General features: G+C 41.4%; 1 protein-coding gene across 1 annotated transcript; it reads right to left on the reverse strand.

The window, feature by feature from the left end:
* Positions 1-3,110: 3,110 nt before the first annotated feature.
* Positions 3,111-201,133, reverse strand: ANKS1A (ankyrin repeat and sterile alpha motif domain containing 1A). The gene is given in 26 exon segments (XM_033917877.1): positions 3,111-7,275; positions 9,747-9,837; positions 14,388-14,543; positions 18,103-18,240; positions 21,716-21,802; positions 23,333-23,404; positions 24,916-25,041; positions 27,709-27,873; positions 30,618-30,725; positions 32,599-32,751; positions 34,278-34,376; positions 50,980-51,086; positions 69,985-70,051; positions 89,054-89,628; positions 95,624-95,738; positions 96,201-96,244; positions 112,823-112,943; positions 118,379-118,468; positions 123,908-124,092; positions 128,600-128,701; positions 129,969-130,070; positions 130,325-130,400; positions 131,934-132,230; positions 148,697-148,853; positions 154,098-154,178; positions 200,803-201,133. Coding segments are annotated over 26 exon segments (3,576 nt in total). The 5' UTR covers positions 200,994-201,133; the 3' UTR covers positions 3,111-7,204.
* Between the last annotated feature and the right edge of the window lie 7,847 nt (positions 201,134-208,980).

The following is a 208,980-nucleotide window of genomic DNA, read 5'->3' on the forward strand; positions in this document are numbered from 1 at the left end:
AATGAATGTAGCCCTTATTTGCCACTATAACTCTCTACAGAAGTCCAGTGCGGTTTACAAGAAAATAAATGTCATTACAAACACACATCTCAAAGTACAGAATAAAAACTATATCCTAATTTCATAAGTTTCAGACCCAAACAGTGCTGTCTTACCAAGTACAGTATACAACTAAGCGCACCATAGCAGAGGAGGAATTAAATTACTACTACTTACAACCAGAAGAGGGCACTGCTAATACAAGCAGAGCAGATACGCATTACAACATGCCAAAGTGTCTTAAGAACCATCATTTCCCCAAAAAAGGATGCCATTCACACATTCTGGTACAGTATTTTAAAAATTATTTTTAAGGTAAAGCTACAGTTGAACAGCCCATTCTCCCACCCACCGTAAAAAGTGATTACATTCAAAAAAACAGATTTGGACACAAGATACAAATTTGATCTTTTTCATTTATTAACTCTGTTCTAGGTTGGACAATTATGAAAAATAACAAAAAAGAAATCTGGAAGGCCAAAATTATTTACATTTTCCCGTAGTGAGGTCAGTGCAAGATGCTGCTCATACAGGTCGGGTTCAATTTGTACTGGCACAATGTTTATAATTCAGACAACAAATCAGACAGATTAACATTTGTATCAAAATACAGAGAAAAGATTAAATAACAGGTTTTGTTACGAATCAGCTCCGCTGCCATCTATCACAAATCAGGCAAACGTGCATTTTTCAGACTGAAGTAGACTCATATGAGCCTAAAAACAAAACAAAAAATCCAGAAACAAAGATCAGATGAGAAAGATATCTAAAGAGATCAAAGCAGCACCGTAACTTCTTAATGTACCGTACTCTGGCCCCTCTGAGCACCTCCAGGCATGTAGGTACAGGACTGGGATGGCAGGGGCCAGCTGCAATGGCTACATGGTCACAAGACAAAAGGGCCAGTAATTGCACAGTATCGTTATTGGGTTAATGAGCAAGAGCCAATTTGTGGCACGGCGCAGCTGGTGTTTCCCCTCTGCCTTGATGCTATCCATGGAAATGGCTTGACAGAATCAAGAAACCTTTCAGGCTGTTCTAATTTCATGTTCCTAAGTTTTACTTAATGATACGAGCTCAGTCACTACATGTGTTAAGAGAGGTGCCTGCAGCGTAGCATAATCACTAAACCAAATTCAGACGTAAATTGGTTAATTAAAACGACATCAGCTTCCAAACATGAAATCAAAGCCCATTCGGTTTTAATTTGCATAAATAAAGATACTGCTTGCAAATCTGCTTACCTCTTGAAGCACCGCCACAAAGACCATTCAACAGTCTCAGCTTCAGCACATCCCCCTCAGGGACTTTTAGATCTTTTAGTTAGTGGCAAATAGGCACTAGGTCCCAATCCAGCCTAGGGACATGCTCAGCCCAAGCAAAGATAGATGAGTTCCAACAATAATGCTTTTATCGTACCAGACCACAATTTTTTCAGAGCACCAAATCACTTGATGTCCTCTTCTTGACCGAGACATTGCACAGTATTAGAATGAGGAATGTGTTCACCCTGCTATCTAACCCACCGGATTTTGTTATAACCACCATCAAAGCAGTAGGATTTAAAAATAAGCTAGGTTTTCAAACAAAAATCCAAATGACCTCCTGATACATTTCAGTCAAGCTCTGTTTAGTCTCCATCAGAAGCTGTTAATTCAAGTTTGCAAAGTTTATTGCAGCTGTTCAGGAAATGCACAGCGCAGATTGCAAATATCAAGACGTCCAGAAGATAATTTTGTATAGGTTGCCTAGGTGGTGAAATTAATCTGCAAGGTTTAGTATTTTAAAAAACACTTATTGAGCGCCATCAAAGAAACATGCACAACAAAAAAGCCCACTTCATAAAGACATTCAAACAATAATCCTCATTTAAATAGCACTATGTGCAATTATACTGTAAAAATATGATTTTGTCATTTATATGTGTTAAGTGGTAAATTTTGTAAACCTGCACATTCACAAGAGCCAATTTTAGAGCCTCCATCTGAAAAGAACCAGCCAAGACCCGTAGGTATATGCTTTGTCAGCAGATGGAGACTGAGAACCACTAGTTCAGTACCTTTACCCTTATAAGGAGGCATTTGCAGTCCACAACCAGTTAACATTTCTGTCTCTAGGACAGGGGTGCCCAATAGGTCGATCGCGATCGACTGGTAGATCACCCAGGCAAAGTGAGTCGATCGTGGAGCCCATCCCGGGCTCCGTGCTAGACTCGCGTTGCCTTTACAATCTACCAGGCCGATCAGCCTTCCCAATGTTAATTCTGCCTTTGGAGAGGAAGTTCCAGGCCAGCCAATCGCTGCCTGGCTGGCTCGGAACTTCCTCTCCGATGGCAGAATTGACGTTGGGGAAAGGAATGCTGCTCGGTCCGATGCAGGGAAGCAGGGAGAGCTTGGGGCGGTGGTGGCTTTGAGGCCTGTTCCCCGATGGTGGCAGTAGCTTAGCGGCCTGTTCCCTGATGGTGGCGGAAGTGGCTTGGGGGAGGGCAGGGAGAAAGAAAGAAAAGGGGCAGGCAGGGAGACAGAAGGAAAGAAGGGAAACAGAAAGAAAGAAAGGGAGCATGAAGAGAGAAAAAAAGAAAGGGAAGCAGGGAGAAAGAAAGGGCAGGGAGAGAGGAAGAAAAAGTTGGGGGAGGGAATGAGGTCTGGAGGAGAGGAAGCATAAAGGCTGAAAGAAGGGAAGAAAGATTGGATGCACAGTCAGAAGAAGTGCAACCAGAGACTCATGAAATCACCAGAAAAACAAAGGTAGGAAAAATGATTTTATTTTCAATTTAGTGATCAAAATGTGTCTGTTTTGAGAATTTATATCTGCTGTCTATATTTTGCACTATGGTCCCCCCCTTTTACTAAACTGCAATAGCGGTTTTTATTGCAGGGAGCTTATGAGTGTCGAGAGCAGTGCTGAGCATTCAGAGCAGCTCTTTGCGCTAAAAACTGCTATCGTGGTTTAGTAAAAAGGGAGGGGGTATATTTGTCTATTTTTGTTTAGTTTTTACTGAGGTGACATTGCACAGTCATCTGCCTTGACTTCTTTGGAAAAAACCCAGAATATAAATGATAGTTAACATTTTCTCTGCGTACAGTGTGCTTTGTGGGGTTTTAAAAATTTTTTTATTGTTGGTAGATCATTTTGACTTGGTCATTTTAAAAGTAGCTTGCAAGCCCCAAAAGTGTGAGCACCCCTGCTCTAGGACATGGTAGGTGAGCTCCTGGGTAGTCCAGACTTGCCTAATAAAATGAGAGGGCCTGGAGAACTTTCATTTTCTTTTCTCCCTTAGACTGTACCATGTTTGACCCCACACATAAAGATTAAGAGGTATCTCCTGTGAGAAAGGCTAGAGCAGGTCCACAGAATCCCCCCCCCCCCAGTTAGAATTTGTGGATTTCACTTGTGTGCTTCAGACCCCTCCCTTCAATATCTATCAACCTCAGGACTGCAATGAAGTACTGGTTCTAACAGGTTTTCTACAATGTTTAATTTTGTAAGCAGGTTAATGCACTTTCATTCTAATTCTCAGCAATGAGGGATTTAAATCTGCTTATGAAGAAGTGCCATAGTGCAGCGTCTCTCAAACTTTTTTAGGTCTGGCACACAAAATGGAGCAAATGTTTTTCGCAGCACATTATAATTGAAATTATAAAATTGAAAAACCAACAAAAAATTAGTGTTATTTATTTAAAGTTCTTTATGGGTAGTTGTAACAATGGTGAAACTAAAGTAGATGCAAGCTTGTTTTTGAGAGCAAACTTAACTCAAGCAAACACACATTTCATCATCCATCATCTGCGGTTCTCTTTCTTTCTTTCTGTCAGAGCTGAAAATTCAAGTTCACAAAGATAAGATCTGTTGCATCCTCATAACGTCATAACGTCGACAGACTCTCGTGCACACGACGCACATGTCACATTTGTCTAGTGTATACTTATGAAGGGATTTTTTAAAAACAAATTAAAATTTGGGAATATCTCATGGCACACCCGGAATCTCTTTGGGGCACATAGTTTGAGAGACACTGCCATAGTGAAACACAGAAGGGAAAGTGGATCTCTTTAAATGAAAACAAAAAAGAAAAAAGTCTAAACTTTTGAAATTCTAGTGAATATATCTGATGGAGACTCAATAGGACATGCTCCAAATAGACTTGGGCTGTCATGTAAGCTCTAAGATGTCCACCAGAGCTCCAAGACCAAATGGGAAATTATGGTTTGCTTCAGGAAAACATTATTTTTGGTACTTTGAGAGTTTTCTCAATGGACTGTCGTGGCAATGGGCCAAACCAATGCTATTTAAACTTGCTTAAAATCTAAATGAAACTTTAAAAAGTAAAAGTGAAATAAAAAAGGCAGAGGAGACCTGACACATTACCTTGCCACAACATGGCAAACCTGGATCCCTCGGATAAGGAGAAATCTTATTAATATGCTTCCAAATCCTTCCCACCAATTAAACTTTCATATATGTAAACATACATACACAGCAATCTTAATTGGATTGGAGTTGGTCCATAGTCTCCCATGCAGGTGTACAGTCAGACGGAGTCCATGTTAGCTCCGAAATGCAGGAGAATGCCAGCTCCTGAGGACGATCTGCTTTTAGGAGCAGCAGCTCCAACAGTCCAGATCACATACATGCATTAAGTACAGCATATAATGGAAAAAAAACCCTTTAAGGACCAAAGGAAAAGTACCTTATCACAAAAAGCTAAGGAAGAATGACGATATTTGTTAGTTCACAGGTGCTTTAAAAGGCAGATTCTACGATAGAAGAGTTGAAGTCACCAGTTCTAATATAGACACAATAAATACAGAATACAGCAGCTTTAAATAGAATTAAACATTTCTTTAATCCCTCCCTCACCCCAAACCCTGGTTTACCCAAAGTTTATGTAAAGCTCTCAGCCAAAATCTGCAGTTGATAACAGTCATATGGAAATTCAAAGGAAAAAAACCCCCAGCTAGTCTTATGACATAGGGAAGAACAGCAAAGGTAGACCATAAAATCTGCTGTCAGAATTTGCTCTTGAGATGTTTAAGAGTCTCAGAAAAGCAGGCTGCCCCTGAGACCTCAAGAGGAACAGCGCAGTATCTAAAAAAAATGCTGGTGATGGAGGCTCTCTGCGGTGGACCATGAAGAGACATCACCAGTCATTCCGGATCTGTTGCTGGCTCAGGAAAGCTTTGCATAATATTGCGTTTCTATGCAACGTATTTCTCCAGTTTATTAGTGAGATTAGTATTAGAAAACAGGATTCCCATCCTGCAGGAATGATCTGCTCTCTACAGTTCATCCTAATCCTTTAGAGTGGAGACTGAGAGGCTTCCAGTAGAGTTCTAACTAAAGTAAAAGAATTATATGATTTTTATGCAAATACATCCATCATCCGACATCCTTCTGTCTAGATGGTATAACAGAGTGACACAACTGAGTGACAGTGCAGTCTCTTGAGACTAACCCTCAGTGCTGCAATAGCGGCTGTTTCTTCATTCCTCTCTGTAGCCTGAATATGTCCACAAGCTCCACTGGTTCCATCAGAGAGCTAAACCAGTCTCCTGGGCTACAGCCATGCAATGAAGCCAATCCACATTTCTAAAGTGGAGGACGGAGAAGAAATTCATCTACCAGAAGTTGAATTAAGAAAACATCAGCAGAGCATCCCTCAAGAAAACATATTCTGATTAACAATGTGATTGCAATTTTATCAGCCTACAATATCCAAAATGGTTCAAACATCCAAACTGGAAGCATCAGATTTTTTTTCCCTGTAAATTACAAATATTTGGCTTCTTAGAGTCCAGCGAAGCTCGAGTCTCCTAATAAGTAAACAATATGTGAACGGTGCAGTTGGTAGGAAGCTCTAGTTGGGGAAACTGCAGTGAATGACTATGGCCAAACCCTGCAACCATGGAAGACAGGGGGAGCCTCCAACAACTCCCAAAGCTTGAGCATTAACAATCCCCGTCTCGCTAAGTACCACTAGAATAGATAAGCCAAGCAGCTTTCCCTCGCCACCTTGGCAGTATTTACAATTGTCGTACCTCAACTAAATTCTCATCTGCTGAGAGTTAACCCGCTCTCCTTCCAGTCCCGTTATTTGTTTCATCATTGATCACAGCAGTCATCTCATGTTGGTCAGCCACCCACACTTCACAGCAAAAGATACAATTAAAATCCATTTATGTACAAGCAGCAACTGACTGATAGAAAATAAATTTCTGGACAAACGTGTAGGTTAAAAAATAAAAATAAAAATCAAAGGCAGCTGAGTAGCTTACAGTAGAACAGGAGACTGGACATTCACTGGATCGCCTTTTCTGCCATTCGAAGGCAAGGGGCAACCCCTTGGCAAGTACAGTCGCTTTTTACACAGGTAGAAATCGGAGTTCTCTACAGGTGAAAGATTCGTGGCTGCAAAATATTATAATCTACTACACAACTCCCATTATACTGATAGCTCACACGTCTCTGACAATACTGATAACACAGACTTAAGTACAGAGCTAATATCCAGAAAAGTGCTACTAAATCCCACTGGTAGAGAAGCTTGAGCATTGACCCCTACACGACATTCATTTGAACATGGTGAAGGAGGCGAGTACTTGAATACCAAACATTCCTACTTTCATGTAAATCACACAGAAGATATCCAATTTGCTCTTCCTGACAAGAAATCATCAAGTATACAATGCAATTTTAGGAAGGAAACACAAAGCTCTCCCCGCTTAGTGTCTAAGCTGTCTGTCTCTAAGGTTCTGATGCCTTTTATACAGCTTACCTTGCACCCTCATTCCCCAAACTCACTCCCAAGCTGAAAAGGCTTTAAAAGCCATATGAGAGGGGGGGAGGGAATAAAAACCCAACAAGAGGTTGAAAATGTGGAATAAATGCAAATCATAAATCTCAGTGGGTTTTATATTGCTCATCAAAATATAACGTACCGTTTGGTCAAGCTGTAGGCTATTTTCCCCTTGAATACATATCTGTTTCTCACAAGCCATTATTCTTTTGTTCAATCGTTATGAATTAGTTTCTCATTGCACCACTGAATGTAAAAAGTTCACTTTGTGTTTAAAACTGTTCTTATCCTTGCATTCTTCTCTTTCCTTGGCTGAGTCCCCAGGGGAGCAGCAGCAGGTGTTTCCAGGGGCTGCTCCTTAAATCTTGGTCAGGGCCCCTTTTTCCTACTGTTTGATGGTGCAGGACACTGTGCCGTTCCACCGCTCGTCAGATACTCAGCTTCATGAAGGTAAAAAAGAAGGGGGGGGGGGGAGGGAGGGGAAAATTACAAACCAAAATATGAGATGAATGTTTTGCAAGAGTGCATGGAACATAGTTGAGCTAATGAAGGTAAAGGAAAGCAGAGAGCAGAGATGAAATGAGGCGAGGTACTGATTTGTATAAAACTGAGCAGGGTTTACACTCCTTTCTAAAGAAAGCAATCAGTTTTTACCAGAGCACTTCAAGAGAAGCTCTCCTTTCAAAACCCCTGTCCATATGCCAACTTATTTCATTTTCACATTTCACTGGCTAAAATGCCTCTCTTATACTCCAAGTGTAGCCTTACACTCACCTCTCTAAGCTGTCAATTGTCACCCCCTCCCCCACATTAGACCACGTATCATTCCTGGGAGCATTGGCTAGCTAAACTCACCCCTCTCTTCCCTGGGATCTGAGGCATTAGCTGGATACTCACTACACTATATATTACATCAGATAGCTTTTAATTAATTTGTTGTTGTTACATATGTATATAAAATGCACAAAGATAAGGGGTCATTTTGTGGTCTTAAGAAATATGGACAGGATTAAAATGTTTTCTTGGAAGAAAGGCAGATAGGTCACTGACAACTTTACTGAAACTTTGACCTATCAGACATATAGCAGGAATGTTTATTACCCTTAACCAACCCTACATCCCCCCCGGCCCAAGTACTAGGGACATCACAAGCTGCTGCCATGTACACATGGCCCCAAGTGAGGTGAGGCGAGAAGGGATTAGGAGAGCTGGGAATTCAAATTCTTAGACCACATCTCAATTCATTCAAGTCCTTGGTTTGTAGATCATACCCTAAGGGTTAATGGCAGATGTAGTCAGAAATCAAATAAATTGTGGTTTTAGAGAATATGGTAATAATTAAGAAGAAAACTTGGGAAGATTGAAAGAGGTGACTTGACTGAAGGCAGATTCAGGAAACTCTTGTAGGATCAAGGGGAGGGGGAGGCATCTCATAATCCAAAAAAATGGCACATCAGGAAAATTATTGAACTACACAAAATGACAGGCAGATAGCACAATAGAAACAAGCTCTGAATCACTTCTGATTTGCTCAGTCATAGCCTACAGCACCCCCCCCCCAGCAAAGCTGTCACAATGCACCATAATATTAGATTTACTACACCCACTTCTATGGCTGAAACTGGTATTAAATCTCATAGACAACTCACATGCAGCTCTATCAATGTACTCACTCCTGCTACGAGACCTTCATACAGCTCTGCCAGTGGACTGCATTTTTGCCCCATGGCACTCTTTGCATGTCCCATAAAATGCCAACTTGAAGTCTTTAAATAGACCCAGCACACTTACAAAGGTCAAACTCTTCCAAAAGCAAACAGTACTAACAAATGACTGAAGAAATTGAGACCATAAAGAACCTCCACGCCTCTCTATTTTAATACTAAGGCCTGTGCTCTCTTCCCACACAGCGATGTCTCTCCTCCTTCACTTGCAGCTCTGTCCTCTCCCCCCCCCAGTTCACTGCAGCAACCTTCAAATGATTATTTCACTGTACAACACGTCAGTACGAGGTGAGTGATTAATGCAAACTCTAGGAATACTCATACTGAGTTATCATGACAGCCACAATTATTTCAGTTTTGTTAAAGCGCTCTGACAATACTGTCTACTTGTTAATTTAAAGATAGATGGCACGCCTTAATCAAGCTGAAGGGGTGCCAGAGAGAACCAAGAACCACATTGCATAAACTCCATTCCCAAGCTAGCTTTCAGTGCAACCCCCATCCCTGTTGTGCCTCCATGCTCAAGGAAAAGAACAGCTAGAACTACTCACTGGCCTTAGTTATGGAGGGTGCATACAGGGAGAATGCTGAAAGAGTGATCCATGAGAGGGGGAAAGCGGGGACATCTTATTTAGAGACTATTTCACAGTGGTTAGTATTAAAGTTATGCCAGAGGTCACCACATATGTGTTCTTGAAACAGTATAGAGCCGAGGTGCCATGTGGATGCAAGAAAGACCCCAAGTGGGCCAACTTGAAAACATGCCATCTTAACAGTCCCAGTCAATTTAGAAAGGTCACAGCCTTCCAGATATGAACAGTACTGACGCAAATGACTGAAGAAACTGGGGGCCACATCAGAGCCCCCCCCCCCAGTATGTGCCACCCCTTACAACGTATATTTCAACTAGCCTGCAATCTCTCTCTCTCTCGCTTGCTTGCTGCCACTTCATGCATACCTAATGGGCACTGTCGTCCTGTCTCCCTGGGTTACACACATTTCACAGCGTTGAGTGAAGATCAGGTACAGAGCCAGAGAGGCTGGGATGGTAACAAGCCTTATTGGCAGGTTCTGACGCCAGCTGGAGACAGACAGCACGCTGAGCGAGGAAGAAGAAGGATGACAGAGAGAAGTCTGACAGGATGGGCACACAAAGCTCTAGAAGATAGTGGTCTCATACTTCGTACTTAGGCTCCTTTTAGAATCCTGCTTGGGGTCCACAATCCAGGAAACGCTGGCATGTGAGTGAGGGTCCTGCTCCACCTCAGGGGGCTCCGCCTACAAAAAACAAAATGAAAACAAAAGCAGAGAAAAGAAGATAAAGAAATTAATACTCAGCACACCACCTAAAGAAAATCTATAGCATGATACGTTACTGTGAGATGCCAGTCATCTAAAACCTGGACCTTTGCAGTGAAATTCCACCTATAATCATGAACGTCCATGGTTTTCAAACATGCCCAGTAAATACTTTACAGGATACAGACGTTTACAGATGAGATGGCTTGGATAAGCTGGAGTGAGCTTCGACGGTAACTCCAGTAACTGGAACCCAAGGCAGTACCAGGCGGACTTCTATGGTCTATGGCCCAGAAATATCAAAGAAAACAAACAAACCGTGTGTTCAAGTAACTGCGGCCACTTTCATCACTGTACACAGAAAACAAACACCTCTTACAATAAATTCTCACTCCTACAAATCCTTGCAAATATATCATTTTTAAATGACTTGGTCACAAAAAAGTCCAACCTTATCTTCATACTATAGTGGTAGTCCACACCAAATCTGCTTTTAAATAAATCCCAGTTCAACGCAGCGCGTTCTCTTGCCTTGGGCGATGAGTTTTGAGCAACTTTAGGTGCTTATAATTTCAAAGCTCTTCTGCCACAAAATGTCTCAAGTTGATCAAAACTCGCTGAAGAAGCCGAAGGGCCGGTGAGAAACAGTGCTGCGTTGAATTATGGTTTACATACAAGCAGATTTGGTACTTGGACTTCAGCTGATACAAAATACGGCAGCTAAGCTTATATTCGGGAAGCGAAAGTACGATTATGTTTCTCCTTTGTTAAGAAAGCTTCACTGGCTTCCGGTCCGCTTCAGGATTCAATTTAAATGTGCATGTATTATCTTTAAGCTTCTCTATGGAACATTTGATCCTTTAGTTCCCTTATACTGGAACCCCTTCAGATCTTGCCATTTGAGGAATACACAGAGATATAAACTATCTTTCCCTTCTTTTAAGGGTATTAAATCTGTAGGAAAGCTTAGTCAACCTTTTGCCTTCAAGCTGGTAGAGATGTGGAATGGACTTCCTGACTCCATTAGACTGATAGGCCAGCTTCAACAATTTCGTAAAGCCCTGAAAACTCTGCTGTTTACACAAAATTTAAATGGCTTAACTATACTGTAGTATCAAAGAATTGACAATAATCCAACTTTTTTTTCTTTCATGCTCTCTTTCTTATGTACTCTAGTCTTAATTACATGAGAACCGAGTCGAGCTCCATTGAGAGATGACCCAGTATATAAATTGAAGACTAGATTAGATTTCAGCATGAAGATAAGTTTGGACTCTTTTGTGATCAAGGTATTTAGAAATGATACAGTATATTTGCAAGGATTTGTTGAAGTGACGTCATTCTAGAGGAGGGTTTTTCCCACATACAATGCTGAAGGTGACAGGAGAAGAGATGGCTCATGGGAGAAATGATAGAGATCTATAAAATACTGAACGGAGTGGAACAAGTAGAAGTGAATACTCTTTCCAAAAATACTAGGAGTAGGGGGCATATGATGAACCTACTAAGTAGTAGATTTAAAACAAACCAGAGGAAATATTTCTTCACACAGCGGATAATTAAAACTCTGGAATTTGTTGCCTGAGAATGTAGTGAAAGTGGTTAGCTTAGCAGGGTATAAAAATCAAATATAGTTAACACCTGTGGATGGAAAGATTCAATAATTGGCATGAAACTCTCTGTGGCTTTGTAAATCAGATCATTATGCCAAGGCACCATACAGGTCATGATTTTACTATACCAAGTTATGCTCTGTATTCTCCAATGTGCTCTTTAAACAGGAAAGAGCCCCCAGCAGGACCAGTATTCATAGTCCCAGCAGCAGAAAAGAGAAAGCAGCAAACAGGAGTAAAAACCAAAGGAAATGAATCTCAAAAATGGCAATCAGAAGCCAGGATATATGTGCATGCAGAAGAAAACCAAAAGCATTTAAAAGTACAAACAGGGTTTCCTACAACTGCTTTTAAATGCAAAGGATGGAACATAAGTTACTGAGGTGAAAATATGGCACAAAAGGCAGGAAGGGAAGCAGACAGGTGTGTGGAATAGCACCATAAGCTGAACTGTATCAGAAAAGACAAGCAAGAAAGCAAGCGTAAAGACCTTGGTTCCTTGACTAAGAGATTGCAGCGGCAGGTAGGAAGGTCGATGGGTGATGCAGGTATGACAATAACAGCGACTATCAAGTGGGAGCTACAGTAGACAAACACAGGAAAAAAAATGGAGAAATTACAGACAAGAAACCACCAACAGGTCCAAACTACAGCCATCTCACCGATGGATCCAGGGTTATAAGATACACTGAGCATCTTAAGACGTTTCACTTCAATTTTTGGACAACTTGTTTTGTGTTAATTTCTCTGACATAAGATGGCTTTTAGCAAACTTAGTAGGGGATGCACAAAGCTGTGGCAACCTGTCAAAAAAAGCGATTTTCTTTTGCTCCGTACAATAGCATACAAATCACATGCATGCTAATTGTGCAGAGCAGCCCAATAAAAGAGGGAACTGTGCCTGGCGGCTGCTCAGAACATCAAAGCGGTAGGCATAGCTCCTCCCCCTGGGTTTTTTTTCTCACTGCTCGCTCCTTCTCCTTCTGCTCTCCCCTGCTGGCTCAGCTGATTGGGGCTCTGGAGCCATGATCAGCTGGCAGGACTCGCCAGAGCTGCCAATCAGCTGAGCCGGCATTCCATTTTGAGCGTTACTCTGAATGCTCATATTAATACTACTGAGCTCCTTGTAATGCATTTGCATAGGGTTCTTGCTGGCTGCCACTAGGGTCGGTAGCAGCCACGGAGGACCCTTCTGAGCATCAGAGGCTGAGCTTCCTTGCAAGTAAGACTGGTTATAACCAGTCTTACATGCACAGAAAGCTTTTGAGCATCTGGGCTTTAGAAGGTATGCTAAACAGGGAGTAAAAATGTATGCTAAAATTAGCCCACCTTCATCCATTTTAATGAAATGATCAGTTATTACGGATGATACAGGTTATCATGTAAGGAGAAAATGGTGCTGTATAAAACCAAGGGTCCTAAAGTCTGCTGTTATTTTTAATGCTGGCAATTTAACTCTGCACTGCAGTCAGAGGTGCAATAAAATTAACTCTTGTTCCTGGGACTTGTTTTAGTTTATTGCACCATGCCAGTGTGATCTTGGATCTGCATATAATTCCTGAATGTTTGTGAATTTAAAAAAGCAACTTGTTCTAACTCATTTTTATTACGTTGGCCCCTTCACTTAAGGGATGTAGGTTTAAAAAATATCATGAACATACATTGTCCTATCAGGCCGCCCTCTGGGATAAAGACTTTATTTTTTCTATCTATGTCTTATCCAGTCTTTAGAAAACAATTGAAGACTTACTTATTCTCTAGATTCTTGGCTAATTCCCTCAGATTCTTATTGTGACCCAGATTAATTTTTTGTAAACTGCATAGATCTTCACGGCTATGTGGTCTATAAGTTGATTTTTATGTTATGTTATAGAAGAGCTACTGGCAGCCCAAAGCTGGAGAGTCTAGTTTTATTATACACTTTAGCTTTATTGTGCTAAGAAACTGTGGAATGATCCAAACACCAACAACAAACCACAATCAAGCAAAGAGATGCAGAATTTGTAATATAGAGCACTTGATGCCCACATAACCAATCCACATCTTATATCCACCTCAACCTTATCCTTGGAATGCAACAGCTAAACTGGCTTTCAGGAAAGTCACAATGAATATACATGAGAGAGATTTCCATGAACAGCCTAATTTGAATGGAAACCTGCCACGTGATTCATTGTGTCTATTCTGAAAACCTGACTGGCTGGTTGTGTCCCAAGGGCTGGGTCAAGAACTCCTGCTTCACACTTGAAATAAAGTACTTGAATGTCCCAATGTTCAATATAGTCTCCATGAGCTGTTTCCACATGGATCACAGAGTGACAACCTTCATCTCATGATGCGCAATCAGTGACAAGGAAAGGGTCACTGCTATAGGTCTTGCCTGCCTATTGTCCCTCACAGTCCAAAGCAAACCAGCTATCTTGCCATGTATAACTCCAAATGCAAAGAACTAAACTTTGATATATAGACACTGGGGATATCTCAGAACGCTACTATGAAAGATATCAGCGTAGCAGCACTCCTCACTGAGTTCACCCTGTGTATATCAAACCTAATATTTTTTTCTTTTTATATTTTATAGTTCAACTCGTAACTTGTCATTAAAATTTTCTTTAAACATATTAATTTTATAAATATTTCTTCATCTTCTTTGCTTATAAAAACTTCATCTTATTATTAAAGCATTCCATTTTCAAAAATTCACTAATGGATAATGCACTTATCTTATATATATATCAACTGTGTGGCCACACTATACCCCACCACTGAGATATCCCCAGTGTCTATATATCAAAGCTTAGTTCTTTGCATTTGGAGTTTTATACATGGCAAGATAGCTGGTTTGCTTTGGACTGTTATTTAATACTTGCCACAAAGCCATTGATTTCTACTTATTGTCCCTCACAGCATACATACTGCAGATTTCCGGACGCTGGCTCGAGGCTTTGGTACTGGTTTGGAAAATTTTGTTTCTGCTGGTTCTGCTGGTCTTGATTTCTGGGCCTGGAGGGCCAGCTGATACGCCACTTCGAATGCTTGCCCTAGTGTTAGAATAATCTCGTAGGTCAAGCTCTTTAAAAGAAAATCAGATTAAAAATGCAGACATCAGTAATAAATCCAAGATGTTACCCTCTATTAAATATTTCAATGTTGTTACAGCACGCAGGGTCAATGAATAATTTACTAAAGGAAACTTGGGATCCTGAGCAAATCACAATCCTTCACTGGCTCAGGGGTTCATAGTCAGTGGCGCGCGAGACACCAGCGTGCCAACAATTCGGCGCAAGAAAGAAGCGCAATGCAGGAAAACTTATTTTTAAAGAGCTCCGACGGGGGTGTTTGGGGGAAACTCCCCCACTTTACTGCATAATGATCGCACTACTGTTGGGGGGGGGGTTTGGGGGGTTGGAACCCTCCATTATAGAGAAAACGGAACTTTTTCTGATTTTGGGGGGGAAACGGAACTTTTTCTGATTTTTGGGGGGAAAAGTTCTGTTTTCTCTATAATGTAGGGGGTTGCACCCCCCACCCCCCCTCCAACAGCAGCATGAACACTATGCAGTAAAGTGTGGGGGTGTTCCTCCTCACCCCCCCACCCCGTTGAAGCTCTTTAAAAATAAGTTTTCCCGCGGCACGCTTTTTTCTTGCGCCAAATTGTCAGCGTTGGATTGTTGGCACGCTGGTGTCTGGCGCGCAATTATCCCTTCACCGTCTCAGGTACAAACATAGACTGTGAGCCCCTCCAGAGACAGAAAAATATCTGTTCTAAATGTACACATCTTCAAACTTTCAGGCAACATATTAGAAAATACTAAAAAAAAAAAAAAAAAGGGTGGTTTTATAAGGGGACACTTACATTTTATCTTCTCAGAGAATTGACTAAACTACCAGCATTTGAGCACATTCATAGTGCCTCAAACAGGGCAGTTATTTTTAAATTTACCCCTTAAGTCTCAAATCTGTACTTCTGGAATCTGAAAACAAATGTTAATTCTTTTTATATTTCTCTCTCCTGTTGTGACATTAATAGAATAAAACCACTCTCTCCTAACATGAGCTCCCTTAACTTCTTTTTATAGGAAAACATTTCACTGTAAGAGTTTAGTTTAAAAATATTCTGAAGCAGAAATAACCAAACTTGAAAACCCATCCAAATCACTACTGCTTCATTTTAATGTCCACCCCCCACACCACCCAGTTTTGCTATATTACCTCTGTAAGACACCATACTAAGCATACAGTGTATGAAACTACCTAATTCTCATTCCCTCTGTGTGCTACCAAGCTTATTACAGATGGTTCTAGCACTTAGTAGATCTGGGATTTCAGGACAAAGAATCTGCAGTTACACACAGCTCCAGAACCAGAGAATGCGAGACATAAGGATCCACAATTTGATAACACCAAGCTTCAGGATAAACAATTCTATTGGCTCTCATAATCAAATTACCCAATATAGTGATGTCTGAAAGAATCTTTGTTAGGGGTAACTTTAAAAATAAAAAAAACAGATATAGCAAAATATATATAGATAACAGAGGGTGGTGGACACATGGAACACCCTTCCGGAGGCCGTGATAGGAAATAGCACAGTAAAGGGTTTCAAGGAAGACCTGGATAGGTTCCTGGAGGACAAAGGGATTGAGGGGTACAGATAAGAGCAGTGGAAGGTTTAGAGATAAGTGTAGAGGTAGGTATAAAATTAGTCAGGGACCGCTGCTCAGGCAATATGCCTGATGGGCCGCCGCGCGAGCGGACCGCTGGGCGGGATGGACCTCTGGTCTGCCCCGGCGGAGGCGACTACTTATGTTCTTATGATAACCATCCATAAAAATTAAAAACATATTTAACAGTAAATAATTATGAAAACTACACATCAAATAAAGTCATAAAATAAGCATATAACTACATAAAAATATTAGCTACATAGAAATATTATTTGGATACAAAAACTTAGGGGTCCTTTTACTAAGGGGCGCTAAATGCTAATGCATCCATTATAGTCTATTTAGCGCGTATTAAAATGGCTAGCGCCCCTTAGTAAAAGGACCCCTTTATGTGTGTGATCACCCATGAGATAAAGCAGCAGAGTGGATAGTTTTGCAAAACATATGACATCTATGTTCTATTGATAATTCTATTCATCGTGAATGTCAGGTTTTCAGGATACCCACGATGAATATGCATGAAATAAATGTGTGCACATTACCTCCATTCTATGCAAATGTAGTTCATGCACATTCTTTGTGGGTATCCTGAAAACCTGACTGATTAAGTGTGTTCCAAGGACTGGGATGAGAATCACTGGTTTAAAGAATAAGGAGTAATCCTTTATAATTATCTACCATAAAATCATAAAAATACTTCCATATCGAAAGCAATACTCTTCATTAAAAAAGCATATTGCATATCAAATGAAAAAAAGAAAAGAGTGACACATGAACAATATGTAACCACAACCAATGGGGTCATTGAAGGAATGTGAAATGAAAAAAAAAAAATTAAATATGATGCCTGGAATACTCTGCTTCTTACTGATCTTCCCTAGTTTCCTGTAGTTTTGTAAATTGCTTCTCAACAAAGCAGGTATAAGAAGTGCCAAGCAAACATTTTTTTAAAAAACAAAATGCATTGCTATAAATACTATGTAAATCCCCAATTTTATTCAGAAAAACGTTGGTTTGGTTTTCATCTATTCATAATAGAGGATTTACACAGTAATAGCAATGCTGGCATTTTGCTTTAAAAAATTATAATACCAATATCATTGCATTACTAGTTTTTGCTTTTTTATTTCACATTCCTTCAATGGTGACCCCATTGGTTGTAGTTACACGTTATTCAGATTCCACACATTTTTTTTTCTCATTTGATACACAATATATTTATTTTTAAGAAAAGGTTTCTAGCTCATCTTATGGGAGAATTTGTTATATTGTATTATTTATATATATTATACTATATTATTTATTTATATATGTATTTTTATATACCACTTATATCCTAAGTGGTTTATACTGAATCAGTCCCTGTTCTTTAGATAACACATTCACTATTGACATAAGGCCTCTTTTACAAAGCTGATTACCGCAAGCCAGTGCAGTAAATGATCTGAAACCTACAGCTTTGTAAGAGGCCCATAATTACTATTTATAGGTCATATAACATGGGAGTCATATCCTTTGCAAAAATATCCACTCCACTTCTTTAAGTTAAAAAATATTTTTATGTAGCTAATATTTTTATATTAATATGACTTTTGTTTATATGCTCATTTCATAACTGCTTTACATTTGTCATTAATTATTTACTATATATTGTCTTTTTTACAATTACTTAAGTATATTTGTTGATATATCAGTATTTTAATTTTATAGGTACTCCAACAAACTTGGCCAACTTTTGATCCTCAGCTTCGGTGTTGATAATTTGTGGCTCCTTTGTTTTATATCCACATGGGTCCAGGTGACAGTTTTCAAGCACTCAGAAAATGATGCTTGGTGTCCATCCCACAAACCCTTTCTCTAGTCTCATGCCACATTCTGCAATCTGCCATCTATTATTGTCAATAACAATGATATAAACCATCACAGATCCCTCTTGCTGTTCTCGCCCCTCCACAGACACGCACCACATCCACAGTGCTAAAAACATGGCAGTAGTGGTGGCTGGTCTGCAGGTCCTTAGTGATATAGGCAAAGGTGCACAGATCCTCTGGGTCCTGAGCTGCACAAGAGATGTTCCGAATTTCATGCTCGGCGATAACGTTCTGTCCAAAAAGGAGGAGAGAGAAAGAAGAGTGAACAGAGGGGCATGTGGGCCTCATCTCTCTCTTACCAGAAGAGTTGCGGCACATGCCCATGAATTAGACATTTTAATACTCTTGGCAAGCAAGACAGAACATGGATCTTTTTATACTTATTGTTTTCTTTAAATCTGAGAAGTGATTTTTTTTCAGACAGTATATTAATTTCAATACTTAATGGCTATTTCTAGGCAGCTCGGGTTCTGGTTTGCTTTTAATGATTGCTTACTTAGACTTCATTCCTCTTGTGCAACTGAGCACTAGTGCTCTCCAATGGATTCAGCCTGTACAATTTACAGGTCAACACCCTGCTTCCTCATTCTACTCAGGACACAATGACAAAATCATTGCCAAAATAGGGCAATTAACAATCACCTGTTATGCAAAGACAAGACATGGCAATGATTTAGCATTCAAGCAATTTTATATACTGTTGCTAGCCAGCGGTGGGGTTAACCTCAGGAGAAAAACATTATAAAAAATGTAGAGGAAAAGCCTCAATATCTTATTTTAGAGACTGCAATTAATACTGATTTCATGCTGCTCCATTCTTATCATGGGCAGTAAAAAAAACTCCATGCAGTAATGAAACTTTCAAATGGAGGCTCAAACCCACCACTGTGCACTGGGTTTAACAGCTCAAACTTGTCAAAAAACAAAGACAAAAAATTACAAAAATACTCAGCTTAAGATTATTAGCTGTTGCCCCTTTCTAGCGCTGACTTCATGGAAGTAGTAAATCCCAATTGTAAACCTTCCGTGGCAACACGACTCGGGCAACCCTTCTTCCAAGGCTTGGTTCCAGCAAGGAAGGATTGCCTGAGTCACGTTGCCATGGAAGGTTTACAATTGGGATTTACTACTTCCATTAGGGTAGTGGCGGAAAGAGCACCAGCTAATAATACCCTTAAGTTGAGTATTTTTATAATTTTTTTGTCTTTTGTTTACTGACAAGTTTGAGCCGTTAAACCCTGTGCACAGTGGTGGGTTTGAGCCCCCATTTGAAAGCTTCATTACTGCGTGGAATTTTTTTTTTTACTGCCCATGATAATAGCGGAGTGGCTTGAAATCAGTATTGATTGCAGTCTCTAAAATAAGACATTGAGGTTTTTTCTCCATGTTTTGGGGAATTTCTCTTCCCCCCAAGGTTAACCCCACCGCTGGCTAGCAACAATATCTTAATTATACATTCTGGTGGAATTTGTTATGTCATATTTTTAAGATGGAAAGAGCAATAGCGTTGCAAAAAGGGAACTATAATAACTTTGCAAAGATTTGGGGGCCATTGGAAAAGTATTGTGATGAATAGGCATCAATTCTTTTCTTTTCCTTTTCAGATTTATTTAAGCACACTCAAGGGGGAGGGAGGATTTGGGGTGAAATTTAAAAAGCTATGTTTATAATGTATTGTATAATATATTTTGTTGAGAAATTGATGAAGGTTGATGATGGGGTTTTTATACTATTAGATTTTATGTGTTAGATAATACAGTGCTATATTGAAATTAATTTATGATATATTTTTGTGCACTTGTTATTTGATTTAAAAATGAATAAAGATATTATAAAGAAAAAAAAAAGAAAAAAAATCCAAGATGGCTGCTGCCAGGATTTCCCACTGAAAAAACAGCTATACCTCCAGCAGAGGACCACAAAAGCCAGCAATTTTAGGATTTTGGGGGTGGGGGAACAAGGCTATAACAAGTTATCGCCACAAAAATAGCAAATTCAGACACCCCCTCCTCCCCTCTGAACTGCCCTGTGGATTCTCAGGGTAGCTGGAATTAGGAGAGGACCAGGAAATCTGCCTCTTATGACACTTCAGCTGCCAGTTGGGCCACAGCCAGACTGAGCCTCAACCCCCGGGACCAAAATCCAAAGAGGGGGGAAGAAAATACAACTGACACCGTGTGCACCCTGAAGAAATGCAATTGATGCCCGTATAGTTTGTGCTAGCACCCCTGATCAAGTCAAGGAGTGAGCAAATAGAAGGGGAACCCCCCCCCCAGCACTACTGTTCAAGCAGTCTGGCTGAGCTTGACCCCCCTAGGAATCCACCTGTCAGCTGCAGACCGAAGTCTGCTCCTCTCACGCAGGCTAGGCAGTCACTGGAGCTGAAAAGGAACAGAAATCCCACAAAAACATAATTTAAAAACAAAAAAGAAGACCGAGCAGATCAAAGTTGCTCCTGCAGGCTCGCTTACAGAAGACATAACTGACTAGGGGCAGCAGAGAGAAGGGAGGAGGAGGAAGTGCTGAAAACAGTGAACAGAATCTCCTGCAACGGACTGGACTCATGGGAACAAGACCCTTGGTTCAGCATACCATCTCTATTGCACTGGAAAATATTAATAAATGTTAAAGTGGCATGGGACAAGTGCAGACAATCCTTAGTTTCACAAAGCAAACAGATAGCAGAAACATGACCTAATGAGCCATGTTTAAAGTGTTACACCTGAATGAACTGTCAGAATGAATGGCAAAGTGGGCAAAATGACATTATGCAACTGTTTTCAGATGACTGCAAGACTTGAAATCCTTATATCTAAATGATGTCTTTGATGGAGCATGAGGCAGGAAACAGACCCAAGCTGTTCTATGGCAAATATTCAAAGACTGGAGGCATCCATAAGTGGATCTATTTGTGTCCCCCCACAATCACAAGCTTCCAGCCTTTTGATCCAGAATTTACACTCCCAATCGTCTGGAGTCTGATCTTTTCTCCTTGACTGACAAGACAATTTTCTTTATGCTTATCCTCCAAGTCCTCTACTAGGGAAAACTCTACTCAAACTTCGCCAAGATTAAGCCACCTTGATCGCTATGACAGCCATGATTCCCTCTCCTCCTACAGTAAAGTATATGGGAACTCATCACACTTTTAATCTTTCTAACGTTGCTGACACAGAACAAAGGATCTCTACTCTATCCCAATCTACGTTTGTTAACACTCACATCATTTTATCTTTCTCCCAAGAGGTAGATGCTTTTCCACTGTTGGCATCAGCCATCAGTGAAGCTTCTAGAAAACCTACTCTTGCTTATTACTTACATCAGACCAAGCCTCACAGAACTTCTACTGTACTTGTCCTTCGATCCTAATAGACTTGGAGCCCCTGTCAAAAAGAGAACTATCTCTACATGGCTAGCTTTTTAGGAAAGCAATATAAACATGGTTATTTCAGAAATATATTTGATTAAGTAGGATGGATATTATGATTATATTTAAGATGTATTTAACAGTTTGTAAATTTTTTTGATATTGTATTATCTTTTATTGTAACCCGCTTGGAATTTAGTGGTTAAGCGGGATATAAATATGGAAATTAAATTAAATTAAAACTTGTTTGCCATTTAAGCTCTACAGAGTTGTTTGGTGTTCTACATGTTATATAAGTGGACACAACACAGATATAGTATCAAAACTTCTCTGTCTTACCTTGTTGGAAGCATCTATGAATTTCACTCCTTTGTAAGTGATGGATAATATTATAATTGGAATTTTCTTCATTTGCTCAGTGGATTTCTTTAAACAAAATAAAAAGCAATCATACATAATACCACTGCCATCATTCTGTACAGTTTATCATCATCTCCCCAGGACAATTGAGATCTAACATATTATGTATTCCCCAAGGATCATTGTAGGCAATGTCACATCTTAACCAAGAAATATTAAGTTCTTCTTCAGACAAGTCTTGTTTCACACAAAGGAGAAATTAGGGCTTACCTGTTCATTTTTTCCCCGAGTTCCTTCCAGACACTTGGGTTTGCCGCCTTCTGCCAGCAGATGGAGACTGAAAACCACTGAACCAGTGACATCTTTTAAGTATCCTGTGCAGTCATTCATCAGCCAGTAGTTTGATAACAAATCAGAAAAGGTCACCAATTCCCCACAGTCCCAGAAACGATAAAAAAACCCAAACTATTTTATAATCAGAACATCCAAAAGTGGTCAATGCTACAAGGAGGTGTTCAATAATTTATCTACCTCAGTAGGAAAGAAGAGAGTTTTCAAAAATATGGAAACTGAAATATACCGATTGGTGAGTGATTAGGATACCTAAAGGATGATGTTCAGTGGTTTATTTTTTCTCCAACTGCTGGAAAGACAAGACCAGCTCAAGTGTCTGGACTAACTGGGTGGGATAAGGAAGTGATTTATTACTAGACATACCTCCATTTCTCTTTTTAGTCTTAGATCCTGCATTCTTTCTCCATTATTGGAATAAAAGATTGGTTGCATTTAATGTGGAATAGGTTTATTTATTGATTATTTTTATTTGATAATGTGTTATATATCATGACATTTTATGTAACAGTTGTTGTTTTATATTGTAACTTGCCTTTGGTGTTGGAATAAAAGTATGGAATAAAAACTTGAATCTATGGAAAATTCTCTTAGATCCAATAATCTCAGATTTTTAAATTTTCCTCTTACATATCTTTTGTAACCCGAGAATTTGCTTAGGAAGTATTTCTCTGAACCCTTGAAACTTCCAAATTTGAAAGCTATTGTTTTATCAATTTTTTTTTTTTTACTTTCCTACTAATATATTACAGTTGGCTACAACAGAAGGGGAGGCTGACATTTTAAGTGCCCCTGATAGTCTTAGTCTAATTGCTTTTTTGGAAGATTCACAGGATAATACTTCTAAGAGAGCAACATCATTAGCAATTTGTCGGATATAGGAGTTCTGTTATGAAAGCATATCCTCAGTATAAAGATTCTTCTTTTTGTGGACAAAGGATTCAACTCTTCTCAGACGTATCAGGTGCCACACAGCAGAGACAGAAAGTTTTTTTTACCAGTTTGGATGGGTGAGCATATAAATTACCATACTTAAACCAGTACCAGCCACTTATATTTTTTACCTGGCCTTTAAACCTCACTCTTACCTCTGTTCTCCCTATCTGTATTACACATGCCTGAATCCAGTTAAAATGTTGTATTCCACTGTCTAGAGCTGAAGAGCTCTGTCTGCCTGTTTATCTTTCTCTGATTCATACAAACTCAATACTTGATCCCATAGAGTTGGCATCACTGGGTGCTCACCCTCATCTTTGCACAGGCATCCTGTGTTGATTCAGTGCCTCGGAGGTCTTTAATCAGCATGGAGCCTAAATACTGCAAAGGGACAGAAGGAGATCAGATCCTAAATACTTGCCCAATAACATAAGTCCTTATTTTCTAAACTATGTAGCAAGCAAAGATGAGACTAGCAATGACAATGGAATTATGCATAAATTCAACTTGGGAGCGTGAGAAATCAGGCAGTCATCAGCAGAAATAAAAGTGATCAAGTGAGATGAACACTTTTGTAAACATGGCAATCTTTATTGATTATTGAATGTACTGAATAAACTCTCAGGTTTTTTGGCCAATGATTGGAGCAAGGAGCAGCTACACTGAAGTTTCAGTCTGTGATAGGACTGCGCGTAGGCCTTTTCCTGAGTAGCTAGAATTATAATATAAGAGAATATATTTTGGATTTATACTCTCTGGAAGTGGTACTTGTTATCATTTCCTAAGTTTTTTTGTTATGTTATAAATCTGCATACATTGGAAGCAACATATACAAATTTCATCATGCATATTCAGTTGAACATACTGGCTTTGGAGCCACCTGGACACATTTGGAAAAGCATCCACTTACCATATATACTCAAATATAAGATGAGATTTTTGGGGACAAAAAAAAAAAAAAAAAAAGGGCCAAAAATGGGGGGGTCTTGTCTTATATTTGTGTCAGTGCCCAACCGCCCACCTCCTGGGCTTGTTGCAGGACTCTGCCGGCCTGCCATATGACCTGGTGGGCCGGGACAAGAGGGAAACCACCTGTCTCCTGTCGTGGTGTAATCTGACAATTTTTTGTACCTCCCTCCTATCTCCCCTTGTGTACCATTTTGAATCCCTGGTGGTCCAGCAGTGTATTGGGCAGGAACAGTTCCATTGGGAGAAGACTTGCACCTGCAAGTAATTTGTTCTAAAATGTCCTAGTTTGGTGTACATAGAAATGCTGAACAAAATCAGGATCTATCTGTCAAAATTAACTCCAAAGAAAACAGACCTGAGCTGTGTATTCTATTTCCTCTTGGGTCCTCTTTTACTAAAGTTGCGGTAGAGGCTTCTACTGTGGCCTGGCGTGGTAAATACTCTGAAGCTCACAGGAATTCTATGAGTGTCTGAGTATTTAGTGCTCCGAGCCGCGGTAGAAACCTCTACTGCGGCTTAATAAAGGGTGGAAGGTTGGTAACTTAAGTGTAGGGGGAGGGTCAGTAACTTAAGTGTAAAACAGATTTAAGCTACGAAGATATGTGCTAGGAATTACAGAGAGTCTCATATGAAAAAAAACAATGGTTTCACCTCTAATGAAGATTTAGAGGAGTGAAAATGTAATTCCTCATAAGGGCTCATTCTTAATTTAGTTAGCATATAGCAAGCTATTTGCATCAGAGCCTCTCTGCAGATTTTATAATTTTATAGACCATTAACCAAAGGAAGACAATAAAGAACTTCATTAATGTTGCTTGGTTTTCCTTCTGCTTTTTTTTTTTCCAAGTTTGCTGCATGCTGTGTCGTCTCTGTGCAAAGCCCAGCTTCCACAGATCTGGACCTCTTTAGCTAGGACCACTTACATTTGCTTCATAACCACATGACTCGAAGATGAGTTTCTCAGGTTGGTGCTGCCAGTTCTGGACAGGGGCATAAGGTGCAGCAAGACTTGGAGGTCTCAGAGTCAGTTTTGGCTCTCTGTAATCCTCCTGCAAAACAGAAAGGGAAACTCAGAAGGATCATTTCACTATATCTGTCCTATTTCTCTATTTTAAATTAGATTGTAAACTCTACTGAGCAGGGGATCGTCTCTTACATGTTTAATGTACAGCACTGCATACATCTGGCAGCATTATAGAAATAAGTTGTATTATCTCAACATAACCAATACTTATATGTCAACAATTATATACAAATATAATCACACACAGTGTATATAAAGCACAGTTACTTAGCATAATAATTGTTATCCAGGGACAGGAGGCATACATTCTCACATGTGGGCGACATCATCCATGGAGTCCGGTACAGACAGTGGTAAAAGTGTATTGCCACTAAGGTTTTAGAAAATTTGTGACTGCCCGCACAACGCATACGCCCGACGGTATATCAAAGAAAAACGAAACTTGGATCCAAAAGTTCTCCCTCTCAACCCCGAATCATGTGCAGCATTTTTCACCACTGCCGACTAGCCCCATGCCCATTTCTCCTTCTATCACCCCTCTCCAGCACAATACCACCTCTCTCCCTCCATCACTATGTCCAACATTGCTCCCCCTTGAATCCCCTTCAATCTGTCCCTCTGGTCCCTCTCCACCATCATACACATCATTTCTCCCTCTCATCCTTCTATTTTCCATTCATCTCTTCCTCCTCTCTCTCTGCCCAATTTTCCTTTCCCCATGTGCATCATCTCTCATTCACACACTCATGCCCAACAATTCTCCCTTTCTATTCCCTTATTCCTATGTCCCAAGTTACTGTTCCCTTCCTCCCTCCCTTCTGTGTCCCATGTTCATACCACCTCCCTTCTTTCTGTGTCAAGTTTGTACTCCCCTCTATGCCTTTGTCCCAAAATTAAATTGTATGCCGGGGGATCCCTGCCTACCTGCCCATGCTGAAGCCGCTGACCGGGATCCCTCCCTCCCTGCCTGCACCCCCCCACACACACCTGAAGCTGACCCAGTTACTTGTTGAAGCCGCACTCGCTCCCTCCACTTCCAGTGAACTCCGTGCAGGGACGGCGCAAGCAGCGATTCACATGCTGCACATGGCTGGCTCACAAGCCTTCCCTCTGACATCAACTCTGATGTTGGAGAGGTGGTTTATGGGTCAACTACTTATGTGCAGCATGCGAGTCGCTTCCCTGCATAAAGTTCGCTGGGGGCGGAAGGAGCAAATGTGGCTCCAACAAGTAACTGGGTCGGCTTCGGGGTTGGCAGGCAGGGATCCCCGGCAGCAGTGGCTTCTACTGACCGGCAGGGAATATCCTCTGTGGCGACCAGGCCGCGTACCCCTAAGGGTACTGTACCGCTTGTTGAGAAACACTGCTCTAACAGATCTGGAACATTTTTATTTGCAGACGCTTATAATACACAATAATAAGAAGTTTGAAATATTGGATTTTTCTCATCCTGGGGAAAGACTGCAGAACACAAGACTACCAATTTGTACTTCTCTATCCCCTCTTTTATAAAGTAAATTGTAGTTCGATTTTAACCTTGGATTCTTGTATTGTTTTGACTATTTCTTCATTTATAAAACTGTCATATTTTAGATTGTAAGCCACCCAGAAGGGTAACTAATGGAGCGGGATAGCAAGATTTTAATAAACTTGAATTTTATTGAATACTGTAAGTTATACATGTCCCTGCCATATTTAGATGCCCCAGCTTAAGCCAGCTCTATGGCTGTTAAGTGCAGATACCTAAATGGTAGGTGTATCAGTACCAGGCTACAAAAGTATTCCATAAGGGAATCTAGATTCCATTACAGAATAGGCTCCTCCCTTCATTGCAAACACCTGAGGCTTATCCCCCACTACCCTAACCCAACCACTACAACAACAGTTCCTGAAAAGGGGCTATAAACATCATTTATTTCTGAAGCTTGGCGTGTGTGTGCCCTGAGTTTGCTTAAATAAGTTATCACTGTGGTGCAATGCCTGACATTCCCTGTCCCTGCTCCTAAGGGCTATGAATATTGCATTTGCAGCATTTGCAGCCCTGGCCTATCTGCTGCTGCCAGGGTGCAAATTCTTGCTTAGAGTTCTGATGCCTGACCTTAATCACAGCTGTCAAGAAGAAAGCACATTATTATGCTTATTGCTCAAGACCAGAAAGAAAAAATTTACAAGATCCAGGAACGTCCCATCCCTACCTTACCACCACCCCATCATATCTAAATTCAGATTCAATTAGCTTTACGAATAATCAAAACTCCAGGGTCTCTGCTCAATTTATTTCATGCTTTGGTGCTTATGACAATATAGCTCCATAATCTGTACGTGGATTCATTTAGTGTCACTGAAGAGCAACAATCCCCCAATAACACATTAACCTCTGATATTCAGCCTGAGGAGTTCGATGGCTTTACAACTACTGACTGCCACAAGTTGAATCTAACCCAGATAATCAGGGCCATATCTGGGCATCAGAACCCACAAGGCACAGTAGCCACTTTCCGCCTAGACAGTGCATTCAAATGTTATTTTTCACAGAAAAGATTACAATGCCTTGACAGGGAGCCCCAGATGGCCTCAAGAACTGAGTACTGACTAGTTAGCTAGTTGTTTTGTGGTGAATAATGAATATTCTGCTACACAGAAGACATGTCCTGCCTTTATTAATCACAATCTACTGTAAAATAGTTCTGACCTGCATTTTATATCTGTCTCCCCTCTGATGCAACGCCAATTCGTGACCACTGTCATGCCGCCTCCTCCCGACATCTTCTGACGGTAACAGCATCTCTGTGGACCGGCCTGTGCAGGAGTCGTTCTGGCTGATGGAAGACGAAGTTTGGGACAGCAAATCCTGGCACTGCAGTCAGAGGAAGAGGAAGCATGCCAATAAATGCCTCAAACCACCAGTAGTAAGCACCTTGTCAGACAACTGCCTTCTCTTAATCCAGCCACACAGCTTTATGCATTACATACATGGGTTGTGAGGATGCATTCGCAAAGGCATGTTTAAGTTGGGGGAAGAAAAACAAGCAATTATCAAATGTGTCTGTTTTATTTTCCAGTGAAATTTCACTCACACTAAAAGCAGGTGCTTCTTTGTACTTAAGGAAATGTTTTCAAAAGATAAGCACCCATACTTTCCTTTTGTAAACATGTAAAAGGTCTATAGTTACAAAGTACCATGGACTTCTGTACATAGTTGGCAAGTTTGAGATTTTTCTTAGGTTGCAAGACAGAGCTGCAATACCTGGAGATACACATTCCAATTCCAACTCCAGAAGTCATAATTTGCACACTCTCATTATCACTGTAGAAGACTGTGAATTCTGAGTGCATTATATAAAGCAGTGGTTCCCAACCCTGTCCTGGAGGACCACCAGGCCAATCGGGTTTTCAGGCTAGCCCTAATGAATATGCATGGAGCAGATTTGCATACCCATCACTTCCATTATATGCAAATCTATCTCATGCATATTCATTAGGGCTAGCCTGAAAACCCGTTTGGCCTGGTGGTCCTCCAGGACAGGGTTGGGAACCACTGATATAAAGAATTGTCTGAACTACATTCCAGATTTTCATCTTCATAGGTACAGAGCAGTACTGTACATCTCTGTAATTCTAAACTCTCCTCCCGGTGGTTGGCACCTGGCCATCCCTCACTTGTTTGTTAAGTCTATCAGAGAGCTACCAGAGGCACATGCTTTCAGATCCTGAAGTCCTGCCACGGACAGAGTCTGACATCTCTTGGCATCTTATCATAGCACAAAATCATGGAGAACATAACTTCTAAAATAAAATTCTTTTTTTTATATTGGGGAATATTTCAACTTTCCCAACATCCGAGAGTTAGTCACATTGAAATGCCTCTTTAATGCCACATAGTTAAGATTTTCAGAGGCTAGGTTAGGTTATCTTTATTTAATGCACCTCTCTTCGCTGACTCACAGACCAAAGCAGTTTACATCCTCATCAGTGATGTCACAATGGCTTTATTGTCCTACACTTGGCTGACTAAGAAGGAAAGAATTGTCATACTGGGACAGACTGAAGGTCTATCAAGCCCAGCATCCTGCTTCCAACAGTGGCCAACCCAACCTAGCAGAAACCCAAAGAGTAGCAACATTCCAGAGTTGAGATTGTGATGTCATAATGCTTCATTCCACCAATGCCTAAGATCCAACCACATCAGTGATGTCACAATGGCTTTATTGTCCTACACTTGGCTGACTAAGAAGGAAAGAATTGTCATACTGGGACAGACTGAAGGTCCATCAAGCCCAGCATTATGTTTCCAACAGTGGCCAACCCAGATCCCAAATAGTTAAACAGATTTTATGCTACTTATCCTAGGAATAAGCAGTGGATTTCCCTAAGCCATCTAAATAGCCTATGGACTTCTCTTTTCTTTACTTGTTTTATTTTATTTTTCTTTCCAGCTTATGATTTATCTTTAATCTTATCTATTGTTTTGCCTTTTGTCTTTGTTTTGTTCTATTTCTATCATTTAAATTTCTCCAGAATTCTACTGTTCAACGGCTCCCCCTTCTGCTTCTATTCCTTTCTCTCCTCTCTTCTACCTTCCAAAGTATTTAGATCAATGCTGTCTTGTTAAAATGTTTATTTTATTTTTATTTTTCCTCTAACTCTACTTTTCACTTCTCTATTACCCTCCAGGTACTTTAGTTAGATTGTGAGCCTTTGGGACAGTAAGGGAATTTTTCAAGTACCTTTCTTATTTCTAATCTTAATGTATATTTTCTGTAAACCGCTTAGAACCTAACGGATGTAGCGGTATATAAGAAATAAATTACATTACATTACTTGTTTGCATTTGCCCCACCCCCCCACCCTTTTTTATTGTAAACCACTGAGATTTTAACCTTGGTTTTAAGAATACGGCAACCCGCTACTATTTTTAGAAAGAGTAAACAAGCGATTCACATCTACCCCAGCTCTCATGCATCCTTCTTAAACCCCCCCAGACTTTTTAATTTTTATTTTATTGGGAACCATCTAGTTATTTTGTTATAAGTGGTATATTAAATAAAAGCCCTCTTCTTTGAAACTGCTTTCAACTCTTAACTCCCATTGTATCATTCCTTCAACCAGAAACTCCTGAACACTGAGATGAAAAAACAAACTGTTCAAATTAGATTGTAAGCTCTTCTGAGAAGGGGTCATCTATTGAATATTAAATTTTTTAGCGTTGCGTAAACCTTTCAGCGCTATAGAAATGATAAATAGTAGTATATTAAATAAAACTGAACAGTGAAAAAGCATGAAGCTCACAGATGGAGTTCGTATTTTAGTGTGCAATGGCTACATGAAAAAAGACACCCGAGTATCTTGGGCAAAATGGATACTATATAGAGACTAGGTATGCATGCCTCATGGTGCTCTCAACTGGTGCACAAGTGGATTTCTCTTCTGACTGGGGACCATGAATATTTTTCATCTATGTGATGCTGCAAGAAGTTTGAGGTTCCTAAACAGTAAAAGCAAAGCAAACAAAGCTGTAGTACTTGATGTATACATCATGTTATTTGAAGGGAAAAACATGGCAGAAACTTGACACCCAAGGAAGAGCAGTTGTGGTCTCACCCTGAGCTGAGAAAAGCGTGGTGGTTTCTGCGGTGGCTCCTCATACGGTCGGTCCGCCAGAGAAGCTATGATTCGCTTCCGGTGACCGAGCAGATTTACCTTTAAAACCTGCAAAAAGAAATCAAAGACTTGAAGTGGTAACAGGTATGGTATGCCAAGTAGACACGCCTCTGCTCACACCTACAGATAGGCAGTCCTGAAGCCAAGAACTACAGTTGCCAAAGAACAATTGGCCAAAGTCTCTCTTCCTTTCAAGCAGTCAAACTTTTATTACAGTGAATGCACTATAATACCCGCTAGTGCTCCCTCCTCTGAGAACTATAAGCTGTATCAAGAGCACCAGAAAGACTCTCTCTCTTGATTATGGAACACCATTTTAGAATGTTCTTGAAAGTCAGGCTTTTTAGTTAAAGATTTTGTTATTTTTGATTTTCGGGGGGATTTATTTCTGATTAGGCTATTTCTTGGGTGAGGGAAGACTATATGATGGAGGTTTGCAGGGATGTATTGTTTTGCTTTTTATAATTTCTGTCTTGTATCATATTTTATTTTATTCTTCAGTAATATTTTCTATTTTTTATTGTTTCATATCCTACCTAGAGCTTTATGATTAGTGTGAAATTAAATAAATTCTAGGTATAGAGGCAATCTTGCCCAGTAACAGAAGTTATTTTAATAGTAATATTGTCCTGAAAAAGATAGTTAACATAACTACAGTAGAAATGCTATAAGGTCCTAAGTACGATCTTTATTCCATGGATGAATCTAGTCTAATGTACTTATTTTGGTACAGACTAGACAACAAACTGCTTGCATTCAGTACTACAGTATGGTCACCAATCTCCAGTAAATGTGTTGATGATACAACCAATGACTGCATATATTATATTCTGGCTAGAAAATTTCATTATCTGCTTTGAAGTTACGACAATATATGAGGCAATATTCAAGTGCTGGCTTCTGTTGGCTAAATTAGACCCAGCACTAAATATCCAGGTCTGGAGCGACCACATTACCATTGATATTCATGGTTAATACCCTGGTTGCTAGCTTGTTAACGTAGGACAGCCTTTCTTCTGTCCTAAATTAACCTGATGCTGAATACTGTTGGTACCAAAGTAATTCCTGGATCTTCTCCAATACCAGCTGGATAGTGCCACAGCACTCTGTCCAGAATTTCAATGGCATTATCCAGGTTAGTACTGCTGAAAATCTGGGCTGGACCAGATGAGTGGGAGTTGTCTGAGTAGGAGCCACTCCTACAGTCCCTGGATAACTCCTCTTGAACATAGAGCTGGAGTAATCTAAGGAAATACTTTTTTACGGAAAGGGTGGTAGATGCGTGGAACAGTCTCCCAGAAGAGGTGGTGGAAACAGAGACTGTGTCTGAATTCAAGAGGGCCTGGGACTGGCACGTGGTATCTCTCTGAGAAAGAAATAATGGTTATTGTGGATGGGCAGACTATATGGGCCATTTGGCCTTTATCTGCCGTCATGTTTCTATAAGTTTCTCCTCTGCACCTGTAAAGCACAGGTGGAGCTCGACTACATGCCAGGAATGTTTTCTGTGCTCAGGAACTTCCATCTAATGCCATTTAATAAGCAGGGAGGAGCTATAAAGGAACTAACAGTTAATGACCATCAGCTCCTCTTCAATAAGTTAGTATTACTCTCATGCCATTCTCTACTCCTCTGTTAAGTGTCACATCAGCATTTCTCAGGCTGAAAGTATGCTGGTTGAGCCCTTAAAGTCAGTCAGCAAGGGGTAGAAAAGGAGGATGCCATCCATAGCCTGCCCTGAGAATTTTATCCACAATACCTCTGCTATTTTGAGATGCTGTCTCTCAAAACTCCAAACCATACTTTCAGTACAGCACTTCTACTCACTTAACTGCTGAACTGTGGAAATGGACAGCCCTGAAAGAGGAGGGCTGGCAGCAAAATATTCTGCCTTCCACTGTCGAGACCAACAATCACTCACATTGACTATCTCCAGCTCCCAGAGGTTCTTCACAGTGTCAATTGAGCTGTAGCCGCTAGACAAAAAGGAATGAATATAATGCTGCAGACCCAAGGATTCAAGCCAGGAGGGGACAGAGGGTTGACTGTTGCCATCACAGCCCAAGGGCTTGACCTACATGACAGAACAGAAAAAGAATGGTTGACAGTTTTCAGAAACATTCAACAGTGCTGATTCCTCCCATAAATCCATTTTCTGAATTTATTCAAGACCATAGCTAGTTCCTTTCCAGTCTTTATTTCACTTTATTCATATTACAGTTCAAAGAGTATCTTATGAACATGAAATTCAAGGTATTAGTATAATTGCATAATATTAAGGCCCGCCTTGCCCACTTGGTTCAACCAGTCGGCCCAACTAGTCCTGCTTACTGTGCTGCCACAGGTCTCCCTTCCTTTGGGTTTCTCCTGCATGTTTGAATTCCACCATTGTTCTGGCTCTTATAACCTCTGCTAGAAGTCTGTTCTAGGAACCTAGTGCCCTTCAAGAAAAAGCACTTCCTTTCTTGTTTTCCTTTTTTAGTTAATTTTACATTCTGTCCTTCAGTAACACACAAAGCAGTGATCATCGACATTATAAAACACTTTGGCGTCAATATTCAAAATATTTATTCAGGCAACTTAGGAAGCAACTTGGACAAACCTTGCCTTCTCAAAATTCTAGCTCACAGACTGCATAAATTCTGTTCAGCTTACTCATTGGCTGAGTAATATTTATCCAATTAAAAAATACCAGGCCATACATTGGATAGAAGTATTATCCAATTAAATTTAGCTGGTTAAGCCAGGACACACAAATAACAATATTAAAGGTAGCTGATTAAGCCTATCTGGATAGCTTTAACCAGATATTCAGTGGGACATGGGCCTCCTTATCTTAAAAAGTTAAATAGATAAAATGCTAGTTTTATATTATGACACTTGTCTTTGAGCTTTCATTCTATGGTAACTGTTGTCTTTGATGGAAGCCTATTACACATATGAAATGTTTAGATCATAACACACCCTAGACAGTAGTAGCCTAATATTCAGTGGTATTTATCTGGTAACCAATACCTACTAACCAGATAAGTGCCATTGACCATGGTATCATTACAGACTGTCCCAAATCTATTCAGTTAATGCCAGGGTAATCTGTGGAACGAGTTGGCAATTATCTAGATAACTTAGGAGAGCAAAAATAGGGGTACTGAGTATCCAAATTTTATCTAAACGCTGCAGCCAGCGTAAAAAAAAAAGATTGCCAATAGGAGTGTATGGGCTTATAGTGCAGTTTCTTAGTGGTCCTACTTTGAACTGCCTCTATTTTTCAATGTCCTTTTCTAGATAAATGGCTTGTCTCTTTCTCCATGATATCCTCCACAGGAAAAAAAAAAAATTACACTCTCATGAATACTATTAGGAATGCAAATGACAGTGTTCTGCTGTCCATTGCAATTACAGTAGTGGGCAGGATCCTTTTAGCTGCAGGGCTTTCTATGAGAAAACTATATTAATGCAGGATCCTTGATACACTATTAACACAGTGCTGGGTATCAGAAATGGTATGAACTCACAGGTTTCTTATTCTGCTCTGCTGTACAGTGAATCCTTTAGCAAAAGATAAGGTGGGCAGAAGATTTTTAATGTAAAGATTTGTACCTTGGGCAACGATCGTGCTGCCTGTAACAGTTTCCGGCGGTGTTGATAATCATTGATCCCAATCTCCTGAAGATCCTGGTCTTCCATGACATTACTGGCCTGTGGAAAACAGCAATAGATAAGAAAAAAAGGTATATATCGCACAGCTTTTCTTAGAGCTAAAAATGTCATTAGTCTATAAAGTTCAACACATTTGGCTTCCCCTGTCTGGCCAGGTCTCTCTTTAAAACTCACAATATTTCCTGCTGGCTTCATAAAAGAGAGAGAACATACATTAAGATCTCTAGTGCCAGCAGGAGCCACTTTTCCCTATGGAGCATGCAGGTGCTCTTAAAGCTTTGTACTAGAGAATGACACGGGAAAAAAATCTGTCCCCTTCACCACTCTGTCCCATTCACCGTCCCGTCCCCGTAGCATCCACCCTTCCCCCTCTCACCAGCCTGAGAATCTCCCTCCCTCTTACCTTCGCGGCGTAAAGAAACTTAAGGGAGGGAAGGTGCACGGTCACCAATCACGCACGTGGCCCATTTCCTCCCCCCTAACTCCAGCCAAATCTATCTCCCTCCCTCTCTCCCCCTTACCTTTGTGGCGCTCTAGAAAAGAAACTTATGCCGGCAAAACCTGCCTGTGCCGCCCTGCAGTCCCGTGTGTGTGGGCAGAAGCTTCTCCTCTGACGCTTCCACCCATACACACGTGGAGCGGTGAATGGCCTTGTCCCCGTGCCTGCAGTGAGCACTTTTCTTCCTCCCCCCCACCGTTTCGGTGGGTTACCCGTGGCTACCTGCGGATAAGTACCACCATGTCATTCTCTACTTTGTATATATTACCCAAATCCTACCAGCCCTAACAGAGCAGAATGCTAATGTAATCTTGCAAACTATTAGCAGGCCATGGATTGACTTGGCCTCTCTTTCTCTTTAGAAACTGATCCCATTATCAACAACCTAAAAGCATATAATATCTGACATCACTGTATTTAGCCTCCAGATCCTATCTTTTCCTTGTGGAGAGGAGTCAGGAAGGAAAATCTCTCTTCTGGAGTGAAAGTTCTTGAAGGATTTTTTTAATGTTAAAAAAAAAAAAAATCACCCATATTTTATTCTTCACTTGAATTTTTAGGTCTGGGTATATATACAAGTTAGCAGAAAAACTATATGAATAATTTTCATTATGCAAATTTGAGTCACTTATGCTGTTTTATATTTGATTTTACTGTTATATTGATTTTTTTATGTTATATAATCTGTTCCATTTTTTTTATATGAGAATAGAAAAGAATATATTTCCAACATATTTTAATCCCCTTCTTTGTATAATATACACATATAACATTTTCTCAGACCAATCCATAGTGGAAGAAAATAAAAGTTACAAGTAAAATAAAGCAAGCAACCTGGATATAACGGACAATGCAAGTCTTTATCTACCGTCATATACTACAAGCAAAATGATGGCAAATAAATATCATCCACATTAACTGCTCAGCTCTACAGTCCCTTTCCTTTCTCCTCAAAGATATCTGTGCTTGTCTCACGCTTTCATGATTTCAAACACAATCTTTATCTCCTTGACCTCCACTGGAAGCTACCATCCTTTCTGTGTTTATGTTTATTTACATTAGCTATACCGCTTAATTTTTTTTTTTTTTTTTTAATCTTTATTGATTTTCAAACTACGAATGCACAATAAATGATTCACATATTTGTACATTATATAATAAGCGCAACAAACCTTACAAATATTACTGCACAAAGAAATTTTTCCCCACCCTCCCAGTTAATAAACAAATAAATCAAAACCTTCATGAAACTATTTATAAATTCCTATATCAATACCATTTCCATTCCCCCACAGGATGTGTCTGTTTACATGTCCACAAAATGAAAAATTATTCCTCTTTACAACATTTAGCCAATGGCTCCCAAACATCCATAAAATTCTTAAAGTGTCCCTGTTGTATGGCCATGCAACGTTCCATTTTATAAGTATAACACAGGGGTATCCCACCAAAATGAGTAATTCAACCTATCCCAGTTTTTCCAATTTCTTAAAATGAGCTGCAAGGCAACTCCTGTCATTACTAATAGAAGTTTGTTATTTCTCATTGATAATTGGATTTTAGCTCTCATAAATGGGCGGGAAATTTCATGGCGATTTCAGGAAGTAATTCTTCCCCAAAAGAGTGGTTGATCATTGGAATAGACTTCCTGTGCAGGTGGTCAAGGCCAGCAGCATGCCAGATTTTAAAAATAAATGGGATGCGCATGTGGGATTTCTAAGAGGGTAATAGTGGGGGGAGAGTCATCGGAATAGGCAGACTCGATGAGATATAGGATATCTAGGAGAATAAATTTAGGGAAGGGGATCTTTAGTGTGGGCAGACTAGATGGGCTATGGCCCTTTTCTGCCGTCATTTTTCTATGTTTCTATGTGTACCAAATAAAATAGTATCATAAGATAAAGCCACTGGATTCTCTAACATATTATTTACTTGGTCCCAAGTAGACCTCCAAAACTGCAGTATCAAGGGACAATAGTAAAGTAAATGATCCAAAGTCCCAGCTTGATATTCAAGACAAAGCATAATTAAAAAAAAAACAACAACCCCAAGAAAAAGAAAAGGAACACTGATGAACAGAAAACAGAGAAGAAAACCCCCCAAAGAAAAACAACTATACAAATAACTATACAAACAACTAAGAGGCATTTCCTTAATTATTTCAGAGTCTACCCCCCCTTCACCCTTATTGTATGACCCCTTTTGTTCTATTGCAGTGTTATTCATGCCCAATCCTCATGGGCCACCCAACAGGGTCAGGTTTTCTGGGTATTCCTAAAATGTTTGAGTTAGATTTATATGTCTACTATTGCCATTGTATACAAGTCGCTCTCATGCATATTCATCAGAGATATTGTGAAAGCCTTACTTGTTGGCTGTCCTCGAGGACTGGGAGAGGAATGTTGTATTGAAGAGGCCCACCCCCTGTGAATTTATATCTTAGAGGTATTTACATGTCTCTCTTATGTCGTCTGTATCCTGCCTCTCTTCCAGTATATAAGTATTTTGATCATATAAGCTCTATTCTAGTCATTGTGCTTAAGAAAGATGCCGAAGTGGTTTACATGACCAATAAGAATTAAATGCAAAAAACTGATCTAAAGTTCAAGAAAAAAAAACAAAAAACAACCATTGACTAGAATTAGTAAAAAACTGAGCATCCCTCAAAAGTTTTATTTTTTTTACATAAAAAGTCTTAAATTTCTATGCAACAGAGTAAGAGTCAATATTTCTGATGACATAAGAAGAGTGTTCAAAGTCACCATATAAGAAAGAAACTTGAACAAAGACGCTTTAGATAGCAGTTACTAGAAGGGATCCCCCCATCTGGTTCATGACATTTTGAAAATGCATTTTCCAGAACTGCACACTGTACTCCAAAGGAAGTCTTGGATGGCAATATTGCCTCATTTGTCCTACAACCATTCTTTCCCTTATTCACTCAAACTTCTTTCTGTCACCTTAACTACCTATTTGACCTCTAAGATCATTCCCAGATCCCACCCTTCTTCTGTGCACAGATCACCCCATGTACTGAACTAGTCCCCTTGGATTTTTACAGCCCAAATATATGACTCCTCATTTTTTTCATCTTATAATTTTAACTACCAAACTCTAGACCATTTTTTTAAGCTTTGCTAGAACTTTCCTTTATTTTCTACAAAAAGACAAATATTTCCTGACAGCCCTTTTATAATATTATTTATGAAAATATGGTGCCGAAGAGAGAGGAGAGAAGGGGAGCAGGAAGCAGAGGAGACAGGCAGCGTTGGTGCCGAGCACCGAAGAAAGCAGAAGGAAGTAGGAGGACAGTAGGCTCGGGGTAGCGGCGAGAGTTCGCTCCGCCCCCCCCCCACGCATCACAGGCAGCGCCGGACTCCCCCTTGAAAAGGGGAGGAGCCAGCGCGGCACACGCGGTGCCGAAGAGAGAGGAGAGAAGGGGAGCAGGAAGCAGAGGAGACAGGCAGCGTTGGTGCCGAGCACCGAAGAAAGCAGAAGGAAGTAGGAGGACAGTAGGCTCGGGGTAGCGGCGAGAGTTCGCCAATTTTTAATACACCGCGGGCCAGAGTTTGACATGTCTGATGTACTGTATCCTGTGTATCAGTGGATAAAGACCAGGCAGCCCATTCAATCTGTCTAGATAGTCCATTCGGTCTCTCCACTAATATCGTCTCATCTCTCTCTCTCATCTATACTAAGCTCTGCTTTTATTTTATTTAGCAATACTTCAGTATGGATGGTCCTACCTATAGATTATTTTGTATGTGTTCCTCCAAAAGACGATGAGGCAGACAGAACACTAAAAGCTCCCTCCTTATATGAAGCTGATAGCATCAAAACACGTAGCTGTGGCTTTGGAAACAGACTGCTTCAGCATGTAAAATGGGCCTCAAATCCTGCAGCATATTTTCACATGGACGTTACTGGAATGCACATACTGCTACATGTTGTGCATATGGATTTACAAGACCTCAAAAGGCTTCAATACTCAAAATCAATTAATTTAAGGTTTATCTCTATAAGTAATCGGTTGAATAAATACCTTAAATCATCTATTCATAGACCTCAGCGGTGCTACTGTGTGTATAGCAATCTCCACACACAGATCAACAACACCAACCTCTTCATCGGTCTAGTATTCTTTTTTAATTATTTCAAACTACAGTGGTACCTTGGATTACGAGCATAATCCGTTGCAGGAGCATGCTCGTAATCCAAAATGCTCGTTTATCAAAGCGAGTTTCCCCATAGGAAATAATGGAAATTCGCTTTGATAGGTTCCCACCCTCCACCCCCCCCAAAGCCAGCAGCACTGCTCCCCCCCCACAAGAACTGGCATTGCTCCCCCTGAAGGCCCCCCCCCGCAAACCAGCACCCTCCCCCCGCCATCCAGCACCTCCCCGCCGCCATCGGGCACCCCCCTCGCCGTGACCTGAGGTCCCCCAACCCACCCGAACCCTCTTCTTACTTCAGTGTAGCCTCCGCACCGGCACCGGCACCAGCATGTCCTGCCAGTGCCCGAAGATCTGCCTCCTGTGCTGGGCCTTGAGCAAAAGGCCTGAGAGTTCACATTCTCTCGAGAGAACGTGAACTCTCAGGCTTTGAGCATACGCACATGCTCAAGGCCCAGCACAGGAGGCAGTTCTTTGGGCACCGGTAGGACATGCTGGTGCCGGTGCCGGTGCAGAGGCTACACTGAAGTAAGAAGAGGGTTCGGTGGGTTGGGGGACCTCAGGTCGCGGCGGGGGGTGCCCGATGGTGGCGGGGGGGGGGGGCCGGATCGCAGGGGGGGAAGGGTGCTGGTTAGCAGAGGGCGCTCACAAATCGAGGCGAGCTCGGTTTCCGAGGCGCCAATTTTGCAAATGTTTTGCTCGTCTTGCAAAACTAAACTAAACTAAACTAAACCTTAGGTTTGTATACCGCACCATCTCCACAAGCGTAGAGCTCGGCACGGTTTACAGGGTTAGGTTGAAAAGGAGCTACAATGAAGGGTTATAGGAAAGGAGCTAGGAAGATAAAGAAGGTCAGGGTACCAAAGAGCGGGATCCTTCTAGATGATAGTTCAAATGCTACCCAACATCTCAAACCAATCCAGAATACACAGTATTTCTTTTTCGTTTACCTTAGGCAGAAATATATCTGTGGAAAAATAAAACAAAGTAGGGACAGGACAATTTGAAAAGAATTCTCCTTGCTCTCCTATTCTAGCCCACAGAATCTGTACAGGCTGTTCATAGATTTGAGGACATTTAGCGGAAGTAAAGAAACTGCATCTTATGACCCCCTAAGATGCAGGGTATACAAAGCACTCACCTTTCTTCTTCCAAATAAGATTTCCAAAACACTCGTAAACTGGTGCACTCGTACACCGAGGTACCACTGTATTTCATTCTTCTTTTAAAAGTGCTTAATAGTGCATTTAAAGTTTTAATAAATACTCATCTTTATAAACACGGCTAGTATTTATTAAAACTTTAAATGCACTATTAAGCACTTTAAAAGAAGAATGAAATAGTTTGAAGTAATTAAAAAAGAATATTAGACCGATGAAGAGGTTGGCATTGTTGATCTGTGTGTGGAGATTGCTATAAACACAGTAGCACCACTTAGGTCTATGAATAGATGATTTAAGGTATTTATTCAACCGAGAGCATATGGATTTGCCAGAAAAGCTGAAAAAAGTAAACACGCCTGTCCCTTCTTATTCTAAGGAGGTGCACATACCATTTGTCATCCATTCCCCACCATTCTTTCATTTTAGTCTCACCTTAGGTGTCCCGTTGTAAAAAAAACCAGGCCCATGTGAGGAGTCCAGACAGACACCTATTTTAAGACTAATTTATAAAGGGAACAAAAGCCCCCCAAACCAGTCCTACTAGAACACAAATTCACATACACAAATTTCTAAAGGCTCAAAAGCTGGTGTAAATGTGTATGTGTACATTGCATATGTATCTGTGTATATTGTAACTCTACTCCTCCTTTGCCCACATTAGGTCCCCTGGGAATGCCTACAAGCATTATGGATACGGTACAAGCCATCTTGTCAACATGGGAAGTTAATACCCATATACCGAACATCTCCAAGTGTAAAATAGCCTTTACACACAACAAAAAAAAAAAGGCAAAAATTACCCCCTTGAGCTCCTCTGCCTCACTCTTACATTAATCAGGAAAATGAAGGCTTAGGAATGGGGGGGGGAATGGAAAGTTGATGTGCCGAGACAATGCGTGAACGAAAATTGGGGGGTGAGAGTGAAGCAAGACAGAAAGATTAGAGATAAAAGCCATAAGGATGAAAAATGAAAGGAAGAAAGGATAGAAACAGATCAAGTTTTCTTACTCTTTGTGACTCTGTACAGCGCTGCGTGCGTCTGGTAGCGCTATAGAAATAATTTGTAGTAGTAGTAGAAAGATGGAGAAAGGGAGAATAAGAAAAGAGCTGGGAAAGATCAGAAGGAAATGGAGAGTGAAGAAATGTACGAAGGAAATTGCGGATGAATAAGGAAGAACAAAGACGAAAAATGGAGCAAGAGGAGATGGAGGAGAGAGATAAAAATACAGAAGCAGCCAACACAACCAGGAATGTGAAGGCTCTTTTTTTATTCTCTGCAGGCCGGAGTGAGATTGGCAGCTGGAAGAATACTTCATTTTCAATCATCTACTGTTCAGAGGACTGAAGGATATTAAAAATACCATAAAAGCGGCAGCTAATGTTTTCTTCTCCCCCAGTGAAATTGCCAAGCCTGCCTTCATTCTGCAGTTGCTGGCAAGCAGTAAGAAAAACTAATTAAGTCAAAATGAGACTGATGCATGTTAATTTCAGATTTCATGGAGCAGGGGGGAGTAGCTTTAGAAAGCTATACATCAACCTTCATTTGCTGAGCATACATGCCTACTGTGCTACTCGCTCTTTTGGTCAAAGTAGGACAGTAATAACTTTCCTGGAATGAACACTCCAACCTACTGTGCAAAACAAGGGGACAGAGACTGAGTGCTTTCCATGAACCCCTCTCATCTGCCAGTTTTGGCACAGCTTGCAAACATAAGATATGCCGCTGCTGGGTCAGACCAGTGGTTCATCGTGCCCAGCAGTCCGCTCACGCGGCGGCCCTTAGGTCAAAGACCAGTGCCCTATTTGAGTCTAGCCTTACTTGCGTATGTTCTGTTCCAGTAGGAACTTATCCAACCTTGTCTTGAATCCCTGAAGGGTTCTTTCCCCTATAACAGCCTCTGGGAGAATGTTCCAGACCTCCACCACTCTCTGGGTGAAGAAGAACTTCCTTACGTTTGTACATTTTTATTCAAACTCTTGTGATCAAATTCAGCGGAGGCAAAACCTAATTTATTTGAGATAGTTTGATGGTTATATTAAAATTTATCACACTAATCTAATCTAATCTAAACCTTAGGTTTGTATACCGCATCATCTCTACATTCGTAAAGCTCGACACGGTTAACAAGAGTTAGGGTAGAAAGGAACTCCAGTGGAGGGAAGAGGCAAAATGAAGAGAAAATTTAGAGGACTAGAATAACCAGAGAGGGAGAAGGAGTTACATTTTTTAGAATAACCACTGTGCTGTATTTAAAAACAATCTACTATAGATTTCTCCATCTACATCAGAAGAACAAAAAGCATTGAAGAGATATCCTAGAAGATATATGATCCATTTATTGTAAGCTTTCAGCTTCCGCAGAGTTCAAAGCAATATGTACCTGTCAGTCCTCATAGCCATTAAACCTCACAAACCTTTCACTGTGCTGCTGTAAAAGTCTGAATCCTGGCATGTTAAGGGACTCTTATGAAGAAACCAGGACATATCCACCAGCCGGTGCTTTCAAACTGACAATGCAACCTAAGACAGGTCTTGGCAGAGGCTAGTGAAACAGTGGAGTCTTCTGATAAAACTAAATCTACACAAATATGCTGATATAACAAATCTACTACTGCAAAGATTACTTGTGTTTATCCATCTCTGTAGATTACCACAGGTTAGCTGAAGTGTGGAAAAAAACATGACCGTTCCTGTTTAGGCTACAGGTCTGAAAGTTCAAATACATCGTCACTTTGGGTGAATCTCATCATAAAGGCAGGTAATAAATCCCAATGAACAAACACAAACAGAAAATCCATACAACCTCTTATCCCTTTCTATGCACAATATTTTCATCCACTAAGCACAAACCCAGGAAGGGCTCCAGTATCACTTGCTGCATCCTTCCATGGCCATGGCACATCTGGGATTCATCCAGAGAGGCCACAGTACACAGAGCCCTTGTAAGACATTAGCTAATTGCACATGACACCACCCTGTGCTTCTCATCAGATTAATGTCAATGCTCCAGGCAAATCTCCTGCAATCTACTTCAATTACATGAAAAGGGCTGAGAATAAAGCAGGAGAAGAGGAGAAACTGCCTTGCACCCCAGCTGCCTAGAAAGACTCTAAAGAGTGGTAGATTCCTGGAATAACCTACCAGAAGCACGGTAGAAAAATCTATTGGACTTGATTGCAACTTGCCCTGAGCTACCAATGAAAAGGTGTTAGCTAAATCCAAAGAAATAGACACATACATACAGTGGCAGAATTTCACATGCTTGACACATATAGCAAACAGTGTCAAAAGAGGACTTGGCGATTTGGATAAACGTTCACAGAAAGAGAGCTGTGCGTTTGTAGTTACCAGAATGGTAGATGATTATAGAAGACAAACAAATCTAGGCATGATATCCTGCAGATGTGTAAGTGGGTACTTCTGACAGCTGGAAGATATCCTTAGCTAAGGCAAAACAACCTAGCCAGGACCAATTTAAGTTGGGTTTACATATCTGGCATACTGAGTAAACCTTTGATAGCTGAACATTTCAGGTACCACACAGAGTTCTGTTTTCTCTTTTGTGCTTTAAAAACAACAACAACAAAAAATCATTTCCTTTGTTTTGATATTAAAATTGTAAACTAAACCAGTGGTTCCCAACCCTGTCCTGGGGGATCACCAGGCCAGTCTGCATATAACAGAGGTGCCAGGCATGCAAATCTGCTCCATGCATATCCTGAAAACCCGACTGGTTGGTGGTCCTCCAGGACAGGGTTGGGAATCACTGAACTAAATCATGAAAAGAGAACCAACTAAAAAAAAAAATCATCAACCTTTTTTAAGTACCAGGAAACATGCCATTAAATGTTTCCAAAGTTGCATCTCCTTTTCTTGCTGTGCATTAAAGCCTCCCTGAATAAGGTTATTGTGAAACATGGTTCATGTTGGAGGTTGACAGTGAATATGATTAAGATCAGTAACATAACGTTTGATGATATTTAAAATTTATGGAAAGGCATTTTGGATTTTTGTTTATGACAATTTACACACATCAAGTGTGAGGACTAGACCTGAAGACAGCATGTCTACAAATTTGCTTTGAGAGAATGGTATTTTTACATTTTATAAGCACATATCAATATATTTTGTATATATTCTTTATTTGAAAAGAACTCTTTAGTTGATATTATAGATTTTGTTTTACTTTTGGCTATTTATTTTGTTGATTTCCTTGTTTGACTTCCTTCAATATATAAGGACAAGCTCTTTCATGTTTGATATACATAGACAAGGTAACATACATAGAAAGAAATGAAAGAATGGCAGAGAAAGACCATATGGCCCATCCATAAAATTACTAAGCTCTACAATCCCTTAAAAATTTTCTGTGCTTGTCCCAGGTTTTCTTGAATTCAGATACAGTCCTCATCTTCATCACCTTTGCTGGAGGCCATTCCACACATGCATTTCCCTTTGATTAAAGAAGTATTTCCTTAGATTACTCCCAAGCTTATCCCCTTTCACCTTCATCCAATGCCCAATTGTACCACAACTTCTGTCAATCAAATGCCTCCTGTGCATTGATAATACAAATATTTAAATACCTCTGCGGTATATCTCCCCCTCTCCCATCTTTCTTCCAAAATACATAAGAACATAAGAAGTTGCCTCCACTGGGTCAGACCAGAGGTCCATCGCGCCCAGCGGTCCGCTCCCGCGGCAGCCCATCAGGCCTATGACCTGTGAAGTGGTCCCCGACTATTCCTATAACCTACCTCTACTTCTTTCTGTATCCCTCAATCTCCTTATCCTTTAGGAACCTATCTAAACCTTCCTTGAACCCTTGTAGCGTGCTCTGGCCTACCACAACCTCTGCAAGCACGTTCCATGTGTCCACCACCCTCTGGGTAAAAAAGAACTTCCTAGAGTTTGTTCTAAACCTGTCCCCTTTCAATTTCTTCGAGTGCCCCCTTGTACTTGTGGTTCCCCACAGTCTGAAGAATCTGTCCCTGTCTACCTTTTCTATGCCCTTCAGGATTTTGAAGGTTTCTATCATGTCTCCTCTAAGTCTCCGCTTTTCTAGGGAGAATAGCCCCAGCATTTCCAACCTGACAGCGTATGAAAAATTTTCCATACCTTTGATCAGTTTAGTTGATCTTCTCTGAACTCCCTCAAGTACTGCCATGTCCTTCTTGAGGTACGGCGACCAGTACTGGACACAGTACTCCAGATGTGGGCATACCATTGCACGATACAGCGGCATGATGACGTCCTTCGTCCTGGTCGTGATACCCTTTTTAATGATACCCAACATTCTGTTCGCTTTCTTTGAGGCTGTCGCACACTGTGCCGATGCTTTCAATGTTGTGTCCACCATCACCCCCAAGTCTCTTTCAAGGTTGCTTACCCCTAGCAATGATCCCCCCATTTTGTATACTGAGATTTTTAAGTCTGTCCCCATATACTTTATGACAAAGACAAGTGACCATTTTAGTTCCCTCCCTCAAGGCTAACTCCATCATGCTTATATTTTTTGAAGGTATAGTCTCCAGAATTCCACAAAATATTCCATATGAGGCCTCATCATAAATTTACAAAGAACCACTGTCACCTCTTTTTTTTCTGCTGGCTCTCCCTATACACCCAAGCATCCATCTAACTTTCAGTATCACCTTTTCATCAGATATGACCAGCCTCCGGTCCTGCTCTTGTCTACAAAGAACTTCTTCTATTCTACCATTCCCTTGGGATTTTGTATGAACCCTGCATTTTTTTTACATCAAATCTTAGCTGCCAAAGTCCAGATCATTCTTCAAGTTTTCACTAGACCCCTTCAAGAGTACATAGCATCCCTAAGGGTCTTGTACTGTCTTATGGGTCATGAAAGCCATGACCTTATGATTTAAGATAGTGACCCCCCCCTGTTGACAAGAATTGTATGAGGCATAAGCTAAATCCCTACCTAGGAGACCATGAGGTGTGTCTCTTGTAGAAATGCCACTTGGGCTCGTTCCTTACTCAAATAAGACAGGACTTTGGACCTCTTAACAGGGGAGTTGATGCCAGCTACATTTAGAGTAATGAATGTGATCTCAGCCATGATCTAACTAAGAATATAGACACATATCCGATAAGCAGAGTGAGAAGAGAAAACCCCGTGGAGCCCTCAGCTAGGCCCCACCAGATAACCATTACATTTAGAAGAGCAGCCCACATGAAGATGACTCCCTTCCCCCCAGCTGCACACATCTTCCACCACCCAGTCATAACTCACTCCCAACCATCTTTCACATCCCCCCCACTTGCAACTCTTCTGCACCCCCCTCCAATACAGTCACATCCCTCCCTCCCAACCATCCCAATAAGCAATAGATAAAAAACATTCCCCTTGTGCCCTGCTGCCCCCTCCTCCCCCCACTTAGCAACAATGCAAGAATTTAGCAAGCCATGGAACAAAATACAGTCCTAAGGTGTGATATGCCTAGGTGCTGTACAATCCAGAAACACTGTACCACCTGCTCTGTGGCACAGCTTGTGCCTGAGCAAACAGTGAAGCGGTTCTTAAGCTTAACCACATTGTAGGTAAAGAACATACAAGAAAGTGAAATAACCTGAGGCAAGATAAAATAATATGAAAGGGACCATGCCATGTGAAGCAGTCATGTTCTTGAAAGGGCCCTCAGGACACATGGTAATCCAAGGACAGAAACCCTGGTCAGGCCTCCTATTCACTGATAAAGAAACTAGCATGGTGGGAAACAAGTAAGAACTCAAATGCCCTAATAAGGTGTCACTCTACCAGATACAGGCGCAGTCCTGAGCACCGTAAGGGAGCCCAGTGCCAAAGGTCTCAACGCATGGGGGCACCCAGCAGATCATCCATGAAGGAGTTTAGGTCCTCCAGCGTGTCACAAAGCCGGGTGCCAGACTCAGTATGGATTCACACTCGGGCCATAAAAAGGACCACAAAGCAGATAACCCGATTGCGCAGGTCAGAGCAATAAGGGGCCAATGCCTTCTGGTGGCCAGCAATGGCAGTGGAGTAGTCATTGATCAACATGAGTTTGGCGCCCTCGTGTTCCAGAGGTCTGAACTTGCAATATAGTGCCATGATCTTGTTTTTAACTGCTGCATTCAAGAAGCGAGCTATGACTGGACGTGGCTTTGAATTACCCGGCCTTGCAGCTCCGATCCAGTGAATCCACACCACCACAGCGCAGCCGCTTGCCAAGTCCTGGCCACACATTCAGGTAGCTATTGTTCGATCAGTGGTGCAAGTTGTTTCTTTGCCCCCGATTCTCCAGGTCCTCCAGGTGAGCGAGAAATGTTTAACATTCAGTCTCCAACACCTGGATTCTGGCTGCGGCTTGGCTAGCATGGTCCTCTTGTGCCGACACCCACTATTCAAGGAGTGGAAGCTACGATCCTTGGTGCTCCACGCAATCCTTTATTTTGTCCATGGAGACCTGAAATTTGGAAAATTTGTCATCGATCAGCGCTGATTAACATTTGGTGAGTTCTCTCACGTCTCTTCTTGCAATGTGTCTGTGGTTCTCGCAGGTGTCTCCTCCACCACCTCCGTGTGGTCTGTTTAAACTTGGTCAGCCGCAAAACCTTAGATGGCATATCCCAGGGCCTTCGGCTACGCGATCGCAGAATGCTCACAACCGGTAGTACCAGGACCTTGTTAGAAAACAGGTGATCTGTAGATAGGGGCCAGGTTAGTGCTGCAATATGGCCAAAAAAGAAGTTATAAGCAGGTGAGAAACGGAGCTCGGGCGAGAAGCCTCCACTAAGCGTCATCACGTGACACCCCCCCCCTCCCCGATTTTTCTTTTTTAAAGATTTCTTGACCTTAAGTTCCTCCTTTCACTTTTGCCCATTGCTTTTCTGCTTCCTCCAGATATTTCCATCTAGCTGACTCCTCCTTGACGTATCCCCCATCTTGACAGTTTTAAGTGCAGGACCCTCAATTTTGAATAAACACTCTCCATGTAATGTCCTAATATTGAATCACACCATACAGTGGTCACTGGATACAAGATGATCACCTACTAAAAAATAAGCAACACTCTCCATTCATTAATACTAGGTCCAGTAAGGCCCCTTCTTGCGTGGATTCCATTACCAGTGGCCATAACAGCTCCCCTGTAGAGAATCCAAAATCTTCCTACTTCTAGACAACACCACAGTAGGGATATTTCAACCAACATCTGGCAGACTGAAATCACTTTTCACAGCAATATAATGAATGTGTTCAATGAAATCTCTTAACTTCTGCCTGTGAAGGAAGTCTGTATATGTATCATCACACCACACCAGTGTAACCAGATGTTCCATTCCCTCTTTCCTGATTAACCCACAATGCTTCTTCTACAATCACATTAATGAGCATTAATGTGTTAACTCATTAGTAAATGTGGGCCTAAGGCTGTCTGTACCTGAGGTACGAGAAGGTGAAATGACTTGCCCAATGTCAGAAGGCGTGTCTTCAGGATTTGAACCCTGGCTTCCCTAGTCAACCTAGGCTACTTCGTCAGCTCAGAAATAAGACTAAGAAGGTATTCTGTGCCATCAGTGTTTGCTGAAAATGAGCAAGCTGATCTTCAATTGTGTGAAATCAAACAGTAGCAGGCTGCTCAAATTTTCCACCAACTGTAATTGAGGTAATGAAGGAAAAGCTCAGCATTAGACATCAGGCCAGTGTTAACAGGTCTTTTTCCTTAGCTTTTGGTTTATTTTGCTAGATAAAAATGTAATTATTTTCACCCCCCCCATCTGTCAGTACGTACTTTCTCAAATACTTCGCCTTATGGTTCAGTGAAATTCCAGCTACCTAGCCTTAGAAAAGCAGTAGAGCAGATATCACCATATCTGAAGTCATAGGAAAGTTGAATGCTTAACATTATGAGCCCCTATATCAGATAGTCTGAAAATTAAGAGGAGACTGATAGATTTTAGATTGGATTTCAAAATCTGGAAAGCTTCTGCAAACCATCTCTGTAAGACTAAATGCACATTTCTGTTACAGAGGTAGTTTGATCTAGGGGTAAGAAAGCAAACATTACCCACTGTCTCACCTTTAAAACTGGTCTTCAAAATCAAAATCGCATCTTCCATCTTTTCTTGATAAACTCATCATCCCTTTTTGCCCTCCCCAGACCCTTAGATCGACTGATCAGAATTTACTGACCAGACCTTCCATCAAAGAATTCTACTACACTAGAAAAACTAATTTTTCCGTTGTCGCTCCAACTTTATGGAACGCTATGCCACCTCAACTCCGCCTCAAAAATTCACTCGACAAATTTAAGATTAAACTAAAAACTTTCTTATTCCAAGACGCATACCATAGCATCTAAATATTTCCTTCCAACAGTTAGCAAAATAAATATGAACCGCTTTTAAGAAGTGATCCCCTTTCCTGATGTCATATCCTTCCCTTTTTTTAATTTGTTTTTAATGATGTAATTATTAACTTTCCCCTCCCCCTTCACCCTCAAGCTCATGTTCGTATCTGTAATTTGTCCACTTATGCGGTATATAAACTTAAGGTTTAGATTAGATTAGATTAGATTAATGTTCACATTTCCCCTCCCCCTATAATAATTTATTTTAACCTTTCATTTTTAGCACTGTAAACCGGCCAGGTGCAAGTCGATGGTCGGTATATTAAAATTAAATAAACTTGAAATCTCATAGGATACTAACTCCTGGTTTTGCAACTCACATTTTAGGTGGCCTTGGTAAACCTGGGTTCCCTCCCCCCTTTGCACTGAAGTGTCAAGAAAGTGAAAGGCAAAGGTAGCTTGGGATAAAGGGCCACGAGCAGACTCACAGTGAGGTCTCATTTATATAAGTCAGTGGGGCAAGAAATACACAATTACTCACTAGTAGAGCTGGGCCCCGGCAGAGAGAGAAACAGAAATGACAATCAGGAGGAGGGGAGAAAAGACAAAATGAACAGAAAAACTGACTGGCAGAGAATATTCAAAGATGCTTTCATTTCTCTTTTCTTTGGAAAGTTACAGGGATCGGAATTTGAGCTCATCCTCCTGTTCTCTTCTAATAACACGTCTAGGACAGTTCCTTAGGTATAAGAACAACTTCTCAAACCCTTCCACCTCATCTAATACACAGCATTCTGACTTCATCTCACGTACAAGGGATGAATTTTCTTACATGCTGATGCTAAAGTAACCCTCTAAATAATACAAATAGCATAATGCAGCAGTGGCATAGTAAGGGTGGGGTGGACTGCCCCGGGGGTGCCAGCACCTCTCTGCCTCCCCAAGCCTTCCCCACCTCATACCTCTTTAAAATTTTTGCCAGCACGAGCAACTACTCTAGCCTGTTCTTCACGGAGGCCTAGCTCCCTCTGAAATCACTTCTGGGTCACGGACCAGGAAGTGACATCAAAGGGAAAGCCAGCGTGAGCAGCAGGCAGAAAAACTGCTGGCAAAGATTTAGAGGTACAGGGATGGGAAGGGATGGCGCAAGTGTGGCATGGGGCACAGAAGAAGCAGGGGGGGCGGACAGGGTGGTGGTGGTTGCACAGAAGGAGGGGCGGAAAGGAGGGCATGTGAGGAGGGGTGAAAAGGAGGGCACGGGGGGCGCCTTCCACCCTTGCTATGCCACTGTAATGGAGTATGTCAAGTAAACTGACAGTGTCAGGAGTAAAAGAGTGACCCAAGAGAACAAAGGGGTGAGATAGAAATCAAACTACAGGTCTCACATCTACAACCTCTTCCTTAGTTTACAACTATTAGTCATTAGACAAACAGGATTAAAAAAACAAAGCCCTAAACACATTTGTGTCACTCACCAAAAAACGCACATCATCAAAGCCATTCAGAAGTAATTTTCTCTCGTACTGCTGCAGGCCCAAGGACTCCAACCACTCTCCAACGCTCTGGTCCAACATCCGCGAACCTGATGAGAGAGGAATCGGCAGACGCTTGAAAAGGGAAAAACCGTTAAGGCGGTAGCAGCGGCACTCAGAGGAAGACAGGTGGCATTGCCACATCATAGCTATTACCATAAAGCACGTTACAATGTCAATGAGGGACAAGGAAGCATTAAGCACAGATCCCTTAAACCATGAATGAGAAGTGAAGATTTCAAACACCATCCACAACTTGGTTCTATGAATTCATGGCTTAGTAATACTCAAACTTAAGGCAGCAAGATTTTTTCATTTCTATTTTAAGGGACCAAAGTCAAGGACGCTTATATTCATTAAGCTTCTGGTAAAGGACTCAAATAAGCCCAACCCCCACTAGAAGCCTCCTGACAGATTCATGGTCTCAGAGGAGGGGGTAATAACTTTCCACAACCAAGGCATTCAAATCAGCAAGGACAGCAATATAGAAGAGACGCAAAAGGACTGCAGTACAAAAGGGTGAGTACAATCAGCTGATTCCTTTGTCCATGCAAACTCAAGAATGCAGCTCAGACAATGGCTCTGGCGGCAGGAATCCTTCAGAGAGGAGGCAAATCCTCATGCACAGCTTGGGACATTCAAACACAGAGAGCATGAATGTTCAAAATGACACAAGGGTAAAACACAGTCGGGATGAAAACAGAGGCCGTCCACGGAAAATCCATCATCTTACAGGAGAACATGCAAGACAGTCAACAGTGAACACTAACTTGAAAGAAGAAGAATTAGTTATGTAATTTTCAATATATTTTTCCTATCTGGTACTGGCATCTATCTGTCGCTACTTTGCAGAAGGTTAGCCGATACCTTCAAAAAGTACATCAGAGTTCATGCATTCCAAACTGTGGTTCTGTGGCACATTTGGAAATAGGACAATGCAGTGCCAGTCCAACCCACAGGATCCCACTGTACTGGGAATGCTACTTAAAACATGGCATGTTTTCTCCAGATGTATTTTCTCTTCACCCCACCTCAGTTCTTTCCTCCTCTTGCGTTTATTTTCTTTATCCTCTGTAAAATTCAGACACTGCTCTATGGCTTTCTAAATCTGATTGAAAGTGCTCAGTTTCTTGCCATCACAGACCCCCCCCCCCCCAAACAACTTCTCAGTTCTTCACGTTGCTACAAGTAGTATACTGTCCACATGTGCTCTGTAGATTCCAGGGGCAAATTCGCTCTTGTGCATTAGCCACTTTTCCTATACAGCACAGTTGACAAAAAACTATCTGCTATACACCTGATTTTACATTTCCAGGACTCAAGATATATGCTATAACCAAAAAAGTTCTGCTCTCTGTGTATTCAGTACACAAAGATTTTCAGCTGGATAATACACAGAGTACATCTCATTAGACTAGCAGACATGCTAGTCAGTCTTTCATGGATACCCAAAAGCAATGACCATACAAGCAATGTTGCCTTCTTTAAATGATCTGGACAGAGGACGCCCATTTGAGGTTTCTGTTCTTCTCAGAGCTGAGCAGTATGCATCCCCAGGTAAAGTGCCAGAGAAAAGGGTATCCAGTCCTGCCCTCCCCTCTTCTCTCGTCCATTGCGATCACACAGTACTAGAGAAGTAATTGGTGTCTGAATATCTTAGGGAATCTTCTGTGCATCCCCTTCCTGTCAAACGCAATCTATAGCTAAACCGAGACACACTGAGGTCATATCGAGGCAGCTGTACGCTTAGAGCGATGCTGGTCTGTCCTAGCACAGAGCTGCAGCAGGAAGCTTTGTCTGCAGCCAGTAATCTCCACGCTTGCTCCTCTTCTGCCATAGTCCCTCCCCTCCCAGCAATACAGCAGTGCTCAGATCTCAGCATAGTGAGATCAAAACAAAAAAAAAAAAAAAGAAAGAGCCTGTCAAGGCTGAAATTACAACCTCTCTGATCAGCTGGAGGACTCAGTTAAGAGGGGTAAGTTAAGTACAGAGGATGCTGCAGGTTTCGGTTTTGTTTCTACGACAGCGAATCAAACAAATGCAATTGTTAAATTATTTATTTATTCAATTATTCAAGTTTCTATATCATTCTTCCAGTAGAGCTCTGAACGGTTTCCATTCATTTATTCAGGTACTCAAGCATTTTTCCCCGTCTGTCTCAGTGGGCTCACAATCTATCTAGTGTACCTGGGGCAATGGGGGGATTAAGTGACTTGCCCAGGGTTACAAGGTGCAGCGTGGGTTTGAACCCACAACCCCAGGGTGCTGAGGCTGTAGCTTTAACCACAGCACCACACTCTCCCCCGATAGCTAGAATCGAGCTAGCAAAATGCAACAGATAGTTAGTCCACGCTAGAGAGTTGCACAGGGGCAAAAATCCCACCCGTCCTCGCCAGGATCCTCTCCATCCCCACCCGTCCCCGCCAGGATCCTCTCCATCCCCACCCATCCCCATCAGGATCCTCTCCGTCCCCACCCATCCCCGCCCGTCCCCACAAAAAGCAGCAATTACTTCTGACAGGATCATCAATTCCACAGTTTCTTTTGCTGTTTTCCTTGTGGAATCTCTTTGGTGGAACCCTTTTTTTGTTTTCTGTTCAGGTAATTAACTTACAAACCCCCTCTTTTACTAAGGCTGACGTGTCCATTATATTATATGGACGAACCCTGCTTCCAAAGCCTTCCATCCCCGTGGGAGTCCCGTTGGTTAGAGGGGGGTCCCCGTGGGAGTCCCGTGGGCCAGAGAGGGGTCCCCGTGGGAATTCCGTGGGTTAGGGGGGATTCCTGCTATCCCCGTTCCCGTGCAGACCTCTAATCCACGCACAGTGCAATGCTCGGCCTTTAATCATGTGGCAACCATGAGGTCAGAAACATGGTTGCTCCATTGCAAGATTGTACCATTGAAGAACAATGTGCAGTAGTGCACTTTCTTAGGGCAGAGGGAATGAAACCTGTGGAAATTCACTGTTAGATATTGACTCAGTATGGACATACCACCATGAATCAACAAAAGGCTTGAGTGGGTGAAAAGGTTTAAAGTGGGAAGAACAGGTGTAACCGACGAATGGTCGTTCTGGTCGCTCATGAACATTGTACACACAAGAGCACATTGACATAGCGGATGCCTTGATTAGAGAAGACTGTTTGGATATCAGCTATGGATCTGCATTTAACACAATGCATGATGACTTGGGATACAGGAAAGTCGGCACAAGATGGGTTCCCACAGCTCATGCCCAAGCAAATGTGTGGAGGTTGCGACCCAGTTCTCGAGATGGTATGAAGAAGATCTGAGTATTCTAGAGAGAATTGTCACCGGTGACGAGACATGGGTGCATTACTGCAACCCGGAGAGCATAATAACCAGAACATCACTAAAAATAAATGACCATGAATACCCAATCTCCAAAACCATAAAAATACTGGGTATCATACTAGACACACACTTAACCATGGCTGACCACACAAACTTACTGGTGAAGAAATGTTTTTACACGCTGTGGAAAGTAAGGACTATTAAAAAATTATTTGACACAACATCCTTTAGATTACTGGTGTAGTCGCTAATCCTATCTATCCTGGATTACTGCAACATCGTCTATCTGGGTATCCCAAAAAAAACAGTACAAAAATTAAGAATAGTGCAAAGCACTGCAGTTCGTTTAATCATCGGACTGAGGAAAAAAAGACCATATTAGCCCCTACTACAAAAAATTACACTGGTTGCCAGTGGAGGCGCGAATACTGTTCAAGTTTGTATGTATCTGTTTCAAACAGGTCTGGGGACTAGCACCGTCCTACCTGCTACCACACTTCATGCTACACAACCCTACACGAACAACCAGAAACAGAAACATCTTTACATACCCAAAGATCACAGGCTGCAAATACAAATCCTTTCTGAACAGAACCTTCATGTTCCAAGCAAGCAGACAGCAATCTTGGCTGGGAAACTACATAAATAGAGCCAGGCAGACCTATGGCGCATTCCAAAAATCAATTAAAACCGTTCTATTTGACAAATTCATCGCCTAAACAGATGACCTTTTCTCACTATGATATTTCCCCTTGGCAAACCTGATGTAATTCCTCACGCAACTCCTATTTCTTATGTAACATTTCTCTCCTTCGTCGATTGTCCAGCCTTCTTTTAATGTAAACCACTTAGAAGTCTTTTTATTTTTTTATTTTTTTATTTCTTTATTCATTTTATAACTTACATCAAGTGTACAGTAAATATCAAACAATTATAGTACAACATCACTTGAAAATCTACAATATCCTACAACAAGAAGATTTAACCCCCACCCCCCTCCCAAATTCATATACAACTAAAATATACCACATGAAAATAATATCTTATAGCATTCATATATATATTAATATTGGAAAACCAAGAATCCCCCCCCACCCCAAATCCACATGTGCATTAAAATTTGGAAAAGTGTAAATTATTCATTATAATAATTTAATAATGGTCCCCCACACATCCTTAAATTTAATATTATTATTAAATTTATTTATTATAATAATCATTTTGATTATGGCAGTATTGAAAAATAAAGTTATTAATATAAAGTTATTATTATAAAACAAAGCAAGATGAAATAAAGGAAGCAGTGCTCACCTGGCTTCGGGAGCAGCCAAAAAATTTATTCTCTGCAGGAATGCAAAAGCTAGCTGAATGACACAACAAATGTGTCATCTTGCATAGGGACTATGGGAAAAAGTGATATGTTCCATTTGCTCACAGTTACTTCTATTAAAGCCATTTCTTTTTGATTTACCCTCGTAGAAGACTTTTGAGGAGTAAAGTGGGGTAAAGTATCATGAACTGTTACTGTTACAGTGGAAGTGGGGTGTTAGGATTATCCTAGCACACAATCTCTTCCACCTCTTGAGAGGTGCATTACTTTTTGAAAAGCTTATTCAGAAGTCTACACTAGTTTGAGCTCTGTCCTGGCACTGTATAATGATACCACCCCACTTGTGTGTCTGATTAATAAGAAGATAAGAAATGCCCGCACCGGATCAGACCGTGGGTCCATCTAGTCTGGTGGTCCGCACCCGCGGAGGCTCAGCTAGGTGTTCCCCGACGAGGACCTTGGTCACTCGTATCCCTCAATGTGTCTTGCAAGAAGATGTGCGTCCAACTTGCCCTTAAATCCTAGAATGGTAGTTTCCGCCACAACCTCTTCCGGGAGAGCGTTCCAGGCGTCCACCACTCGCTGTGTGAAATAGTATTTTCTGACATTTGTCCTAGTCCTGTCTCCCTTCAGTTTCAGTCCATGACCTCTTGTCCGAGTCGATTCCTTTTAGTATTTTAAGATAACTAAACTGTACAGTCATCATAGGGGTAAACATTTCAAAATAACACCCACATTGCAACTTGTGATCCTGGGCAAATCACTTAATCCTCCACTGCCCCAGGTACATTAGAAAGAATGTGAGCCCATTGGGACAGATAGGGAAAATGCTTGAAGTACCTAATCTTGATGTCTGCGTCAGGTAAACAATTTCCTGTGGGGGGGAATATAGGGGAGAGTGTGGTCTCCCATACAAATGCTTCTGAAGTAATTTGTACTGTAAGGTGTGTTAGATCCACATTCCTCTGTTTCACACACCTAATAGGTGACAGTACTTCAGATCACACACTGAGTTTCTTGTCTAAAGATAAACTGAAAAGATGGTGTGCCCTGGTTTCTGAGAGCAGTGCAGCACTCATGTGCAGCCTACACAACTATCCACCTTTACTGCAGGGAATCAATAATAATAAAATGCTAGAGGCGCATGCGCTCTTGAAAATTCGTGAGCGCTGGCGCCGTGAGGTGTGCTTCTGTGCCAGTCCTCACGGCGCCTGCGGGTGATTGTGCAGAAGACACCAGCGACTCCTCCCTCCCGCTCCTCTTCAAAGCGGCCTGCTGAGGTTCGCCAGCCGCTGTAGCGAACCTGGCAAGCCGCTCTCCATCTCCGTGCAGAAGAAAGAGTTGCCGTGTCACCTCCCGCCCTCACTCGCCGCTGCTGATCCTCCTCTTCAGAGCAGCCTGCGATCGTGGCCGGCTTTAAAGAACTTCGCAGGCCGCTCTCCAGCTTCAGTAGCACGCTCCCTCTGACGCACGGGATCGCGTCAGAGGGAACGTGCTACCGAGTTGGAGAGCAGCCTGCGAGGTTCACTAAAGCCGGCCACCACGATCGCAGGCTGCTTTGGTGAAGAGGAGCAGGCCAGAAGACGCCTGGATGTTGGGAGGGTAAGAAGGGAATCAATACCGGGAGCCAGGGGGAAAGGGAAAGGGGGCTGCTTTGGGGGGAGGGGTGTGCTGGGGACAGACAGCTTTGCTCAGGGGGGGGGGGTGGAGACGAGAGACAGAAGAGGGCCATGAAGAGACAGTTAGGGAAAGGGGCCTGCTTTGGGGGGGAGGTGTGTCCTGGGGGCAGACAGCTTTGCTCAGGGGGGGGGGGGGAGACAGCGGCCAAAGAGAGAGAGAGAGATAAAGAAACACACACAGACAGACACATCTATTCTAGCACCCGTTAATGTAACGGGCTTAAAGACTAGTAAAATATAAATGTGTTAACAGAAGAGGCACCTTGTCAGTCCTCTTCTAGACAGAGGCCTAATACAGTAGATTTGTGCTCTTTAGGAAAGAAGCAGACAAGAAAGTGACAAGAAGAAAACTCATTAAGGGAGACAGGTGCAAAAACAATCAAACCGTAGACTCGCTTAAGATGTGTTTCAGCTCTCCTGCCCACAAACCACAGTGATGGCAGCAGGCCAAAAAATGTTGTCTCCCTTCCCTGCAGCACCCTGTTCGTGTTTGTGCTGAAACAGCAGCGACAGATGCTGCTGTTTTATGATAATTGGGACTCTGTTCCTCCACAGCTCTTGCCATCCTAAGATGGATTTGGGAAATGGATCTGGGCATCCTACACGGCAATGATCAGAACAACAGGTTGGTCTTTATGTTTTAAGCTTCAGGCAACTTTATATCTTGAACTATTGATAGGAGAGGCTCAAAAACAAACTAAGAAAATAGATGTTTCAAGGCCGGGAGCTACAGCCTAAAGGCGAACTGCATATTCTGCATCATATTTGTCATGAAATTGCATTCTAGTGTTATTCAAATCTCTCTCATAGACAAATTGGGAATTCTAGTTTGTGATCTAAGTTAGATCTAGCACTTTGAGTAAAGGCAGTCCCCGGGTTAAGAACGTGTTCCGTTTTTAAAACTGTTCTTAAGTTTAATGTGTATGTAACTTGAATCCTGCACAGTACAAAAGCTAACTATAAAATCATTAAACATTAAAGAAACAGTCCTCAAAATAAAGTACTGTAGTTTAAATAGAAAGAAAAGATAGGAGGTTTGCACTTACTTTTATTCTTCATCCATCCCACCGTTCCCTCTCCACCATTCCTCCCTCTTCCCCATGCATCTGTATCTCATGCCTCTCCCACCGCCATATCCAATATTTCTTTCTCCTTCCCTATACCCAACAATTCTCCTCTCCTTCTTCAATTCCCCATGTCCACCATCTCTCTTTCCCTCTCACTCAGACACCCATGCCCATCAATTCTCCCTTTCTATTCTCTCCCCTACCTAAGAATCTCTTTCTCAATCCCTCCATTCTTCCAAGTTCATGCACCCCTCCCTCTCTCCATTCTGTATCCCAAGTTTTTGCTCCCCACCCCTTCCTTCCATCCTTTGTCTGAAGTTTGGGTCCCAATGTGACCCCGATTCTCACTTTCTGTGCCAACATGCCCCTCTTCCTCCCTCTGACGTCAGAGGGAAGGTTTCCGGGTCAGCCACGGGCAGCGTGCAGGAGCTGCTGCTAACAGCTTTGTGAAGAGAAGTGAGGCTGGGAGGAGGGAGCCAGCCAAAGGAGGTAAGCACCCGCGGAAGGGAGGCACAAATTTGGGGCACAGAACCGAAAGAGGGAAGGATGATGAGAGGCACATTGGGACATGGAAGGGAGGAAGAGGGGCACACTGGGACAGGAAAGGAGGTGAGTTGGCACAGGAAGGGAGAAGAAGGACCCCAGTTCATAAGTACAAGTCCGACATAAGTCATACGTTCTTTTTTTTTGGGGGGGGAGGGAGATAATTTTTATTGAAGAAATCAGGGAACAGGCAAACCGAAACTCAGCAGAACACACCAATAAGCAGGCCAGTGAGGATTGGGGATATAAAGCAAAGAAAAATAAGGAATTGGGGGATTGGATCACTCACTGTTCTGCGCTGCCTTGCAGCTTTCTTACCTGCCTGGTTAGGAGACTGACTCTTACTATTTTGTTCTGTATGGTTTCTCGTCCCTCACGCATGTGGTGACGAGCCCTCTGGTATGGACTGATTTTCTTCTAATTTGTATTCTATTTTATTGGTGTGTCATACGTTCTTAATCCAGGGACTGTCTGTATTGCTCTACTGAGGAATTGCAATGTCACCTGAATTCCTTGATGTGATTAGCAACTTTTTATTCGCAATCTTCCAACAGATGTTCTTTATTTCTTTTCTCTTTAATTTTTTAGTCAGAAAATATTGGTTTAGAAAAGTTAAGCAAGTTAGAAAAAAACAAAACAAAACAGCACAAAGAAAACAAATGATCACACAGCAAATAAGAAAATCAATCACTGAGTTAAATAAGACCATAAGCAAAGGGACTCGAAGTCTCTATTCTAGGAAATATCCATAATGAACTTAAAAGAAAAAGTGATGGGTAATTATTCAAGGTTCAGGTAACATTCCTTAATAAGTGTCATGAATCCGTTACTACCACTAAAGGAAGAGAATGTGCCTCACCTTAGCGTCAATAAAAGCTGGGTCAGAAACTACGGTAGTTAAGTGGAAGACGACAGAGGGTAGGGATCAATGGAATCACTCTAAGGAAAGGGATGTTACCAGTGCTGTGCCTCAAGGTTCTGTTCTTAATATTTTTATTGCTGAAGGGCTGTGAGATAAGATTTGCCTCTTTGCGGATGATTCCTCTCTCAAGTTAGAATTTGCCTCCTAAGTAGTATCCAATGTTACTAACAGGCTGGGCCAGTGGTCTAGCACAAACTGGGTTGAAGGCAAACCTGAGACTTCAGCGATGCTAGCCTTCACAGCATAAGCCGCTGAAGTATGTAGCTGGGATTGGACTCTTTCTCTCTGTCCCTTCCTCTGTAGGGCCTAGCACACAGGTGTCAAAGTCGGTCCTCGAGGGCCAGAATCCAGTCGGGTTTTCAGGATTTCCCCAATGAATCTGCATGAGATCTATTTGCATGCACTGCTTTCAATGCATATTCATTGGGGAAATCCAGAAAACCCGACTGGATTCCGGCCCTCGAGGAGGGACTTTGACACCCCTGGCCTAGCAATTCAATGACTTCACTGCTTGTTACTCCATGCTGCTGGGAGCCTGATGCTTCATCTCCTGCAACAATCTCATTCTCTCGCATTGTTTGTGCTCTAATGACATCACCCAGATCAACTAGAGAGCTACACAGCCAGGCCTGCAACAAAGGAAACCTCATTTCTAGGCTAAATGATGTTTCATGCTCCGAAAGTCCCTACGGATCCTCCCATTTCCCATAGAAACTCCAAGCCTGCACCAGCATCCAGCTCCAAATCTCCTGATCTCTGAATAAAAGATGTTCTATACTTCAAATATAACTTCTTCATAAGCAGAAGATACCACAGTTCAGCGATCTGCCTTGATGTTATTTGGAGCCTCCCTCCACTTCCATCCTCGTAGGCCTGGGGCCTCCGCCTTCCTGCGTTGGACGGCAGTGATTGCTATCAAATGCATTTTGCTCAAGTGGATGGAAGCGGAGGCGCCTGATTATTCCCTTTGGCGTTGTCACATGATTACGTTGCTTTCCTGGGAACGGAGAGGAGTTCAAGACATCTCTTCCTTGCCCGGACGAGCCTTCCAATGCATTTGGGAGCCTTTCTGGACCACGTTGTCTCCAGTGGCCCGTAGCCGCCTTTTGAACTGCTAGCCCCTTGACATGTGTATTTCTTGTAGTATTCCTTTTCCCCTTTTTTATTTTATTTATTTTGCATCAGTGAGAGTGGGTGGGGGGAGGAATGGGTCATGGGGAGGGTTAGTGGGGTGGGTTTGTTGGTTTCTGGTGTGAAATTTTGAGCTGCCTTGTTGCTCTTTGCCTTGTTTTGGATTGGTGTTTCTCTTACTGCTCAATAAAATATATTTGACGATAAGCAGAAGATACCACTGCTTTAAACAATTTTAACCTTATTTTACTGCATGTATTCAAATATATTAATCACCCCTACAAAAGCAGAGTTGTCTTCACTCATATTGTAGAATAAAAATAAGTAGCTAATGCATTAAGTCCATTAGAATATTTAGAAACAATGGCCAACAAATATGTTGCAGGTGATAAATTTGTACTGGCAAAGGGGTAAGAGTTACAGCTTCAGTACCCTGAGGTTGTGGGTTCAAACCCCATGCTGCTCCTTGTGACCCTGGGCAAGTCACTTAATCCTCCACTGTCCCAGACACATTTAGATATAGATTGTGAGCCCACTGGGACAGAGAGGGAAAATGCTTGAGTACCTGACTGTAACATGTTCTGAGCTCCTTTGGGAGGACAGGCTAAAAAACCAAATAAAAAAGTAAATAAACTTAATACATTTGTGACTAGCTTTTAAGTTCTATGCTCCCATCCTCAGGTCTGTGAAATTTTCTAAAGCTAGTCACAACATACTGAGCTCATCCAACAAAACGGATACTACAATTTATTCTTTCTAAAACAAATTGTCTTGGAACTGATATTTACGGAGCATGGCGAAGAGGAAGACCCATGTGGCAAAGGGCATTATAAATGCTGATCCTTAAAATGAACTGCAGTGTAATATGAAATCCTGAGCAAACGCTCGCCACTCCCTCCAAACACAAATACAAAAAAGCACTGAGCAGTGCAAGGCCACCTCGAATTGGATTGCACAGAATGTAGAAGAGAAATGCAGTTGTTTAAATAGATTAATGCTGGTCTCCCTATGATGTCTCGGTCCCAGTTCCTATCCTTTAAGCAATCTTTCTCCCTCCCCCAGTGTGATCTGCTACTTCATTAATGTTATAATCAATCAAATGCACTGCCATGTTACACTGCACTTTGCAAAAAAAAGATAGGAACTGGGCTAAGTAAAATGGATACAGCTCAGGCAGCAGAGATTCGTCACCATGATAAGCAGTGCAAGGTGTGCCCGGCAGCCACATTCAGCTCTGCCATCCTGCAAAGTGCTGCCAGATAAGAGTTATTAATGCTAATATGTCTGGTGCATGTGGTTAGTTTTTCATTGCTTACCAGAATATGAATGTGGCTCCATCAGAAACAACAATATAGTCAAGCATTTATAGTATAATTGAAAAAGCCTGATTTAGAAAAAGCAGCTCTATTTATACTAAATGAGCAGCCTTTATCCCTACTCCCCCCCCCCAAAAAAAAAAACCAAATTAGGGAAAAAATGAGAGCAACATATAGATAACAGGTCCATAGTTTATTGCAACCCAATCTGTAAAAGATTAAAATAGTGCTGTTCTGTGTTCCTCATAAAAGCAGTTTAAAAACTTAGATAAAGAACTTAAAGACCAGAAAGAAGTTATTAAGAATTTGAAAGAAGATATAGAAATATTGAAATCTGATACCCAAGAAGATAAGAAGGACATAAAAATGATAAAAAGTAATCATGACTTATTGGTAAAAGATAACTTGATAATGAGGAGAAAATTGGAAGCACTTGAAAACAATTCCCGGATTAATAATTTGCGTTTAATTAATTTTCCAAAGGTCTCTTCAATTTCCCCAAGAGACATGATAAAGCGTTACTTTCTGGAAATATTAAAAATTCCTGAGAATTCATTACCTCCATTGATAAGAGTATATTATTTACCTATAAAGACTCAGGATGCTCAGAAGAAAGACGTAATTGGAAAATCCCAGGAAAGTTCTGTGGATGTATCTGCTTTATTAGAGCAGTCGGACAGAGAAGTGGCTATTCCAGCCACTCTCCTACTGACTGTAGTTCTGGCTCCAGATAAAGACTGGATCCTTAAACTTTTCTTTAAAAATAGAACCACAGACTTCCTGGGTTTTCATATTCAAATTTTTCCGGATGTCTCTAAGGAGACTCAAAAGAGAAGAAGGGAATTTCTAATGTTGAAACCTGGTGTGACCCAGATTGGGGGTTTATTTTTCCTTAGATATCCTTGTAAATGTGTAGTAAGGTATCATACTTTGAAATATGTGTTCTTTGAACCAGCTCATTTGACAGCCTTCCTCTCCACGAAGCGCCTTGGGAATGAAGGAAAATCAGCGTCCAAGGAATAATTAGCTCCTTTTCAGTATCAGATAATGTGATTTCCTTTAGTTGTTATTTTGTATCCTTAAATCACTCCGTTTCTTAAGTCTTGGATCCTAATTTTGAGGACTAGTGTGCGATTAAGTTGAGAGTTATTTCTTCTTTTTTGGATAGAAAGTATTTTTTTTTAATGTTGTGTTTAATATTATGTTTTCTTAATTGCACTTTCTGTACAAGATGATATGCTTGTTAAATAATGCAAAAATTTCTAAAATAAAAAAAAAAAAAAAAAAAAAATAAAAGCAGTTGAGGGTGGGAGGGGGGGTGATACTGTTCTCCCATCTCTATGGACAGGGCTGAATGTAGAAAGGAGTCAAGGCGGAAAATTAGATAACTCAGAGGGAAGCAGCAAACAGGAATTATGGATGTGAATACAGAAGCCATTTCTTTTCAGCAAAAAGGAAGTAGAACAAAAACCTGCTGCAAACTAAGATTGGCAGAGGAAGTGACATCATCATGAAAGATGGTGGAGTGAAGCCAAGTTGTTCTCCAGCACACAAAACTGAAGCAAAGCAAGTGATCAGTGAACAATGCAAGACTGGGAATCGTCCCTCAGGTTGGTAGTCCAGATGGACAGGCGATGACATCCAAAAACTGTATCCCCAATCTTAAGTCCTTAGGTTTCACAAGTGGGGAATCTAGTACTAAAACACACCTTATTTCTCCTTTTCTACTATTGCAGTATTATATCCGTGATGTACTGCAGCTTTCTAATGAGGAATGATAAAGAAGGGGATCACGAACAGATAGGAGTAGGTTATCATGCCACTGTTCCAGGCCATGGTGCGCCCTCACCTGGAGTACTGCGTCCAGCACTGGTCGCCGTATATGAAGAAGGACACGGTACTACTCAAAAGGGTCCAGAGAAGAGCAACTAAGATGGTTAGGGGGCTGGAGGAGTTGCCGTATAGTGAAAGATTAGAGAAAATGGGCTTTTTCTCCCTTGAACAGAGGAGATTGAGAGGGGACATGATTGAAACATTCAAGGTACTGAAGGGACACCAAGCCGCACAGTGGTATAAATTGTTGTATGGATATTTGAATAAAAAACAAAAAACTGGTCTTAGGGATATTTGGAGCATTGAGATCAAGCACCAAATTTCTGCTTCTCAATGGCCATGACTTTGGTCTTGGAGTTTAAAAATTACAAGGTCAGCATGAGACAAACTTGGTTCTTTTTGTTACATAGAGCTTTTTGGACCCCAGTTCGCTTACAAAAGTTAGACAGCTCTAGGTCTAATAGATGCTGGCACTGTAATTTAGATGCTTTTTTTCTGTCCCTTTGTCAATGCCTTTTGGAAGTTAATTTGGCCCCAAATTAATTCAATGTTAGAAAATCATGTTGCCCTTTCATATGATACTATTTTATTTGGTACATCTATGAGATTCAAGAGTCAAATTTTAACAAATAACAATAAGCTTTTGCTTATACTGACAGGGGTTGCCATTCAACATATTACTGGAAATTGGAAGGATTATACTAAACTTAATTATACCTTTTGGTGGAATTCAGTTTGTCATATTTATAAAATGGAGAGAATGCTTGCTATACAGCAAGGTAATTACAATAGTTTTAAAAAGATTTGGGGGCCATTGATTACATATTCTAATGATTAGATACCTTGGACACCTTTTTTTTATTACATAGGAATATTTTTAGTGTGGGATTGGGGAGGTATGTCTTGTATTTTAATGGGTTTGTTCCTGATGAATGGGCTGGGTGTGGGTGGGGTCTCTTTTATATAAATTTAATAATAATGTTAAGAATGTCAAGTGATTTTGTACAAATTAATTGATTGAATATTGTACACTTGTTGCAAGATTTGAAAATGAATAACGAATATATAAAAAAAAAAGGTACTGAAGGGAATAGACTTAGTATATAAGGAGAGGCTGTTCACCCTCTCCAAGGTAGGGAGAACGAGGGGGCACTCTCTAAAATTGAAAGGGGATAGATTCCATACGAACGTAAGGAAGTTCTTCTTCACTCAGAGAGTTGTAGAAAACTGGAACGCTCTTCCGGAGTCTGTTGTAGGGGAAAATACCCTCCAGGGATTCAAGACAAAGTTAGACTAGTTCCTACTGAACCAGAACGTACACAGGTAGGGCTAGTCTCAGTTAGGGCGCTGGTCTTTGACCAAGAGCCGCCGCCTGAGTGGACTGCTGGGCACAATGGACAATTCTTATGTTCTTGCTTCAAAATTGCACGATATAACTGCAGTTGTAAATGACCTAACTAAAGTCTCCCAAATTGAAAAAATCCTTCTATTACAAACTTAACAGATTTCTTAGAATCTTCTCAGGATTTGATTTCTACAAAGGTGACTTTGGTTTGTCATTTTTACAAATGAGACAGATAAGGTGACAGTTCTTAAGGCTTATTTTTGAAAAATAATAAAATTATTGATTTTTCCTGCTATATCTAAATTGACTCAGCAGAGAAGGAAGACAGTTCCTACAAATGAAACTTAGGGCTCCTTTTACTAAGCTGCGGTTGCGTTTTTAGCTTGTGATGACTGGAGACACTGGATTTGGGGCTTCCGGTTTGCTGACAAGGATCGGATGACATCTGGAGAAGTTTCGCAGCCAAAGCAGTGAAGTCATTTCAAGCTGGACTTCAGTCTTGACTGTTTGTTTCTTATTTTTTCACTTTCTTTTTTAGTTTATGATATTTTATTTTTAAATCTCATTCATTGTTTTGCCACTTGGTTTTTGTTTCCTACTTTATTATTTAAATTTCATTTAAATTTCCCAAGAATTCTATAGTTTCAAAGGTTCTCCCTCCTGCTTCTATTTCCTATCTCCCCTCTTTTTTCAACCTTTCAAAGTCCTTTAGACCATTGTAGTCTTATTAGAATGTTTATTTTCTTATTTTTTCTCATCTATCTCTATTTTAATTTTTTCATTATCTACTAATTGTCATTTTTCTAGGTACTTTAGTTAGATTGTGAGCCTTTGGGACAGTAAGGGAATATCTAAGTACCTATTTTACTTATATTTTACTTATAATTTTAATGCACCCTATTGTCTGTTTTTTTTCTGTAAACCGCTTAGAATCCTAACGGAGTTTAGCGGTATATAAGAAATAAATTACATTACATTACATTAACGCGCGCTAACTCCCGCGCTATGTGGAGAAACTAACGCCAGCTCAATGGAGGCGTTAGCGTCTAGCGTGCGAGGCATTGTAGCGCGCGCTAAAACCGCTAGCACAGCTTAGTAAAAGGAGCCCTTAGGGTTTTAGCTGTAAGCACTTCTTTTTTCCTACATTTCCCAAGCTTATCTTATCAAGGTAGTTGAACATTAGATAATATAAATTGACTTGAGGTTTTATTTCCCCCTTTTTTTTCTTTTTAAATTAGCAGTGATATATATCTCAACTGACCTGACCGTGTGTGAGACAGCAGTCCTTCATAATAAGTTATAATTCCTAGTTGCCCTCATGGGGTTATTATATAGCACAAAATGAGATAGCAGGTAGGTAGGTGCCAATCCCCAAAGTAACTTAAAACAAAGGCATGAAAAAGTAATGTTTAAATTTTCATGCCTTTGTTTTAAGTTAGTTTGGGGATTGGTACCTACCTACCTGCTATCTCATTTTGTGCTATATAACCCCATGAGGGTAACTAGGAATTGTAACTTATTTGCATACCTGAAGATTTTAGGTTGTAAACTCAGGTCTTATTTAGACAGGTTGCTTGCATTTCAAGCGAGCAAACAGTCCTGGTTGGGTAACTATATTATAATAATAATAATAATAATAATAACTTTATTTTTTGTATACCGCCATACCCAAGGAGTTCTAGGCGGTTTACATTAGATTAACAAAAAAATTACAAGTGGTTTAAAAACAATTGAACAATATTAGAGGCAAGCAATAAATAATACGTGGTTCGAAAACAATTGAACAATATTTGGAGCAAGGAGGTAGAATGTAGTTAGGAGAAGAGAGGGGGGGGAGGGGGTGGGTAGGTTGGGAAAGGAGGTGGAAGGGGGGAGGAGGAGATTGTTGTTCATTGGAGAGGGGTGTTAGGTGTCTTGTCCATGGAATAGGTGAGTTTTGAGAGATTTTCTAAACCCAAGGTAGGTGGGGGCCTCAAGGACAATTTGGGCTAGCCATGGGTTCAGTTTGGCAGCCTGGAAGGCAAAAGTTTTATCAAGGAATCTTTTGTAGTGACATAGTTTTAGGGAGGGGAAGGCGAAGAGTTGAATTCTGCGGGAGTGCTTGTTTATGTGATTCAGATAGAAGTGAGGGTTTAAGTAGCTTGGGGATAGGCCAAGCTACTTAAACCCTCACTTCTATCTGAATCACATAAACAAGCACTCCCGCAGAATTAGTGGAGCCATGCTGTCCTATAGCGCTTTCAGAAAAGAAATTAAGACAGTATTATTTGATAAATGTATCTCTTAATTTGCATTTTTATTCTCAACATAATAATTTTACTGTATTAATTCAAATTTTTTTTAATGTCTTTTAACTAATAGGTTGTATTCTTACTATTACCATTTTGTATTTCACTGATTGTCCAGTTTTTCTCTTCTGTGGAAGCCATCTAGAATTATTTTGATTGAAGTGGTATAGAAAAATAAAGTTATGTTATAATGTAGTATATTGATTTTGTATGGAAGACTTAACCTATCTTCTTTATTTCTTTTTATTACTTTCTTTATTGTAAAAATTATAATTTAAAATAAAGTTTAAAATAACCCTGAAGGCAAGATGGCAACATTCAGCTACCACCACCATCTTCTTGGAGAAGATGCGATGTGCTGTCACCAGACCAAAGGGAAGTGCCAAGAACTGGCAATGAACAGGACATGAAATCTCAGGAACTTCCTGGGTTCTGGAAAGATGGGAATATGCAGGTAGGCTTCCAACAAATCCAGAGATGCCAGAAATTCACCCGGTGCCACTGCCACGATGACTGACCACGCACACAAGACTATTTGTTGCACCGACTTTGTGGAACGCCCTCCCTTTTGGCCTGAGACAGGAGAATAATCTTAGCACGTTTAAATCAAGCCTTAAAACTTCTTTTTAAAGATGTCTATGAGATTTATACCAAGGACTAAAAGCATATGAGACTCAGACGATGGCCACATATCAGATAATTCCCCTCTCACTTTCGTTCTTCTCATCTCCCATCCTTTTATTTTTATGAAATGTATCCCATCCATTTCCCTTTTGTAGCATGTATCATCAGTTATTTGTTGTATTTCATGTTATCTTTTCCTCATTTTACTTATATATTTCCAGATGTCTCCAAATGGACACAATCCAAGAGGAAAGAACTTTTATTACTGCGTCCATAAGTGATTGCCTAGGGGGCAGTGTTTCAATTGAGATTTCCTTGTAAATGTTTTGTTTCCCATCAAGGGAGTAAATATATATTTTTTTTGAACCTGCTCAATTAGGCTTTTTTCTTGACGGTAAAGGAGTCTCGACACAGCCAGAATGAAACATGTTATTTAGTGCGGTGATTAATTTAAAAGGGTAGGTTAACATCAATTGCTGCTCTATTTTCTTTATTCTTTATTTCTCATTGTATATGAATCCCCCTTTTCCCAAGGGGTTTTCCTTAATTTTGCTCCTTCTCACCAGATTGTGAACTGTATTATGATAAGTATTTCATTGTTTCATTTCTTGATGCTTAGTCTGAATAACTAAGTGATGTTATACTTTTGTATTTCCTTTTACATCTATGTATTCTGGATGTATTGAAATGATAAATAAATAAATAAAATATGTTACAGATCCCTGGGGCACTCCACTATTTACCCTCCTCTATCAATCATTAAATCAATCCATACATTTTTTTAAAAAACTACCCACATCATTTTGCTTATATTATTGTTGCATTCATACAGTAATACTCCATGTATGGTTTGTAAAACCAGATAGTATACTTCAAAATGGTTTATTCTGCTCACCAGAACTAAAAGGAAGATACATGACATAACTGTAGTCATCCCCTACTCATGAAAGCCAGGCTGAATAGCTGTATTTCCTGGAGTACATCTATCACATAATGTTTCTATGAGAAATCCCAATATTCCTGACCCTTGCCAATTTCTCTTAAACTTTTAAGAAACTTTTTCTAAGGAAAAAGGGGAATTAAATTTTGAACAAGAGTTTACAGTATCAAGAAAAAAATATAAAATAAATCAACTTTCTACTTTCAGTCATAACATTTTGGTTTTCTAAAAATCAAATTAATAAATATCACAGTGCATCTTTAGTCAATCAAGACAAGGCTTCTATTATTCCCTTCACAAATGAGGGCATCCATCTTCAGGGAGGTGGATTTTCAAGAGAATGTTATTTATACATTTCACCTCCATATATTCATTCCGAGTTAGCTTCATTCATACTATCAGGCTGAGAATCAGTTCTGCATCTCTTTAACTGGAGCAGAAGTGTGAGCAGGGAGGGGAAAGAGGGTCCTGTAATCAGTCTAGAGGTTATTTGTGCAACATTGCCTGGTATAGTTTTTAGATCTGAATTCCTAGAAGAGAGGTTTGTTGGGAGTCTTAGACTAATGAAAAATTATTTTGCTTCCTCTCTCAACCTTTTATACTTCCATTATTACCTGAGATTCTTTGTTGTTCCTGAGAAAAGTCAATTCCTTCCCCAATGGAGCTCATAATCTTCTCAATCTAGAAAATATCCAAAAGAAACCAAAAAAGAGCAGATGAAGATCAATTAGGTCACTAAAATATATTCAGAAACCAAACATGCAAAGCTTCCTCCACCAGTAGCAATGACCCCCCCTCACCCTTCCTCCAACTGAAATACAACCTTGTAAGCACCCTCCTTACATGCAAGATCACAAGCTCACATTTAGTGGTTACTGTCACCATTTAAGTTCACTTCACTTCTACTGTATTGTCAGAAGTAAAAGTCGATGTGTTTGTCTCAGTTGCCACAAAGGGACCGCCTCCCTACCTCAGCCTAGTTGCCTTAAAAACTCAAGCTCAGAGAATGGATAGAGATGCAGAGTCAGAATTAGGGGTGTTTGGTGCAGCACGTTAGCAGCCAGAGAAAAACTCAACCAGCTCATATATCTATCCACCAACAGCCCACATCTTCCTCAGAACATAGGAACCAACACTAAGTTCTACATAAGCAAAGAAAAGAAGCTTTCTGATCAAACGTTTGCTATGGGAAGAACACTCATGGAAGTTTGGGAGAAGCAATTTGTAGTTTGGAAGCTGTCTGGTGAATATACAAACACATAGCAAAGCAGGACTTTCCTGTGCTAAAGGTCTTTACCCCTCAATTTGTCTTTATCTAAAAAGGCTTACTGTATCTTGCCTTAAATTGGACAGCTGGACGTCTTTCATTGGAATGGAATTGTTATACAAGAGTATGAAAAGGAATTCACAAGACTTAGTGAGACTCCTTTGCAGTGTACAAGGCCAATGAGAGATATGCAGGTATCAACTGCAGTGCATAAGACCAATGAGTCATAGAACATGATCTTGGTTGTGGTGTTATCAGGCCAATGAATACAACTTATTGTCAAGTTTCAAGTTTATTAAAAATTTGATAAAATGCTAGCAACAATCACCACTACATTGTAAACCGCATAGAACTTCACGGTCCTGCGGTATATAAACTGTTATTATTATTATTTTATTATTACATAAGATTCTTCAGGAATACCATATACTGTAAGGATCAACTGGTTCCCAGCAGTATATGAGTGGCCATAAAAGCTCCTAGCTGCAAAATTTCAAAAAGAACAGTTACGCAGTATAATTTTCAGAAGTAGATTACTCACTATATCATTTTTTTAAATGCTGCCTGCTGCTTGCTAAAATGTTATTCTTAAAATCAGTAAAAATTCCAATAAATATGTCCAAAAGTCAATCATATAAAAGGGGAATTAGTCATCAAAAGGTAGGTGTTTAACCAACTCAGCAGGAAAATACTTAAGAGTTCATTCTATGGAAATAGGGGATCTACATGGAATGTCTTCATCTTAGGCTACGAAATGAGTCCCTCATCTTAAAGATTTGTGAAGAGGTTTGAAGAATTTTCTTAGGCTCAACGGTGCTGCATTTCCTGACACCACACCTCATCCATTTGAGTCTGCTACTAGACTCCCTGTCTAAGTTTCATAGCAAGACCTTTTCTCAACTTGCTAAGACAATGGTTTTGGAACATGAGCTTAGTGAAAATAACACAGTCCTTGAACAGGAGAAATTCTAGGCTTAATCATACGGTCACCAAAACTGGTTTTCTTTTAAGAATTTCAGGTCTAGCATGGTGTTCGGCAACTTCTGTTTGCAAGTTTCACGACACCCCAAACTTTGCCAATGCATCCCAAGCCAGACCCACAGCACTGTCATCAACTCCACTACTATGAATCTCCTACAGATAAATGTAGCAGAGGAGGATTAGCTATCTGAGCTTTCTCATGGAATAACGCCATCATACAGCAAGGAAATTTCTAATTGAAATTTATCCAAATATGGATCTCCAGCTCAATTAGAGCTCTAAGGGACACTATCATCAAGAAATGATGCTATCAATTTCAAATGCTTCTAATTCATTCTTGAGACATCACTATGCAAGTGAAAATGTTCCAGTCGGTATATGCTCAGATATTTATAACACAATTTCTTCAGTATAGATGACAATAGAAACCATGCTGGCATTTGTATGATACAAGTATTTAGACATTCTGGACATTGGAAAGTAATTTTACTCTTAGAAGCAATATTAATCATTACACATAACATACGAGTACTGTCTTTTTTACAGAGACTGCTATAGCACCAGCCCATGATCCAAACCATGTTTTCTAAAACACACACAAAAAAAATTAAAAAGCCAAATTCATTCAAGCTCCCATAGCAACTCCGCACAGGCCCCTTGGCACCATTTTAGAGACAAAGCATAGCGCAGGAGTCTTACGCTGCAAGTTCTGAGGGCAGGAGGTGACGGTGGTGGCATCCTTTGCTGCTGGGAAAGGTAAAATGATCAGCACATCTTCTTGCCAGCAATCTCTTAGGCTCTGCTGACTACACTGCATTTGACACACATCACCATCTTACGTCATAGCCTTGGCTTCTTTTTGCTCAACTCCAACTCCCATTCTTATACTTCCATCTTATATCTTCTATTGGCCTCTTTACCTATCCAGTAATCTCACTTTACAACTAACAATGTGTAAAATGAAAACATTTCCTACTATAACATATCTTTGAGGCCAACCAATTTGCTGGTCTTTTTGTTCACTTGTTTTAGAAGGACCTGTGTGTGTGGAAGATTAGCTATAAAGTGAGATTACTGCATAATAGGTTCAGTAAGCAGAATACCAGCGCAAATGATGGAGAAAAAAAAAGCACCAGAGTAAAGATAGCAGTCGCAGATGAGTGTTTCACTGCAAGACCCGACATAGGCCATGTTTCGGCACATAAGCCTGTATCAGAGGTCAAGCACTATGATTCTCAAAGATGAATGCTATTCAATAAATAAACCACCAGGGAAGAAACTCCTTGAGCGTGTTGTCACAATGGCTTGGGCAGTTTGGAAGCAAATTGGTGTGACGATGCGCTCGAAGAGTTTCTTCCCTAGTGGTTTATTTATTGGATTATCATTCATCTTTGGAAATCATAGAAACTGTCCAATGCAACTCCTGGGATATAATAATGAGCCAAAGATGACCACTATGACCTAACTGTATTAATAACTGTACTGATCTACCTATACTAGTAACTCTATTGAATGTCCATGTCAAACTGTCCATTGTAACTTCCTGGGTAACTGACCCAATCTCTTGTAATGTAATCCGATCTTGAACTGAATAGGTAAAGGTGGAAAAGAAAACCTGATTAACATAACATTAACATAGTGCTTGACTCTAATGCAGGCTAAAACCCCCAGAGTAGGGATAGCAGATGAAGGCCCTTACTGCTTTTTTTCTCAGTAAATTGAATGATATACTTTATAAAACACACCTCAAACCATGTTGTTCATACTAACCTCACATATATACCCTTCAAAGAATGCTGCAGTTACCTGGAATTATATTCTATTCCTAATTTATGCTGCTAAAGTCTTCCAAGAGAGAAACTCAACAGCTAAAACCATTCATCCCCCATCTAGGTGTCAAGCAGTTACGCTCGACAAGCAAGCCCTTCTTGTATTATGGTGGTCAACAGAAAAGTGGCTAACAGGAGGGATTCCACAGAACACTGCTTATGTAAAGTGAACAGTGCTGCCTGTGGCATTTTTAATAGTCCTGAACTGAGTCAGAGGTGGACACACCATTTACCATATTTTGGATTTCTTTGTTCCTAAAAGCTGCAAATCTCAGCAAAGTTAAAGAGCTTTTTAAGAAGATCCACAGAAAATGGGCTAAAGCAAACTGACCTACCAGGTCAGATTCATCTGTATGCAACAGGAAATAAGAGGACTCTCTGTTCTAACAGCAGCTCATAGGCATCACCATACAGAATGCAAAATGTAGTCAGGACTCTGGAGGTACCACCTTCCTGCACCCCACTAATTTAGTTTTAACTAGTCATTTTCTGAAGAGATTTGAAAAATGATAGTACTTAAAAATGATCCAACTTGTTAAATATAGACCTAAGTTTCCTGTCTGTCCTTCACAATACCAGCAATTTACCCAAGGGTACCTCAAGATTGCACCAACAAAAACAGTGATTGGCTGTGGTTTGGTTCTTTTCTAGTGCACAGGTCAGAGAAAATAAGAAACAGAACTCCTATACACTGACAAAGATACTACAGAACTATAGAGTACTATGACACACAAAGAAGATAGTATCCAAAAAATGTATAAGCAAGAGAGGTTCTCCAAGCTCCCAGTCAGTGTCTAGTCAACAAAAGCTATTTGGGAGAAATAGGTCTTCAATGTAATTCTAAATTTCCTATAATAAATCCACTTGTAAAAGAGGAGGAAAGCCATTTCAGAAGGCTGGAGATAGCACTAGCATGCTACCCTAGAGCATAATGAGAAGCAACTATGTGCACTCTCAAGTAAACATAGGAGCTCAAGATCTTCCATGCCCCATTCACTCTGAAAAGAAAGTTAAGAGGATTCAATAGGCCTTTGGCATGCACTCTGCTTGAAGCTCCTTATCGGCCACTCTCACTGTTGGGGATGAAATGGGTGACAGTAGCAGCAGCTATGTAGCTCCGAGAAGGTGAGAGGCAGTGCTATACACTTGTTGGGAGGGGGGTAAGGATGTGAAGACATTGGCCATTTGGAAAGGAGGTCTGAGAATAGAAGGGGAGATGCACTCCATGACATTGGAGGGGGAAGGGATGCACAGCAGAAGGTTCACTTAGTGCAGGGGTCGTCAACCTTTTTAAAGCAAAGAGCCATTTTATCCTAAATATTTGACCCCCAGTTTACAAAGAGCCACAATGGGTAGAGAAGGGGATTTGAGATATTCCAGGTCTCTCACTCTCTTTTCTCTCCAAGGTCTAGCTTCTCTCCCCTCTTTCTCCCCTCCAACCCTTCACGGGTCTCTGCACCTCTCATCCATCCCTCCCCTACCACCCCCAACCCATAGCCAAGGCTCTATCCCCCCTCTACAGGTCCTGACCCTTTGATCTCTCTCCCAACTCATGATTCTCTCTCTCCCCAAGTGCCTACCTAGGTACCGGAACCAGAGGGGGGTGGGGGATCTTCAGGGCAGAAGCATAGCCCTCTCATAGCAGCTCAACCCTACAATGCCTTCACCCCCCCCCCCATGTATAGGTAGGGCCCCTCTGGGCTTACAGAGATACCTGGTGGTCCGGCATGGGTCTTTGTGGCAGGAGCACGGCCCTTTTGCTCCTGCCTCCTCGTGGTTTCTTCTAAAATAGCTGCCATCTGGGGTGGTGAGGCAATATCATGATTTCAATTGCAAGGACAGGCAGATCCCTTGGTAGTCCTGCTTAACTTATATCCTCCTTACAATGTGAAGCACTATATGCTGCACCACCCCTTATTGTAGGAATGTGGGCAGAAAGGCTCCCTTGCATCTTAGAGGCCTATCAGCATATTTTTCTCATATCTCTACAGACGTCACACCACACTGCCGATCCTCTACTTTCATCACTACTCTTTCATCAACATTTTTTCTTTTCACTCTATTCTCTCTCATCCTTCACTTTCTGCCCAGACTATGGATGCATACATCCATGACAAGGTTCACAAGGTTACTCTTGAATTCACCAGGTCACCCCCACTTCATGTTCACAGCCTTCATTCAACTCCTGTCATGCCTTCTTCCTTTTCTAAAATCACAGAGAGAAAACTGCACCTCTCCTCCTCCCAACTCATCAGCTGTTCCTCGGATCCCATTCCTACCCATCTATTCAGCTCTATCTCCACTAATGACAGAGAGAAGGAACAATATGTCCTTAACCTCCCGATGCCTTCAAATGTACTGTGTTTATACCACTCCTCAAAAAACTTTCACTGGACCCTTTCAGCTATTGTCCCATCTCCTTCATCCATGTCACACCAAAACCACTTGAATGTGCTTGTTTACCACCACTGTACTGACCTTCTTTCATTTAAAGCTCTTCTCCTATTTTTCTGTCTTGAACAAATTTTAAGCACTAATGAGCAGAAATAGTATTTTATGCGTTTGTGTACAGCGCTGCATGTCTAGTCATACAGAAACTATTCGTAGAGGTAGTAAAGCGAACAGTGCTCATAAATCTTGAGATTAAGTCTCTAGTTTGTAATCAGGCCAGAACAAAATTAGTGTAAAAATAACTTTCTACTAGAAATGATTATTAGTAGAAATTGTAGTAGTATTAATTTCTAAAGTGCTGCTAGATATATGCAAAACATAGAACATGATGGCAGCTAAAGACCAAATGGCCCACCCAGTCTACCCAGCCACAGTAACCATTATCTCTTCCTCTCCCTAAGAAACCCCATGTGCCTATCCCAGGCTTTCTTGAATTCAGACACAGTCTCTGTCTCTACCACCTCTTCCGGGAGACTGTTCCAAACATCTACTACCCTTTCTGTAAAAAAGTATTTCCTTAGATTATTCTGGAGTCTATCCCCATCCTATGCCAACACATTCCAGAGCTTTCTTTCAAATGAAAGAGACTTGACTCGTGCGCATTTACATGACGTAGGTATTTAAACGTCTCTATCATATCTCCCCTCTCCCACCTTTCCTCCAAAGTAAGGACGTAAGAAGACTTGAGGCGGTCCAGAGGAGGGCGACGAAAATGATAGGAGGCTTGCGCCAGAAGACGTATGAGGAGAGACTGGAAGCCCTGAATATGTATACCCTAGAGGAAAGGAGAGACAGGGGAGATATGATTCAGACGTTCAAATACTTGAAGGGTATTAACGTAGAACAAAATCTTTTTCAGAGAAAGGAAAATGGTAAAACCAGAGGACATAATTTGAGGTTGAGGGGTGATAGATTCAAAGGCAATGTTAGAAAATTCTACTTTACGGAGAGGGTGGTGGATGCCTGGAATGCGCTCCCGAGAGAGGTGGTGGAGAGTAAAATTGTGACTGAGTTCAAAGAAGCATGGGATGAACACAGAATATTTAGAATCAGAAAATAGTATTAAATATTGAACTAAGGCCAGTACTGGGCAGACTTGCACGGTCTGTGTCTGTATATGGCCGTTTGGTGGAGGATGGGCTGGGGAGGGCTTCAATGGCTGGGAGGGTATAGATGGGCTAGAGTAAGTCTTAACAGAGATTTCGGCAGTGGGAACCCAAGCACAGTACAGGGTAAAGCTTTGGATTCTTGCCCAGAAATAGCTAAGAAGAAAAAATTTAAAAAATTTAAATTGAATCAAGTTAGGCAGACTGGATGGACCATTCGGGTCTTTATCTGCCGTCATCTACTATGTTACTATGTTACTATGTTAAGTATACAGATTTAGATCTTTAAGTCTGTCCCCATGCGCCTTATGATGAAGACCACACAAATTTAGTAGCCTTCCTCTAGGCCGACTCCATCATTTTTATATCTTTTTGAATGTACGGCCTCCAGAATTGTACACAATATTCTAAATGTGGCCTCACCAAAGTCTTATACAAGGGCATCAATACCTCTTTTTTCCTACTGGCCATACCTTTCCCTATGTACCTTAGTATCCTTATAGCTTTCACTGTCACCTCTACAACCTGTTTGGCCACCTTAAGAGTAATCATCCGGGAAGATATGAAAGCTGCCAATCAGGTGGAGAAAGCTTCAGCAAAGGCTAGACAAATGCTGGGTTGCATCAGAAGGAGCTTTATTAGCTGAAAGCATGAAGTTAAACTGCTGTTATACAGATCCATGGTGAGACCTCACCTGGAATACTGTATTCAGTTTTAGAGGCAACATTATCAAAAGGATGTGAAGAGAATGGAGTCGATTCAGTGAATGGCCACCAGGATGGTCTCAGGACTTAAGATCTCCCATATGAAGAACGTTTGAGCAGGCTGCACTTATATTCTCTCAAAGAGCGCAGAGAAAGGGGGGACATGATAGAAACATTCAAATACATCACAGGCCACATTGAGGTGGAGGAAGAAATCTTTTTTCTTACGGGTCCCATGGCGACAAGAGGGCATCTGCTAAAACTCAGGGGGGAAGATTTCATGGGGACACCAGGAAATACTTCTTCACCAAAAGGGTAATTGATCGATGGAATGGTCTTCCACGTCAGGTAATCGAGGCCAGTACCACGCTCAACTTCAAGGGATGATGGGATAGACAGGTGGGGTCGCTCTGGAGGAATGCTTAAAAGATGGATTCTCGAGGGAGGGAGGGTTCTTGAGTGGCCAGACTTGTTGGGCCGCCGGCCCTTTTCTGCCGTCATACTCTATGTTTCTAATCACACCCAAATCCCTTGTTATGTCGTGCACGTAAGTTCTTCACCCCCTAAACTGTAATGTTCCTTCGGGTTTTTCCAGCCCAAATGCATGGCCTTGCATTTCTTAGCATTAAATTTTAGCTGCCAAATTTCAGACCATTTCTTCAAGCTTCGCTAGGTTATTCACACTATCCGGGGTGTCTACTCTATTGCAGACTTTGATATCGTTGCAAAGAAGCAAATCTTACCCAACAGTCCTTCAGCAATATCGTTTATAAAAATGTTAAAAAGAACAGGCCGAAGAACAGAACCTTGAGGCACACCACAGGTAACATCTCTTTCCTTAGAGTGATCTCCATTGATCACTACCCTCTGTTGCCTTCCACTCAAGCAGTTTTTGACCCATCCTGACACTTTGGGACTCATCCTGAGGGCACTCAAGTTTATTTATTAGAAGTCTGTGTGAATACACAAACGACAGTTCCTACTCCATGGGGCTATTAGTCTTCTCGAGACAATAATATTAAACACAAACTTAGTTCAATTATATTCTGTACACATGCTTGCTATGAGCATATGGGGATGAGAACAGACCTTTTCAGTCCTTGCAAAGAACACAGAGGTAAATTCTAACCTCACTCAAAGTGCAAAGAAAATGGTCAATGACAGAGGACTTATTTTGAGTATATTTGTGCAAGGCAGAGTTTGAATATAAATGCAAAGGATGGGGAGAGGAATGGAAAATAGAAAAAAACTGAGCAACAGAACATATTACTGTACTACTGAGGAGTAAGTTTTCAAATCTAAATTCATCTAACATTGATTTTTTTTTTTTTAATCTATGGAGGAAACTACTGAAGGAAGAGCCTTAGGATGGCAGAAGACTGCATATTCCATTTGGGAATATGTTTATGAAGTTCCAGTATCTATGGGTAAGAAAGTTATATTTAACAAATGCACACAATGCAACAAAGATTTGCAAAATCTGGTTTCCTGAAGGAAAGATGGTGAAAACTGCTCCTTCTTTGAAGATGTTTAAGGGAACTTGCCTGAAGAAGCAGGATCTTAAGTTCTATTTTCTTAAGGATAGTAGATCTTTCCTGCCATAACTTCTAGGTGGGCTTCTGACGTTATTACTTGAAGTATGTTTGAACAAGATTAAGGTTTTATGTACCATCATTTTTAAAGCTGTTAAAATGGAACAGGAAACACCTTATTTTACTGTTTCGGTTGTCATCAGTGCTGAATCTTCTGAGCTAGGGGCTTAAATCACAAGTTAAATCAAATCTGACCTGTTGGTAACGTTCAAAAATGAACCTTACATTTTCTTGACCATTCCAAAGGGCAAGAGAACCAAATCAAGGATTTTCTTCCTAACTGGTTAAATACACTATGGGGAGGGGGGGGGGGGAGACATTGGAAAACAAGTTGCTTAAACTTCATATTAAGCAATGGATGAAAGTGACCTTTTTCAACTTGTAGCTTTTAAGGGAATTATATTTATTCCCTACAGTATTCTCTCTCAATGTTGTCGGAAGTTCATTACTAACATGCTTTTTGATGGGACTGTTTCAGTTTAGAGCAGGGATGTCCAACCTGCGGCCCCGTGAAGTATTTTGTGCGGCCCCTGTCAACGGCAATGCAGTGCTCTCCTCTGCTGCCCCCGGGTGTTTACCGCCTTGCCGGCTCCCTCCTCTGTCTTGCTGCAGCGTTTGTGCGGCCCCAGAAAAATTTTTGCGGCCAATGCGGCCCGGGGAAGCCAAAAGGTTGGACACCCCTGGTTTAAGAGTTTTATTCCTATTACAAAATTCAGCTTCTCAGTTGACTTTAGGAACTCAATTCAAAGATCAGATTACACTGGGAAACGATGTTGGCACATGTTAAATTTAAGTACTTTTTTTTTATAAATTAAAGAACTTTCTATCTTTTTTGTTGAATTCAGTAAACAGAAATCAACACAATATCAAAAGAATGATTAAAAAAAAAATCACTCCATTAACATAAGAACACTTCACATAAAAGTTATCTTCCTAATACACCTTCAACTGGAATGGCTCCAAGTGATTGTCTACAGTTGTTTCATAAGAAAACTAGAATGTGAAAACATTTGGGAGAAGGGCAGGACTGTATTGACACCTTAGCTACATAGTTTATTTAACAAGACCATTTTTTTTAAAATGAGAGGGTCTTCACTTTACTGTTCTCGTCCAATCTATCATCCTGTCCAGACTGGACTACTGCAACTTAATCTATCTAAGCCTTACCAAGAAAAACCTTCGTAGACTCCAGCGGATCCAGAATGCCGCGGCCAAGCTCATCTTCGCAAAAAGTAAATTCGACTATGTATCACCGCTCCTGTCCAAGCTTCACTGGCTCCCGATTATTGCCAGGGTCCACTTCAAATGCGCCTGTCTAACTTTCAAAATCCTTCACGGCATCCTCCCTCCCTTCATCCCACTCTCCTGGAATTCCTTAAATCTTAATACCACCAGACCCACTCACAAACTTAAATTATCCTTTCCTTCATTAAAAGGCATTTCCCGTGCAGGAAAACTAGGGACCTCCCTCCCCTTCAGATTCATTGAGCTCTGGAACAACCTTACCTCCCCCCTCCGGATCCTGAGCTCCTTCCAACGCTTCCGCAAACATCTGAAAACCTGGCTTTTTTCAAAAATGTAACATTTACCCCTTCCTTGGCCTTCTAAGCCCCCCAAATATCCCTCTCACTATTCCCTTTAACCTCTTTGGAGTTTCCTTTCTCTCTCAACTCTTGTAAACCGTGCCGAACTCTACGATTGTGGAGATGATGCGGTATATAAACCTAAGGTTTAGTTTAGTTTAGTTCACTGGAAACAGTGATAATTGTTTCTGCCTTTTAAATGCCAACTCAAACATTTCAGAAAAATCCGAGTATAAAACGCACACACACTCACATATCTATTATGCTGCTAGTTTACTATATGTAACTCATGGTACCTATACAATGTTGAAATATAGAAAGTTTCTTAGGCCATCCTGAGGTGTGGTATGCACTCTTAATACCAGAGTCTCCTATGCAGTTGAAGGAATGAGGCATAATTTAAGATGCAGCCCACACTCTGCAGCAGCTCAGACACAAGGCCCAGATATGAAAACACAGCAAGCCTAATGCTGAGAATAAGAAGCTTTATTGCAGTAAAGAAGAGGCTCATTCACAGAATCAAATTGAATCAAATGCCACTACTAATGAAATAAGCCTCTGTTCGGTATTATATGGTAAACGCCCACCACCTCCCCCTTTCGACATCGAGCTACTGAAGCCTCAGCATATCTAGGCACACATTGTAATCTACTCTAGGAACTACATCGTACTTTACCCTAGGTTTTCAGTATATCAGCTTCTGGGTGGTCAGTATTATATGGTTCAGCCTTCAATTTATTCATATTAATCAGGGTCCATAAAAAGCACATTTCTTTTTTTGTAACATTATGAATGTTTTTACTATGTAATCCGCCTAGGGTTAGGTGGTTTTTAAATAAATAACTACAGTATAATCTCATTATAATGGACTCGCTTATAATGGAACCTTGTCTATAGCGGATGAGGTCCGCTGGTCCCAGCTGTGCGCCTTTATAAACATGCAGAAAATCATCGCATATAATGAACTTTCAGATATAACGGACAACCAATTTCGTCCCCAGAGCTGCTTTTAGCTATAGTTTTGTTTGGCTTTAGTGCCTACAAGGCGCGTGGCGTGGCGGTGATATAGTATCAAAATGCAGCCCAGAAGAAAATGACAGATTATTTTTTTCTTTCCAGTACAGTACAACATAATGCTTTAGAACACCTTTTAGTGTTCTGGTTTTGCAATCATTTCGTGGCATACCAATGTTTTGCTGAGTTTTGTTATTCATGTTGCTGATATGCTTGTGCAGTGACTGTTGTTTATTGATAGTACGTTGTTTCAACTCTGAATATAACAGACTCTGGATATAACGGACTGTTTTTCCAGGATCCTTGAAGTCCGTTATAACGAGATTATACTGTACTACTATCTGTAACCACATTTCTAAAAATCAGTTAATATTTCTGAAGATCTTTGCTTAAAAATATAGGGCTTGGAGAGGGGATCTGGAGATGATGTATGCGAGAGGGATTGCCTGATTCAGAAGAACTGCCATACTGAGACAGACTGAAGGTCCATCAAGCCCAGTATCCAACCCAGGCCCCAAGTACCAAGCAAGATCCCAAGTAATTTAAACCTGCCACACGCAAGCATGAACTAACAGTATAAATAAGATTTTGCTTTTGAATAAACCTTTGCTGTTATGTTTCATTGAATCTTTGAGGTTTAGTGTGTGGAGGTACGAATACATTTGCCCAGAATATGCAGAATGCCATATTTTAAGAATCATCTGAATGATATCATCATGATGTCACATGCCGATTTAAAGCGAGGCTGGTCAGCTGTGCGGCCATGTTTGCCACAGAAGTGAGCACAGAGACAGGTGCCGATCAGCAGTGAGTACACAAACACTAGAACGGAAAATAATAGATAAAAGATAAGTAATTTATTAGTATTGTCTGCAGTTTTAGTAAGAACGTGTTTCTATTTTAGAACATCGGGTCCACATCCCTGATGCAGCAATCAGCAAAACGCTGGCTGGCCATCGCCAGAGGACTATCAAAAGCAGTGGAGTAACAGGCAAAACTTCATGGCAGATAAGTGGTGGATTTAATCTATCAATGTGTTTCAGCACGAATGGTTATTAAAACTGTGCCCTTAAAAGACAGCAGTCAATGTTAATAGGAACATTACAGATTAATAACCAGAGTTAGAGAAAGGCATCCACAAATAATTGTGTTTTTAACATTTTCTTAAAAGACATACAATCTTTGCATAATCTCATTATACCTGGAATTGAATTCCAGAGATTCTTACTGGCAAGTGAGAAAATTGATATTTTAGATTTAACATAACGAATCCCATTTTCTTTTAAACTAATGAGCAACATCCCTCCCTCAGATCTCAAACATCTTGTGGGTTGATAGATTTCACACAAGCTTTGAAAGCAAGTAGGAGAAGAGGAGTACGTACAATATTTGATGAACGACAGACAGAGCTTTATAGTTAATTCTCTGTTGAACAGGTAACCAGTGGAGAGCTTTTAAGATTGGAGTACTATGGGCAACCCTAGGAATGCCCATTATCAATCTAGCCACTGAATTCATTAGAAGTTGGACAGGTTTACATGTTTTCTTTGACAATCCGAGATACAAAAAATTGCAGTAATCAATCCGAGATAGCAATAAGGTTTGAATGACAGAGCGAAAATCCACAGGCAGGAGCATCGGTTTTACACTTCCCCCTCCCCATTCGCGGTTTCCGCACTTGCGATTTCACATAATCACGATTTTTTTTGGGGGGAGAGGGAAACCCCCTCCACATATTTTTGCCTTCCCCCCGGCATCTCGACCTTACCTGGTGGTCTAGTAGGTTTTCGGGGCAGGAGCGATCTTCCTACACTCCTGCCCCGTGCAGATCGCCAATAGGAAATGGCTGTGGGGAGTTCCCGTCGTAGTCTCGAGAGACTACGGGAACTCCCCACAGCCATTTCCTATTGGCGATCTGAACGGGGCAGGAGCGTAGGAAGATCGCTCATGCCCCGAAAACTTGCTAGACCACCGGGTAAGGTCTGGGGAGGACCGGGACACAGGAGGGTCAGAGCGGATATTTGCGTTTTTTGCCATTCGCGGTCTGGCTCTGCCCCTATCCTCCGCAAATAACGAGGGAGAAGTGTAATCTAAATAAGATAGGAAGTTGTGCATATCCTCCTTGTACCACTTTAGCTATGTGTTGTTTCATTGAGAGCTGAGAATCTAACCATACCCCAAGGACCAATATCTCAGGCTTTACCAATAATTGTGTGCCCATAACAGTAAGTATTGTAGGGCTACCCACAATGCCAATGTCCCCCACAATCAAAACCTCAGGTTTTTTCATATTTTGTTTCATATGAAAACAGGCAGATTATTCCAAACTGTAATGGAAGCATAAGCAAAAGGGGAATTGAGTTGTCAATTTATACCGTACTCCTCTAAAATGTAGTGGAAGAATAATGCAAATGAGAAATAAAAGCAAAATCTGATTATCTGAAGAGTCAGTCTGTAATATACGATGAACTATACAAACAGATTTAAACTTAATTCGCCTCTCAACTGATATTAAATCTTTCCACTATTAAATCTATTTGTATTTCCAAGTCACGTTAATTTACTTTCAAGAAGTGTGTGAGGAACCTGACATAGAAGAGGCCAGATGCATCATCAACAATGGACAAATTAGATTATTTGCTTTTTTAGAGTCTTCCTCTGATAATAGTTCTAATGTGACTACCCTCCTTGTTACATTCCCTGCTAAGTCGGATAAAACTGATATGCTTAAGACTTATTTTCAAAAGAAGGAATTGCTCTTTTGTATACAAAAGCATTTATTCCCCGATATATGTAGAAGCACTCAAGTTCAAATGAAAGCCTTCTTGCAGCTGAGACCTGTGTCGGCCCAGCCTTGCATTGCTAGCTGGCAGCATTTTCTGTTGGCCTAACCAATGTCAGCAGAGGCCTATGGGAGATTATATCATTCATATCTGATCTTGGGGGATGTCAGCGCAGGTAGACCATCAGCCTCAGAATGCCTAAATTACATCTAAATTATCAGTGCTTAAAAGTAACAAAAGACCTTGGCACAGCCCTGAGGTTCGGAAGATATGCTAAGGTCTGGTGCTTAAGATGGACAGTAGCCCCAGCTGCATGGTTAATCAGAAGCCATTGTCAGAGTGATACTGGAAATTAACAGTAACCAGTCTATGAGGGACAGTTTCTCTCTCTTTTCCAGTCTCTCACGCCCCACACACCTTATTTACCATTGTTTCAAACAGTTTATGGGTACTTAACAACAATAGATTCTATTTTTAGAAAAAGTCTCAACTTATAAATGTAAGAGGTTAAAATCCTCTCTCTCTCTCTCTCTGGACCCATTTACCCCCACTCTCTCTCTGGATCCTGGTTTACTCTCTCTCTCTCTCTCTCTATTTTCTCTGGATACAGCCTTTCACCTACCAAGACACACATTAATGCAGGTAAACTGTCCTTTTTCTCTCACACGCACACAAGCAGTCTCTAAATCCACTCTGTATTTGTAAAGCTTACTTCATATCTCTTTCTGCACATTTGTAACCCAGCACATATGCTTGATGTATCTTTCTAAACATTGACTTTTCTGCAATACTCATATTAAGCCTATTTCTGCATATTAAGCCTATATTCTTTATGCCAGGGGTGTCAAAGTCCCTCTTGGGACATGCATGCAAATAGATCTCATGCATATTCATTGGGGAAATCCTGAAAACCCGACTGGATTGCGGCCCTCCAGGAGGGACTTTGACACCCCTGCTTTATGCCATCACTCTTGGTTGTCATTGTTATGAATTTCGCTTCCTACTGAACCTTCCATGAGGGTACTGAACATGGGACCCTGGCAGATTGTAAGACCGCCACCTTATATTATTGGGGACTTGTCTGCTTCAACATCACCCCATCCAAAACCTCACATTTTGGGGTTCGTCTCTTACACTCAAGGTGTTGGTTGCAGTGGCAACTTTCCTTTTAAAACTTCCTCGTAATATGTTAAGCAACCTTTCAAAGAATTTAGATTTGTTTTTGAAGGTGCTAGAATTTAGAAACTTTCCTTAAGGATAAGAATGTTTAAAGTTTTTCAGAAATACCATCTTTGTGTTAGGGTAATAAATAAGTTTTGATGGAAAGGTATGAAAGATGTGAGATTTGTTTTGTTTAATGATATTGACCTTGGACTGCAGGAAATGTTAATTTTTCTTTTATGAGTTTCTACTTTTGTGCATGACTGTTTACTTTTATTATTTCTAAATTGTTTCACATTTACCTTGTGTAAATATTTTACAAATGTTAAATTAAAATTATAGGGCCTACTGGATCTTCTTACACTAAGCCAAACCGTTCCAAGGAAAGCCCAAATGTCTTCTGATAATGAGTGATTTTTGAGAAACAAGCACAGCATACTTGGTTCTTAATTTACAAGCATTAGAAGGACAATGCGCAGCTACATTCGAGTATACAGTCAAACCTCGGTTTGCGAGTAACCCGGTTTGCGAGTGTTTTGCAATGTCGATGCAAAACATTCTCGCAAAACGTCTCTCGCAAACTGAGTGTTGACTCGATTTACGAGCACCCCCGATAACCGGCATCGCTCCGCCCCGCTCGCAAAGGGCCCCCTCCCGCTCGAATCAGCATCCCGCCCTGCGAGAACAGGAACCCCCCGCCCGACCAACTTTAACTCACCCCCCCTTTGGCACCGGCACGCAGCCCACAAGTGCCGGTGCCGCTTGAAGATCTTCTTCCTTGTCTCTGCCGGCTTTGAGCATGCATCTGCGCATGCTCAATCCGGCAGAGATTCTCGGCGAGAGGGAGAATTAGAAGGCCTTGAGCATGCGCAGATGCATGCTCAAAGCCGGCAGAGAGAAGGAAGAAGATCTTCAAGCGGCACCGGCACTTGTGGGCTGCGTGCCGGTGCCAAAGGGGGGGTGAGTTAAAGTTGGTCGGGCGGGGGGTTCCTGTTCTTGCGGGGGGGGGGGTGCCGATTCGAGTGTGGGGGGGGATTTTGTGCGGGGGGGGGGAAACACACCCTGGCCTCGGGGGTGGGGATGGGGGGGGGGGGTGGGAACATTATCAAAGCGAGTTTCCATTATTTCCTATGGGGAAACTCGCTTTGATTAAACGAGCATTTTGGATTACGAGCATGCTCCTGGAACGGATTATGCTCGTAATCCAATGGTACCACTGTATGTCTACGAAATCTGTTTTATAGGAATCAGTCTTAGAGAAAGGACACCAAATTGAGTTACTATTTACTCTAACTAGAGATCAATATATATTTTCCAAAAACTATAAAGTTAAGAAGTATTTATTTTGCAACCTGTTTAATCCAGCCTCTCAAGCCTGCTCTGTAGAAACAACCCATTTCGGCACAGAAAAGCAGGTGTTAAAGCTTTAGTACTATAGAAATGCATAGATTAAACTAATTATCATCGGGGTTTCTTCCTTCCAACAAATGATTATGACACGAACCCAGTGAATGTTTGCAGTGATTGTGTTGTATGCATAACATATGTCCTATTTCATGATAATGTTGTTAGTGTGGTGGCCCATCTTCACACTGCTAAATATTTAGGAGGGGCTGTGAAGAGGAGTATATTACCACAAGTTCAATTTCTAATAATAAGAGAGTGAATCGTAGGTTGAGTCTTTCCCTAACACCATCTTCAATCCTCCTCCATCCTCTTTCTGCTTACTTCTTATGTACATCTTTAACTTCACATATTTCCTTTCCCTTTTTTTATTTTTCACCTACATCTTCTTTTCCATTTTATTACTTTCTACTTTTTTCTTTCTTTCTCTGTTATCCCTGTCTTTTCCCCTCCATACCTCCCTTTCCTTATCCTCTCTTTAATTGCAGAATGCAGGGCTTCTCAGAACTGCCCTACAGAACTCACAGCCAACTGGTTTTCCAGGATACCTGCAGCGAATATACATGCATTAAATCTGTGGATATCCTAAAAATCTGCCTGGCTGTGAGAACACAAGGGCAGGTTTAAGAAATCCTGGCACCGATAGCAACTCAGTCCCTTTGTGAAGTTCATACCTGCTAAGAATAATCATGGATGAATGAGAAACACCATTAAGGGCTCCTTTTACTAAGCTGCGATAGCGTTTCTAGTGTGCGCTAAACCCACACTACGCGGCTAGAACTAATGCCAGCTCAATGCTGGCGTTAGCGCCCAGCGCGCGGGGCAATTCTGCGCGTGCTTAGGCCTGTAAAAGACGTGCAAAAAAACCTACCTTCATATAGAACAGGCAAAACTATTTTGAGGGAACTGATCCTAGATATTCAGTATGTCTTTTACAACCCAAGAGTATATGTCAGCACCCACCTAAGCTTAGACATGCTAAGACAAACTATAGCCCCAAAACCACCTCTTTAGAATCCTGCACTACCATCACTGTAAGTAAATTCATCTCATGAATATGAATTGTGGGAATCCTGAAAATCTGATTAGCTACATGTATCCCATGGACTGGGTTGAGAACCCTTGCACTACTGACCTAAAAACTGATGCTGAACTAACTCCTGGTTTTAATGCTTTTTTAATTGTAGGAGGTGGAAATTGGGTGAAGACATTCCCAAGGAAATGCACATTTTTTTAATGTATGTAAATGAGACATATAATATGTATACATGCATACAGGAGGTGGGAGATATGTCTGTAAATACACACGCACACCCTTTATGCATGTATATGTACATCAGCTTTTAGAAAAGTGACATTCATATAAAGCCGCCAAGAGCATAATCAGTAAGCAATCCTAGGTTTATAGGACAGTCACATCCCCAGCCTGAGAAAACAGTCTCAGCCCCTAACTAGGACGTAAGTACATTAGAGACAGGAGACCAGCAATTATAGTCCAAGCCTGAGAAAAAAGTGCAGGCTGGGACTATAATTGCTCCATGCCTGCTTTTGTACATCAAACCCAATGTATATCTTGTAAATAAAACAATTCTCAGGTATCCTAAAAACATGGTCCACCTAATGTCAAAAAAACCGACCCTCTTTATAGATTGGATAGAAGTAACTTTGCATTCACCATGCTCCAAAAGGAATCAAGCACATGCAAAGTTTAGGTCAACTTGAAATTCTAATGCATAAATCAGCCCTGGGACACACCTCGGACTTTTCCATTCACATACTTTACTTAGAAGTTTCAAAACGAATCTTACCTCATCCCACTCAGATGTGAAAGAAGGAGATTTCTCCCAGCCGTTTCTTGCTAGCACTTACAGTTTGACAGTGACTCGCTTCCGACTGCCCATCGCATCGTCCTCTGTTGGTGAGCAAGTCAGAAGGTCTGAGTCGGATTTTGACAAGCTGCGGCTAAGTTTAAGCTCCATATTGGGCATGCTGCCTTGCCACCCTCTCCCTGGCACACAGTTCCTGTCCCCCTCCTCCTCCTCCTCCTCCTCAGAATGCTGCTGGAGCATCTCATGCGGCATGTATGTTTCCGAGTCCAACTGGTTGACAGTGGGGTGAAACATGCTCGGGTAGATTCCGCTCTCTTTTTCATCAACGGGGCTGGAAGACCTCAGGCCATGTATATCCATATCAGCTGGGGGCCCCGTATTCGCTTCTGCACTGCCTTTATTGACAGCAGGCAGCAATCGGAAAGGATCTTCCTTTATTTCACACACTGGGGAAGAACCATGCAGGAGTCCTGAGAATTCCTCTGGCACCTGGACATCAGGGCTTTCTGGGGACTCCTGGCTGCGAGTACTGCTGCTTCTCCTCCGCCTCTGGGCTTGAAAAGTGGACCCACACCAAATTAAGAGACAGAAACAAATAGAGCTGGATAAAAATGATAGACTGTACAGAGGAAAAGAAAGTCTCAGCATGCAGACTGCAAGAGGAAGAGAGAGACACAGCATCGCATTGTATTGCTGTGGATGCTCAACTTGCCCCCCTCCAAGAAGTGGCATTTATGACATGCTTAGCCCTGACCTGATTGATGGAGTCTGGCGGCTCTTGTTGTTTTACTTCTGTTAACACTAACAATCAGGCCTTGCTATATAAGGCAGAGAGATCTGCTAACTATAACCTACTGCGAGAGGACGGGGAGGGCAGGCAAGCTTCTGGAACGCCCATTACAGTCCTGTAAAAGGCCAAACAGTTATTTAGAGACATGCACTGTACACTCCCTCCCTACTCTTGGCAAATGAGAAGGAAAAAAAAGATTGGGATGGCCAAGTCACCTGCAAATTCCTGGAACAAGCTATGAGAAAAGAAACACTGATATCTGCAGACAGGAGTCTAGGAGTTCCTGCTCTGAAAGGACAGGTTATTGTCATATCTTAAGTATTACTGAAATACACAACATCACAGTCACATTTTACACAGGAAGTGACCTTGCAGTATAAGTTGATATTTGTGATATCTGGCAGTGAGAAGTTTCATGAGCTACTGCATTCTCAACTTATATTAGGAGTTAAACACTAAGTGGCCTAAAAAAAACTCAAACATTAAAATCATCACTAATTTCAAACATAAAAAACTACTGAGTCATTCAGACAAGCACCAAGTTTAAAAAAATGTTTAAACACAATCTGATTGATTCAGTCACTGAAACTCAGCACTTTTTTTTTTTTAAATGCTGCTGCCATGGGCAAAATTAGCCCCTGGATATTCAGTGTCAGGCCATGTCCAGCTACCAGCATTGAATATCTGATGCTAATTACAACTGCACTGACTGCTGGAGCTTATGTTGGTCCCAGCTGATAGTCAGCTGAATATCTGATAGGAGCCACATAAGTGCTTTCAGTTCCAGTGCTTCTCCTCCCTACTTCCACTCCATCCCATCCTCAAAAAAAAATAAAAAATAAATCCAGTCCCAAGAATCCCCCACCCCCGATCCCTCTAAACCAAGGGTGTCAAAGTCCCTCCTCGAGGGCCACGATCCAGTCGATGTTTTCAGGATTTCCTCAATGAATATGCATGAGATCTATTTGCATGCGCTGCTTTCATGGTATGCTAATAGATCTCGTGCCTATTAATTGGGGAAATCCTGAAAACCCGACTGGATTGCGGCCCTCGAGGAGGGACTTTGACACCCCTGTTCTAAGCTGAACGGAAGTTCCTCCATCTACAGTCCTGCCAGTGGATGGAGCTGTTTTACTATCATATTTTCAATAGCGAGGGACAGGCAAGCTCTGCAGGACTCCAAGAAACCTGCCTGTCTCTAAAGATTAAAAACACAAAATTGAAGCATCAACCCCCAATCCGAACAGCAACAATGCAGCAATCTTTGTTACTGAATTGTTGCTTTCAGTTGAGTTGCAACCAGATATGATATGTTTAACAGAAACCTGGTTGAAGCAGGGTGAAGAGTGCTGCTTTAAAGAAGGTATCTAATAAGTATTACATTTACACTTCTGATATATGAAAGGATGGTGGGTTAGCTATTATTACTACTTGACCATTGATCCAATTATCTGTCACAACTCCCATATAAAGAACTGTTGCTTTTGAAGTGAGATATCAACCTGGTGAAGTATATGACCTTATTTTACTGTTTTACTGAGTTTGGGCTAACTCTTATTACTATTTTTTTTAGGGGACTTTAATATTCATATGGAAGATGTAAACTCCTCGCGAGTGGAAAGATGTGGTAGATGTGAATCACTTGTTCACTCTTTCCAAAAATACTAGGACTAGGGGGCATGCAATGAAGCTACTTAGTAGATTTAAAACAAACCGGGGAAAATATTTCTTCACATAGCATGTAATTAAACTCTGGAATTTGTTGCTAGAGAATGTGGTGAATCAGTTAGCTTAGCGGGTTTAAAATAAGATTGGATAATTTCCTAAGAGAGAAGTCCATAGGCCATTATTGAGATGGCTTGGAGAAATCTACTGCTTATTAGATAAGCAGCATAAAATCTGTTTTACTCTTTGGGATCTTGCCAGGTACTTGGGACCTGGGTTGGCCACTGTTGGAAAAAGGATACTGGGCTTGATGGACTTTTGGTCTGTCCCAGTACGGCAACTCTTATGTTCTTAAGTAGATGTTTCTGAACAGCAAAAGAATGTGATAGACCATAAAGAATTAATGGTACATGTCTATGGAGTAGGCCCTACAGTTTTGTCACCACTGTTTCAAAAGATTCATTCTGAATTTTTTAGATTCTTTAGTTGAGAAGTAAGCAACTATATGGGGACAAATTTATTAATGAAGTTAGAGATGTTTATGTACCATGGTAACCTTTGGGTACTACGATGGTTTCATGCTGGGTTTTGTTTGATAAGGACTCAGGTCAATAGAGTGAACACAAATAGAGGAAACGCAAAACAGTTGAAAGGAAGATCCAGAATGAGAAGGCATAGGATGAAGTTAAGAGGTGATAAGCTCAGGAGTAATCTAAGGAAATACTTTTTTACAGAAAGGGTGGTAGATGCGTGGAATAGTCTCCTGGTAGAGGTGGTGAAGACAAAGACTGTGTCTGTGTTCAAGAAAATGCAGGACAGGCACATGGGATCTCTTAGAGAGATGGAGATCGTGGATGCTATGGATGGGCCATTTGGCCTTATCTGTCATCATGTTTCTATGATCTCTGTTCTATTGTTTATGATTTTTTGGGTTTAAGATTTTCCACTGACATCTGTTTTTGATGTATAAATTAATACTTGTGCTATTACAGTTTTTTTATGGACTGCTACTTATTTTTGTTTGCAATTTACCTTGAGCACTTTTTGCTGACAAAGGATATAATAAATATTTTCAATAATGTCATTGCTGTCTTATCTTGGACAAGAGTTCACATTTTTTTTTTTGCAGTATCATAGCTGCTTCCTAAATATAGTTTTTTTCGCCAGGAGACCCCTACTTCTATGACATGTCATGTATGAACATATTCAAACACTCTACTAATCCTATTGATACTTATTGCCAATCCCAAAACCAAAAGCCTAGCATGGTAAAAAATCATAACATGAGAAATAAAATTAAATACCAGTTATCCTAAATAGTTAATAGAGTGAAATGAACTGTGTTTTTGTTTTTTAAAAAAAAATAATTCTCTGACCCAGCCTTAAAAGTCACCGTGATTAATGCATTATTTATTAGTTAAGATAATAAAAAATTAATCATGGCTAATAAAATGAATCGCCCTACCCTCCACTTTCTTCCATCAATGGTTCCCCTACATTTTCCAAGTTGCTTAGAGAGCAGCGGCAGCTATATGCTGCCTGCTCTGGAGGCTTCATCTGACCCATCCTGCCCCGAAGGAAACAGGAAATTACATGGGGGGGAAGGGGACATAGAGGAAGCCTCTGGAGCAGGCACCCCCAACTGGCAGTAATGCAGTCAGAAGACTCCTATTCAGCTTAGAGGGAACAGCGAATACCACTATTAAAAAATGGCATGACTCCATCTTGGCATCCCCCATCAACTGAGCCAAGAACTGAATTTGGGTGTTCTGCACTTTAGGAGCAAGCTTTTACCACTGAACTGCCAGGCTGGCTTTTATAGCTTTTTAAATGTCATTTTGCTTGTATGATGACTGTGTGTTTTGTAATTCATCTAGTATAAGGCTTCTCTTCAGACTGGTGGACCCTACCCCTCCAAACCTCTAAAGGTAGGAGTGATGTCCAATCACTCCTGTCTTCAGCACCACTATCTTTCAAAATGGCAGCAGGTCAAGATACACATTAAGGGATAGGTGCTGCCATTCTGAAATATGGAAGTGCTAGAGGCAGGAGCAACATCCTGCCTTTAGAGGTAGGATTGGAAAGTCTGAAGGGAGACTTCAGGAGTAGGTTATTGAGACTCCAAAGATTTTTTTTTGGGTGGGAGGGTCCGGGAGGGGGTTAAAGAGGAGGTACATGGGGGCCACCTGAACCACCAGGGTGGGTTTTTTGTTGGAGAATGGAGGTACAAGGGAGCCACTGAGCCAATAGGGATTTTTTTTCTGTTTTGAGGGGGGAGGGGAAGACGGTGTAAAGGAGCTACTTAGGTTGCCATAATTTTCTTTGGGGAAGGGGGGAGGAACAAGGAAGGCAAAAGGTAAATTGCACTGCTTCTAGTTATAATAGCACCTGTACAACTCACTCACACCATTATTCACACCCCAGGGAATTATGCACCTCATTTTTCAAAAATTATGCAACAGTATGCATAATTCCTTAATGTGTATCTTCTATTTGAAAACTATCATCTCTCCCCACACTACCCCCCAGGCACTCTGCTCATCAGATAAGTCTATCTGTACCCTTCTCTACAGCTAACTCCAGACGCCGTCCCTTCTACCTTTCTGCACCGTATGCCTGGAACAAACTGCCTGACTCGGAACGTCAAGCTCCATCTCTGGAAGTATTCAAATCCGGACTCAAAGGCCACTTCTTTGAAGATGCTTTTAATTCCAAACTCCAACCCATCCTCTAGCCCCAATATCTGCCTTAGCATTCCCTCTGTCAATCCCCCACCTGAGCACAATGTATTGGTGCACCTTCTTGTCCAGTTTGTCTGTCCTGACTAGATTGTAAGCTCTTCCGAGCAGGGACTGTCTTTTCTGTGTTCTGATGTACAGCGCTGCATATGTCTAATAGCGCTATAGAAATGATTAGTAGTAGTAGTAGTTAGGAAAGCCTGATCTTAACGGGCCCTGTTGGGACGATGACAACGGTGTGTGTGGCTGATTATATTCTGCTTGTCCAAGGAGAAGAGAGTAAACCAAAGAAGCCACCTCAGGGCTCCTCTGACAGCATCACTGCTGTTGGATTCATCCATTGGATAATATTAGATTTCTATCCCGTCCTCCCATGAGCTCAGAACAGGTTACAAAAGGACATTCACAATAAATTACATTAGACATTCATGGTTGCTTAAGGACATGACCGGTTACAAAGGAACATTCATAGGAAATTACAAAGAGATGTTTACCATTAATAAAGGATATGACTGGTTGCATAACAAGCATTAATTGGTAGAAGTGTATATAGAGGAGACTGTCTTCTGGTGGCCATTTAGATGAAGAGAAAAGTCTTCACTGCTCTTCTGAAGGTCATCAGTTAGTTCTGTGATCTGATCTGTGCAGGCAGTTTGTTCCATAGCCAAGGGCCGAAGTGGCTTTAGGAGCTTTTAGGTACGGTTTCCATCTGGAGAGATTTCCCTGAGGGGATGCATAGCCGACTCTCTGCTTCATAGCGGAGGGGGTGGGTGGGGGTGTACTGATGTAGCTCAGATGTAATGTAGGCTGGAGTGATGCGGAATTATTTGTAAGCTATTACAAGGGCCTTGAATATGCAGCGTTGATTCATCCAATGGATGAATCCAACAGCAATGATGCTGTCAGAGGAGCCCTGAGGTGGCCTAATTGCATCAACAAAATGTTCACCAAAGTTCTTTGGGGAGGACTCTACCTATCTGTCTGCTCCCCTACCCTTCTCAGAATAATTACCCAGACAGACCTGATCCTCTTTGCTTGGAGGACTGCTTAAATTGCAGCAGCAGCCGCTTGCACAAAACTAATCCTCCACTCTCTTTGAGGACTGAGCAAAGAATTTCCACAATAAACTTCCTTCTGGCCCATGGTCCAATTTGGTTGGCATTTTAGACTCCCATTTGAAAGAATTAGGGTGGTGGTGATCTTGTTTTCTCAATATAAAATACAGGACTGGAATTCCCAGTATGTTTTGTTAAATGGGCCAACAATGAAAAAGCCAGGGTCTATGACTTGCATTTATGGTATAATCCAATGCCTCTAGCTTAACTGAAATAGTTGACTGCTTGGCTATATTCTTACCGTTTGTCTTCTCTACTATATGGTGCTCAAGCTCTGATTGGCCACTAAAGAGACTGGATGAACCACAGCGATCCACTGGGACATCCTGTAAAGGCACTGCTTTGCGTGGTCTGGCCTGCAAATATAATCCTTATTAGATATGAATAGATGTAGAGTCATTTCCACTACTAAATCATATACTAAATCATTCCCTCTGTAATTCCCCCCCCCCCACCTGAGCACAGTGTATTGTCCAGTTTGTCTGTCTCGACTGTAAGCTTTTTTGAGCAGGGACTGTCTCTTCTGTGTTTTGATGCACAGCGCTGCGTATGTCTAGTAGCGCTATTGAAATGATTAGTAGTAGTAGTATATGCGCATGAATATTTCCGCACAGAGGTTTGCTATTACACTATCCTTATCTCTTACATTTGTTGTGCTCAGGGATGTAGTTGTAAATATCTCCCAGAAATTTTCAGGAAGCGGTATAAATGTAATCATGGTAGGGCTCCTTAAAAAGCTGTTGTTTTTTTTATCAAAAGCAAATTGTAGTTAAAAAGTGTGAGCTATTATCTATCCAAAAACAATAAGAGGCTCTTACCTGAGGTTGGCCACTGCTTACAGAACTAGAAGCCCCCGCCTCACCTACAGGAAAATACAAGTTATAGAAAAGATATGAGAAGCTGGATCATACCATTTATTCCACTGTCAGTGCCAGAGATGGACTGATCATCCTTGGCAAAGGAAATGACAATTGAAGGAAATGATCAATTAGTTTCATGGCATTTAAATTTTCATAACTTTAGTCCAGCTTTTGTCATTTGTAGCATACACCGCTCTCATCAAGCACAAAGTTTAACAAAAGTTTTTTTTAGATTTAGGAAGCCACTGTTGCAGAACCAGGCAGCTCTGCTAGTGTGCATGGGAGAGTGAGACAAACGGCCTCTTTTACAAAGCTGCACTAACGGCTGCCGCGCGGCAACAGCCCCAAAGCCCTTGAAATCTCTATGGGCTTCAGGGCCGCTAACGCGGCTTTGTAAAAGAGGCCGAAAGTGTGACTATGAAAGAGGGAGAATGCTGGTATGAAATGCGTAAAAATCATTTATAGTCTACAGAATTTTCAAGTACAGTAAAACCTTGGTTGTTCCAGAAGCATGCTTGTAAGCCAAAGCACTCGTATATCAAAGCGAATTTCCCCATAAGAAATAATGGAAAAGCAGACAATTCGTTCCACAACCCAAAAACTTTAATACAAAATACTGTATGTACTCGTATTGCAAGACCTCACTCATTTAGAACAGTCACTGCACTCCTGCAGGGTCAGAGAGAGAAGAATCATCGGCTCAGTTGTGATGATGTGACATGTTTATACTGTACTAGTGTTAAAGCCCGTTACATTAACGGGTGCTAGAAAGCAGCCCCCTTTCCCTCTCCCCTCCAGTTCCTCCCTGACTGTCTCTCCGTGGCCCCCCTTCTGTCTTCCCGCCCCCCCAAGCAAGCTGTCTGCCTCCCAGCACACCCCTCCCCTAAAGCAGCCCCCTTTCCCTCCCATCCGACTCTCCCTTCCCACGGTGTGGCTGGTTCCCTTAGTCCCTTGCCGCCCCCTTCCCGCGGTCCCGACAAACGTCCTGAATCCAGCAGCACTCTAAACAAGCTGCTTCGCGGCCTTCTACTGGCCTGATTTGCTCTGCTGTGTCGAGCAGAGCAAATCAGGGCAGTAGCAGGCCGCGAAGCAGCGTGTTTAGAGTGCTGCGGCCGCTGCTGGAATCAGGACGTTTGTCAGGACCGCGGGAAGAGAAGAGGAGCGGCAGCAAGGGACTAAGGGAGCCGAAGGGAGGGTCGGATGGGAGGCTGAACGGGGGTTCGGGTGTGCTGGAGAGAGGGGCGAAGATGACTCCGACGACCTTTACAATTGGGGCCTTGACTCCCTTAGTTCTGACTGAAGTTAGTTTTAAGTTGTAAGCCGCGGCAGCGGCTTCTCTCGCGATACCTGCCTGCGTCGGAAGCCTTCTCCGATGCAGGTGTGGCTCGTGAGAGGAGCCGCGGCGGCGGCTTAGAACTTAAAACTAACTTCGGTCAGAACAGTACCTTGGGTTCCGCGATCGAGTCCTATTTGGTCTGCCACTGCCTGGAGAAGCTGAAGAGCAGGGAGTCCCGCATTACAAATTCTCTGCCGGCCAGAGAGATTCGCGCGCATGTGCACTCCTACCTGCGGTGCCCTATAGCCGCACAGAAAACGGGAGCACGCAGGTGGGAGTGCGCATGTGCAGCTTAGGGTTTTATTATATTAGATGTACTTGTATTGCAAGACTTTGCTCATTTAGAACAGTTACTACATTCCCGCAGCGTCAGAAAGAGAAGAACCATCGGCTCAGTTGTGATGTGTGTATACTGTATGTACTTGTATTGCAAGACATTGCTTGTATTGCAAGACACTGCTTGTATATTAAGTTAAAATTTAATAAAATGTTTTGATTGTCTTGCAAAACACTTGCAAGCCAAGTTACTTGCAATCCAAGGTTTTAAATGGTTGCAATTGAAGCAGGCCATTCAGGTTGGGTTCCCTGAATGGAAATCATTAAACAATCAATATAGTTTAAAGTTCTTATGCTTTAAAGCAGACTTCCTAGGACATCAAGCCGCATTGTGGTATAAATTAATATCTGGATATTTAAATAAAAAACCAAAAAATGGTCTAAGAGACATTTGGAGCATTGAGATTGGACATCAAATTAATGCATCTCAATGGCCACTAATTTGGTCTTGGAGAATGGGATGTACAGTGTCAGCGTCTATGAGACAAACATGGTTCTTTTTATTACATAGAGCTTTTTGGACCCCTACTCGTTTGCAAAAATTAGACAGTTCTAAGTCTAATAGATGCTGGCACTGTAATCTAGAACCAGGGACATTAGATCATTTATTATATCATTGTCCTTATATTAAAATTTTTTGGAATTCAATTTGGCCACAAATTAATAAATTAATGGAAAATCATATTGCAATATCATATGATACAATTTTATTTGGAACAATGATGAGAATAAAAAGTCAAATTTCACCAGAAAATAATAAGCTTTTATTGATTATGACAGGGGTTGCCATTCAACATATAACTAACAATTGGAAAAATTACAACAACCTAAATTACACATTTTGGTGGAATACAATATGTCATGTTTTTAAAATGGAAAGAACAATAGCAATACAAAAGGGGACATATAATAAATTTATAAAAATATGGGGGCCATTGACAAAATACTGTAATGAATAAATAATATGATGTTTTCTTCTTCTTTTCTTCTTTTAAGGATCTTTTTTTATGACACACATAAAGGGGGGGTAAGAAAAATTAATTTATACATAGTATGTTATAATATATTATACAAAATGTAACGTATGAATAAAAGGTAATAAAAGGGTGGGGGGAGGGAAATGGGACAAAAATTGTTTAGATTATATTGTATTAGATATAAAAAAGTTATTGAATATTTATCAATTGTATTCTAATATGTTGTATACTTTTTATAAAAATTTGAAAATTAAAATATTATATTAAAGTAATGAAAGGGAGGGGGGAGGGTGAGGGGGAAAATCAAATTCAGATATATAATGTATTAGATATAAAGTGATAATATGCATTTATCAATTGTAATTTATTATTATGTACACTTTATGAAAAATTAGAAAAAAAAAAAATAATGGAAAAAAAAAAAAAACAAGGTTTTACTGTACTGTAAAACAAAATGCAACAAAGCCTGTAGGATATGTATCAGCACACCACATCCTGAGCTTTGGGATGTGTTTTTCCTTTTAGTGGACTGATTTATAGCACTTAGGAAGGAATATGACCTGCCCTGTAATTATGAAACCATATTATCATTTGTTTAAACATCTTTTTGAAGCTGTCAGTGGTATATAAAGATGCAACATAGTTTCTGTAAAATACTCAAGAAACAGCTATTATTCACCAATCTGGACACTGGGGAGGTAAAAAAGAACAGTAGGAACAATGCAGTAAATGTCCCTCTCACTCATGGCAGCTTGAGTCTGAAAGGACTTGCCACACGACCTTCATACCATAATCCCAGGACATTACTGAGACACAGTAGATTCTATCAGATGGATGCTGCACAGAGCAGGTTTTCCTTTCCTCTGAATGTGGAAACATGGTCAGAGCTCATTACTTTTCACAGACAGTCCAACTGCAGAAAGGCTCACACGTTTTCAGTTTGTTAATACTGTGTAGCAGGAGAGAATGAATAAACAAACCACAAGGCAGTTCTTCAAGCATACCATATGTATTTCAACTGGAATTATCATGCAGATTTAAATACATGAGCGACATCAGGTTATTGCTACATGTATGTGTGTGGGGGTGGGTGGGTTCTTGAATTAAAGATCCTCTTACAATTAATTCTATAAAGACAAAAGGGACCAATCTGTGATTTTCCAAGCTTTATGTGTATTCAGATGCAACTACTGCCTCACTATTATTTAGATTTATTCAATATGTGGGATTCTGGAGATTTCCAGTCAAGTAGCTCAACACCATGATTCTTGGTGGTCAGTCTGTGAGTAATCTTCTTTGCAGTTATGCATTGGTTGAGATGACAGCTCAAATTCCTAGTCTTTGCCCACTGATCAATCTGAACATTGGCTGACAGACTGACCACCACATATTACTGCTTCATCATAAATTGGTCGAGTTAAACAATGAAAAAAAAAAACACATCACAAATCTTATTCCCTACCAGCAAGGAGCTCATACCATCACCGAGAAACAAAGGATTGTGATGTCACTAATAGGATAGAGGTGCATAGCTATTGTGAGTGGTGAAGCAGTGACAAGTCTATGGCAACAAGGCTTGGACAGCTTCCACTGTCAGTTACTGTCTCTTAAGCATAAAGAATAGATTATACCAATTTCCAGTGGGAAAGTGTTTATGATCCCTTTAAAAATTATCCCCATGGAAAGTATATATGTATTTATACCTGTTCTTTGGAATTCAAAAATGTCCCAGCTTATTTTATGCCCATATGCGGGTAAATACAAGCACTGACTCAATCCTGCCCCCAGAAATGCCTCCATTCAGATCAGATAAACTTATGTGAAAATCTGATTGTTTGCCTTTCCTGTCCTCATAAGTAACTTGGTGTTCTTTCCATATTTTTTCGGTAATTTTAATTGTAAACCACTCTGATATGCACTGTCAGAAAGGGCGGTACATCAAGTCAACTAAAACATACGTATGTTTAGATGAATACACTCCAGCCAATTTTATAAAAGCTACTTCTGCATTTAAAGGGAAATGCCTTTTAAAATTATCCCCATGCTAATAACTAGAACACCAAGTATAAACATAGGTTAACAGACCAAGCTACACAAGAGTCTCTATAGGGAATCTGGGAAGCCAGATGTTTGGGCAATGATCACGCTGCTACTGGTGCTAGATTACTGATGTTATACATGAGAAAGGAGTGAACTAACCCCCTAAGTTTATAATTTTGCATGCTCATTTTGGTGCTTAGGGCACCAAATTGCACATGCAGTTACTGAACACTGCCAGTTACATGCGTAACGTAATTGCTAAATTAGTCACTAATTAGCATCAATTAGATATAATTAGAGTTAACTGCTAGGTATAATCAAGAAGGGTATTACTACCAGAACGAAAGAAGTTATCTTGCTGTTGTATCGGGCGATGGTGCGTCCGCATCTGGAGTACTGCGTCCAATATTGGTCGCCGTACCTTAAGAAGGATATAGCGATACTCAAGAGGGTTCAGAAGAGAGCGACACGTTTGATAAAGGGTATGGAAAACCTTTCACACGCTGAAAGATCGGTGAAACTGGGGCTCTTTTCCCTGGAGAAGAGGAGACTTAGAGGGGATATGGATAGAGGCTTACAAGATCATGAAGGGCATAGAGAGAGTAGAGAGGGACAGATTCTTCAAACTTTCAAAAAATAAAAGAACAAGAGGGCAATCGGAAAAGTTGAAAGGAGACAGATTCAAAACGAATGCTAGGAATTTCTTCTTTACCCAACGTGTGCTGGACACCTGGAATGCGCTTCCAGAGGATGTAATAGGGCAGAGTACGGTACTGGGGTTTAAGAAAGGATTGGACAATTTCCTGCTGGAAAAGGGGATAGAAGGGTATAAACAGAAGATTACTGCACAGGTCCTGAACCTGTTGGGCCGCTGTGTGAGCAGACTACTGGGCACGATGGACCTCAGGTTAGACCCAGCGGAGGCATTGCTTATGTTCTTGAACTTACATGTAACCTCAGCAAGTAATTTCTTTAGCGAGCAACTGCTAGGGAGGTGTTGATGTGGGAGATGGTCTGCGCATGCGTCGGGATCGCACATTAGCATTCGGAGGGAGGCGTTCCTCCAATTGCCCTCATTTTTTTTTTCCAAATTCTTTATTCATTTTTCCATCTTACATCAAGTATACAATATTACATCAATTAAAACATATACATCACTTGAATTTCTTTCTAATATCATCTTAAATACATAAATTTATACCCTTTCCACCCACCCTTCCCACAAATTTTTATCAAAAATATCGTATAAATATTAAATTCTTATCTATTGATTAAACCTTTAAATAGATCTTTATACCATCCCCCATCCCCCCTATGTATAAATGTACTTTCAGTGGAAAATGGTGTCTAATCATTGCAATAATTTGTCAATGGCCCCCCAAATCTTTTTTAAATTATTATAATTCCCTTTTTGTATGGCAACGGTTCTTTCCATTTTGTAAATGTGGCACAACGAATTCCACCAGAAGGCATAGTTAAGTCTACTGTAATTTTTCAAATTACTGGTGATATGTTGCATGGCGACTCCTGTCATAATCAATAAAAGTTTATTATTACTTGATGAAATTTGACTTTTTGCTCTCATTGACACCCCGAACAGAATTGTATCATATGATAATGCTACATGGTTTGCTAGTAAACAATTAATTTGAGACCAAATTGATTTCCAAAAGGCCATGATAAAGGGACAATAGAATAATAAATGATCTAGAGTCTCTGCTTCAAGTTTACAATGCCAGCATCTATTAGACTTAGAGCTATCTAACTTTTGTAATCGAACAGGGGTCCAAAAAGCTCTATGTAACAAAAAAAAACAAAAAATAAGTTTGTCTCATAGATGCGGACATTGTACATTTCATTCTCCAAGGCCAAATTTGTGGCCATTGAGACGCAGAAATTTGATGCTTAATCTTATTGCTCCAAATGTCTCTAAGACCAGTCTTTGGTTTTTTATTCATAAATCCAGATATCAATTTATACCACTGTGCGGCTTGGTGTCCCAAGAAATCCGCCTGAAAGCATAAGAATTCCAGACTATACTGATTATTTTTTTTGTTTTGGGAATTCATCGAGCCTGCATGGATCGGCCACGCAATTGAGGTTACTGAATCTATCCCTTATTTTCCTTAAATATTTATTTTAGGTATTTATATACCGCCTATCAAAATTATCTAAGTGGTCAACCATCAGGCACTCAAGCATTACCCCTATCTGTCCCGGTGGGCTCACAATCTATCTAAAGTCCAAGTTTAAGAACCCATTATCTTATCAGACTGTATATATCACCTCCACCACAGAGAAAGTCCCATTAGAGGCCACCTCTGTGAGATCTAGAAAACACACTGAACTGATCACAATCCAAGTGCTGAGGATCAGATTATAGGGAAAAGGCCAAACACAAATGAATAATCTTTACTAAGATAAATTAAGAACAGCAGGTAACATTTTAATGCACTGAACACACACACCAAAGTTGAAACAAAGCACTGTGTTAATGTGATAAACTCTGTGAGCCTTGAATGAAGTGGTTTTGCTTCATCAAATAATAATCGAAGCTACTTCTAAACCCAGTGGGACGGCTGAAAATTTTGACAATGTTAAAGAAACAGTATCCATATAAGCCAGAGAAATCTACTGATGTTCAATATAAAAATTTAATGGGAAAGGACTTAAATTAACAAAATACATTTCAACAGGCTCAGTTACATTTTAAATTTTTGATGTGTACAAATATTACGTGCATCCAAACTGGGAAGTACTTGGGTCTCGCAAAATAATGCCCTATTTTTAAACAGGCGAGAACAGTATGATTTTACAAAGGTTTTCCTGATTTGTTGTATTAAAAACAAGGCTTTGTTCTTATTACCTTAAAATAAAACAGCATGGCTGGAATTCCTGACATTCAAAAATTGTGTTTTCTGATGCAACATTGTGGTAGTATCTCAGGCTTGAATATCTAGACCAGTGGCGTACCTAGCATATGTGACACCCGGGGCCCATCATTTTTTGACACACCCCCCCCCCCATCTGTACGAAAAACATGATTTTTAGTAACAAGCCACATATCACACATGAGTGTACCTAAGAAAAGGCAGTATCTTACATACTGCAGTGAGCAGTACAACATCAATACACCCATTGTAAAACTAAACAAGCCAGACTAGTACAGATCAATCCTGCAGTAAATCCTTACAAAAATCATGTCTTTCGAACACACAGAACACAGAAAACACCTTTGCCTAGTATGGAATATGTAATCACAAACTAACCCCTCCCCCTTTTACAAAACTGTAGTGTGAATTTTAGCCATGGTGGTAACAGCTCTGACACTCATAGAATTCTGAGCATCAGAGCTGCTACCACCACGGCTGGCGCTAAAAAACGCTCGAGTTTTGTAAAAGGGGGAATAAAATAGAAATACATAGACAAAGGTTAAATTGAACCAGTAAGAAGCTGGACTCTGCATACAGTTCACCACAGAAACAGTGACACATGTCTCCTAAAGCAACAAATAAAACAAAATTTTTTCCTACCTTTGTCTTCTGCGGTTTCTGCTTTCCTCATCTTCTTGTAACTCTCTTCCTTCCATCCACTGTCTGCCGTCTCTCTTCCCCTATATGGCATCTTCTCTCCTTCTATGCCCCTTCCAGAAACTGTATGCCTCCCCCTTCCATCTCTCCTTTCACCCACATTGGTCTGGCATCTCTTTCCTCTCCTTCCCTCTCCCACACCTCTCCTCTGCAATCCCTTTCCCTTTTTCCCTCATTTTCCTTTTCTGCATCTGTCTAGATTACGTTCTTACTACCCTCTCATCAATGTCCTTTTTTACTGTCTACCTAAAGCTTGCCACCTCTTTCCCTCACCCCTCCAGTATTTCCCTAACTCAATCCTTTTCTCCCCATCATGTGCCCTCCTTTTATTTATCCCCTCCTTCCATCAAGTACCCTCTTTCTCCAACCCTTCTATTTAGTACCTTCTCCTCTCTCTGTCCACTTCCATCCAGCATCTGCTCCTCTCTTTCTCTCCTCCCATTTTTTCCTGCAATTGCTCCCTTATCTCTCCCATCTGCACTTCCATCCAGCATAGGCTCCCCACTACCATCCAATGTCTGCCCTTTCTCTCGCCATCCACCCCTCTTCAATCAGCATCTGCTCCCTCTCTCCCTCCAATATCCTTCACCCTTATGTTTCTCCCCTTTCTCTGTACATCAATTGTATCAGCACCACCCTGCCCCCTTTCTTTCCCTCCATCACTCTTCCATTCCAGCAATCCTGCTCCTTTCTCTATCTTCATGCAGCAAGATCCCACGATGATTGTAGCTTCCGGCTGCCAGTCCACCCCACTCCGACGTACTTGCTCTGGAGCGGACTCAGCAGCTGCATGCTGGAAGGTCCTGCGATGACTCGTCTGCTGACTCTACTCAAAAAGAAGTAAGTTACATCGGAAGGGGTGGACCATGCAGACGCAGGGAGTTGTGGCAAAGTCCCGCAATGACTGTGTCTGCCGGGTCCACCACCTCTGACGTAACTTACTTCTTCTGGAGCAGAGCTGGCAAACGAGTCAGCGTGGGACCTTTGTGCACCTCAGCACGGCTGCCGACTCTACTGCAGCGAAAGTAAGTCAGCGGTAACGTGACCATTTATTTTTTTTCATTAAAAGGTGACATCTATTAATTGACTATGTATCCTTTCTTTCTTTCTGCACTCAGGCCCAACAATTGTCCCTTTCTATTCCCTCCCTCCTTCCTTCCCATGTCCTTAGTGCCCCCAGTGCCTCCGTCCCGTGTCCATAGTGCCCCCAGTGCCTCCGTCCCGTGTCCATAGTGCCCCCAGTGCCTCCTTCCCGTGTCCATAGTGCCCCCAGTGCCTCCTTCCCGTGTCCATAGTGCCCCCAGTGCCTCCTTCCCGTGTCCATAGTGCCCCCAGTGCCTCCTTCCCGTGTCCATAAGGCCCCAGTGCCCCCTTCCTGTGTCCTTAGTGCCCCCAGTGCCTCCTTCTCATGTCTTAGTGCCTCCGTCCTGTGTCCTTCGTGCCCCCAGTGCCTCCGTCCTGTGTCCTTCGTGCCCCAAGTGTCTCCGTCCTGTGTCCTTAGTGCCCCCAGTGCCTCCGTCCTGTGTCCATAGTGCCCCCAGTGCCTCCATCCTGTGTCCATAGTGCCCACAGTGCCTCCGTCCCGTGTCCATGGTGCCCCCAGTGCCTCAGTCCCGTGTCCATGGTGCCCCCAGTGCCTCCGTCCCGTGTCCATGGTGCCCCCAGTGCCTCCGTCCCGTGTCCATGGTGCCCCCAGTGCCTCCGTCCCGTGTCCATGGTGCCCCCAGTGCCTCCGTCCCGTGTCCATGGTGCCCCCAGTGCCTCCGTCCTGTGTCCATAGTGCCCCTAGTGCCTCCTTATGTCCTCCCCACTACCTTCCAGATTTTGGCCAGCCTGCCTGTCTACCTATCTCCCTCCCTCGCTAAAGCCAGCCAGCTTGCCTACCTACATCCTGCCCTCCCTGCCGCGGGAAAAAAAATAGCGTCTCTCCCCTTCCTTTCCCCCAGCCCGCGCTCTACGATCCTACCTTCCCCCGCCGACAATCATTGCCTGGTTGGCCCGGAACGTCCTCTCCGTCAGAATTGACGTCGGAAAGACTCCTTGTCGGCGGGGGAGGTAGGATCGTAGTGGTGCGGCCAGGGGAAAGGAAGGGCAGGAAAACCCGGACCTGGCCAGCCGTGCACCCGGGGCGGACCGCCCCCCCCCCCCCCCCCTTGGTACGCCACTGATCTAGCCACATTCATTTCAGCAGAAAATGAAACTTCTACAGCTTTACCAGTAACCAGAGAGGGGCCAGAGCTCTTTTGGGGCAAGAACGGAGATGGAGATTGAACAAGGGTTATAGTGACACAGTATATATCAGGGGTAGGGAACTCTGGTCCTCGAGAGCCGTATTCCAGTTAGGTGTTCAGGATTTCCCCAATGAATATGCATGAGACCTATTTTCATGCATTGCTTTCAATGCATATTCATTGGGGAATTCCTGAAAACCCGACTGGACTACAGCTCTCGAGGACCGGAGTTCCCTACCCCTGGTATATATGGTACTCGAGCAGATTGGGTGAATTAAGTAATCCTTTACTGCCAACAACTCCTACACCTAGGGAGTTGCCAATTAAATCAAGAATTCTAGCCAAAAAGAGTTGGTTATTTAAACAGGGCTTGTTTAAGGATCTTTAAAGGGCAGAAATCAATTTTTTTGATGTAGGTTTTAGACATATTAAATTATGGATTATGTTAACCTGCTCAAAATCTGAAAAAAACTAAGCTACTTGGGGGGGGGGGGGGGGGGGAAATCAAGGTAAAAGTTTACTGAGTATACTGTACACTTGTGTTGGAGGGTGATCAGATTCCTTATTGTAATTCTATTCATATCTTGGTTGTATTAGTGAACACTGGCCTTACTCTTGAAGGTCAGGCTAGTGAAGTATACCTGTAGAAGGTGTTTTATAATTTGTGGACTATTCATCAGGATTAGGGCTTTCCTCTGCCTGCCTGAATCATTGCTACTGCCAGTGATGCAAAAGAAGAACTTGTTTGAGTATTGACAGTCCACTAATTTCCCTGCAAAATGCTAGCCAGAATTGGAAAGGGGCTGTTTTCAGATAAAATATATATAAAATAAAAAATGTCTACAAATGCTAAATTCTGAATAAAAATGGGGGATGTTTTTAAAGCCAGTGACTGAATGCTTGACAACCTTTTGAAAAATAACATGACCTTTTATATCCTGAAGCTTTTTCCTAGCACTTTTTTTTTTTTTTTTTTTTTGCATTTAGCTCATGTAATGTTGAACATATTAACTACTTACACCGTGGACTAGCCTTGCATGAGAAAACACTTGACTGGAGGTTTTGGTATAAATATTTGAATAAGTACTTTATTCATGCATTGGATTATCGTGGTATATATGTTGATATGTTGTAACCACTACGAACTCTATGGAAATGGAGGAACACAAGTGTTAAATTAAATAAAATTTAATGAAGAACTTTGGAACCAACAGCCTGTTTGCCATGTCATCTCTGGATAATTCTTATGCTGGCCCGCTAAATGCCATTTGAGAAAACTGCAGTGGTGAAGGTCACACCGGCTAAAACACTTTAGAATTCTCGTTAGAGCTGGCAGTTCACAGCTAAGCTTGTACTGCTGCTGGCAGCTTTGAGTGAAAACCATCAAGGAAGAAAAATGTTTCCTTCCATTATTAGAAATAACAAGTGCAATAAACTGAACACAAAATGGATGGTATTATAAGAGCAAAAATTGGTATTCTGATCCTTAAAGAGGTACTGCTACCCAAAGCATTGCAGATAATTCTGTCAGTACACATAAAAAGCTGAAAAGCACATACAGTGTAGAGAATGACACGGTGACTGTTACCCGCGGGTAGCCCGCCAAAATGGGGAGGAGAAAAAAATGGTTGTCGCGGATAGAGGGACAAAGCCATTTACAGACATTGGCATTGTCCCTGCAGTTAAGTATTTTGCGCATGCTGCCTTACGTCACCCCTCCTGATCGCCGCAGTCCGGGCATCTCCCTCCCTTCCCCCTCACCTTCGCTGTATCTCCGAGCGGCACAAGCATTTTCACAAGTCATGCGTGCCTGCCTGAAACTTCTCCTCTGACGCATCTCCTTGTGACTCTGGACTAGCCACTAAACTCTCCATTGCTACCAGTACAAAATAAGTACAGGTACAAAATCCTTTATCTGAAATTTTGAAAACTGAAAAGCTCCGAAAACCAAAATTTTATGCAAACCGGTAGTAGTCAATTTCCCCAATATGACACATGCTGAAACCAATGCAGGTGCATGTATTTGACCTCCCTCCCAGTAGAATCCCTTCTCTGTCACTGCTGTCACTGTCAGCCCCCCCCCTCCCTTGACATGGCAATTTCACCACCATTAGCGTGCCCCACCCTCCTTCCCTCTATCACCTCCCAGAGCCCAGCGGCAGTACACCCAGACCTACTGTGTTTCCATGGTGGTCTAGTAGGACGTTGGGATATAGGGACAAAGCTAAAAATGACTGCGGAGACTTCCAGCGGCTGTCTTGCGAGGCTCACTGAGGTCGCACATGATGAAAAACAGCTGATCACAAAAACTGCTGTAGCTCAAAGAAAACACAGATCAACAAACAGAAAAAATTAAGTTACTCGTGAGGTTTCAAGCTACTCAAGGCCGCCTAGCGTATCTCAAAAGAACTTCCAGTTGACGCAATTCAAACCGTCCTGGAACTTTTTGAACAGACCACATAGAAGAAAAGTATGGAACATTGAACATGTGTAACACAAATTTCCTACCCACAAAACTCAACACTCTAAGCAAAAAAGACATCAGAAATCAACGATACAGATGATACTAAAAAACACAAAAAACAAAGCTTTTCTGAGACCTCAGCACTACAGGAAGTTTCACATATATGTACAATAATGATTTACAATAAGAGTTAACATTTAATATACAAAATTGGACCTGCAATAAAATGACACCTTAGCAGACATTAGTAAATCTAGCTGTTAGTCTTAACTATAAATTTCTGGGACGCTCAATCTGCCTGGTGCCATGTGACTCACTCAACCAGCTGGTAAAGCTTGCTCATTTTAACAAAATAGTAAGATATACTGTGAAACACACCAGGAATCCTCTACTTTGTGGATAAAATGATCATTAATGAATCGCAGTACTGCAGGTGGGTGCTAAAGCTGGAAACTGCAATGAACCAGCCTAGTCCAGAGGGCTCTAATGTTGTAAAACTAGAATGGGAAAAATTGGGTTCTGATTCTCAATACATTAATCTTTAGCTCTGTGAAGTAGTTCTCAGTAAAAAAAAAATCTGTCATACCAGAAGTGGCAAATAGGTACCGATTCTGCTACCTTCCTGAGAGAATTATAAACATGATATGCTGAGTGGATCATAGCACAGCAAGCAGAAACAGGTCGTTAATACAAAACACAACGTGGAGGAACAGCTCACAGCCGGGGCACCTATTACTTCCATAAATACCCAAATATTTATTTAAAACATTTATAGACCGTTTAATATCTAAGCAGTTTCCAGTAGCAAACACACACAAAAGTTTACCATAAAACATATCAACATAGAAAACCAACATTCTCAAAATCTCATCTTATATAGTGACAATCTATCAAGTCATTTAGAATGAAATTAGCCTCATTACAAATAGGCCTCAACAAAAAGTTGTGTCTTTAAGAGGAGGGGAGTTGGTGTGAAATTTTATAAAGTTATGTTTATAATATTATTATAATATATTTTATAGAATAATTGATGAAGGGGGGGTGGGTAGGGTTTTATCTGTATCGGTCTATTAGATTATAAGTGTTAGATTTTAAAGTGCGATATTGGATTAATTTATGATATAATTTATTTATTTTTTCATTTTTATTTATTCATTTTTGAGTTCTTACAACAAGTGAATTAAACATATTATAATCAATTATCATATGGCACTTGTATTTACAAACAAATCCTTTTATTATATAAAATAAATCCTTCCCTTTTGTCAATATTCCTATTTCCATATGATTTACATTCCCCATCCCACCCCTAAATATCTACTACCCATGTGCTAAGATATCTGATCATTAGAATAATTAGTCAATGGTTCCCAAATTTTTTTAAAATTATGCAGATTCCCTTGTTGTAAAGCTAATACCTTTTCCATTTTATATATATGACAAACTGAGTTCCACCAAAATGTATAATTTAATTTAGTATAATCCTTCCAATTTTGAGTAATTTCTTGCATGGCGACCCCTGTCAAAATTAATAATAACTTGTTATCATTTGCAGAAATCGGACTCTGAGTTCTCATTGCTGTACCAAATAATATAGTGTCATATGAGAGTCCTACATGGTTTTCTAATAATTTATTAATTTGGGGCCAAATTAGTTTCCAAAAAGCATTTACACAGGGACAAAAAAAAATTAAATGATCTAACGTCCCAACTTCTATTCTACAATGCCAGCATCTATTGGATCTAGTGCTATCTATCTTTTGTAAACGCGTATGATATAATTTTGTGCACTTGTTGTGTGATTTAAAAATGAATAAAGAATTTTTTTTAAAAAAGAGCTTCTTAAAGTTAGTACAATTCGTACACAATCTTAGATGTCTAGGTAAATTATTCCACAGATGTACCCCAGCAACACTAAACATTTTTCCTTAATTGCAGCTCATCTCATAGGTCTCTCTGATCTCAGTGTTCTACCAGGTCTATAGATCTCCCACAGAACACCAAACTATGCAGGTGCCCATCTGTATAGAACCTGGTGGATCAGAGTCATGACTTTGTACTGTACTCTTTGTTTAACTGGAAACCAGTGGAGTTGTTTCAAAACTGGTGAGGTGTGAGCCATTCTAGGTGTATCAGTGATTAATCTTGCCGCTGAGTTCATTAACTGCACGGCAGTGTTCTTCACTTGTGTCAATCCGAGGTACAGTGAATTACAATAATCCAATTTCGGCAAAATCAGCCACTGCACCACAGATCTAAAGTATTCCCCTTGGATGGTTTTCAAAATCTGTTTACCTATCGTTAAGTATTCAGCATATTACGGCTAATTGGAAAAATTATACTAATCTTAATTATTCAGTTTGGTGGAATTCACTTTGTCATAATTTTAAAATGGAAAGAGCAATTGCTGTACAGAAAGGAAATTATAAATTCATAAAGATCTGAGGGCCATTAGAAAATTATTGTAATGAATGAACACTGTTTTCCTTTTTGATTGTTACATATTTTGGGGGGGGAGGGAGGGAAATTGGATGGTTAATATTTTCAATTAATGATTTGATTTGTTTATTATGGTTATATTCTTTTAAGGACTGGTGTAATTTTTATATTAATTGATTATATGTATAAGAATGTCAAGTGTTGAATATCTTATTAGAAATGAAATGTTATAACATTAATCACTTGTTTGTCAGTTTTAAAATGAATAAAGAACTTTAAATTAAAAAAAAAAAGTATTGACTTTTAAAATGGCCATAACCTGCTGCTTGCTAGAAACGAGCGTCATGCCTCATTCTTGATCCATCTACCTAAGACTCAGGTCTTTGTTTAAATTCCGGTGTATGCTGGCCTTGAAAAAGACTACATGAAGAAATATACTGCTGAAAATACTACACTAGATACTACTTGGTTTGCGACAGGTACATATTCACTTGCCACTATTAGCTAGAACATATCTTGTGGCATTCTCTCATGCCTCATGTTCAAAAAGCAGATCCATCTTTTTCCTGGTAACTGCTCTAAAGTCACTTTTGGAAGATGTATGTGTTTATTGTGTTATTTTCTCAATGCACAGTAGTTAGACTGAAACCATTACTTTCCCCCAATGACTTATGACTTATGTGTTGCCAGTAAAGACGTGGAGTTGGACAGAGAATGAAGAAGGCAGCTGGGATTGTTGACTGGGGGAGCTGTTTGAGATAATGGTGACAGCGGAATGTGTGTTTGCTTTTAATTCATTTTGTCTATTACCTGTATTGATTGTAATCTACCTAGAATGTGCAGATAGACAGAAAAGAAATGTATTATCATCTGTGGTGCTCTCTTCTGTCAATTTCTGCTATTTTTTCTGGGCATTCGATCATCCTTGCTATAGTTTATTCAAAATGGTGCTTCACCATTGCTCAAGAGGTGTGAACCACGTGAGCTTGTCGGAGAGGGCAGAAAGACCATGGGTTTTTTTTTCGAGATAATGGGAGTTTTTGATGCATCTTTAAATTTCATCCATTCATTGATTACCATTATTATTTCAGATGTACAATGTGTCTGACACATAATATGCTTCTCATCTTTGTTTTTGTCCGCATCTTCTCTGCAAGATTGACTTACCTTTTGTTTTCAACTCCAGTGTCAGTGGCTTCTTTGTTTCAGCTGCCTGCAGCAATTCATAAGGGTGCTCCTCTTCCTCCTCAGTTGCACTGCCCCTGCTCTTCCTCCCCACACCAGGGGTCTAAAACAGCATGACAAAATTGACGGATAAAATACAGGCCAAGTAGTTTGCCCTGAGGCTAACTGATGAGAAGCAACTGGACAACTAGTTGTACATATCCAAAAATGCCTTAAGTGAATGACTGTGGTGACTGTACCTATTAGTGTTTCTCACCCCTCTCCTGGATGCACATCTAAGCCAACCAAGTTTCAAGATTGCCAAAGTGAATATGCAAGAGAGACATTTAAATACAACGGGCTCATCAATATTTGCAAATTTAATCCACGCATATTCATTCTGATAACCCTGAAAAACGGAATGGTTAGGTGTTTTTATTTTATTTATCAAACTTATAGCCTACATGTCCCAAAAATCTGCACAGGTCACAATAAAAGAAACACTCACAAAAACATAACTAATACAGCATATAATACAAAATGCAACTTAACAGTATTCAATAATAAAAAAAAAGAAACCTAAAGCGCTAGCCTCCAAGTTCCTCAGCAAATTGCCTTCTGAAAGAGGTATGTTTTCAGTTGTCAAAGAGAAGGTTAAGGAAAGCACTGGTATCGATTACATGAACTCTTCCAGATCATAATATACAGTCATGTGAAAAAATTAGGACACTCCATGAAATATTCAGTTCTTTCTTAAGAAATGTTCACATATCGATGTCAAATCTTTTTTTATTTATCTCTGGAAAAGAAAGTGATGTAATTACAGGTAAACAATAAAATTTTCCTTGATTTACTCATGAAACAAAAGATATCCACAAAAGCCTAGTGCCGCTGCGCTTTCTTAGAGACTGAATGGGGGCGGGAGCCAGTGGCTTGCTGCCTTCTGCACACACTGAAATTCTGTTGCAACCTCTGAAAGGACCTCTGTGTCACTTGACCTCCCACATAAAAACGGAATCTTTGAGAACCTCAAAAATTCCAGGATCCCAAACTCAGAGCTGTAACATTGGCCATCAGATCATCCAGATCCTTTCCAAATAGCATCTCCCCTTTGAAAGGAAGACTGCCGAGGGTGGCCTTAGAAGCCGAGTCTCCTGCCCATTATCTGATCCAGAGCATCTGTCAGGTGGAGACCTTGCTCATGACTCTTAGGACATCCTACAGAATGTCTGCTACATAATTCATCCCAGAGATCATCTGAGGGTCGTTTTCCTCCAAGGCTGGGATCCAAGCTAGCCAAGTGTGGCAAGCACATGTCATAAAGGAGGAAGCGGCTGCCACTTTAATTTCTGAGGTTAAAGCTTCAAATTGCCTCTTGAGAGCCACATCTATTTTGCAGTCCTGAGTATCCTTCACTGGGCAAGGAAGTCCAGTGACCTGGACAAGGAAGTGCTTGGTGACCTGTGCTACCTGCGAATCCACCTTAGGCTGAACAAGCAGTTGTTGAAAATCTGGAGTCATGGGTTAAAGCTTGGCTATAGATTTGGCCATTCGCAGGGATCCTTCTGGGAAAGAACGTGGTTGGAATCATTGAGCTTCTCATAATTGAGCACTGTGACATAGAGGCTTGTGGAAATTCCAGATGCAGTTCATGCAGCAAATTAGTTATTATGCCTGTTGCCTTAAATGGCCGCTGCACCATGGGGTCTTCCCCCGGTCTAGGGCTACCACTGATTCTTGTCTGCTGCTCTCATGCGGAGAACCAAGGGAAACTGTGTCCTGGGACAATAAGGGCATGGAATCGGACCTTCCATCCTCCCAGTTGGTATCAAACTGGACCAGCTCTGTGTCCTTGTCTGCACGTGGCATGGGTTCAGGGCCAACAATTATTTCTATAGCCAGGCAGCGTTGGTGCCGAGCACCGAAGAAAGCAGAAGGAAGTAGGAGGACAGTAGGCTCGGGGTAGCGGCGAGAGTTCGCTCCGCCCCCCCCCCCCACGCGTCACAGGCAGCGCCGGACTCCCCCTTAAAGGGGAGGAGCCAATGGCGCCTAGCCGTTCGGCGCCCGGCAAAGGCGCGCGGCAAAGGCGCTCTACCAAGTCTTTAACTATCAATCTACAGCTTTCTACCAAGTCTTTAACTCTCAATCTTACAACTTTCTATCTCACCAACAAGCTACTAAATCTTTCTCACTAAACAGGCAGACCTCACCAATCACTCTATTCCCAAACCACTTTAACAGGCAGACCTCTCCAGCACACTAACAAACAGACATTCTTAACTGACAATTAACTAACTGTTAACTAACTAACTACTACTACTAACTAACTAACTAACTAACTACTCCATCCCTCAGACCAAGAACTAACTAACTACCTCTATCCCTCCCTCAACACTTACTGACCAACACCTAACAGCCCCCACCCTAACAAACATCCTAAAAAAAATAAAATTAAATTAAATTAAAAAAATATATATATTTTTTTTTAAATTAAGAAATAATAACAATAAACCTTTGTAATGGCAGGTAGGACTAGAAGCAGCAAGACTTCAATCAAAACAGGCAGTTCAGTCACCGAGAGCACCCAGGGGATGGCTATGGTCCGAGTACAGATGGAAGGAGAACCAGGACGGAGGGCAGAGGTCTCTGTACAGACCGAGGCCATCCCCTCAAAGATGTCTACAGTCTCAACGCAGACAGAAGTAATGGATCAACCAGACGAAAGCCTTTTGATGGAGCTGAAGAGCCTGAGAGAGGAGGTTCAGCGCTTAAGGAGCATCCGAGACGACGAGACCTTCATCGATGGAGTCATCCAGGAGCTGTCTCAGATCGCTGAACAGGAACCTGACAAGACCACCCTGGGAACACCCATAGCATCCAAAACGGCCACCTTGAGACAAACTACCGGAATACAGGAAGTGGTTGGAGACGCTGACTCCTGGCAGCTGGTGACTTCCTCCACAAGAAAACACAGAGGACCTAACTCTGTCTCTTTTTCTCCCATACAGGACAGCTCTACATCGACACCTCATATCGCCCTGAGGAACAGATATCAGCTGCTACAGGAAGGTCCGGAGAAAGAGCTACAAGTAGTTGTTCAGCAGACGGTTCCAGCTCCGGAATCAACAGTACAGCCCACCCCTAAGAAGCGCAGAGTGGTGGTCATCGGAGATTCGCTGCTGAAGAGGTGATTAGTGGAGTACCACAGGGCTCAGTCTTGGGCCCAATCCTATTCAACATCTTTATAAGAGACTTGGCAGAAGGGCTTCAAGGTAAAATAACATTATTCGCCGATGACGCCAAACTGAGTAATGTAGTGGGCAAGTGCACAACAGACAAAGATTCAATGCCCGACAACATGATGCACGACCTACTCCTACTGGAGCGATGGTCTAGGACATGGCAACTCAACTTCAATGCCAAAAAATGCAAAGTTATGCACCTGGGCAGCCAAAATCCATGCAAGTCTTATACCCTTAATGACGAGATCCTAGCAAAAACGGTAGCAGAACGAGACTTGGGGGTAATCGTCAGTGAGGACATGAAGTCTGCCAATCAAGTGGAGCAGGCTTCGTCCAAGGCAAGACAAATCATGGGCTGCATACGAAGGGGTTTCGTCAGTCGTAAGGCGGAAGTCATTATGCCATTGTATAGATCCATGGTGAGGCCCCACCTGGAATACTGTGTGCAATTCTGGAGGCCGCATTATCGCAAGGATGTGCTGAGACTGGAGTCGGTGCAAAGAATGGCCACCCGGATGGTCTCGGGACTCAAGGATCTTCCATACGAAAAACGGCTTGACAAATTGCAGCTATACTCGCTCGAGGAGCGCAGAGAGAGGGGAGACATGATCGAGACGTTCAAGTATCTTACGGGGGCCGCATCGAGGCGGAGGAAGATATCTTCTTTTTCAAGGGTCCCACGACAACAAGAGGGCATCCGTCGAAAATCAGGGGTGGGAAACTACGAGGTGACACCAGGAAATTATTTTTCACTGAAAGAGTGGTTGATCGTTAGAATAGTCTTCCACTACAGGTGATTGAGGCCAGCAGCGTGCCTGATTTTAAGGCCAAATGGGATCGGCACATGGGATCTATTCACAGGGCAAAGGTAGGGGAGGGACATTAGGGTGGGCAGACTGGATGGGCCGTGGGCCCTTATCTGCTGTCTATTTCTATGTTTCTATGTTTACCAGACATACGTAGCGCTGCCACAAATGTCGCACCTTCAATAGACGCTGGATGAGCCCAGCAGTATAAATAAGAATTCCAAATCAGGTTCACAAAATCCAGGGTGAAGTCTTGCATAGGTGTCTCAATGACCCCTGCAGAGATTCTCTGAACATCCTCCTGGGCTCTCTGGCGTTCAGGCGTATGCATTTTGCCAAATCTCCTTTGGAGGGCTCTGGCAAGGGCCTCTTCCTCTGGGATCAAGTCTCCTGAAGATTCCCAGTCCTGGAGGACTCAGAGAAGGCTGAGCCTAAGGCTCCCACCATCTTAGATTTTAAACAATCTTTTTTTCTAAAGCCTCTATCTGCCTCAAACCCCCTGATTTTTGTTTAAAACTGATAGGGCTGGACCCCTCAGGCCTTTTTACCACTATATCATACCAAATTTGTGCTGGATGGTCGGCCAAGTAGCATCTCTGTGTTGAGGGGCATGCCAGTGAATTTGTGCCAAAAACGGCTCTGGGGTGGGAGGCTCCCCTTAAGTTAAAAAAAACACTACAAGGAAAGGGGTTTTGGAGAAGGGGGACCCTAGCTCTAGCTCCAGAAACCACAATTCACTTTTCCAAACCCCCCCAGTTTTCCCTATAGGCTATAATAGCATTACTCACTGGGCCATGGGTGCCTGCCTGCTTCGGCTCAGAAGTGCAGCTGGAGCAAATGAAGAAGAAACTCTGTCTCACAGGTTCACTCTATGAATTTGGTCTTTGGGTTGTCAGTCGGCACAACGTTGGACTGAGCCTCAACCCCTGGCTCACCGTGACGGGGGAGGAACATGCAACTGGCCCGCTATTAATCCCAGCCAAGCCGGGAAAGAGCCAAACAGCCTATGCTTGAGCTCCTAACATATCAGGGATTCAAGCAATTACTCAGGGGATTGCCTCTGAGTTCCAAAAATATTACAGCAGGATGTATAGACACGTGTCCCTGAGGGCTGATCCTGCTAGCAGTAAACTTCTACTATGTGATTCTGCATCTTCTCCCCTGCAGAGGTCCTAACAAGAAGAAACCTCTGGGCACCGAACCGCAAACTTAAAACAACAGAGCAGATCAGAAACACATCTGAGCAACTTGCTTACAGAAGAAAAACTGAGGGGGCAGGAACAAGTGTACTGGGAAGGAGGTGGAGTTGAAAGATAAGTGATATCATTCTGCAAGCAACTTGCAGGTTCAGGTGTATAACACCCTAGCATTCAGGACCACTAGACACATTACACAAGAACAGCCATTTTCTGATTTAAACCGTTTGACAAGCAGAAAACCCATTATAAAATAGCCCCCTTATTGAGTATGATGCAGTTCAATATTAAGAACAAAAACTGTGGTTTAATTACCTCAGAGGATGCACTATGGCTATATTTCTTCTCTAAATGGTCGTCCTCATCATCGGGTGGTGGTTTTGCAGGGGGTGGTGGACGCTCTCGCTACAATTTAAAACAGATAAAACATTGGGGTGATGTTTAACCACATAAGAACCTGCTCTGGGGCAGAATAACGAGCATCATTTAGCTCACTGTGGATTCTAAGACATTATAATACTATTTTACATTTAAAATGCTATCACTTTAAAATTCTATTTTCACTATGTTATAAACATTTGGCAGCCATGACAAGTACTTTTTTAACAGTACTAATTACTGTGTATCATAATTGTGATACAGTGTGGTGAAAAATCTAGGACTAGTAATAGGAAGGCTAACAGTATCTTATTTTCTTTTGTCAGCAGGCAAAAAGTGAGGCATATACAATTTAAAAAGTACTTAAAAGGCTAAAAACAGCACATAAGATGATCCCTGCAGGTGAAGTGAACAGGTCATGGAAAAATGACATTTCCTTTCAGCTGTCAATCGACTGAGATCTCTAGACTATTAGAGCTAATGCCAATAAGCGCACAATGTTCCTGAAATTCAAGCTTGGAAAACTCCCATCTGATAAAGATGGTCAAAAACGGGGAGTTACACACTACCTTCCTTATAACTATATAACAGGTGTGGAGGTACTATTGTACTGAGGGAGAAGAAAGTCAGAATTGCAGCTGATGGAGAAAAGGGAAAGAGCAAACGCAATGAGGAAAGATACAGGTAACAGAAAAGAATAACCTTTCATTGACCAACTTAGTCTGCCAATTTCTTGTTACTAGCAAATCAGCTTAATACGAGGTCTGACAATTATGTTCACAAACTCGTCTTAGAAAAAAGGCTACATACCTCATTGCTGAATATCACTACAGTCACCTTCGAAGTACTCCCCTTGGGAAGCTATGCACCGACACCAGTGCCTAGTGCACTCTCTTTTTCTGGCATGCCCATCAGAGCTGTTGTCATATTACACTTGATGTCTTAAATGTCATCAAAATGTCTTCCTTTCAATATTTCCTTTATCTTTGGGTAAAGAAAAAAGTCATTGGGGCTAGATCAGGTGAGTAGGGAGGGTGTTCCAATATAGTTATTTGTTTTCTGACTAAAAACTCCCTCAGACAGTGCCATGCGAGAGGTGCATTGTTGTGATGTAAGAGTCATGAGTTGTTTGTAAAAAAGTCCAGGTCATTTTTGTCTTTTTTCACACGGCCTTTTCAGCATTTCCAAATCGTAAACTTGGTTAACTGTTTGTCCAGTTGGTATAAATTCATAGTAAACAACCCCTCTGATATCAAAAAAGGTTAGCAACATTGTTTTGACTCTCGATTTGGACTGGCAGAACTTTTTTGGTCATGGAGAATTGGCTGACTTCCATTGTGCAGGGTCGTATTGGTACACCCAAGTTTCATCACCGGTGATAACACGGCCCAAAACATCGTCTTAACTCTCCAAAAGGTCTTGGCAAACTTCATCTCTCCTTTGCTTTTGTCCCTCGGAACCATTTTTGCACACACCTTTCTCATGTTAAGATTTTCCTGTTTCTCTATCGATGTTGGCATGCTATGCTTCTCACAGTCAGCTGATGATTTTGACGCACAATTTGATAAATTTTTGCAATATTTTCATCAGTTCTGCTCGTTACTGGCCACCCTGACATGTCATCAGTGATGCTTTCTCTCCCCTCAGAAAAACGTTGAATCCACTTGTACATTACCACTTTCTTCATGGCATTATCCCCATAAACTTGAACATGTTCCTGATTTCACTTCCACTCTTGCCAAGTTTTACAAGAAATTTAATGTTTGTTCGTTGCTCTAATTCAAGCTCTGACATTCTTGCATCGGCACACAAAAACACACAATAATGAACGCCACTCAGCAAGCCACCGCCACACGTCAATATGAACACAGCTGTGAGACACTGATATACCAAGGTTATGAAACCTTACCAAATTGTTTGTATAGTGCTGCCAACATAAGCGCATGGAGGCGAGTTCGCGAACTTAATTGTCAGACCATGTATGAAGCAGGCTTAAATGAGCTGTTTACTGTGAATAAAGGGAGAGGGGAAGGGATTTGATACACTGCCTGTGGTACAATCAAAGTAGTTTACGTATTATAGACAGGTACTTTTTCTGTCTCTAGTAAACTCATAACCTAAGATTTTTTTTAAAACATTTATTTTTACTTTTATATAAATATATATATATATATATATATATATTTTTTCACATTTCTTAAAACCACCTATCATCTTGACTGAACTGTAAACTATACAGAGCAATGAAAAAGATGAAGAATTATGAAGAAAATGGCTAAAATTAAAATTGCACAAAAAAAAATGACTTCTAAGTTTGATGTGCTGAGAAAAAAAACAAACATACAACTTCTCTGTTTCGTGGAAAACTGATGGTCCTGAGAGCTAATGTCAGACGTATACACGGTATGGGCACTGCCTAAAGATTTTTAAATGACATTGCCCATACTGGGCACCCACATGTACGAATGTTATACCTGCTTGTCCTCGAAGAAGAAACATTATACTCAGTGAGCCCAAGTTTAAAGCACAAGAACTAATATTACATGACTGCCATTCTGCTTTTCAAAGTCATAGCAGCAAGCCTGTTAAGAATGCAAGACAACCTCGTTTGCCTGCAGAAAGGAAACCATCCCCACAGTCTGATCCTGCAAAGTTTAAACAAAGTGTCCTCTAGTCATAACACAAAATAAAAATACAGCTGGTTAGTTTACAATGCTCTCCCCGATTATACACTATGTAACACGATTTTTGTTCCTGGGCAGTAAGTGTAATCTTCTAATTGCTCTAAAAAGTAAAGAAATGTTTATTTCCATAACACTTTACTTTTATGACCAGGATAGTCAAATTTTGCAATTTACCTATTTAAAATGTAAAAACACCAAATTTTCATCTTATCATTCTTATAAAGTAATAAAAAGCAACATATGAATCACAATTAACATGTATTTATAGAAGATTTAGAAGTGAGTAGTTTTTCAGAATTAGCAATTATATTGCAAGTCACTTTTGCGAATCAGCCCCCAGATGTAGTCTACCATCATGTTCTCATTATCTTATCTTTGGTAGCAGTGTTCGAAGTCCAGTATACCTTGGTGGAAGCACTCACTTTGGTCCTTTGAGTATGCTCCCATGCTCACCTTCATTGTCTCAAGATAAGCATCAAGGACATGGACTTTGAGAGACATCCTACAGCCCATTTTACCAGGTTCTCAACCAACTCCACATAGTTTCCAGCCTTGTGATTGCCCAGGAAGCTCTGAACCACTAAGACAAAGTTTTTTCAAGCTGCTTTCTCTTTCCTAGTTAGCTTCTTGAGAAATTCCTTGCATTCCAGGATCTTCTTTATCTGTAGTTCGAAGACACCAGCTTTGACCTTTGCCTCAGACAGATTAAAGAAGATGTCTTGAAGGTACTTAAAGGCTGTCGACTCTTTATCTAGAGCTCTGACAAATTGTTTCATTAGGCCCAACTTGATGTGCAATGGTGACATCAGCATCTTCTGGAGGTCACCCAGTGCTTCACATTTGACATGATTTCTCCCCACAGAGAACTTGGTCCACTGTAGCCAGACCTGCCTTTGGTAGCGTGCCTTTGTGTCCCTGCTATCCCAAAGGCAGATAGGGAAACTTGGTAAAACTTCCTTGGAGACCCATTATGAATGCCACCATTCTGAAGTCTCTGATGACCTCCCAGCCAACTCATCATACTTTAAGGCACCTAGTAAAGTCTTGAATGATGCTGTAATCTTCTTTGAGGTGCACTGAGTGAGCCAGTGGAAGAGACAAGTACTTGGTCTCGTTATGAAGCAGCACGGCTTTGATGCTCCTGGATGAGCTGTCAATGAGGAGACACTACTCATTTGGGTTACAGGTGAATTCTAGTTGTCTCAAAGAGACTGGTCACATTGTGGCAGCAGAGCTCATCTTGATGGGTGAAGAAGGAAAAAAAAGCTTGGTGACACTTCCTCTGATCTGTGACTTGCACACTTTCATTCAACAAGTTTCAATACTTGAATCTAGATGTCAAAAGGGCCCCTACATTTACTCAACTTGGAATGAATCAGGAATGTTCTGCAAAAAAAACCCATAAATTTCAAACTATCAATGTCCTGGTAGCCATTTTCTATACTTTTGTGGCATAGGCAATTAAGAAAGAACACTTATTACCCAGGAACAAAAAAATGTAAAATTTTGTTACATAGTGTTATAGGTGTGAGCATTCTGTACATTCATCAAACCTCTAGCTCCCCCTACAGGTTTCTATTCTGAATAATCTCACACAAAAGGAGTCAGCTTGCTCTCAAAGCCAACACTGATCCAAGACAGAAAGTATTCAGAAATGGACCTACTGTATTATACCCAAAATGATTTGAGAATCCTAATTACCCAGAACCTAATATCAAGGTAGTTTTTTGGAAGATAACTTTAATACATAACATTTAATATCTACAGGAAGTGGCAGGTAGAACACACTATTTTACAGTTCAGGAGGAAGGTTAAAATCTGTCTCTTCCCATAAAGGTTCTGGGGTCTCCATTGTTAACATCCATTATTGCTGTATGGCTAATTGTAATTTTAGTATGTGTTTTATAAACCATGCAGAATCCTGGATGGGTAGAAGATAAGTGGTTATAAATGGTGTTTTTTTGGTAAATGGTGGAACAACAAGATATTGAAAGCACTCTAGGGACATGAAGAAAATCCAATGTACCTTGACATAACTTGCCCTGAGATACTACAGTAAAAAAGCAAGAGCAAAATCCCTTCCTTAACAGATATATTTATTTTTTTTGTTGTTTCTTATTTGGTTTATTTAAATTTGGCTGTATTTGCTAAAAGATTTTGTCTGGTCTCTTTCCCCGATTCTCTTATTGATCACTTTAAATTTATTAATAGAATATGTTTCTCTTGTGATTCTAGACTTTTTGCATTTTCTTCTGCAAAACGCTGCCTGTATAAACGATTTTTCCATAGAATTCTATCTGATCAGGCAGGTACCTGGGACAAACGTTTCTGCAATCTGTTGTTAAGTTCTATTTCCTATCAATCTTTTAGAAATTTGTTAAAATCTAATCTATTTGATAATTTTTTCTAGAAACTGGGTTTGTAATTCACTGTGATTGCTAAGTATTCTATATTTTTGTTAACTGCACTAACTGATAGGTTGTTGCGATATATAGTGAATTATGTTATGTGTTTTTGTAAGATTAATTTTTGCTTTTTATATTCTCTTATTCATTAATTTATTTATTTTAAACTGACTCAAAATATTCTGTGCTAGTGGCTCCTGGGATCCTAGTATCATCCTAAAATGTTCTCACCTGAAAAAAAAATTGACGGTTCCTCAGGTTCCAATAGAAGGTTCTAGGCTATTTGCATAAAGAGGGGAACAGTGGAAAAACAAACTCAACTCTCCCCTAACACCCAACCATTCAAATCAAATGGAGGAAAACAAAATCCTACACACAGGCTTTACTCCTGCAGATATTTCGGTCTCCTTGCTCATTGAGTCTCGGTCTGAGGACCTCCCGCTGGTCAGGCTATCCAGAGAGTGGCAGGATGTAGCATTGTACAAAGCTTCGTATGGACATTCCTCCTCTGAATTCTTTTCAAACTCAAGTTGAAGTTCCGTCAATGCCTTTTCCACTTCCCCTGAAGGAAAACAAAACGTTATTAAAGTGCATTAGCAGCTAACTAATATATACAGTATGTAGAACAGAAGAAGTCTCAATTATGCTATTATCCTTGAAATGGCACAGTGACATCACAGGGAACCCGTTGCCAAGTGTCCTGTTCAGTGGGATCAATGAAGTGCTTATGGAAGATGTTCAGCGTACATAAACCCACCTAAGAAGAAACCAATCTGCATCTGAGGCTTTTTCCTTCATGACGTACTATGCTTTCTGACCACAAGTTGAGCAGAGTTGGTTTTTTTTTTTTTTTTTTTGGGGGGGGGAGTTGGGGGGGGTTGTGAGTAATATTTATGTTTTTAGGTTGGTCCAATCAAAGATATCACAGCCTACAAAAGCAGCACAGAAACATGGAATATCACAGCAGATAAATACCATAAGGTCAATTTCAGACTTGGTATAGTACTATAGACCCCGATGAGCTCTAGCTTTCTCCTCATTTATTCACAATTAAGGATCCTCAGTACTTATCCAATGCCTTCTTGAATTGCTAGAAGTTTCTATTTTCCTCCACTTCCAATGGGATTCTAATCTTTCCCTAAAACCAACAGCAAGCCTTGAACTCTTCACTATTTTTAATTGTAATCTTTCATGGTTATGATATTTCAGTGGCAATTTACCAAATACTGATAAATGCTTCTCCCAAACTATTTCCTTCCTTGAACAATGAGAGGGGCATAATCGATAGGGACGTCCAAGTCCGTTTACGTCCATCTCGCAAGTCGTCTAAAGTTAAAAAGAGCATAAGACACATTTTCGAAAAGATACATCCAACATTTTTTTCATTTCGAAAATCGTCTAATTATACGTCCTGCTGATCTGATCATCCAAGCCACTAAATCGTCCATCTTTATACTACATTTTCGTCCAACTTTCCGTCCAAGTCCAAAACGCCTAGAACAAGCCCTGTTGGATGTGGGAGGGGTCTGCAAAGTGATGGACTGCATACCCAGACTTGCCACCTAAACAGTGGGATACCTTACAGGGCACTGCTGTGAACTTCACAAAAAGGGTGCCATGTATTCTCCTCCCTACAGCTCCCTTATAGGTTACGGTGAGCCCCCCAAATCACTTCCAGAATCCCCTAGACCCACTTATCTACCACCCCAATAGCCCTTATGGCTGCAGGAGCCACTTATATGCTAGTAAAAAAGGGTTTTGGGGTGTATATAGGGGAGTGCACATTTAGGTATCAATGCAGTGATTACAGGGGCTTATGGGCATAGGTCCTCCTCTCCATGAGTCCCTAACCCACCCCCAAGACGACTTAAGCTGCCTCTGGGCTGGACGACTAGGCTTTCCTATGCCAGGCGGCCAGGTGATGATGGTCTGGAGGCTAAATTTTAAAGTTATGATTAAAATTTTTATGGGGGGGATGGTGATCACTGGGGTAGTGTGTGGGGGTCTATGTTATGTATTTGCAGTGCTTATCTGGTGACTTTAGGTGGGTTTTTGTGACTTAGACCATGTTTTACATGGTCTAAGTCACAACGTCCAAGTTCCGTCTAGGCTCTGTTGTAAAACTTTCGGTTATAAATACTGTACGACTAAGTTTAAGCCTGGGAGTTACAGGGGGAGCAGGCCTAAAGAGAGTGAACAGGCAAAAGGGGTAGGGGGAAGGGGGCTCATATCTCTTGGGCAAGGCCCCACAGGACCAAGCCAAAGACTCACAGTGGCACTAAAAAGAGCAACTGGAGGCTTCAAAGTCAATTTCTGAGCTCAACAAGGTATAGTCCTGAGACTGTGATCTGGGAGTGGCAGTTAGGTTAAACCAAGTTGTAAGGCCATGGCCAGCAGAGCAGAAAACTAGGTCAGAGACAGAAACACTCTCAGAACAATTTACCACCTGCTGAAGGTAGAGAAAAATACTGGATTGTTCCAGGAAGTGCCTCTGCTTATATTGGTGATATCACTGGCAGAATTTAGTTTTTTCTACCTCCACCTGCTGGTAGAAAGGGATAACACCCATTGTTTCAGAATAGTGGAGCTGATGCTAAGAAAAAAAAAGTTACAAGGGTACAAAAAAAAATGTAGATTTGGTTTTAGATTAAATAATTAAGTTCACTGAGTGACAAGGGTAGTTTATGTCACTGATATTAAAGTTATGATACTTTGTGAAGTTTTAACACTACATTGAACGGCTATGCAAGCCCTGAAACAGATGCATTGGTTGCCAATGTCTTAACGGATTCAGTTCAAGGTTTTGCATCTAGTTTTTAAGGCCAGGATGGGATTTCTGTCTGCTGTGCTTGCCATTGACTGTAAATGTTTCTCAGTCAGCTTGATCTCTGTGATCAAGGATTGTTGATGGTCCCTTCCAAAATATCAGTGCATTTGGAACTTTACCGCAAATCAGTCTTTTATATCGTGGGTCCACAACTCTGAAATGCACGACCGTAGAAGTTGAAGGGTATCCAGATTGTGAGTTTGCTTAGAAAAAGAACTTAAGACTTTGCCCTTTCAACTAGCTTTTGAAGTGTGCTGAACAAGATATTGGGCCTGATGGAAACTGATGTTTTTCCTTATTGCTTTTAATTATGTGATTTGTAAGGTCTGGCAACTTGTATGTGAAAATTAGATATGTAACCCACCTAGACTTTTGTGATAGCATGGTATATAAGTCTTTTAAATAAATAAAACAAAGCATAAACACAAAGGGGCTCAGTCTATCCTACTCTGAAGCTGGGAGCACAGAAAAATCTATTTGACCACGTAAAAGCTAAGCAACGCATCAAGAAATGCCCCAACTATATTAGAATCACCATGACAAAAAAAAAAAATAGAACTACTGTAACTATCATATCAATGCAAATATAAGCAATTTACATTACAATTATAGCTAAGACCAACATAGGGCTACAAATCCTATAAACCCTCCTGCACTGGTAACTCATTGCAGCCATGATGTATTACATTTCCCATTTAATGGGACCATTTAATGGTATATAAGTCTTTTAAATAAATAAAACAAAGCATAAACACAAAGGGGCTCAGTCTATCCTACTCTGAAGCTGGGAGCACAGAAAAATCTATTTGACCACGTAAAAGCTAAGCAACGCATCAAGAAATGCCCCAACTATATTAGAATCACCATGACAAAAAAAAAAATAGAACTACTGTAACTATCATATCAATGCAAATATAAGCAATTTACATTACAATTATAGCTAAGACCAACATAGGGCTACAAATCCTATAAACCCTCCTGCACTGGTAACTCATTGCAGCCATGATGTATTACATTTCCCATTTAATGGGACCATCAGTGGTAGGACAGTGGAAATGGCTGACATCTGTAACGGAGTGCTTATTTAGCATTTTTGCCCAGTTCTATTTGGAGATTGACCTTGGAATTTAATAAATAGAAAATAATACAGTGTGGTAGAACAGAGTAACATAAGAATTTGCCTCCGCTGGGTCAGACCAGAGGTTCAACCCGCCCAGCGGTCCGTTCTCGCGGCGGCCCCTCAGGCCTATTACCTGTGCAGTGGTCCCTGACTATTCCTATAACCTAGCTCAACTCCTATTTGTACCCCTCAATCCCTTTATCCTCTAAGAACCTATCTAAACCTTCTTTGAAGCCCTGTAACGTGCTCTGTCCTATCACGGCCTCCGGAAGCGCGTTCCATGTGCCCACCACCCTCTGGATAAAAAAGAACTTCTTAGCGTTTATTCTAAACCTGTCCCCTTTTAATTTCTCCGAGTGCCCCCTTGTACTTGTGGTTCCCCACATTGTGAAAAATCTGTCCCTGTCTACCTTTTCTATGCTCTTCAGGATTTTGAAGGTTTCTATCATGTCTCCTCTACGTCTCCGCTTTTCCAGGGAGAATAGCCCCAGCTTTTTCAATCTATCAGCATATGAGAAGTTTTCCATACCCTTTATCAGTTTAGTTGCTCTTCTCTGGACTCCCTCAAGCACTGCCATGTCCTTCTTGAGGTATGGCGACCAGTACTGGACACAGTACTCCAGATGCGGGCGCACCATTGCACGATACAGTGGCATGATGACTTCCTTCATCCTGGAAGTGATACCCTTTTTAATGATACCCAACATTTGGTTTGCTTTCCTTGAGGCCGATATTAGTATTATTAGTGATATTAGTAGGATTGAGGGATACTGTTGAGCTTCCTAAGTATTAACAACCATCAGTTATTGTCTGGGGAGGGGGTAGAGCAAAGTCCTAATGCCTTCACATTTATAGCATGAAGAATGAGCAAAACACATAAAAAGATAAAATGTTAATTTTTAGCCCATGCAATAATCCTTCTTTTCAAAAATTTGTCTTTACCAATGTCTTCAGATATTATTGCACTTTTTTTTTAAAGTTTGTTAATATTAGCGTCACATCTAGAACACAGCAGAACCTCCCGATTCTCACTAGGTTTCGTCTAAAGAGGACATTCCAATGCAAGTTTAAACAATTAAGGCTCCAAACCCAATTCTCAAGATGCTATGGCACTGTTCCTACCCTGAGGTTTCCGCACCGTTGGCTCCACGTTTGGCAGGATGGGGGATGGAGGAGATGCTGCTTTGTCTGCTTCTTTGGCACTGGTTTTCCTTACCGTATGATCTATAGAAAGATATAAGACAGTAAGTCGCACAAAATGAACCCCTGGAATACCATGTTAGTGCAGTAAACACAACTGGTACAATGTGCTATCCACAGCAGTCTGTTAGCAACATGCTTGTTAGTGGCAACCCACCCTAAAAAGGATTGTCTCACAACTCCAATAACCCTCGCTACACATCTGTATTTATAGATAGATCACAGTTGGCTACCAGGTCTTTGAAGAGTCTCATCTGATTTCCTGTATATGGAAGGAGTGTTACTTCCATAACAGACTGGGCAAATCAGGATGAGGGAAGAAAAGCTGAGTAATAAACAGTCAGGTGAATATTCAAGCAAATTAACCAGCCAAAAACCATTCTTGGCTGGTTAAAACTTCTGGTCTGGGCTAACTGCTAATTTTCAGTGGCACTTAACCAGTTACCCCCTCTTCTACAAAGCTGCGCAGTTAACGGCCCCGAAGCCCATAGAGATTTAAAGGGCTTCGGGGCTGTTGCTGTGCGGCTTTGTAGAAGAGGGGATTAGTGGCACTGAAAATAACCAATTAATACCAATCTCAAAAAAGGCTATTTTGGGGGCATTCCAAGGACAGGGCCGGCTCTTGGCTAGTTAAATACCGATATTAGGAAGTTAACTGGCCAGGTTAACCAGAAAAATAGAACCGCATAAAAGTCAGCCCTATCTTTAAACTCATAATTAGTTAAATGCTGAATATCACAGTTAACCAATTGTGTATTAGCTGACTCTGCAAACTCAGAAATCCAATGCCATTGCCCAGACATGGACCAGAATTAAATTTCTGGGTTTAGCACAAGTGGTGGTCAGCAAAATGCTGACCGCTACTGGCTGAATATTAACCCCAGTAATTATACTTCCTCCTTTAAAAGTTTAGTGTAAGAAGGGATATTCAACATTCTTTTTTTTTAAGTCTAAACAGAATAACAGAAAGGGACTTCAAAAAGCAAAAATTATTCTCAAACTTGGTGGCCATTTAGTTGGCTGCTGAAAACTGGCAATTTTCACAGTTGCCATTAGCCAAAGGATTTCTGTCTCTTTAGTACATCTTCTAGGCACTGTGTCAGGATGTTTGTAGATGAAAAGGAAATTGGCATTAACTCCCAGAACCCAGAAAACCTCTTTCTGAGGATGTGCAAGTAGTTGAGAGAGAATCAGAATGTTCCTGTTTCCAGATAGACACTTCCCTCAACTTCACCTCTGTTATGCAGAGGAAAGAAAACTAATCTAGACTCCACTGAATTTGTGTTCTTACCCTGGATAAGAGATGCTATTTGTTGGCTTTTTTGCGAGGGCAGTTCCCTGACAATCTCCAGAGCAGTTCGGCCTCGGTTGTCCTTTATATTCACTTCAACTCCTGTTATACGGAAAGAGAAAAAGAAGTTGGAGGTGAAGAGCTTTCAGATACAAGTCCCCATTATGAAACCAAATCACCTGATAATTGAAACCTTTAGTCATTACAGGAACTGAGCTAACAAAAACTATTCCCCATGAAGAAACCCGAATGAGTCATTCAGGGGGATTACACACCTCCTGGCTTCACTATAAAAGAGTATCTGCTCCGCTCCTTTACCCCACCACCAAAATCCAGTTCTCAGGCACTTTTCTCACCTGCAGATAACAGTATCTCAACTACATCGGTCTTGCCAAATAAAGCTGCCTCATGCAAAGCACTGCCCTTTTCAGTCTGTGAAAGCAAAGACGAAAGTAAGTATATAAGTATGTTTGAGATTTCTGTAGTCATTTTTTTGATGACCTCTATATACTTATTGGCACACAAACACACATTGGTTCTTTAATATAAAGAAAAATAATTGATTAGCCATGTGATGCAATTCATTTTATAGTTTTCCATAGTGATTGTTTCATTTCATTGCTTCAAAGGCCACAGCTGCAAAGAGTCACTTTAGGAAAGAGGTATTCAGGTATATTCTAAAACTATCATCTTATGATTGCCAATTTGAAATTCCATTCTTCAGGTTTCTTGTTTATTCAAGTTTATGGCGATATTTATGGCACTTGCCTCTCCAAATATTTTACAGTAGTTGGTTGGCTTTGCCTTATAACTCTCTGGTCTCAGTAGCCCAATTGTGGTATTTGGTTTTCTTCTTACATGATGGTGGCTTTTTTTTTTTCATGTACAGTAGATGAAATGAGATGAGAAAGACACTTATCTTACTATAGTGAAATTTCCTCCTACCTGCTAATGTCCTTTTCTTGAGTCCTACTAGACCAGTCCAGACAAGTAGGTTGTGCTACTCAACTAGCAGATGGAGGCAGAGAAAACTGATTTCCAGTGACATCACTTGTATAAGGATTAGTATATCCCTGGAACTTGCCAACATACCATGCCAAAGCTGAAGTTTAACATAATAGGAGGACATTTATAACTAACCATCTGAACACCCATCCATTCAGGGACCCCGTCTCAAACTCTGCATTGGAACTATAACCATAGGATATGACAGAAAATAATTAGGAGCCTTAGTCTTCCTGGGTGGATCCAGGTCTAGTCTAGCAGGACTCAAGGAAAGGAAATCAACAGGTAGGAACTATGTATATACTACTACTTTAAAAAAAAAAACATTTCAGCTCCATTTTTCCGTACTACATCTTTCAGAGGGGTATTTCAAGCATCTACTACCCTTTCTGTGAAATATATTTCTGATGTTGCTTTTGATTCTCCCTCTCTGTAGATTCATAAATCCTCTAGATCTCCTCATTTGAAGAAGACTTGTTTGTTCAGTAATTTATTTCAATTGTTTAAAGGTCTGTTTCATATTTCCTCCTTTCCTCTTATCATTTTGTTGCTTTCCTCTACCGATTTCAGTCTTTATGTCCATGGTTGGAGGAGACAACCCAGTTGAGTGGGCAAGTCTAGCATCATGACAAGGACTTACTCTGTGTTCTCTTACACAAAAAGGAACATTTTACTGTGAAACATTTCCATAAGAGCCACTGAAAGTGTACTGTGTAGCACTCACTAAGTAATACATAGCATTTGTACAAGCATTAAATTCTGCTGCATCTTACGTGCTCAACTCCCTTTGGTTAAAACAAATTCTAAAAGCAGTAGCTGTAACCTACTAATCAAACTAGGATTAATGGTGCCTTCCCCTCCACTGTTTCTTGCAGTGTGGTATTGAGTTATATATCTCCTGTGCACAGATGGGAAACAAACATGTTATTCAAAACATATTATTCTAGACCCCTTTACTACCTGGTAGTTTATGTCCATCCCTGCATCCAGCAAAACACGAACCACAGCCTTGTGACCATTGCGTGCTGCCAAGTGTAGAGGGGTGTGTTTCTTAGTGTTGCAACTCAATAGGTTTGGGTGAGCATTGAGCAACATCTTCACCACCTCCAGCCTCCCATAAAGTGCAGCCAGGTCCAGCGGAGTCTCAAATTTGTTATTTCTCATGGTGGGATCAGTCAACTCCTCCAGCAAAGCTTTCACCACATCAGTATGGCCGTACTGGGCTGCACAGTGTAATGCTGTCTCATTGTCATTGTTCTAGAGTGAAAAAACATCAAAACATTCTTCATACAAGAAAAGATTTTAAAACCAAATGTTTTCTGTTGACCCCCAAATGAATGCTCAAAACCTCTTCGTTAAGCACTAGTAACTACATCGTAGGCATTGATCTCCGACAACCCAAATGAAGTCAGATGTTTAAATCTCTCGTCAGTAAACTACATAACAAAAAGATTCCTTGTTCCAAAGCTATACACTGCACAGACTCCTACCTAATCTCTTTCACGACCTCTTAAGACTGAAAAATTGAGTTACCTTGCTGGTAGTGCTTAGCAAAAGTTCTGCTCAATTTGTATTTTGAGGGGTTTCAGATACTACTGAGAGAGACACTTATGAGAAGGTAGAAAGGTGTACAGGGTCAATACTAGAATATTTATAGCACAGAGGCATCAATGTGACTAAATGCTGCAATGTTTTTACATTTATATGATCACAGAATGTCCCTGATCCCAGACAACCCCTATAAATCATCAGCTACTGTCAACATTCAGCTTCCATGGACAGTCTCCTTCAGATGAACAACCTTTGCAAACAAACTATTCTGACGTCCAACTATTAGAACATGCAATCAACCGTTAATACAGGCAAGATAATAATAGAAAGAAATTCAAGTAATGTGTATAAATTTAAATGATGTAATATTGTGCACTTGTTATAAGATGAAAAATGAATAAAGACTTTGAAAAAAAAAAAAAAAAAAATACAGGCAAGGTATTCATACTTCCCAAAATACTTCCTCCAAAACCAGGCAGACATTAACATTTCAATGAAGCAGATATACCAAACTTGTTATCCCTTCCCTTTCATCACGCAAAACATTTAGAAACAACTTTATGACTATTTAGTGTGTACAACCCATAATATAATCCATATATAATTTAGTCTGCTCATTTATCTGTCAGTTAGGTAATGCTCACAAGGATCACCATTACTCTTTGAATCAACTTTCCATCTTCCTTTCCATTTGTCAAGCGAGTCTTGACTGTCACTCAGGGGCCCTTAGGCATGTGTACATAGTACTGTCTCATACACGTGCATATAACAACACATCGAAAGCAGATAAAGGTCAAATGGCCCATCCAGCCTGCCCATCTGCAGTATCCACCATTTCCTCCTCTCACTAAGAAATCCTACATGCTTTCTTAAATTCAGATAGTCTTTGTCTCCACCACCTCAACCAAGAGACCCATCTACCACCCTTTCTGTAAAAAAAAAAAAAAAAAGATTACTCTTGAGCCTATCATCTCTTAACTTCATTCTATGCCCTCTTATTCCAGAATTTTCATTCATTTGAAAATGACTCACCTTCTGCACATTAATGCTATGGAGATATTTGTGTCCCAGTCTAAGCAAAGGTAACAAGTCTTAGTGCATGCTTACTTGAGAAATGAGCCAATGTCAGTTGGATTCTATTTATAATTAAAAATTGTTTTAGCCTATCAGATACAATCATCTGTTTATTTTGGCTCATTTGCTTAATAACTCCAATAATTTTGTCATAATATGGCTTGTGAAAAGGTACCAAGTCTTAGTTTCTTCACGAAGTCTCATATAGCAAGTTACGAACTATTTCTCTTTATTTAGCTTGCCGTTCGATGTTTTCTAGTGTATCACTAAATTAATTACTCATTCTCAGGTACATTTTGCAATTTACTTCATAATTAAAAAATAAATTCTGTTAGTCTTGATAAACAGAAGTTCCAGATTTTCAGGCTAAATTCTGAAACTGGCATATTCATTAAAAAGAGAACATGGACTTACCCTGGTAAGCTCTTTTCCAGTAGATAGGTGAGACATTCTAGACAGATGGTTATTTCCCCATAGCCGTGTGCTGCTGCAGAAGGAATCCACTCCGGACTTTTCACTCTACTGTACTTCATTGGGTTCTCTAGCTCTACCTAGTTAGTACCCAAGCATCGAGCTACCCAATACATGTGAAACAGAGGCACCTGTAACAACATGCATAAACCAACGGTTCTGCTCAAGAATTAACTCAACAGTAATGTTAACCACCAACATAGGCTGCAAAAGAGCTCAGAAACTGCTACCATATAAACTGAAAAACATATAAACAAAGTTTTCCCAGGCCCCAAGGGTCAATGGGCATTCAAGAATCAGCTTGGAGAAGCATAAACAGACAAACAATAGAAGGCGCAGTAAGGACTGGGTGGGAGTCTAGAATGTCTCACCTATCTACTGAAAAAGAGCTTAACAGGTTAAGTACATAATCTCTTTTTCCAGTGCAATAGGTGAGACATTCTAGAACAGGGGTCTCAAAGTCCCTCCTTGAGGGCCACAATCCAGTTGGGTTTTCAGGATTTCCCCAATGAATATGCATGAGATCTATATACATGCACTGCTTTCAATGCATATTCATTGGGAAAATCCTGAAAACCCGACTGAATTGCGGCCCTCAAGGAGGGACTTTGAGATCCCTGTTCTAGACAGATGGGATGTACAAAAGCAGTCTCCAAAAAGCTAGGGTGGGCTTGCTGCGCCAACCCTGAAGACCAAAAACCCAAAGGCAGAGTCCTGATTTGCCGCCACATCCACTTCTGTAAAACTTGGCAAACGTGAAAAAAAAAGAGCACGCTGCCGCCCTGCAAATCTCCTCCAGAGAGACAGCTCTCTACAGATCCATCTGGAAATCGTGGCCTTGAAAGCGGGAGCATCCTGCTTAATTGAATGAGTCCACCCCTATATCTCCTTTGATTCTGACTGGGCAGCAGTGAAACACAGGATTCAATGATGAATATATATTATAATTCAATAATGAAATATATAATGAAATATGTGAAAGTGGGGAGGGCCCTCAGTTTTCAGAACTCATAACTGAACAGGAGCAAGCCCCTTACAGAAGAGTAACTGAATGAGTCAGCACAAACAAATGGTTAGAGAGACTAAACTCTTTAATAACCTCCAGATAACACAGAAGAACTCTGTACACTTCTGCAGTCGACCATGCATCCTGGAACCAGTAGGCTGAAAGGCAGTTCCAAGTTTATTTAAAATTTCTTATACTGTTTAATCAAATTTCTAAGTGGTGTACAATTAAAATAAAAGTAAATACAACATACAGCAGTTATTAATAGGGATTAAAACATGATCTGACATATAAGAGGGAAGAAATTGGTACTAAAAGGAATTACACCACGGACAAACTAAAATACAGGAGGAAAAAAAAGGTAAGAACTACAATTTTCAAAAGAAAAGAGAACGAGTAGGGAAAAAATAATAGGAGGGGCAGCCAAACAAACTTCTTGATTAACATAGAAATCCGAAACCACCTTTGGCAGGAAGCATCCGAAGAGAAACCCCAGCCTCCAAAATCCAGAGCTGAAGTAATGGCAACCAGAAAAACAGACTTGAGCATCAAGACCAAGAAGAGGGAAGCATCTCGAAGGGCTCAAAAGGAGCCTTGGTAAGGCACCAGGTTAAGGTCCCAGGAAGGGAAAAGTAGTTTAACCGGAAATATCAGGATGAGACGCCAATGAGGATCAATGCTCCTGGGATATAGAGCAAGAGAGTCCGGCCACCTGGACCTGAAGAGAAGCCACAGTGAGGCCATTATCCAAACCAGCCTGAAGAAAGGCGAGAATCAGCAAGATTGGAGCTGAATAAGGGTCCACCTAGTCCTGGGCGCACCAACGTTGGAAGGCCTTCCACACCTTAGCATAAGCCCAAAATCATAGATGACTTCTTAGACTTTAGAAGAGTATCAACAACCATAGCAGAATATCCTTTCTGCTCTAAGGCTGCGTGCTCAAGAGCCATGCCGTAAAAACAAAGTGACCTAGATCCTCCAAGGACACTGGACTCAGCGGGAGGAAGTTTGGATAGGCGCTAAGCTGAAGGCCGCAACTCCTGCGCAGACATATCAGATCTGTGGACCAATCTAGAGCCACCAGAATAATGAGGCCCGGATGGACCGTGATTCATCGAATGACCCGGCCAAATATTGGCCAAGGAGGAAAGACATAAAGGAGAATCACCTAAGGCCATGGCTAAACCAGAGTGTCAAGACCTTCACTTCCAGGCTTGAATCTTTGACTAAAGAAGCAATCCACTTTCTTATTTCTTGCCATGGCCATGAGGTCGAAGCAGGCCCGACCCCAGCGCCGCACTATTGCTCCGAGTGCTGCTGTGGACAGGGCCCACTCGCACAGAAACAGAATCTATCTGCTTGAACATCATCTCCCTCCCTCCATATGCACTGCCATCAGCGCTAGGAGGTAACGTTCCACCTAAAGAAATAGGCAGACAGCCTTCCAGAGTTCTTGGTCCTTCCCTGGCGACTGACGGAAAGCCAGTTGTTCTTCTCTAGGAGGGAATACAAAGTTCCTAGGGAGAGCATGCAGAATTTCTCCTTCACTAAGTATTTGTTGAGAGCAGAGGTCGAGAATTGGTTGCAGACCTCCCGTCTTCTTCAGTATGAGGAAGTACTTGGAATAGAACCCCTGGCCCATCTGCTGAGAAGGTACTGGTTCGATGGTACCGAGCTGCAGAAGGGCTGAAAGTTCCTGAAGAAGGAGAGAAGTTTGCTTGGTGGTGAAGAGAGTAGTGGGTGAAATGACCTCCAATAGTGTGGGGTGGATCTTGAGAAGGTAGAACAGTGGCCAGGTTCTCTAGAAGCGCATCAAAAAGTCTAAAGTTGACTTCTGCTGTTTTGCGCTGTCCTAACTTTATTTATTTGGTTTTATATCCGTCCTCCCCAAAGAGCTCAGAAAGGGTTACAGATTACATTCAAAGTGTTACAATAAATATTTAGATGAGGTTACTTTCTGAAGACTGCAAGAGGTTACGACAAAACTAATTTATGAAATTACAAGATTGGATAAAGAAATTCTCTAAACATTGCATAGTTTTAGAGGACTTCTAGATAGGGTCACTTTAGAATCAATTGAGCGGTACAGGTAAGACGTATAATAAAGGGATATATGATATAGTCTGACCACATAAATTCTACAAATAATTATAGAGGCTAACATAGGTGAGGCATATGATTTGGTCACCTTGTTGTCCAATGCATGGGTATAGTTTATACACAAAAAACAGCATCTTCGAGTGTCTAATCTTTAGCTGCAGTCCAAGGAGAGTGCTGCTGAGGCAATACAAAAAGATAGGGTAGGGAACTCCTGTCCTCGAGAGCCGTATTCCAGTCGGGTTTTCAGGATTTCCCCAATGAATATGCATTGAAAGCAGTGCATGCAAATAGATCTCATGCATATTCATTGGGGAAATCCTGAAAACGCGACTAGAATACGGCTCTCGAGGATCGGAGTTCCCTACCCCTGGGGTAGGGGGTAGTTTAAGGTTGAAGGAATGGCTAGGCAAAGAGGTAGGTTTTTGTAGCTTTTCTGAAGTTTAGGAGTCCTTTAAGGGATCTCATGTGCGAAGGTAGGCTATTCCATAGGTTTGGTAGAAAATGGGAGTAAGATCATTTCTGGGCCATTTGGACCTGGATAGCGTGCCGGGGTGAGGGGGGATGGGGGGGGCATATGTAGTTTTATGAGGATAGTTATCCAGTTAGTGAACTGAATATTGCCACTAACTGCTTAAGTTGCCATTCTTCCCATGCTGCACACCCACAGCTCACCCCCTAACCTAGCTGGTTAGGGAGATGGTTGGTTAGTGGGGGATATTCAGAGGCAATAACTAGTTAAGTGCCACTGAATATCACTGATTACATAAGCATTTAAATTGGGGCCTCTCCTGGCCATTTAAATTATTTTGAATATCTACCCCCTAGTTACATTTTTTTGCATTGAGGGTGTTTATTGATTAAATCTAAAATCAAAAGCTCCAATTATAATTACCCATGTATCATAGTTTGCCTCTACCATAAAACATAAATTACATAGAATGGCTTTATTTAAAGAAGTAAATTGACTGTCGCTGTGAAATTTACTGATGCACAAAACTAGAGGTGAATCCCTTACACAACACAAAAAGCGCCATCGTAAAGACAGAAAACAAAGGGGCCCTTTTACTAAGCTGTGTTACATGATAACATGTGCCTAACCCAGAAAAATGGCCTAACCTGTGACAAGCTAAAAGCGTTCTGTGTTAATTTGACCATCTGCACGTGCTAATCACTCAGTAATTATCATCTTTGGTCTGTATCTAGCTTTGGTTGTTCTTGTACTGAACTGATGCACTGCCAACCCACTATACCAAACTGCATCCATGATACTGTGAATATTGTGAAAAGTTCCAACACAGTAATGTCCTAGGAACTCTGCAGAGCATTCTTTTCATTGAGTATCACAAAACTCTCAGGCCTGGATTCTCTAAATCAGTGTTTTTCAACCTTTTTACACCTATGGACCGGCAGAAATAAAATAATTATTCTGTGGACCGGCATCGGTCCGTGGACTGGCGGTTGAAGAACACTGGGCTAAGTCGTGGGCCAGACCATGCCCATCTCTACCCAATCTCCACCCCAGACCCCGCCTCCATAATAGTACTAATTGAACCTTGCACGTCCCGTTCCTCATCTGGAAGCTTTCCCTCTGACGTTGTGATGGTTCAGGCGCAAGATGCTCGTAGGAGCCACTGCCCGTGGCTTTGTGCACTGAATCAGTTAGGAAGAAGGAGCTGGCTCGAAGATAACGCCGCATCGATCGCACCGTGGACCGGCGGTTGAAGAACACTGTTTTGGGCCTGATGCACGTGCTAGCCCTGTGGACCGGCAGGAAATTTCTGTGGACCGGCATTGGTCCTTGGACCGGTGGTTGAAGAACACTGCTCTACAGACCCACCCAAAGGTATAAATTATCCTTCCCCTCTCTACACGGTATTCGCTATGCAGGCAAACTGGGAAAATCCCTTCTCTTCAGAATCACAGGTCTTTGGAAAGACCTTACTACCCCGCTGCGGAACCTGGGCTCCCTCCAATTATTCCGCAAGCAACTGAAAACCTGGCTTTTCACTAAAATGTAATTCTATCCCCCCTTACTCTTCTCTTCTATATATAAGTTCGGTTCATAGACAAGTCGGCGAAAGACAAAGGCGCGCGCCGAAGAAAATTAGTTTTTAGGGGCTCCGACGGGGGGTTTTGTTGGGGAACCCCCCCAGTTTACTGAATAGAGATCGCGCCGGCGTTGTGGGGGGTTGTAACCCTCCACATTTTACTGTAAACTTAACTTTTTCCCTAAAAACAGGGAAAAAGTTAAGTTTTCAGTAAAATGTGGGGGGTTAGAACCCCCCACAACGCGGCACGATCTCTATTAAGTGAAGTGGGGGGGTTCCCCCCCATGCCCCCCCCGTCGGAGCCGTAAAAAGAGTAATTTTCTGCGGTGCGCACCTCCGCGCTGCGCTCAATTGTCTGCGCGCGTCTTTGTCCCGGTGCGCTTTTGACCTGACACCATAAGTTCATGTAAACCTTTTATTTTCCTTCTCTTCCTATATTTTAAGTTCTTGTAAACTGTGCCGAGCTCCACAACATCTGTGGAGATGATGCGGTATATAAACTTAAGGTTTAGTTTAGTTTAGTTTAAATGACACCAGTAGGTGCCCAAGTTCAGTGAAAAACGTCTTTTAAATTATGTTTTTCACTGATTTTCAAGGTGTCTACAAAATCAGCATCGGAATCATGCCTCTATAGGCGCTTTACAGCGCCTAACACCACTGAAAGTGTGGCCAACGCCAGAAGTGGCATTAGGTGCTGTAAAGCAGTGTTCTTCAACCACCGGTCCATGGACCAGTGCCGGTCCACAGAAATTTCCTGCCGGTCCACAGGCCCAAAACAGTGTTCTTCAACCGCCGGTCCACGGTGTGATCGATGCGGCGTTATCTTCGAGCCAGCTCCCTCTTCCTCACTGATTCAGTGCACAAAAGCCATGGGCAGTGGCTCCTACGGGCATCCTGCGTCTGAACCAGAGGGAAGGCTTTCAGATGAGGCACGGGACTTGCAAGGTGCAATTAGTACTATTATGGAGGCGGGGTCTGGGGTGGACATTGGGTAGAGATGGGCGGGGTCTGGCCCACGACTTAGCTCAGTGTTCTTCAAACGCCGGTCCACAGACCGATGCCGGTCCACAGAATAATTTTTTTATTTCTGCCGGTCCATAAGTGTAAAAAGGTTGAAAAACACTGCTGTAAAGCACCTACGGAGGCACAAGCCACATCAAAAAGTAGGCACTGGAAATGTAGGCCTGGAAAACCCTGGCCTACATTTCTGGTACCTACCTTTGCCAGAGGTGCGATTCTTTAATCAGAGCCTCAGTGCTTCTTACATAAATAAATGCTGTTACTGAAGAATAATCAGGGCACAATTTACCAGAAAGAGTGGAGCTAGGGTTAAACAATTATCCAGTCTGAAATTTAAAAAAAAAAACTAAAACCCTGATCCACTGGATTACAAATTCTCCAAACAAAAGTAGCTGTAATATAGAACATTAAAATATTTTTACTGCTGTAATTGCCCTTTGCTTATGTTCGACTTATTTTTGCTATAAATAAATAAAAGAACTTTGCACTCACTTAAATATTCGGGACACCACGTCTGACAATTTTTCAGCCAACAGAGATGACATGAACCTCTCCAAGTTGGAATCAGCAAGTAGTTTATACCTAGCCCTGATGAATATGCATGGAGCAGATTTGCATGCCTGTCACTTCCATTATATGCAAATATCTCTCATGCGTATTCATTAGGGCTAGCCTGAAAACCTGATTGGCCTGGTGATCCTCCAGGACAGGGTTGGGAACCACTGGTTTATACCAATAATTCAAGAGAAGGGGACATTTTTTTTTAAATCTGAAAGCATAGTGGGATACAATCATGCTTAAGATCTTATTAAGCTAAACTGTTCTCTTGTGTCCAGTGCCAAAAATCACGTTTCAATACTGAACTCTCTGATTTGAAATTATTTGACTGGCTTATGAACTCAAATATCTCCTCCTCATTTAATGACCCTTTTATGATGTGAAGAGCAAGCCTAGACTAAATTAATTTTGTTAATACAATAATTTTATTAGATTAAATACTAGATTCCAGAGAGAGATTACAAAATTCTCCAGTGGCGTTTGACTAGGGGGGCAGTCTAAGGCATTCATAATATATCAAAGAATCTACTGTAGTACTGTACTGAGGTTTTCCTATAAATCAATCTTATTTAATGTGTCTGATCGTTCATAAGTTTCCACACTTCATCCATTTGATTTTTCATTCTCCATGGCGACAGCTTGAGGAACTTGTCAGCTCCAGTAATAGTTCTGCTCAAAAGGCTCAGCTCATATTTGAAAGCCTATTTGGCTAATGAAGATAAAGAAGAAATAAAGGTAGAACCCAAAAGGAGTAAGCCCTTGAGAAGAATCGGATACTGAGACAAAGGCAACACCGACAACATGAAGAAGCAGAAAGGGAAAGTTGTTCCCTGGCCTGACCCACCACCACAAGCTTTGCGGGATAAATTCCAAAAACACAACCCATGACCTCCTCTCCCTTCAGCAGCTGGGGTGTAAAATAACATGTGAAAAGTGCAATGAACCCTCCTGTTGTACAAGAAGAAATGTCCATTTTTACTCATGCTTTTTAGGCTTAGAAAGCTTAAAACTTGTGAAACACAAATCATTTAGGGCTTCTTTTAGAAAGGTGCGCTAACGGTTTTAGCACGCACTAAAATGCCACGCACGCTAGCCACTTCCGCCTCCTTTTAAGCAGGCGGTAACTTTTCGGCTAGCGTGACCGACTTCTTATTCCCTATCATCCTGCTAAATCTCTTCGTTCCACATCACACAATCTTTTAATTGTACCATCTCTCAAATTGATCAACACTTTGAGATCTAATAACTTTGATCCTACTCTATGGAACTCATTGCCTCTCCATTTGCGGACGGAATCCTCTCTAAAACAATTTAAAGCAAAGCTCAAAACTTTCTTATTTGAGGATGCTTTCGGTTAAAACTGTCAAGTTTAGACAAGTTTATTAGGATTTTATATACCGCCTATCAAGGTTATCTAAGCGGTTTTACAATCAGGTACTCAAGCATTTTTCCCTATCTGTCCCGGTGGGCTCACAATCTATCTAATGTACCTGGGGCTATGGAGGACTGAGTGACTTGCCTAGGGTCACAAGGAGCAGTGCGGGGTTTGAACCCACAACCCCAGGGTGCTGAGGCTGTAGATCCAACCACTGCGCTACACACTCCTCCACTTTTCAGGACTAAACTAATTGCAGTCTCTCTCCCTACCCACTGTTTTTGGCCTTAAATGTGCTTTATTTTAAATGCTGTAGTTCTTCCTTTTTCTCTATTTGTGTGTAGTTTATCTCTTTAGTCTCAGTCTATGGTTTTGTCTTTTTTTTGGTTGTTTTTTAATGCTGTCTTGCTTTTAATGTATCAATATTAATTTGTTTTGTTATTTTTAAAGATTTCCCTCTTTTTATCATTGCTGTACACCGCCTAGAAATTTGTATAAGCGGTATAACAAACTTTTTAATAAACTTGAAACTTGAAAAACGCTAGTGCACCTTTGTAAAAGGAGACTTAAGCTTGGCAGAGTAGCTAGATTTCCTCTTTCAAACTGCAGATCGAAAGATGAGACTGTTTTACAGTAAAACCATTACTTTCTGGTTTTAAACTTTGGTAATTGCAGGATGATGCTGACCATCTCTGGTCCAAAGGTGCTCTTTTATGAATACACAAAGAAAACTAAAGTGCTGACAAGACTGCTAAAATGTGATGGTGAGCAGTGAAAGCTCTAGTAATGTGTTCCTCGGGTCTACCAACAAATTATTAGAAAATGATATTAAGATCAATCCAACCAAATCAAAGTGTAAACGTGTCTTAAAGCAAATAAATTAGAGAAAAAATAGAACTGAAAGCAAACACGTTTACTACTTTATCAGTGGTCAACATTTCCTCTAATTTTTGATGGGCTGTGTGTGCAAGATTTTGCTTTTGTGCAATTTTATAAGCTAAGCTTAAATTTACAAACTATGAGACAAGTGTCCATTGACAATTATAATGAAAATCATATCAAATTTCAAAAGTGCTACTTTCATTATCATTCTACTTTAAGTTATTTTAGCATACTGTTATTAAAATATTGATCAGAAGTCATCAAATCAATTAGATTTCAGGTTTTAATAGATAAGCATAAACAATTATATAAAAAAGAAGCTATGCCATATTGCTAACACCAAACACCACAAATAAAAATAAAAATCAAGATAAGATCAGGTAGGTGGAGCAGCTTTATCATATATTAAAATTTGCTGTAGTATTACATTTTTGTGTGCATAAGATTAAGTGGGGATGCATACACACAGCTTAGAGCAGTGGTCTCAAACATGCGGCCCGGGGGCCACATGCGGCCCACCAGGTCCTATTTTGAGGCCCTCAGTATGTTTATCATAATCACAAAAGTAAAATAAAACAGTTTCTTGATCATATGTCTCTTTAGCTATAAATTACAATATTATTATTAAGACTTAACCAAAAGGAAAGATTTATAAACTATAAAGAGTTTTACCTCAAGCAAAATTGTCATTTCTTTAATAAGACATGAACTATTTTTTTCTGAGGCCCTCCAAGTATCTACAAATCCAAAATGTGACCCTGCAAAGGGTTTGAGTTTGAGACCACTGGCTTAGAGGAAACACAGATATCAGTGTTATTGCTGCAGTATTTTTCTGCAGAGAAATCATATCCAATAATTCCCAGTATATGCAGTCACAAAGAAAATTTAAAAAAAATCAAATTTTCATAAAACATTGCATTAACTAACTCTACACAGAGAGGTCAGAAAATCTAAACAAATGATATAAAGCATAAGACAGAGGGGTAAAATGTCAAATTCTTAAATTTAAGGGCTGAAAACCAATAGTTCTGTGATTTTTCTGGGAATTTGCTACATACTGTAAAACAGTGTCTTCACATTCTCTATACTATTTGCATGTGTGGATTTTGGTCAAGGTTTTGCACTTTTTCCACTTTTCTCAGTGGGCCACAGCTGCCTTTTGAAGATGTGAGAGAGAGGAGAGCATGGTAGGAAGGGTCGAAGCAGTGAAATCCTGAGCAACGAAGTACACACCTTGGCATTCATATAAGGGTCAAAGGGGCCGTACTTTTTGAGTTCTCTGATCTCAAGAGCATTCTATAAAAAGGAGAGGAAAGAAAAATGTGGTGATGAAATACGGCAATATAAGCAATAAGCGGATCAGAAACGAGATCACTGCAGCAGCCCATTATATTCAAAAGTCTAAGTCCAAATTCAAAAATTTCATATGGAAACATTAATAGCTCACCGTAATCTTTATTACAGAACTGCCTTAAAACACGTGACAATCTTTGTAGAAGGCAATAGCAATTTAACTTTACAACTCACTTTTTCACAGTCATGATTTTGTTGAATTCTAACATACCATTCAGGAAACAAGAGGAAGTACTTTTGTTTATAACTGTGATATTATCCATAACATTGTCCTGCACACCCGCTGAAAAAAAAATTGCCTCGTCCTTGTTTAGAATTGTACATACACTTCTCCCTCCGTATTCGCTGTGATAGGGGATTAACAGAACCGCGAATAACTTTTTCATATGTTATTCGTTGTTTTCTATTAAAAACCATCGTGAATATGGTGGAGCCGTGAATAATATGGTGGGAGAGCTGGCCTGTTCCTGAAGGAGAGGCAAAACATGGTGAAGAAAGTGCCGGGAATCAGCGATTTTCTCAGTAAGCGCTGAGAATCAGCGATTTCTCTATGCAAGCTGATGTAATTTGGGGGAGGAGCCAGCAAGCTAAAAACTGCAAATAATCAAAACCGCGACTGCTGAAACTGTAAATACGGAGGGAGAAGTGTATCTATGATGTGTATACAATACATTTTCAAAAGGAATGAACATAAGCGAAGTAAAAAAATGAACATGAGCCACTATTTCTACAAGAAAACAGGGAGATATTGGGCAATTTAAAGACTACACAAGACAGAACTTTGGTTTCTCTAAATATATCAATGAAAGTACGCGAAAACATATAAGAGAGAGAACTGTTTGCTAGTGATGCCTATATTAACATCGTGTTAAATAGTGCAGAAATCTAAAAAAATTTTTTTTAATATTCTTTATTCATTTTTAACACCTTCAATAAGTGAAAACAGTAAAGAAAACATTTTACACGTTAATCCACACTTAATATCCTTACGTGACTTAAATAGAGTAAAATCCCTCGCCCCCTACCCCACATTATCAAATTATTCATTGGTTTTCATGAACTTATAATAAGTACCCTATAACAAATATGTCTTATCCATATACATTACAAAATATGAAACTATTGAGAACCATTTGCACAATATTAAAAAATGGACATTACTTCTATATTCCAACTTTTAATTAAATACACTACTTAAACAACTGAATTTAGTATTTTAACTGTTGACTTTTAATCACATTACATTAATTAACTTCTAATGGGGACAAGCCTCAGACTTAGGAGAACATGTTTCCCAAAATGGGATTGCTTAAAGAGAGAAACACTTTACTCTCTTATCTCCTTAAAACATCACCGGCTATTATCCCACCTCCTTACCAATATAGATAAATCAAATATTTAATTCTCTATTTTTTTTAAAACTACATTACATTAATTTTTTAAAATAAATAATTCTAAACACTATACCTCCTCTTTTATTAATATAAATCCTTAAAAACTTATTAAGTTTGTGTTGTTTTGTTGTCTTATCCATATATTAAACATTTAGAAACTTATCAGAACCCGAAAAATACCCTCCCTCCTCCCATACTCTCAAGAAAGATAAGAATTCATTTTAGAATCCTATATTCCCACCTTCCCCTTCCCCTGGATATGCATTGATCTGTCAACATAAAGAAACTATAATAATTCTACAAAAGACATCAATGGGCCCCATATTAATTTGAAATTTTTTGTGTTCCCTGATAAATCAGCATTCATTTTCTCATATTTATACATTAAACATAAATTTGCCCACCAGAATGCAAAGTTAAGTCGGTCCCAATTTTTCCAATTTCGTGTAATTAATTGTATAGCTGTAACCATCATAATTTTAAAAAGTCATCTTTTATATTTGTCTAAGGGATCCTTTACATATAACACAGTACCACAAATCACAACTTCATAAGTCAAAGGGATCTCAACTTCTAGAATATTATTAATATGTCCCCAAATCGACTTCCAAAAAATCAGAATCATAGGGCAATAAAACAGTAAGTGATCCAATGTTCCCATGTCTAGATGACAGTGCCAGCATCTATTAGATCTTGAATTATCTAACTTGTTCAATCTAACCGGGGTCCAAAAAGAACGATGCAACAAAAAGAACCAAGTTTGTTGCATAGATGCCGACGCTGTACATCTCATCCTCCAAGACCAAATCCGTGGCCATCGTGATACAGAAATGTACTAAAATAATTAAAAGTACTGCTAGGCTCACTGAATGATTGCCTTTTACAACCTTCCCGATAAAAGTCTGAGTGGACATCAAGTCTCCTTTAAGTGACTTTCATAAATGTGGCAAACAATATCACTCACACTGCAAACACCATTGGAAAAATTGCTGCATGTGTGATACATGTATGTGCTGGAATGCCGTTCGGCCCAAATAATTTTTGCAATGCTATTGATTATGCACAGTGGCATTCTACCCTGTATGCAGATGTGCGCGCACATGATTCCAGCTGTTGATACTGTAGTGCACCAAGTATGACTGCTACTAGCACAAATTCATAAGCAAATGTATTGGATATACTCCCATATTAGGGAACATTTTGTGCTCAAGTGCCTAGTACCATACAATTTACCTATTGCATTGGAGTACACTTAAAAATACACATAAAAGTACATTAGGAAACCCTGTGCTGAGCTTTAATGCTGTGCCCTAAATGCACAGCTTTTCACATCGACTCCTTTCATAGAGGTTTTTGCTCTCATTTATGTGGATTACATATGCTTGGCAAAATACAAATGAACTCCTCCACAAATAGGAAATTTTCAATTTGGCATTATTTCTATAGTTTGAATTCTGGGGTCTCGATGCTCTAAAGCAGGGGTATCCAACCTGCGGCCCAAGGGCCACATGCGGCCCCGTGAAGTATTTTGTGCGGCCCTGGTCGAGGGCGATGCAGTGTTTTCCTCTGCTGCCCCCAGGTGTTTACCGTCTTGCCGGCTCCCTCCTCTGTCTTGCTGCAGCGTTTGTGCAGGCCCCAGAAAAAAATTTTTTCGGACAATGTGGCCCAGGGAAGCCAAAAGGTTGGACACCCCTGCTCTAAAGCTTTCCGTGACAGTAAGACTCGTTAAAGCAGTCTTACTGGCATGGAAAGCTCCCCTCCCAATGCACAAAGGTTCTCTGTGACTTCTAAAGATCCTCGTAGCAGCCACTGAGAATCCTATGCTAATGCATTATAAGGACCTCATTAGTATTATAATGAGCACTCTGTATAACACTAAGCCAGGGCTGCCCAAGTCCGGTCCTCGAGATCTACTGGCAGGCCAGGTTTTCAGGATATCCACAATGAATATGCATGAGAGAGATTTGCCTGCACTGCCTTCTTGGTATGCAAATCTTTCTCTCATGCACATTCATTGTGGATATCCTGAAAACCTGGCCTGCCAGTAGATCTCGAGGACCGGACTTGGGCAGCCCTGGCTTAGTGTTATACAGAGTGCTCATTATAATACTAATGAGGTCCTTATAATGCATTAGCATAGGATTCTCAGTGGCTGCTACGAGGATCTTTAGAACTGGCAGCAGCAAGAATAGCATGCATATAATTTGTATGCCATTTGTATGCCATTTATGCCGAGCATCAACCGGCACAGAAAAATTGCTCCCGTCATAGTACTTTTCACTGTGGTGTCAGCGCACTGTGCATTGGGGCTTGTGTTTCTTGAACACAGAGTGCATTGTTGCAAATTATGCAGGTGGCTCTGAGGCAATTTATATAAATTCTCAAAGAGAAAGTACCTGCTCCTAAAAGTGCTATTATTGCGTCTGAATTTGGGGAGGAGAGCAAGACATTATGCGTACATCTAAAAATTGAATGCATATGCTTTCATGCCTCAATCTATACACCTTTTTACTCACAGCTAAATGTATGCACACAATGGAACCTACATACACTTTTAGCTGTATTTGAGCTGATGAGTTTCAATCAGGTCATGTAGGCGAGGTCCTTTGAAAATTACCCACATAAATAATGGCATTATCACCATGAGTTTTCAGCTCTCTATAATCCAGCATATTCCTATTGAGGGACCATGTAAATTGTACTACTGCTTTCTGACACCAGTAATATATTTATTCAGATTCATTATTGATCTTATACCCCCCCCCAAAAAAAAAAAAATCTCAAGGTAGCATACAACAGAACTTATTTTTATGATACTATAGATCTCATCACAAACATAACTTTTAAGATTCCTCTATTCCTGCTACACTGATCATCATCAGAATTCATACCTGTTCATTCACTTTGGTAAGTGATGGTCCCTGGTGAATAAGGAGTTTCACTATATGGGCATCCCCCTTCCATGCTGCTAGGTGAAGTGGGTAACAGCCTTTACAGTCTGCTACATTGGTTAATGCATCATTCCGTAGCAAGACTTCCACCACATCCCTGTAATACAAAACACTCTTGTAAAAATCTATCAGTCTTTCAATTAATCTCCAAAATCAGAAGGGAAGAACCTCTGAGTGTCTCTCGGAAAGCTCTAAAAATGCCATCAAATGATATCTAGCACAGTATTTAGGCAACTCATTCTGATTCACATCAGTGGTTCCACACTCATTCTCAGCACCCCAAGGACCTTGCACTTACCCTTTCGTACTTGAGCCTGGGAATGAAGACCTAGAAGGAAATATATAACTAAGAAGAAACTATTTATATTGGCTGCATTAATGCTTAAGGAATTTTATTGAAATATTCCCTAACATACCAAAGGTATATTATAGCAGAGGATGAACCCTGACTCTAAACACTCCCTGTTATCCATATGTGATAACTGGGTTATAAAATAGTTAAAGATAATACACTTTCATCCTTCAGTTTTATAACTGTCTTCCTCCCACTGATAGCAGCTTTCTGGTGTTAACAAAATGTTGGAACGGATTCATGTCAGTTATTCTCACTTCAGAATTAAACTTTAGAAAGGAGAATTGATTCACTAGAAGGCACAGGCCACCAGAGAGACTTACTCATATCTCATGGGTAATATCCCTGCATTGCTGCCAGACAGTTCAGCACTTGTTCTCACAATTGCCATCACTAAGAAGCATTTAGGAAGTCTTTAGCAGTGAACTCCTTTTTACCAAGTTTCCTGTCAAATATCTAGCAGACTTTGGACTTAACTTTCTAACCTTTCTTTGACAGCAATATTACTTAATTAATAAAGCTATGGCATAACTGCTTTATCTCATTCTGCTGCCTCACAAATACTGGGGTAAACTCCTCTTACTGACATATAAGTGCCCTCATTCTTCAGCTCCTCAATCTCTCTCCACACTTTTTTTTCCCTATGGTCCCCATGTGAACTCTGTTCATTGGGCAAGTCCCTCTTATCCGTATCCTTCTTCTCTAATGTCACCTCCAAACTCCACTCCTTCTATCTTGCTGCGCCATATGCATGGAACAAGCTGAGTCATTACGTCAGGCGCTGTCTCTGGGCAGTATTCAAATCCAAGATAAAAGCCCTCTTTTTTGATGCTGCCTTCAACTCCTATCTCTCACTCAGCATAATATTACCTATGTCCGTCTCATCATTCTCACTGCAAGAAACTCCCCAACCCCTGCATGTCCTGTCTGTCTGTCCAATTAGATTGTAAGCTCTTCTGTGAAGGGACCGTCTATTGCGTGTTGATTGTACAGCGCTGCATATGCTTTTCAGCAATATAGAAATGATAATAGTAGTAATGGCATATTAAGTGTAAAATACCCAGATCACATTCCAAACTTCCATCAGAATTTATTAATTTTTAAAATTTGGGCCCAGCAGTTAACACTTGTTCCTTTGAGCTTCTACCTCAACCAGAACCACTATAAATCTCCTTCATAACTATGCAGAGATTATTCTCCCATTATATATCTTTCCGATTTAGCTTGGTCATTGCAGCAACAGCCCTCAAGTTGGGGCTATGCACAATGGCTCTAACTGTGGGTCACCAGATGCAGTGAAAACTGCTTCTACACAAGCAACCCCAGTTGCAAGGAGACTAAGGAATCAAGCCCCAGTCCTTCAGATGACTATGTTCAACACTTACCAGGAAGCAATCAAGATAACTCTAGCAGAATTCTTCGGGATTATGCACATATTACACAACAAAGCCAAGTGACGTTTCATCCTGTTCTTACTCTTATGTATTTGCAGATGACACTAAACTGTTCAAAGTTGTTAAAACTCATGTAGATTGTGAAAAATTGCAGGCTGACCTTAGAAAACTGGAAGACTGGGCGTCCAAGTGGCAGATGAAATTTAATGTGGACAAATGCAAAGTGATGCACATTGGGAAGAATAACCCAAATCACAGTTACCAGATGCTAGGATCCACCTTGAGGGTTAGCGCCCAAGAAAAGGATCTGGGTGTCATCGTAGACAATACAATGAAACCTCCCGCTCAATGTGTGGCGGCTGCCAAAAATGCAAACAGGATACTAAGATTTAGAAAGGGATGGTTAACAAGATTACGAATGTTATAATGCCACCTCATCTGGAGTATTGCGTTCAATTCTGGTCTCCTTATCTCAAGAAAGATATAGTGGCACTAGAAAAGGTTCAAAGAAGAGCGACCAAGGAGATGGAACGCCTCTCGAATGAGGAAAGACTTAAAAGGTTAGGGCTCTTCAGCTTGGAAAACAGTCGGCTGAGGGGAGATACGATTGAAGTCTACAAAAATCTTAGTGAAGTAGAACGGGTACAAGTGGATCAATTTTTCACGCCGTCAAAAATTACAAAGAATAGGGAACACTCAATGCAGTTACAGGGAAATACTTTTAAAACCAATAGGAGGAAATTTGGAACGCATTGCCAAATGTTGTGGTAAGAGCGGATAACGTAGCTGGTTTTAAGAAAGGTTTGGATAATTTCTTGGAGGAAAAGTCCAGTCTGTTATTGAGAAAGACATAGGGGAAGCCATTGCTTGCCCTGGATCGGTAGCATGGAATGTTGCTAGTCTTTAAGTTTTGGCCAGATACTAAGGACCTGGATTGGCTACTGAGCTAGATAACTTGCGTGTAAAACAATGCCCAAAACCCAATCCTAACCACACTCCCTTTTCAGGTGTGTGTATTGCATCTGGGGGTATACAGAATGGCACAATCTAAGTTGTGTGCATAATTTTTAATTAGTCTCAATTAGTGTCAATTACAAGTTAATTGCCAATTATCAGCATCGATTAGGCCAATTAATCAAGTTGTATGCATACATTGGCTATACACACCAAGGTACGCACACAACTTTAGGCATTATTTGGAAAGAGTAGCCTAGTGGTGCCTCAGCACCATGAGGTTGTGGGTTCAAATCCTGCGCTGATCTTTGTGACCCTGGACAAGTCACTCAATTCTCCATTGCCCCAGGTACATTAGAAAGATTGTGAACCCACCGGGACAGATAGGGAAAATGCTGTAAACTGCTTAGATAACCTTGATAGGCAGTATATAATACTTAATAATAAAATAAATTTATAGAAACAGAGGTTGAGAGGGGTATTTTCAAAGCACTTAGACTTACACAGTAATCTATGGAACTTTGTAAGTCTAAGTGTTTTGAAAATGAGCCCCCTTAGTGTATAAATGGTCCCTGCGGTGTTTATTAGAGTTTAGAATAAAAATAAAAGTGAATAAATAAAAACAGAAAACCAAACACAAAGAATATAAAGGTGATACATTTTTTACTAGCTTTTAGGAGCTAAAACCCCCTTCCTCAAGTTAGGACAAACTGAACAAAAGATTATCAGAATGTCACCAGCATGTCAAGAAGAGGACAATCAAATTTCAGTCTCAGTATCAGCTTTGAACCATCCAAAATCCAGATTTGGCCATGCTTCAGTTTGGACTAAAAATGCCAGTGCGTTTTCAGCTGAAACTAAAACTCCACCCCATCCCAAACGAAAGCGGGTTGCACTCTCAACAGAAAGTCCTCCCCTACTACTTTTTTTATTTATAAATCTTTATTAATTTTAAAACATACACAAAGGGCTTACAAAAATACAACAATTGGCACCAAATAACAGCACTTATTACTAACAAATAATAATATAGACATCTTTCCCCCCTCCCCATCTTCCCTCTCAACCCGGATGTGTGTAAAACTCAATAAAACGAAAGGTTTGGTGGATACAAAATTTGTTAATGGGCCCCAAATCTCTTTGAAGTTTTTACCATAACCTTTTATTTCCGAATTCATACATTCGTATCAATAACATAAGCACAGGGATTCACACCAAAAGGGGTGATTCAATCTATCACAATTCTTCCAGTTTTTTTATGATCATTTGCATAGCAATCCCCGTCATTACAAGAAGTAATCTATTCTTAGCTGCAGAAATTAGAGACTTGGGTTGTAATATAGCTCCAAAGAGAACCATATCGTATGACATAGGAATGGAGGTACCCAATTTCCTATTAATTGTAACCCATATCGACTGATGAAAACTAAAACTAAAACTGTGGATACAGATGTTCTGGAGGTAATTTATTAAACACTGACATATAAAAACATGAAAATTCAATTAAAAAAGTACAATGATAAAAAATACTGTGATAAAAATCCAACCGGACCCTACACGGTCCGTGTTTCAGCAAACACGCCTTCCTCAGGGGTCCTAAAAGAGGTAATAATATTAAGGGGCAAAAGTACAATATGTGATCCAGCGTCCCTATATCAAGATGACAATGCCAGCATCTATTAGACTTTAAACTATCTAATTTTTACAAACGAACAGGGGTCCAAAAAATCCTATACAATAGAAAGAACCAGGTTTGTCTCATAGATGCTGATGCTATACATCTTATCCTTCAAGACCATTGAGTAGCAGAAATCTTTTGCTTTATCTCAATGCTCCAAATATCCTTGTTTTTGGTTTCTTATTCAAATATTCTATTTATCACTTCTATTGTACACACTGCTGCACATTTTGATGGTCCCTTCTCAGAAGACCTTACAGTCTAACCTGGACAGACATGACATATAAGGGATGCCCCCTTCCAGAAGCTGCGAGAATCTTGCAGCCATTTTTGACCTAGGCGCTGGCATGGGCAGCTTTTGTCCCAGTGAGGCTACTAAACAAGATTTCTAAGATATGTTCAGTGAGGGCCTGTGAAACAGTGGCAACTTTTGGTGTGTGAGTGTGGGGGAGGCCATGAAATCTGCTTTTGAATTTGGGGGGGGAGGGGGTTTCGTACCGTCCTGTTTCGTCTTTATATTGAGTTGAAACTGTATGGCAAATTTCAGCTTCAGATTCAATTTTGGTTGTGGTAGGGTTACCAGATTTTTGTCCAGAGAAACCTAGACACATGGCCCCGCCATGTTCCGCCCCCCCCTAGCCCTGCCCCGTTCCGCCCCTGGGCTAGGAGGCCTCTGTTTTCCAACCTCCAGGCCACATCTAGAAGGTCTCTGAGCATGCGCAGATGCATGTAACGTCATCCGCGCATGCTCAGAGGCCCTCCAGATGCGGTCGGAAGGTCGGGGCTTTCCAAAAATCAGACAAACTACCAGGTTCTGGAAGGTCCAACTGAGCACCTAGACAGTCCTCTAAAAAGAGAGCATGTCCGGGTTTACCCAGATGCCTGGTAACCCTAGGTTGTGGTTGCACTCTAAATCTCAAGACAAGAGAAAAAATTAAGAAACCACAAAATAAAATGACTTACTTGTGGCCGTTTAAAGAAGCATGATGTAAAGGTGTGTACCCAGTGTTGTCTACACAGTTGACATTTGGTCCCCTCCAGATGCTGAAAAATAAATAAATGGAATTAAAAATCCACATAAGCACATAAGCACATAAGCATGGCCTCTGCCGAGTCAGACCATAGGTCCATCATGCCCAGCAGTCCGCTCCCGCGGCGGCCCCCCAGGTCAATGACCTGTAGTGATCTATTACTCAAGAGCATTTTGTCTTGTATAGTAACCCTCTAATTGTACCCCTGGATTCCCTTACCCCTCAGGAATTCGTCCAATCCCTTTTTGAAACCCAAAACCGTACTCTGCTCAACCACCCCCTCTGGAAGCGCATTCCAGGTGTCCACCACCCTCTGGGTGAAGAAGAACTTCCTAGCATTTGTTCTAAAACTATCTCCCTTCAATTTTTTTGAGTTCAGGCTAACATTAGATCTATTAAAATTTACATACTCTTGAAGTCCTGATGGCATTATTTGGGGAGGCCAGGCAGAAGCTGTCTTCTGTTCTTGGCCCACAGAGCTATTTTAATTTCTTAGGTGAAACCATTCTACTTTGGGTGAACAAAAGAAAGCATCAAGCTTTTTAACCATAAGATTTCTGTGAACTTCTTTCTAAACAAGTTTCTTTGCATAAATCTAACTAGAAGGGCCAGTGATGAATAACTTTGATATACAACATGGCAGGAAGCAAGGCCACAAATCCCACATGACACATTAAGAACACAATTCACCTGCCCCCTCCATTCTCAATATAATCATTTCACAGTTTTTCATATTACCAATCTGCATTATATTGTTTTCCTACTTTAAAAGCTCAATTATCCCTCTCTTTACCACTGGGATGGGGGAGGAGAGAACATGGATTAGGGAATAGCTTCTCCTGTTGCTGCATAGAAGGAAACAGAGTGCTCACAAAATTGCTAACAAGTTTGGTTAACTATTACCCCTTTAACCCATGGGTACTAGATAAAAGGGTGACGGGACTAAATCGCGCGAGACAATTGAGCGCAAGGTTGACAGCGTGCCGAAGAAAAGCACTATTTTAAAAAGCTCCGACAGGGGGTGGGGGGGGGAAGCCCCCCACTTTACTTAACAGACATCGCGCTGGCGTTGTGGGGGGTTTGGGGGGTTGTAACCCCCCACATTATACTTAAAACTGAACTTTTTCCCTAAAAAACAGGCAAAAAGTTCGGTTTCAAGTATAATGAGGGGGGTTACAACCCCCCAAACCCCCCACAACGCCAGCGCGATGTCTGTTAAGTAAAATAGGGGGGTTCCCCACCAACACTCCCCGTCGGAACCCTTTAAAATAGTGCTTTTCTTCGGCGCGCCATCAACCTTGCGCTCAGTTGTCTGCGCACCGGTGTCTCGCGCGATTTTGTCTATGAACCGATAAAAGTGCTTATACTGAATTAGTTTTAAAAAAAAAGGTAGAGATATCCTCTTTTCAAATTCAAAAATTATGGTACCATTTAAAATTAAACAAAACAAAGTTTCCAGTTTAAATACACACTGGTGAAACATGATCAATACCTTCACCCCTCTTAAACATATTGCTACAAGCTAACTTCAAGCCAGTACAGCACAGTGGGGAAAACGTCTCAGATGTTGCAAAGCTAACGTAGCTTTGTAAAATTACACACACACACAAAAAAGAGCTTTATAGAGATAGTAAGATCAATTTAAAAGGACAAGAGAATGCTATAAATCTGTCAATGGAAATCATAAAAATACAGAGTTCCCATTAAGGCCCAGCAAGAAGAGGAGGCCGATGTTCGGGCACCGGCACCAACGCACAGGACATGCCGGTGCCAGTGCCCAGGCCCAGATGATAGTAAGAAGCAGCAGGGGGGGGGGGCCCAATCGCGGATGGGGGGAGGGTGCCAGATCACGGGGGCGCCGCTCGCAAATCGAGGCACGCTCGGTTTCTGAGGCGCCGATTTTGCAAATGTTTTGCTCGACTTGCAAAACACTCGCAAACCGGTGCACTCGTAAACCAAGGTACCACTGTATTAATGTTTCAAGTTTATTTAGTCTTGATATACCGCTTTCATTACCAAAGCGGTTTACAATTGCACAAAATTGTAAAATAATTTAAAATATCAAAAATGAGTAAAACAGACAGGTTACATGGTCGTTAAAGGCAGGGAAGGGGTAAAACGCAGACCTCACAAATCTAAAACTGCACGCCCTTAAAATTCTTCCGGCGTTTATTGACAAGTCCACCTTTTAGCTTATTCCAACGCTTTCCCTGCATGCTCAGCTCTGGCCCCCGGCTCTGTCTTCCCTAATGGCTAGGGAGGGAGGAGGCTGCACCGTGGCTTTTGCTAATTAGCCCGATCATCCCTTCCTCCAGATCTCTCCCTCCAGGCTGATTCCGAGAGCCCCCGCGATATGACACTGGATGGCAAATAGCTGAGGAATTTTTTTTTTATTTGGGGGGGGGGTTAAAAAATGTGTGCAAAGGTCTGCAGTGCATCTGACCTCGTGGAACTCATGGATCTGAACTACACATCCTTAAAAATCTGAGATCCGCGCCATTTTTAGTCTCAGCATAGGTTATGGCTCTGACAGACCTCTATGACATTTTAGCGCTGACGGATCCTAATGCTTTTCCCTCCCTATGCTGAGACTAAAAGTGGCACAGACCTCAGGGCAAAAGTTTTGCTGCTTTTAGTCTCAGCATAGGGAGGGAAAAGCATTAGGATCTGTCAGAGCTAAATTGTCATAGAGGTCTGTCACAGCCAGACTACAAGTGGCACGGACCTCAGATTTTTAAGGACATGCATTTTTAGATCCATGAAGTCCACATTTTAAAGGCACATGTGACAGAAGGGTGTATGTTGCAGGTTATTTGGTTTGGGGAGCAAATTTAATGCTAATTTACTAAGATACACCATCTCAGAGTCTGAGATCTTTAAATTCCCAATGCTCTCTTTCCCAAATACATACACAACTACATTCTTACATTAAGTACATACCCAAACCCTGCTGTCATCTAAAAGATTATAGAAGAAAAATATTGTATATCTGCTGTGACTTCTAAAATTCAAATTACTACCACCAACTCACCATTTACTATTTGGCATTCTATGCCCTCTTATTACCCTCAAGAATAAGATTTTCTGCTTCATAATTTCGATAAAAGACTTTCTATCAATTCAAACAAGATTCAGTTCATTCTAAGATTAAAATATTCAGAAGTGCATGTTCAGAGGCTCCTGTGGAGTTAGTCCATCAACACATTTCTGATGCTTGAACACAAACTTCCAAATGTCCAGAAGAAATGGAGCAAGATGAACAAGGTAAACAGACTCAAAGGGAATAAAGTGACAGGTCCTAGATTATGTAATGATCAATATTTTTCAAACAGAAGCCATTTTGGCAAATAAAGTCTCAATGTGAGAAGACAGAATTATCACAACACAAAAGAGCTGTCATTTGACACAAGGGAGGAGGTCCTGCTTAAATAATGCAGCCAGACAAAAAACACATGTATACTTAGAACTGGATCCCCACATTCACTGTTCCTTAGCTAGTATACCCCACCCCTCCTCAACTAAACTAAACCTTAAGTTTGTATACCGCATCATCTCCACAGAAGTAGAGCTCGACACGGTTTACAGGAGTTGGTATAGAAAGGAACTACAATGAAAAGTAGAAGGACTTAGAGAGAGAAGTTTAGAGGGACTTCGTATATCGATGAGGGATTGCATTTTAGAGAAAAGCCAAGTTTTCAAATGTTTTCGGAAGAGTTGGAGGGAGGTCAGGCTTCGAAGCGGGGTAGTAAAGCTGTTCCAGAGTTCGGTGATCCTGAAGAAGTTCCAGAGTTCGGTGATCCTCAACTCACTTCCCTCCACACATACTCTCCCTGCAGATTTTCTTCCCCTGATGCCCATTCAAATCCCATCTGCCTCTCCTACTGACTAGCCTCCACCAAACTGTCTTCATTTCCATCAAGATGGCTCTCCTCTCATAGTCATCCTTCATGCTCACTGGAAGTTTTGCTGTTGGTTCAACCTCCATAAAAACTGTTTTCTTGCTACACTGTGCAGTGCCCAAATGCCTACATCAGGGGTGCCCACACTTTTTGGGCTTGCGAGCTACTTTTAAAATGACCAAGTCAAAATGATCTACCAACAATAAAATTTTAAAAAAACACAAAGCACACTGTACGCATAGAAAATGTTAATCATCATTCCTATTCCAGGGTTTTTCAAAGAGCTCAAAGCAGATGACTCTATGCACTATCACCTCAGTAACAACCATACAAAAATAGACAAATATACCCCCTCCCTTTTTACTAAACCACGATAGCAATTTTTAGCGCAGGGAGCTGCGCTGAATGCCCAGCGCTGCTCTCGACGCTCATAGGCTCCCTGCGCTAAAAAACTCTATTGCGGTTTAGTAAAAAAGGGACCTTAGTGTAAAATATAGACAACAGATATAAATTCAGACACATTTTGATCACTAAATTTAAAATAAAATCATTTTTCCTACCTTGTCTGGTGATTTCATGAGTCTCTGGTTACACTTTCTTCTTCTGACTGTGCATCCAATCTTTCTTCCCTTCTTTTAGCCTGTATGCTTCCTCTCCTCCAGACCTCATTCCCTTCCCCAACTTTTCCTTTCTCTCTCCCTGCCCTTTCTTTCTCTCTGCCTCCCTTTCTTTTTTTTCTATTTCTCTTCTTTCCTTCTGTCTCCCTGCCTGCCCTTTTTCTTTCTTTCTCCCTGCCCTCCCCCAAGCCACTGCCACTCCATTGGGGACCAGGACCCAAACTGCCATCGGGGACCAAGACCCAAACTGCCACCAATAACAGGCCCGAAAGCCGACGCCGCCCCAAGCTCTCCCTGCTTCAGCCGACCAGCATCGAGATCGACCTATTGGGGGAAATGCTGCCGGGTCCTGCCTTCGCGGAAACAGAAAGTAGACAGGACCCGGCAGCAAGAAGAGGAAATGCTTCATTAACCTGTCTCCCGCCTTAGCCCGTAGCGAATGCTTGCTTCAGGGCTCTCAACATGTGCGTGCCGGCTTCCCTTCTCTCCCCCCCCTGGACATAACTTCCGGTTTCGGAGGGAAGAGAAGAGAAGCCGGCACGCACACGTTAGAGCCCGGAGCATAAGTTCGCTACGGGCTGAAATCTCCAAGCCGGGTTTTTAAAAAATTTTCAGCAGTGATGGCAGCAGCAGATGACAGCTGGGCCCTAGGGAGAATACAGAAGGCCGATTGGCCCGGTAGATCAGGACAGCAACACGAGTCTAGCGATCGACTCACGTTGCCTTCCTGAGCTACTGGTCGATTGCGATCGACGTATTGGGCACCCCTGGCCTACACCATGTTCAGTCTCATGAGAATAAACACAATAGTTAATCACCAAATGGTCCAAATTTAAAATATCAATTGGTTGGCAGCAGTACTGGTAGCAAGCCTCCAGAAAAAGTGAGCGAATTTATTTAGGAATGATAGGGAGCTGTCATATAAATAAACTAGTAAAATAAATAATTGATGAAAAAATTGCCCAATCTGATGACTTTAATCACAGACTTATCCATGGTGGTTTCTGGATGGTTGGATTTTTCTCTCTTTTAGGTGATAATGTGATGTATATGATGCAACTGGAATTCTATCCAGGACAGAAAACTCTTGAATGTAGAACAGGAGGATGGAGATCTCAGTTGGAGTTTCCAGACTCTTTTAGGTTGATAGATTCCCATAAACAGAAAGGTCAATGGTGTTCATTTTATTATTAATACCATTTCTGCTTATTTAGAAATATTACTCATTGTATTCACTGCCACAGTACTGCTCAAAAAAAGGAATATTTGCTTTTTTAACTATTTCTTTATAACAAAATGACAGTAACATACAGTAAAAATAACAATTATATTTTGCTCAAATATGACAATTCTTCAAGGCAGTCTTTAAAAAATAAGATTAAATCAAAACATTTACCAATCTGAAGATATATAAACTTAGCACTTAAGAGGTAAGGGGTTGATTCTGTGTACATCGATTTGCAAAGGAACAAAGACTAAGGTCTTTTTCTCAACTCAACTCTGTATATTTTATAACATTTTTGCTGTGCAGTAGCATATCATCTCTGCAGATACAAACTCACAGTTTTGAGAAATGCAAAACCAAGCATCTGTGATATCTTCTAGATAGAAAAATTACCCATGACATTACGAATTGATTAATGGAATTCATTTACCAAACAAAACCAAGCATCTGTGATATCTTCTAGATAGAAAAATTACCCATGACATTACGAATTGATTAATGGAATTCATTTACCAAAAAATTTTAAACATTGCATGAATATAGTTCATGCTACATAATTAAAAGTTAATCCTTATTTCATGATGAATAACTTTTAGACTATAATGTATCTCAAATAGAAAACTATCTTTAGATATTTCCTCAAAATAGCATTTTATTTAAAAGAAAAATCCAATTTTCTTTTAAATTATTGATTTGTATCCACCCTGGCACCTTCAAAAAGATTTAAAACAGGGTGGAGTTGGTCCAGTCAGTGGTTTTCAGCATAACGCGTATGGAGACAGACTTAAAAAGATTTCAGTATGTATACTTTGGAGGAAATGTGGGAGAGGGGAGACATGATATGACACCCTACTACCAGCAGCTGCATTGGCTGCCAATGGAGGCGCGCGTAAAGTTTAAATTTGCCTGCTTCTGCTTCAAAGCACTACACGGACTTGCTCCTAAATATATAACTGACCTTTTCGTCTTCTCAGCAATCAGACACAAGAGAAGCTCACATTCCAACTTCGTTTCCCCCCCAGTGAGAGGTTGTAAACTGAAAAAACACCATGAACATCTTCTCTCGCACCAAGCAGCATCATGGGGTAAAGACCTAGAACAATTGCTTTCACCCACTACTTATGAGGAATTTAGGAAACGTCTGAAAACACACCTATTCCTAAAGTATCTAGACAACTGATCCTCTCTTCTCTCTCCCCTCTATAGCGATTTCCTCAAAAATGGATTTCCTGTCCTATTAACCCTCTTTCTTCCTCCCCTCTTAAAGTCAATCAATTTGTACCTTTGCTTAATCTTTGTAAACCGCATAGAACTTCACGGTATTGCGGTATATAAGCTGTTATTATTATTATATGATAGAGATGTTTAAATACTTGTGTGGCATAAATACGTACGAGGATAGGGTCTTTCAATTAAGAAGAAGTTCTAGAATGAGGAAGCAAAGTATAAAGGTGAAAGGGCATAGATTCAGAAGTAACCTCAGAAAATACTTTTTCATGGAAGGAGTAGTGAATGTTGGGAACAGCCTCCCGGAGGAGCTGGTAGAGATGGAGTGTATCTGAATTCAAGACAGCTTGGGACAATTATGTTGGATCTCTACGGGAAAGGAGGGGATACTGGATGGCATGGTTGGGCAGACTAGATAGGCCATATGGTCTTTATCTACCTTACTTTCTCTTTGTTTAGTTTAAGAATGAAAAGCATTCTTAAAAAGACCCAAGTTACTAGAATGTACCATTTTGCATGCAGATACAGTGGAGAGAAAAAACAAACCAACCATTCAGATGATCAATATTATTAACATGTGTAAATTCCCCACAGCTTCATAGGAGCAATACCAAAGCAAACAGCTGGCAGGAGTTCTGTCAATCAGTAACCTTTTCCAGGGTGTGGAGGGAACAAGAAAGAAGAAAAGCTTCTTTGAAAAAGGCACTAAATGTAGAAATTCAGCCGATGGAGACTTGGAACACTTTTGAAAGCATCATAACTCATCATAGCAAAAAAGTTGGGTGACCCTAGTAGTTTTGATTGGAATAAAAGAGGTGCTTCACCAGCTGTATTCCACCATGCCTGGGTGGGAGGGAAAAAAAACAGAAGTGAGTATGCCAATAAAAATAAACCGGAGTGAAGATATAAATACTGAAGTTTGACTTATCGTGCAATGAACAAGCCAAGAGAAACAGGTTTTACAGACACTACTGAAAAGGGAAAACTTATTCCAGTTCCACCACTATCAAGGAGCCCTCTCTTCTTCCTTTCCAAGGAAAATGGGTTTTAATGAACTCCTCTACCTCTGATTAGAGCCATTTAGTAAAACAGACTTTTGCGGTATATTGGCATACTTGCACCAGCACTCGGAGGTCATGTTAAGCTTCACAAGAATGAGAATGCTTTAAGAACATAAGCAATGCTTCCGCTGGGTCAGACCTGAGGTCCATCGTGCCCAGCAGACGGCTCACGCAGCAGCCCAACAGGTCAAGGACCTGTGCAGTAATCCTCTATCTATACAGCACAGTTACTTACCGTAACAGGTGTTATCCAGGGACAGCAGGCAGATATTCTTAACACATGGGTGACGTCACCGACGGAGCCCTCGGTACGGACCTTTTTAACTAGAAGTTTCTAGTTGGCCGCACCGCGCGTGCGCGAGTGCCTTCCCGCCCGACGGAGGAGTGCGTGGTCCCCAGTTAGGATAAGCCAGCTAAGAAGCCAACCCGGGGAGGTGGGTGGGACTTAAGAATATCTGCCTGCTGTCCCTGGATAACACCTGTTACGGTAAGTAACTGTGCTTTATCCCAGGACAAGCAGGCAGCATATTCTTAACACATGGGTGACCTCCAAGCTAACAAAGAGGGAGGTGGGATGGTTGGCCATTAGGAAAATAAATTTTGTAACACAGATTGGCCGAAGTGTCCATCCCGTCTGGAGAATGCATCCAGACAGTAGTGAGTAGTGAACGTGTGAACTGAGGACCAAGTGGCCGCCTTGCAGATTTCCTCGATGGGCGTGGAGCGGAGGAAAGCCACGGAAGCAGCCATAGCTCGGACTCTGTGGGCCGTGACAGATCCTTCCAGTGAGAGACCGGCCCGAGCATAGCAGAAAGCAATACAGGCAGCAAGCCAATTTGAAAGTGTCCGTTTGGAGACAGGACGACCCAAACGGTTGGGGTCGAAAGACAAAAAGAGCTGAGGGGCTGTTCGGTGAGCTCTGGTACGATCAAGATAGTAAGCAAGGGCACGCTTACAATCCAGCGTGTGCAACGCCTGTTCCCCAGGATGCGAGTGAGGCTTAGGGAAGAAGACGGGCAGCACAATGGACTGGTTGAGGTGAAAAGCTGAGACCACCTTGGGAAGGAATTTAGGGTGGGTACGCAAAACAACCTTGTCATGGTGAAAAACAGTGAAAGGTGGGTCGGCAACCAGTGCATGTAGTTCGCTAACCCTCCTGGCAGAGGTGATGGCAATTAGGAAAAGCACCTTCCAGGTTAGAAGCCTGAGAGAAGTTGTGGCAAGAGGCTCAAATGGAGGTTTCATAAGAGCTGAGAGAACCACATTCAGGTCCCAGACGACAGGAGGAGGCTTGAGAGGCGGTTTGATGTTGAAGAGGCCTCTCATGAATCTGGAAACCAGAGGATGAGCCGTGAGAGGTTTTCCGAAAATAGGCTCATGAAACGCAGTGATGGCACTGAGGTGGACTCTGATGGAGGTAGTTTTGAGGCCAGCGTTGGACAGAGAGAGCAAATATTCCAAGACAGTTTCCACCGCTAAGGAGGTGGGTTCCTGATGATGCCGGAGACACCAGGAGGAAAATCTGGTCCACTTCTGATGGTAACATTGGAGAGTGGCCGGTTTCCTGGACGCGTCCAAAATGAGGCGGACCGGTTGAGATAGGTTCTCCGGAGAGGTCAGCCCGAGAGAAACCAAGCTGTCAGGTGGAGCGAAGACAGATTGGGATGTAGCAGAGACTGATGCTGTTGCGTAAGTAGAGTAGGAAACACAGGAAGAGGAATGGGCTCCCTGGAGCTGAGTTGGAGCAGGAGGGAGAACCAGTGTTGGCGAAGCCACCGAGGTGCGATGAGAATCATGGTGGCGTTGTCCTTGCGGAGCTTGGACAAGGTCCGCAACATCAGAGGAAGTGGAGGGAAGGCATACAGGAACCGATCCCTCCAATCGAGCAGGAATGCATCCGGGGCCAGACGGTGAGGAGAGAAGAGTCTGGAGCAGAATTGGGGCAGCTGATGATTGTGAGGAGCTGCAAAGAGGTCCACCTGCGGAGTGCCCCATCGAGCAAAGACGGAGAGCAGAGTCGGGGGGTCCAACGTCCACTCGTGGGGTTGAAGGATGCGACTGAGATTGTCGGCCAGAGAGTTCTGTTCGCCCTGGATATAGACCGCCCTGAGAAAGAGATTGCGGTCCGTGGCCCAGGTCCAGATGCGCAGAGCCTCCAAACAAAGGGGGCGAGATCCGGTACCGCCTTGCTTGTTTATGTAGTACATGGCGACTTGATTGTCCGTGCAGAGGAGGAGGACTTGAGGGCAGAGGAGATGTTGGAAAGCCTTGAGGGCGTAGAACATGGCTCTGAGTTCCAGGAAATTGATGTGATGGCGACGCTCCTGTGGGGTCCAAAGACCCTGGGTGCGTAGATCTCCTAGGTGAGCTCCCCATGCGTAGGGGGACGCATCTGTGGTGATGATCATAGAGTGGGGGGGCAGATGAAAAAGCAGACCCCTGGAAAGATTTGAGGAGTTCAACCACCATTGGAGAGATTGCTGAAGAGATGATGTCACAGATATGGGATGAGAAAGAAGGTCCGTAGTCTGTGACCATTGGTTGGCGAGAGTCCACTGAGGCGTACGAAGGTGGAGGCGTGCCAGAGGAAGGACATGCACCGTCGAGGCCATGTGACCCAGTAGGACCATCATCTGTCGGGCAGGGATGGAGGGGTGCCTGAGAACCTGACGGCAGAGATGGAGCAGAGTTCGCTGGCGATCGGAGGGGAGAAAAGCCCTCATTAGCGTGGTGTCCAGAACTGCTCCAATGAATTGAAGTCGCTGGGTGGGAAGCAAGTGTGACTTGGGGTAGTTGATCTCGAACCCCAGGAGGTGGAGGAGAGAGATGGTGTGATGAGTGGCTTGTAGCACGAGTTGAGATGAAGGTGCTTTCACCAACCAATCGTCCAAGTAGGGGAACACCTGGAGGTTGTGAGACCTGAGGAAGGCCGCTACCACTATAAGGCACTTGGTGAAGACCCTGGGTGAGGAAGCGAGGCCGAACGGTAGCACCTTGTACTGATAGTGGTGGTGCAGCACCTGGAACCGCAGGTAGCGGCGAGAATTTTGATTGATGGAGATGTGAGTGTAGGCCTCTTTGAGGTCCAGGGAACATAGCCAGTCGTGTTGAGAAAGAAGAGGGTAGAGCGTGGCAAGGGAGAGCATTCTGAACTTCTCCTTGACCAGACACTTGTTGAGGTCCCTGAGATCGAGAATGGGACGGAGGTCTCCCGTCTTTTTGGGTACCAGGAAGTAGCGGGAGTAGAATCCCTGCCCCCTTTGATCTGGAGGTACTTCTTCGATGGCATTGAGAAGGAGGAGGGATTGAACCTCCCTCAGGAGGAGGGGGGTTTGAGATGAGTTTGAAGCAGACTCTACGGGAAGGTTGTCCGGAGGTAGAGTCTGGAAGTTGAGAGAGTAGCCGTGGCGGATGATGTTGAGGACCCACTGGTCCGACGTAATGATTTCCCAACGGCTGGAGAAAATGGTGAGACGACCTCCGATGGGTTGTGGAAGAGGTAGCAAGGGTGGATGACTGGCTATGCCCTGGAGAGAAGAGTCAAAAGGGCTGAGTTTGTTTAGTAGGCTGAGGAGGCTTAGAGGGTTGAGAGGCTTGAGATCGAGCCTGAGCGTGGTGTTGCTGTTGACGGGGCCGCCTAGATTGCTGGGGAGGCGGATTGAGTGGCCTGGCTGAGAACCTCCGTTGATAAGATGTTTGTGGCCGATAAGGTCGGGTAGGCGGTGCCTTCTTTTTCGGCTTGATCAGGGTGTCCCACCTGGTCTCATGGGCAGAGAGTTTCTGGGTGGTGGAATCCAGTGACTCTCCAAAAAGCTCATCCCCGAGACAGGGGGCGTTGGCCAGACGGTCCTGGTGGTTGATGTCCAGGTCGGAGACTCTGAGCCAGGCCAAGCGACGCATGGCTACGGCCATGGCAGAGGCCCGAGAGGTGAGCTCGAAGGAGTCGTATATCGAGCGGACCATATACTTGCGCATTTGGAGAAGGCCAGAGATGTGCTGTTGGAATAGCGGGACCTTGCGCTCAGGTAGGTACTTCTGGAGGGCAGACAGCTGTTGGACCAAGTGTTTGAGATAGAAGGAAAAATGGAAGGAATAGTTGTTTGCCCTGTTGGCAAGCATGGCATTTTGGTAAAGCCTCTTGCCAAACTTGTCCATGGTCTTACCTTCTCTGCCAGGAGGGGTAGAGGCATAGACACTGGAGCCCTGAGTCTTTTTCAAGGTGGATTCCACCAGAAGGGACTCATGGGGCAATTGAGATTTGTCGAATCCAGGAATAGGGATGACACGGTAAAGGTTGTCCAGTTTACGGGGAGCTCCCGGTACCGTGAGGGGATTTTCCAAGTTTTTGTAGAATGTTTCCCGTAGGATGTCATGCACGGGAAGCTTGAGGAACTCCTTAGGAGGTTGCTCAAAGTCTAAGGCTTCTAAAAAGGCTTGGGACTTTTTGGAGTCAGATTCCAGGGGAAGGGATAGAGCAGCAGACATTTCCCTCAGAAATTTAGAAAAAGAGGACTGTTCAGGTTTAGAGGTGGCATCAGGTGCCGATGGTTCCTCATCAGATGAGGAGGGATCCTCCTCGGTACCGAGGGGAGTCTCCTCCCATAAATCAGGGTCCCTGACCTCTGGTGTATGTCGAGACACCGGGGTGGAGGGTGCGGTGTGGCGAGTCTTGGACAAAGATTTACCCGAGCGCACCGAAACGGTACCGGGGGAGGACGATCGGCGTCGTTCTCGGTCCCGAGAAGAGTGCCGTACCGCCTGGTGCCGAGGAGGATCCACTGTGGGTAGAGAATGAACCACTGGATCACCATGAAGTTGTTGGGCCGAAAGGATCGGCATAGAGGTGTTTACCGGTACCGAAGGAGTGGACACCGGGGGCTCGGTGCGGGGCTCGGGCCGGTCTGGTACCGGAAGGAGCGGTGCCAGGATAGAGGGTAGCAGTTGTTCAAGTTGTTTCTTCAACTGCTCCTGAAGCTGAGCTTGCAGAATGGCCGAGATACGGTCATCTAGGGGTGGCATCGGAACCGCTTTCTTTTTCTTCGGTTCCTTGGATGCCGCTCCACGCCCCGGCAATGAGGAGGCCGATGACGAGGCACTCACCGATATCGGGGCGGAGCGTTTACGGGACCGGTGCGATGCCGGTAGGGACGGTGTCGCCACCGTAGCAGGAGGGCGCTCGAGGGAAGAGGAAGGCTTCTTAGCCGGCTTACCTGGCGCCAGTGGCGCCGATGCGGGGTCGGTCGGTGTCGAGGTTGACGGTGCCGATTTTTGCGGTACCGCCGTTGAAGGTGAGGAGTCCATCGCCGACTCGGTGCCGAAGAGAAGAGTTTGTTGGATTCTTCGGTTTTTAAGAGTTCGTTTTTGCAAAGTGGCACAGCGGGTGCAGGAGTCCGCCCGATGCTCCGGACCCAGGCACTGCAAACACCAATTGTGTGGGTCAGATACGGAGATCGGGCGTGCACACCGCTGGCACTTCTTAAAACCGACCTGCGGGGGCATGAAGGGGAAGATAGCCTCCGCAAAATCGAAGTCCGAGGCCTGTATAATGGCAACAGGCCCCGCCGGGGCAAAAACGAAAGAAAGAGGAAAAAAATCAAAGTTTTTTATTTTTTTTTTTTTTTGCAATTCAAATAAAAAAGGAAACCCGAAGGTAGAGGGAGAAAAATTTAGAAAAAAAGCGCGAGCGGGAAGGCAAAAAAGTGATTTCAACGGCCGTTGAAAAAATACACGCGTCTTCTTCGCTCCGCGGAAACGAAGAAACTGGGGACCACGCACTCCTCCGTCGGGCGGGAAGGCACTCACGCACGCGCGGTGCGGCCAACTAGAAACTTCTAGTTAAAAAGGTCCGTACCGAGGGCTCCGTCGGTGACGTCACCCATGTGTTAAGAATATGCTGCCTGCTTGTCCTGGGATAACCTTCTATCCCCTTTTCCAGCAGGAAATTGTCCAATCCTTTCTTGAACCCCAGTACCGTACTCTGCCCTATTACGCCTTCTGGGAGCACATTCCAGGTGTCCACCACACGTTGGGTAATCTGTCCCCTTTCAACTTTTCCAAATGCCCTCTTGTTCTTTTATTTTTTGAAAGTTTGAAGAATCTGTCCCTCTCTACTCTCTGTATGCCCTTCATGATCTTGTAAGTCTCTATCATATCCCCTCTAAGTCTCCTCTTCTCCAGGAAAAAGAGTCCCAGTTTCTCCAGTCTCTCAGCATATGAAAGGTTTTCCATCCCTTTTATCAGACGCGTCGCTCTCCTCTGAACCCTCTCGAGTAACGCCATGTCCTTCTTAAGGTACGGCGACCAATATTGGACGCAGTACTCCAGATGCGGACGCACCATCGCCTGATACAACGGCAGGATAACTTCTTTCGTTCTAGTAGTAATACCCTTCTTGATTATACCTAGCATTTTATTTGCTCTCTTAGCGGCCGCTGCGCACTGTGCTGTCGACTTCATTGTCATGTCCACCATTACCCCCAAGTTCCTTTCTTGGGTATTCTCCTTCAATAACATCCCTCCCATCATAGTTGTACCTCAGGTTTCTGCTTCCCACATGTAATACTTTACATTTCTCAATGTTGAACTTCATCTGCCATCTCGTCGCCCACACTGCAGCTATTTTGGTTGTCAATGGAAACAAGCTTTTCCTAACTTATGACTTTCTTACTGATCACCAATGCCTTTGTATATCTTGCAAATAGCACTGATGTCATAATGCTGAGCCTCTGTGACATAGACATTTGCTATTTACAAACCAGCAGGTAACATTTATTTGAAATTTCATTTGGCAGTTCTATTGCTCATCAAAATATTGGATTGCTCGTAGTTGGGTTATTTTTTTATTTTATTTATAGTCCGCCTTTAACAAGGCGGATCACAAAATCACCTCCATAATAAAACATAACATACATATAAAATCATACAGCAAAACATTTCATCTTAGGGCAAACTATTCAATTTTCATCACCCATACTTCATTTCATAAATAAGTGCTCTTTCAGCAGTCTTTTAAAAATACTCAAATCCCTTTGCTGCCTTATATAGGCCAGAAGTCTGTTCCATTCTGCAGGACCTGCACATGAGAAAATGCTTGCTCTACTTGTTTGTAGTTTTAATTCTTTTCTTGTTGATATGGATAAATCGCAGTGCCCTACAGAGCACAACTTTTGAAGCGTTACATAGGTTCATAGTCAGTCGCGCACGCCGTGGGAAAACTTAGTTTTAAAGAGCTCCGAAGTGGGGTGTGAGTGGGGAACCCCCCCTTTACTGTATAGTGTTCGCGCTGTTGTTGGGGGGGGGGGTTTGGAACCCTCCATTATAGAGAAAACAGAACTTTTTCTAATTTTTTTTCGGGAAAAGTTCCATTTTCTCTATAATGTGGGTGGTTGCACCCCCCACACCCTCCCCAACGGCAGCGCGAACAGTATGCAGTAAAGTGGGTGGGTGGGGGGTTCCCCCCCACACCCCCTGTCAGAGCTCTTTAAAACTAAGTTTTCCCATGGTGCGCTTATGTCTTGTGCCGAATTGTCAGCGAGCTGGTGTCTGGTGTGCGATTGTCCTGTCACCATTACATATGGTGAAATACTATCTAATATAATAAAACCCTAAGCCGCGCATGCACACTCTTACCTGCGTGCTCCCGTTTTCCGTGTGCTGTAGGTCCCGCAGGTAGGAGTGCGCATCCACTGCTTAGTGTTTGTTAGCTTCAGGCAGCATGGAAGCTGCGGCCGCGGTGGCTCTTGGCGTTTGCAGGCCGCGGCGGCTGTAGGCCGCGGTCGGCAGAGGGCAGACGCGAGGTAAAGGGTGCTGCTGGACAGGGGAAGAGATGATTGACCTGAAAGCAGGAACCATGTTCAGCAATTCCTATACTGTAGCTTCAGAGCTGCTGTTGTGCAGGTGGGAAAGCTGTTTGCTTTTTATTTTTTTGTATATCCTTATTGCCTCAATATCTTTTAATTTTTTTCTATCCAAGTGCCCTTATTTTCTTTTAACAAACAATACTTTCTGGGAGCCCACACATATTCTTTTCTTTCTCTCAGTTATGGTATGTATCTAATATAATAAAACCCTAAGCCGGGCATGCACACTCTAACCTGCATGCTCCCGTTTTCCGTGTGCTGTAGGTCCCCGCAGGAAGGAGTGCGCATGCGCAGCTTAGGGTTTTGTCGGTTTCAGGCGGCGAGGAGGCTGTCGGCCGCGGTGGCTCTTGGCGTCTGCAGACCGCCGCGGCTGTCGGCGTCTGCAGGCCGCGGTCGGTGGAGGGCAGACGCGGGGTAAGGGGTGCTGCTGGACAGGGGAAGAGACGGGGGGGAAAAAAGGAAGGGAGGCCTACTGCTGGACAGGGGAGCAGGAAAGAAGTGCTGATGGACAGGGGAAGAGACAGGAGGGGGGAGAAAAAGGAAGGGAGGTCTACTGCTGGACAGGGGGACAGGAAAGAGGTGCTGCTGGACAGGGGGAAGATTAAAAAAAGGGAGAAGGGCTGCTGCTGGATAAGGGGAGCAGTGAAGGGGTGGTGGTGGTGGACACAGGGAGGGTAAAAGGAAGGGAGAATGGGTGGACAGCCGAGGAAAAAGAAAGACAGAAATACAGAAAGTGGCTAAGGAGAGAGAGAGAGAAAGAAATAAAGACAGACACACACACACACATATATTCTAGCACCCGTTAATGTAATGGGCTATAAGACTAGTCAATAAATATTTTGGAGCCAACTGATATATACTTAGATAGGAGTCCTTTTACTAAGGCGCGCTAGGCATTTTAACATGCGATAAATATTAGTGCATACTAAATACCAACGCATCCACAGAATATAATGAACACGTTAGCATTTAGCGAGCGCTAAAACGGCTAGCGCGCCTTAGTAAAAAGGACCCCTGAGTTATATTGCACTCTATATTCCATTTTAAGCTAATATAGTGAAACATAATATTCCAACATATGATCGCATTTGGCTACCCTAAAAAGGACGCAAATGATGGAATTCTGGGTGACCCGCATTGCTGTTGAAGAAGCACCTAACAGCACTAAGTTACAATAATCTGAAGCAGACTGAAGTAGGAGTTGATAGGAAGATGGCAACTATTCCAAAAGGTAAGTCATTAAAAAAAAAAAATGTATAAGCTATTTATTTTCTCTATTTTCAGAATACTTAAGAGTTTTTTTTACACAAATAACAAATAATTTCTTTAATTTACTATATTAAGCCAAGGAAAATGACTGTGGCACTTTCAAGAACTATTTGGGTATCAATGTTAAGTAGCAATAAAAATGGAAGTCTCTGAAAGATTTTGGAGACTCTTTTGGAGATGATGCAAGGTGGGGATCTTGATAAGTGTCATCAATAAGCCTCTAAAAGAAATCTCTGTCATCTCTTAATAATGACCTTGGAACAACAAGTATACCAGATCCTAACTGCATAAGCCACCTGGTTTCTAGATTCACACCATAACTTATGCTTTCTTGTCATCACTATTATAGTTTACTACAGGTTGGTTGCCCTAATATAATTATGGATGCACATTTAGGGCACATATTCTTTGGTGATGACAGTGGGCCCTTCTCTTTGACACAACGTTTTTATTTGTTAATTTTGTTATGCATGTTCTATTTCTTTTGTTAGGTCTGTCCTATATTTTATGGAGTTTTTCCTTTAAATTATAATTTTATTGTAAACTGCTGAGAACCGTCAAAAGCTTTGGCGGTATATCAAATTTTAAGAAATAAACATATTTCTTCTAATAGTTTTGCACTATTCTTTGTACACTAGGTAATCTTCAGTACACTTAACCTCCCAGTGATTATTCTGGGAACAGCTTCCTTTTTTATTGGAATTCTACCTTCCCATCAGTCTTTGCACCACTCATCCTTTTCTTGAACACAATATTTCAATCAGAAGTAGAAAAGCTTAACTCAGGTAATACAGTACTCCCCCGAAATTCACGGGGGTTCCGTTCCAGGAACTCCCACGAATTTCAAACAACCGTGAATACGGTTTTTCAGCTGATCAAAGGCAGGAGAGGGCAGCTGGGGTGCCGGCGGGTGCTTAAATTGTACTTATGAAGCCGGGCACATTTTCTGACCGCCTCTTCCTAACATATAACATAGTAGATGATGGCAGATAAAGACCAGAATGGTCCATCCAGTCTGCCCCACCTGATTCAATTTAAATTTTTTTATTTTTTTTCTTCTTAGCTATTTCTGGGCATGAATCCTGGTACTAAAGTCATGGTTACACCAATCAGGAGCCAGATAGCATGTCAAAACAGCTCCTGATTGATGTAACCATGACTTTAGTACCAGGAAGAGGTGGTCGGAAAATACCACGAATTACTGAGTCTATGATTTGCAAACCATGAATTCACGGGGGTTTACTATATTCCTTAGCAGTAGTTTCTGCATTGTCATCTACCCCCCCCCTCCCCAAACACACACAAAATCAATATGGAGAAGCATGCATCTCGTTATATGGAGAATGACAAGTTTCAAAACAAGCAATTAAAGAAATTTGCTATCAGAATTCCAGATTTCTTTCTTAATTTTAAATAATCATGGCCATAACAGTGCACAATCTGTCTGAGTTCTCAAGCTCCAAATTATAGCCTTTGAAACAAATCCTTCCCTCCTCTCTTTTCTCAACCTGACCCATAGCAAGAATTCAAGCAAGAACATTCATCTGGTGGGTTTTTTTTTTTTCTATATTTCAAAAATGAGAGTTGGGGGAGGGAAGAGGAGACAAGTTGTGGCTTGAGCAGCAGGTACTTCCAGGAGTTGAAATTTACCTTTGTCAACAGACAATATGTCTGTATGCGGTGATATGAGATGGTGATCAGCTGTGATGGTCTCATTAACAACTTGCTCCCTGTTTTATCACTAGTTTGGTTATTGGGTCTGAGCTTTTCACACACACATATATTTTGTATGTATTTATATATTTAAAGAAATTCTAATTAAAAATATTGTAAGATAAGTTATCCTGCAAAAAAAAAAAAGAGGACATGTTCAAACCCCAGCCTCACACAAATTTCTTCTCTTCTCCTTCCCCGTGTCTGGAGGGTCTCCGAGCATGTGTGGCAGTGACGCAATGATGTCACACACATGCATGTGACATCATTGCATCTGTGCATGCTTGGAGGCCATCCAGATGGAAGCACAAACATTGCGAGAGGCCCTGAGGGGCAGACAATTGCACACTACAACCAATTCATAGCATTTCATTAGAGCTCAGACTGGATACACACGAAATCACTAGTGGTGAGCGGAACTAGAAGACTAGGCTGCTATAGCAACTTGGAATGCCTTAAAAAAAAAGACCATGTCGTATAAAAGAATTTAGTCCAAAAACAAAGGTAGCAGAAAAGCTGTTCAAGTGTATAAATCTTTATTCCAAGTAAATTATTTATTTTTTTTAGTTCAAGAAAGTTGTAATGTTCTTTTAAACGGAATTACACACTGCGACATTACTTTCATTCTTTATCTGTTCCAACTTTAACTGCGAAAGTATTAGAATCCTTAAAGGAAGCATTCTGTTTGGAAGTTCAATCATTGATACCTCTGCGCTTTCATCATAAGTTTTTGTTGGAAGAGGCAAAAGGTTTCAACTTTGACTCCTTAGGAGAGCAGTGGTTGGCAGATTTGAGGACACATATCATAGCCGCCCTACTACAAACTAATTTGAAATCTGCTGTTCAGAAATAGCATTTTTATCGCTACTTCAGCTTGTCTGCGGTGTTCTTTGCTCACATGTTTAAAGACCATAGACTGTTTTCAGTCCAATTCTTTATATGTGAGGTTGCAAACCATTGGACCCCTGAGGAAGGCATGTTCGCCGAAACACAGACCGTGTATGGTCTGGTTGGATTTTTATCACAGTATTTTTTATCATTGTACTTTTTAAATTGAATTGTCATGGTTTTATATGCCAGTGTTTAATAAATTATCTCCAGAACATCTGTATCCACAGTTTTTGTTTTCACCTATGTTTGAGCTACAATATAAGTTGATTATGCGACTTCATAGTCATTAGTTAGCGGTATAAAAGCTTTAAATAAACAATATATCTCTCTCCCTCAAGAATACATCTTTGAACAGACCCTTGCTATCCTAAATGCAACAGAGAAAATGCTACCCTGGGCCATATGTTCTACACCTGCCCTAAGATATTGAGATTTTGGGCACTTTTACATATTCATATTTCTAAACTTTGGAAATCACATTGTGTTCCTCATCCTAAGATGTGCCTTTCCACATCCATTATTACTCTTCCAATTCCTAAAGGCCTGTGGGGCTTTCTGCAACGTTCCTTGCTGCTTGTGAAAAAACTAATTTTATTGCATTGGTTGGAGAGCAGGGCAGTCGGAAAGGACCAGAACGACTGGTCCTCAGCAGTTGCTTATTTTTTGATCAGCCAGCCCAGTCGGTGTCATTCATTTTTTTTAGTGAATTGCTGCCTGCCTATATTTGCATGCCGTTCCCCCTCATTTGCATGTGCGGATTGGATCGGGCACGGATCGGATCTGAAGTAAGGTTAGTGAATCGGGTTGCTAAGTAATCGCAAAGTGGTTGGGACACGATCGGTGTCCTTTGAGAATCTAGCCGAAAAAGTTTTCTGCAGGCTTACCTCATGGTCAATCCAATTCTCAGTCACAACATGGAAAATTCTATTTAGATTCATAAAGCAGAACCGTGCTTCTTTTGATTGTATAAGCACTTTTTTAGTCTATTTGGAGCAACAGCTAATTAACATTTCTCAAAACTTAAGCAAATTAGACTTAGCAGAGTAGATGAAAGAAATGCAAGCTAAGCAACTCAGCAAAATTGTCTCTATGTATTGCAATTTAAATGTAAGAGAGGGTCTTCCCCATTTTAAGTCTGTACAGGAAAAAAAAAAGTACAACAGGCCCTCAAACTTAGTTAGACTCCTTGTAAATAACCCATTGAGGAAAACTGGCAATTAGTTGTGTTAGTTGTGTGCGTGTGGGGGGGGGAGCATGGAGTTAATGTACATTTTTTATCCACAAAATAATCAAAAACAAGAAAGAAAAATGTAAGCTTCCAGAAGTTCCAGCATAGTAAAAGATAGGCAACATTTAATGCTTTTTTTGTGTTCAGTATTTTTGCTAATCTTCAAGGTCCAGAATAGGAAGTTGAACTGGTCTAGCAAAAAAACTGACAGGTAAGAATAATTTCACCTTTCCTATCATCCTGCTAAACGAGTCCTGAACAATGGGATATACTAAAGCTTATTCCTCCAGACATGAGGAAGACAAGGCTCCCTCTACCATTGCCCTATTAAAGGCACTATCCTGTCATGTGGAAATATCAAGGCCATAATGCTTTGCAAAAGAATGTAGTGACAACCATATCACTGCCTTGTAAATGTCTTCTGGAGATACTACACTGGCCACTGGCCAGGATGCCACTTGAGACACTGGAATAAGCTTGGAGATTTTTGGGAACTACTTTGTGGCTGAAGATATAGGTCAACTCAATTGCACTGTGAACAGACCTCCTGAAGACATTGGTAACCTCTAAAGGAGAGATCTGTAAAAGCCCAATCTATGATGCACCTCCTGAGGACTCTGCTTCTTAATCACCCAGAATGCTAGCAGAATTACAGGCTGATTCAAATGGAAGGATGACAGCACTTTTGGAAAGGATGGCATGATCCAAATAGACACTGAATTGTTTGAGAACTGTTAAAAGTTCATGACTGGAAAGGGCTTAGACGCGTTTGGAAGTTGAACATATTATTAATAAGAGGACCACTTTCAGGTAAGATCTTGCATTAAAGCCTGCCTCAAGAGCTCAAAAGGTGGCTCTGACAACACCCTGAGAGCCACCACTGAGGTCATGCAAGGGAACCACTGGGTGCTACCAACCTAGGTCCATATCCCCACAGAATTAATATTCACCTTTAGAACATAACAGCTTTACTGGGTCAGACCAATGGTCCACCCAGCCCAGTTTACTGTTTCCAACAGTGGTCAATCTAGGTCACAAGTACCTGGCAGAAACCCAAGCAGTAACAAAATTTCATGCTACCAATCATGTCTATCTCAATAGCAAACTATAAACTTTTTCTCCAGGAACTTGTCCAAACCTTTCTTAAACCAAGCTTTGCTAACTGTTGTAACCACATCCTCTGCCAATGAGTTTCAGAGCTTAACTATTCTTCAAGGAAAATATTTCCTTCTATTTGTTTCAAAAGTATTCCCATGCGATTTCATTGAGTGCCCCCTAGTTTCTGTATTTTTGAAAGGGTAAAAAATAAATTAAAAAAAATACAAAAACCAAGTCACATGCCAGAAGGGATCCAGATCTTCTATGATCACTGGGCCCTGGTGAAAGAAGCCTGGCTCCTGGGTAATAGAAAGGGGAGGGGGAACCTCTAGATACTTGACTAAGCACTTCAGCCAATCTGGAGCTACCAGAAATATAGAAACATGATGACAGAAAAAGGCCAAATGGCCCATCAAGTCTGTCCATTCACAGCATCACCATCTCCTCCTCTCCCTAAGAGATTCCACATGCCTGTATCCATGCTTTCTTGTTAAAATCACCTATTACAAGAAAAGGGATATTTCACAATCCTACACATCACTCTGCCAATCAAAGGCCACAGAGGAAAGGCTTTGAAAGGCTCTAGAGGAGGCCAAGTTCGAATCAAGGCATCAACCTCAACAGCTCAGTCTCCTTTCCTGCAGTGGAAGCCATCACGACACTTGGAGGCTGGACCCAGCTCCTGTCGACTGAGGAAGTTAGTCTGCAAGTTCTGCCTTTTCAATGTGCGCGGCGAAGAGAGCCAGAAGATGCATCTTCTGCTCAAATGCACAACTCTGCAACCTCCAGAGCTATTGTTGTGCTTCTGGTAACTACCTCCCCCCCCCCATCTCTCTATTTGTTGGCACAGGCTGCTGCCATGGCATTGTACAACATCACTCGAACCACTCCCCCCCTTGTTAATAAGAAGAAAGTCATGGTAAATGGCTTTCACCTCCAACCAACTGATCAACCACAACATATCCCAGCTTAACAAACTAGCATCTGTCATCATTATCACCCAAGTCAAGGGTTCCAAGGGAACACTCCTGAGGAGGTGAAGGAGATGAGTCTACCAGACAGAGTTGTTCCTTGACATGACCTGGAAAGATAAGTTACATCTCAAACTGCTGTGATTCAGGGGACCATTGGGACAACACAGCTTGTTGAAGGAGATGCATGTATGCCCTTGCCCAGGGTACTACCTCCAAGGTTGCTGCCATGGAGCTCAACAACTATAGATAATCTCAAGTTCTCAAGACTCAGAGGAAGACAAAACAAGACTACTGGGACAAGATCTTGTTCACTATGTCTTGCATTAGGAAGGCCTTTCCCATTCCTTATTGAAGAGCACTCAGGAGATACTTCAAAGTCTGCAATGGAACCATTCTTATCATAATTCAGCATCCAGCCAAGCCTCCCCAACTGCCGAATGACTCTCATTGCTACTAATAAGTCCTCTTCCAAATCTGCTCAAATGTGCCAGTCATCCAGATAAGAAGGCCATCATGACAACCAAGACATCTGAGAAGGTCCAAGGTGCTGTGGTGAATGCAAATGTAATGGACCTGAATTGGATATAACGACCAGAAGAGAAAAGTGCATAAATCTCCTGTTCAAATCTCTGATCATTGTATGGAAATACACTTCTGACAAGTCTAACAACATGGGAACTTGCCTGATTTTACTGAGGTAATCACCAACCTGAATGTCTCCATGCAAGAATGAAGACTTTTAAGTTTGAAAAATCATTTGCTCTTAATTTGTTTGGATTGTCAGCAGTCTTTGATACCATTTATCATGGGTTACTCCTTGGCTGCCTATGGGAAATAGAAATTTCAGGCATAGTCTATGCTTGGTTTGGTTCTTATCTGGTTGGGCATACCAACATTGTGTCTAATGGAATACTTCTCAATCCTGTTCTTATGTCTTGCCCTGTGGAGTACCTTAGGGCTCATGATTGGCCCCTATAACTTCTAAATTGGCTCCTTACTTCTAAATTGAACTTGCAAGGTGGCTTAGTTCCAATAATTTGAAATTAAATCTGAAAAAAGTCTTGTGGGGTTCTGTTTGTCAGAATTGGCTCACGTGAATTGAAAGTCCCTCTGCTAATAGCAAGCTGACTCCTTCCTGCCACAAAAGAAGCAGAATTTGACCTAGTCCACTGGGCAAGTGGGAACATTTGCTTCTACATATCCTTTAAACACAAGTGACTTATTTACTCTTGGACACAGTTACATTAAAGAAGGAAACTTTATTATTGGTTCTGTAATCAATGCCTCAAAATCATAAAGGCTACCTTACACTGGCTATGGAAGGCTGGGACTTTCCAGTTCTGTTTCTCCTACCCATTCTGCTACCTTTCATACATATACATGCACCACCTCACTACATATTAACCCACAGGAGGAAGAAGCATAAAATTCAGTAAAGGCAAGAAACTGAAATCTATTAGTTCAAGTTCCGAGCCCTGAATTGAAACCACATGTAAATTCTTGGTATGCATTTGAAGCTTCCTGATTCTTTCTGCAGCTGTTTGTAATTAAAGAAAGAAAGGAAGCCTCGCACCAGTCTAGCAACTTTGGATCTTCTCAATAGGAATCTATTCAGACCAAGGAAAATTATTCCAAGGTCACAGAATCTGTCTTGTTCCCCTTGGGACAAACACAAACTTCAGGGAGACCAAAATAATGTGTGTTAAGTATTTCCAATACTCAGATCTGGATACTTTTTGCACAGGTTATCAGAGCACAATATAAGAATCTCAGAGTGATTGGGGCTAATATTCTGGTCCTCTGACAATCCAAAACAGTTGATATCTGCAGTGATCATCACCCTCCCATCCCCTTTACCCTTCGCTATATGGCACTCTGCTTAGTTTGGTACCTGAATTTAAATATCCAGAGATTATAATTGACAACAGACTGACTTTTGAATATGAGGTAGCAGTTCTCATCAGGAAATGCTTCACAACAATTTTGTGCTGTACGTAACACACTCAAAGTTACGATGCTTTTGGCATTAGTCATCTCACAGTTATCTACTGTAATGTGGTCTATGCTGGTCTTCCTCAAGAACGCTCTCTGTTGCCTCAGTCAGTCCAGAACATGATTGTGAGAAAACTGTGTTAATCTAGCCAGTTTGATCATGTGATGCCGCTCCTTAACCACCACCACTGGCTCCCAATTGCATCTAAAACAATTCAAAATTTTTATTCCATCCCATGTCCTTTGTTAACTCGTTGACCATCACCTTCATTTTTCATTGTCTGGCTTTCACTTAGACTTGAATGTTTGTCTGCTTTCTTTTGTCTAGCTCCCTTCCTTTGGGTTACCCTTCTAAAACACCTGCAACTTTCCTTTCCTAGGTTTAAAGCCAGACATACTCACAAGCTTGTTGGTAGGGCCGGTTGAAGCCAGTTTGCAGCAAAAGCATGGCAGAATGTAGCAACTGTGGTCTCTTTTTTTTTTTTTTTACAGAGAAGGGAAAGAAGAAAAAAATTGAGACCCAGTCAGACCCTCTAGCAATGGAGGGAGGGTGAGGCAGGGACCTGGGGGGGGCCCAGGTGTAACCCCTAAAGCCGGCACCGTTCAGCCGGACACTCCTGCCTCACTGAAGAGAAAATCTCAACAGGAGAAATAGCATTGCCAGCTCACTGAAGAGAGACCTCAACAGGAGAAACAAAATGGCAGTCTCACTGAAGAGAAACCTCAACAGGAGAAAATAAAGTTCCAGTCACAGCCAGAATTCAGGAGCTAGTTGAATAGCGACCTTTTCCTGCTGGGAGATAGAGAATACTGGATAAACAGGAGGAGTGCCAGCCAATAGGACCACCTGTTAATCAGTTTCTCTATCTCCGCCTGCTGGTAGATGTGAGCTATCCCATTGGTCTCTGGATTCATCTGCTGCTGTTGCTAGGGAAGACATACTTCTTTTCCATAGTTTTTAATTCATGATTTGTCCGTGTCCAATTACTTCAGTGCAAGAGCTGGTGGAGGAGGGGGGCATCATTGGAAGTATATCTGGTAGTTTGATTTTTGGACCCCCCTTGGCTTCCCTTCCATTGCCCCTCTCTCTTTAACCCTGTCTCTAATGCTATTACTTCTCTTACTTTCTCTTTTAATATTTGTAGTTCCTTTCTGAACTGTTTCTATTATTTATGGTAACGAACTTTGCCATTTTTCAAGGAAGACCATAAGAAATTGCCTCCGCTGGGTCAGACCAGAGGTCCATCGCGCCCAGTAATCCGCTCCCACGGCGGCCCATCTGGTCCGTGACCTGTAAGGTGATCCTTTGTCTAAAACCCTTCAGACAAAGGATCACCTTACATCAAAACTAATAAACTATAAAAAGTTCAATTATTTAGGATATTTGCATGTATAAGATCAGGGGATTACTGGACTATCATAAACCAGAAAGAAGTGGACAAAAATAATTACCTGAGATTTCAGACGACCACTCTCATTGATTCAAAGCTTGTTTGTCAGTCAGTCAAAATGTTAGATTACAGAACACATGTTCTGAAAGTTATTTTTTTAAATGCTTGCTCAAAATTGACAGAAATCTATATAGCGAGGTTATGCTCCATCTGTTTTAAAGAAGGCTAGTTAAATTTGCCTAGAAAGATCTAGTGCCTCATTTGAAAATTCATATTTTATATTGTATGCTTTAGTTTTATTATATACTAGCTGATTACCCGGCGTTGCCCCGGATACCCCAATCTCAGCAGCAAGAATGGCCCTCTCTATGGCACTGCGTGTAAATATCTGAAGGTCGGTGTTAGTTCCTGTATCTCCTCTGCTTCATTGTTCTTTAGTGAAGACACCCGCTTCCTACCCTCACAGTATTTTACCCCCAGATAATAAGTGATGTGTATACCAAGTTTGGTTGAAATGTCTCCATGCGTTTCAGAGTTATGCTCTCTTTCATATCCTGTAGTCTGGCCTCACTCTGCTGGACTCTTACATTTCCTTGGAGGCATTGTTACATCAATGTCAGCACAATGTGACATCAATCCCCAACCTTCACACAATTGGTCAAAGCAATATCTGTCTTTTTCAATAATTCTTTACGTCCCCCACACAGTATTTTCCCCCAGATAGTAATTGATATGTATACCAAATTTGGTTGAAATCTGTCCATGCGTTTCGGAGTTATGCTGAAACATACATACATACATCCAACTTTATATACAGTATATAGATTTATATATTTGTTTTTTATCTAGAGACTCCTGAAGAAAGCACCTTTTGGTGCTGAAACACCAGCCATGTTGAGTCAGTTGTGTTTACCAGAATACAATTAATAACAATCCCAGTGGAAACATCTCTTCAATCTCTGGTCTTCTTTGCTTATAGTTCTTGATTTTGTAGAGGTATTCTTTTTGGGATATTCCTATCAGAACATTCATAGCAGAAAGCTGCTGTTTATTTGTGGTGTTTCTGTTTGTTTTTAGGCTTTATTTTTTTAGAAGTTTGGGGATTTCCAGTGCTACTGAACTTTTCTTAAGTGAAGCTACATTTGGATATTGATCTCCTGAGACACACTATGACTGTTCGAAACAAAGACATGTCAGGATTAAAGGTATGCTTATGCTATTTTTATATATATATATATATATATATATATATATATATATATATATATATACAGAATGGATCTCCACAGAGGTTAAAAAAAAAATTACATATTTTTCATAAAAATTCTCTTTTCTTTTTTTTTGGAACACTTTATTTAAGGATGCTTAACTGGTATAATAGAAGCATCCTTCCGGCATTTGTTAAACTTATAACAGAACTATGAAATATTCTGGGCGTCATAGTACCTGGAAACATAAATCTGTTAAAAAACACATAAGTTCTTCTCATTCAGTTGTCCATTGCAACTTACAATGCTGCCCCTCTTCCCTGTATTCAATAATTTTTTAAAAATTTTTTCATAAATGACGGAGAAATAACACCAGGTCCATAAGCTTGATCTGGCTAAGAGGTTTGATGGTTCATTTTATTAAATTAATTCTACTTGCAAAAAGGGCTAATAATTAGTTGAAGAAGCTTGATTAGGATGTGTGTGAATGCTTATTGCAATTTTATTATCTGAAACTTACTTTTTAAAAGGGGCCATGTACACCTTCCAGCATTGTACAAACAGTAGCCATTGCACTGCTGCATATGACGTGCCATAAAGGCGTGCTCTCCTACAACACGAGAGGAGGAAATCAACAGACCTTTCTAAAACCAAATGCTGGGGTTAGATAAACCACATCTTCAACAGGTATAGAGCATATCTTCAGGAATCACAGCTAGAGCACTCCCACCTTCTAACCACATTAATGAAAACACAGATACCACATAGAGTCACAACAGTTTTGTGTTGAATCTCTCCTCAGAAATCTCAGATAGTTTGAAATTATAACTAAAGTAGTTGCTAAATCACCCTTTTTTGTAATACAGATAATATTGAGGTGGAAACAGTAAACAGTAACTATTTTCATAAACCTTGAACACAGAGATGTAAAACAGCTGTGAGGATGGTAAGGCCTCTGTATAGTTATTTATAGATAGGCATCAGCATTTACTTCACATCCATAATAATTAAGCTGTGTCCTCACATTATAACTTACTAGTTTTTTAGCCCGTTACATTAACAGGTGCTAGAATAGATGTGTAGACTTAGGCATTTCTTTCTTTCTTTCTGTATGTCTGTCTGTCTTTCTGTCTCTCTCCCTGGCCCCCTAACATAGTAACATAGTAGATGACGGCAGATAAAGACCCGAATGGTCCATCCAGTCTGCCCAACCTGATTCAATTTAAAATTTTTTTATTTTTTTTTCTTAGCTATTTCTGGGCAAGAATCCAAAGCTTTACCCGGTACTATGCTTGGGTTCCACCTGCCGAAATCTCTGTTAAGACTTACTCCAGCCCATCTACACCCTCCCAGCCATTGAAGCCTTCCCCTGCCCATCCTCCACCAAACGGCCATACACAGACACAGACCATGCAAGTCTGCCCAGTAACTGGCCTAGTTCAATATTTAATATTATTTTCTGATTCTAAATCTTCTGTGTTCATCCCACGCTTCTTTGAACTCAGTCACAGTTTTACTCTGCACCACCTCTCTCGGGAGCGCATTCCAGGCATCCACTACCCTCTCCGTAAAGTAGAATTTCCTAACATTGCCCCTGAATCTACCACCCCTCAACCTCAAATTATGTCCTCTGGTTTTACCATTTTCCTTTCTCTGGAAAAGATTTTGTTCTACGTTAATACCCTTTAAGTATTTGAACCCCCTGTCTGTCTGTCTTTCTTTCTTTCTCTCCCCCATGTCCAGCACCACCCCTTCCCTGCTCCCTCTGTCCAGCAGTAGCCCTTCTCCCTTCTTTTTACCTCCCCCCTGTCCAGCAGTAGCCCTTCTCCCTTCCTTTTACCTTCCCCCTGTCCAGCAGCACCCCTTCCCTGCTCTCCCTGTCCAGCAGTAGCCCTTCTCCCTTATTTTTACCTCCCCCCCTGTCCAGTAGTATGCCTTCTCCCTTCCCTGCTCCCTGTCCAGCTTCTGCTAGGCCGGGCAGCCTTGGGGCTTTCTGTCTCTCTCAGGCAAGATGTCCCATCGCAGCTCTCCTCCCTTTTACCTGTGGCTCCTTCCTGTGTGTGCGCCTAGCAGCGGTGCTTTGACCCCTAGAGCCCTGGACATTTGCTGTTCGTCGAGGCGCAGGGTGGCTGGGGTGTGGGAGGGGAGAAGCCATTAACGTGTATACGCATGAGGATGGAGGACGATGCAGCGACACGGATCATGAAGCACAACCGCACGGAGTTTCAACTGTGCATGCGCACTAAGGGTTTTATTATAGCGGATACCCTGCATGACCAAAAGGACCTTGTACATCACAGTCCTTCTAGAACCGGTATCCCAGTTTATCTTTCCGATTTACTTATACCTGTATCACGCTTCAATTTATACATCCCCAATATATGAAATCAATCAACTCTTTTGCCTCCTTCATCTTGGCAAGTGGAATTATATTATTTCATTTATGGCTCCCTAGAATGGAATTTGCTCCCCTGTTATTTAAGAGAATTAAATCATGTCTGCTTTAAAGTCGCTCTAAAACAAGGGCGTCCAACTTAAGCTCTCACCAGGTAAAGTTTTCAGAATTTCTACAACAAATATGCATGAAATCTATTTACAAACAATGGAGGTAGTGCATCCAAATATATCTCAAAGAGTCCCACTAACTTGGTTATTTCTTCAATAGGACTCTAACTTGGAATCGCATATAGCTCATAAATACCTCTTATTCCAAGTGATATATGAATCATATATCACTTGGAATAAGAGGTATTTACAAATATATCTCAAGCACATTCATTGTGGAAATCCTGACAACCCAACTGGACTGGCCCTCGAGGACCAAGGTTAGACACTCCTGCTCTAAAAGCTTATTCCTTCTCTCTGATGTTCTAAGTAGCTTGAGGTTGAGGTTCAGGGATTTAGGATAAGTACCAACATACATCTCCCTTGTTGACAGATTATACTTTCTTTCATTTAATTGTCTTTTTTATCATTATATTGTATGAAAGGCGGTACTGTTTATCAAGACATCAAATAAATTATACACTCCTGGATAGGTTCACTAGGGGGTGGTTATGAATCATGGTGACCAGGGGAAAATCCTCTAAATGTGCACACTTTGTATATTTTAGAAAGCTGTGCTAATTATTTTCTCTTTAATTAGTGATGAACATTTTTTTTTTATTGTAAGTCAGTTCAATATAACAAACTGCTGAATTGCTATGGGCCATCATACATTCTATCTTTTGCAATTAAAAAAACTCAATTAAGGGACATGCCTCAAGCACAGAATGCAAGAGCTCCTTTATTAAAGAGAGTTTTATTCTTTTATACTACTTTAATAGAACAAAAGGTGATGTGGCTCAGAGAAAAAAATCTATTTTTTAGCACTATTAGTAAACAACAAGTGAGTTAAGAGAAGACAAAAGAAAAGAGATCAGCACCCGAGACCAACATGATTTGAAGAATAAAATGATGAGACAACAAAAGGTAGAAAAAAAAAAAAATTTTATTTTTTATTTTGTGATTAAAATATATCAGATTTGAAATATGTATCCTGCTACAGCTGGTGTTAGACATAACAGGAATGCAAAGCTCAGGCTGTGCTTCTTTAGCTTCCAGCTGGCTTAGGGCTCTCTCTGACCAGGATCAGTTGCCCTAGTTGCACTCCCCTAACACTATTCCTGTCATGTGTGATTGCGGTATTCTGTTAGCATGATTTACCTGTGTAGCATTCTGTAATAATTTGGCTTATTCAGTTTTCTCAATAGCGCATAATACAAGTTTAAGTTCAAGTTTATTAGTATTTGATGAATCGCTTAATCGGTTTGCTAAGCGATATACAAAATTATAAAAGATAGTTAAATTACAAAAAGACAAATCAAATGACATAATTTTTAAAGACGAGACAAACTTGAGTTGTGAGGAAAGGGGGGGAAAAGTTACAACTTTTTTAGAAAAAACAAAAAAGGGAAAGAACAAAAGGGAACAAGGTAGTTAAAAATCTGAAAATATTAAACGAATCTAAAATTTAAATGTTAAAAGCATCTTTAAAAAGATGAGATTTTAAGAATTTTTTGAAGGAGGAGAGGTTTGATTGATTTATAACTTGAAGAAGTATGATCATGTTACCCTCTTCTATCGCCAATTGCATTGGCTGCCAGTCGAGGTGCGGATTAAGTTTAAGTTTGGATGCATTTGTTTCAAGGTACTGTCAGAATACTTTATGGAATCTTTTATCACTACCAATTCTAAACATTCTAGGAAATCTCACGTGCCATTTTCTTTCCCATCTGCTAAGAGCTGTAAATTCAAAAATTCCAACAGCGTATGCTATCTTTTCAAGCGGCTTTATGAGCGAAGGATTTGAATCACTTATTTACATCTTTCTATTCTTACCAACAGATTCGTTGTGCCTTAAACCAGTTTTTCAACCTTTTTACAGCTATGGACCAGCAGAAATAAAAGAATTATTCTGTGGACCGGCATCGGTCCGTGGACCGGTGGTTGAAGAACACTGGGCTATGTCATGGGTCAGACTCCACCCATCTCTACCCAATCTCCACCCCAGACCCCACCCCCATAATAGTACTAATTGCACCTTGCACGTCCCGTGCCTCATCTGGAAGCCTTCCCACTTACGTTGCAACGTCAGAGAGAAGGCTTCCGGTTCAGGCGCAGGTTGCCCGTAGGAGCCACTGTCCGTGGTTTTGTGCACTGAATCAGTTAGGAAGAGGGAGCTGGCTCAAAGATAATGACGCATCGATCGGCGGTTGAAGAACACTGTTTTGGACCTGATGCATGTGCTGGCCCTGTGGACCAGCAGAAAATTTCTGTGGACTGGCACTGGTCCATGGACCGGTGGTTGAAGAACACTGCCTTAAACACACATCTTTATATTGAATCTTTTGGGAATTAGATATACTTTTCAATTGTATTCTTTATCTTTTGTGAACCACATAAAACTTAACGGTATTTGCGGTATAGAAGTGAGTTTTATGTTATATTATTTGTGAAGGGGAGGGGAGACAGGGGTTTTGTATTTGTGTTTATAAAATGACAATTGTACAGAATATATTTTTATACTTTAATAAAATAAGTTCAGTATAAAATCATAACTATTCGAGGCTTGTGCAGATTAGATCAAATGGTTTGTGGGGATGGTGCAGGGACAAATTTTTTCCCCACGTCATTATTTGTGATTTCCCGGATAAACTGTCAGTACAGCCTTGTAGTAATTTTGGCAAGCCAGCTACTTCTGGGAAGATTCACCACTATTCCAAGTCATCTCCATTTCGAGATGAGGGAAAATTAGAGATTTACTTTGATAATCTTTCTAGTAATTAGGCACATCATTCCTGAACTCTTGGATAGTCTGTCCCTTCCCAGGAGATTCTGTGTAGAGACCCTCATTAACATTTTTTTTTTCTCCACCTCCCATCACTCTAAGCTGTCCTGCAATTCCTCAGTTTGTATCAAAGCATATGGCCAGCCCTAGAGAGGAAACATATGAGGAAGGGGCACGTGGATACCCACTAAGAAACAAGTTTGTTCTGCTCATAACACATAATACTTAAAACATGAACCAGTGAAACATGACTAGATGAAAAGAACTAGCCACCTACCTGATTGCAACCTGCACTAACGGTCTTAGGGTTCTGAAGGATACCCTCTAGATTCCATGAAACAGCAGTGGTATCCTCTATTCTTGTCCTTACAGTATAAAGGAGCAGCGCACTGGAAAGAATGGCAGTGGCAGGAAGATCACCGACCTTCAAAGCTGCACAAGTCTGGTCAAGAAAAGGAACAAAGGAAAGGGTGCCCAGAGGCTCGAATGTCCAGTGTGTCAGTGATGAGTAATTTCGAATGACCTCCAGGAAGGTAATCCATAATCATTTTGTGAGGTATATTCCAACAAGAGAATGGCCATACAACTTGAGGGAAGCGTGTAGGAGCAACCTGAGCCAGGAGACTGAAAACCCCAAGCACTGTATCCCTTCATCAAGAGGAGCTTTCCATCTCATAATCACACCAGTAGAGCAAACGCTCTCAGACAAGCCTGACTGCTCATATTTTGCTAGTAAGCTGTTGCAGGTATGACTGAAAGAGTGCCAAGCCACTCCAGATCCTCTCCCAAAGGCTGTGCTGCTGCTCGAACTGACAACCTGGGCCAATCAGAGTCTTAGGCCCCTTCCCAGTGCATCCGGGGAGGGGCCTGAGGCTCTGATTGGCCCAGGTTGTATAAGACCCCTCCTATGGGTGGGGCCTTAAACAACTTGAACCAATCAGAGCCCAGGCCCCTCCCTGGATGCACCAGGGAGAGAAAGGCCCATTTTGGAAGACTTGGGCCAGTTGGTCAGAGGGAGTAGGCATCCCTCTGGTCAGCCATCTAATTAAAGGTATGGGGGAGAAGGGTTGGAGGAAGGGGGGTTGTGTTGCAGCAGGAGAGAATGGGAATCTCTCCCACTGCTGGTAGGGGTTTCGATTGACAGCAGGAGAGAGTGGTCATCTCTCCCGCTGCAGGGGAGGGGTGTTGTGTGGCAGCGGGAGAAAGTGGGCATCTCTCTCACTGCAGGGAGGGGTGTGTGTTGGTTGGCAGTGGAAGAGATTGAACATCTCTCCCACTGTTGTGTTTTTGTTTTTTTTCCTTTTTGCGTTTTTTCTGCCACAGTGATGGGCACATGCAAATGTAGTGAGTCTTCGCTACTCTCTGCTAACTTCATTTACATGAGCATTTTTTAGAGAATGACTCGCTTTTTTTAATTCACTACCAAAACGGCTGCGATAGTAGCCTTTCATTTTTTTACGCGTTTTTTAAAAGAATCTAGGCCTTAGTTGGGATTTCAGGATATCCATGAGAAATTTACATACACTGGAGACTCTTATACAAATGTACATATCCAGAATGACTATGCATTGAATACGTCATGAAAATCAAGCTGAATGTGGAGCCCTGCTCTACATCCCTTTTCAAGAGATAATATATTTTTATGACCTACAGCCAAACTTTAGGGCGCTGGTCTTTGACCTAAGGGCTGCCACGGGAGCGGACTGCTGGGCACGATGGACCACTGGTCTGGCCCAGCAGCGGCAATTTTTATGTTCTTTCATGGAACAACCTGCATTCTGGCCCTTCCTCATTTAGCCTCCTTGGTTTATGTCAAAGTTTATAGGAATAACTACGTACTACTTCTACTACTTATTTCTATAATGCTACCAGATATACGCAGCACTGTTCATCAAAACATAATAACTGACGCACAACCCTAAAACATCAGCCCTAGCAAACCTCAAATGGTACAGTATATCCTTGCTTATTTTTAAGCAGTCTGATAAAATATGCAAAGCATTTCCTACTGCAACCACAGTTCTGGGTTTATAGTTCAACTGAATGGCATTATCCAAGAGCATCATATGTCACAACCTTCTGCTTCCGGTTTCATATTTTTGCAGATGGTGTGAAAAAAAATAATATCAAAGCAACTTATAAAGACTCTGGTTGTGTTCTATTTTGAGGTTATACTTTTAAAAACACCTTTCAATTGCAGGACCACGGGAAGTGGGAGGGAAAGCAAGAGAGAGAGGAAAGCTGCCGGCAACCCAGGACATTGAGTGAGTGAAAGTCGGAGAGACTGTGGAATGTGGCAGAGAGACTTGAAGAGCTGGCTCGCAGTGGGTGCCTAAATGACCGACAGTGCCACCAACTTATCTGAGAATTGGAGGTGCCATGAGTGTGAGGGGGAGAGGAGGAACAGCACTGCCAGCATTGGGTCTTCCTCTCTGCGTGAAGGCAGGACCCAATAGAGAAGAAGAGGAAGAAGTTTGGACGCAGACACCGGGAGTACCTTTATGGTCTGCAGACAGGGCGGACTCTCCCCTCCTCCCCATGGTGCCTTATACTAGACCTACTGGATTACTGCAACATCCTCTACCTCCCCTACCCTGCAACAATGACTAAACAACTACAAACAATCCAAAATACAGCTCTGAGACTCATCTATTCACTGAAGAAACACGGCCATATTACAGAAGCATACATCAACTCACACTGGCTACCAATTCAAGAAAGAATACTATTTAAATTCTACTGCATGCTATTTAAATTGTTAAACGGAGACAGCCCAATCTACCTAAACCACCACCTCTACCAAACTACATCTCTCAGACATAGAAAAACACATACCCCTTTCACACACCCTCCAATCAAAGAAGTCAAAACAAAAAAAAAAAACTGTATGACGGACTACTGGCAACACAAGCAGCAAAACTGGATAACCAAATCTCCAACCTACTGATAACCACCCCCGAATACAAGATCTTCAGAAAAGAAATAAAAACGATACTCTTCAAGAAATCACTGAAACACTCTTAACATATCAATTACCTTCCCTCCTCCTGCCTTCACCCGATCCCACAGATACTACCAGTTCTTCTCAACTTCTCTTGAATTCACCAATGATCCTATATTGTAACCCACCATTTATAACTCTTTTGTAATCCGCCTTGAACCGCATAGTAATGGCGGAATAGAAATCTCTAATGTAATGTAATGCAATGAATTGGTGAATCAGACTTTATTTTCAAAAACAAATCGATTTGAATTGACTCAGCCAAACTGAATTGCTGAATTGATTTGAATTGTGAATCAGAAAGCACTACCAAAGAGAATGGAGACCATATCTGAATATGAACAATGGCTTTCCTTGAATTTAAAAAAAAACAAACAAACAACACCCTGGAATTTTCAACTAGACAGAAATTATATTTAGGATTTGCTCATCACAGTTTTCTAGTGGCCTGGGAGGCAGAAGGGAGGTGTGATGTTTCAGAATCAGCTGGGAGAGGAGGCGGGCGGGATCCCTCCGGTCCCAGCTCACCCCTAGACCACCAGGGCTTAAGGCAAGCCCAGGGGAGGCCTGCAATAAGTCCGGGAAGAGGCGGGTAGGTGCTGACTTAAATATAAACCGAGATCCCCAATTTGGGGCCATTTTTGGCCCAGAAATCTCAGTTTATATTTGAGTATATACAGTTCATAAGCAGGACCAAAAACAGTTCAGAATAGTTTGATTTGGTATGTTTGGCCAGGAAACTGATAAACTTTTACAAAGGCCTGCACAGTTTGTGAATATATCATTCCTCAGTACAGACTGCTATTATTTCTTTTTTCTGCATTGTAACAACTCAAAAGCATCACATTTTTCGTAAGTTTATAAATAAATGTTCTCCCATACTAAAATCTAATCTAGAAATAAAGCAGCTACAGATATATTTTTTCCACTGGGCTGACAAATTAAGAATACATAACAGGAATGTGTTTCACAACTATGGCATTTATAGAATGATCATCATTTTTTCCCAATTTTGGGATTAAATTGCATTGACTTCCAGGTCACAGCTATTAGTAGAGGAGTTAGAATTTACCTTCATACTGCCAAGGCTGCCACCTTGAAGAAAAAGCTAAAACGCCAGAAGCTGTTTGTCTTTGGGCTACTCACTACCAGTAAACCATCTGATCATACCAGCATGCACAACAGTTGAACATAAGCTCAGAAGTCCACACTGAACTTTGTACTCCAGTAAGATTTCTATTGTACAATTGCCGTGTGTGTACAGAAGTAGTTCTACTATTTAGGAAAAACTGAGCAGACAACCAGAGAATATCAGAAGAAAGAAATCAGAGTTTCATAAGTATCCTAATCGTTGTTTTAGCCAAATATTTAGAAATCGTTCTAGGACCAAGTACAAGCAACTTGTGTGAGCAAAACAATGACAGCAGACACTGTTTAAATAAGAAAACACATCTACGCCAAACTACATGACAGCTCTGCTTGAATATGAAATTCGTTAAATTATCCTGAATTTATAATAGCCCCATTATGGGACACGCAGCACTATTCCCGTAGCTAGAATCACTGACTACAAGTTTAAGTTTCAAGTTTTATTTTGGTTTGATAAATCGCTTATTTAATTTACTAAGCGAAATACAACTTTAATAAAAAGTATAGGCATGTGATTAAATATACCATTTAATTTTTAAAATAATAGGTTAGACTGACGGACTTACAGACTAATAGATACATAAGGTAAGAAAGGGAAGAACTACAATTCAATCTTTTAGAATATAGAAGAGAACATGAATGGAAAGAACATTAGAAACATAGAAAAAGAAGGCAGATAAGGGCCGCGGCCCATCTAGTCTGCCCACCCTAATGACCCTCCCCTATTTAACTCTGTGCAGAGATCCCACGTGACGATCCCATTTCTTCTTAAAATCAGGCACGCTGCTTGCCTCAATCACCTGAGGTGGAAGTCTATTCCAGCGATCAACCACTCTTTCGGTATCTGAAATATAAAATGTCAAGTCTTTCTAACAATATTGGACCTCTGTGTAAGAGCACTGCAGGGAAGAAAAACAAGTCTAAGAAAAATCTGATTTAAAAAAACTAAGGTTTACCTTTAAGAGTGGCACACAGCAATCTGGTGAAATGCTGTCAGAGTAAGTTTAAGAACCAACAGGCAACAAATGTTTCTACTTTTAAATTGTATTACCATTTTAGCCATTTGTGGCTCTCCTGGGTTATGGTATTTCCTTATCTTTCCAGCCACTCTACTCCACAAGTTTGAGCTCTTGCGGTATCATTGAGACACCCTGCTGTTGTGGTTTCCTTAACAGAGGAGAGTCAAATTGTACTAAACAGGAAAGAAAGCACATCAGAGGCAGAAAATGTCTTGGACATAGACAGCAAAGGGAGAACTCTGCATGGACACAAAGAAGAAAAAACAGGGACAGTAGAAAGTACACACTGGGTTTCAGAAAGAGTCAAGCTTTATTAGATCAGTGCTTCTCAACCCTCCCCTGGGGGAACATTGGGATTTGTATATATTGAAGCCTACCACATGCAAACCTCTCACAAACATGTTCATTTATTCATTATGGTAATACAGAAAACCTGGCTGTTTAGGTGTGCCTATATTAGATGACAGGATATCCCTTGAAAGGCAGAACTAAACAATTTACAACTGAATCTATACCTAAAACAGAGAAACACTACCCACCTTTGATATTTTCAAAAGAATGCTGCAGTCTCATAATACTGCACACTTTAACAAGGGTATCAAAATAATTTTTAGTGTTTCTATATGTATGTTCATATGAATAACACAAACTTGTATTAGCTGTCTGCTTGCTGATACACGTCATTCCCTGCCTCTAGGACTTGGCTCTGAATAAGTGTTGCCATTACCTAGTACAGTACCAACCTGGTGAAATCACAGGTAAAATAAATCAGAATTTCAGAGCTACCTTACAAGATGGTAACTTTAATGTGCCTTGATCTAAGGCAGTGTCTCTCAAACATTTTGAGTATAAATCATGTTTTATTGGTGCACAATCAGTAAATACACAATACAGTACAACAAGGTCGAGATCATCAAACGTACAACCAAACAATTTCCCCCCCCCCCCAAAGAATCCCCCCAAACTCCCCCCCCCCACTCCCAATTCTCAAACATTTTTAACTCTGGCACACTAAACAGAGCAAATGTTTTTCATGGCACATTATAATTGAAATTATAAAATTGCAAAACCAACAAAAAAATAAATTTGAGAGTTATTTATTTAAAGTTCTGTAAGCTATGTATGGGTAATTGTAAAAAAATGGTGAAACTAAAGTAGATAGAATAGAATTGCTAATCAGTGTGATGGATGTGCTTGTTTTTGAGTGCAAATTAACTCAAAATGCAGCTCAATAGTTGACAAGCAAACACACATTTCATCATCCATCATTTGCAGTCGTTTTCTTTTTTAAAATTTAATTTATGTCACAGCTGAAAATTCAAGTTTGCAAAGATAAGAAGATCCAAACAGTAGCAAAGCCTCGATTGCATTGTTGCTCAAGTTAGGATAACTACTGCATAAAAAATAAAAATAAAATTACATGCCATTAGTTTTCAAGGACCAATCACATCAAAAAATTTTGCTTGTCTGGGCGGTTGTGTTCTTATGCACACAGACGCTCATAACATTGACAGACTTTAGCTTCTGCTTTAAGTGGCATTTGTAGCATTGATGTTTTATTACGAGTTAAATGCATGCCAAAAAATGCTTCTTATGATACCAGTGAAATTACTGTTCAAAATCTCTTTCAAAAACACAAGAAACAGTACACTGTGCACTAAATTTTTTGTTTCTTTCCAGAGATTAGGTGTTGAATGTCTTTATACATCTCTCCCACCACTTCCTGATAATACATTGAAGAAAAGTGAATGTATACCACATTGGGACCCAGTGAGGGCGATACCTTAATGCATTTAAATAAAAATACATATCATATACATAATCAAGCCTGTTCTAAGCACTACAATGCTCTGCTAATGACAAAGCTAAATACCACAAAGAAGACTCTTAATTTCTAGACTGCACCTTGAAGAACTAAGCATTAGTGGTATCTTAGTTTGCTAATTGTGCTTCATCATTTAACTCTGTATGAAAAGGAGAAGCCAACGGCACTGATTCTAGACAATCAAGCAGGTTAAGCCATAGATGAGGGCTAGGTCACATGTCTTTCACCCCATTCATCCCTCACTCACATTTGCTATCCAACAGAAGTCATATTGCTTGTTACCAATAACTGATCATATAATTATATATAGCTTTGGAGAAACATTTGCAAGCCCAAAGATAGAATTCTGTAAGATCTGACATTACCAGATCTACTGAAAAATTTAAATTGTCCTTTCCTATGTTGAAAGGCGTTACATACATTGGCAAATTAGGGAAGTCTCTATTTTTCAAAATTACTGAGCTGTGAAATAATTTTCCTATTCAACTGCGCGATCTGGGCTCTTTCCAAACATTTCGAAAACATCTGAAAACTTGCCTATTTTCAAAGTTCCACTCCTCTCCTACTATTCCAAAACCATATCGTAGCTGTTCTCGTTTCTAATGTCTTGTAAACCGTGCCGAGCTCTACTGTTATAGAGAAGATGTGGTATATAAACCTAAGGTTTAGTTTAGTTTATAATCTGGGATAAGTTACACACAATAAAGGCAGTTGGGTAAGGCAATGTTCACCACTTCTGGTCCACTCCATTTCTCTAACCTGTCCAAAGGGATGCATTTCTGACTGTGATCTAGAAGTGAAGCACATGAGTTTCTGAGAAACCAGGATCCTTCTGTAGAATCTCCTCCCATTCATGAATTGCCACGCTAGTAAGAATATACCTTGGACAGTATTACACATAACAGAACCAAACTGGCCAACTGCAGAAAAGAGGTCACAAGCCTTGTGAAGATAAATCAGGACAGAGGTTGAGATTTAATAAGCCAGCAGTGATCACGGTAGAATGGTATGCATGAAATGTGGAATTCCACCTACCTCACAAAAACATAATATCCAAACCATTATGCCTGTGATAGTTTTCTATTACACACTGCTTTCCCAAACTTCTGGCCTTTTTACATGTCCTGTGGCTGTTTAATAATTTGTACATACCTCTTTATCTTCTTCTATATGCTCGACACCAATTCTGTTTTCAATACGACACTTTTAAAAGATGCTATATAACTGAATAAAATGAATCAAACTGGCTACTGAGCTTCCAACTTACTGCATCAAACCCATCAAAAGATCAGTACTGCACAGAATCACTTTTGAAACACAATAATTTTCAGAATTTTAAAATAGGCCCCCCAAACACTTAAAATATAGCTGTATGTGGATAAGCAGTATAACATCTGTTTTACTCTTTTTGGATCTTGCCAAGTACTTCTAACCTGGGTTAGACACTGTTGGAAACAGAATACTGGGCTTGATGGACTTTTGGTTTGTCCCAGTATGGTAACTTTTAGGTTCTTATGGAGATTAGTATGGAGCTTTGAAATAAAAGGGCAGACATTTTATAGGCTGGAAGGTGTTGTTAGGTGGGCTGAAGGGAGCTTTAGGTGTGGGATAATAGAGTATGGATTGATACGTGACCTATGCATAACCCGCTTTTGAGGTGGCAGGATGTTGAATGTAAATATCTCAGTATAAATAGAATTCTTCCATAAACTTAAAGAATGGCACGAAAGAAAAGTTTCCTTCCCAGTCATCAATGTCATCAAAACCCAATAATATAGTTGAAGTGTTCAGGTAGATAAACACAATGAGCCAATACCATAGATCAGTGATTCCCAACCCTGTCCTGGAGGAACACCAGGCCAATCGGGTTTTCAGGCTAGCCCTAATGAATATGCATGAGAGAGATTTGCATATGATAGAAGTGATAGGCATGCAAATTTGCTTCATGCATATTCATTAGGGCTAGCCTGAAAACCCAATTGGCCTGGTGTTCCTCCAGGACAGGGTTGGGAACCACTGCCATAGATAACAGACTCAAGAAATCAAATATAATGAGTGAAACACGGATGAAAGACATAGAAACCATGCTGATTTTTTTTATTCAGCGAAGACCTCTTGTCACAACATGTCAAAAAGCTCTTACTAAGCAAGGCCTTCAATTACTGATAGCGTTCCCTAGTTAAGAAACTCCAAATGTAATATGAGCTCAAAATGAAAAGCTCCTTGAACTTCCAGACAGTATCTTTGATGCCCATATGAATGGCACAATATAATGCCCTGTGAAAAATGGGCCACAAATCCAAAGGATGTTCACCAAACGCACAAAACTGGAAGAATGAGTGAATTTTCAGGCTGAAGCTGACAATGACACAGGAATACTTTTGTGCCATGTAAAAAAATACAAACAAGATGGCATTATTTTGCAGGTCAGGGAAACTGGTGCCTTATTACATTAATGAGGTTCATTGTTTCCAGCGTGTAAAACAAGGAGAATATTCTTAACCAAACAATATTCACACACACACAAAACCCCCTCCAATGATAAAATTGTATGAAATGAGGGGTCCGCAAGAAGGCAGAAACAACTTCAGATTGATTCACTGTTTAGAATTCATATTGGTAATGAATATTTTAGGAATCTTATACCAGGCAAATACAGTTAAGAACAAAATCTACCCATGTGCAGAAACTATGAACAAGCTTGGTGGATAACAGTTTCACAGAACCCAAAGGGCAAATATCCACGCAATAAAGAACAAAATTCTATATAAACGCTCTCTCAAAATTTTGCCAAATGTTTCTCATCCTGGGAAACATAATAATAATAACTTTATTTTTGTATACCGCCATACCCAGGGAGTTCTAGGCGGTTCACATCAATTAAACAAAACTTAATAAGAAATTACAATAAACTATATTTACAAGTAAAGAAGATATTGGAACAAAAATTACAATTGATCATGGTTACAGTTGATCATAATTACAAGCAATGAGGTGATGAAGGTGGGCATGCGAGGGGGGGGGAATGAGTAGGTCATTGGAGTTAGTGAGATGGGGGAGGGGACCGGGAGAGTTGGGTCGTTTGAGGGAGGGGAGAGAGAAATGGAAGAGAGGGGATTAGGGATATTGAGCGTGGAATAAATGAGTTTTGAGTGTTTTTCGGAAATCAAGGTAGGTGTGGGCCTTGAGCAGAATTTGGGCTAGCCAAGTGTTCTGTTTGGCTGCCTGGAAGGCGAAGGTTTTGTCGAAGAACCTTTTGAGGTGACATAGTTTTAGGGAGGGGAAGTCAAAAAGATGATTCTGCGGGAGTTCTTTTTATTGCTGTTCAGGATGAAATGAGGGGTGAGGAAGCTCAGAGATAGCCCAAAGACAGTTTTGTAGCAGAAGCACGCGAACTTGAATAGGATTCTAGATTCAAGGGGTAGCCAATGTAGTTTGTGGTAAAAAGGGGTGATATGGTCCCATTTGTTTAAGCCAAATATAAGGCGAACGGCGCTGTTCTGGATAAGTTTCAGTCTCCTGATGGTTTTCTTCGTGGAGGCCAGATAAATGATGTTGCAGTAGTCTAGGATGCTGAGAATGGAGGATTGTGTCAACAGGCGGAATGAGGTGTCGTCAAAGTATTGTTTTATGGTGCGTAGTTTCCAAAGAACTGAAATGCATTTCCTGACCGTAATATCAGTATGTTTTTCCAGGGATAGATGTTTGTCTAGGATGACTCCCAATACTTTTAATGGGATTCTCTAGGGCAGGACTTCCCAAACTGTGGGTTGGGACCCCAAATGGGGTCATAAAACTTGCAGCTATGGAGAGCCCATCTAGGTTGGGACCCCAAAGGCATCATTATTCTGCACCTCCAGGGGATCACATAATTTTATTTGGCTGCTATCGTGGGGGTAAAGCCACAAAGATTGGAAAGCACTGCTCTAGTGTCAGCAGCTTTGAAGAATAATGGAAACTCTAAGGACTGCTAAAATATAGTTATAGTATTACTTTGGGAAGTGTGTGGCGCAATGGTTAGAGGTACAACCTCAGCACCCTGAGGTTGTGGGTTCAAATCCCATGCTGCTCCTTGTGACCCTGGGCAAGTCAGTTAATCCCCCCATTGCCCCAGGTACATTAGATAGAGTGTGAGCCCACCGGGACAGACAGGGAAAAATGCTTGAGTACCTGAATGTGAACCACTTAAGCTATAAGTGGTATATAAATGTTTAATTAACTTTTTTTTTTTTAATTCCTTTAAGTGCTGTGGCCTTGACACATTCCCTTTTGGCTGTTAAGGAGACTGGTAAAATGCTCCAGAAGAAACAGGTAGCAAAGCTCCAAAATACCTAATTATTAGGAGATGCTGTTACTCTAACATTTCATTGTATTGGAGAACACCTATACCCTTCCCACACCTCTAGCATGCTCAAGGTTGCAATGGATACCAGACCAATGCCTCATCAAATGAACACTGATCTCTATCACTAAAAACTAGCACAAATACTAGACCAATATCCCATCCCAATCCTCACAGACTGCTAATGATGCTGAAAGCTAAACCTGAAACTTCAAATCCTCTGAGGTGTTAGGATTGCTGGCACGCTCTCCACTATTCCAACCTACTGATCAGATAGAGGGATGGGGGGGGAGGGGCACACAAGGTGATAGAGATGCTCTAGTGTACTCTAGTACCTTGGTCTTCACATCAAGTTGAAGGCCACCAAAAGAGCCAGATTTTCACGATATCCCTAATGAATACTCACAACTTTATTGTCATGTGCAAGATGAGAATTAATTGAATTGATGTTTAAAGTATTAGATACAAGACAGCTTTATTGTAAACCTGGGTAATGAATGCTCATGTTACTACTCCCATTATATGCAAACTTTACAAGCGCATTTATTAAGGATATCCTGAAAACCTGACTGATTGTTGGCTGCTGGCCCTCATGGACTAGGAGTGAAGACCAAGACTCTAGAGTGACAAAGGTCCTGAGAACACATACCAAGATTAAAGTTCAGGCAGCATCTACCAGGGGAAAACTACAAAAGCTGAATCGAGGAAGTAGGAGGAGAGGGAATAAAGTGCAGGAAAACTATATAATGCTACAGAATACAGTGGACACTGCAGTCAAATGTTATTTATTTATTATGATGTATTAATCGCCTTGTTAGGAATAGATTCACACAAAGCCGTTTACAATACATTGAATAATAATCAGGTACTCTTAAGAACTGTATTTTCCTATCTGTCCTGGCAGGATAACAATCTAACTGTGGTATCTCGGGCAATGGAGAGTTGCCCAGAAGTCACAGAGAGCAAGCTGAGATCGAACTCCCAACTAGAGAATGACACAAACAAATTTTTCCCGTCCCTGCAGGATCTCTTTATTCCCGTCCCATTCCTGCAAGCACTGTCCTCATCTGCACAAGTCTCAAACACTTTAAAATAATAAGTGTTTGAGGCCTGTGCGATTAAGGGAGAGTTTGCAGGAATGGGACAAGGACAGAACTCATGGGGACAGGGACAAATTTGTCCCCGTGTTATTCTCTACTCACAACCTCAGGGTGCGGAGGCAGCTTAGGTGGCGCCTCCCCTTATCTATTAGAAGTCCTACTAACTGTACTGGGAACTCCTGACAAATCCTACCGGGGCAATAAAGGTGGCGTCTGCTGTCAGCTCTATTTGTCTTTGGGTGTCATCAAGTGGTGATTCCAATGACTTATTCGGAATTCACAGCAAAAGTCCAGTCTTTCTCCTTTTCTCCCCTCTACTAATGGAGCAGAACGGAAGGATCTCTCCTCTAATCCAGTCAGGTCCTTGCAAACAGTACTCAACAGATTCAAATGATACAATTAATAGGCAATGTAGCCCAGGTACTTTGCTGTCAAGGCAGCCTGGAGTTTCTCCTGTGCTTAAGTTGTTTAGAAGAGGGCGGTTCAAACCCAAAGCACTAACATCAGCAGACAATACGGACCAACACAAAAACCTGCAAACCGTCTTCATTATGGGACGCTCTACACACTTTTCTTTACAATTTTTGTTTCAAAATGATTTCTGTTTGTCTTAACCATCACAACTATTACTTTGGCAGCACATGTAAAACTGCCATTGCCATTAAAATTATCTGAATCTGTTGGGGAAATGGTATGTGAAGGACCTTGGGGAAGCATACCACAGGCCAAGGAGATACTAACCCCCTCCCCCCCCCCCCCCCCCCCCCCCCCCCAAGTACAGCAGTGGGAAACATATACTAAAAGTAAGACACAGAGACCCCAGGGATGAAGTGCCGTGTGCAGCGATAACACCCTATTCAATCCCCAGGGTGTGGTACAGGGTGCCAAGGTTACCCTATTAATTCCCCCGGAGGAACAGGTAGTGGGTATCTAAGTTGCCCTGTTCATTCCTCGGGGGTGGCAGAATTTAAGTCCAGACTTTTTCAAGATTGCTTTTAACTCATAACCCCCCCCCCCCCCTTCGTCCTAAGGCACCTAGTGCAGGTCACTTGGCATTCCGGGACAGAAACAGTACCTGCATATAATGTGTACAGCGCTGCGTACGCCTAGTAGCGCTACAGAAACGATTAATAGCAACAGCAGAGGTGCTAAGAGCAGCCTATTCATTCCTCCAGAGGAGGATGCGCCAGAACTACCCTCCTGGTCCTCCAGGCACCCACCTGAGTAAGCTGGAAAGCGGGTGGCTGGAGCCTCCTCCCCCGGCCCCACTGCCGCCGCCGCCTCCTCCTCCTCCGGACCCGCCTCCACTCCCGCCAAAGCCCGACGACAGCCTCTTGCCAGAGAGCAGCTTCTCCACCGCGGGCAGGTTCCCCGTGCGCGCGGCCTCCAGCAGCTCCTGCTCCTTTCCCATCCTGCGGGCCCGGCGGCCGGCCCGCACCACCTCTGCCGCTCCTGGCCTCGGCCGGGCTCCGTCTCCCAGCAACCCGCCCCTACCCTCTCCTCCAATCGGACTGGGATTCCCGCGGCGGCGTCACTTCCTGGGAGCGCCTGACGTCACCACGCTAGGACCCTCTGCTGCCGGCGGGCTGCGGGGCGGAATTGCGCGCGCGCGGCTGGGGTCTTCTTAGAGCGCAATGGAACGCGTGCGGGTCTGAAAGAGTTGTTCATTACCTGGTCTAAAATGTGTGTCCCCAAGTTTTCACTATTAATAAGGAATTGGGGAGGGGGAGGGGGAGGGGAAAAATATATGAAGGGATGGGAGGGGGGTATTCTGAATTTCATTAAATGTTTAGATTAGTAAAAAAGAATAGTTCTTAGGATATAGTTGAATACATATGTTATGGTGGGGTTGGGAAGGAAGGGGTTAAATTTTATGTTTTAGTGTTAAATATGACAGAAATTCAAGTGATGTATTTCATTCTAAATGTCAATTTATTGATACACTTGTTGTAAGATGTAAAAATGAATAAAGATTTAAAAAAGAAATTAGTGCACACCTCGCTGCCTGTGCGGTATCTCCTCCTCCTCCTTAATTAATTTCACTTGCCCTATGTAGAGAAGGAAGGGGAGGGAGGTTGGTTGATGTTACTCTTTTATCGTATATGCTTGTTCTATTATTGTATTTGATGCATTATTATTTGTACTGTGCATCTTTGGGGTGTGCTGGTGTTGTATTTGCTGTGTGTGCATCAATAAAAATTGTTTGAACCTAATTATATTATCATTCCGTTAGGGTCTGCCCCAGTTTTGCTCACTGTAGTGTACAGACATGAATTAAAGGTCAGCTTTTCGTTCATAGAGGTTGCATCTATAAACTCACATTTCCTAGTTGTTTTGGGAATCGCTTTAACCCTTTAACTGGCGGATGGTGAAACGGCTGAACGAGAGCAACAGTGCCAAGTAACAGGCATTTGGAAATGCAAATCTGCCATAATTGCAAAAGGGCTAAATAAAGGGCTACAAAGAGCTTCACCACTGACCCCTTTGGTTAAATTTTAAAGAAGGAGTGCAAAGTTCAGTGTAAGGAATGTTATCATCAATGTGTAGATGACTCAGTCACTAGTAGTAATATATTATTGCCAAATAATATTTTCAAAGAATTGCACAGGAGACCTACGCTAACCACAATCAGACTTAACTTCTCAGCCAAGGCGCCAAAGAGCAGCCTTGGCTGTTGAAGCTATTCTCCCAGGCAAGCGCAGCAAATAAAAGGAAAAAAATGTCTTCAATAATGGCACCGCATGAGAGTCAAAGAGAAATATTACAAATCCCATAAGCTACTGCAAACTTGCTTGTTTCCAGTCAGGTAAAGTAAGGAGACTATAGGAATGCAAGTACACATGGGTCATCAGGTACTGTAAAATCATTTAGAACAAATTACTGACAGTTCAAGTTTATAAGTTCTAAATAGCACATAGGAGGGGCCTTAAATAACCTGGACCAATCAGAGCATCAGGCCCCTCCCTGGTGCATCCCAAGATGCACCAGGGAGGGGAAGGCCTGTCATTTTGAAGAGGCGGGCCAGCTGGCCGGAGAGAGTAGGCATCCCTCCAGTCAGCCATCTGAAAATAAGGAGGGGGGGATGCAGAAGCAGAGGGAGGGGGTTGCATGGCAGGGGGAGAGCATGGGCAACTCTTCACTGCCAAGGGGAGTTGGGGGTGTTAGGCATCTCTCCTGCGGGGGGGGGGGGGGGTTAGTTGAGCAGGAAATTGGCCATTTCTCCCGCTGCCAAGGGGAGCTGAAGGGGGTGTCAGTTGGCCACAGGTGTGTGTGGGGTGGGGGGGGGGGTAATCAGTTGGTGGCAAGAGAGACAGCATCTCTCCCACTGCCGGTGGTGTGTGTCAGTTTTCAGCAGGAGCGACAGCATCTCCCGCTACCAAAGGGGCTATAATGCACAGTCAAAACACACATAAGATGCATTTTTAACAGTGCTGTCACTGTACCAGCACCCTTGGCCTAGTCACTGATTTTTGTCGGCAAAAGCCGACACCACTCTGGGAGAATGGCTCTGCAATTTTTAAGAAGCCACCAGAGTGCTCATTTCATTGTTGAAGAGCCCATTTACATGGCAGTGTCAGAACCTGTTAGAAAAATCACTAAATATTGAGATAATTTATTTTGATAATCCGCTGCTAAAATGCATGCAGGCTAAACTGTCAGAAACCAATTTAGCAACTGTGTTAAGTTTTTGAGAATCTGGGCCTCAGTGTGAGTCTAGCATTCCAAGAAACAGGATGTCATGAGAGTCCTCATGGGAATCAAGTAAGAAACTGCTAGATTTGGAGCACTGTTCAGTAATAAAATTTCTCACAAATGAAGGTAAAAAGTCAAAGGAGATCCATAACACACGAGTGCAGTTTATGGTGAGTCTACCTCATCATCCTACAAAGTAAAATTTTGGAGCAATAAGTTTAAGTGGGGTAAAGAGTTCATTAAAGATGACCCTAACACTGGCTGGCCTGTGCAAGAAAGTTGAAGATTTAATTTTGTCAAACAAACAAATTAAGGTTTTCTGAATAGCTGAAGAAATTGGCATCTCAGCAGGTAGTTAGGAAAATAATTCATGAAAAGTTAGGCATATCCAAAGTTAGTGTAAGATGGGTTCCAAGAATGCCAACAAAGTTCCAGTGCTGTCAGGAGAACTTGGAGATGCTCCATGAAGACCAAGTGAATTTTTTTCATTGTTTGGTTACTGGAGATGGACTTGGGTCTATCACAGAGATTCTTGAGTCCAAAATGGAATCAATGCAGCGGAAGCACACGTCATCCCCCATCCCAAAAAGTTCAGGACAGAAAAATCTGTAGGTAAAGTCATAGCAACTGTCTTCTGGGATGGTGAAGGATTTTTGCTTCTAGAGTTCATGCCACACAAAACAACCCTAAAAAGGGGGAGTTACACCAACACACTGATCACTTTGCGGGAGTCAATCAAGGAGAAAAGATGAGGAAAAATCACAGAAGGCATGCTGCTTCTTCACAGCAATGCACCAGTATACATGTGATAAGATAAAACCCATAATTTCACCCTATTCTTATCTCCTAAAGACCTCCACTTCCCTTTGGTAACTCTTTACCCAACATATATTACCTTAAAAATTCTATGTCATCGCTTATTCTATTCCTTCAAATTTTGAATGTAATTTTTGTTTTAGTTTGGATGTAATCCGCCTTGAACCGCAAGGTAATAGCAGAATATAAATCACTAATGTAATGTAATGTAATAAGAATCACAGGCTGGCATCTGAGAATGTGTTTCAGCAGCTGAAATCAAGAACTAGACTATATATAAACAATTGAAGAACAACCCAAAATGGGGAACATAGTAGACTCCTAGGTCAAGACGACTGGATTTAGGTTTATCATTTAAAAAAATTGTAGAGAAAAAAAGAGATACCTCAGATATAAGGAAGCCCACACAATTCAACATAACAATGTCATGTAGTTAGGGCTAATTATTGTTATTGGTCTCTCAAAAAACTTCATACAATAGGGGTAGTTAAGGACAAAAAACAAAAACAGTCCAGAACATTTTTCTGCATACCAAAAGAAACCAAACAAAAATCAAAATTAGACGCAGAGGCTTAAGGTAAATTCAATGCATTCAAAAGCAGTTTTCAGCCAGACCCGACAGTGGTCAAACAGAATTCTTTTCAAAGGGGTTAAAGTCATTGCAGGAAACATGGATGAAATGTATGGAGCTAGCAGGGGACTATATTGAAAATTAAACAAAATTTTTTTGAAAACTTTTCTTTCCTACTGAAGTGGATAAATTATTGAATGCCCCTTAAACACACAAACAATAAGTTTTCTGGAGTTAGCCCTGCCCAAGACACTGAAAACTCAACCAAAAGCAATTTGAAATACATGAGTACATTCTCTTTAAGTCCCTTCTTGATCCCTCAAGGACCACCTCTTGACCAGGCTCATAGTATGCACTGAAACCCCAATTGCGTCAAAACATCATTTTGCCAGCCTTGTGAACAGGTGTATTGACTTGCCAAAAGAGAACTCCTTTCCACAACTTCCCTTTTCGTTTTTCTTTCAATGCCTCTTTTAATCAGCACAAGAAGTTATAGTAGTATTCTGCATTAACTGTTTGACCCCTTGGAAGATAGTCAATACAACACCTTCCTAATCCCAAAATACTGTGGCCATGACCTTTTTGCTGACTTTTGGGTCTTGGAAGGCCTAAGTGCCGCCATTACATGGATTGTTATTTTGTCTCAGGATCATAGAGGTGTAACCATGTTTCATCAACAGTAACTAGTTGTTTCAAAAAGTTTGCACTAGCTCACTGAAAATGCTGCAAAATCAACTTGGAAGTGCCCACTCAACATTGTTTCTCATCAGCATTCAAACATTTAAGCACCCACTTGGTTGACAGCTTCTGCATGCCCAGCTGCTCATGAATTATACACACAATATGTTCCATGGATATCTATAGTGTCTCAACAACTGTTTTAGCCGATATTTGCCTATCTATCAAAATCAGGTCATGGGCATGGTCAACAATTTCAGGAGCTGACACTGTCTGAAGTCTCCCAGACCTTGCTGCATCTTCGGTCTCAAAATCTTCATGCTGCAAGTTTGTTGCACACCACTTCTTCACTGTGGAGTATGATGGGCATTTGTCATTCAATGTTGGCATCATACGTTCATGGATTTCCTTTGAAGTTTTCTTCTGCAGGAATAAGAACTTCTTGTTGGCTCGGAGTTCCTTCCACACTTGAAAATTCCACACTTTTCATTGACATGGTTCAATCAATGATCTGAAACAATGTGAAAATATAGCATTACGATTCTGCAAATCGGCACTTTGCAAAATAAAACATGCTTTCAGCTAGTTGCAAAACACCACTCAGAATTTAAAGATTTTAGCATCCCCTCAAACACAGATATCCTTTGGTAGATACAAGAATACACAGGAATACATGTGCAGCTAATTTATAAAGAGCAGCACTTCATATTTTTGCCCATGTTAAGTGCCAATTTTGCAATCTACATATATTAACATTGTCACTCTCCGGTTTAGAAATCCTTGGTTCATGTCACCGTCTGGTTGCTTTCTGGTTTGAAAGCCCTTGGTTGTCCAGCAGTCAGTACCTCCAGGAAGGAACCCACAAACCTCTTAAGTAGAGGTCCTCCTTTTGGCTGGGTGAATAAGACTAGCATAAAATTATGCAAATGAGTTCCCATGTGGAAAAGATGTAAATGCATTTATGAACCCACCTTGAACTATTCAGGACACTTGGAAAGCTTATGCAGCCTGGTTTCTGGAATAACATATTCTTCCAACTGGGCCCCTCAGGATGTTTTTTTCCCAATACAACTTTAAAGTACAATTGAACAGACCCCACTGGCTCTCAAAGCTATATGTCTTGTTGATAGCGGTGTCAAGGCTTACAGCTGAGGCACCTCTACAGAAAAAATAATTGGGGAGGTGGGTGAAATGGGTGGAGGGACTCGACCCATTGAGTGTGGCACCCCTGAGAGTTCCCCTAGCTCAGTGGTAGGCAATTTCAGTCCTCGAGAGCCGGAGCCAGGTCATGTTTTCAGGATATCCACAATAAATATGCATGAGATAGATTTGCATCTCAAGGAGGCAGTGCATGCAAATCCATCTCATACATATTCATTGTGGATTTCCTGAAAATCTGACTTGGCTCTGGCTCTCGAGGACCGGAATTGCTTACTTGTGCCCTAGCTCAATCAGGCACCACAAACAGGAACAAGGTCAATTTAAACAAAATCCAACAGCCCTACACTAAACCAGGGAAGACATCACAGGCTTACTACCCCCACCTGCTGGAGACTGAGAGCAGACTGATTGTACTTGGGACTGCACAGCCCACTTATACTACAACCAAAAGTACTTGGGACTGCACAGCCCACTTATACTACAACCAAAGGTTTGTGTTTCAGTATCCACCTGCTGGTCATGGTGAGCTATTAGTTTTTGTGCTGGTCTGGAGGGACGTTAAATAATTTATTTACTTGATCAAGGATTTATTAAATTCCTTCTTGTATTTTCCCCTCACTATCTTACCTATCAAGATTTCACATAACGAGGCGCCACTAAAAAGTTCTCAGCCCAAACAAGGAGAATGATGTGGATTCATGAAACTTACAAGTTATTCCACACTTTTTTTGACATTTTCTGTTTCATTTCATATCATTGAAATGAAAAGTGTGGAATAACTTGTACGTGTCATGGCTTCACATCATTCTTTTCTTCAAGTTTATTTAAGTTTTGATATACTGCTCATTAAAATACTGAGCGGTGTACAATAAATGAAAAAAAAAAAAAAGAAAATAGGGAGAAAGAATTAAATAAGGAAGGGATACACACATAATGATAATAATAAACATAGAATAATAAAGTATAAGGGGCGGGGGAGGAACTGCAATTTCTCCAATTCATCTGGCAACAAGATGATCGAAAAGGCTGGCTGGAACAGTGATTCAAAATACTTTCTCTTCCTTACAAAGCCAGTATTATTCATAGACCACAAAAATACAAGGGAAGACAACTTGAACTGCTATTTATTTAAAGAAACTAGCATCTATATTGATCTGTTTTGAATGAGATTAATAGGCTCTTCTAGAGTACTTTATGCTGCCAAAAGCAAAAAGGCTTATTTATCCATAATCTGGCATGTCAGAGAGCTCTGGCTGTAAAAATGAAATAGGTGGTAGGTATAATTTAAAAGAAATACTGCCATCTGATGGAGCATAGGTGAAACATGAGCAATTTAGGGTGTGCAAGGCAAAAATTTTCATTTTAACTAAAGTTATTTATTTATTTAGATTTTTATCCCATCCTCCCAGTAGCTCAGAACGGTTTACAAGTAAACATTCACAATGGAGTGAATTGGACATACAAGATTATACAGTAGATTTAAATACTTGGACATACGAGACTGTGCAGCAGTATAAATATAGGGACTATACAGCAAATTAAGAACAGTAGTTTAAATATAAGTAGTTTAGTTTAGATACAAGTTATTTGAGTATAGGCTGAGAGTGGACTATTCAGAAATTTAGGCAGAAGATTAGAATGGAGAAAGAAGGGTAGAGGTGGGGTTTAAGGGGTTTGGGTGTAGACTGAGGGTGACCTTTAGTTGAAGAGGAGGGTCTTTACCATTTTCCGGAATGTCATTAGTGAGTTCTGTAGTCTGAGTTGAGGGGGGGAGTTGGTTCCAGAGTTGGGGAACGAAGTGGCTGTAGGAGCGTTTGCGGGCGGTTTCTGAGAGGAGGGACCTTCCGGGGGTTAAAGATTAACTTGCAAGTTTGAAAGATGTCTTGTGGAATGTTAGAAGTGATAAACTAGGCCAGATATCCGTGGAATTTTACAAAAAAAAAAAAAAAAAAAATGCATCCCTAGGCTGGTGTGGACCATTAAGGTCAATATGGTGAACTTGGCTGTTGAGTGACAGAGCAAATAGGCCAGGAAAAGACTCCCGAGGAAGCAATTTAGATGCCAAAACACTGGCTGTGTAGTCAAGCTATTAATAAAGTAACAGTCCCAGTTGATACATCTCTACTTGTGTTGCCTCCATTTGGTATTTTGTAGATGTTTTCCTTCCTGTTTCTTGTTTCTCTATCATAGGCACCTTCAAATAATTCTGTCATGGGTGCTGGAGCTATGGGGGTGGGTGGGAGGTGGGGGGTGGGGGGGGCAAAGGTATACATAATTAAAATGTATAAATGAAAAACCTTAAATTTAGGATTGTTGATTTTGAACGACATTGATATCATTGGTACTAGTGGTTACCATCCTTCTCAGTTACTGTGTGCCCCTGTATCTGTTATTTACTTCAATAAAAATATATTTTTTAAACATCTTAGCTTCCCTTTTTCTGTCACGTGTACAGTATAAAACACTATTGAAAAGCTTC

The sequence above is a fragment of the Geotrypetes seraphini genome, chromosome 13 (genome assembly GCF_902459505.1).
Source record: "Geotrypetes seraphini chromosome 13, aGeoSer1.1, whole genome shotgun sequence".
Lineage (NCBI taxonomy): Eukaryota > Metazoa > Chordata > Amphibia > Gymnophiona > Dermophiidae > Geotrypetes > Geotrypetes seraphini.